This window comes from Clytia hemisphaerica, unplaced genomic scaffold (assembly GCF_902728285.1).
Source record: "Clytia hemisphaerica strain Z4C2 unplaced genomic scaffold, Clytia hemisphaerica genome assembly, whole genome shotgun sequence".
In the NCBI taxonomy this organism is placed as follows: Eukaryota; Metazoa; Cnidaria; class Hydrozoa; order Leptothecata; family Clytiidae; genus Clytia; species Clytia hemisphaerica.
Window position 1 is genome coordinate 654,916 of NW_027104615.1, and position 230,018 is coordinate 884,933.

General features: G+C 35.5%; 12 protein-coding genes, 2 long non-coding RNA genes and 1 pseudogene across 18 annotated transcripts; 8 read left to right on the forward strand and 7 right to left on the reverse strand.

Annotated features, from left to right (window-relative positions):
- The first annotated feature begins 2,728 nt into the window (after positions 1-2,728).
- On the forward strand, positions 2,729-62,228 carry LOC136824639 (IQ domain-containing protein E-like). Its single transcript, XM_067080628.1, has 24 exons — positions 2,729-2,832; positions 3,180-3,255; positions 3,640-3,741; positions 4,073-4,176; positions 4,462-4,498; positions 6,869-6,951; positions 7,614-7,730; positions 7,989-8,039; positions 9,142-9,212; positions 11,923-11,995; positions 12,391-12,455; positions 13,003-13,070; positions 13,729-13,827; positions 18,728-18,783; positions 19,135-19,234; positions 23,935-24,088; positions 24,922-25,044; positions 46,251-46,389; positions 48,259-48,348; positions 54,090-54,289; positions 55,254-55,588; positions 57,959-58,093; positions 60,760-60,827; positions 61,243-62,228. The coding sequence occupies exons 1-24, from the start codon at positions 2,788-2,790 to the stop codon at positions 61,444-61,446; spliced, it is 2,595 nt and encodes an 864-aa protein (XP_066936729.1). The 5' UTR covers positions 2,729-2,787; the 3' UTR covers positions 61,447-62,228.
- On the reverse strand, positions 14,191-17,285 carry LOC136824595 (uncharacterized). Its single transcript, XR_010849131.1, has 2 exons — positions 16,920-17,285; positions 14,191-14,858 (listed from the first exon to the last, which is right to left on the reverse strand). It is a non-coding gene; the product is annotated as an uncharacterized lncRNA (long non-coding RNA).
- Positions 26,137-28,557, reverse strand: LOC136824641 (galanin receptor type 1-like). Its single transcript, XM_067080631.1, has 2 exons — positions 27,612-28,557; positions 26,137-27,145 (listed from the first exon to the last, which is right to left on the reverse strand). Exons 1-2 carry the CDS (start codon positions 28,502-28,504, stop codon positions 26,896-26,898), a joined length of 1,143 nt encoding a protein of 380 aa, XP_066936732.1. The 5' UTR covers positions 28,505-28,557; the 3' UTR covers positions 26,137-26,895.
- LOC136824604 (neuropeptides B/W receptor type 2-like) lies at positions 34,898-37,392 on the reverse strand. Its single transcript, XM_067080592.1, has 3 exons — positions 36,755-37,392; positions 36,226-36,508; positions 34,898-35,439 (listed from the first exon to the last, which is right to left on the reverse strand). The coding sequence occupies exons 1-3, from the start codon at positions 37,266-37,268 to the stop codon at positions 35,118-35,120; spliced, it is 1,119 nt and encodes a 372-aa protein (XP_066936693.1). The 5' UTR covers positions 37,269-37,392; the 3' UTR covers positions 34,898-35,117.
- Positions 62,229-68,125: 5,897 nt separating the features above from the next.
- Positions 68,126-73,888, reverse strand: LOC136824645 (uncharacterized). Its single transcript, XM_067080635.1, has 2 exons — positions 72,903-73,888; positions 68,126-68,743 (listed from the first exon to the last, which is right to left on the reverse strand). Exons 1-2 carry the CDS (start codon positions 73,870-73,872, stop codon positions 68,736-68,738), a joined length of 978 nt encoding a protein of 325 aa, XP_066936736.1. The 5' UTR covers positions 73,873-73,888; the 3' UTR covers positions 68,126-68,735.
- On the reverse strand, positions 69,257-71,633 carry LOC136824646 (uncharacterized; annotated as a pseudogene).
- Positions 73,889-80,496: 6,608 nt separating the features above from the next.
- On the forward strand, positions 80,497-99,379 carry LOC136824651 (GATOR2 complex protein WDR59-like). The gene is made up of 23 exons (XM_067080642.1): positions 80,497-80,752; positions 80,973-81,022; positions 81,531-81,663; positions 82,180-82,271; positions 82,872-82,952; positions 83,390-83,516; positions 84,050-84,166; positions 84,976-85,053; positions 85,288-85,447; positions 86,311-86,393; positions 90,167-90,449; positions 90,928-91,103; positions 91,637-91,801; positions 92,055-92,165; positions 92,857-92,992; positions 93,319-93,446; positions 93,636-93,748; positions 94,031-94,228; positions 94,935-95,070; positions 95,439-95,626; positions 95,957-96,099; positions 98,451-98,558; positions 98,902-99,379. The coding sequence occupies exons 1-23, from the start codon at positions 80,567-80,569 to the stop codon at positions 99,045-99,047; spliced, it is 3,138 nt and encodes a 1,045-aa protein (XP_066936743.1). The 5' UTR covers positions 80,497-80,566; the 3' UTR covers positions 99,048-99,379.
- Positions 99,380-100,734: 1,355 nt separating this feature from the next.
- LOC136824568 (nuclear envelope phosphatase-regulatory subunit 1-like) lies at positions 100,735-110,120 on the forward strand. The gene is made up of 6 exons (XM_067080549.1): positions 100,735-100,816; positions 105,405-105,476; positions 105,873-105,946; positions 106,793-106,902; positions 107,273-107,327; positions 109,738-110,120. The coding sequence occupies exons 1-6, from the start codon at positions 100,774-100,776 to the stop codon at positions 109,813-109,815; spliced, it is 432 nt and encodes a 143-aa protein (XP_066936650.1). The 5' UTR covers positions 100,735-100,773; the 3' UTR covers positions 109,816-110,120.
- Positions 110,121-113,375: 3,255 nt separating this feature from the next.
- LOC136824569 (sodium-dependent neutral amino acid transporter B(0)AT3-like) lies at positions 113,376-130,708 on the forward strand. Of its 2 annotated transcripts, none has more exons than XM_067080550.1 (10): positions 113,376-113,519; positions 122,627-122,803; positions 123,333-123,611; positions 124,599-124,798; positions 125,435-125,545; positions 125,782-126,135; positions 126,440-126,641; positions 127,983-128,142; positions 129,219-129,381; positions 129,730-130,708. In XM_067080550.1, exons 2-10 carry the CDS (start codon positions 122,665-122,667, stop codon positions 130,015-130,017), a joined length of 1,896 nt encoding a protein of 631 aa, XP_066936651.1. In that variant the 5' UTR covers positions 113,376-113,519; positions 122,627-122,664; the 3' UTR covers positions 130,018-130,708. The 2 variants fall into 2 exon arrangements, with proteins under 2 accessions (XP_066936651.1, XP_066936653.1); XM_067080552.1 differs by lacking the exon at positions 113,376-113,519 and adding an exon at positions 121,160-121,447.
- A 2,820-nt stretch (positions 130,709-133,528) lies between these two features.
- Positions 133,529-165,218, forward strand: LOC136824650 (kinesin-like protein KIF15). The gene is made up of 36 exons (XM_067080641.1): positions 133,529-133,709; positions 140,708-140,747; positions 141,053-141,310; positions 141,544-141,581; positions 141,829-141,929; positions 143,818-144,099; positions 144,469-144,576; positions 144,842-144,967; positions 145,318-145,376; positions 146,240-146,391; positions 146,820-146,852; positions 147,331-147,467; positions 147,733-147,900; positions 148,385-148,478; positions 148,923-149,302; positions 149,630-149,707; positions 149,875-150,086; positions 150,521-150,692; positions 151,231-151,338; positions 151,646-151,751; positions 152,126-152,256; positions 152,531-152,608; positions 152,827-152,943; positions 153,173-153,238; positions 153,723-153,782; positions 154,102-154,332; positions 154,720-154,803; positions 155,065-155,163; positions 157,231-157,278; positions 160,431-160,717; positions 161,231-161,318; positions 161,697-161,734; positions 162,004-162,075; positions 163,702-163,795; positions 164,072-164,182; positions 164,932-165,218. The coding sequence occupies exons 1-36, from the start codon at positions 133,649-133,651 to the stop codon at positions 164,977-164,979; spliced, it is 4,365 nt and encodes a 1,454-aa protein (XP_066936742.1). The 5' UTR covers positions 133,529-133,648; the 3' UTR covers positions 164,980-165,218.
- Positions 165,219-166,047: 829 nt separating this feature from the next.
- On the forward strand, positions 166,048-167,677 carry LOC136824653 (uncharacterized). The gene is made up of 2 exons (XR_010849138.1): positions 166,048-166,347; positions 166,804-167,677. It is a non-coding gene; the product is annotated as an uncharacterized lncRNA (long non-coding RNA).
- A 1,386-nt stretch (positions 167,678-169,063) lies between these two features.
- Positions 169,064-173,058, forward strand: LOC136824652 (phosphoenolpyruvate carboxykinase, cytosolic [GTP]-like). Its single transcript, XM_067080643.1, has 7 exons — positions 169,064-169,386; positions 169,655-169,881; positions 170,088-170,272; positions 170,500-170,894; positions 171,141-171,456; positions 171,634-172,107; positions 172,447-173,058. Exons 2-7 carry the CDS (start codon positions 169,673-169,675, stop codon positions 172,734-172,736), a joined length of 1,869 nt encoding a protein of 622 aa, XP_066936744.1. The 5' UTR covers positions 169,064-169,386; positions 169,655-169,672; the 3' UTR covers positions 172,737-173,058.
- Positions 173,059-175,606: 2,548 nt separating this feature from the next.
- LOC136824623 (uncharacterized) lies at positions 175,607-180,381 on the reverse strand. 2 transcript variants are annotated; one of them, XR_010849134.1, is made up of 6 exons: positions 180,210-180,381; positions 179,699-179,968; positions 178,853-179,122; positions 177,189-177,275; positions 175,994-176,117; positions 175,607-175,760 (listed from the first exon to the last, which is right to left on the reverse strand). XR_010849134.1 is itself a non-coding variant. In XM_067080613.1 (4 exons), exons 1-4 carry the CDS (start codon positions 180,334-180,336, stop codon positions 178,667-178,669), a joined length of 681 nt encoding a protein of 226 aa, XP_066936714.1. In that variant the 5' UTR covers positions 180,337-180,381; the 3' UTR covers positions 178,241-178,666. The 2 variants fall into 2 exon arrangements, 1 of the variants encoding a protein (XP_066936714.1); XM_067080613.1 differs by lacking the exons at positions 175,607-175,760; positions 175,994-176,117; positions 177,189-177,275 and adding an exon at positions 178,241-178,680.
- Positions 180,382-186,048: 5,667 nt separating this feature from the next.
- Positions 186,049-223,328, reverse strand: LOC136824612 (putative leucine-rich repeat-containing protein DDB_G0290503). Of its 3 annotated transcripts, XM_067080600.1 has the most exons (63): positions 223,183-223,328; positions 222,705-222,854; positions 220,453-220,536; positions 219,826-219,957; positions 219,473-219,549; positions 219,147-219,319; positions 218,573-218,850; positions 218,031-218,102; positions 217,330-217,371; positions 217,111-217,140; positions 216,504-216,629; positions 216,101-216,166; positions 215,781-215,864; positions 215,407-215,469; positions 215,024-215,107; positions 214,692-214,775; positions 214,328-214,402; positions 214,012-214,095; positions 213,647-213,709; positions 213,327-213,410; positions 212,995-213,078; positions 212,392-212,559; positions 211,972-212,067; positions 211,465-211,548; positions 211,107-211,190; positions 210,727-210,810; positions 210,221-210,409; positions 209,731-209,793; positions 209,305-209,379; positions 208,855-208,938; positions 208,064-208,147; positions 207,542-207,721; positions 207,218-207,280; positions 206,857-206,940; positions 205,940-206,338; positions 205,170-205,244; positions 204,369-204,452; positions 203,952-204,035; positions 203,247-203,330; positions 202,984-203,067; positions 202,297-202,380; positions 201,887-201,970; positions 196,819-196,902; positions 196,371-196,538; positions 195,812-195,895; positions 194,974-195,057; positions 194,586-194,669; positions 194,286-194,369; positions 193,732-193,899; positions 193,390-193,473; positions 192,905-193,072; positions 192,461-192,523; positions 191,277-191,386; positions 190,926-191,000; positions 190,543-190,604; positions 190,295-190,326; positions 189,758-189,828; positions 189,345-189,447; positions 188,349-188,417; positions 187,961-188,047; positions 187,407-187,445; positions 187,086-187,172; positions 186,049-186,684 (listed from the first exon to the last, which is right to left on the reverse strand). In XM_067080600.1, the coding sequence occupies exons 1-63, from the start codon at positions 223,306-223,308 to the stop codon at positions 186,586-186,588; spliced, it is 6,282 nt and encodes a 2,093-aa protein (XP_066936701.1). In that variant the 5' UTR covers positions 223,309-223,328; the 3' UTR covers positions 186,049-186,585. The 3 variants fall into 3 exon arrangements, with proteins under 3 accessions (XP_066936701.1, XP_066936702.1, XP_066936704.1); XM_067080601.1 differs by lacking the exon at positions 217,111-217,140; XM_067080603.1 differs by lacking the exons at positions 217,111-217,140; positions 217,330-217,371.
- On the forward strand, positions 197,760-201,600 carry LOC136824598 (uncharacterized). The gene is made up of 2 exons (XM_067080586.1): positions 197,760-197,818; positions 198,208-201,600. The coding sequence occupies exons 1-2, from the start codon at positions 197,770-197,772 to the stop codon at positions 199,743-199,745; spliced, it is 1,587 nt and encodes a 528-aa protein (XP_066936687.1). The 5' UTR covers positions 197,760-197,769; the 3' UTR covers positions 199,746-201,600.
- Positions 223,329-230,018: the final 6,690 nt, after the last annotated feature.

Genomic DNA, 230,018 nt, shown 5'->3' on the forward strand with positions numbered 1-230,018 from the left:
TGTGGTGGTCAACTGGGTAGGGGACCCTAAATTTTTGCAAATCGCTGCACATTTGACTGGATGGGAGAAAAACAAATCAAATTTTATCGAAGGATCCAGGGGGGGGTCGGTACTAAGTTGTGGGGGCCAGTACCGGGTGGTGGTCTGATAAGGTAAGTAAAAAACAACTTAGTACATGGTACTAAGTGGTGGTCCTTATTGAAAAAATTTTTTTTACAACTTTGTATCAAGGGACTAAATGGTGGTCTCAATACCAAACATGAGGCATCAAGTTAGTATTCTGGTACTCAAAATCCTGCAAAATCAAAAAATATGCTCTTTTACTTTGTCTTGACTTATCCAATTTCTAAGAAAATGCAAATAAATGAGTCGAAGAGAAAGCTTTTTAATCAAATTTGAAACTTCCAGCAGGGCCAGAAGTGATTTTAATCCAATAGTTGCTACATTTTAACCTTTGGATAAGCAGAGTTTTAAAACTATTTTTAGCTCTTCTCCAAGCTATTCTTATTTCTCATTTTTTTCAAGACTAGTTTATTTACAGTATTGTAGTTCTTTTACGGCGTAGTGCTAATGGTATAGTGGTTATCGTGCTTGACTTCTGTCCAGGAGGCCCGAGTTCGATACCCATTCACTTGGCAAGTGAATGCTCTTGCGCCCGGGTCAACCCATGCCATATTGTGAGGGGAATTGGGTACCATAACTCTGATACAAGAGTATGGGTAGATAATCCAGACATTGTGGTGTGCTGAGACACTTAGGAGGTTCTACACCTGCAAGGACACCCGCTCTCCCGTGTAGTTCGAGTGTCGTGGTATACACCATGGCTCAGTAGCTCGCATCTGTAGGGTTGCAATGTCTGCTTGCGCTGTGATTCCTACTCCATCGTGGGTAGGACCCATTCCGATGCATCAGAGGGCATATCTATCTATCTATCAGTTCTTTTAATTTCTTTTACAAGCTTGTTATACATATGTTCTTATTTAAAACTTTATTTCTTTTGATCAAAAAAAAATTGGCTTGAAAATCATATTTGACTTGACCTTGACAGGGATTTTTCAGAGTGGCGTGGTATGTTTTTTAATACAGTGTTGTAAAGTTTTTTAGAAAATTTAAAAGGAGGTGTACCAGAAAGTGCCAGAAACCAAAGACCAGAAACCAAAGACCAGAAAGTAAATTGCTAAGAATTAAAGGGTGGTATACCTATTTTGAGGGGGGAAATCAACTTAGTACAGGGTACTCAACGGTGGTGTGTCATTTCTCAATGGTAATATCATGATTGTACCGATACTAAGGGGTGGTATACCTATTTTAAGGGGTAAATTCAACTTAGTGCCAAGATAAATTTCAAAAAACAAGAAAGTACAACTTTTTGGCACTGGTCCAGTACCACAACTTGGTACCCCCCTCTGAAGGATCAGTCAAATTTTATCGAAGATGCTGTTAGCAGGTAATTTTTCATGCACTTTTAGCGCCCAGTATGCTGCCCTTCCTGAAATCGCTATTATTTTGATAAAAAGCAGCCTTTTCAGTGGAAAAAACACCGTCTTCCTTTCAAAATGTGTTTGAACTTTGAAAACTTTTCTTTGTAAGGCTGGCAGAATTTAGTGATGATGGCATTGACAAATTTCAATTTTTTTACATAACAAAATTCGTCAATCTTCATTCTTTTGAAAATATTTTTACTTTGCTTTGAAAACTAAAAGAATGCCACTTTTGTTAAAAAGGGTAAACCATTGGCTAATGAATTTCGTCTTTCCTACAAAAAATAAAAAGTACATTTCAAATTAAAGATTTTTTTGGACAGTACCTCGGAGGTCCTTTAATTTAACCTTTGTTCGTTCGTCTGTTCGTTTGTCTGTTACCAGCTTTTCTTGGGATTGGCTCATTATTTTTTTCTGAATTTTTGTATAAATATTAAGGGCAAGGTTCCCTAAAAAGTGGATGAATCTGTTTTTTTTAGAACATTTTTTTGACCGTAAAAATCTATTCCCTTTTTGGGGAAATTCCCTTTTGTCGTCTTTAGGGAAAATAATTTTTTGCACACTGACATAAAATGGTATTGTTTAAAATCTGATAGAGCCCAATTTTCGAAAAAAAAAGGGTTTGAAAGTTTAAAAGAAAAAGTTCTAGCCAAATCTGGGCCTAACTTTGGATTTGTGGAAGTTGCTTCATTAGATTTTATCTTTAAAGAGCTAGAGTTATCTTTACAATGAAAGAAAGGATTTTTTTTTGTTTGTGCCCAAAACTTAGCATGGCTCATTATCTCTAAAACATCGAAAAGCCATTGAGAAACAAGTTTCATCATGTTTTTTAAGCTTACGTATCTCTATGCTATGCTGTTAACTTTTCTTTTTCGTTCGAATATTTTCATCCTTCTTTCAGCATGTTTCCTACTAACTATCTCAGGTAGGTCCATTCAGCATGTTGCCTACTAACTATACCAGGTAGGTCCATTCAGCATGTTTCCTACTAACTATCTCAGGTAGGTCCATTCAGCATGTTGCCTACTAACTATCTCAGGTAGGTCCATTCAGCATGTTGCCTACTAACTATCTCAGGTAGGTCCATTCAGCATGTTGCCTACTAACTATCTCAGGTAGGTCCATTCAGCATGTTGCTTGTTTATTTTCTAAACCTCAGCAGCAAATGAAATCAGTCTGAACATCTTTTTTAAAGTCTGTTTTAAAATATTAATTTAATTTTTAACCCTTTTTTATCTTAATTTAGTGAAAATGAATTGAACATTTTTTCTATAAATTACTATTCACAAAGAACATATCAAGAAAAATGGATGCTGTTGAAAGAGCCTCAATCGGCTCAGTTATATCACTGGTAAGATTTTTGAATAAATTTTTCAAATTTTGGCTTATTTCTTATAATACAAACTGATGGCTAGTGACTCTATTTATATGAGTGATTTACACAAAATTGTACTTGGACAAAGGTACTTGTTTTGTGAGTAGGAAAACAAGTTAACAAATTGACAATTTTGTGCTGAGTATTTCAAAAATAATTTAAGCACTTAAATTTAAAGAGAATTTGCAAAAGCAAGCAATCAAGGACCTTACTAATTTCACCATACCTTTATGTGTAGTTATTTTCCCAAAATTCCCAAAAATTTAAAAACTATTTTAAACAAAATATATCTCATGTTTTTTGAATTTTTTATTTCTTTCCAGAGAAGTGTATCTGATGCACCTGAACCAATAAGACAGAAAAATAGACCAAAGTCTGCAATCAAATCATCTAAGAAAGGTAGTTTATACTTCCCAAAATCGTGTATTTTTAAATGTGAAAAATCACATTTGATGTAAGCAGAATTCAATAAAGATTTTTAGATAAATTTTATTGCATGAGTTTGGTAGCTTTCCAATACGGAGTTCTTTTCCGAGAAAGATTTTCAAGGCATTTCGAACAACCATCAGTAGTTTGGTTGATTTCATAAAAGAATTTAATAAGGCCGTTTTTGGATTTTCTATCGTTTAATTATTACTAGGTTTCGAAGTGTCAAAACTTTATCTTATCTTTAAGCGCCTCAAATACTTTGATTGTCTGTATTGATTGTATGCATTTTAAAAGCTAACGCAGGTCATTTTCATAACGAATAAAAAGCCAATTATTCACTTGTTTGCTTTCAAGCAACTGGATCTCCTTATGGAACCCCATCAAAGAAAAAGAATCCTACATCTACCAAGAAAAGTGGCAGAGAAATGCTGGTCACTGCTATTCAAAGTGGAAATGGTATGTCTTGGTGATAACCTTTTTTTTGTTGACAACAAATCAAACTTTCTTCTTTTAGGGAAAGATAATTTGAAAGCAGTTTTTCGTTCTTGATATGTAAATTATAGGTCAAGTTCATTTAAATGTGATTGTGTCAACACAGTAGAGTCAGTCAACCCTTAGTCAATTAGAACCCAGCTCTCTAAATCAAGGCTATCACTGTAAGAATTGGTGTAAAAGCTGCCCAAGAACCCAGTTTTAGTCGATGAGAAGGTAAGAGACACGATTTGATATTTTCATGTTTAATGTTGTATTCTCGTTTCTCATCTTGCATCTCTCCGTCTTGCATTAGGTTTGAGTTCAGAGGGTAAGATGACAAACACTTGGATGAACGGCCGACCGAATACAAAGAATCGAACGACAGCTAGTGAATACCTTCTTGAACAGCTCACTGCAGTAAGTTTTTGAATGGATTGTAGCTATGAAATTAAGCAGTTACTCCTATTAATTGGATACAATTTTTTACCATGGAAGAAAATAGATATTGATTTAGGACCTTAATCAAAACTTTTGTCCTCTTTGTGAATAAAAAAAGTTCCAAATTATAGCTTTATTCTGAAACAGATGACATATTTGAATGAATATACTTGTTTTGGCTTTAAAAAAATATTCCATCTGACTTATTAAATTGACTTTGGAAAAAGTAAGATTTCTTGCAGAATTAATGATTTTTTCTTTTAGAATTCAGCGTTTTCAAGCACAAGAGCGGCTTCAGCTAGTGAGTCTTAAAATCCTTTTTTGCCCCCTTTATACTTTTTTCACATTTTTCTTCATAGTGATTGATTTGTTGATATTAGAAAACAAGTCAGTTTGCATGCTACAGGGTATTAATTGAAAGAAAATGACGTCGAAGGCTTGCATCTTGCCAGGGTATCGTCTGATGACAAATGATTACCAGATAGATTTAGCTTTCGAGATTAAGACCAGACTTGTAGAAGCTCACTTTGTAGATCACATGAGAAAATAAATGCAAGCTTTGATTAAGATATTCTTAAACCGATGAGGAGGTATCAATTGAATTCTAAAGAAGTTTCGTTCTTTACATGAAAAATATCCTTCTTCATTCATCATGTTTATGGCAATTGCTTTCCTGTTTACCCTTCCCGAAGTTTCTTTTCATGTCATATACAATATACTTTTGATAGTATCTCAAATTCACTCAAAACCTCGACCTTTATCTTGAAGTAAAATAATGAATGTTCTTAGATAGGTTGATGGATACAGAGTAAAATTCGTGTTATCACAATTTTCAACCTGATATACTTATTGCTTCTGTTATCTTTTTGCTTATCGACGAAACCAAAGACTACTTCTTTAAACACTGAAGAATTTAATCTACTAATCCCCGTTCGACTCTCCAGTGACTTTTCATTCTATGTTTTTATTTTGTTTTCGGTGACTTAATTCAAACTTTTTTTAAGCTCAGTAATTCATCCTCTCAGCTAATTTTAAACAATATCAATATGCTTGATTGAATTTTCCTTATGTAAAATGAAGAACAGTATTATCATTTAGTTCTTTCTTCTGAAATTCTTAAACTGGTGTAACATTTTTTAGGTTATTGTTCAAAGTATTTACATAGGAAAAAACTGGAGAATAATTTTAATAAAGTTTCATCGACTAAGTTTATCTCTACAATATTTTTTCAAATTTTACTTTTTCAAATTCATGCTAAAACCTTCAAAAAACTCAGTGTTGGTACTAGTTGTTATTGATTGGGTTCAAGTCTGTAAAAGTGTTGAATAGGGTTTTTAAAAGACCCCCAGTGATACCTCAGTATTAATTGATTTGATTGATTAAAATATCTTACATTTGAAGCCTGTTATCATAAGCCGCAGATTTTGTTTGTTTGGGTATATTCATGATATGCACCAGCAATGTCTCCACGGACCCAACAGCTGATTGGTTGAAAGTGACGTATTGATGAATTTTACGTCACTTAAAACCATTCAACTGTCTGTTGGGTCCGTGGAAGACATTGCAATGGTGCATATCATGAACAGACCAAAAGTATATTAACATCAAAATGAAGACTTCGATGACTCATTGGAAACAAGAAGAATGGAAAAGAATGTTTTGGAAAAATTCTAAGAACTTAGATTTGTTTGAAAACAGCCATCAAAGTAATGCGAATTATTCCAGTGAACGAATAGTTGTTGGTTATAAACACATTTTGTTACCGACCCTTGAAGATATATCATTTTAGAATTTTTAAAACCTAGCCGGCACACAACGTTGTTTCAACATTTTTATAGCGTTTATATGAGATTTATCCAATCAACCTTGAAGCAACCTTTTTTGAGAGCTGAGAATAGGCTCTTCCAAAAAAAAATTGAATATGGGGGGTGGAGGATATAACTTACCCCCGGACAAGCATCAGTTGACCATCCGGACATTCAAAATCACCTCTAATCAGAGCAAGTTTACCCCCAAAACAAGGCAGATTTTGCAGATTTTGCAGATTTTTCACTACCCCGGACAAAATATCCAATATATCCTTCACCCCCTAGCCTATACTATACGTCGCCCGCTTTTTTTCTACGCAATTAACGTCTATTCCACTTTGCGACTTTTTCGAATGTTTGGAGCCCGGGTTTTCGGGCTCTAAACATTAGATTTTTTGACCTCACTTTAAACTTTCGAAGCTCTTGCAGTAGCAAAAAAATCAAACTTGCGTCAAAACTTATAAGACCGTCTCCCTTTCGTGCGACATGAGCGAAAACTCTTGACGTTTGTAAGGTCATGGTCTTTGAAAATGAATTAAATATGGTCAAAATTGACATAACGGATGAAAAAAGTAGAACTTCCTTCAACTTTTTTTTGTTCGCACGAAACTTTCTTATGACATGATCTTTTCTTCAGGCAAAAAAGACAAAAATCTGTCGCCCATTCCGCGCGAAAGTGGAGAACGGCCTTAAGGCTTTTATTTTTCAACAATCATCAAGTGGAACACACTAAGAAACGGGATGAAAAATCCCGGTTTTGATGAGGTGCTCGCTACCACCCCCCCATCTATATAAAAATTTTTGGAAGAGCCTAATTTCTCGTCTTGGAGCACATGTAACGAATGGAAGTCCTTACTTTCCAGGTTCGACAGCACGAGCAGGTGGCAAAGGACCAGTTTACAAAGACCCTGAAGCATATTATGATGAAATACAATCCTTAAAAAGGGTAACTCATTTTATAATATTTTTACGCTAATATTAACATCTATTAAATCGTTTTCGTTAAATATTTTCTTCTATCATGGCCCCCGGCGTGCGAATCGAATTGAGGGGCCAAAAAAATATGTCGCCCACCATTGCCGAGCGACGAAGAAAATTTTCGACTTCTCACCCTTATTTCACCCCTCTAAACGGTATACCTTAATGCCCTTAATTTTCGCGCGCCTTTTATTTTCGACCTTTTATTTCGCGCCTTAATTTTTTGCGCACCCGTTAAAAACGACCTTTCGCGCACCCATTATAATTCTCTTACATATTTTACATATTTTTTCGGGCCGTTTTTCTATTCAAAATCCTCATAAAAAATCTCAAAGGTGGCACGTTAATTAGCGGACACTAACTTTTGTTACCCCAATGGTGGCGCTATTAGAGGCTCCACTGTACTATGAATATCATATTTTTATCAAAAATCACGATTAATTGTTTTTATTAATTTATTTGCTAATTCCCGCACCTTTTAATTTTCGCGCGGCCTAGTGCGCGAAAATAGGCCTTTTTCGCGCACCCTTTAATTTCCGCGCAGTGGTAGTGCAAAATTGAATTGTCACCGGTAGAGTAATTGTTGTTTACAATTTGTTGAATCATTGATTTTTTTGTACTTTTTTACAGACATTGAAAGGTGTTCAAACAGAGAATGCCTTGTTGAAAGCAAAAAATGGGAGACTTTCTGATGAAATATTGTCAAAATCGAAGAAGATTGAAGAATTACTATCCCCTGAAACACAGGTTTGTATTATCTATAGAAATCAGTTAATAATACTTATTGTCAATGTAGTCAGACGAAATTGGTACCTTGAGGAGGATTTACGAAGAAGGTGCTTATGATAGCTTTTCTGTCCAGATTTTTGTAGTTAATATTTTTTTTACGAAAATACCCCATGAATTTTACTTCATTTCATAAAGAGTTTTGACTCATACTTGTTTTTATTTCGTAAAGATTTTTTATGGAAGTTTTAAACTATTCATACTTGCTTTTCAATTCAGAACAATGATTTACGTCGTACCATTACTTCCAAGAGTGGCACCACTAGCGAGGTTGGTAACTCATCATTTGAAATGACTTCTTGATAGACTCACAATCAAAACAACATTTTTAAGAGCTATAAGAACAGCATTAAACGTACAGTTGACTCTCTCTCTTATTCGATCTTTGAGGGTCTAAGATTTTTCTTCGAATTAGAGAATTATGGAGAGTATTTTAGACTACTTTTCAGCTTAGGGGACCAACACTTTAATTCGAATTATAGAAAGATTCGAATAGTAGAGGTTCGAATTAGAGAGGGTTGACTGTATCTCCTACCAATTTGCTTACACATCATTTCTAAACAATGAGCACAGAACGTCGTTTCAACGTTCATCCAATGTTTACAACGTCCATATAACGTTAGATGAACGTTGTAACAACCTTGTGTGCCAGCTTGGTTGACTTGAGGTCTCTTCCCATTTGCTTACACAGCATTTCTAAACAAAAGAAAGAACAACTTTCAAAACTCTTCTGTTTTGTTTCTGTTTTGCGTTGTCAGCATAGAGGCGGCCCTCCTTTCTATTTCTGTTGGAATTGGGGTTTTCGTTACACGGCCGGTTTTCTTTCTTGTTCGATTTTATCAAAATTTGTCTGTTTTTTTTATTTATTGAAACATAAACACAGGCTACACTACGAACATGTACTACAATCAGTGACAAAATACTTGGCACAAAAGGAAAATTCACCGGGGTGTTTTGAAAACACAATCGATTTGTAAGCGCTCTAAAGTAGGTTGGAAGTGTAGAGTTTTAACTCTGAGTTTTAACACTAGACTCAAGACTTAGGACCTTAGGATCTGAGGATCCAAAAGTTCAAAAATGGTCCAGTAAGGCTTGAAATATAGCCTAGAAACCAATAAATCCCTCCCAGATGGTCTAAAAATTGACATTCTCGCTCCATCTTCAATTTTCGAAAAATGGTAAATTCGCCAAAAGTGCCAATATATTATGGCACTGATTGTAGAAACTTAAGTTATATCGCCAAAGGTAAAAATTCGTCTGTTTTAAACCTTAAAGGCATCGATTCTGTAAGAACTGCACACGCGTACTGCCTTTGTGTCTGTCCCTCTGTGTTTTAACAATACAAGTATCAATGCATTCTTTAATTTTCTAGGTTGTGATGAGCTTAAAACGAAAAATCTATAAATTGGAAGAAAATTTACGAAGTAAAGAAAATGAAACGAGGTAATCCTATCTTTTTCTATCATTATGAAATTAGTATTTTAAGCTTCCCAATGAAGTTTCAAAACAGTTCTTCGTCCGTCAACTCCTATTCACAGCAGCATTCTAATTTGCTAACTTTATGCTTCCGTGATTTTGAAGTTAAGGTTTAGACGACTATTCGAGCAAGGGACTATAAAACTCTATTCGCTTTAAGTGAGCACTATCAAGGGAAACTTTCTAAATGGGCTGCTCCAGAAATAGTCTGTAACCCTTTTGTTGAAAAAAAAAATCCAGGATGGTCTAGTTTTTTTATGTAAAAATCCAGGTCAGTAAATTGAGGTTAAAAATCCAGGGTGGTCAGTACAACGAGTACAAAAATCCAGGGTGGTCTAAAAAATGCGACAAAAAAATCCAAGGGGGTTCTGAAAAACTGAGATGCCTTGGAGTTTTTACAAGATACTTCACTAATTGGTCATTTAAAGTGATAGAGATGACGCGTTCTTTAGAAAAAGTAATAAGATTCTTTTATTACATCTTAACGACCAACCAAATCAAATAAGAGCTTGTAAAAACTCCAGCTTGTCCCGAAAAATTGGAAAAACATCCAGGGGGGTCACCTTTTTAAAAAAAGACCTCCTCAACGTCATAAGGGATACATTTTTTTAATGAAAATTGTCCAGACGGTGTCAATCGAACGAATCGAACGCCGAATCAATTGAACTCAATTGAACACAACGCAATCGAATCGCAATCGAATGTTACCCAGGATTTGCCGTTCGATTGCTTCGATTACGTTCGATTGTATTCGATCATGTTCGAGTATGTTCGACCGTAGTGCAGTGGTAGAGCATCCGGCTACGGTTCGCAAGGTTGTGGGTTCAACCCCCAGCCGGGTCATACCAAAGATTTCCAAAATGGTACTTGATGCCTCTCTGCTTGATGCTCAGCAATTAAGAGAAGGGTCAAGGGTAAGTGGAGCAATCCAGGGAGATAGAGTGGCGCCCTCTCATATCTTCGGGTAGATAGCTATCGAAAGAGGAGCCTTTGGGTCACCTCCGACTGCGGTCGCAGACTTACTACTTACGTTCGATTGATTTAGATTTTATTCGCTTTCGTACAGTACTTAATAAGCGCTCGACCACCCACGCTAAAAAGCTCTAACAGAGTGATCCGATTTAATTGAATCGCAATCCAACTCATCGAACATAATCGTAATCGAACCAATGGAACATAGTCAACTATTAATCGAACCAATCTAACCTTACTCGAACGCAATCGAACACAATCGAATATTACCCAGGAATCAGCCGTTCGATTGAGATTCGATTACGTTCGACAATCGAATCGCAATTATTCGATCGCGTTCGATTACGTTCGATTGGTTTGATTGCGATTTTTGTTCGAAGTTGTTCGATTGACACCGGGAATTGTGGTATGATACATTGTGTTAAGATGGTTTGAAAATAATTTCTCTCATGATTTCTACAATGATGATACCTGGCCTCTCTTGTCAGAGGACGCACAGTTCGGTATTGGGCGTTTTAGTAATCGTCTCGTTAGAACCATGCGAATACTTATACTGCCTGTAAGCTTGAGAAACACCTTTTTCTAATATTTAGCAGCTTTTGTATATGGTCAACTAATTTATATAAAATTTACATCATGATTTTTCTAAAAGTCCCTACAAGTGGATACCGAGAACAGCCACCAACAGGAAGCTTTATACCGGGTGCGCCACAAAAAAGTTTCTCTCTTAAAAACTAATTTTCTCAAAATCTAAAAGTTTTAAAAAAACTGTTTCTATTTCATTGGAAAGAAGATAGATAAAATTAAATTTTGATGGGTCATTTATTAAATTCGATTCACTAGATCAAAAGTTATGCTCAATTAAATAAAAAAGTTACTTTCTGAAAGTGCTCAAAAACGTTAAAAATCGACGCATCAAATTAAACAGAAGCATAACTACACGATACATCATTATCTTCGTTTCAGTCATTAAAAATGCTAATTAGCTGTCTAAATGACCTATTGTTATATAAAGGAAGGTTGAATTTCATTTAAAGGCAGAAAGTTTGTCGAAAAAAGCCAAAAAATCTTGTAAAATTCATAAAAATACATCAAATTGGGGTTTCGACGTACATCCAGCCTTCTGAGTGAAATATCGGTAAAAGTAAATTAAAATGATTTTGATGAAGATTTTAAACCCTTCCGACCCATCAGTCTCAAAATTCATGCGTTTAATTACTGAAAAATGCTTTTAATCATGTAAAGGCTATTGCGATTGCCAGTTTTAAGATAAAAATTTGATAGGTCGATTTTTAACGTTTTCGGGCACTTTCTGAAAGTAGCTTTTTTATTCAATTGAGCATAACTTTTGATCTAATGAACCGAATTTAAAATAAAAGACCCATCCAAATTTAAGTTTATCTTTCTTCTTTCCAATGAAATAGGAATGGTTCTTTCAAAATTTTTAGATTTCTAGAAAGTTGGTTTTAAAGAGAGAAACTTTTTTGTGGCGCACCCGGTATAAAAGTCGTTTAACATCATAAATATATATTATCATCATTGTAATATGAAAAAGCAGCGGAAATCTATCGGTGAAGATAAACCATGAACTAGCCAATGTTATCCAAAGCAAAAGCACAACAACAGTGCTACAACAAAATGGTAAAGTCGTACTTCAAAGTAATTCAAAAACTAATGCAAGGATTTTTGACATTTTTGTTTGCAGGAAGATGAAAACTGAGATGAAGGTGACGAACATGGAAGAAATGAAATACGAAAATATGCTCTGTCATAATGAGGTTTGTCAACTTTCAATGATATTTCTCTCATGGGCATCATCCAATTTAAAGGGTCTACTCACAAATGAAATTAACACTGGCAATGCTATAGAAATTGTTGGTTCAAGAAGGGTCTAATTAGACAAAAAATATGGGAATATAAATCCCCATCGAGTCTTAGTCCGTTATTTTTATCCCCACTGGCTGAAAAAATTTCTACCGGGCCTGTGTCCTGTCGACTGATTCTTTAAAAAAGTGTGCTATGTGCAATTCTTTTCTACTTCGGGCTTCAAGAGTGCTCCAATCAGCTCCAATGTCCTAAGGTCTGGTCAGAAGTATTAGATCCCTATTAGATTAATGTTTTGACATATTTATAAGTCCATTTATTGGTGGTGTTTACATTTATTGTCGTTTAGATTGTCCGACTCAGTCAGATGGTCGAAGAGCTTAAAAATAAAGATCAAAATATGATTTCGGATCAGTAAGTAGTATTGGAAGTCTTCATACCCTCACCAAAGCTAATTCCACTGTTTTTCATTTCTTTCTGGATTTTATATGTTATCTTGGACCAGGGAAATGATATACTGAATAATTTTCATGCTTGGATTCAGAAAAGCAGTAGACCAAAAAGACTTTTCCAATCGTATCAAAGGATTTCGACGACTTCACAAACTCAGAAAAGAATAGTTCTCACGTGAAAAATTTTTTTAAATAACTTTTGGTAGATTTTTGAGATTTCCACACCTGCTGACAAAATTTCACCATCATATCTACACGAAGATGTCACTGAATATTTTGACCTCAAATTTTAAGTCCCTCTTACAAAAAGATTTTGGGGTTTGCGGTCAACCTCAGAGTGGTCTGGTAAACACCAACCACCAAAAATTGCCTGCTTGAGTAATTGAAATTCAAAGTCACTATCATAGTTCTTCTCGATCTCAAGATCTTGTAATTTGAGACCCCCGCAAAAAAAGCACTTGAAGGGTCAATAGGACCTTTCTGTATAAAACCCGTCTTTTTTTTGACAGAGCAATACAAGACGCAATGAGAGGTGGAAATAACAATAAAACACAAGTCTTATTGAAACGTCTCACTGGTAAGTTTGTTATCCAGCGGGAAGTGGGAGGGTTCTGTGAATAATTAAGATATCGAAAAATATAAAGAAATTAGATCTGTAACCGTTGAACGGCTAAACTTTCTTATTCCTGGGAAGCTTTCTCATACGCCACTTTACAATGGACCAAAACTGTATGAGTATGTGAAAAATCTAAAAAATGAGAAAATTTCGCTGATTGGCGGTATCAGATTATTATGTCGTTAATCATTGGAGTAATGCATAATAATTCTGTCACTAGTTTATTGGAAAAGATATTGTCTTTCAGTCTAGCCTGGATATCCAAGCTGTAAATTATTTTCTTATTTTGGTGTTTCTGCTATTTACAGCTTCCTGAATATGCTTGAAAACCTTAGTGCTAGCCGTAAATTCATTTTGACTCCATAATAAATTAGCGGTGAAAAGATTAGGTTATGACTCCAACGATGTCTGTCTATCTGTCTGTCTGTCTGTCTGTCTGTCTGTATTACATGCTTTTTTTATAAGAATAGTATTTTGGCTGAGTGGGCGCATTATTCTTATTTTTCTATTCGTTTTAACTCCGAAATTTCATAAGAGAAGAAGTCATTCTTATAAAAAAAGCAAATATTTGTTGAACTTCTTGCTCACAAAAAGGTTTCCTTCTCCCGTTTTTATTTAGAGGACAATCGGAATTTGGTATTGGAAAATAAATCATTGAAGAATGATTTGATGAAGTTAACCACACAGACGGATGAAACCAACATCAATGTACAAAAAGGTAAGCAACAAAAATAATTACCTTACCCTGCTTGAAAGAAAATACCCCCCCCCCCCGATTTTCTGTATTAAATTTCGAAATCGTACAGCTTTTTGAAATTAAAAACAAGAGCCACAAAGATGTGGTTAAATATTTCCTCCAATAGCTCAGAGCATAGATTGTAGTCGCAGTCGAACCCCACAGATTATCCTAAAGCCCCAACTTAGTAACTTAGATTTATTAAAGCCTTTATATTAAGCAATATCCAATGCAAAACAAAATATAACCATATTCCTGCTAAAAATTGTCGTTATTTCATAGACATGTTCACAGATGTCTAAAAGTCTAAAAACTTGTTAAAAAATTTCATGCAAATGATAACAATTTCAACACAAAAATAAATGTATTTTATTCAACTAATATTGGTTTTTACCTTCATTAAGGAAATAAAATCTCAGATTTACAAGTTGATATTATTCTAAGACTCATCTGAGTAAGAAAGTGCCAAAATATCTAGACTGTCTACTAAGGGACTAATATGGAAATATTGCAATATGAATTTGGGAGATATCGAAATATGTTGTACACGTTAGTTTCATATGAAAAACTTCCTTGTCATCAATATTTTAAACCACCATATTATATACCATTCACAAATAAAAAGTTACTTAAAAATGGATCTCCTTCTTTACAGATTTAGATTTCCAGTGCATAACATCTGTTACATTAGTATTCATGTGATAATATACCAAATTGTCAACCTTGAAATTGTCACATTTAGTTACAGTATTGCTAAATGTTTACAACACTTTCCAGCAAACTTTTTTATGAAATTTGTGTCTTGATAAACTAAACTCCATGACATTTGTATCATTGATCATTAAATCACATCTTGGAACAATAGAGTTCCTTGGTTCAATTATTGCAAGAATGTTTATCTTTGTTCATATTCTCATTATGTGCAACATTATCATTACATCATTGCCAGCAAGTTACATTGTATTGTCAGCTTTAGAGGTCGTCAAACTTTGTTGAATTTGTAATCCTGGCACCTGAATGTGAAAGGAAAGAAAAATTCAAAATTTCATAATGGGAAATAATATCTTTACAGTAATCAATGCCAAATGTGTGGTCATTCGCTGAAATCTCCCGAAAAAAAAAGACTTTAAAAGGGTGAGACTCTGCTTGATGGTTTGAGCTATGTTTGCCATGCATATATACTGAGCCATTAAAGAAGTTTACGGGAACATACAAAAAGGACCACAGGGTACGTTCAATAAGGTACACTGGGAACATACAATAAGGTTCACGGGGAACATACAATAAGGTTCACGGGGAACGTACAATAAGGTTCACAGGGAACGTACTATAAGGTTCACAGGGAACGTACAATAAGGTACAAGGGGAACGTACAATAAGGTACAAGGAGAACGTACAATAAGGTACACTGGAACGTACAATAATAAGGTACACTGGGAACGTACAATAATAAGGTACACTGGAAACGTACAATAAGGTACACTGGGAACATACAATAAGGTTCACGGGGAACATAAAATAAGGTTCACGGGGAACATACAATAAGGTTCACAGGGAACGTACAATAAGGTACAAGGGGAACGTACAATAAGGTACACTGGAACGTACAATAATAAGGTACACTGGGAACGTACAATAATAAGGTACACTGGGAACGTACAATAAGGTACACTGGGAACATACAATAAGGTTCACGGGGAACATAAAATAAGGTTCACGGGGAGCGTGCAATAAGGTACCGTGTGAAAGGGTAACTTGCATCATTGGAGGCTAACATGCATAGCACTCAAATGAAAGACTTGTCTGGTCATTAAAATACAAAGTTAAATCAAAACAAAAATGGTAGAGTAGAGCTTCCAGCGGAGCTGCATAGTTGTATTCTAATGACCAGACAGGTCATTCATTTGAGGGCTATGCATGTTAGCCTCCACTGATGCAAGTTACCCTTTCTCACGGTACAAGGGGAACGTACAATAAGGTACAAGGGGAACATACAATAAGGTTCACGGGAAACGTACCATAAGGTACAAGGGGCATGTACAATAAAGTACACAGGGAACCTACAGGGAACGTACAATAAGGTATACCGTGAGAATGGGTAACTTGCATCAGTGGAGGCTAACATGCATAGCCCTCAAATGAATGACCTGACTGGTCATTAAAATAAACTATATTTAGCTCTGCCACAGATCTGTAAAGCCTGAAGTGCTAGAATTGCGGCTTTTATCGAAAAGTGAAGCCTAGGTTTGGGAGGTTTGGAAGGATTTCCTACCAAAGTCACGTGACTAAAATATGCAATTTCACCGGTTTGAGAGATGTGAAATAGCGTTTGCTGCCTACTTTTTTTGATCTCGCGCTTCGAAAAGAATTAAAATGCTAGATCCTATCCATCGGCACGAAATTTAAAAAGTCAAATTTTTGCTTCACTTTTTTTTGCTGGAGAAAGCTTAAAGTCGCCTATCTAGCCGTTCGGGCTTTACAGATATCTGTGAGCTCTGCTCACGGCTCTACTCTACCATTTTTGTTTTGATTTATATAACTTTGTATTTTAATGACCAGACGGGTCATTCATTTGAGGGCTATGCATGTTAGCCTCCACTGATGCAAGTTACCCAATCTCACGGTATACACGGGGAACATACAATAAGGTACATGATTGGGGTACGTACAATGATGTATACGGGGAACGGCACAATAAGATACACTGGAACGTACAATAAGGTACACGGGGAGCGTACAAAAAGGTACCCAGGAACACACAAAAAGGACCAACGGAGAGCGTACAAAAGGTACCCTGAAAGCATTCAAAAAGGACCATGGGTAGTGTACAAAAAGGACCACACAAAACGTACCAAAGGATCCCAGAAAGCGCACAAAAGATACAAGGGAGGGGAGCATACAAAAAGGTAAACAGGGAGTAAAAGCATCTATTATGATATATTTTCTTTTTAGCATCTGGCATCAAGGCTAAAAATGGGGCATTGAGAAGAGTACAAGCTTTTCCAAGTTTTGACCATTAATATCTAGACAATATATATCTACATGATGGAAATCAGAAAGAAATTTATGCTCACCTTCTTCTCAAGTCAAGATAGGAATGGTTTGGATTTCCACGTGTTTCAGCTTCTTTCTCCACACTTCTTCTTCTCCTTATGGGAAAGACAATAAATTCAGCACACATGAGAGAAATTCAGGCAGTCCTCTGAGCTTTACACACAATCATTTGTTTTATGAAAAGCTGGTAAAAATAAACCCCTGCCATATTTTGATAGAAGGATACTATTTTTTTCCCCGCTAAATCTTCGCGACGATTTTTAGTCACGTGACTGAAGAGCCTAGTCATAATGTGCAGCACGAATAAAGAAAACATTAACATCGAAAATGGAAGAAAAGACGGAAAAAGGCCGTTTTAACAAATATTCCCCTATAGTAGGGAAATATTTAAAAAAAGCTTCTCTGAACTTTTTGTCCTATTTTTATCTATTTTTATGTTCTTGAATCTTTTTAATATTTTTTTATCTTGAAATCCCCTCGACGTGGGATTTGCGGTCTATTTTGGGAAACTTTTTTCATAACTTTAAAAGGGTATTTTCTATTGTATTAAGTAAAGTTTTTTCAACCCATTAAACTGTTCCAATGTTTTTCCTTCATTTAGTTCATCGTATAATTTTTGAGAATTTTACTTCAATACATGTCCTTCGATTTAAATAATTCTTTCAATGAACGATTTTCCCAGATAAACGCTTTTTTTTATAAAAATGGTGTTTTTTTCATTTCATGATGGATATTCTTAACTTTTTTGGGGAAAATCATCCTAAAATATTCTTACAGCATTCTTAAGTTAGAGTCAAAATTCAAACTAGATTTAACATGTAATACATACGTCTAGAGCATAAAATGGCATTTTTGTGAAAGCTTTGTAAGGAGCTTTGCTGGGGGATAATTGGCAATTTATAGTAAAAATGCTCTAAAATGGCATTCTTATAGGTTTAGTAGCCAAATTCCATGATGGTAATACATAGTGTGGAAAGGGGTCTGATCCTCCTTCTTAAATGATCCCCCTCCTTGACATCCCCTAACCTTAAAAAAATGCCTATCCCCCAAGGGTCTTGGACAAAAATAGCTAACAAATGTATGTGAAATAGCTTCATAGAGAGAAAGAGAAATAATGAACTTCTTTCTTCTTTTTGATTCAGACTACTCGAACAGAAAGCTTCCTTTAATAATGAAGACTAAATTCCAAAACAGTGCTTGAAAATAATCTACAATATAATATGTAAGGCCCCCCTTCTTAAACTATCCCCCTTCCTTGCTATCCCCCCTTTTTCATGAAAGTTTCTGACCTCCTTCTTCATTTTTTCGGTAGGTGTTAAGAAAGGGGGGACGACCTATGTGATATTCTTTGCATATTCATAATTTTTTTGCCAATTTCATTATGAATATTTTTATAAAAAATAGTGTGTGATGCTTTTGGTTTTGGTGATTTTCTTGACACTCTCGAAACTACACATCTTTAACTCCCTCCAATCTGAGGTTTACAGGCTTCGTCTGGAATAGCACATTATCGAGGGGATGTCTTCATTATTTCGTAAATAAAGATTTTTCTATTGTAGATTTTTCTAATTTCAGTTCAAGCTTTTACAGTTCATCTCTTTTCTTGAGAAAACAACATATGCAATGTACTTTTGTACTTCTCAAAAGACTGAAAGTTGCAAAATCACCGAATACCAGTAGGGCGTGGTTCGAGGAAACGAAAATTCTAAATATAATAATATACTATTATATCATTCCGTGTAACTGTAGTTTCTGCGTATAGACTGAATAGCAGTTTATGTAGAAATGGCGCACCGTCGGCAACGTAAAAAGGGTGTTTTCTTTTTAGATTATGAAGATATGAACCGAGCTGAATTACTTCAGAAAATCACCAATCTAGAACAGGTAATATACCTTTTTCGCGTGAGTTTCGTAAGATTAAAAATTTCAAAAATTAAGAACTAGCCGAACACTTCTTCAAAGACAAACCTAAAAAGTTAAATTGATCGATCTCGTAGTCACATTTCTAATTCTATATTTTTTGCTACTGAGTACAATGATGTATTACTAAAATCGGTTGTGTGTGATCAATAAGTGAACAAGTCTTTTTAGGGAGTTAAACCACGCAGTGCTTGTTTTCCCCTCAAAATTAGATTAAACTATTGGCTGAAAAGTACATCACACGACTTTCTTTAGTCAAAGGTTGCTAAATTAATTTTCTTAAAAGTGGTGTCATGTTTTTCTTTTTCCAAACAGAAAGTGAAAGAAGAAGAATCACGTGACAGCTCTGTCAAACAAGAAAAAGTCGACAAAAACATTGATGATGCTAAAGTCGACCCTGAAGTCATTGACGATCGTAAGGATTTTTTAAAACTTAAATTTTCTATTAGAAGATTCATGTAAAAAAGTCACGAAAAAACGTCGAGCAAATCACTAACCTTTTTACATGAATCTGCTAATAGGATACTTACGTATTTCCCTTGACCAGAATAGGGTTGCAGTTGGTCGGAAAAAAAGAATTTATATAGAATATTTACCGGGTGACCCACGAAAAAGTTCAGACGTTTCTCGACGTCTTGAGGCCGAACAAATGTCCCAAAGTGCTTAGAGTTTTGATATTTAGAAAGTAGATATCCTAACTTAAAATTTGAGCCATCACTTTTTAAATTTGACCAACTACTTCTCTGCTTATGAGCTTTTAAAGTCAAATTCACTTTTTGAAAAATGTAAAATACACGTAAAAAAGAGGTATTAAATTCATGCAATCAATTAGAAAATCACTTACAAATTGACTTATTTAACAAATTTTATAACATTAATAATTAATAAAAACACCTTTGTAAATAATTTTTGTTTAAAACAAGACTAGTTTTTATAAAAATAGGCGCTTTCATAGATTTTTTTCAAAAACTGTATATCAAATACGCCTAAAAATACCAAATTTGATACCCTTTTTTTCGTGTATTTTACACTTTCCGTAAAGTGAACTTTGACTTTAAAAGCTCATAAGTAGAGAACAAGTTGGTCAAATTTGAAAAGTGAAAGCTCAAATTTTAAGTTAGGATATCTACTTTTTAAATATCAAAACTCCAAGTACTTTGGGACATTTGTTCGGCCTCAAGACGTCGGGAAACGTCTGAACTTTTTCGTGGGTCACCCGGTATATAGAATTTATATATAGTTATATAGAATTTATTCCAACAGGAATACAGGCTTTAAATCACGTAACTACTGGCAACGGATCGCCTCTACAAATGCGAACGTTTGCTTCCATAATGGCGGAAATTACGGAACTTAATAAAGCATGAAATGTGATGGCCAACTCTTTCGGAAGTAAATTTTCAAGCTCTTAAACTCTTGAACTCTAAATCCACTTTTACAGAATTCCAAAAGCATGTCAAAAAAGGGTATCACTGGTATAGAATTGGGCATTTTTTGACCATCTTTAGAAATTTCTCCTGCTTAAATAACCGCTCTTTTTTTATACCCCTTAAAATTATGATCCCCAAGGGATCTTGTAACTCCCCCCAGTGTCAGACTAAATAAATGATTCTCTCTAAATAGACGAATCGGCTTATAACGTGAAAACTCAGATTTGACCCCCGAGAATTCCCCACAATGCTTTGTGCGGAAAAAAGTTCACGGTGAAATTTTTTCCGCACATTGTGGGGAATTCTCGGGGGTCAAATCTGAGTTTTTATGTGAAGCCGATATCGTCTATTGGACAAATAATTCCTTTTTTCTCAAACGACAAATTTAGAAAGGGAAGGACTGAAAATCTTGCTTGACTTTATAAGAATATTGTGTATTCCACAATGATGGACAAAATATTTGAGAGAAATGGGATTTCCCTGCGAAATTTTAAACACCAGAAATGATTTTTAAGCGGGTTAAACTACAGTTGGAAAGTAGAGTTTTAAGATGAGGCTTAACACCTTGGACCTTAGGATCTTAAGATTTAAAAGCGCAAATTTGCTCCAATAAGGCTTGGAATATAGCCTAGAAGCCATCGAACCCCTCCAAAATCGAAATATTTAATGAAAGAAAGTAAAAGCGCTAAAATAGCAATTCTCGCCCGAAATTAAAATTCTGAAAAATATATTTTGACTATGATTGCAGATATGATTGGCAGTGAAAACAAGAATGCCTGTAACTTTTGATAGTCAAATACAATTGTGGAAATATTTTTGCATGTTTTAGAGGATCAAAAGCACTATATTTGAATGTATTTTTGGTTGAAATTTGAAACTTTGGTTTAGTCGTTAAATTTGCGATTAAAAAAAGGTTGAGCTTTTTTTTCTACTTATACTACAACGTTCATTTTTACACCAGTGGTAGTTCAACCTTAGGTAAACAAGTTTGTTAAATTTCAAGGCAAACGGAAAAGTCCTTCGGAAGATATGGGACCCGAAATACCTCTTGGTAGCACTTTTCTGTGAAACATCAAATCTCCAACTCATTTTTCTATGATATAATCCGTCGCAAAATACAAGTGTGCACTCTGTTTTGTTATCATATGGAAACCACCCTTCTTAAAGGAGTTGCTAAAATTACGGACTTTGTATAAATTAATTTATTTGGAAATTGGAAGTGACGCTTAGTCACACTATCCAATCTATTAAAAAACCCTTTAGTGGCCTCTACGCTGGGGTTTCAAATTCCATATAAAACGCCCATTGCAGCATTACGAATTGTCATAGGTCACGATGCAGGTCAAATGGCTAACTGCTCTATCGTTGGTGCACGTCTGGTGCCAGCATGTCCAATATCACGCGTTGATGTAACTTCAAAATATTTTTACAATATTTTTTTTCAGTACCTTCCTAAATTAACTTCATGTTCCATATTGTTTTGAACTTACGGACGTTTTGATATTTCCGTTTTATTCATCTTCCTCTCGTTAACTTTCATTATAAAATTTTTGTTTTTCACTTTTTTTTCCAACGGACGAAAAGACCATCTTTTTCTCTTTCAGAATAAAAGCACTCCTACGTAGAGAATAAGGAATAAAGTATTCTGCCCATCCCTTCCTTTCATCACCCACTCCGTACATATCACGTTCTGCTCTAAAGGGATGCGACGAACGTGACTATCTGACCTGGCTGTTTACTCAAAATATTCAAAACTGCCTTGTTTTTTTGCTTCAAAACGAATGCAAAATCGCCTGAGCAATGTTTATGTATGCGATTGACGTCTGATTTTGACACGATTAATTTACTTTAGCCAATGACCGCCCTCAAATGACCGATCGTTTAATATCCTTCCCAAAATGTTGATCAAAGCGGTCCGTTAACTTGGCAGATTCCCTTACCGAGTCGCAGTTCTTTAAAGTGAATACGTGACATGCGCGTAGTAATCAGAATTTGTCTGGAGATTTATCTAGTATGGGAAACTCGAATTTTATTCCTTTAAGGCCAGCTATTGATTCTTCCGCATGACTTAATGCCCCTAAATACGACCTATGTAACTTGATAAAATGATTTTGGGGTACCTATTTTTATGAAATTCTGACGAATTTATCAACAAAGAACCACATCGTTAGTTTATAAAACTAACACATCATTTGGATTGATGATCGGGGAAAGGATTTTCTCAGTTAGAACCCCCCCCCTTGGGATGAATGTGAGCTCGGACCCTGAACATAAAAATAGTTGAAAAAGAACAAAAAATCAGCAACACCTTTATTTACAGCAAAATCGTATGCCAAAAACCTAAAAGGTTGCAAAATATGAGAGAGGGAATGATTGATATTGCTTCAACTTGTAATCTTCATGATTTCTAGCCAATGAGTAGTTTTTCAGCACAAGGTTTCACGTGAACTTTCACCTCCAGGACTTATAAGCGTACAATTGATCCTTGACACCTTTTCCCACTCATATTTCAAAATTCGTTTTAAGTTTCGCCATGAATTTTTCTTAATCATAATTCGTGCTTTCGCCATATTGACTTTTTCACTGTTTTTCACCTGTCAGCAAGATCTTTTTTTTCGATTCGGCAAGAATATGGGTGACGATAAAGGTATTTGGTCAGTTCAAAACCGAAACCCGTAGAAATCTATCTTTCACAAAAATGCTGTTCGTGACCCCACAAAGCAACACATAGTTTTTATAACTCATCCAGACATGGAAAAAATTTGTTCGAACAGATAGCTTGTTCGAATTAAAAAGACATTCGAGTTAAAGAGTTTCGAAACATGGAGATTGGTCTGATTCGCAGACTATGATAAGCTAAAACCATTTACCAGTCAACAATTTAAAATGAAATAGCTACTTGGCCGAGTAATATTTTTAATCTGACATTTATTTATTGATGTTTAATTATTTTCAATTAATTTAATTTAGATAGTTGATAGCTCACTTATTTATGTCAAAATACTGTTCGTGTTTTGCAAGGTCCAGTACACTTTTACACAGCCTTCGGTGTTGCAATCTATGCAAGTTTTACTCTTTCTATCTTACGCTCTGTCGTGATTCTATCTCACCGAGTTCTTAGATCTATTTTGTCGCTTACTTTACCTCTAGCCACCAATAGTACTTGAACCTTAGTCTAGTCTAGCTTATAACATTATGTTAGTATTTTTTTTTTAAAATATATTCGTTAATTTTTTATAATAGCACACATTGCGATGGCCTCAGCTAGCATTCTCAGATACTCGGATTTGTTTAGGTTTTAGTCTAGCTCTATCACTATTCACATTTTACCCCTTATACTTCTTAATCCAAATCATTTTATTCGTCATACTAGCCCACCGCTTCGTCCCTATCTGCTTGTCCGCATACGGCCCCAATTTTTCTTCAGTATACTACCAGGTTATTTTACAATTTTTTTCTAGACATTGCACATATATTATATACAGATTTTTCAGGTGAAGAGCCAAATGTAAATTTTGGAATTGCCAGAAATATATCATTATTATTATTATTATTATTATTATTATTATTTATTGTAAATTTTTTATTCAAGATGATGATGAATTCGATGTTCGAAATTTCCTCTGTGCTATTCTATATTTCTTCAAAAAAGTTTAGACTGTACTGTATTTGTTTTTTTTTTCAGGTTGTATCGAATTGAAGGGACCTCTACCACAACAACTGAAACAACTTCGTGCTCGTGAAAGAGAATTATTAAGCGACGTTGAGAAGTTGGAAACGACTGTCAAAAAATTGAAAGAGGACAGGTCTCATTACCGGAAAATGACTGATGACTACAGGTATATGATTGGACAAGGAAGAACAGTTTTCGAACCTTATTTAGTTAACAAGTTGTTTAGTTGTACATCAAAACAAGGGTACTTTTGACAAAACTTTTGTTTTACCTACCTTATCGGGGAAAAAAATGTCGGAGTTTTATTTAGTCGGGGCTTTTTTTCGTCGGGGAAAAATTTCGTCACCTCCCCCGACCAAAATTTCAAATTTGTCACTTTTCCCCGACGAAATTTGCAATTTAGTCACTTTCACCCAACTAAATTGTCCAAATAAAATGGTTTCCTTCACTAGCTCGAAAAAAGATTTTGTAATTCGACGTTTAAAGCACTAATTTCGGTTAATAAAGGTGTAAAAAATTTAGATTTTAATTTTGGTTAGGGTTTAAAAAATTGGGTAAAAGTTTTGGTCGGGGATAAAACAATCGGGTAAAAGTTTTGGTCGGGTGATAAAATATCGGGGGAAAAAATTCGTCGGGGGAAAATGTCGTCACCCCCTCAAAATTTTTGTCACTTTCCCCGACATTTTTTTCCCGATAAGGTACCTTATCAGCTCTTTTTACGCCGACCGTAATTAATTTAATTCCGAACCCATTCAACATATGAGATTGTCCATTTCTTGTCCTGTACCGGTAGTTCTAGACCTAGGAAGGACCTGTTTTTGTCACTGCTAAGTTGAGATCAAGATTTTTTTCCTAGTTGGGAAATAAAACATATTTTGAAAATTTGAAATGGTGTAATTACTTCCTCGTTTGCACCATAGGTGTATATCGAGGGCTGGTTATCAACTTAAAGCTCTGCTACTCCTTCATGCTAGTCTTCCACCCTTTTTATTTCCACAGGAAGCAACTTGACGATTTGATTGCAACATCAAAAAATAGTTCAGCGACAAACACCAAGAAAGAAACTGGGAACGACTCGGATACAGGCTCCTTGAAAAACGAAAAACCAACGCCCAAAGCAAGGTATGATGTTAAATGATTTCTATTTGACCCCTTTTTACCAGTGTATGAAGGAGAGATGGCAAGTGCTCTTAACCTTTAGACACCGCTGTTTTTAAAAACAGCGCGCGCTGCTGCCGCTGTTTTTTTCATGAAAATGGAGGTTTCGCGGAAAATGTCATAAAATCTGAACCGCTAAAGCTTAAGTAAAAAGTAAACCCATTTTGAAAAGCTAAGGATCTATTTTTTCAGATAATACCAAAAAGACGCCTCATCACCCTTTTAAACCTGACTACACAGCCTCAAATCAAAACAGTAAAAATTCCATGTTTACGATTTTTTCACTTTTTTTCTTTTTTTTGACAAATTGAATGAAAAAAGTGGGTACAAGGTAAAGATTGGTCCCAGAAAAATTATTTTGTTTTAGTTTATGTTACAAGCCACCATTGTGTGAAATTTTAGGGCTGAAGAAGCTCATTTCATCTCAGAATCTTAGTTTCGGTGAAGCACACTTTTCCACCAAAATCGACACTCTGGCCACACCAGGTAAATTAAGTGGTCCCGTTGCTCTAAAATTGGCCCTGCACTTACCCAAAGCCTGTAAAATTACTACAATAATCATAACAGACTCTCTATCATGTAAATTCAAGCAATAAAACACCAGAATAGTGGAAAAACTGAGATAGGCATGTATGTCAGGAAATACCCCCTAAAACCCCTTCAAACCACATAGAAACTGCCAATAAAGGTTCTCTATCTCATATAATGATATTTATATGCTGAAACAAAGAAAAAACCAGACATAAACATGACTTTTCAGTCCAAAAATCCATCAAACACCCTCTGTCCACCACTAAAACGATGTTTTGTTGACATTTGAAAAATACACCGACATTGAGTTCCGATATCTCGAGATGTATAAAAGCAGGACCCGTAAAATTTTGAATGAATGAACCTTCACCCCTATCCTGTCTGCTAAATTTTACGGAATAGAAAAATTCAAACTGGTCTTTATTTTATTAAACTTTGAAAGGACCCCAGTATCAAAACGTACGTGGTACGTCTCTCGGCCTGTATATATGACGTACGTGGTACGTCTCTCGGCGTCTAAAGGTTAAGCTAGTGTGGGCATAATATTTATTCCGGACAATTTTTTTAGTTTGAAATATTTCAGCATTCTCAAATCTGGCCTGAACGTTGTTAGAATATTTGTTTGAAAAGTTACACAAATATATTATACATCATTATTCTCCCTGCATAATTGAAAAATTAACTGCGAAAAGTATTGTGCAGGATAAATTAAAAACCATCTTAAGATTTGCAAGTACAATTTTATATAATATATGGGCGTGTCCCTTCGAGACTTTGGATGTATGACTCACATCCCAAATTGAAGTTACATAGAAACAGAAACAAACATAATATTGAATTCAATTTTCATGATTTTCCCCGAAAGTTGACAAAATGTCTCCCCATTAGATAGAATGTGAAAATAAAGTTTTTTCACTTTCAACGATTCTTTGATATCAATGTACGATATACTTTTGTTGTGTTGTAGCAGGTACCATCAATTAAATAATGTCTGCATTTGTAAATGTTCGCTTTATATTCGCATCAAATTTAGTCCTTCTTTCTCGCATGGTACCGTGTTGAAGAAATGACGGCAAATTTGTTTTTAACGCTTTATGTTTAGGATCCGAACTCAAATCCGTCCTAAGTGTTGGTTCTTTCCGTGACCCGAACCAATCCTGGGGTGATAAGCAATGTGATAGGTGCTCGCTACGTGGTCGATTTGCATAGGGCTCGGACCAACAATTTTTCGGTCAGAAGGCGAACGCGCCATCACTCGACTACGCCCATAAAGGTTAAAAATCATCAATTTGTATCCATGAAAATTGAAGTCGCGCAATTTGGATTAACGGATGATCCGAACACGTCTTGACTTCCGCGACGGTTCTCATTACGGCTTCCGTTTGTTGTAGCCACGGTACCGGCGGACGAGTTACTGGCATTACGTTTCTTTTTGAGAACGTACTTATGCATCTTAGCATACACGAAACAGTTGACAAACGAATTGGACATTTGAAGTATGGCCAGTATGCGGTCAATATGCCATATCCTTTCCCTAGGAAGAAGAAAGCAAAAGGAAGTTGATTAAAAGTTAAAGTAAGGTTTCCTTAAAGACTATGTACATCACAAATAAATTAAAATGTTTTTCCACTGAAATTCCCACTTCTGGTCTCGTTTTCTTGACTTTTAATTGGTTTTAAAGCGTAAAAGGCTATCAACAGAACGAGTGGATGTTTCATTTGATATCAAAAACTCGAGAAAAAAAGTGTCACCTCGGGTCGAGTACAACCTTAATAGATAAAGAAAGACTATCTTATCAGTTACTACACTTCGTTTGAGTGCCTCCTGATTAAATATGTCTTTTTCTAAAAATTACGACGAGAAATCTGAAAATTCTTCTACAGTGCAGTGGGCTGGGCGTAAACTTGTACCAAGTGGTGAATATACTATAGTAAGAGATCTTCAAATGTGCTGTTCAGAGGTGAAAACACACAGAGGAAGGAAAGAATAGTTTTACTTACGTGAATTTGATTGGTGAACTTCCAGGTAGCCTGGAGATCATCATGGCCACATCGAAAACATCATAGGGTAATATCAACACACCAAAGACTGTTTCCATGGTGATTAGCATCATAACAACATCACTTTTACGGTTCTGTTTCGTATCCAGTAAATTGTGATGACGTAATGAGTTAGATATCCAATAAGCAGTCAACGTGAAAACCAAGAAGTAAATAAGGTCCCTGACACACGTCACGATAATTTTGTTCTGTAGAAAATCGATGTTTGAATGACGTCTAACGAAGCATTTTTCGTGTTCGTAAGTGTGGTGTTCAAATTGGAACCAGTTAACCGCAAAGGATAAAATAATAGAAATCAAAGCAGCAAGATGGATGCTACGGCGTGAAAATTTACTTTTGAGTGGCGCCGTAATGGAGCGGCAGCGGTCAACCGACATTATGATTAAGATACAAACGGATATACATAAGGAAACATTAAAGGATGGATAGATCACTTTACAGCCAAACCAACCAAAAGGCCAATATCGAAAATCCGTTAAATTTTCATAAATATCAGCAAATAGGAAGAAGATATTAGCAATGTCAGACATACTGAGGTATAAGATAAGAAGTTCGATATTTGAATGCTGTTTACGTTTCCTCCACGGGTTGATCTTGTATATCACGCATGCGTTTGAGAAGAATACCAGAAGCATGACAATAATCATGAAGCTGATGTATATACTGTTCCATGGCTGCGGTGGCCAGTCACCAAAAGGGCTCTTGGTGTTTCCTGTACAGTTGTTGATTGTTGTGTTTGAATGTGGTTTTGTGAAATTACAACATGTGATTTCTGATTTGGTCGCGTTTTGGTATACTGTACGACAATGATTGTCAGTGATTGATGAATTCATGCTGGTTTTGTTTATAGTAGTGTAGTTTGTATTGTCATGCAAAAAGGTTTTTGTGTTCTATGAGAGAATTGAAAAATAGACGAACAAATCTCATTAAACCTGTCTCATTTAGAGATACAGTTTGGCTCCCCCCACGCACTTCAACTCGATTTTCAGGGGGTGTTAAAGGAGCGTACCGAATAGTAGAGTGTCGTTTATGAGAGTTTCTTGTTGACGTTGACTTTCAATTTTATCGAATAATGGAGCGTATTGAATAGAAGAACGTCGAATTTTAGAGCGTCAACTCTAATTTTCTTAGTCAGAGGGGTTGTAACATTTTGTCTCCTACGATCTAAAGACTTATAGGACTGGCGGTAAAATGGTGCTGAGATTTCGGTTTATTAGGCCAGTGATGAGTTTTAGGTCTTTTTCCTGTTGAGGCATTTTTAGCTTGTCCAGTTGGTTGGTTGGCTCTCCCCTTCTTAGAATTTCCTGTGAAAGATCTCCGCATATATCATTAACAACTACAAGATTCATCAAGATTTCTTATCCTTTACCCCGAGAGTAACTACATGGCTCGACCTCGACGTTAGGGAATATCAGAGAAATGTAAAGAGATGGAAAAACAGCTTTTCTGATTACTCAAAGCTCAACGATCACTTCTATTGAAAATTCGATTGTGAAAAAGTCGAAATAACGGCTTGCTATACAAATCGGACGGTTTCTACATGATATGACGATAAAAATGAAAATTTATTTTTCCTTTTTCGCCGATTACCAGCTCAATTTTTTAAGAATAAGGAGCAATTGTTTTACCAATGTATAGCAAAAGAAATTCTTAACGCCATGATATTAAATTGGTTCTTTTAAAACTGTCAGAAATCGAGTAAAATCAAGATGAAGCTATAATTTTCTCGAGCTCTAGCTTTCCATATAATTGTGCGGTCATGATGCGGTTCTATCAGTAGAATCGCTAAGAAACTCTGAACAAGAAGATATAGGTACCTTTTCGTATAGGTGAGGTGTACCCAAAATATAAACCCTAAAAGTTTGCGCATAATCAGGCTTGAAAAACAAAAGAATTTTGTCACAACACGCTAATTATGCAGATTTTTTAAAGCGACAACAAAAGAATTAGTAGGTTTCTTTTGTAATCGACATAAACCTCCTTAAAGGCAAGAGACCTGGTATATGGCGAGCCGTTTTTCCATTGTTTTCAAGAAACTGTTTTTCCATCTTTTTACATTCCTCTGGGAATATCAAGCTACAAAAGAAGAAATAAAACTTGTTCTGGGAAACCTCGCCCTTTTCGACGCATTTCATCATTGACTGATTTCGTAACCAATTTTTCTTCCACAGTCTTTTCCTTAGTCTTTTCCTTAAATTTTCTTTATTCTGGGAGCCTTATTTTGAAGTTTTTATAGTTTTCTCTCACCGTCCTCAAAAAACAAATGTTCGCGTTAAACCTCTAATATATTTTTTTTCAGTCCGAAGTTTGACCGCCATTTCGAAATAAATATTTTGAAATCTTGATAGTGAGATAATATTAAGCAGTTATTGGACAAAGTCGAATCCAATATGCAAAAATATTGGGCGTGCGCGAAAAGATATTGGCCGAGGCTTCGCCGAGTCCAATATCTTTTCTCGTAGCCCAATATTTTTCATATTGGATGAGACTGCGTCCAAATAAATGGTTTATTATCCGTTCATCGCTAAAATATTTCTCGTTTTCAAACATAATTCCAATTTATAAGCTCGTAAATCTGGTTTCTTGGTAGTTTTTTATTCAAAAGTCTTATTTTTATTTTGTGACGTAACGTCAAAAAGAAGATGCTCAATTGTCATTGAACTCGTTGTGTGACGTCAATTTTTGAAATATATAGCCCCCATGGAAGCTATATATTAGCGAGTTTATGTATGTGTGTTTTTCAGCGACGGAGACGGTAAGGTTCTAATTTGATTAGATCCTGACCAGCTGAGGACGACGGTAAATCAGCACTTTTACCGTCCTCGATTTTGCGGGGCGGAATTGCGGGTTTTTCCAAATCGCTTCAGTCACTCTACCGTCCTCAAAAGTGCAAATACATAAACTCGGTAATCAAAAATATTGGACAGCAAAGAAGCCAATCAAATGTCGCTATTTACTCGCGTCGGATAATAAACAGTCATAAAACGGTTGGAAAGCACAGTTCTTTAACCACAAAAAATACCCAAACTTTCACGTGTGAATCTTGTATGGTCATGCGTTTATGATCAAAAGTTTTCAGAGTGGTAAAAAAAAAGCTTTTCAGAATGTACTTCACACCACTCGGGTCTGATGGGTTTGTTTTAAGAAAAAAGGACCTGCTTCTTATTAAAAACTGTTTATACATCCCTTTAAATATCAAGACATGTGTGTGTTTTTTTTTCAGCAAAAAAAACGCTGGACTAAACAGTCTATTATAAACAGACCAAAACAAAACGTTAAAAGAAGTTTGACCAAAATTGGAATAAAGATGGGGTGACAAAATACGCTAGTTAGCATTTCAACGAAAACTATTTCCAAACCTAGACAATGCTTGCAATCTGTTACCAAATCTCTCACGACCAGATTTGAAAATATTTGCTAGCATTCATACCATGTCCAGTCTCTTGTAGAAAATTGCAATATTTTTCCTCTTGTACTTTTATTTAATCAGCTTATATCCTGATCATTTTTTTTCTGTTCAAGTATTTCTCAACAACCCGAACAACGGCAAAAACACTTCAAATTGCGAAAACAAATCGCTTAAAATCTGATTCTTATTTTCGATGAGCTAAAGTTAAAGCGATAGATAAGAAATACAGTTTAGTTTAAAGTTAATTTAAAGCTGATAAAAAAAATCAATTCAATCCCGTCCGAAATTCTTTTTTATCAAAATCTCACATTAAAATGATCAGTTTTTATTGATCCCACGCCCCCGTCTATTTCCTTAAAATAAGCTAAAACTATACTGTGATCCAGGGGGTAATGTTGTTAGATTTCTCAAACGGATCTAACACACCCAACAGAAGGTCTTTTCAAGAATGATTTTTGTTATTGGCACTATTCTTTATTGTGTAATTTCACTCTCATTCATTTTCGTGTTCTTGTTACACGAGACTTCCGTTGAGAAGGGTTTCTTTAATCCAAAGGACGTCCAAAAGACGTTCCAACGGTATCTTATGATACTTACTTTTGATGTGATAATAATAGAATGGTACACAAACATTTTCCAAAAAAAAAACGGGACTAACTAATTTCTCAATGTGTACATATCTCTGTCCAAAATTATACAACTTTCTTTCAAGGAATTTTTCGCGATTTTACGCTAAAAAATGGATGGGTTTATTTATAAAAGGGGGAGATGAAACACTCACCCTAACACTTCTTATTTATTTGCGTTCGCTTTCCACCACAGAAAAATAAATACAGAATTACTTTTTAAAATTCTCAATTTCACAAAGTTTTTTTATCTCAAAGATGAATAACCTTCTTCAAGGAGTATCCAATGCTTTGATTATTCAGAAATACAAAAAGTTTTTTTTTTCCTTTAAATATCGTGAATTTGTTTTTTCGTAAGAACATAACTGCTTTATTATTCGTTTCACTCTCAGCTAATTCGAACTTCTTTTTATTCTCAGTTCCAGTTCTAGAGAATACCTTCTTAAAATGCTTACTTTTATTATTCGAATTCTCTCTGTCATTACCTTTCGAATTCAAAAATGAATGGACTCTCGCTAATTCGAACTTCTTTTATTCGATCAATTCGTTCCAGTCTAGAGAATACCTTCTTAAAATGCTTAAATTATTATTATTCGAATTTCTCTGTAATTCGAACAGAATGGACTCTCGCTAAGTCGAACTTCTTTTATTCTCAGTTCCAGTCTCTCTAAGAACAGAATGGACTTCGAATTCGAACTTCTCTAAGTTCTAATACCTTCTTAAAATGCTTTATTATTCGAATTTCTCTGTAATTCGAACAGAAGGAGACTCTTCGCTAATTCGAACTTCTTTTATTCTTTCAGTTCCAGTCTAGAGAATACCTTCTTAAAATGCTTTATTATTCGAATTTCTCTGTAATTCGAACAGAATGGACTCTCGCTAATTCGAACTTCTTTTATTCTCAGTTCATCCAGTCTAGAGAATACCTTCTTAAAATGCTTTATTATTCGAATTTCTCTGTAATTCGAACAGAATGGACTCTCGCTAATTCGAACTTCTTTTTATTCTCAATTCCAGTCTAGAGAATACCTTCTTACCTTCTTAAAATGCTTTATTATTCGAATTTCTCTGTAATTCGAACAGAATGGACTCTCGCTAATTCGAACTTCTTTTATTCTCAGTTCCAGTCTAGAGAATACCTTCTTAAAATGCTTTATTATTCGAATTTCTCTGTAATTCGAACAGAATGGACTCTCGCTAATTCGAACTTCTTTTTTATTCTCAGTTCCAGTCTAGAGAATACCTTCTTAAAATGGACTCTTATTATTCGAATTTCTCTCTGTAATTCGAACAATTCGAATGGACTCTCGCTAATTCGAACTTCTTTTATTCTCAGTTCCAGTCTAGAGAATACCTTCTTAAAATGCTTTATTATTCGAATTTCTCTGTAATTCGAACAGAATGGACTCTCGCTAATTCGAACTTCTTTTATTCTCAGTTCCAGTCTAGAGAATACCTTCTTAAAATGCTTTATTATTCGAATTTCTCTGTAATTCGAACAGAATGGACTCTCGCTAATTCGAACTTCTTTTATTCTCAGTTCCAGTCTAGAGAATACCTTCTTAAAATGCTTTATTATTCGAATTTCTCTGTAATTCGAACAGAATGGACTCTCGCTAATTCGAACTTCTTTTATTCTCAGTTCCAGTCTAGAGAATACCTTCTTAAAATGCTTTATTATTCGAATTTCTCTGTAATTCGAACAGAATGGACTCTCGCCTAATTCGAACTTCTTTTTTCTCAGTTCCAGTCTAGAGAATACCTTCTTAAAATGCTTTATTATTCGAATTTCTCTGTAATTCGAACAGAATGGACTCTCGCTAATTCGAACTTCTTTTATTCTCAGTTCCAGTCTAGAGAATACCTTCTTAAAATGCTTTATTATTCGAATTTCTCTCTAATTCGAACAGAATGGCCTCTCGCTTATTCGAACTTCTTTTATTCTCAGTTCCAGTCTAGAGAATACCTTCTTAAAATGCTTTATTATTCGAATTTCTCTCTAATTCGAACAGAATGGCCTCTCGCTTATTCGAACTTCTTTTATTCTCAGTTCCAGTCTAGAGAATACCTTCTTAAAATGCTTTATTATTCGAATTTCTCTCTAATTCGAACAGAATGGCCTCTCGCTTAATTCGAACTTCTTTTATTCTCAGTTCCAGTCTAGAGAATACCTTCTTAAAATGCTTTATTATTCGAATTTCTCTCTAATTCGAACAGAATGGCCTCTCGCTTATTCGAACTTCTTTTATTCTCAGTTCCAGTCTAGAGAATACCTTCTTAAAATGCTTTATTATTCGAATTTCTCTCTAATTCGAACAGAATGGCCTCTCGCTTATTCGAACTTCTTTTATTCTCAGTTCCAGTCTAGAGAGTACCTTCGTCATGGTAAAATACTCTATATTATTCGAATTCGAATTTCTCTGTAATTTGAACAGAATGAATTTCCTACTCGAATTCGATATAGCAAGAATTATTGAAGGGTCAATTACCTTGAGCTGGATCATTCAGCCAATCACTTTATAAGTTCTTTTTTCATAAAAGGAAACTGATGGCCAAAATATTAAGAACAAGATAAGAACATTTTAAGGCTTTGTGAACCCGATTTCTTAGGAAATCGCAAAAATTTTAAATGTTCTAATAAAAAAAACGTTTACTCTTAATCAAAGTTCATTTAAAAGGAAAGCAGGGACGAGAATATAAAAAACAGCCTTGACTTTTTCAGAAACTGGTGGTGTTAAATTATCGGAGACGATCTAAAGGAAGTCATCATATTTCCTAAAATATTGTTTCGGTGGATAAAAACCGGAGCCTCTTTTACAGTATCAACGTTGCATTCATAGCCAAAAGTGAATTCACCCAACCCTGACACTTTTTTCATTGTAATTTATCAGTGTAAAAAGTTTTTTACTTTAGCTTCCGAGAAGTCTTAGCCTGAGTTTGGTTCTTCTTCTTGAAAAGACACAAAGAAAGGTTTTATCAAAAATTCAAATTTCGTCCGTAGGCTTTTGGGATGGTACAGGCTAGAGAAGTCTTTTTTATTTGATTGAAGAAGAACAAACTTATTGATTCAGACGTTAAGTACTGATATCTGTTTTTCACTTCACTTTCTTCATATAGTTTTTTTTCACACGATCTCAAATTTCGTAGAAATAATTTTTGAATTTTTTGATGATTTATTTTCTTCAGGGTATACGTTTTAATGATACCTTTAAAATTTACAAAATTGAAAAAAAAAATTTAAAGACTTTTATGTTTAAAAATTGTCATCGATATTAAAAAAAAAATCCTTAGATAATTTAAGCAGAATTTTTCGATCATTTTCACTTAATGATACTTGTTCTATAAGCCATTAGTCAGTTCATCTTTAAGAAGTACGCCATTATTGTTGATCATTGTAACCAAGGGATAGTATCAAACTTTGGTTACCACCGTCGCTGTTAATGCGCCATTTTGGTTGATTTGCGTAACCAATGGTAACACTTGTTCACCTATGTATTCATTGGATGATAAACTACTAGTAAGAATACTGGTGATCGATTTCCTTGAATTCAATAAATATGACGCATGCGTTTGAGGGTTGCTGACCGTCAGATTATTATGTCGGCTTCTGAGACGTTTGGTGGATCTAGTGTTACGGATTTGATTGTGTATCTTGGCGTATATGAAACAGTTTGCAAACGAATTTGACATTTGAAGGATGCTTAGGAATCGATCAACGTGTAGTACCACCCTCCTGTAAAATGAAAAGAATATAAAGCTTATTTAAAGGTTATATTTTTACATAAGCGTTCCTGTTTCATATCCGACGCATATTTCATATCAGGACAGTGTCTGCCTATTGATATATTATGCTGATATAAGCAAAAAAGTATTTTCTTTTCCTCTTTCTGACCAATATTACTCCACATTTGTGTCAATCCAATGCGAAAAAGCTTGTGAATTAAAATAGATGAGTAAGCAAACGATATCACTCTTATTTAAAAACAAAACCTTAAATAAGGCTTTACATGGGGCTTCTGAGAGGTCGGCATACAGTATTGGTAGAGATATTCTAGTATTTCACACCCTTTGTAGCACCGTTTTTAACTTGTTTTCTTTAAAAACAATGTTCTTTAAAGGTTATGTTTGCTGAGTAAACACGCATAGATACGGCAAGGGTTATCTTTTTGCGAAGAGTTGTGACTCATGCAATATCTCTACCACCTGTTTCTAATGCGCAAAATCCTAGGATTTTGATCCCTTCGATTTGATTTCGTGAGGGCGTGTACACGATATAGACACCTGCAAAAAAATGATACTTTGACTCCTTTGATTTTTGGGGATTGGCGTAGGAAGAAAGAATTGCACACTTTAGAATGGGTCAATCTCTATAACTCGAACACGCAGTGAATTAAGTAAATTTCGAGATATTTATAAGACATTGTTAAATGAAGGGATGAGAAAATTCTTTCAAGTTGAAGAGAGTCTGCTGTATATACAAAAAGCAAAGTTGACGATTTATAAATGCAAAGCTACTTACGTTGGTTTGATTGGTTCAAATCCTGGAACCACTCTTGACAACAACATTGCACTATCATAAATATCATATGGCATGACCAATAATATGAATGCAAGCTCCATAATGATTAACATAGAGATTACTTTGTAAGACTTGTTGGATTTGAAATCTCTGTTTGATAAGGATTTGTAAATGAGGACCGTTGTCATGGTAAAGATTCCAAGAAAAACTCCATCGCGAAAGAAAACTTCGATTAAACGCGGGAAGGCGTACATCGGGTATTGTCTGTTCACTGTACACATACCTATAACGTATAAAAATAGATTTAGGTTGTTTGTTATAGCTTTTGATTCTATTAATAACATGTAAGCAAAGGGAAAAAGTCAACGTCAACAAAACCGGTTCGGCTGGAATCCTTCATAATTTTGAGCGAAGTTGGCTCGAATCTTATCTACCCTTAAGCCCTCTCTCTAGATTTTAAGTATATATTGGAGACCCTTTATATCAATCTATCGGGCTCTACTACATTCAAGTATGAATAGTCTCTTACCTGATTCACCGATCTTGAGATACACAAATTGATACCATTGGAATGACGCAGAAATCAAGAATGAAGCAAAGACCAATATATGGATAGTGCGTCTTTTGAATTTGGTGTTGAACGGATTTATAATGGAGCGGCAACGATCTATCGACATGATCGCCAAGATACAGACTGTCATACTTAGCGAGATGTGATAAAGTGGGTAGACCAGTTTACAGCCTATCAGCCCGAACGGCCAGTACCTATAGCAGCTTAATTGCTCATAGACATCTACCATTATCATCAGAGTTGCCAAGAGGTCAAAACAGGATAAATACAGAATGAAAATATCAATGTTACGACGAAAATTGGCTTTGATGGAGAGCAGTGTTTTCAATATGAAGATGTTGCCGACTATGATGAGGACAATGATGATGATATAGATTGACATGTAGGTGATGACTTGGTACTGGAGATGACATTGTCCATCATCATTACTGGTGACTCTTGGTGCTCCTTGCGTTTGATTTGTGGTCGCCATCTTTCGGTAACGTTCGAATGGATAATCCAGTAGCTGTTCAAAAATCTTTTGTTTTATTTTGGTGATTTAGTTCAGTTTTCTTTCGGCTCTCTGATTCAGGCCTTGCTGTGAAATCTTGAATCTTTCTTTTCTGCTATTGTTGGTATTTGATGCTTTGTAGATCGATCCTTTTGATTATACCTAAAAGTAAGGATTATCAATCAAAAATTTTTACCCAGATTGAAATTTAAACTTCTCTACTCAGAATTTCAATCATGCTACTAGATTTTAATAATACTCAAATTTAAGATTTTTTATTATTACCGCCAGAAGGCTCCGCAATTAACCGAGCGGCACCGCAAATTTTTTTTCCGTAGACGGGCGGAAATATCTTTAATGGTCGGAAATATCATAGCGCAATGGTCGGAAATATCATTTGATGGTCGGAAATATCTTTTGATGGTCGGAAATATCATTTGATGGTCGGAAATATCCAAAACTTTAAAAATTTGAAAATTTAATGGTCGGAAATATCCCGCGCTTTTAAAAATGCTTTATCAGCAAAAAAAATGTAAACAAAAATGGTAGCAAAGGTGGTGTTGTGTGGCCAACTTGTTGTGTGTGCCAGACAAGAGTAGTTTTTTATTTTAAGTTTTTGGGAGACTATCTGAGAACTGTTCTGTTTCTTAGTTCTTTACACAGTATTTTACACAAGACATAGACAAGCTTTTTAGGGAGAGAAAGTGGTATTGACCTTTTTATTCAAACACGACTCTTGTTTATTCCTTGTATTTTTATATCCTTTCCTCGTCTAGCCCCCGCCGCTCTCAAATCACCCTAAAGCTAGTCCTAACCCTACCCGGACACCCTCCCATTCTAGACCGGGGGGGGGGCACTCGATCTGAAAACGACTGTTCGGCCGAAAATATGGCTTCCAAAATCGAACCTTTACAGTGCATCCAGCTGGCAGTGAATGCATAGAAAATTTGGCCAAAAAATGACCCTTACAGTGGGGGTCAGAGGAGGAAAGGATATAAAAAAGACAAGAAATAACGAAGAGTCGTGTTAGAATAAAAAGGTAAATACCACTTTCTCTCTCTAAAAAGCTTGTCTGGCACACACAACATGTTGGCCACACAACAAGTTGGCCACACAACACCACCTTTGCTACCATTTTTGTTTACATTTTTTTGCTGATAAAGCATTTTTAAAAGCGCGGGATATTTCCGACCATCAAATGATATTTCCGACCATCAAATGATATTTCCGACCATCAAAAGATATTTCTGACCATCAAATGATATTTCCGACCATTACGCTATGATATTTCCGACCATTAAATTTTCAAATTTTCAGAGTTTCGGATATTTCCGACCATGAAAAGATATTTCCGACCATCAAATGATATTTCCGACCATTGCGCTATGATATTTCCGACCATTAAAGATATTTCCGCCCGTCTACGGAAAAAAAATTTGCAGCGGCACCGTCTTGCGTCGTACATTATAACATTATTTGAAGATAGTAAAAGATTGTCAGCATACCTGTTGTAAAACTGTTATCTGATTGAAGATCACCAATCAACTGATTACATACTTTCCACTCTTTTACTTAAATAGTCTTTTCTAATCGCTCCCTCTTTTTCTATTTCAAGCTTATTGTCTCTAAGATTCGTTTATTACCAAAAGCTTTATTGTAAACTTTTACTTTTGTCTTTTTCTCGAAACTTTTGTCATTTTTTTCATTTTGATTGTTTCGACTTTTTGTTATCCATATTTTTTCATCCAAGATTTTGTTCGCTTACCCGTGTTGGTGAATCAAAAGACAAAATACAAATTACAAATTCTTTTTGGGGGATTTTTCTTGCTTTTTTAGAAAGTTTATCCGGTTTGTCTATTTTATCATTACTACAACATAATGTGACACCCACTTTCATCCTGAATCTATACTACGTACAATAGAGTCATTGACTTGTAATTAGCCCCACAAAGTTACATAACCTTCATCATGTTATGTTTTTCAACGTTTTTACTGTAACGAAATTCAGATTTCACTTCCTCTCTGCTAGATACACTGACTTCATCGAATATTAAAGTTGCATATTACATAACTGTTTCAAATTTCAACTTTTTAAATACTTTATTTTCGAAGAAATTGTATTCTTGGTTGTTGGGAAAATAATAATTTTACGGAACAGGAGCATGATATGAGAGAAATTTACTCCCTTCAGTGGCTGATTTTTTTTTTTTTTTGGGGGGGGGGCGGCGAAATACAAAGGGCGCAAAAAGACGCCTCTAATTACTAATTTCGGTGCCCCTTTGCTCTTTTACACCTTAGATATGGCAGTTTTCGACCAAAACGAGAGAAAATAGAATTTAAAAAAAGGATATTTTCTTTTCACAAGAGATGCCAAAATCAAAATATTCTGAGCCACCACGCTACTGGTATGATGGTATGACACCCTTCCGGAAAAACGAAGAAAGGGAGTAAAAAATTTTGTTGAAAAGGGAGAGGAAAGGGGTTAGGGGATTCTTAGAAGATTAAGCCTGAAGACCTTTTCTGGTCAGGACTGTGATTTTTCTGATATCTGTAATTCCAAACTTGAAATAGAGAAATATCTTTTTGATTTGAAGATCTTTGTTTAAGATCTAAATTCACTTCCAATGAGTGGATTCTTATGTGACCCGGACAGTCAATAAGTAGCTCGAGTGGTAACCCCGCTGAATACATAAACTGAGCTTTATAAACCCTGAAGGAAGTTTCCCAATCCCGGCCAAGACAAATCTTTTGATCGGAGTTTTTTCTGAAAGTGGTCCCCTAATGCAAGCACCTCTCAATAGTGATGTAATTCAACTATTTTTCCTGGACACTTTTGATGATGTAGCGCCGTTTGACATTAAATCTTTGCGGGTACCACTTTCTAAAAGATTCCGATCAAAGATGGCGGATTTTGCTTTGTCCAGGGTTGATAAAGGTCAGTGCTTACATGGGAGTTTGCCGACACAACCTACAAAGGAGAGAAAACAAACATGTTTTGAAACAATGAAACTAGGTAATGAAATAGTATATGGGCGTTGATTTGCGCCTTGTAGACTCGAGGAAACTAACATTGAAATTCCGAAAACGGACATCCCAAAAATACATTATTGATTTATTTCTTTTATTTATTTATAGTAATATATTTCGCAGGTCTATCGACCTCTATGAAATAATCATATTTATTTAACATTTTGTAGGCGCACAGTTGGCCTCTAAATCAGTCGTCTTTACAATATTTCATTTTCAGTAACGCGTAAGTCACAGCAGATCTTCTTGAAATAGAGTCTAGTCCGAGGACTTCCTCTAACCTTTATTTGACTGCCATCCTTTTGTAACTTTGTCTTCTCTTTTGCGTTCCTATGCCATTCTTTGATGGTTTCGCGTTCTTTTTTAGAAAAATCATCGGTTACTCGTAAATCAGTTATAATTTTCTTTAGCTTGTGGACTGATGCTAGAATCTGACGTTTCTCTTCTTCATTCCTTAACACAACTTTTAAGGGTCGCCAACGTTTCGTCCTGAACATCTCGTTCTTTCGAGCTCCTATTCTTTCTGCGCTGACGATGTTTACCTTTAGTCCCATTTGGTTGCTCACAAATTCTTCGACGTAATCTTTATCACTTGTTCGCTGTTCTTCAAGGGTTTCATGTTTGAGTTCACCAATGTTGTGAACAATGATATTGCACTTTGTCAGGTTCAGCCATCGTACTTCTTCTTTCTCTTCTTTGATGAAGTTCTTGATCGTTACCTCTTGTTTCTTTAACTCTGTAATGCTAGCATATGTCTGTTGTTTCATAGTTACCTCTTGCTTCTTCAGTTCTTCTTTGGTAGTTTCTGCGTATGTCCTTTGTTTTTTATCTTTAGCGACATCTTCCTTATCTAAAAGTTTCTCGATTTTCTTCTCCAGCCTGTCCAATCGAGCGTTTGTAGATTTATCTCCTTGTTGCTCTCCATTGTTAACCTTATCAGTATTTGTTGCCTTGTCCTTACGCACTCTTTCTGTACTTGTTTTGATCTTTTCCAGAAGAATTGGCGTGACTGTAACACATTTGGCACATTCGAAGCGCCGGCTTTTGTATTGGAGACACAGCTGTATCTGATAGGCAGGTAGCTCCGTGCATGCATAATGGACAAACCTTTCGCATCTTCTACATTGTAGCACATTATTGTCCTTCACAATCTCGTTCATGAAGCAGTTATCAGGGGTGCAGAATCCATTATTTTGTTGAATTTCGATTTTTTTTGGTATTTCTTTAGTTTTCGCCATTCTTCCGACGACTAGTTTACTAGTCTAAGAAGTCAGGAGTGTCAACCACCGCTCTTTGAATGTTTCAAAAAATGATTTGCAGGCCGTAAAGTTGATTATCAAAGCACCTCTCGCAAGCGTCACTAAAAGATATTCCTGATGGATATTTTTCGCCTACACAACTTTTGATCCGTACAAGGCCTGAATGCTGTTTTCTGTACCTAAAAAAGGGATGCAGAGGCGTTCGGTTATACGTAAGTTTAAGAGAAGAGCGTCATAGACTGCGTGTACGAAAATACTCTTAAAAGGTCTCTTTATCTTACGTGATGAAATCCAGGAGTGGCGCCCTCCCCTACCTTCGGGTAGACAGCTAGAGAAAAGGGAGCCTTCGGGTCGCCCTTGACTGCGGTCACAAACTTTTACTTACTTATTTTACGTTAGGGTGGTCACCTTTTTGGAGAGTGTTATCTCCGCATCATCTTTTTATCTGGACATTAGAACAGATAAAAAGCATCCAGATTTGTTAAATGACCAAAGTGATTTTCTATTAAACAAGTTGGTTTTTATGAAGTATACCGGGTGCACCAAAAAGAAGTATACGAATTTGTCGTGATATTGTGAGCTTCAGGATTTAAATTTTTTGTTCATTCTTTTTTTATCGCATAGAGGATGCTCTAACTTGAATTTTGAGCTATCAATTAGGTTTGAAAAAGTAATTCGAAAATTATTAAAAAAAAACTGACTTTTTTTTAATGTCGAAATTTCCAAAAATCATCAAAAACAGCGAGCAAACTTTTCTCTTGACACTTACCTTCTTTACACATAAAAATACCAAAAGATGCAACTGTGTTCATCAAAACTCGTTATGGAATTTAAGAATATGGTAAAACGAGCTATTCCCATGTGGAAAAATATTTTTGGTAAAGCTGAAAATCTTTTTTGGAAATCTCCAAGAGAGGTGTGGTGTGCTACGTGAGAAAATTTTTGAAAAAATAAATCACCATTCCTCAACTAGTTGCTCAAAGAACTTGTGTAACTTGGGTCTGCATTGAGTTTGTTGGTGTTTGAAATATTCATGACGTGTATGTAAATTCGAAACTGTCACTAACTGATCTGGTTGAGTGGTTGAGGATATTTGGAATATTTGACCTAGTGAAAAAAATGGCTCAAGAAAAATACTTATTTCGCTGTCTTGGAAGGTTGGAATCTCTAAGCTCTACTAGTTTACGGCCCATTTTTCGCTCTGCCTATTCTAATTGTGAATTAAAGTTGGCATAAAGTGGACTGTCTAAAGTCAATGCATTGCCCTCTTTTCACGTCAATGCAATGACTTCTTGCAATCTTTTCCAAGCAAATGTTTTAACTGCCAACATTGTGCCCACTTTCTGCCTACTCTAACAATTAGAATAGACAGGGCAGAAAGTCGGCCATCTAAACTAGAGCCAAGCGTGGCAGATCAGTATCAGATCAGTGTCATCTAAACTGTTTTGTGATGGTCAGTCAATCATGACTAAGACGCCATATTGTTTTACAGCCCCCTCCTTAAAAGATCATAGGGAACTCAAAATATCTTTAATCAGGAAAAAGCGTTTCGCCTTTCTTAATTCTGGTATATGGATGTCTTCCGTCAACGTTTTTCCGGCATTACACGCTTTTTTACAAGAAAAATATTCTTAAGAACACGAGGCTCAATATTTTACCCAAGACCATCATAGAACAAATTAAGAACAATATTTAGAAATGGCAGGTGTAGGACGTTCAAATTTATTGGTCGAGATAGAATACATGAACCTGAATTTTATCTAAGGATCCATAAAGATTTTGCCTGGTTCCATATATTTACACAAACATTATATTTATTCGCGGAATCATCAAGAAAAATGTAATATTGTTAACTTTTCAAGTGATAAAGTAAAATTGAAATTAAGTAAAATACCGTATACTTTCCAATTCAAAATAGTTTCGAGACAAGCGCTTATTTTTTCTCTTATTTCCCCCTTTTATTTTTTCCACTTCTCAAATCGTTTTTATTTTTCATTTTTTCATATTTTTCATTGCACTCAGTTGGAAGCAAAGCTAACTTTTCCAATTTGGACATTTTTTTCTCCTTAAAAAAGAAACGATATTTTATTTTACATGATTTGAAATTATGTATATTTAGAGGGGCATAAAACGAAAAGATTTTTTTCTCCGGGTCTCAGTGCAATAAAACATTCAAAATTATTGAGCTGCTTATTTTCAGAAGTGAAGATAACCTCCATAAGTCCTGCAAGTTCATCAATAAAAGACTGAAATATTTTCACCATCTCCTGATAGATGTTTTAAATTACTTTACTCCGTTTTCTCTTCCTGCTTTTTACAAAAAAATATTTTTGGTATAACAATTTAAATATATATAATTTCTATCACATCACTTAAAAAAATACCTCGACCTCAACCGGAAACTAATCGTCGTCAAATGAGATGCTACTGTAATCTGGGGTTTGGTACTCAGATAAAAAGAGGTATGGTGAACAAGGTACCTTTTACATATCCAAGGAGTCACTTGTGAATCGCAAAACACAATATCAAAACATTCTGAAAGTAGAAAGGACAAACTGTCTTTAATGTGTTGCTCAACCACTTCAGTCCCAGAGCTTTGTCTGTTTTAGAAACTATTATTTTCTTCAAATTCTATACTCCAACGGTAGATACAGCTCCGGCAAGCTGAGGGACTGTTAATATGGAGACGAGCTGGCCCGGCTAGGTGAAGTGGAAAGGATTTTCGAACGTTACGTCACAGTTTCTGACGAATCAAATTGCTGAAAATAGATCACGTGACAAAGTTCGAAAATCTATCCCACCTCACCAGCCCGCCTCCATATGAACAGCACTGAGAGGGTCATGATCAACGTTTTACGTGGATCTCTCTCTCACTGATTCCTTTTCTTTGTTCTTCATTTGATAAAATGTTTCTTGACATTTTACATGTCGTGTCTTTAAAGTTTGATGTTATGAAATAATGGGTTTAAGTTGACCATGTCTTTTTAATATCAAGAATTCGGAGAAAGAACCACGCTTACTTTTAAGGCTTTTTTTTGTTGATCGATTTAAACTTTGTATATGTCATACCACTTTGAAACTAAAACAATTGACCTTCCAATTGATTTCCAGTGAAGTAACTTTAAAATCACCGTCTTAATAAGGGTATAATAAAATCTGTTTTTTTTTTCATACGTTATGTAAAATTCCTCTTTTGACAGATATGGATTTTTTCCTTTTTTTCTTGGGTCAGAAGCCTCACTAAAATATCATTAACCCTTTAAGTGCCACGGTCATTTTTTTCTAATTTTTTTAAGGAAAATCGCTAGTTCAAACTTTAAAGGCTTATATCTCCGGATCTAGAAGGAGATAGAAGCTCGTTTATAGTCCGTTGGATAGCTTAGAGTCTCCTCTTTCTTTTAGGTGCATTCGGCGCCGCCCGATTTAGGAAGGGCGGGTAATGGGGGGTAGGTAAGGGGAATTTCGCGGACCTGACTGAATTATAGAAAGGTGCCGAGTGGTAAAACTTCAAACTAATAGGGCCAAATTTGGAGGTTCTTGGATCACTCGTTGACCAAAAATGGTCAAAAAACGGTCAAAATCTTAAAAAAGTGGATTTTTGTCAAATTTTTGCATTTTTTTTTGACTTTTTAGCTTAAAATCTCGCTGAAAAGACTCACTTTTTTTTTGCTTGCCCATGAAGCCCAATCCGATTCCTACGAGTTAGACCAAAAATGACGATTTCTAACTCAAACTGGGGCATTAGATAAAATATTACATAGCCCATGTCTGATATACACGACATTTGTACTTAAAGGGTTAAAGTATTCCTTGTCGGAAATATAATTTTGAGTGTGTTAATTTTTAGCGTTTAAAAACTTTCTTAAATGCGAAAATGACAAAATTAAGAGAAAATGATCTACATTTTTCTACTTGACCGAATATCTGATGGTGGATTAGTCTACACAATAGACAGCTCCAGGCTTTTAGGCCTTACTCTTGGTCTATAGGCACTGCTATAGGCGGCCACTAGTAGCCTCCGCCGGGAATTGCTTATTAATAGGTTTAAACATAATAGACAACTTTCACAAAAGATGTTTATCAATAGAAACTCTCTATTGTTTCATTAAAACCTCAGTGCGCATGTGATTTATCCGGAGAATTTCAATATTCAAAACAAGAGCAGTGCTCATATCCCGAAGAGTAGGAGTTTTTCGCTCGAAACGAAGGAAGATATGACGTAGCCTAATGATGGATTGAATATAGTTGAATTGAATATAACTTTCTTTGTTTTCGCGTGGTACCTTGGAAAAAATATGGCGGTAAATTTTTCATTCAGCTAGGCATTAGTGGGAAAACCACGCGGGCCTGGCAACTTATGAAAGGAAATAGTTGTAGCTGGAGTCATGTTTGATTTTTGTTTTGTTGGCAAACGTCAATCTCCAAGCCATGATAAACTCTAATTTGAATATCACTGGGTCAATAAAATCAAACTTATTTAAGAAACAACTGGTCTCAAATCCTGCTTAGAAAATTTACTTGTATACTTGTTGGGTTCCAATAATTCATGGATGTTAAATGGAATGACGTCCAATTGCCGCTGCCTCTTTTTATTTTCTTCATGAAGTTTAGTTTTGAATCAATTCTTAGCAAAATAGTTTCTACAATAACAATGAACTTACCACATTTTATTGTACAGAAAACGTACGACATCTAATGGCTCACAGAAAAACTCTTCATCACCAAACAAGACGAATGATGAAAACATGACAACGCCACGGAAAGATGAACGCAAATCTAGAACGTCAAGTGCTCGCAGTCTTCGTGAAGAGAAAAAGGTAAGCCGCCTTCGTAATATTCCATTTTTTACGTCGACCCTTATCAGTGACGTTATTTGACGGGGAATTAATGGGCAAGGCCAAATGGACAGGCTTAAAATTGGCCAAAGTTCGTCAAAGTGACTTTTTAACCGTTTAACTTGAGTCAGGTTGGTTAAAGTATGATAAGAAGAAAGAAATTACCCATTGGCTATACTAAACTTCGATCTTTAATAAAATTGTCAACATTTTGCTAAACCATTTGAGATATTCGATGAAGAATTAAGTCATCTTGACAATTTAGGTATTTCTATAACTTAAAAGTGTTTTTTATGACCCTAAGTTGCGTTCGTTTTAGGTAAGTGGCATGACGTTTGAGAACCTTACTTAAGGCTGGCGTAAAAATGTCAATATAAAGGCACTCCTTGTTTTCGAGATTTCGGTGGATTTTGTTTTGTTGTTGTTTTTCTCTATCTTTACACGTAAAAAAGGATTTCGAAATTAAGGCAGCCGGGTGATTCCATAAAAACAAGGTCTTTCAAGATAAACGAAAGATGGGGCTTATGTTAAAGGAAGCATATAACTGCGCCTATTTTTTGAAGGATTTGTACCTTTTTCCTTCTCGTGCTGTTTTGATTTCTTCTTTTTTTGCATTGCAAATATTCAAAATATGAGTCGAGCAGACTTTCTCCTGAAACTTTAGCCAGATGCTCAAACTTTTTCTTTGTGTTATCTTCATCATCCCTTGTATTGCTGTCCTAACCCTATTCAACCTAGGCTTTTAGGGGCGGTTCAGAACTAGGGGGGGGGGGCTTTTCCTGTACCACCCCTTAACTTTTGATCTAGTGGGTCTTTTTGGATGAAATTTGGCACACAAGATCCTTGTCACATAAGATAACTTTTGACTAAAATTTTTTTTTGATGACGTCACTCATCATACCCAAAGTGAGCAAAAACCAAAACTTTCCTTTGTTCTTATAAATAGCTATTGTATTCTAACAAAGGCTTTAGAAAAGGTTGCATGAGTTTAAAATGCTTATTTTATCCTAAATATTCAATAAATTACGGTTTAAACGATATATTTGACATAAATTTGTAAATTGGAAAAGTGTCAATTTTTGTGACACCTTACTGTCAGAAAAGTCATCATGCTCAAGGTGTGAAAATTAATCTATCTTTTCAGGAGCTATTACCAATAAGTTGACCTCCGAACAGAAACAGCCCCCCCCCCTAGGCCAAATAGGGCTAAGGTAATGTAGACGGAAGTTTGCTTAATTGAAATTTAGTCTATCAATAATTTCGATTTTTTTTTTAACCGGGAGCTAAGGTAATCTGAGTAATTTTGAGGGAATCTGAAGTTTTGGTCCAACTTCAACAGAGGTTTTTCATGTTTTGTTAAATTGCGTACTTTCAGCAAAAGTTGGAATCTGAGGACGCATTCCTTTATGCAAATCGAACGATTGCTTTCATAATGATCGAAGTTACATGAACAACCTATATAATTCGCGTCGGTATTCGGCTATTGCCGGCGCAAATGCTTACCATCCTATGATAGCACACTCGACTTTTGTCATCAATTTTGACTTCTCTAGTCTAAATGACTAATTCAGATATAGTAGAAAATTTAAGTATAAGTATTGGAAGCAGCAAACTAATATTATCCCGTTACAATTATTTTATTTCCATATAACACCCATATTACATATATCGGACGGAGGATCGAGACAAAAATACCATTAGATGCTAGAGATTTCCTCATATAACACCCATATTACTGTATTACACGGATTATAGACGACTCCAGTCTACCTCCTCCCGTGCTTTCACTATAGGCTGACGTCGTTTTTAATGTTTTTTCTGTTCACTTTACTTTTCCTCTCATTCTGGTAGGCGTCGAGTACAACAACCACAGCGAATATAATCCGTCAATCGAATGATGAAAAACACGAGCATGATGAAGAAGAAGATGAATATGAAAATGTGAGAAGATTCAATTCTTTTACTTTCCATAACTCGAACCTTTGTCTAATAGTCCGAGATAATACCGCCCAATCTCGTCTTATTTCGTCATTATTCGATATCATTCTTTTTTTTCCCTAGCGCTCTGAAGAACTATTTCTACAGTTAACTCTCGCTAATTCGAACTCGAACGGGGAATCTTATTTGTTCGAATTACAGAGTGATTCTAATTATAAGAATTATTTCAAGTGGGTTTCTCCTTGACGGGGACTGGGAATAAGTCCGGAATAAACGGAAAAAAATTTTTATGATGAAAAATCCTCATGCCAGTGTCTTCAAAATGACGAACAATACAATAAGGCTCAAAAGCGCCAAAAACGTAGGAAAAAACCTTATCGGAGTTTTTGATTTTTCTAAAAAAGCGATGCATTGTGGGATTGTTTCAGGGGTATTACAATAGAATTCCCTCGAGGAATTCCTAAGAGAGTTCTATTGTAATATCCCCCGAAACAATCCCACAATGCATCGCTTTTTTAGAAAAGTCAAAAACTCTAATATGATCTATTGAATTATATAGACACAGTAGGTGGTTTCTCCATCCCGGCAAAGCTAAACTTTTGATCGGAGTTTTTTTGAAAATAGCTCTAATGGTAGCATGTATAAAGCTCAGTGGCAGCACCGTTGGACGTTATTTTTTCGGGAGTTTCTAAACTTCGACCAGAAATGACGACCACGACCGGCGACCACGACAAGCGATCAGATAAATTTGGATTATCGAGTTTTTCCCTTTCTCCAACGTAGAGTGTCTCTCCTAATCATTTGAATATATATCATATTGAGGAGTAAACTCACCCCTGTCTCATCTATTTTTTTAAAGCCACGTGCCAAATACGTAAAACAACCATTTCGACGCTCTTGGAGCTTGATTATGGTGTCAATTTCTATCCTTTTGTATTATCAGCATCAAAATAATTAGTGGCACCAAACTTTTTGAAAATGCTTTGAGAAGCTTTGTATTTCATCATCAGATTGTTATTTCTGTCGAATTTAGTCATTTTGTCAGCATAAAGACAATAGAATAATTGATTAGATTCATATCTCTAAAACAGGCCTTCCCAATTTTTTCCAACTGACAAGTTCTATCTATTCATACTAAAGGCATCTCATTCAGCATGATTAAAATATTTGGTGTAGCAAAGCTTACAAACATCATACTTAATGACCCTGTCAATATTTTTGTCAAATAGTGTTATTTCGTCAAGAAAATGACTGGTTACTTCAAAGGTCAATTTTTAGTATTCTGAGGACTTGATTTAAACATTCTCTACGGTGGAGAGAGCATATAAACTCGATAATCCAAATTTATCTGGTCGTCGGTCGTGGTCGCTGGTCGTGGTCACCATTTGTCGATGTTTAGAAACTCCCTATTTTTTCATAATAAATACAATGGCCCCTTTATACGGGCACCTTTCTCAAAAAACTACGATCAAAGATGGTGGACATTACTTCTTATTCCAAGGTTTGTAAAGGTGTTTGGTATAAAAACAAAGCAACCCTAAAATTTGCCTTGATACAAAGAATAGTACAAAACATGACACGTAAAATGCGGAAGAAATTAGAACAGTCGAGCCTCAACCAGCCCGGGGGCCACTTAATTCGTTTTTAATAAATTGGATGGCGCTGATAAGTTGCGGTGTAACGAATGCACTCAGCAAATTCATACAACTCGGACCAGACCCTTTTTTGGAGAAACACAAACAGAAAATCACGATAATCTTTTTCAAAATTTCGAGGTATTTTTGTGGTTCTATCTATGTTTCTTTCGAAAACTTTGATGGAGATGGGATTTGGAATGTTTTCCATTGTTTAGCTGTTTTTATATATATTTTTTGAAAACAAGAAATTCCAAGATGACGATTTCTATTAGTCTTACTTAACTGGACTCAGCGCCATCAAAATCATCAGGATGAAGTAGAAAGAAGTGCCAACAAAAAAAAGGAAAAATAATACGTTAGAGAATGAATATACAAAATAAGAGTATAATCGAAGATGGGTTAAAAGGTTATTAGATTTATTTTTTCACTATTTAACGATTGGGATGATTTCCTAAATCTTCCTTCCGAGTATCCCCGTCATAGGAAATGATTATCAATACAAAATGTCAATATCGTCTTAAGATTGGAAATTTTCGTCCCAAACTCGTGCTATATACCACGCGTCATTCGCTGGACATTTCGAAATTCGAAATTGGTTGTAAAAGTTTCCCAATGTAATTCTTGAAAAAAAAGAAAATAGTGTGTCTTATTTTCTAATGATGTCATTTGTCGAGGCGTAGGAAATTTTCCTCTTTTCCTCGCGCATCCGAGAAATTTCCATTTCTGAATATTTTCTATATTAGATAGTTCAACCCCTTCTTTTCCGAGTGGTCTTAAAGTTTGAAATAAGAAAAACTTCTTGTAACAATAATATTCCATTATTGTATCAAGCTCTTGGTTGATTTTGAAGTTTGAATTCATTTTTACACTCATAAATTTCCCCTGGATAATCTTACACTCTTTTTTTATTAGAACAATTTCGTAAGAACAGTAATGGTGCTCAAGAATACCAAAAAATGAGAACATTTAAAAACGATACTAAGCCTGGAATGACTGAATTTTGGGAAAATTAAGGATCAAAATGGTACAAATAGGGTATCAAGCTAGAAATACCCCGAATCTGCCCTAAGAACAAGAACAGGATAAAAACGTTTTGAGGCAAAAAAAAATAAGAACAGCTGAGCCTCAACAAAAATTTACTGGTTCTTATAACAAAAGAGTGTATTCTAATAAAAAAGTCTGATTTTACAAAATGGTAACCGCTTACATTTGAGAAATTTCAATCCTCTTATCGCAAACTGTGCCATTTGTTTCCCTTAGTTAAATGTCCAGTTCAATATCATTATGCCCAAAATGACTTTTTACAATGGGCTTTTACAATGGGTTTTTACCCCCATTGTTGAGGATATTGATTTTTCGAAGTATCGAACCCCCTGGATATCCTACTTTATTAGTAAAGACCCCCTGGATACCCACTCTTAAAAATATGCTCAACCCCCTGGATATCCTCTCTTATAAAGATGCTTACCCCTGGATATCGTATTTTTTACCTGAAAAGACACTTTACCCCCTGGATATCCGCTCCCTTGTAGATATTTAACCCCCTGGATATCCACTTTTGAACAAAAATCGTTAACCCCCTGGATATCCGATATCCTCGACAAGGGGGGGGGCACGGACTATTTCTGGAAAAGCTCCTTTGGAATGGCAACTCAAAACACTTCTGTAACAAAAAAAAGAAAGTTATGGTATCAAAAATGAAAAGCTTCCATGCAAAAAATGTTGTTAAGGTCTTGTTAGACGGTAACATTTTTGTGTAACATTTGCTAACATTTCTAAAAATAGAAGATTTCAAAAGTGTGCTCAAGAAATGTTAACATATGTTACACGCAAACATTTTGTGTGTAACATTTGATTTTTTTTATTAAAAAAGAGAGAAAAAGAGAGAAAAAGAGAGAAAAATCGGCGAAAAAACACGTGCGCACTTGAAGTATCCTTTTAAATTCCCTTTAAATGGCGGCATCCTTTGATTCAAAATGTTAACCATCGAGAGCAAATCATTTTTTTTTGATTTGCTATCTGCGCGTAACATTCGTTAACATTTGAATGTTTCTGAATGTTACACGCTTTTTTTTTTATAAGAATGGTGTAAATCCATTATATCATGGATATTCTTAACTTTTTTGGGAAAACCATCCAAAAATATTCTTACGGTATTCTTATGTTAAGATCGAAGTTGGCAATCTACAGGTTAAAATGCATTAAAAATGGCATTCTTAGGTTCAGTTGCTAAATTCCATGATGGTGATATTCTTACCATATTCTTAATTTTTTGGCCATTTTTCATCATGGACATTCTTATAAAGTGTATTCTTATAAAAAAAAAAGCGTGTAATCAATGTTACACAGTAACATTTTGTACAACATTTGCTATTTTTAGAAAATGTTACACAAAAATGTTACCGAATGTTATCGTCTAACAAGACCTACGTTAATTTAATCTATGCTACGCTGTTTTTGATGTTTATTTGCACGTACAAGTTTTGAAATTTCTTGCTTTTAATTTTTATTATACTCTTTTAATTAGTTGTTGTCTAGCCTGGGGTCCACTTAAGGGCTCTGACCATTGAGTTTAAAGCCCGAAGGGCTAGAGTTCAATCTCTAACCTTTCTCAGGCAAGAAAAAGTGAAGCCTTAAAAAATGCGCCGCATTTTTGACGACAGATTGAATCTAGCAATTCCTTTGTTTACGATTGATATTTTTTTCGAAATTTAGCGGTAAATTTTAGTTTCAATCTGTCATTTGTGCAAAAACCAGGCGAGCCGCTCAACTTTGGTAGGATTTGTTGGCTTCAAATCCTACCAAAGAGATTGACTTCTAGCCCTTCGGGCTTATACTTCATTGGCTCTGACCATAGTCGGAAAATTGATTTTAGTATTTCAACATAAAAGTTTTAACAAAGAATTGCTTTTATAAATTGCTATTTAATCAAATCCCTTAAGAGTAATTAAGAATTTAATTGCAAAAATGACGTTATGAACTTTAAAAAGAAGTTAATGATATGTTGCATCATCTTTTATAAAAAGTGCTAAGTTTTAATGGGTAATTAGCCTTTTTGTTTGGAATTTTTTACAAACTGTCCGCAAAGAATTGAACTGTTTTAAATTTTTCAGAAAATTTTCTGAATTAATGCATCAAAAGATATGACTGTTTTTGGGACAAAAATTGGGATGGAAAATTGGTCAAAAAGCACTATTTTGAAGATTTTGATGCAAATAAGCTTTTAGAAAGATTTTTCGAAAAAATTATTTTAGTTCGGTAAAAGATACACCGCAAAAAATTTTTCAACATGTTTTTTCATTGCCGAAAATAAGCTCTTCAAAGTTAAAATACTCTTCTTTGCAAAAGTCTTCATTTTCTTCTTCATCAAATTTTTTCATTGCGATTCTTAAATTTTCAGACTCAAGGATAATTGGCCTAACAGAAAATGTATAACATGTCACAGTTTTGTGGGCTACATCAAGTAGAACTTTATATTTTGTAAGTGGCAAATGTTAAAAATTCACCATGGTCAGAGCCCTTAAAGATTTTTTAAAGACTGGATGGCGCGATTAAGTGGTCCGGTAGTATTTTTCTTTCGTTGTTTTTGCCAGGAAAAAAAGAATGAAGCAATGTTTTTATTTGAAAATAAGGGATTCAAAATCTGTTATTGATGTTTGTTTCTCATTCTTAATTATATTTTTCAACTTCAAGTAGCTTTTTTGTTATTTGGATTTTAAACGTTTTTTTTTTTCATAATGGCAACCTCGTCGAACGCTCCTAGTCTGCTTCACTGGACTTAGCGTCATCTAAAATTACACGCATTTTTTATAAGAATACACTTTATAAGAATGTCCATGATGAAAATGAATATGGTAAGAATATCACCAGCATGGAATTTAGCAACTGAACCTATAAGAATGCCATTTTAATTGCCAATTTCGATCTTAACCTAAGAATACCGTAAGAATATTTTTGGGTGATTTTCGCCAAAAAGTTAAAAATATCCATGATGAAATGAAAAAACACCATTCTTATAAAAAAAAGCGTGTATTAGGAAGCAAAGTTCAGCCAGAAGTAGACTCTAGTCTAGTTGTTGTCTAATAAAAATTCATGATCATTTCACAGGCTATCATTTCCATTCAATCCTCATGGCGTGGTCATAACGCCCGTCGAGGCTATCTAAACACCATCCCTCGAAACGACATTTCAATGACGTCACGTGATCAAGATATCGATCAGACGGATGAGGATGTTTCGCTTATTCAATCCACATTCAGAGCGCATGTCCAGAGAAGCCGAGTATTAAAAAAGGCTGAAAGTCAAAGGTAAAGCTTGAGTGTGTTATTAAAGTCAAAAGGCTGTGTGCCGAGGAATCAAAAGTATCACTCAGTTTTTTAAACAGACTTCTAACAGCTCGCAGTAAAATGCTGGAACTCTTTATAATCGAATTGCAAAGTTGTCGATACTTTATATTGGAGCCTGTAGGATTTTTAGCACAGAAAATTAACAAAGCCGGCTTTGGAGAATTATACTTTAAATGCATCTCTGCTAAAATTCAGAAGGATAAACCCTATTCATACAAGGCTTTTAGGGTCAGTTTAGAACTAGGGGAGGACTTGCTTTTCCTGTACCACCCCTTGACTTTTGATCTAATTGGTCTTTTTGAATGAACTTTTGCACACAAGATCTTTTTTAACTTGTGAAGATCTGAAAGAGATCGTTATTTTGCAATCTGTTTTTTTTGGTTTATCTTCGAGTAGATACATATCGAAAGTCTAACCTCGACTGTGGTTGCAAAACTACTTAACAACCATTCAGATATTCTTAGGTTATAAAACATAAAACAGTCAAAGACTGAAGAATTACTTAAAACATAAAACATAACTTTCATCAGTTATTTCGCGTAGGTTTCAGGCCGAAACATAGCGGTATTTTCTCACGAAACTTCTAAATCAATCCAAAACCCTTTTATAGGATTTACCCCTTTATTTCATTATCAACGTCCCAAAATATTTTGTGGGTGTAGTGACATTTTGAAATCATTTGCAAAAGATTTTAGCAGGACTTTTATCGTTTTAAAATGCACGCTTTTTTATAAGAACACGAGACTGAAAATTGGCCAAAACCTAAGAACAAATTAAGAACAATCTGAGCCTCAGCTCTTGCAAATATTTAAAAACTACCTAAATAAGACCAAGACTGAATCCAATGTGTAAACGCAATTCTTTTTATATATTGAAACCAATTTCCGTTTTTGTTTTGATTCAATTTTCACTTTGTCTTCCATAGGAAGAATTCAGTAAACCAACGAAGACAAGCAAAAACGGATGACTTTGAGTCTGGAAACGATTCCGATAGTGACGATGACGATGTCGTGATCGGGAGCAGTGCAAGTCTATCTCGTTACCGTGGAAATAACCCACCCACGCCCACCAAACGCCAATCAAAATCACGTGACCCTACTATTTATAAAGATCCAGAAGTTTCAGGGGAATGGTACCAAAATAAGAACAAAGGTCGGTCACGTGATAACATGTCTCAATTTATGCATGAAAACGAGGCTGAGGATGAGAGAAGAAGGAAGGTTGATGACATTCGAAAGAACAGTAGACACCGATATGAAGGTATTTAAAAAGTTCTGATCAAACCTAAACCATTTAACCCCCTGTTCACATTTTCCTTATTTGCATTTCCGTATCTACAGTTGACGCTCTCTAATTCGATAGTTAAGGGGAATTGGATTTTCATCGAATAAGGGAGCGTATCGAGTAGTAGAACGTCGAATATAATTGAATTTTGACCGTAAACGACATAAATGCGTACATCTTTCTTCCATAGCTCCCGACTACTCGAACTTTCCAAACTGTTCTTTTTAGCTCTGACTGCACACCTTTGAATTCGGGTAAAATCCCAGCTTACTCAAAAACATTTAGATTTTGATATTAGATCCGGGTATGCTTCAATTGTGGTATCAATAACTAAATATTGACAATAACAAACACACACTATCAGCAATTTTGAACAATAAAAACAGTACAATGTAGTCTCAATAAAACAGCCGTAATGACGGCTGCAAACTCCGGTAATTATCATTTTTGAATAGCGAACCATTATGCAAACATTTTTATCGTGGTCAGCCTTTGTTAATACATCTAACAACAATTTAAAAGAGTATATCCTAGTAAGTGCGAGCACAAACGCAAACCAAATTGGGAAATCAAACGGGAAAGATCGGTAAATCGAACCCGACTATCGCCATTAATCGGATTTACGCACAATTACAAATGAAAAACACTGATTTTAAGAAACTCCGTAACTGGAGTTTAATAACTCGAACATGCACAGGAAATCGAAATTTGTTAGAGTTGTGAAATTTTCGAGTTATGGAGTAAGGTTTATAAGGCAGGAACTGAAGGAACCAGAGTGCAGAGAACTTTTTCGAGTGCAGATACAGACACTTTTAATAGCATAAATTTTCACGGGAATTAAATTTCGTGGTTGAGCTCATCTGCGAAATTATGAGATTTTGCGGGGACTTAATTTCGTGGATGACATTATCGGGAGACAACTATTTCAAGATTTTGTCTTTTTACTGCAAAAATTGCATATGTTGTTGTTGAAATACGCATTATTAGCGCTTCTTTGATGCCAATTAGCATTTTAAAAGCAGTTATTTGACATTTTTTTGAGCTTTGTTCAAAAAAAAATTTCATGGATTTCTTTTGGACTGAATCTCGCGGATGACACCCAAATCCGCGAAATCCGCGAAATTTAATAATCCCCGCGAAAATTTATCCAATTAAAGTATATCATCAGTAATTTTTTTGCTTACACTCCAATTTCAAATGAAAGAAAGCCAACATTAAGAAATTTAGCTTAAAATGACTGAATGTTAAGAAAATCAAGACTCGTAAAAATAGCAAAAAAAACTATTCAAATAGGGTATTTTGCGCCTAAAAACGGCATTCTTAACATAATGATAGCAGATAAACGGGATAAGAAAAAAGAACATCCGAGTCTGTAACAAAAGTTCAAGAGAACTTATGAAGAAGGATATTTTAAGATTGAAATACAGTCAAAGTCAAGTCAAGTATTCTTTGAAGCTCTATGGCCAATCCAATCCTTGTTGGGTTTAGATTGTAAACTTTTATTATTATTATTATTATTTTTAATAACCTAAACTTGAACGGTTTTTCCTGTTTCCTGAGAGGAGCTGAGGCTCGATTGTTCTTATCTATTTGGCACTTTGAGCCTCAAATTGTTCTTATCTTGTTCTTATATTCAGAAAAAAATCGAGGTATTATAGGTTTTATACCCTGCTTATACTATTTTGACCCTTCATTTGCTCCAAATTCAGCCATTTCAGGCCTAGGGTACGTTGTTCTTGAGTTGTTCTTATTTCCCAGCAATGTTAAACGTGTTTACTTTGTTCCTTGAAAATGAATTTCATTTTACGTTTAAACGTACCTGTATCGTTATGTAACTCAACGCGCGTACATACTCTAACTTAGAAAATTGATCTGACCAAACTTATGTTACATAAAGTAGATTATAGATATATTTTCGGATTTAAGAGTATGCTTGAAGCCGGAAGGCCTTCCTCCATGTCCTGCTGGTGCTGGTTAAGATAGTATTCGAAAGTGTCGGCATATGGATAAACTCTCGAACTTCTATTATCCGAATCTTTCTATAACTTTTTTCCAGTTCCTGTCGTAGTCAAGGAGAAAACCTCTCTAAAATATTTTCTGTAATTATTCGGATCTCTCTGTAATTCGAACAAATAAGATTCCCCGTTCGAGTTCGGACTAGCGAAAGACAACTGTAGTAAAAATAAGATTTTTTTTAAGTCATTTCTATTTATCTTTCATGCTTCATGTGGTTTTCTTTGAGTTATCTTTACAAAATCGTCTACGCAAAAAACTATGATAAGTTTTGCAATCCTGTTACTGCATTTCACGTAAACAAGGTATTCTTTCTTCTATTCTTCCAAACAGATTCTTCACTGAAGAAATTGAAATCTTCTTCCTCTCCATGGCAACAGAAACCATCAGCCAATCAGATTGAAGAAAGCGATGAAGAAGACAACAGGGCGCCATTTACCAAAAAATCATCATCTAATCGAAAGGAAGGTAACGGAAATATTCCATCTTTTTGTCTTGATTCCCTCGTCAAATTAGACACCCCTGTGTCACAGACCCGTTGGGACTCCAGCCCCACTGGAAAATTTGGCAAAAATTTCTTCCCCGGTGGGAAAATACCCTGGAATTTCAGCCCCACTAGCAATTTGACTTTGATTTCATCCCCATTTGAGACCCAATGTTTAGAAATTGCACTCTAAAACCATCCCAATTGGATTTTTTCACCTAGGAACAATAAAATTTCTATCCCCATTGAGATTTCAATAGGAATTTTTATTCCCACTGAGGAAAAAGTTCCACCGGGGCTGTGAGACAGGGATGTAGTTAGATTTTAGCTTATAATTTCGATAACTGAACCTTGAGTCCGTACCACTTAGATCATTTTTTTAAAAGATTGAAGGAAAAAGGGACGCTGAAAGTAAATTGTCTGAATCTAAACTTTATTCGGCATCAATTAAATGTGATTCTACATAAGAAATTAAACATCCCATCTTTGTGAAAAGTTTTTATGAGGTTTTCTATGGACAAGAATATTTTTCCGATTTTTTTTTATCCAATACGTGTCGTCGAGTTTCTGTCCGTTTCTTTTCATCCCCACTGACTGAAAAAATCCTACCGAAGGGGGTGTTCAAAACAAAACATGATTTAGTCTGTGGTTTGATCTTTATCGATTTTTTTGGCGCAGGAACATCCTAAAACTTACTGGTGCAGCTGATTATCGCTTGAAAACGACTTTCCTCTATTTTCTCTTGTTCTAATCGAAATTTTCGATGAAAATTCTAACTGTTACTTAAAGCCATTAATTTTTTTGTTTTTTTTTGCGTTTTCTCGAGATTTTCCAATGACTTCAAACCGATATTGTCATATATAGTCCACAGGGATGAAACCTTTATCTATTCAAAAATGAAAAAATAGAAAACAATATACATGTATTTGAAGAAATTCATGAAGTTTATGAACAGCTATCTTCTATTAGGAGATTCGGTGGCAGAGCATTTTGTGCTTACAGTGACTCTTCAGCACTGCATACTGCACCCTGGCTGAACAGATCAGCAGAAGACAGAATTTCACAGCATCTCAGCGCCATAAAACTAACTCACTCCCCTTGTCTCGTAGGCTCGATTAGTATACAGCTTGTTCAATATATTTTGTACACGGAAAATTTATGCAAGTTATATAATTTTAGACAAGGAAAAAATAAGATTTTTCTAACAGAGGCTTTAAATTTTTCCCTTTTCGGCCAGCTGGTTGACCAGGAAACACCTTGAAAAGGATTTCAAAATGGTGTATATGGGGTTCTAAATTTATGTAATCTACTGACACGATAAATGGACTCTGACTTGGCTTTTTTTACTGGTGCAAACTGTTCCAAAACAAGAAATTTTGGCGGGAAAAAAATTTGGCCAACTGAGCCCATTTGCCAATTTTGGTGCCATTTGGCAGATTTTATTTTGGCGATTTGATAAAATTTCTAAATTTGGCAGGAATTAATTTTGGCCCTATAAATCTAAATTTGGCGGGAAGAAGTTTTGGCAAATTTGGCAAATTTTTGAGGCAATTCATCAAATTCGTCGATATTTCTTTTCGAGTCGTGTTTTTTTGTTATATAACATTAACCGCAGTATTTTGGATCATCAAAAATCTCCTAAAAATAATCCGTCCTAATACCTGCATATGGTATGCTAATAGAAAGTGCTGTTTTGAAAAATATTTCAAAATATTTGCCATATTTCAAATCTCAAGCCTCGATCTAAGGTTTTCTTGTAATACGTAACTTTGTATAATATTTCATAAAGTCTCTTACTGGTACAACTCGTTTCTTGATACAAAATTACGAAAATTGATTAAAAATTGTGTCACCTTCCCGGGGGTACTTTGGCAAAATGGTATGTGCGAAAGTCTCTCAAAGTGGTACAAAAACCATTTAAAAAATTCAAAATTTCCTCTCTCAAAGGGTCGTTATTTTCCAAAATTTGGACAAAAATCGAGTGAAAATGATTGAAATTTTGAGAAAAGTCTCTCTAAGGGTCCAAAAAACGCCAATTTTTCCTCTCTCTAAGGGTCGATTTTCGATTTTTGGCTCGGAAATACCCGTCACCTAACAAACCTAGTACCCCCTGGAATCACCTTACATATGGTATACCTAATTTTTATATGTCTGATGAAAGGTGCCAAATTTTTAAATGCATTGAATTTGGTGGATTTGGCGGATTGGGCTCTTCCAGAAAAAAATTGTACATGGGGATATAACAATTTTTAGTGATTTACCCCCCGAACAGGGTGACTTTTGGCCCCCCGGACAATAGCTTTTACCCCCGGACAAGCATTTGCTGACCCCCCGGACACCCCAAATTACCCCCGGACAGAGCAAATTTACCCTCCGGACAAGGCTAATTTTGATGATTTTTTGCTACCCCCCGGACAAAATATCAAAATATCCTCCACCCCCCATGTACAATTTTTTTTCTGGAAGAGCCCATTTAGCCGAAAATATTTCATGCATTCCAAATTCTTGGTTTTCAGGCTTTAAACAGTTTTTGGTAAATTAAGAATTTCAATAACATTTAAGCCTTAAAATTAGAGTGATCCAAGCGTGTCAAAAAGCCTGTCGAACATCTGTCGAATAATTATGAATCACTGTTTTCTTTTACAAACAGATGCAATGAAGAAGGGCATCAACAAGAAATGGAGCAATAGCGCTTCCAACAAAGGCTCCAATTCAAAGGTAGGATCCACATTATCTCTCTTCTTTATTACCTTAAAACTGTTTGTCAATAAATATCCTTTAGGGTTTTCCGCGGAAATTTCGTGCACCAGAGTGATCATACATCCAAAAATTATTATATTTGATCTGTGACATCGTCTATTATGCTCGATACGATTGTATTTCAGAAATTTTCAAAGTTTGAGTTTGAGTTTGAAATTCTACCGTCGCCGAACGTTTTAACACAGTCGCCCATAACATTCTTAAGTTTTTTTTTACCAAAGCCCATTGCTTCATATTCTTATAAAAACATGTATAATTGTAATGCCCATTATTTTCCAATATTCCCTTGAGAACGGACCGAGTCGGGAAAAATCAAAGTATAATAGCCGCATTCTTCTTCACCGTTCAACACATTATTTTCCAAAATTAACAGCAACATAATGAAGAAAACTTTCGCCGTCAAGTTCAAATGCGTCAAACGAAGGAGTTGCTGACAGCGTTCGACGAGGGTGATGGTGATGATGACGAAAGTGATGATGATGATGATTTGATCATGTCTCCTTCCATCCCAAGAAGTAAAAACCAACAGAAGATGATGATGAAAAAGAAAAGTCTCCTCGATGATGAACTCTTCTAAAAACACAAACTCAAACACAGTCCCTTATTTCGCTTTTTTATGATTCTGATAATACTCACGATTGTATCACGTCCATCATTAAAATCGAAATGTGGTACGAGTGGCTCTGGGTACGAGATTGTTAAAAAAATTTTTTCTCGCTAAAAAGTCCACCTTTTTACCTTTTTAGACTTTGAACTGTGGTAAACGGTTTGGTGATTTAATTTCATTAAATATCTTTACCAGTAAAGTCAAGTTCTGCTCTAAAGGAATGCGGTGAGTGATGATGACTCGACCTGCTTGTTAAGCTGTGTTTCTTTCTGCCTGAAAACGAAAATGAAGACGAAAGCGAAAACAACTTTATGATTGACAGTAGATTGTGTATGTTTTCCTTAAGTGAGCCATTCACTGCGCTTTAAAGCTGTTTTACTTATTCCATTCTAAATCCAGATGAAGAACTTGAAAAGGTTGGGTTATGCTTCTCATTTTGCTCCTTCCTTTTGGTCCGGGATTGGAAGTCCCGCTAACGCTCACAATTTTTTTTTGTAATTTGAAATTCCATTTGGGATGTTGGTTTAGCAAGATCTTTCATCCCGTTTCTTCTGATCAGTTTTCTCTTTGTTGGACAATTTTTTCCCAATAAACGGAAAATTCCTTTTTCTGGATATTATTTGTAAATAATTTAGAATTTTTGTTGGTAATATTTTAAAATGCACATTATATATAAATCATTTTTAATTGTACATTATTATCATATTGTATATCAATTTTTGCTTTTATTATTTACTTAAAAAACAACACAAAACTTATACTAAGCATTTAAGAATTAAGATTTAGAATTTTATGTGTAATGCCTTCGGGTTTCTTTCTAACGATTGAAAGCTGCACTATGAAATGAAAGGGTCTAATTTTGAATGTCGAATTTCGGGGGGGGGGGTGTCACCTTCTTTTAAAAATCGAGAGGATATCACAGACCTAATTATAAAAAATCGTACTTACTTAGTATATACAGTAAGGTGAAAGAATCCGTTAGTAGATGCCAGCAGCCTATAAGAGCCCCTGGCCCATCTTTCGCTGGGCAAGGGCTCTGGTTGGTGGTACGAGGAGATTCAGGAGCAGCCAGCGGAGGAATTTTTCAAAATATCTGTTCTTTTATTCTAGGAGAGGGAATTTGGGAGTAAAATCCAGGAGCCAGCAATTTTCCAAGCACTTCAAAAAATCTAGGAAGGAGTATGAAACATCTGTTCTGAAAATCCAGGAGCAATAGATTTGGAAAAAAATTTTTCCCAGCAAACCTTAGATGTGCCCTGTCTAAAGAATCCAGGACTAGATTTAAACACAGTATGTAGATGCTGTTTTTCCAGGAGCATCTCGACGGTCAATTAAAGAATATGAAAACAGATGAATTCTCCAGGAATCGTGATTTTAACTCGGAACAGATGAAAATTTCCAGGAAGCTATATTTTTTCAAGAACAGATACGCTTATCCAGGAGTCTGGCAGGAAAAGAACAGATACATTCATTTTCCAGGGAAAGTTACCGTCCTTCAGAACAGATCGACAGATCATTTGGAAATTCTAGACGTTGGCTGCTCTTGGAGATTTAACGGTACACGGCGTTTTGTTAATCAATTCCAAACAACAAAACCCCCGGAAACACAAAATCGTAGATAGGAAAAAAAACATGTTCGACTGACGGTCAATTTTTATCATCTTTGAGACCAAGTGTCGTGGGCGGTCAACAACCGCCATCGAAATATCAGATAAACCGCCCACCCAATATGGTACCCATGACTGCGCTGAGTTTTCGAAACAAGACGTGATGAAACATCCATGCTACATCAATTTTCAATTTCAATTTCAATATCTTTTTATAACAGTTAAAAATGAGCTAAAAGATACAATTCCATGAATAAAAATATCCTATAAGAGGATTTCAAAGCTATTCACAGTAAAAATAACCTATTATGGAATATAGGTTACAAGGAAAAACATACTATATACGTTATTTTACAGTTTACTATTAAAAACAAAATATAAACAGGGAAGAAGGACTATATAGATTGTCCCATGAAACAACTAAGAGAAAAAAAAAAGCATTTCACCAATAAAATGTGAATTTAGAAATACTATATGTTATGTGGATAAAAAGCTCCACAAGGTTCAACAACCACAGGGTGTCAATTAAAATGTCCTATATAAATCAAAAATGTCTATATAAATCAAAAATGTCTAGAAATATAAGAGATTATTTACTCATTTTTCAAATCTTTCTTCAAATGAGTAGAGAAAGCTGTAGAAGAGTACTCAGCTAATTTATAACAATTCCTATGGTTCCAGAACTGAGGCCCATGGAACATTAGCGGACAGAGAGCTTGGTCAAAATGAATAGTACCAACATTGTTTTTAGAATTTTTCCTAGCGATCATATTGCCAGTTTGAGATCTTTGGAAGAGACAAATCAATGAAGATGGAAGATGATTGTTTAGGAATTTATGTATGAGTTTACATGATTCAAGCTCATATAGTTGATCTATATTAAGTGGGTTAAAGATGATCTCATCCTCCATAGGAGGACAGACCTTGTTAATATAATTTTTACATTTAAGTATGGATTCATTAATTTTACCCAAGCCATTGGTTACAGGGGAACCCCATGAAGTTATACCGTATGTCAGATGTGAGTTCACTAAGGCATAAAAAAGAGATCATATTCTTTCTAGGAAGAAACCAGCCAACTTTGTGTAGAATACCTATATTCTGCTTAATTCTTGTGTGCAGTCTCTTGAGATGTTCTCTCCAGCTCAGTTTATGATCAATGACTACTCCAAGGTATTTAGCTTCATTGACATGGTTCAGAGTCTGACCTGAAATAGAAATGTTGAAATTAGTTTGTTTGTGCTCACTGAAGATCATATAGTTGGATTTAGAGATATTTAGAGTAAGTTGATTAGCTCCTAGCCAGTCTGAAATCTTGCCAACCTCAACATTAATAAGATTTTGAAGAGCTTCAGGGTCTTTATGACTCATAAAAAGACACGTATCGTCAGCAAACAACGTCTGTGAGAATGATGAATTCAATGGCAGGTCATTAATATAAATCAAGAAAAGAAGGGGACCAAGCACTGAACCTTGGGGGACCCCGTGAGACATGGGTAAGGGTGTTGAATTAGCGTCGTTGCAGTAAACGCTTTGTTTTCTGTTTGCAAGATAACTTCGAAACCATGATAGAACAGGACCCCTTATTCCAATTTTTTCGATTTTTTTTAGCAGTATTGCATGATTAACTGTATCAAAGGCTTTTGCCAGATCGAGGAAGATTGCACAACCAGTCTCTTTGTTTTTTTTGCATTTGTAGATAAAATTTGTGAGATGTAGGATTGCACAAGAGGTAGACTTACCTTTCTGGAACCCATATTGACCATCAAATAAAATTTTGTTCTTGTCTAGAAATTCAGTAATTCTCTCATGGACAATTTTCTCAAAGATCTTATCGAATAATGGAAGGACTGATATCGGTCTGTAGTTTTTTATATCCGTCTTATTCCCACTTTTGAAAAGAGGTGTAACTTTTGCATGTTTCAGAAGTTCTGGGAAGACACCTGTGGATAGAGATTTGTTGATTAGTATTGCAAGTGGATTGGAAATTAAATCAGCAGTACCTTTGATGATGTTTATGGGGAAATTGTAAATGTCCTTGGCCTTCTTTGAGTTAAGATTATTCAAATGTGTAAGCACCTCATAATCATTTGTTGGTCGAAAAAAGAAGCTGGAGTTGTTATAATTAATTTTTTTTAGATAAGAATTTAGATTATGATGTTTGGAAATTTTTTTAAGAAGGTTGGGTGCCACTTCAGAGAAGTATTTATTGAACCCTTCCGATATTTGATGAGATCCTGTGTAGACTTTATTTTGAAGATTCATGGAATTTGGAAAATGGTTTTTTTTATCTTTACCAAGAAAAGACTTGATGTTCTTCCAGAATTTCTTGATATTGTTTTTCGACAGGATAAATTTGTTCTTAAGATAGATAAATTTTTGTTTGCGAATATCTTTGTTGATTTCATGCAATAGAAGCTTGTACTCTCTATGAACCAGTGGATCTTTCTCCTGCATCCATTTACCATAGAGGCAGTTCTTAATTTTTGTTTTTTCCAAGATTGCTGGAGTCATCCAAGGATTTTTTTCTTTTTTAAGTTGTTGTTTGGATGGAGATTTGGTTGGTACATGCATGTCAAAAAGTAAATTAAGACCTGTGTGGAAAAAGTTGTACATTTGGTTAATATTCGTTGCATTTTGAAAGATGTTAACAAAGTCAATGTTTGAAAAATCTTCTCTGAAGTCTTTAATATTAAATTTGGAAAAATCTCTTCTCTTTTTCCTAGTTTTTTGAATAGTTTGTTTAGGGTGAGGCACAAATAAAAAGTTGGGTAAATGATCAGTGATGTGTGGAATAAGGTTACCACTGATACATTCATTGGATATGTCATTGTAAAAAATATTATCGATGAGTGTGTGAGAAGTTTCATTAAATCTTGTTGGTTGAACAATATAAGGAAGAAGACAGCTAGACATCATTGTATCAAAAAAAGTGTTTGTAGGACGGTGGGAGTCACAGTTCATTAAATTAATATTGAAATCTCCCATAATGACAGTCTTTTTGTTTTCTTTGCTGATTTTTTGTAAGATAGAAGATTCAAATTCATTGGTGAACTTCAGAATGTCACTATTTGGATGTCTATAAACAACGCCAACAAGAATCTTACTGTCAAGTTCTATAAAGAGACACTCAAAATCAGAGTTCTTACCTGATGATGAAATTGTCAAGTCATTTCTTTCTTTGTAGTTCAAATTATTTTTGATGTACAATCCAACACCTGCATTTTGACTTTTCCCACTTTTGGCTTCAAGTGGGTGATATCCATCCAGTGTGGGTTTAGAAACTGGGCTGTTGTCGCTATCCCAGGTTTCAGAGATACCTATAACGTCAAACTCATACTTCAAGATTGTTAATAAGTTAACAAGAGGATCAAAATTTTTATTGAGGGATCTGATGTTTGTGTGAAGAAAGGAAATGTAATCTGATGAAGTATTTTTGGTAGTTGATAAAAAGTTCTTCATGTCATAGTAATTAAAATTTATTAGGCTATCCTCACAGTCTTCATTTAGATTTATGTTAAGTACAGGAAGATTATTAAAGTCTTCAAAATTATTATCAAATTTAATTGATTTGGTTAGTTTGTTAGCAGTTTTAAATTCTTCAAAGGGAAAGTCAAGTGATTGAAATGGAAAATTAAGACAGTCGTTACAAGACCAGATTTTATGGTTTAATTCAAGATTTTTAGAATTAGTGCCAAGACACTTGAGGTGAATGGAGTGATTACCCAGTTTACAATGAATGTGTTTATCAAGACCAATGGTATTATTGCATTCCTTACACACGTTGGAATTAAGTTTAGTAATGTTAGAGTTAAACGTCTCGTGAGTATTTTAGGTTAAGATTGGTGATGTTTGAGAAAGGAAGTGTATTTGAAATGCATTTTTGACAAAAGTATGGTAGTGGTGAATTAGCTAATTGGTTATAATGCCTTGTGGTAACCTTGATGCATTTGATATGAAGCCAGGTGTTACAGATCTCACAGAAAACCCCACTGTTATTGACGTTCAGCGAGCAAACATAGCATACAGAGGATTCAAAAAGAGCTTTGTAATCGTTAGCGGCCATCATAAAGCATGCGAAAAAGTATTAATAACAGAATAACAAAGAAAATAATAGCAATAGAAAAAAAGTCTGAAAAGAACGTCTTAGTTAGCAGCAAGTCTAATGATATCACTTTTTGAGAGTACAATTTGCTTTTCAGATTTAGAGTTTCTGGAATATTTCTTCCATGCATAGGTGACCCCATTTACAGTGATGACCTTTTCATATAGTCCTGATTTTTTTCATGGATCATCAAATCAAAGGATTTTAAGTATTCATTTCATTTTTGACTCAACATTTCCAATTCTGTTTTCCTCAAGGCTTCCCTTTGCCTTTGGTTGCTCTGGAGAAATTCCCAGGAGAATAATTTACCGGGATAAGGGATTTTTCTAAATTCTAGTTTTCTAGCTAGTCTAGAGGAGGCAGCAGGCTAGATTGTCATTATTGACAACAGTCTAAACAATGAACTTAAACTCCTATATCAGGATTAGAAACTAGGCTAGGCTAGACTACTCTTACCTCTTTTATCTTTTCCCTTACAACAATACAATGCTGACAAGTTGACACAACACATTAAGCGCACGCACATGCACATTGTCATTGACAAGTAATCCCTGAGAGAAGTTTTTATTGAAATCTGCAACAAAAACAAAAGTTGTCTCTTCTACTGATTGGACCATTCCAGAATTTGTCTGTAACAGGGGGCGGACAACACAGGATTTCCGTGGCTAGTTTTCACCAAAATTCAAAATTTCCAAGGCGAGAGAAGAAAATAAATATATGAATTTCCAAGGCAATTGAATTTAAAAAGGCATTAATTCTGGCGATAATGAAACCCGTAGTTTTTGAGCTGTGAGTGATTGTCCGAAATAAATGAGAGCTGAGTGAATGATGAGACACTTAGTGTTTTAGCGCTAATACTAGATTGTCCGAAATAATATCAAAAGGTAAAGTAGGCTATCCAGGTTGGTCAGAGTAAGTAAACAGAGACGATTGAGTATTAGCCGAAAGTTGAAATGTATTGAAACTCAACATGTGAACTATTCAAAGTAGATATAAGTTATAAGTCTAACGCAAAATGCTAAGGAGGGAATTGGGGGAACATTGGGGATGTATCAAGGCATGAGTAAGACTGACACACAACTAGCCGGTTACGAAGTAACCCAAATCATCCCTAACGCGAATGACTAAAAAGCTGACTACACTAGTGAAAGAGGGGACAAAGACCCGTTGACCCATCGGGTGAAAATGCGTGTGTATGAAGCAGCGGAGAGAAAGAATGTGAATGTATTTGTACCTGGTAAGCGAGAAGTTGAACCCACCTTCCTGGGTTGATACGCCCACCGTGCTGGGTCTTGAGCAAAGGGTTGGACCCAACGTTCCGGGTTACTGTGCCCACCGTGCTAGGACTTAAGTATGAATCAGTGCGATGAGGTAAGAAGTGAAAAGTGTGCCCATACCATAAGTGTGCGTCATGTATAGAAACTAGTCTGTATATAAGTATGCCTTGATACAACCCAAATCGCCTTGTTTCTGGGCTAAAAAACCAAGGTCTGGAAAAACCGTGAAACAAGGACTTAGTTGCGCAGGAGATGCTCGACGAGTGTTGATCATCGACCTAAAAGAGAGAGAGGAAACAGCAGACAGATTGGACCTGAAAGGGCAGGGTGGGAAGGGTGAATCTGAAAATCTGAGGGACCTGTGCTCAAGGAGGGCCAGAGCTTAAATAAGCCTAAGACCATGTGGGCTGGACTAGGTTCCAGGCTCCTCTAGCTTGTGTACCTAGCTCACTTCTCTCTGACACTATACTTGTGATGTGCATCTAGGCTATAGTAAGTAAGAGTGATGTGCATCTAGCCTATAGTAAGTTGAGAGTAGTAGAGAGGTAAGTAGAATGTTGTGGTTTAATTATCTGGGAATTAATCTAAGTTATAAATAACTCCACTTAATTCTGGCGATAATGAAACCCGTAGTTTTTGAGCTGTGAGTGATTGTCCGAAATAAATGAGAGCTGAGTGAATGATGAGACACTTAGTGTTTTAGCGCTAATACTAGATTGTCCGAAATAATATCAAAAGGTAAAGTAGGCTATCCAGGTTGGTCAGAGTAAGTAAACAGAGACGATTGAGTATTAGCCGAAAGTTGAAATGTATTGAAACTCAACATGTGAACTATTCAAAGTAGATATAAGTTATAAGTCTAACGCAAAATGCTAAGGAGGGAATTGGGGGAACATTGGGGATGTATCAAGGCATGAGTAAGACTGACACACAACTAGCCGGTTACGAAGTAACCCAAATCATCCCCAACGCCATCCCCAAAACCCTGTACATAATGAACACCAAAAAAAAAAAAATAATCACTAAAAGAAAAACTAGCTTAGATCATGTCAGGGTCCCACACGGACGTAGTACTGGATACCTTTGCCATAAGTTTTTGGAAGTCAGCAACAAGGTTGTCAGAGACTCGTAAGTAGCGGATGTAGCAGTCACTAGACCATCGACCGAGTATTTTGATAAGAGCATCAGAAGCGCCAGCAGACAAAGCAGCAGAAGCACCACCTATTCTAAAGCTGTGGGTGCTAATGTGGTTGACTCCCGGGAGCGCCTGTGAAAGTAGATTGCTAATATGTCGTCGTGTAAGGAATTGTCCTTGGACAGTTCGAAAGAGAGGGAGTGGGTCATTGGGTAGGTAACGCAGGTAAGAGAGCATAGCAGTGACTGGGTCAAGGAGCGCAGGGACTCTACAGATGCGCAAGGTGTGTCCAACTCTAAAAGGATCTGTTTTGCTACCCTTGATGCGCAGGAACATGATACTGACCTGTCTGTTGAATGAGATGTCTGATCTCGTTAGATGTAGTGAGCTGTCATAGTGAGTTGTAGATGGAGAGGTGTACTCAGAGACCCGAAGAAGTCCAAAGAATGCTGTAAGAACTGCTGCCATGTACATAAATTTGTCTCTGGTAGGCATTTTTGACTGCCGGATGTGATTGGCGATACGAAACATGTGTTCAACTGTTATTGGAAGCTTTGGTGCCCTGCGACGAGAGTTACCTTGGGCACGGCGGATACCACGTAGTGTGTGAAACAGAAGAGGGTAGGAAGACATTGATGAACTAAAACCAAGCAACGTATTTTGGTGAAGTACTCCACAGACGTAAACCTTGATTGATCCGTGCGCCAGGCCTCGGTTGGCTTCGGCTGTGACAAAGTAACACAATGAAGATTCACGTACTGGAAAAGCAAGGATGCTAAGAGAACCACAAAAGTTGATGTAGGAGCGAACTCCTGTCATATAAGTGGCTGATGTGGATTGGGCGACAGACTGTCTTAAGAAGCTGACCAAAGATCTTTCCAACACTGCCAGACTGCCGGTGGGATTGGTGATGGAAGCGGATGTGCGGAAGGGCAAATTGACAAGAAATGATCGACCTGCAACCGAGAAAGAAGATCTGCATAGACATTATCAACACCTGGAACATGCTTAAATGAGATGGAAATATTGTGACGAGTGCAGAGAAAGAACATTGAACGCATAAGTGCCGAAATAACCGCATCCTTAGAGGAACCTGATGCCCATATTGTAACAATAGCCTCGTTGTCCGTGAAGACACAGATGGACCTGTGCTGAAGCTGGTTTGACCATGTGCTGATGGCTGTGAAGACAGAAAACAACTCGAGGAGAGCGATGTTGATACCTACCGTGTCGTCTGGCCATGGTTCAGAAATCCATTGATTGTGGAAGAAGGCTCCAAGGCCCAGCTTAGAAGCATCAGTGAATAAATTGAGGGCAAAAGAAGATGTAGTTGGCTGCTGGAAAAAAGAACATCCGTTCCAAGACTGTAGAAACACAGACCACATGGCAAGATCCTCCCTAACTGAGACCGAGATGTCTATGTGATGATGCAGAGAGCGAACAGAGTGAGCAAGATCAATAAGACGTCTGAGAAAAATTCTTCCGGGCTTAATAACACGACAAGCGAAGGAAAGTGAACCAATCAATGATAACAGCTCTCGTTTAATGCATTTGCGTCGAGTGGACCAAAGAAGTACTAAGCCGCGCAATTCTGTAAGTTTCGGTAAAGGAAGTCTCAAAGTAGAAGCCTGAACATCAATTTCGATACCAAGAAAAGTGAGGACTTGAGCTGGGCCTTCCAGCTTGTCCTCCGAAATGGGGACACCAAGCAAGGAGAAAGCTAGGAAAACTTTATCCCTTTTAAGTAAGCAGTCCTGGAGGGAGTGGCCTGCTAATAAAAAATCATCCAGGTAGTGGCAGATACTGGGGATAGAAAACTTATTGACCAGGATCCAAAGCAAAGCGTCAGCGAAGCAAGTGAAAATAAAAGGTGAAGATCTCATGCCAAATGGAAGACACATGTCGAAATAATACTTACCCCTCCATTTGAAGCCCAGCAAGTGCCAGTCATTAGGATGGACAGGGCAAAGTCTAAAAGCGTGCTTGAGATCAACCTTGGCGAGAAAGCAATCTTTGCCAAACAATCTAACCATCTCCACAGCATCGTCAAAGGAGGTGTAATGGACAGAGCACTCTTCTGCGGGGATACCGTCATTGACTGAAAAACCGCGAGGGGATGAGAGGTCAAGGACTATGCGTTGAGTGCCATCTTTCTTAGGGGCTGCGCCAAGAGGGGAACACTTGAAATTGGAAAGGGGAGGGGATGCAAAAGGACCAGCAGTGTGTGAGCGTTTAAGTTCCTTGACAATGGCTGTGGAGATAGCTTCCTCATTGAGTGATGCTGAAAAGTTGTTTGTTGTAGAGTTAGTTGGAAGAGGGCCAGAAAAACCAACATGAAAACCGTTACGAAAACCTGAAACTAAGTATGAGTGAATGTAACTGTCATAACCACAAAGTAGAAAATCAAGAGCTTTAACAAGAATAGGGGAAAAAACAACAACGTGGGGAGGGAATGCTGCCTCTGAGAGAAGGTCCAGCTCTTGGGAGGAAGGATTCCCAAGTGACTCAGTTGCCCCCTCTGGCGACGTGGGGGCATCGGATGATGGGATGGTCCATGCCACAAGCGAGGCACTTGTGGACACGGGTGCAACCTGAGCATGAGAGGCCCTGATTGTACCTGAAGCACACTTCCCCTGATGTTCCTGCGGCTTGGGCTTTCTGGGGGCGTGGGAATGAAGACTGGCGCTGCCCACCCTGAGGGGCGAGAAAGGGCTGACTGGGCGCAGGAGCAGACTGGCTCAGGGTGGAAAAAGCAGAGTTGGCAGGCTGCAAGAAGGAGCGAGCACGGGACGCTGTGGCGCTGTTACCTGACTGCTGAGGCGCAAACGAACGCTTTCCCGAAGCCCGCCTAGGGCAACTGGAAACCAGATGGTCGGACCCCCCACAAAAGTAACAATTACCCCTTCCTTGGGAGCCCCTGACGTGTAGGTTAAAAATTAAGTCATTTGACTGGTCCCAACGTTCCGATGGATTGTTTGCAACATGGTGTCTGAATGCCTGATCATATGCGTACCATGCGCCGAAGTTGTAGGTATAAGCCAGGTTTGAAATGAATTGCTGGTACCTAATCAGTTGCTCAGTTAAATGAGGACGGTAAAAAAGAAAAATTTGCATAAACACAGTCCAAGCTAGGAGCCACGATTGCATGTCAATCACCTTATATTTGTAGTCCTTCGGGGTATCGTTCCAGGCATCGTCTTGAGCAAGGCTGAGGCTATCCCCATCAATTAGAACCTTCAGCGACTTTTTGTCCTTATCATTTATGTTCTGGGGGAGAAGGGAGTTGAGATTAATAAACTCACCGCGTTGAATTCGTTGAATAACTCTTGCAGGCGCGGGCGGAAGCAATGACGATTGTTGCTGGACGGCTGGAACATGCAAAGGAGCTTCGAAAAGGCCATTATGGATATTTGACGTGTCTTGCTGATGGACCGGCAGCCGAGGGTCTGGAAAAGTCGCATTCAATCCCGACGACGGGTTCGAGGGACGACACGACGACACCAATTGGGCGGCATGACGGAGGCTTCTTTGTTGTTGTTCAGACGTTTCCCTCAACTGGCTTGTAAGTTGAGCGATCAATGGCGCCAGGCTGCCTAGATGGTTTTCCTGTGATTGGCTTCTTGTCATTATTGGAGGCCTAGTTAGAAGAGGATCCAACATGGTGGCAGGACGACGTAGTGTGACTTGTGCTGGGGTCGCTACAGGGGGTTGGTGGATGGCAGCAAAACGTGGATGTTGCTGTCGGCTGGACATGGTTTGTAAAACGAATGGGTGGTGATGCTCGCCACGAGGTGAAGCTGGGGTGGTGAAAATTCTTGGGTCGTCGAGGGGTGGTCTTACATGGATCTGTTGCATCATCGAGAGAGGAACTGTTGATGTGTCTTCTGCCGCCGGTCTTGGAGTTTGGGTAGGTAAAATTGGATTTGGGGATTCAGTGATGATCGAGCCGCTAGGTCTTGGCATCATTGGATCGTTGAGTAAGAAACCATCGTACGATTGGTAGCCACCTTGGCTAAGGTTACCGAAAGTGTTCAGGTTGGTGAGGGGAGAGATTGCAGGATTATGTTGTGGAATTGGGTTACCATCTGGAGCTAGGGTGAAGGTTGCTGTTGATGTTTCTGTCTGTTGTTGGGTTGTAGGAGTTGTGGATGCTGCTGCTGACGTTATTGTGTTAGTAGAGCTTTTCTTTGATTTCTTTTTCTTGGGTGTTGCACTGCCAAGTTTTAAGGATAAGCTTAGGCAGGCAATAATGATGATATTACAGATTTTCATGGTGGTACAATGTAAAGTAAGGATTGTTAACGATTGCTAAACTAAAAGTCTGAATCTGAAAATCTGAGGGACCTGTGCTCAAGGAGGGCCAGAGCTTAAATAAGCCTAAGACCATGTGGGCTGGACTAGGTTCCAGGCTCCTCTAGCTTGTGTACCTAGCTCACTTCTCTCTGACACTATACTTGTGATGTGCATCTAGGCTATAGTAAGTAAGAGTGATGTGCATCTAGCCTATAGTAAGTTGAGAGTAGTAGAGAGGTAAGTAGAATGTTGTGGTTTAATTATCTGGGAATTAATCTAAGTTATAAATAACTCCACAAAAAGAGTGGAATTTCCGATGCATTTTTCAAAAGTACATGGATTTTTATCGGAATTTCCAACAACCACTGGAAACAGCTGGAAAAGAAAAATTGTTTCCAAGGCTAGAAAAAAATAAAAAATGCACGTCATCCGACGGGGGGTAACAAAACTTAAAAACCTTAAAAAATATTTGAGGGGGTATCGGGAGGTAGGGTCAGGGTTGCTAGTAACGGCTCGAATTTCAGTCAGGTTTAAAAAGGGTACTTTTACCCATATTATAATAACATTACCCCCGTCTTTTGCCAGTTCGGTAACGGAATCGAACGAAAATTCCAATCGAATCAATCGAACTCAATCGAACGCAATCGAATGATTGCGATTCGATTGCCGAACGCAATCGAATATCAATCGAACGGAAAATTCTGGGTAAAATTCGATTGATTCGATTGATATTCGATTACGTTCGATTGATATTCGATTACGTTCGACTGCGTTCGACGGGTGGTTAGAATCCAGGCTAAAATGATTCATATCATCTCGTTTAACTCTTCAAATGTTGAACGAGAATCAGCGTTAATCAACAGAATCAATTAGTCGAACCAGTCGAATGCATAAGCCAACCGAACGTAGTCGAATCAATCGAATCAATCGAACCAATCGAATCCAGGCACTAATCGAACGCAATCGAATCAATCGAGAAAATCGCGGTAATATTCGATTGGCATTCGATTGCGTTCGGCAATCGAATTTCAATCATTCGATTGCGTTCGATTGCGTTCAATTGATTGGGCGTTCGATTCGTTCGATTGACATCGTCTGGATATGTTATCAATTGCGTCATTTTGCTGTTCGGCGATGGCTCAACGGACAGAGCGCTGGCTTCCGAATCAGAAGGTCTTTGGTGGTGGTTCGAATCCCACTCGGTGCGAAAATTAGACTGGTCGAAATTGATGGACAAATGATTGACAGGTATGAAAACTCAGTCAGAAATGAGAAACCAAGTCTCAGAAAGTAGAATAAACAGGTAAGGTGAAAGATAAGAAAGGGGAAATGGGCCGACGCACTCTGAGCATTTAGCGAAATGTAAATTTTCTATGTTAAGTTTTTTTGCGCAAACCCCTGTATCATGTAACAAGTACCCCGTTGCTAAGATGTTGGCTTGAAATCTAAAATGAAACCACTCAAAACGAAAGTAAAATCGGCCTGTACTCGAAATCCCGTAATCTTGATATACAAGTTTAAGTCTTCTTAAAACATGTGCCTGTCGCAAGTCGGGACTCCAGATTGCATTTGTTGGGTTTTTGAGTGGTTTTTTATGTTTGTGTTTATGTGATTGCTATGTTTTGTTTTTCTCCTTGGCTTTTTAAACTTTATGTCTATTGGTTTGTTGGTTCTTTGTAGCATAAAATTCTCATTTCTTGACAGAATGTTTGATTGGTTTGATTTATATATTTAGAAAAATTCAAAAAAATGGAAAAAAACGTATAATTATAAAAATATTAGTCCCTTTTTATGTTTCATCTTTATTTTTATTTAGTATTTTCAAGACTTTCTCTCCTTGAGGTCAGATCTCTGATCTTCATCATATATACTGATTGACAGTGAAATTACATCGATTTTAAGCATGTTCAAAGTTTACACTAACAACTTTCTTTTTATTACGGACATCAAACAAGTGAGAACAAGTCATAAAACTAAAAGTCAGCGCTCTGTGGTTGTGGTTTACGAAATTATTATATAAGATAAAATGACATACACAACTTTTTTCTACGTCATTTTCTTGAAGCCTCTTTGTAGGAGAATGTGTCTTTCTATAAGAAATTTGATAACACTTCATGGCAGATTAAAAAGACGACCAGAAAAGGAACAGCTTCTTTGTTTTTCATTTTCGCATTTATGGGGAAGAATGAAATTTCCAGAAGATGTGTCTCTATTTGATATGAGGATTCCCATTTCCGTTAAATCGCGATTCCTCATGATTGCAAAATGGTGACTATGGGTAATTCATTTGTTTTTTTGCCATTTTCTTGTTGTTCTAAGTGACGTAAAATTGATAAGTACTTCTACTAATTGTCGTGAAAACACATTGTATTTCCAAACTGTCTAATGAAATGGATTTTTGAAGGGATGAGAGAAAATATTTATTTCTGGTTTTCAAGAGAAGCAAAATTTAATAAGATTATACTTAGCCTGGAGATCCACGCTATGATTTCTTTGTTTATGTACAAAATGAATAGCATGATTTGGGCTGCGAGTTTGAATTTCCTAGCTCCAAACAGCAGATGAAAACACAGCCAATAGAATTCTGTTATTATTTCAAAGGTCGTACTTACTTAGAAAAAATGCAACTTATTTTTAGTTGTTTCAAAATTAGTAAGTGCAGTCGAGCACACTGTCATATTTTAAACGGCAAAAAAATGAGTAATCTCATCATTAGCAAAAGAAGAAAAAAAGAAAGATCAAACGCTTACAACATTAAGTAAGTACTTAAAACGCTCATTAACAATTGTGGTGAAAAAAAAAATACGATATTCGTTTTGCGGCTCTTATTTTAAGGAACACAATGATATATATTTCTGCTACCCCACAACTTGAAGTCGAAAAATTGAGCAAAATATTTAAAATATTTCTGCGGTGAAGTTTCTCAAATTTCCTTCTAGAAATTACATGTTTGGCACTCCTACACGATAGAAAAAAGTGAAAAGAAGATATATATGACGTAAACACGATGCAAGTAGTAATTATATTCCCAAGTGATTACGAAAAGTCATTCTTTCAACAATTGTAAGTTTTTTATTACGTCTATTAGGATGACGTCTTTGCAGATTCCCTGTGAGAGTTACTTTAAGAAGCTCATTGACATGCAAATGAGTTCAAGGATCTTATCTAAGGCCCTCTTTATATCACAATCAATGAAAGTGTGGGAAATTAAAGTTCAAATGCTTGCTTTTTCATACTTTCTCACAAGCATTAATATATTAAGGCAACGTAAAAAGCTCGCTAAAAAAAAGGGAATAAAATATTATTTTATGAGGTACGTATTATCCCTGTATCACCTGAGTGGTATTTTAGCTATCCCAGCCTCTCGCACCTCCTTTTGTCCCAACGAAGGAAATATACCATATTACATCCCTGACTCATGCAAGTGTGCAAGTGGTGTTCTGCTTTTCTATCTTCCTGCCTCACAACCAATGAAATACACATTACATCTCTGTCTCAAAATGAAGGAAATACATATATTATATCCTTGTCTCACAACGAGTAACCTGATACACATTACATCTCTGTCTTGTGCCAGTGAGATTTTTTACTCTCTTTTCACTTTTGTCTTATAATGATGTGACTTACAGCCAATTCGATTGACTTCAAAATATGCCAATTTTGCCCTGTTTGCCAATTATTTTGCATTCGATTGACAAAAATTTGGCAAAGTTGGCAAAATTGGAGTGCCATAAATGCCAAATAAAAAAGAAGTGGTGAATCTGGCATTCTTGGCAAATTTGGAACTTACCTCCATACGTCTCCATACAAAACACTGTTCCCACGAGACCTGTGTTCTTTTCGGCTCCAATTTTGCCACTTTTGCCAAAGTTTTTGAAAAATAGAAGACCTTCCAATGCTAAAGCAAAACAATGCCGATCGGCAATTTGATTGGTTAAAAAATCGTTCGCTTTACAAACGCCGACAGAAAACTGCTGACTAAGCATCACAAAACGGAAATCATAATGGCAGAGTAGCGATGTACAAATTTGCCATGAAGCTGTGATCTATTGACATTGAAATTGTGGATTTGGCAAAGTTGGTGAGTATGGCAAATTTGGAAGTCAATCGAAAGGGCTGTTAGAATGCCGCTATTACTTCCCTATGTCAGTTAATTTTCGCATGTACTGTTTTTTAGCGAATTGAGAATCTAATGGGGCGGAAGGTATCTGATTTAACTCAATGAATCCAGAATTTCCTCAGACTTTAAAGGTATTCTAATGCCACAATGGACATTCAAAAATGTTAAAAAGGTTTTGAAACGCTGTTGTGTGTCAGCTGTTTCATATTTAATCAGTATTAAAATGTGATAATTTGAATACCGGGTAGTCCAAAAAAAGTGTCCATAAAATTCATTTTTTGACGTAGCGTGTTCTAATGTCTCTAATGACTTGAAATTTAGTACAGGCAATCTTTAGCATAACTCTGAGCACCCCTCAAAATTTCATATTCAGAAAACAATTTTTCGAAAAGTTAAAAGATTCTAAAAATTGGAGGTCAAAAGTGGGTTGTTCAAAAATTGACGTCAATTATTTTCAGAGAGCATTTTGCTTCATAATATTTCAAAACGATTGAAATAAATTCATTTATGAATTCATAAATTCACATTTTTTCTCAAAACTTTCCACAATAACATTAAGCATAATGTTCGTTTAATAAAGTCAAAAATTAATTGTAAACCAATAAACAATTTGATACATCCACCATTATTTTCATTCACAGTACGAACTCGCGGTAGGAATTGTTTCAAAGCTTTTCGGATGATTTCATGATTGGAACCGATTTTTTTCCATACTGATTTGATCTTTCTATTCAATTGTTCTTCGTTTTCGAACGGGTTGTTTAAACGGCCCCTGTACACCTCCGCCTTGACTGCGTCCCAGAAATAATAATCCAGTGGATTGCAGTCAGGTGACCAAGGTGGCCAGTCAGTCTTTTTTACGAAACGTTTTCGTAATCTTTCTTCCATGAATCCTTGCACCAAGTTACTACCGTGTGAAGGGGCACCATCTTGTAAGAAGATCCAGTTTTCATGAGGAAATAATTTCGCAACGGACGGTATGAGTTTTTTTTCAAGGTGTTTTTTGTATGTGACAGCGTTGACTTTCATACCATTTTCGTTAACAAAAAACGGTTGGGTGGCTCCATTCCATGTCAGACATGCTGAAACCATTACCTTTTTGGACTGCCGATTTGTTTGATGAAACAGATTTTCTTCTGGGACATCTTTTTTATCACCTTTGAAATAAACTCGATCGTTCTGCGGATTAAGCGGGACCTCAAGTGTAAAGTCCTTTTCATCCTGGAATGCACATTTCTCAATTAGCCGTGGATTCTTTTCGAAACGATCAGCAAGTCTGCCGGAACGTTCAGTTCGACGTTGGCGGGTAGTTTCACTCATTCTGGGCGTTTTCAAACGTTTAATTGTTTATAACCTCTTCGCTTGACCAATCGTTTTACCGAGCTGCGACTGATACCAACCATTGGTGCAATTTCTTGAGGGCTTTTGTGCGTTCCCGGGCTCTCCTCTTGCGAGCAAATCAACATCTCAACGAGGTCCCCGTTTTCTTCCGTAGTTGCAGTTACCGGTCGGCAAGAACCTGGTCTTCTTTCAAATGTTCCAGTTTACTTCATTTTGTTGACTAGGCGCTGAACAGACCTAAGAACCCACTTCTTGGTTGGATGTTCTTTCCAGATCTTATAGGCTGTCCAGCCCTTTTCTTCAAAGTCGTTTTTGATTACTGCCTTGTCTTCACTGGAGAAAACCATGTTTCCACGAAGCGTTCAGTCTTGGTTTGAAGGGACCAGCTTTTTCTGAAGTTCGTTACTTTGGGTATTGTAATGTAATGACTTCAAAAATTACTTTGAGGTCGTTGCATTGCAAAAGCGGAGAAAAAGATCGCCGCGGACAAAAAGAAAACAGGAGACGAAAACTAGTTTGATATGTTTTGACGTCAATTTTTGAACAAGGCGATTTCAACACATTTAATTAAAATGTTTGTAACTTTTCGAAAAATTGTTTTCTGAGAATGAAATTTTGAGAAGTGCTCAGAGTTATGCTAAAGATTGCCTGTACCAAATTTCAAGTCATTAGAGACATTAGAACACGCTACGTCAAAAAATGAATTTTATGGACACTTTTTTTTTCAAAATATTCCAAATCAACACTTCGAGAAATGGTACAGCTCAAGGATTTTTCCAAGCACCAAGCAATGCCTCCGTTTGTACTTTCAAATTGAGTTTTTAACAAAGGCGTAAGCCGCGATATCAGAGGCTGGGGGCACCTTGAGCCCCCCCTGTGGGTCCAGGGCTAGCCCTGGTGGGGGTTCAGAAAGCTGAGCATATTTTTGTCTTAACTAGCACTTTAAAACGGTTAAAATTGAATGAATTTATAGAATTTATCAATGAACTCAATTTGAATTGAGTTTAATGTCACCGTCTAACGAGAGCATTTGGGTGCTTGGAAAAAACACTGACAGCTATTAAAGTTTAATTCGTTTAATTCGGTTTCAAGTTCGATTTGGAATCCACATTCTTGGAATACTTTTACGATTTGTTGTCTTAGATAATAACAATAATATTATGAATAAGAATCATATCACAAAAAAGAACAAGATTTAGAGACTCTTAAAAAATGGCTATAAACAAGACTTCCTTCAGTTCAGTTGATTTTGTTGGTGAACGTCATTGGGAAGGTAGTACACCAAGAAGTCCTCGAGCAGCTTCTTTTGGTGGTGTTGAAAGAATCAGAAGTTCATCTTTTGATGGATTCCACTCAAAGAATTTCACAGATGCCACTTTAAAGTACCCAGAATGGAATGTAAGAAATTTCCTGCACAATATTGAAATTCTCACAATAGAAACAAATTTCTCTAAACATTTTAACTCGCCATTTCTTTATTACATTTTGATGAGCATCTTATAAATATGTATACAGACAGATACAGAGGCATTTGTCAAACCATCTGCAAACTTGATTACTCAATCGTAGTTTACTTCTTACCATTTTATGCCACTAACCCAATGTTTAATTGTTTCAGGCAAGCTCATTGGGTATAAACAGAATAGGAAAACTGGCTATTCTAGCAGCGTAAGTGTTTATTTCATTGTTGAATTGATGTATCATCTGGATGTATATATTTTTGAATATTTTGAGGTAATTTTTATCCAGTAAATTTGGGCCCAACTCTTAGAATTTTTGCCCTCAAAAAGATACTCTCAGAACCAAACAATCAATTGTTATTCTGGTTGAGCATCCAAGGCTAGAAAACCAAACTTCTACTTGCTAGTATGAATTAATTTTTTCTAGTACTATGTAGGACAATATTTGTGTCTAATTGCAATTTTAGCAAAACTGATCATTTTGGCAGGACAAACTAGACCAACTAAAAATTTAGAAACACTAATAGTATTTGTATGTAGAAGAAAATTAAGAGTCAACATTCCAGCAATTGGAAAATATCCGATGACTGATGATTGTTTATGCCATAGTCTGGCGTTAAATAAATTGAAATTTTATTATATTATTTTCCTTAAAGCCTGAAAGCAATACAAAGCAGTATAAAGTTATCTTTTGATGATTTCTCTTATGATTGCAGCAAGAGGGGTTTCATGGTTATTGATTTTGACTACCCAAATAAACCAAAGAAATATTTATGCAATTTCAAATGGGAACCTGGTTCATTAGAATGGAATCCTCACCATGCCAACGATGATCTTTTTGCATCTGTGGTAAGTGCCAAGAATTTGCTATTATATCAGTGCTGTAATTTTTCTGTCTGTAAAATGAAATCTGTTTAGTTGAGATTACGTCATTTCTGCCTTGCCAGTAAGGAATTGTCTGGTCAAATGACCAACAAATCCAAAGATTAAATATAATTATGATTTGCCTCCCGATTCATAAAACCTTGCAACACTGGCTATATCATGCCTTAACACTATAAGATACTCCTAATGTTGCCTGAGCTGACATTCTGCTTTTTCTCTGTTTTTTGTGAGGGAAAACTAAGTTTGACTTTCTTTCCACTTTGGTGTCAAATGAAAAATGTTGTATACCTTACCAATTTTTGAATTCAGTTTGATAAGGTAGTCTTTTTTTGAACTGTAAAAAATTTCATACTAAAGCAAGGTGATACAATTCTCTCAATAAGAAATACAAAATATCACTTTATCACAATATAGCTCTAAAAAAAAAGCCTATGAACTTGCAATTATTAATGACAGTGGTATTGCAACTATTACTTTTAGATGAATCAAAAGATCGATATTTGGGACATCAATACGCTGCAGAACAGTTCTCACCCACAGTCGACTTTATCTGGCCATACAAGGGCTATCAGGTGAGTGATCATTTAGTACGTTAAAGGAGAACTTAATGTTTATTATCTTTGTGTGTAACGATTAATTAAATTGGAGCGTTATCTCTCTTGAAAACTTAAATGCTTTTGGATGGCTTCTTCAAAAAAAAAATTAATTGTTGTTATTGTTGTTACTTGTTTTAAAGAATAATTGTGATAATTAATTCAAGCCCTTAAAATCTATCATGGAACATTAAAACTTTTTGCGTAGAAATTTTTTCAATACAAACAAGAAAGTAAACATTTTATTGACAAAAACACCAAATTTCATTAGCAACCCTTGTGTTTGACTATTCGACTTTTTGTTAAAGTTTCTCTGTGTTCTAAATGTGAAATATTATGTCCTTCATTTTTAAAAGCCTTCTCTGTTTACAAAATTGCCCTCTTTCATCATATTTTCAACCTTTCATTTATGAAGCTGTGTCAACAAGTCATGCAAGTTTATTTCCAGGCTCTATGCAACTCTTTGGTGTTTTCTTTTCTTCTCAGTAATATGAATTGGAACTATTTTGATCCGAATTCCCTTCTAACATGTTCCATGGATACCTACATCAACTTATTGGTGTTTTCTTTTCTTCTCAGTAATATGAATTGGAACTATTTTGATCCGAATTCACTTCTAACATGTTCCATGGATACCTACATCAATTTGTGGGATATCAGGTTTGTAGCCATTTTTCTATCGCTGATAAAAATATTGTTAACAGTATTAAATTTCATTACCATCTTGGTATCATGCTATCTCTCTACTTGGTGGGTACAATGAACAAACTGTAATCTATGTATGTATGTTAAACTCAATCCATTGGCTGATTAGGCTTATCAAATTTTGTGACTCGTCCAATAAATCGCCAATCCATCATCTTTAATTCAATCAAGATTTTGGCGTAATGGCATGATTCCATCAAAACTTTGGCATGATGCATTATATAAGGAATTTTTCATCATGAAAAATTTAGGCGATTTTCGTGATCGTGATGAGAGCAAAATAATTTGTGTGATAATGGGTGCCGCTTGGGGGCTCCTCGAGCTCCTTGCGTCAATATGAAGAGTCGTGGAAGCTGGTTAATTAAAATTTCAAAAACAACTCTTATTTTCAGAAAGAACAAGAGACCAGCAAGCACATTTACTACAGTAGCTGGTTCATCTCAAGTCAAATGGAATCGCAAGAACAATCATTTATTTGGAAGCGCTCATGACGGGGATATACGTATTTGGGATATCAGAGTAAGGAGAAATTGATATTCCCGTCTTTTATAGAGTTTCAAGAATTTTGTTTATGAGTCAGTAGAGTTATTTTTAGCAATATATGGCAATTTATTTTTCTCCTCATTACTTAGTTGTCAGCGAGTATTAATTATCTATTGGAAAATTCTGGTATGCTAAACCTTTGTCATATCCGTTGCGCTCAAACTTTTTTTTCATGAACTCTTATGTACGCAGCTCAAATACACTTTTCTCGAGATGCATAAATTTATTTTTGTCCTCGTTTTCAAACAGATTTCATTGCTATAAAATTACATATTCACAATGATAACTGTGTTGTTTACACATCATGAGACATTTTGAATTTCAAGTACTTTTGTTTTAGAGTTAATGTTTGCCTTTTGGGAATTTAAATTCGTTTAAATGTATAATTTCATAGCAATGAAATCTGTTTGAAAACGAGGACAACAATAAATTTATGCATCTCGAGAAAAGTGTATTATTTTATTTGTAAAATAATAAGGACACTCATTGTGTTTTGATCATTCATTTAGAAGGGGAATGTACCATTGGTGTACATAGCTGGTCATTTAGCAAGAATACATGCTTTTGACTGGTGTCCACACAAAGAAGAATTCTTTGTTACCGCAAGTCAAGACAGTACTGTCAAGGTATATGCTATTTCATGTTCGGAATACTTTTTGAAGATTACAAATTCAAACTTTTTATGTGAGAGAGTTGATTTTTCAATCCAAAAAAAAAAAGAAAAAAAAAGAGCTTTAGGTTATACATTGATCATACCATACCAATAATAATAACTAAGCATAGTGCGGAAAGGGGTCTGATCCCCCCTTCTTAAATGATCCCCCTTCTTGGCATCCCCCCCCCCAAACCTTTAAAAATGCCAAGGGTTTTGGGCTAAATTTTTTATGGTAAAAAGGGAAGGGAAACAGTAAAGAAAAATTAAGTCTAGCAAATATAATACCACTTTTTAGTGAAAATAAAGGACTTCCTTTCATGCACACCAAATTTCATAACAGTGCTGGAAAGTAATCTACAATATTTGTAAGCCCCCCTTCTTAAACGATCCCCCTTCCTTGCTATCCCCTCCCCCCTTTTTAATGAAAATTTCTGATCCCCCCCCTTCTTCACTTTTTTGGAAGGTGTCACTCCCCCCTTTAGAAAGGGGGGGGTCCGAACTATGCTAAGTAAGTTTGCGACCGCAATCGGAGGCGAACCGAAGGCTCCTCTTTCGATAGCTATCTACCCGAAATTAGGGGAGGGCGCCACTTTTTCTCCCTGGATTGCTCCACTTACCCTTTATCCTTCTCTTAATTGCTGAGCACCAAGCATTAGTATGACCCGGCTGAGGGTTGAACCCGCAACCTTGCGCACCGTAGCCGAATGCTCTACCACTGCACTACGGTCGCTAACAGCTAATGGTGATACCAATATGTAAACTAGTTATTATTTTTTTAAGGTTTGGAATATGAAGACACCTAAACAATCATGGGCTTCCATCAATAATGGTGCTCCTGTTTGGAAAGCCAAATACACTGTAAGGACATCCCCGTACGTTATCAAGGAGGGTATCCCCTTGGGGCTCAAGTTTTTTTGTTTATTCAACTTGGTACTCTTGTTATCTAAATTAAAAATGAATGGAAAATGTTTTGAAATTTTAGGTAAAGAAAATTTAAAGTATTGATGGAAACATTATAAAAATTAACAACAGATACATTCCATGTCGCTGAAAACATTAAAACCTTCAAAGAAAATTTTTCTCCCTTTTCAGCCATTTGGAAACGGGTTGGTTACCATTTTGGTTCCGCAGTTGAGACGAACAGAAAACTCAATGTTTTTATGGAACATGTCGGATTTTAAAACACCAGTCAATAAGTTTGTGGGACACGAAGATGTGGTTTTAGAATTCCATTGGAGGACACAAAGAAAAGGTATCCTTGATTAAAATCCCTCATTGTTACGTCCCGTCCTGATTTTCTCTAGCGAGCTTATGGATCTACCCTTTTGAAACGATTTGGAACCACCTGCTGTTTTTACAAAATCGAGAACGGTAATGGTGCTGATTTGCTGTCGTCTTCAGTCAATCAGGACCTTACCTTGCTCATTTACATGTTCGAGAGGTCCAGGGTACTCTCAGTTACAGTTCTAAAATCCAAGGGGCCTGTCAAATCTCATGAGAAAATCTAGGCTGGTCCTTTAGATAAATTGGGAATAATTTAGGTCCAAAAACAACATGGTTATCTGACTTTTTCCGAAGATCGTTGTGATTTTCCAAAATATAACCTCTTCGAGATACGAGATCAACTTGTTTTCAAATTAGCTCATTTTATGATGATCTCCTTGAGATATATTTTTTCCAGGTTTTTCATCACCTACTCTATACCAGAGTGTATCTCGCGTTAGGGCGCACGTATCCCCTACGATATGCTTTGATAGGGGATGCTAATCGTGTATGAAATTACCGTCCAAAAGTTACCTATTTCAAATGTTATGATTGTATTAGCCTCTAGCCATTCAAATCTTTAAATTAATCTTGAAATTTAAAGATCTCTCATATAAAACTTAATAATCAAGCTGATCAAGTTTCTAAAACCAAAAACACAAAGATGGGGATAAACGTATCAGAGGGGATGTGTACAGCTTGAAATTTTCGTAGATATCGGGTGTGCTTACAGGAAACAGAAAACCACGTAACTGGAAATCCCCTTATCTCTTTAAACTAGTTTGCGGAGCTATTCGCATACATTCAAGTCATTAGCATAACATTCTGTTTTTATTTCTTTTCTTATTCCAGATGAACATGAAGAATATCAGTTAGTGTCATGGTCTAAAGATCAATCATTACGTCTGTGGAGAGCCAGTAAGAAAAACATACAGGTATCCAATCTAACTCAATTCTCATTTCTTGCTTCTTTCTTGTTGCGAGATTTCAAACTCTTAGCTCTTTCTTTGCTTTGATAACAACTGTATCTGCAACTTTCAAGTGTTTTCAAGCTGTAAAAACACTCTTAATAAAACTAGGGTTTGGTTATACAGGACCTACCAATTGAAATCTAGAAATTCCTTTTTCCTCGTAGTTGTAGGATCTCCCTTTTTTTAATTTCGCATAGCGAAAGTATTACGATAGTCTTTCTGTGTGTGTGTGTGGCGAGAAAATTTTTTGGGCGCAAATTATGGCGTGGGCGTTTGGCTGCGGGCGTACTACGGCCAATATTCTAAAGGTGGACTCACTCACAAAGATAAAAAACAGCGCTTTTCTTGATAATTAAAATACTCTAGTGCAATACGTGTAACCAAGCCTTTGTAAACATTCATCTTCATCATGAGAACTTTTTAATGGCTGCTTGATTGCACATGCTTTTGAAACTTGCTGCTGCTGTATAAATTTTTATCATGTTTTCTGGTCTTTTGTAGAGTATTTAAAGAGGTTTATTATTCGTTTACTACTAAGTATTTTATGTTTGTGTAGTTAGTGAATGCACCAATAGTTGATAATGCTCAGTAAGTAGTACAAAAAGAGTTAATTTCACATAACAACACATAACCCTCTTCTTCAAAAAACTACAAACAGCACAGGTATGATATTTGTTTCCTTTTTTCGTTTGATTATGTAAGTTTGATGACAGTTTTTTATCTGATGAAGTTTGATTGTTGTTCGATGAGTTTGGATTAAGAAAAAGTTTCAGCTTTTCTTCCCCGAAGCCAGGCGATGATGTCAACCGAACCCTATCATACCAATTTTGGTAATCGAACCATCAAATTTCATCAAACGAAATTGAACAATAGGTGTTCGATTATCGAACCTGATCAAACAGTAATTGAACTTTACCCAGTCTGGGAAATCCTCTCAATTGCACGCTTATGTTCCGAGGGCGTAAGCGCGCAATTGCATCGTTATAATTTACGCCCGCTCCCGCCCCGGTTGAAATTGCTTAGGGATTTCAAGGGGTTCAGAATTCTCTAATTCGGGCGAAGGCATGGTTTAACGGGCAATCCATTTTTATGGAATGTTCTTCTACGATAAATTTTGAGTAAAACTGCCCTAGGCTTTTGAAATTCAACAGAGCTTTCGGAAGGAATTGCGTGTCAAAAATATAGGAAATTTTAAAGCGTGCAATTACACGCCTACCGCAAAAGCCGTCACCCGTCAATCTTGCTTAACGCTTACCGCCCGTTTCAGAACAATTTCGATAAGCGTGTATAAAAATTCTGCCCTTTTGATAACCGTGCAATTGTGCGCTTACGGCGCGCTTTGATAAGCGTGCAATTGAGAGGATTTCCCAGACTGTTACCGGAAAATCTTCGGTTTGATGTTTGATTATATCGCAGTTCGATTAAGTTCGATCAGTCAGCTCAATCAAACACATGGTTCGGTAATCGAACAGTTCGATTGACATCACCTGGCCGATGGGATGATAGATATTGGCCTGCTCTTTAAAGGGACATTTAAGGTAGTAAAATGTAAACATTGCGCGAACCACGTGTCATTAAAGAGAACAATTAAAATCACGTGTCCAAAACAAACTTGTAAAACAATTGAACAACCAAAATTAGCCATATTTGGTTTGATTTTTTATTTTGACATGTGACATTTGTTTTGATTTTGTATCCGCTGCATACAGTTTGTTATGTCCTTTTAAGGTTTAGTGTGGGTGTCTGCTAATAAACCGTCAAGAGTGTAAAAAGAATGGGCAACAAGGTACCGTCAACTGCTCTAACTTGGGACGATTGGTCGAAACATGGGACTGCTGCATATCTGGTCTGTATTTTCACTTACTGTAAAATCGAAAGAGAAATCGTGTATTTTTAAATACGCCGTTCCTTAACTCAAATCAAATGACTTTGAAGGTTCGGTGAAATGGTGGCCGAATTGCCGTCCCATGTTTTGTCAGATAGTCCCAAGTTAGAGCAGTTGACGGTAATAAATCAAACTAATTGAGTTTCAATCAAACTTCACCGATCTTGATACCCCTTTTGTTAATCAGGATTTTCATTTTGAATCATTAAAAACTCCAGTGGTACCGTTGTTTTGTATGAGATTCCCATTTCCGCTTGCTGGAATCTTTCCCCTATATCTATTTTGAGATATTTCTGGCAAGAGATTGGGGTGGTTTTGTTTTAATTCGTTAGCACTTACTACTTTCACTGGTGTATAAACATTTATTTTATGATTTTGAAAGATTTACGGTCAACCTAGAAATAATTAATATTAAAGGTCTCTATTATAGCATCAGAAAATAATTGAAGATTGAAAATAATTGCATCACTTTCAGTGAGGTTTAGTCAATTTGTATCTGGTGGGAAAATTTGAGTGACAGGTGGTGGTAAATAAATCCCCATATTCTATCTTGATCGAAGTCTGTATCCTTAAGTTACGAGCTTTTCTTAATATATTTTTATATGGATTATTTTCACTTTCTCCAAGCCACTAATCATGATTCAAAATAAATAAACAACACAAAAATTTGATTTTATTCAAACAAAGCTTTTCGAGTCTTAACTGCTCATCATCAGGTTAAAAATGAAATTTCTAGGTTGAAAAATGTATCTACATATCATACAAAAAGTTGATTCTAGAATAAAAGGCTAATTAAAAGGGTCTATTAAAACGATAAAAACAATAAAAGAATTTTCAAAGGAGGCAATAAATCGTAAACCCCCCAATATGGATTATTGCGTTGAGATTTTGGAAAATCTCAAAGAGTATTATTTCTTTAAAGTTGGCTAGTTTTTACCCTGCCATTTTCTAGTTCAGAAGCTGGAGCTCAACTACTAAACTGATTTTTGCCTTTAGTGGCCTCTTGATTGTCCATGGGGTCAACTGATGCTTGTCTGAAGGTTAGACCTGCTGTTTGTGGGTCAAAAGTCACAGGGTAAATTTCCAAAAAATGTTATATCCTCAAACCCCCCTCCCCTCCCGCAATATTCTGCAATATTCAAATTTGTTCTGGAAAAGCCCAATGATTTTGATGGTGGTGCACCATCATTCATATCAGAAAGATACAACAGATTTTTCTGACTAATGTAGCTGTTTTCTCAATTTTAGAAAAATTCTACTGTTTATAGAAAGAAGTTGATATAAACTTTGCGCAAGTGAAATCACAGTGTCATATTTTCTTCTTCATTTTCAAAAAACTTTAAAATTTATAAAATTGTATATTGCAGTTCTCTGATTTATTCTGAATATAAAGATCTTTATTACGCTTATAAAAAGGAATTTTTTAGTCGCATTTTTTGAAGAATCTTTTTGTTTTTAATGGATTGAGATTTTTCATAAGAAAACAGGGTACGACCTGTGTGTACAATACAATGTGTATATTTTGTGTAACGCTTCATTCAAAATCCATAATGCTGCCGGAGTTACGTTTCACGTTTTCGTCGTTGATGTTCTAATATTATGCGAAATTTTCGACTTTAAGTCGTCTTGTTTGTCTTTTTTTATCAGTGACAAACCCACTTGATTCCATTTACGAATCTGACTCTAAAGTTTATGTCTCCGATAAATGAATGGATAAATGTAGAACAGACAAAATCATTTTAAATATATTGCATCTGAAAGCTACTTGAAAATGTAGATAAACAAATTATATACTCGATTCATGATAGAGTTCAGACTTTCTAAAGTCGAATTTATCCATGCTTCTCTTTAGTCAATCACTGGCGAACCTTACACTCGCTTATCCGAAGAGGCGATGGACGGCTCTTTGCTAAGCATCGATAATTCACATTTCGAAGATAAGAAAAAAACAAAAAAACACGTGAACTCGCCCGATTCCCCTCCTATGATGTCGTCTACATATAAGGACCCTTCTACATTCAAAGAGAATATTAACAATCAAATGGAGACTGAGAATAAACCTCTTGGGCGTCCGGAAAAGTTGGATTTGGTGGGCTTGAATTTGATGGATACGAAACCATATGTCCAGTCGCCTTGTGAGTTGTTTTATTTGTCTTTCTAAAATAATGGTCGAAATTCGGCCAGGTCAGCAGTGTATTCTATCAACGCAAGCTGCTGTTGCTTTTGGTGATTTGGAGAAATTTTGACGAATTAAACTTCGCTTAAATTACTTCCTGCCAAATTTAATTACTTTGTTCATTTACCAAAATTATTTATCGCAAAATTCGATCGTCTTTCTATTTGGACCGGAATTTTTCTTGAAACACTTATTCTTCCTTTTTCAACTAAAATAATTATCAAATAACGGATTATTCGTCTAAATTGATTCTCGCCTTAATTTTAATAAAATTCCTAATTTGCCAAAGCTAGTTTGCTAAATTACAAAATAGCCAAATTGCAAAATTACACCTTTTTCAACCAATTTTGCCGGGGGTTGATTGATAGGAAGAAAATGCCCTGCGCTTATGGAGATTGTCCTTAATAAGTGTCCATGCATCCATTGTTATTTTGCAGTATCGCCAGGGAGATTGATGTCACCCATGTCACGTGGTCGTGGTTTCCATGGGAACAATGCGTCATTTTCACCGGATGGTGGGGAAGGTGCACATGGTTACATGACTCCAACTCAAGTTTTACACCAAGAGTTCACACTGCTCAATGTCAACAGTCCTTATTTTAAAGTTGAGAAGGTCAGAAATTATCGCTTTATTCAGCTTTATCTTTATATCTACCAGCCCTTGAAATGTGAGGAGACCGGGCTAAAATTTTCTATCGTTGTGTTGATTTTCACACGGACACAGAATTTCGACGCCAGTCTTCCTAAACACAAATCCAGTCCCTTTATGGTTGATAGATGTATTATCTAAAGGGCCCTTTTTTTCAAACGAACCGGTAAAATTTAGCTCGCCCTGGCTGTCCTAATTCTTACTTCAGACTTAAGTTTTTTTTAAATGATTTTAGCCTGCTTGCATTCGTTTCTTTTGTCATGGACTTACCCCTCCAAATGTCATCACACCGAATTTCAAATTTTAATCACACCCAAGAAACTAACAAAAAATATCAACCCTGAATTTGCCTTTTTCAGGTGTGGTCAAAAACAGGGCCACGTGGGTTTAATCAATATTTTCTTTGTAATTTATACAAACAGAGGCTTTAATTTTTTTTCTCGTGATAACAGAAAAATGAAATTATTAATCTGAATTGCTGATTTTATTTCTTATAGAAAGATTCAGAGGCACGTCTTTGTGTCATCGCAGTGCGAACACAATACATTTTCTTCAAACTACACGTCACCTTCCCCATGAAGTATCCGGACAAAGACCCGCCCGTATTCCAATTTTCAAAAGATTCACAGATCGGGGACGGATCAAAACAGAATATTGTAAATGTATGTAAGCTTTCCATTCATCGTCCTGTGATACGCTTCATTTTTTAAAGAATTGTTGAGATTGAGATTTTTGGTTATTTTCACCTTTGTATTGTTTGAAATTCATTAATTATATGATTGGCCTTGTTCTTTTGAGTCCCATTGTTTTTTATCAAAATGCGCTTGTGAAAAATAAAATACTTTAGCTTTATATTTTGCTTATAAAAACTTCATTCAAGTCATACGCATACACTTTTCCTTTTTATTTTCTCAGGCTTTGAGAGAGATCTCCACGTCACACGTCAACCGTAACCGGCCGTGCCTGGAAGCTTGTTTGAGACGTTTGCGTTACGTCATCGAGAATATTGAAGAAACGACCTCACAGGTGGGTGCCCTGCATAACCTTCATATCCAACTTTAAACTATTTTTATTGATTTGACGTTTCTGCTGTTTACTATGTTTGATCTACCTAGATTTCTGGAAACTCAGAGTCGCCAAATTCTCAGCTGTGCCCAACCATTGAATAATCAAGTACCCATGCGCCTGCCTTTTGATTGTACAACGCAAATCAATTTCGAAAAAATAGGCAGTAAACCAGAAACAGACACTGGCATTGTATGATAAATCCAACATACTGCTCGTGCCACTCGCGATGTTTTGTGGTATTATTTTCCTGGCTATTCTACCGACAAGCTCTTCACTTATCTCTTCTTGCCTGGCTAGAGTTGATCAAGACATTTCTATCAATCGCTGTACGAAAGTAAATAAGACAAAGGTTTCACAATATCGTACTTTATATATCCCTGGACCAAGTTACTCAATGCCGGCCAAGCAAAATATTATGATCGGAGTTTTGTTGAAATTTTTACCCGCGGAGAGAGCGCTAGATCTAGTTTCGCTTGTAAATACTAATGATGTAGCGCCGTTTGTCGTTAGGCAAAGTTTCAAACACTACAATGGCTTCTTTGCGGGTACCAACTTTCAGAAAAACTTCGATCAAAGATGGCGGATATAGCTTGGTCCAGAGATATATAAAGGTCAGTGTTCACAATATCGTACTTTATCTTCTTTTCAGTTATCGGGTGACAGCCCTTCAGTGTTGCAACGAACTGGTTCGTACGATTATAAGAACGGAGAAGTTGGACATGATATGACCGATTCTACCGTTCCCTTCCCAAGAACTTGTGGTGCAAGGTTCTGCAGTGTAGGAGGTACTATGATGTTTCAGATAATCAGATGAGGGTCGGATTTTGGTTCAAATTGCCACCGTTTCAGCGGTTTTTAATATGGTCTTTAATAACAGCTACAAAATCTGAAATCAAAACATGTCAAATCAATCCCTTTACAAGTTCAGCAATTGAATCGAAACTGTGGTTGTAAGATTCGATGACAAAAATGATTAACTCCAAATACTATAATGAAAGCCAAATCTTTAGACTGCACTGAAAATTATTTTCAATAAACTACGCCAATAAATGCCTGTCCTTCCCGAAATTCGGAAATGCTAAATGATCGTACTCACTTTGGTTTCTTCTAGATAAATTGGTCGTGTTTTCACGGCCTGAGAAGTACAACAATATATTTGTCGCTGAGCGCTCTTTGCGATCAATGTCTGCGCTGAATGCCTACCTTCAAACGAACTCCAACGATGTTTTCGATAATTCTGTAAGTAGTTATTCGTCTATCTTTTAGAAGATTTTGTTATTATGAGCTTGCTACGAGCAATTCAATCCAATTTTCGAATCTTAGACCCGCTTTTGTTGTTGGGTCGGCATTTGATATTTTCTGATCTCTCTTTTCTATAGGATTTTTAAGCACTTATTACAATTTTTTTCTCAACTTTTTATTACGCAGGGCGAAAATCAACTTGGTACGCTAAGGAAGAAACCGAAAGCTATCGGATTGGTTTATATTTCAAACACGTCACTTCTCATTCCTGTTTCTAAAGAACTCGCACAAAATTATGCGTAAGTTTAATTTTCTTTTTGTATGTCCTCGATGGTTCTCATGTCATATAATTTCGTTCTTTCGTTCGTTCGTTCGTTCGTTCGTTCGTTCGTTCGTTCGTTCGTTCGTTCGTTCGTTCGTTCGTTCGTTCGTTCGTTCGTTCGTTCGTTCGTTCGTCCGTCCGTCCATAACCAGTTTTCTCGTATATAGCTAATTAGCTATTTTTCCTGACGGAAAGTGAGGCTTTTCTTTGACTATTGGCTTTATTCTTAGTAAAATTTATTTGTTTTATCTTTATCCAGTCTCCATGGTGACGATCCGTCTGCATTATGCTTACGTAATGCTGAGCTAGCAGATAAAGTGATGCGTAAAGACTTGGTTCAAACATGGACATTGTTATCGAAGATCTTGTCGAAGGAAGTTGGACCAGACAGTTCGAGTTCGTTTGAGAAAGTACCATGGGCGTGCCATCCTTTTGGAAGGAGGATGATCAACTCCCTGTTAGTCTTTCATAAGACTAGACTTTTACATTTATTTTGATTGCCATCCAGTCTATCAAAAAGTGGTCCTTGAGCAAGTTCTTGTAGAAATTATGTACTCTTAGGTTCCAAATAAACGGGGGGGGGTTTGGAAAATTTTTGAAATTTTAATAAACGGGGTGACCTAATTGACGGGGGGGTTGGAAATTGTACTTCTGAAAACCCCAAAATAAATATAAATATAGGCAAAAATCAGGCTATATACTAGTAGAGCAAAATAAGGGACCTTCTCTTTGACAGCTGAAAATATTCTTAAAAGTTTATAAACGGGGGGGAGGTCCTAATAAGGTCCGGGGGGGGGGTGGAAAATTTTCGAAAAATTAACAAGCGGCGCGGGGGCGTTTATTTGGAACCTAAGAGTAACTTGTCTATTTTTTCTCCAATGTGTCACTCGTAACCAATCAACTGTTGCAAAAAAATGTCGTACAACGGTGCACATCCTGAACATCTTTGTCCATAAAAAAGCGATCGTAGAGACAATGTCCACCTCTCTCTCTCCATTTTCAACTGACTTCTATAAGAATCCTAATAGTAGCATGCTGTCCCTCGTCAAATATTGTTGGCTAGGATTAAGGGTCAATAGGGTTGAATGTATAAAAAAAAATCAGTGCATTTAGTCTTTTTCTTCAATGATATGTATGATCTAAACTTTTTCGTATGTTTTCAGGTTTGATTACTACGAGCGATTGAAAGACGTTCAAACACTGGCCATCATGAGTTGTCTGTTAGACAAGCAACACCTACCCGAAGATATACAAGAACTTTCAAAAATCACTAAGATCGTTGACGTGGAAGAGGATAAGGTAAAACAATTCTTCATTTCATGACGTAATTTTTTATACGGGAGGCACCCAAAAAAGACTAGGTGCTTACCAAAAATTTTTGAATTTCAATAATAAAACTAATGATAAACGCCAAGGCTATTTTGGGTGCTTCCGTATACATCATCCCCCGAAAAATCAACCCCTTGAAATTGTAAAAGGTTCCCGTTGTTTGAGTTCTGAATTTCTTAAAGATGCTTAAAACAATGCAAGAAAGAAGTTATTGGTCAAAAGTTATGATTGTCTTAAAAAGTGGGTAAAACATGGCACTCAGAAATTAAGAATCGTAATTTTCAACGACTCATAGCTTAAATTGATCCTGTTTACTTGATAACGTTTCAATTATTTAGCCTCCAACACGACCGAGCACCCGGTTCTCGAATCCAGACAGTTTTCAAGTTTCTCCGGAATTCTCACCCTATGATGTGTACAACCGATCGTCGGTGGGACAGGACGACTCTCCGCTGAACTTCGCACCCGAAGAGAAATCGTATGATCCGGAAGAAGAACTCCGAAAACAGCACAGTGAAAATTGCCGGTAATTCGTGGATGACATTATTCGATGACAGAAAAACTTTCTCTTCTTTCTAAACTTTATAAATCCGTTCATTTGAATTTGAATTTCTTGTAGGAAGAAAGATGGAGATTTAGGTTGAAATCTTTCCAAATTAAATACTCGCTAAATTAAATTTACAGGTTACGTTGTAATTCAGGCATTTTTTTTTATAATGACGGATCTTTAGTACGAAAATGAACTATTTTTGGGTGTCTCCGTAGTCATGAAGACCAACAATTTATAATTTATGGTTCCTGTGATCTTTTCTAGAGGCCAATCTCCCATCATTAACTTCTTCTTTTTATTTAAAAGGCTGCTCAATCCAAAAGAGACGTTCCGTTACGATCAATTCAAGCGCAATTATTCCGAGATCCTTTACCGTTGGGACATGCAAGCGCAGCGAACGGAAGTCATGAAGTTTTGTACTGAACAACACGAAGAGAAAAGGATTATGGGTACGTTTTTCTGCTTTGTACTTAGTTTCATTCTTAGATTAACTTGCTTAGTACTGAGATGTGGTGAAGTCGGTACCACGGGCTGAGCATGATTAAACTTTTGTAATTTGCTTTTCTACTTCTGTGCTTTTGCGAAAGTAAAACAAGAAAAAACTGACATGCTTTGTACCTTGGAATTCTTGGAGTAACTTTTTATAAATGCAGAATCTGATGTTTCAATTTTATATTTTATTTTTCCCTGAGAGTTGAAGGGAATCAATGATTTGTCTGTAAGATGTTAAAGACTATTTACAAATTATTAAAAAAAATATTTTTTGGGGGGGATCTTCAAGAGATCTACCATCGAGCAAGCTTGATGTTATGAATGCGAATATGTTGTTCTGTTTTGTAAGCTGATAACAGATCGTCAAAAGAGCATTCTTCGTTAACTGCTGAAGGTCGAACTCGTTTTGCGAAATATTCTTCGCCACCATCGTCGGTTGAAAGTTGTCGTTTACGACTGTTGGATTGTCGTTGACCGACTTTTTCAGCGGTGTTGTCGCAATCATCGTACGACCATGGGATTTCACAACCGATTCGTTCTGGTGCTGGTAGCGTGATTCCACGTAACTTTGCACGATCTTCGATGCTCATTGGATGTTTGATTTCACTTGTGAGACCTCTTTGAAACTGAGCGATGGCTCGTTCACACCATTCTTCAAAAGATTCGTGTTCCCGTGCACGAAATTCGTAATTCCACGGTGTAGGTTTTGTGAAATCGGGACATCGGGATGGTTTTCGGATTTGTTGAGAAGGGTTTTGTTGATTATTTAAGTTTTGGGGTAAAGGTAATGGTTCTTTTGATTTTTGCTGTTGTTGAGCGTTGTTGTTAAGTTCACGCTGCTGTTTTACCCAGGCTTCTCTTAAAGTAAAACCCTGTTTCATGTATTGATCTCGTTCTCGTTCAAGAGATTCAAGAGCATTTTTCTTCGCTTGGTCTTCGAAAGAACAATGTTGAGGTGTTGATACGTTTGGATTCAACCAATCTTGAACGTACGGAGCATTTGGTCTCCAATCTTGTTCCACTTTGTCAATTTTCATCTTTTTGACGGGAACTTTTGGAGCACGCCTGTGTGTTTTGGTCATATCTTGTTGGATTTGTTGCAGCAAGTCAAACGTTTGCGGAGCTGGTGGTGGAACTTCAACCTTAGCTTTCTTTGCAACCTTTTGGACTGGAATCCTGTTAGAGAAAAATAGAATTTTTTTTAAACTTTCCCTATTGAAATGGGAAACCCCCTCTCAGGGGGTATGGAAGACATAATGTTCGAAAAAAATATCATATTGATAAACTTGAAATCTGAAATCCAAATTAGAAAAATGTGGAATCGCAAATTCCCTTACCTTTGAGATTGACCATTGATGGTAGTTTTGTTTTGAAGTTTTCGCTTTGAAGCGATTGGAATACTTGAAGAAGTATTTGTTTCCTTTTCAGTTGTTTTTTGAACAGCGCAATAGAAACCTTTAAAAACCTTTCGAATGATGGTTGGTTTTATTTTCTCTTGTTTTCGATCATCGTTGTCGCGTAATTTGGACGACATGATCACCAAAGATTCTGACACTATTGTCAGATGATTCACAATTGATTAATATTCACTAAATTCACAATGTCTTAATTGTAAATTCACTCAGATAGTCACCAAAATAGGTTACAAATCTGGAGCTTGACTACTTCCGATAGATTCGAAAATTGGATGCGATTTTTTCAAAAGTTTTTTGCAACTTACATCAAAAAACAATATTTGACGTCAAATAGTTTTTTCAAAAAAGCATGTACGTCACTTTTTACCAAAAATGTCTTGATTACCAATTGCTTCTTTTTCCCTTACACTTGATCTTTTGTCAATGACTCTCCCGCCCGAGTATTGAGCGTTTTCTCTGTAAGGCTTGCACCGAATTCCTCTTTTTATCTATGTGGTTAGTCGCATTTTGAACTAACTACTAATCCCGTGAGAATCAAATCGATTTCGGATCGAACTCCGCGCGTTTTTCGCCACAATTGAAGTTGACGACCTTTGTGCATGGCATGACACTTCGGTGCTACCCGCTCCCAAGCATATGCACTTGCGGGCATAAAACTGAATAAATTCTTTCATCTTCATTGTTAGAAACTGTAGGCTTTATTTATTTGACAATTTGTCTAACCAAGTTCCCTGGTCTAACAGCGCTTGATTCCTTTTGTATATCCATCTCTGAAATGAACTACAGCGTTATCTATGAACATGAAAAAGAAGATTCTCAATTTTCGTTCGAGTCCACTGTATCTCTACTCTACGAAGACACAGTTTACACACTCAGTTTGATTTTGTTTATAGATATCGTATTAGATTGCAACTCGTGCAACACACAAAGAAATAACCCATGTTGTGCCAAATGTAAATCGTTCATCGTTAAATGCTCCGTGTGCCGAATTGGTGTCCGAGGTAAGTACTTACTTTTTCCTTCCTGGGACCTTCCTGTCCCTTTGTCACTACCTTTCCCTTTTCCCCTAGTGTCCCTGGTCCCCCCTACTTCCACTACTGTCCACTCTCATTTAATTTGGCGGATGGACTTAATTTGGCGGTCGCTTAAAAATTTAATTTGGCGGATGGCGGGAAAAAGAAATTTTGGCGGGAACTTAATTTGGCGGATTTCAGTCAAATCCGCCAAATCCGCCAAATTTTCTTTCCGCCAAAATTTCTTCCTTTAATATTTGAAAATAAAAGTTTTAAGAACTTTCTTTTAATAATTTACGTTTTGACGTCTTCTTGTTTTCCACTTTTTCAGGTTTGTTGAGTTTTTGTATGACGTGTGGCCACGGTGGACATATGTATCATCTCATTGATTGGTTCAAACAGAACGATTGGTGTGCAACAGGGTGTGGTTGTTATTGTTTGAGGAGCGGCCTCGCTTCTGCTCCTTATAACACGTAGTAAAGGATAACGAACCAAGCTTCGTGGTTTGGCGTGTTATATGGACGTTATGAACGCAAGGTAGACGTCGTTTTGGAATTCTGCACAGTGGCTGAAGAAAGAGACCCATCAGGTCACGTGAATGATTACACTGTAAGGTGATGATTTCATCGCAAAAGATTTTCATCTAATGATCTACTGAAGGGCTGAAGGGCATCTTCGTAAACAGGCGTAGTGAACCATTTGTGAAAAGGAGTTATTTTGACAATTTACAAACATTTCTTTCACTTTGGTTGACGATGATTTTCGATTTTTTAATTTATTATGATAACAGGGGGTCATATATTCGAGTGCAAAAACAACAGTATGCAGAAACCTATTAATTCTCAATATTTCCTCTGTTTACCATATTTTCGGTCAAAGAATTTTGGAGATTTTTTTAGTATATATACTGACCCTCTCCCCCCTGGTGATAATGATAGCAGATTTTGGCTTCTGCACTCCACGCTAAACTTATAAATTTTCGCATTCACCTCATTGGGGTGTGGGTTAAATTTGTTCGTTGCTGAATTTAATTAACGTAATTTAGATATTAATGATTTTTTTTGATTTTGTATATAATAGTTTTCTATTGGAAGATTGTAGATATGTTTTATAGATCAAGAATTTTCTAGCTTACATTAAAAATTCAATGCCTTTATATCATGACGTAAGGACTGGGCGCGACCCTAGAATTATAGAGGGTTGACTGATTTCGTATTTCAAACTTCAGGGCGAATGGCGATTTCTATTTCACTTTATTTCATCGGACTTTTTGATTTCGGAGGGGTCTACTGGCTTTCCGGATATATTCTAAACATTATGAGAGCTTTTTTGAGCGTTTGCATCTTCAAATCCTTACCCTCTAAACCTTAAGTTATTCGTGGTTAAAGTTACGCAAGAAATTCCCCCATTTTCTCAGACTTGATTGTAGAAATGTGTTAAAAAGATCTCCGGGAGGGGGCACTCGATTTCTAAACGATGACATGTGCCGCCAAAAAAGGGCTTTCAAAATTGGACCCTTACAATGCAGCCCTTCAGTAGTGAAAAAGTACCCTTACAGTGCGTTTTACCGAACGTTTTCTGACCCTTAAAGTGTAGTTTGATTTCATACATTATTTGCTGAAGCCATCTGATCTGAAAATGAGCCTGAGATGTCGACACAATAAACAATAAACAAAACAAATCGAAATGGGTATGATTCAAAACTACAAAGATACATCCGATTTTTACTGTCCAACTTGCGATTCAGCAGTCCCCAAACATACCCTTACGGTGTATCCAGCTAAAAGAAAACCCTTGCAGTTTATCAAAAGTACATCCTTTCAATGCATTTCGAGGGTCTAGAGGGCAGTGCTGTGACCTATCTGCAAGTATCTGGCCCTATTATATGAAGTGAGAGCACTTTCGTGACAGAAATCGCTATTTCAAAGAAATTACAGTACGGAACAGACAAACCCCTTTTCACAAGAGGATGCTCTCAACCCTACCGGGGCCTTTGGGATCCTTAATTAAGTCACTGGGTACGAGTATCCCTAGGGAACGAAGGCCTTCTTCCTTTATTGCGACGACCGAGCTCAAACCCCCGGGCCGGACCCTAACCCCCCTGAAACACGGAATGATGGATAGAAAAAAAATCAAAAAATTCGATCGCATTTTGGAGGTTTGTATCTTAGGTTTTCCACTTTCACTTTCAACAAAATTCAAAATGGCGGCCGTTGGAGCCTTTACTTCTATGGATCAAGCTGAAGGTAAATCCATTTCAAGCTATTTTTCCTCCCTAGAGATGCATATCTTAGTGTGTAAAAGAAAGTCCGAATGCTATAATCGACTATTTCTTTGTTTATTAGGAATCATGGCAAGGTAAATGTCACAGGCCAATCCTTTCTTTATTTCCATTATTTATTTTCAAATGTCAAAACAAAGGGCCATTCCAGAATTTGTCTGTAACAGACAGGGGGGCGGACGACACAGGATTTCCGAGGGCAAAAGTTTTCACCAAAATTCGAAATTTCCGAGGCGAGAGAAGAAAATATATGGATTTCCAAGGCAATTGAATTAAAAAGGCAAAAAGAGTGGAATTTCCGATGCATTTTGCAAAAGTACATGGATTTTTATCGGAATTTCCGACCACCACTGGAAAAGAAAAATTATTTCAGAGGCTAGAAAAAAATAAAAAATGCACGTCGTCCGACGGGGGGTAACAAAAATTTTCTGGAATGGCCCAAAAACAAAAACATTGTCTTCACACCAAATTCAAAACAAATCAAAAGCATTCTTCACAACAAATTCAAAACATGTTATTTACCCCCAAAGAAGGGACATAATAACACACTATTGCATGATTAATGCGGCGCATTGCTTGCGAGTCAAGTAAACGATATACCGCTTTTGCGCCTCTCTGATCTTTGATAAGCATATTTCGGCGGGACCCTTGTGCGACTAACTGCCATACAGTCATCAATCTAACTTGTCAAATCAATCAAAAAACTTAAAAACTAATCAGTGCGTCACAAACCGCCATATAAACAAAATTCAACATTCTCACAAAAGTTGTCTTTTTGATTTCCCAAACATTCGTCTAAAGCGTTCACTTCCACAATAATTTATGTAAATTGCAATTTCGGTCAGTCCACAGTCGGCTTCAACATATACACATGTTTTTATTTACGTGACCGAAGTGTCTACTAAAACAATCCGGGGGTAAGTGGCGAAGCAACACAGCAGATTATTCATAAAGTAAAGAAATATCTGTTGGCATTGACAATCAAATATAATATATTATATTATTATTTCCTTAATTCAAAAATCAAAAATTCATTTATCATTCGCGAAAACAAATAATAATAATGAATTAATATTACATACTAAGTAAGACGCCCCCGTTTTTTACTCTCGTTTAATTTCCGATCTCGGAACGTGCAAAACGCCCGTCCGCCCAAGATCCACCCAATCAGCTTAAATTCACTTTAATTGTCCTTTGACTTTCAAAAAATAGTATTTAAAAATTATGAATTTATAATAATTACAAAAAACAAAAAGTTTGATACTTCATCAGACTTCATCAGTGAAATATTCAATAAATTCCTAGTTTCAATTTTCAGTGGGCGTTTTTCTAGGGCTTCGTTTATTGCGCAATTTTTGCGTCACACAAACTTTCTCGGCTGCTCATAATAATTATGCATTGCCAAATTTGGTTCTCCATTGTCAAGTCAGGATCGATGGTGACGTCACCTAATAAAAAAGAAAGGATTTCGTCAGTTTTATGCATATATTAATTTGCAAGATATTCTATTCGCCGCGCGAGCGCACTTTTCGTAGACTAGTCGGAATACTTTTTTTTACTCGCGGGATTGATGGTAGCTTTTCATCTTCGTTATTTTTTAAATGAAGCACAACCGAAAAAAAACGAAACTTCAGAAAGTTGCGTATTTCCAGTGAGTAAACGATTCTGACAATTATCAAAATTGATGATGATGATTTTTTTCGGTCAGGCGAATGTCTCGTATTGGGGGTTCTAGTCTTGACTCCTAAGCCTACGCGAGATTGAAGCATTTGGGTAAACGAGACAAAACTCCAAAAAAGCTGGTGTTTTGAAGCGCTTCCATGCGATCGAAATATCGCTGTTTGTGACGCACTGCTAATCAAACTCTAAACGATAAAAGTTTGCTTTATATAAGAAATTCTAAGTGTTGGATTGTAGTTTGATAATTTCAAAAACCCAATTTTGTTAAACAAGTACATACATGTCACTCCTTGGAATATCAGCTTCTGTTTTCAAAGCTAAATTCTATTACAATTTTTACCCCGTATTTTAGAAAGGAAGGGCAGCATCTGTTGACAACAAAATAGGGGCCTAGCTAGGATCTTGAACCGACAACCCTTCCCATTTGTACGTACACTCATTTTATATTTGATTTCTGAGTATGGGAAAATTAATGCTAACAGCTGTTATAGGGAGAACTTCAATTTAGGGGGTACTTAGGCCAAAATACCGTAAGTTGGTCTAATATCGACATCCCTCGTCTAATTTCGACACCCTTCTTTAGAGACAGGAACAATATTGCTGATTGAAAAAGGATTATTCCTCTCTGACCACTAAGCAAAGAAAAACAGTTTCAACCTTTCTATCAATTTCAGCTGATTTAAAAAGGGTGTCAGAATTAGAGGAGGGATGTCGACATTAGACTAAGTTACGGTAGGTGCTGTGTATATTTGTCATTCATATGACTAAAAGTTCAATTTCAAAATAACTGTAAACTGCATTACTAATCTGACAAAACATGGGACGGCAATTTGGCCACCATTTCAGCCACCATTTCACTGAACCTCCAAAGTCATTTGATTTGAGTTAATGAATGAACAGCGTATATAAAAATACATGATTTCTCTTTCGTACCGTAGTAGGCTTTCAAATCGAAATATGAAAAAATCCGTAGTGGAACATGATGGAGCGTATGTATGACATCACTCACGCATTAAGTTACATCATAGTTTCTAGAGGGGTCAAGACCTCCCCCTTAGGTAAGAGGACCTCCCCCTTAAGTGCTAACCCCCCTTCGAAAATTCATTTAAAATTTCACCCCCCCCCCCCTTAGAAAATCAGTATAAATGAGATGAAAAGAATTTTTTTTTGTTTAAATTAAGGAAGATCCCCCTTATCTAATAAGACCCCACCTTAGGTAAGAAGACCCCCTCTTAGAAAAGTCATACTTTTGACACCCCACCTAAATGTTGTAGGGGGGTAGAAACTATGTACACACTCGTTATTCATGGCTCCGACTGGGTTTCTAGGTCCCCCCGCCAAATTTAGGCCCCCCCCCTGAGAACAAGGTCCCCCCAGCCTGATAAAATTTTAGGTCCCAGTGCAGTATAGGGGAAAAATTTTATGGCATTCACAAAGCTCTATTTACATGTGTGTGCACTTTTAGAGAATGCAATAAAATGTCTTCATTTTTGCATTTTAAGGATTAGATCACACTTTGCATGAAAACATAAAGGTTTAGAGAAATTAAAAATCAACATTAAAGAAAAATATTTAGGAAGTGTTATTTAGCCCCCAGACTTACATAAACTAATGCAGGTCCCCCCAAGATAGAGCTCCCCCTGCCTGTTGGGAAAAACAAGCAGCTCCCACCTCTTATATGGCAAATTTTAGGTGTAGCTCCCCCCGCTCAGACGGAGGGGGGTGCGAGCTATGTTATTTGTTAATCTCATCAGGCAATAGGCGGTTAGGTGGCGGCGGCGTTCTCTAATTCTCCAATCAGCGTCCGGACATTTTGAATAAAAACAAAAAAGTTAAAAAGGGCGTGCTATCAGTGAAAGTTACCATGACATGTTATGCCAGAAAGTATGATTGATAAACTTGGTGGAGTTATCAAAACAAATTTGTTGTCATAGAGATTTAACAGTAAGTGAAAATACAGGCCAGATTATCAACAGTCCCATGTTTTGACCAATCGTCCCAAGTTAGAGCAGTTGACGGTAGTACCTTTACAAAATTTAAAGTTTTACTGTGGTTCATCTTTGAGATTGACCTTTTTTCATGGAGAGGAATAGTCAATGTTTACATATGACAAAAAGGCCAATCTCAAAGGCAGAACAGAATTGCAAGATTTCCAATTTTTCAACACACTTATTTTGAGATTGAACCTTTAGTCATGTGGACGGTGTATGTGCATGTCTTGAGGGTCAGTTTTCTCACCTTCCAAAGTCTCTCTAAAGGTCGGAAAAATCATAAAGTTTTAAATTAGTCTCTCTAAGGGTCGGAAAATTCAAGATTTTTAGGAGATTTTTTTTGATTTTTTACGATATAGGAATAAATGATGGACAAATTTATTTTCTAAATTTGATTTATTATTTCAATATGAGCTGATTAGGGAGTGGTCAGAAAGTATCTACTAGGGTGGGGTGGAGGATATTTTCAAAAATTCCAAAACAAATATGCACCACCCCCCTTTGATATCCCAAAAGAATTTCAAGCCTCCCCCCTAATAAGCTCACAAAAGTGCAGAAAGCTTGAAATTTCATGGCACATAAAGTTTTCTTTGTAATTTTGGTGTCAAAGGGATAACTTTGGTCTTAGAAAAGTCAAACAGCTTAAAGGAGGTCTTAAAAAGGTCAAAAGCAGACAAGGAACATTTGAAATCTATATTAATGAGAAAAAAATTGGAACCCCTTCCCCCTAGTTAGTAGATACTTTCTGACCACTCCCTTACATAACTTGCATTTGAGGATAAAGTTGATTTCAACGGCTAAGATGGCTATTTAAGTATATATCTAAGAAATGCTGTCTTCAATAAAGATTCAATAAAAAAATTTAAATTTTTCTTTTTTCAGATTTAAAAGCATTTGAAAGACGGTTGGTAGAACATATTAACAACCTTGGACCAAAAGCCAGCTTTTGGAAAGGTTTGCTTTAAAAAATATATATTTTTGTTTAAAATTATGGATTAGTTTTGTTGATACATATAAAGCTGCTTCCTGATCTTGCAAAAGCGATGCAAATAATTTACTTGGACCATCAAAACTGTAGACCATCCGTTTTTAAAATCTTTTTTCAACATTTTCAACGTCTAAGCATTCTATGGCCTGCCTTATATGATTTTAGAAAGAAAAGATTGTCAAGTAGAACAATCAACTGACATGTTGTGCGCTGATTTGTTTAGATGATTCGTTTAAACAATAGCAATGTTTTCGAAAGTTCAGCAGATATTTCATAGCGAATCCGACCTCCTTTTAAATACCATTATCATTAACTTAGTTTTTACTAATGTAACCTTTTACTCTGAATTTCTTATTTTTCAGTGGTTGTGCTCATCACATTTCTTGTGACTGCATTTACTGCTTCACAATGGGCTCTTGACCAACAAACTGTAGAAGTAAGTTTAACCTTCAGTTCGAAAATTGCATAGCATCGCTCAGCGCTGTGAAATTTCCCAATTTCAGCATGGTCAAATTCTGCAACCTAGCTGAGTTTTCTTATCAGCTTAGAAAATTGCAGAAACACAGTGTTGCAAAACTCTGAAATGTTTGTGTTGTCAAATACTACAACGTTTAAATGTTGAGAAAATAAGGTCTCGAAATTCATGTGCTTTTTGTAGAGCAACCCAAAAGTAAACTCTTTATCCTAGGATTTTAAAGGGTTTAAGCAATTGGTCCGTGTTTATAATAATTTTTAACACAAGCTTCAATTGGAAATCGTTGTGTATAATTGCACACTGCTGTGGAAGCATCGCAAAAAATTACAAATTAAACTATGCTATAAACTCCTTTAATAAATCACATGCATTTAAATAAACTTTCCAGATCTTTCCGACAATGTTTCAACGTGTAACATATAGATTTTTAAATATTTTTGGTTGAATGGTCTACTGTAGAATCTAATAACATTTTTAAAACTTTTTTGTTTTACCCAAATAGCAATGTAAAATTATATCATAAAATTGTTAATCTATGTTACTGTTGGCTGTTTGATGCAATGAAGTACTCTTTTTTTTTTTGAAAGTTCCCTCTTTTACCCTAATTCTGCTGTATTAGCCTCCTTTTCGAAAATTTTCCACCCAGGACATTATTTATTATTTATTCCAACCACCCCCCCCCCCCCCGCTTATTATTAAGTTTTCAGATTTTTTCCAAACCCCCCGCTTATTCCAAACCCCCCGGCTATTAGGTACCCGAGAGTATCTATCTTTATTCCAACTGATCTATTTATTTTATTTTTTCAGTTATCGTTTTGGCAATCGTTATGGAACCATCCCAGTTTCTTTTGCAGCATTGTTGCTATATTCATATTATTTCTTCTTGGTGTTCACAAACGTATTGTCATCAAAACAATGTATCCTTTCACAACAAATCGAACCGTGTCTTCTTATGATAAGCTCCTTATTACTTTCGTTTTCAACCACACTGTTAGTGTAATTAGACAAATTCCCTTTTGAGAATTTTTTCTATTCATGGTTAGACCAACCTCTAGACGATATGAAAAGAAAATTTTCATCAAAAATTCTGCATAAATCCTTACAAAATGCTTGTTTTGGGCACTCCTTATAAGGATTAATGCTAAATTTCAAAAGTTCTTCTCATACGCGCCAAATATAGCGGCGCCGCCTCAGTCACTCCAGCATGACCCTGCTACTTATAAAGTGGAACTGAAGCCCCTTTCATTCTAGCTTTTTCCTTGACTTTCATTTTCATTGAAATTGCAGAATGTTGACACGATGTCGGAATGTTTTAGAAGATTTCAATATGTCTTGTGATGAGGTAAGGAGGCGGTCATTGAAATTTAGTTTTTCAATCATATTTGTGCTCAGTCACTGACAAAGCCGGAGGTAAAGGGATAGGGATTAGTTTGGTTATTTTCATCATCATCTTTCATCATTTTTCGACCGCCAATTGGTGACGCGGTGTCTCATCTATTCTGAGTTCAGTGCTCCTACTCACTGTTTGTGCAAAAATGAGTTTCCTTGGACATTGTTCTGGTATGATCTCAGAAGAGGGTAACATGAAGAATCAGTTATTACTTTTCGCTGATTGATTTCAAGAGTCGTGGTCGCTCAAGGCATTTTCCAGATAATATCTTCTGAGTTCAGTGTTCCTAGAAAAATGTGTCGACTGTGCTGTTATGATCTCGGAAGAGGCACGATGCATTATTAGGGTGATTATTCACCTTATTTCGACTACTGTAGCATTCGATCACAAATGTTTTTCATTTTGACCTTTTTTACTTTGCTTTTTCTTTTTTGTTGCAAAAAGTTACGTGACTTTTTTTGAAATTCAACACCGCTTCTATTTCCGCACTAATGATAAAAACCAACTAAAAAAATACATGTTTTGAATACATGTTCTTTCAAGACACTTCTTTCATAACATCACTTTCCTTTCACTTTTCGGTTTGCTTTTACAATTTGTACTTAGAAAATCTGCTCTTGACTGTATAAGGACTTAAAAAAGCCTTCATATTATATAATGTCACAACCAAGTGTCGAAATATCGTTCTGCATCCCTTCTGGAGCTTCCACCAGTTCGTCGAGCAGCTCACCTCTCAGTTGTGATATTATACTTGGAATTTTCCAAAAAAAGTTGTTTGCTTTGGAATTTAGTTTGCCTAGATCGTCTGTTTTTGTTTGTTGTCCAATTATTTTATTTGGATCAATTGTTGAGTAATTGCGATTGGTTGGATATTGTTTGCTTTGAACAACCAAGAAAGATAAAGCATTGTTTAACTTTGAACAATAAGACTGTTGGCAGATAGAAGACATGTACATTATTATAGCAGTACTTGGAATCATCTTGACATGTGTCTGTCTTGTTTTACATTTCATTGCGATTCGAAGTCTATGGAAGGAGAAACAAGAGAGAACGAAGCAACGATGCATTTTATTAAACATCAACGCGTGTGAAACGATTTTATTATTGACTTTCATACCGTATTGGATATCAATATTTCTTGGTATTGAGCACTATCGATTTGTAACGGCATCAATGGCTTTAAATCACGCCAGTTCTGTCAGTGTAACCCTCATGTTGATCATTCTTACGGCCGACCGATTTATTGCTTGTTATACTCCATTAAAGTACCGCACATATATCACTCAATTTCGTGTCCGTATAGCTCTATTTACATCATGGGTTATCGGTGGCTCGTCTTTTTTGGTTTCCGGATTTATCCGGTTGTACGGTGGCCCGAAGATAATTTCGCATAAGACTTATGAGAATATGATACTCCTTGGATTCTATGTTAGCTCATTCTTGTGCTGTTTTGTGACTTACGCATACATGTACGTAGCCTTGTTTTCTATTAAGAAACGTCAGAAGAGCAGGAGAGACCGTTGTATGTCTTACGCTATTCAATACCATTGCTCATCCGGTTCAGTACATATTCGATTGAAACGTAAATTTGTGATTTTAACATGTAACAATACCCTTAACGGCATCCAAAGATTAGCTCATCTCGGTGTGTTTGTAACCTTAACTTTTGTTGTCTTTTCATTGGTTCCCGCGATAACGGCGGGCTTTATCAACTACCATGACGCATTTCGGAAAGACGTGAGCTTTCAACGACAACTCTTGAACTGTACTTGGGAGATTAGTTTCTTCACGACTCCCTTGGTGTATGTCTTTGGCGCTAGATGGCCGAAAGCCGTACTAAGATTGTGCCATTGTGGATGTTAGAAAATCGATTAATACTAAAACGGAGGTTTCGACATTTTGGATTGTTGGCCTTTTCTCTTAAAAAGATTTTTGAAAATCTCAATTCATGAAGATGTGAAATTTTGATTGAATGGGACAAAAGTGTTTCAATGTATGTAGTAGCGGTACAATTATTCTAAATAACGGCGGTTCTTAATATACAAGGGGGATTTACAAACTTTCTGTTGAAATTGTAACGTACTTTTTTTGTAACGAAAAGAACTTTTTGTTGATTACTGAATAAAAGAACTTATTGAGAAATATACCGCCTAACGCTCTCTTTCCTTCTTTAAACTGCAATTCCCCCGAAAAAAAAGGACGTTCGGTTACAAGCTTCTAATACTGTATTGCAAAATAATATCAAAATGTATTCATTTTTTAGGATAAGGAATATAAAGTTTTACACAGCGTTTAACCAAAGAAGCAAATTAAAAACTCTCAAAAATTGTCATTGTGAAATTTTATTATAATCTTTCCATAGATTGGTCGACTGATATTGAAACCGAGACCAAAAGAAATGGACATCTATCAACGTTTATATAACCCTGGGCATGGTTAAGCGATGCTCAACAGCTAGTCTCTATTTTTAATACAAAGATTTTTTATGAATTATTTCCGGGTTCACCCCTACTTCATACATGCCGTAGGCATTTACCCCTCTCCAGCCCCAAAGCTCAATTGAAAGGAAAAAGGGACAATTTTGATACATTATTTCATTTTCCAATTATTCTAACTGATTCAAGTCAGATCCAGGTTTAACATTGGAGACGGGGGATGGTATTTTATATAATTTTTACCGAGTATTCAATTCTTATGAAAGTTAAAAACAATAAAAACCTAGTAAAACAATAAAGAAAAAAAACTTTCTTCCCATTTTTCTGCTTTTGAAAACAACTTTATTGCAACGTTAGACTGATAGTTAAAGAGAACCATTATTAATCCATTAAATGCTATCACTCTGTCACTTAAAACCTTCAATTTTTCCAATATTCTTTTATTCCAAATGCAACTGATATCACATGATGTCAGTTGCACTCAGGGAGTGGTCAGAATGTACACGCTTTTTTTATAAGAATGGTGTAAATCCATTTCATCATGGATATTCTTAACTTTTTTGGGAAAATCATCCAAAAATATTCTGACAGCATTCTTTAGGTTAGGATCCTAATTCAGACTAGATTTAACATTTAGTACGTAGGTCTCAAGCATAAAATCGCATTTTCGTGAATGGGATGAGCCTTACTTGGGGTTAATTGACAATTTATAATTGAAAATGCTCTGAAAATGGCATTCTTTAGCTTGAGTAGCGAAATTCCATGATGGTGATGGCATTATTCTTAATTTTTTGGCCATTTTCATCATGAACATTCTTATAAAGTGTATTCTTATAAAAAAAGCGTGTATCCTTACGGGAGGAGGGGTTGTCTAAAAAATTTCATGTCTTTTTAAGGGGGGGCTCTATATTACGAAAATATATTGACTGGTTTAGGGGGGACTTGAAATTTTTTTGAGGATATAAAGGGGGCAAATTTTTTTTGTTATTTTTGAAAATATCCTCCACCCCACCCTAGTAGATACTTTCTAACCACTCCCTTATTGGGATGAGAGCTCTGCTTATTTGCAATTTGATGATTTAAACATCCTCAGTTCTGCCTTCGATCTTCTCTACAGTGTCTAGCTCACGAAAAATAAAACAAAAAAATTTTAAACAATGGATTATATTGTTAAAGAAGAGCTTTTTATGAGTCATTCCGTATTAGAAAAGGGTAATCACGATTATCCAACAAATTTCACTCTCCATGATCGTTCTCTGTCTTGAAATGATCGACGTTGATGGAGATTGTATTCCGAGGCATCTCATTGGACCACTAATGACAATCGGTTGTGTTGTATGTATGTTTCTGATTGCTTTATAACTTTTTATAATCTCATTTTCTTAATGCATTGCATATTTCTTTATTATTGCTTCCTTGTCTGTGGACTATAGATTTTTGAGTAACCTTTTTGTTTTTTACACATAGACAAGTTAGCCTGTTTTATATTAGTTGCGTAACTTATATCATACTCTAAGCCCATCTTTTGTCATTTTTTTGCTGAATAAACAAAAAAATGTCAACCAAATAAATAGTAGTGGATGTTATTCAACAATTCGCCCTTGGATCACCTTATTTTCTCTATTCTTTACAAGGAGAATGTCTCATGAAAAATTGATTTCACGATGGGAATTGATGACACAAATGTAGTTTGATGTAGTTAAGGTATAATATTATTTCAAAATTGAAAAATAATCTCAGGGTAAAAAGCGAGATCGAGTATCATACTATTTGAGGTGGAGAAATCACTCATAAATTCTAACACCTCGCAAAAAATATTAATTAAGACCTTTTTATTATTTTATTTTTGGACATTTTTTTTCAGGATGAGCGAGGAAGGAGGAGAACAAAGCATGAGACTAGGCGTAATTCTGACGCGTGATTCTTTTGTAGTAAAATAGAAGAAAGTTTCGTAATGAACTAATCTTTTGTCTTGATTTCAGGGAGTGAAAACGAGAAAAAACAGATGGAATATTTTTTCTTAAACTTTTCCAATTTCGAAGACGAAATGCGATATAAAATCTCCATTGGAATTGATCATTTAGCATAAGAGCTTTCTAGAAGGTATGTTTATGTTTCTCATTTTTAGTTCTACCTGCATCCTCTATATACTACTGATCTTTTTCACTGGCACTGAATACTTGACAGGGCTAATACACGTTATTTATTAGAACCCAGTTTATAAGAAAATTTTATTGAAAAGATTTTCCAAAATTTGCTTAAACACTTATGTGAATTCTTTCGTAATTACTTAATTTCTTAATTACTCCCTTAAACTTGAAATAATACCAGATTCGTCTGACATCAGAGCCAATTTTTAGAGCCCAAGGTAATTCTGTATAACATTTAAGTTAATTTGATATCAAGAACGCCAATATAAAAATTTTAGGCTCAAAATATTATCAAGAAAATAAGCACAGCTAACCTCAGCCTAAATTAAGACGTTCCAATAAATAATGTGTATTTTCTGCTACAGCTTTTAAGGTCGATTGAATGTTATCTTTTGACATCTCCCCGGATATCTCTAATCTTGAATTTGCATGCTCACGTATTAATGATTTACCTTTTTTTAGTGAAATCTCACTCTGGCCTTAAAACTGGCATTTTTCATTCATTTCTATGGGTTTCCAACGTGGTACAGTGGCGTGGTGGGAAAATTTCTCTGGGGTGGCCAAGGCAAACATGGCGCCCTTTTTAAAGATTTTTTGTTTTTGGCGCCCCTCTAAATTTATGGCACAAAAAAGAGTGATTACTGTTTTTTTGTTTTTTCATTTGTCAATCTTTCGATATGGGCGCCTGAAAAATCCTTCTTGGCGCCCCTTCCCAAAAGGGCTCCGCTGGGGGGGGCCTGGCCCCCTGCCCCCCCCCCCCCCTGCCACCACGCCACTGGTGGTGTACTCTAAATATAAGGGCCTGTATACGAATTTATTTTCTACATTTTTTGCTTATGTTTTGTCCAAGAGAATACCTTTGGTGTTCAGTTGACATTTAGCGAGTCCGTGAAAAAGTGGAACAAAATCTTTGTCGATACACGTATTTTCTATTAGCAGATTCATGCAAAAAAGTCACGAAAAAACGTCGAGTAAAGCTCTGATTGGCAAATATTACACACACACACACATTTCTTCAAAATGGCCAGAGTATGAGGTAATCTTTGCATGTCTCAGCCAATCCGAGCTTTACTCGACGTCTCGTGACTTTTTTATATGAATCTGATAATAGGAAATTTGTGTATAGAAAATGATCCTCATACATGGTTTACGCCAAATTTTAAGGTACCTATTTGTTTTCTTTTTTCAAAGACCAATTTGGTTGATCTGGAAATTGAATGATTAAAACAAAAGATCTATTCATATAAAGTGTGATGTTCTTTATTTTCCTGTACACTCAAGTGAACATTCTTTTCGCTATTTTTTGAGATTCCTTCTACTATCAATATTTTGGATATTGAGATACGAATTTATAATAATTTGGTAATTAGATAACTTAATAAAATAGTTGATTTGATTCTCCAATTTTCACATAGTTCCATGTTTTGCTTATTTTTTTCAGATTGTTTTTAAACCACTGCTCAAGAGCGAAGAAGGATAGATATAGCTGTTCGAGTTTTAAACAAGATTGGAGACACCACGTCGAGTAAAGAAGCTTCTAGACCCTACCAAAGATTAAGGTAAGACGTCAAGTTATCATATCTTATATGGCTTATATCCGAGAATAGGGATAACCTTAATAGGATATAGCCTTTATTTGAATTTAATCGTTGCTGGGTTGAATCAGTCTAATAAATTTCTGGGGACGGAGAATCAGGCACCGGAAACTTCGTTGTTTAAAAACGATTAAATACACGCGTTTTTATAAGAACACTTTAATAAGAACACGAGGTTCCATTTTGGCTAAAGTCCTAAAACAGATAATGAATACTTTAGGCGTACAAACTTTCGCGAGCATAAGCTTTCACGAACAAATACATAAAAATTAATATTTTCGTACGAAAAAATGGCTAAGAGAGACATACTTCTTTAATCAGGTTGAAACCAATGTCTTTTGACTTTTGACGCTTGAAAAGTGCCATTAATTTTTTATTGGACCTTCCCAGGAGGTCCTTTAAATTAACCGTTCGTTCGTTCGTTCGTTCGTTCGTTCGTTCGTTCGTTCGTTCGTTCGTTCGTTCGTTCGTTCGTTCGTTCGTCTGTTACCAGCTTTTCTCGAGATTGGCTCATTATTTTTTTCTGATTTTTGGCACAAAGGTGCAAAATAGTGATACCCAAAATGTGACGGAGCCGGATTTTTGAGACCGAAAAACCGTTTTTTTGCATTTTCTCAAGATCTCATCATTAGTTTTTTCCGATTTCTTGCACAATGACGCGTATTAGCAATGCCAAAAACATGGCCGAATCTGATATGCCGGAAATCGCCGTTTTTGCAGATTTTCATTGGACTTTTTCTTTATATTTCTTCATTTTTTCGCACAAAAACATCATTGATAACAATGCCCACCATCAAGCATGATTCAATAATTGTCAATTAAACTGATTTTTGAAGTCGGAACTTTCTAAAAATCACCGGAACAACCGATTATCGCCGGAAAAATGGTTTTTCTTGAATTTCTCGAGCTGTACTTTATATTTTTTCATGAAACTTTGCAAAAAAAATTTTTCCGGCTAAAATTGCCGTAAATATGCCTGAAAAACCGGTTTTTTGGCATTTTCTCGAGATTTTATCATTATTTTTTCCGATTTTTTTCACAAAGATGCGTATTAGCAATGCCCAAAATGTGGCCTATATTGTGGCCTATTCTATTTATTGTCTACCTTCCTTGCCACCATTTTTCCTTTCAAATTTCCTTACATCCAAGCCCTATGACCCCTATACTTTTCGGAAAGGATTTTTTATTATATTTCCGAAAATCATAACCTGATCCTTTCAGTATCAAAACAGCCTGGAATCTGAGCTCAAAGAAGACTCTCAGGATGCATAGTACGGACGCGTATACGCGGCCCTCGTGGGCTAAGGGTTAATATGCTTAGTTCACTTATTAACTTAATCCTACATAGCCTGGGCCTTTTTGAGCAATTATAGTCTGGGGGGGGGGGCGTTTTCTTAACCATTTTTTAATAAATCTGAGGAAACTTGGTTTGTTCTTTTTTTGGCCAGATTTTGGTTAAAGTTGAGTCTACTGTTTTTATTTTAGTTCCAGTCGTTCTTATTTAAAAAAGCGAATACACGAATGAATTCTAATAAGCAAAAACACATTAAATTGCTCGGTGGGTAAGATTATGCAATCGATAGTAAGAATAAAGAAACTAATTTACATCTAAATTAACATAAGAAAAACTTTGGGAACAAATATAGTAGAAAAAGGGGGTAAACAGATATTAAAGAACAGGGGAGGAAAAAATCATTTCCTCTGTCATGCCAGGAATTTAATTTAATAGATATCTATTCTCTCGCGCTGTTTTGGACCTTTCCCCTGTGTTCTAACTTTTAGTTCTTTATAAATATTATTCACAAACAATCTCTATGTCTGGATTAAATATTATCAAGTCTGACGTCTGACCGAGTCGATCGGTTTCGAGAAGATAGACATAAGGTGTTTCATTATCGGTTGACTTTATAATTTTTATTCCTTTTTTCTGAGAACCTTCAAATTTGGCTTAGTATTGATCTTAATTCACTGATGCATGAATATGGCCTTGGCTGCTTGTGAAGCTTTTTTAGACTTTTCAAGCATCTCTATTAAATTCCCAACCGTAGACTAGATTTATTATTTTATTGAATTATATTCAATTTATTTGAAAAGACGGTGGATTATGAGTGATGAGCCTGACGTTTTTGGTTTAACTTTGTTCATACTCATGGTGGACGAACTTGTTGCAACCATAGATTTAAAAAGCCGGAAGGGCTAGATACCGTACTTTAAGCCATCGTAGGCAAAAAAAATGTTGCTATTATTGTTGCTTTTGTTTTCGAAAAGCCGTGAAGCTTCTTATTGGTCAAGCGCTGGAATTCTATTGTAATATCACGTGACCTAGGTAGAATTTCCTACCTAACCTCGGAACACTTTTCAGTAAAAGTACGACATCTAGCCCTTCGGGCTTTATAAATCTATGGTTGTTACAGGCAATTGGGCTATTCTATTTTATATCCATTCAGGAGGCTGGACGAACTTTTCCAGGGGGTAATCCGAAGAAGAATTTCGAGAGGGTCTAAGCAAAGTTTTTTTATTTTTCCAGGAGGTAAACAATTATTCTAAAACTTGCGGGAATACTGTAAATGAATGATTTTAGTTTCGACCCTCACGGTAAGGTATGAAGAAGAACTTTTTTAAAAGTTTTTCTTGCAAATTTTGACATTTTACAGGGGGGTTTAATTTTAATTCGCAAGCTTTTTCACATTGGATTGACACGGATGTGGAGCAAGATTGGTCAGAAAGAGGAAAAGAAAACATTTTTTGCTTATATCAGCACAATATAACAATAGGAAGACACCGTCCTGATATGAAACGAAAACACCTATGTAAAAATAAAACCTTTAAATTTAAGTTTTTAGTCCATGCTTTTATTATATAACCTTTTCCACTTGTGAGGCCTTTTTTATTCTTTGATAACTAACATGCACATAAGGGCACCCTTTATAGAATGCTATGACTCATCCCCCATAAGGAGTATCCCACTTCTATAAGACAATATGGCATTTCTCTGTCCATTTTGGTATTTGTACTTCCTCTTGCGGAATGAATATAAGAAGTCTTTACTACAAGATTTTTTAACTGAGAATAAGAATTCCAGCACAGAATATAAAAAACAGTAAACTAAATGCACGCATAAATTATTGACAGTGTCTTCAAAAGACATTGACCCCCAACTTAGAAAGTTATCTTTCACTATAATATTGTAACTTTTCTTTCCTTCTTCTTTCTTATACATTTAAAATGAGTAGTTTTGATTTTCTGTTTCTTCTTTCCTAAAGTCTTCACCTTCGTTCTTCTTCCTTTGGATTTTATGACTTTAAAAGAAGATACACTTTCAGATTAGTTTTTATTTCGTGGGAATGGTCACTCTTTTTTTGTGTTGTTTAGTTTTCGTTGTATGGACCCATAAGGAGACGTCATGAATTGCCCTAACATGTTTATGGTTTTTGATATCTTTTTTCCAAGACTTTTCATCTTGTTAAACTGATATGATGATATGATCATGATGATGGAAAATTTTCGAAATATTAGTAAAAGATATCTTATTTATGAGTTTTGTTAATCAAAATGGTGACTTTGTGTAACAGGTTGTTTAGAGAGCTTGTCTTGACCTTATGATGATCCTTTTAGGGAAACAATTTCATCATGTCTGTGTTGGTTGATTCCTTTAGCAGGTTCGTATTTTACGTGGGTGATGTATAAAATCAACTTTTGCGGTAGTAAATTTTTAAAGACCTAAGAATATATATTATATCTGTCCTTTCGGTTGTTTTATATTAATACGTATTTTCTCAAATAAGTTTTCGAGATTTAGCTTATAAGAGGGTGGCTTTTTTTTTTTGAATTTCTGTTTTAGGCACGGCGGTTGTTAGTGTGTGGTGCGTTTTGGACGACGGCCCTAATTTAATATAGGAAAAACGGTATTATCAAACAATCAAGAAGGCAGAAAAAAATTGACTATCGCAAGAGTGATAATGTGAAAGGGATTGAATTGTTATGCAGCTAGAAAATGCACTTTTTAAGGATTGGTTAATTGGTGAAATGGTAGTGTTAGGCATAGACACTTTTGCTGAAACACTTTACGCTCTTTTTTCATAACAACCAGTGTAACCTTGTTGAGGAACGGTCGTTTTTTTTTGGTACCTTTTGTCTAAATTGATTCTGATACTGTTCTTATTAAAACTGTTAAAATTTCGGTATTTCTAGTCATTTTATCTTCATTTTTATTCTTTAAATTGTTCTTCTTTTTAGCAGTTTCGAGCTTTATTGTTTTCAAAAAATTGTTCCTATAAAAAGATGGTAAGTAGGTTATCGGCAACTCTACCAACGGGGGAACATTCTACTTGTTTTTAAAAAACCGCTAATATCTTCAAATTTACAAGATCTATGCTATATATATTTATGCAATGTTATTTTTTGTAAGGAACTCTAGTTTTAAGAAATTTATTTTCAACTGAGGATAAGACATGACACTGTCAGTATTGTTACAATAACTTTCACTGCATCAACTATCAAGATTTATGCTATAAATTTAGGCTTATTTAAAAGCCATACTTTCAGTTACTTTATTGAAAATCGTGTTGAAAATACAGCATAAATTTTCTAAATGAACAACTCATTGCACTTGAATTGATTGTGGTCACTATATTCAATATTGGGGAACTAAATAAATAACCATTGGTGGCGGTGGTAAATCAAAGTGTTTTTTTTTTCTAGATATCTTATATTGCTGGTCTACGAGTTTTCACTTAATGTTTTCTGGGGTTTTTTTGACTATTTTTTTTGTGAGTAGTTTCAATCTCAGAATCAGTCTGTGTTTGTGCAATTTTTTTCTCCAAAACATACTTTCTAGGTTCACCCAATTTTGTACACGTTTTGTTTTATAAGAACATCCAAACCTTTTTCAGTCTTTGGACGTTCTAAACTTTTTCGGTTTTAAATCTTAAAAATGTTCTTATTTTCACCTTTTTGTGACTAATTTGTGTAATTCCCTTAAGAGCCTTAAATACCATACCATACTTTATTGTTGAATTATTCGTTTCTAACTTAGTCGCCCCACTTCAAAATTTTAAAATATCTAGCAAGAAATAAAGATTCGGTCAGATTAAATTTGATTGTTTGACAAAATCTCTTTATCTAATGTGTATTGATGCGGTTATACAAGAAACTGAGCAAGAAAATTTAAAAATCTTTTTGTACGAGTGTACGAGTGAAGTGTACCGAAAATATCCCTAAAGTTTTCACATAATTAGACCTGAAACAAGAGAATATTGTCACAGCACACTACTTATGCAGATTTTTCAAAAAGCACTTAAGGACAAGATAACTGGTATATGACGAGCCGTATTTCTATTGTTTTCAAAAAGCTGTTTTTCCATCTCAAAACAACCCTCCTGTTTTTTTTATTGGGGTTTTCTTTTAAAAAGGGGGGGGGAAGATAATTTTTCAATTTTCAAGGGGGAACCAAGCTACCAGGACACTATGAACTGTTAACAATGATCAAAAGTATCAAAGTTTTCCCATTAATGTGAAACTTACAAAACCTTTAAGGCTTTTTTTACCAATTTCTCAGCCCATCAAAATAGTTACGAAGCTCCAGGAGACCAAAATTTAGATATACTCAATTCCTACTCAGTCAATTTTTCGGGAAGCTGAGGAGTTTTGGGATAAAAAAGTAAGAGACAATTAACAGATGGACGCACAACAAGATTGCACATTAAAGGAAGACATTTTGGCGGGAATTTCATTTGGCGGATGGCCGAGAAAGTTTTTTCAGACGGAATTTAATTTGGCGGTTGCAGGATATTTAGGGTCAAAAAATGATTGCAAAATCGTTGAAAACCCAGATTGGAGCCTAAAATAGGACGAAATTCGAGAATTAAACTTGGTGGACGGCGGAAAATGGAAATTTTGGCGGGAACTTAATTTGAATAAATCCGTCAAATATTCTTTCCGCCAAAATTTCTTCCTTTAATGTATTCATGCAAATCCCTGTGTATCGCTAATAAGCTTGTTTTTTATACAGAGGCGTTTCTATGTTGTAAAATCATTCACTTCATGAAAGGGGGTGTTCATTAGAAGTACTGGTGGAGTTGTCTTCACCTTCTCGGGAATTGTCTTTCACAATAATGATAACGAGATTTGTTTTTTACTGAAATCGAGGCGTTTTGGCACCTTTTTCATTCCGTCTTTTCCCTTATTTTCACGCTAAAGAGCATTTCTTTCCTAAGAATTTAGCACGATTCCCCCGCAATTTTATTCTGTTTTAGAAATTTGAAACCCGAAAAGCATGCCTGTCACTACGAAACTCCATTTTCTAAAATATTTTAGTTTATTTTGAAGTTTTGAATCATTGGGTGATGTTTTCACGATGAATGTTTTACTGTCCATAATATTCTTATAGATTAAGGGTCGTCGTGTTTCATTTAATATCATTTTGGAACGTTTAGCAGAGATCTTTTCTCTTCATTTATACTCTGTTAAAATTTTCTCTTTTTATTGTCGCTAATTTTCTTCTTTTCCCCTCCAAAATTGAAATCGAGAAAAAAATGTGAATATTTAAAATCATCCCTTGTAAAATGTAACTACTACGGGTCAAAGGAACTTTTTTCTACAGTGTTTGGGCTTTCCTGAAGAAAATTTTCAAAATCAGAATTTTTTCGTATGATTTGGGTGGGTGTTTAATTTGTATGCTTTGTTCTTTTCGGAGTAAAATTTGTCATACTTAGGAACGTGACAAGGCTCTGGTAAATTTGACCACCCTTTCCCGATACTAATCTATACCATCTTTCACTAGAATGGTTACTTTAATTTGATATTTTTTGTGAGATTGATTATTTTTTTCAGAATTTTTAAAATCCTATTTCAGGTGCAAAGTTGTTTTCAAATGTTCTATTTTAAGCAAAACATGACATTTCAGGATGGTAAGAGAGAATTGGAGGTTAGGGTCCTCCTTTTGATATCAAGTTGTAAAAGTTGTCAAATAATTCACCGAATGGATGTATATGAAATAAAGAAGCTGTATTTGTAAGTTTTGGTTTGAATTTTATCTCTAAGGCGAAAATAAAAAAATGTAGTGTTTCCGGAAACCGGCCGGGTGAAAAAAAGTTTTCTGACTCGGCCGCAGGCTATGGGTTCATCTATATGGTTCATCATAAAGGAAATCAAGCGTCGGTTGGTTAGATATCCCCGCTTGTAAATCAAGTTTTGTTCGTTAGTAGTTGATACATTAGTATTCAGGGCTTACTTCATACTGTTTGCACATAAAAGTTATCTTTAAAGTTCTATTTCAATGATCTTAAGTTATCAGAAATAGCAAAAAAAAATTTCCGGCCGGCCGCATGAGAGCTTTTTTCCTTCACTCGCATTCCGGAAACACTACATTTTTTTTATTTTCTCCTAAAATCAAAATTTAGTTCTTGAAGACAGTTTAAGTTAATCTTCTCTTGTGAGGTTGCCCAAATGTTGCTTGTTATGATTGTTTGAAAAGTATCTGAGGTGATCAACAAAAGAGAAAGATTATACCTTATATTGATGCATTTTCGATTATCCTGAGTCATTGAGCTTTTTGTGTCGAAAAAACAATTTTTTGTTTTCCGCTTAAAAACTAATTGATTTCTGTTGTGGATTCGAAAAATCGAATAGAGTAAGAGTAATCTTCCCGAAATATTCATATGAACAAAATAGAAAAACAAACAGTGATATTATGGGAAAGAAGAAGGACAAAGGCTCAGGCCTGATGAATTTAGCCTCTGTTTTGAGCGAAGCGTCAAAGAAACCATACTTGGAGCAACGCACAGATCACGTGACAGGTGGTGGCTACCCAATGTCACCCAATATTTTGAGCGGTGGAACGGAAACCACTGGCTCCACTTCTGGGGATTTTAATATGTCCCTTGATGATGAAGGTGATTAAGATTTTATTTTCACTTTTCAGAATAAAGACCTTTGTCTACTAGATAACAGGTTTTTAGGAGTTTCCTGTTTTTTGGTACCTATGAACCCCTTATAAATGATTCTGTTAGTATATACCCTTCCATTTACATCAGTTAGTGATAGAATGTTGTATGGAAAATGAACCAACTAAATAGTAAGAATCGATAGCAAAGTTAACTGAAGCGAAGCGTCACCGTTACACACCAGGGTTCATGGTTCAACTCATAGTCCATAGAAATTCGAGCTTGGCGTGAAAACAATCGAAAGTCTATCTAAACCTGTTCTAGATTATATCTACGTAAAATATCAACTTTTCCTATTTATTTTCAGCTAAAGTATAGTGAACGCAGTAGCTACGGAAGCTTCATACTCATAAAGTCCAAATAGAATAAAGTTAACTTTAATACTTGATTTAAAATTACTTCAGTTCGATAAACTCAAAAATAGGTCCGAACAATCAGCTAACTATAGTGTCCTCTTTGGATGCCACTTTCAGATCCTTGTATGTGAGAATGGCATCGTGATTATAACTTCATAAAATCATAACATCATTCTCAATCGAAACAGTTTGCCACAATTTAGTTACAAATACACATATGTAAATGAAAAAAAAAATACTTTGTTAAGCCTCTATTTCACACGAAAAATCTTGATTTCATCGAAAAAGAATGTGTTGAGAGAGAAAGTGGATTAGCCCATCTCATTTTTGACCATTGACATCCGTTTTGTGGCCATCAACAACATTTCTTCCCCTTTCATTTTTTTCATCTTCATTTTTATTTTTCACTGGCTTGAAATCAGAAGGTAGTACAGTCTTGGTCTTGATTGTCATAAGAGTGGTCTCAATCTTGGAGACTCTACATGCGTTATTTTACACTTTTATATTATACATTGATGAATTAATTCATTTAGAGCTTTAGACCTTTAAAAGAAAGTTATACCCCTTATTACGCCTTCAGAGACATCCTTAGGTTTATTGGCTAAGATGCGTTCTTATTCACAGAGAGGATTCACTTTAATGTTTTATCATACCTGCTTGATGATTTCTATCAAAACCCCTGTTCTTGTCAATTTACTCATCTCTCTAGTGACCAAATATTTTCCTTTTTTATCTCCTTAGTATCCAACCGTTTCTCCTTTATCTCTTTTAGATCAGTACCCTGGAGACGTGTGCCACAAACACCGAAAAATGTCCAAAGCGTCAGGCGTTGGAAGCTCACGAGAGAAATGGCCACGTCGATCAGAGTTTCTCTTGATGTTGTTTGGTTATACCGTGGGTCTTGGAAATGTGTGGAGATTTCCTTACCTGTGTCATAAGAATGGTGGAGGTATGCTGGTTTTTATTTTAATCCTGGGTGTTCGGGCGTTTTTGGGTCGGGCGTTTTTGGGTTGGGCTTTTTTGCTCAAGGGTCCGAAAAACGTCCGGTCCAGTCCAAAGCTTTTTTCACATGCACGTAAAATTTTAATTTAGACCTTACGGAAAATCGTTCGTAAGGCTGTCTTTTGGAAATTTCCCCGACATTGTGTAGAGTTTTTGTTGATTAAGAGGGTCTTACGTGACTTTTCCTTCCGTTCAAAACTTTTTGAACGTAAGCAAACTGTAGATAAGGCCTTAAAACACTACATAAGCTTTACACTAGTGCAATAATCGCTATATCCATCTCTGGTAGACATGAGGGGACACAGTGGATCAAGATGTAAAAAAGTGAAACAGCGGGGCCAGCAAAATACTAATCTGCAGAATGAAGAAAAATAACTATTCATTAACAAAACCATTACCTGTGCAAGAAAAATTACAAGAAATAAATTGAGCTTTCTCGGTACTTCTTTCAAGATACAGTAACTCTTTTTTTTCAGCTTCCTTTCTCATCCCCTACTTTATCATCCTGGCTGTAGAAGGGATGCCGCTCTATTACATGGAGCTATGTCTCGGTCAACGGCTAAGGAACGGATCCGTTGGTGTCTGGCATCTAGTATCTCCTTACTTGGATGGTTTAGGATTTGCATCTGTTGTGATTTGTATCATGGTCTGTTTATATTATAATGTGATTTTATCATGGTGTTTGATTTATTTCGTCAACTCTTTCAAGAATCCTTTACCATGGTCAGAATGCCCGAAAGTCACCATCACTAAAGGTAAAACGATTTATTTTGGAAATCACGTGTTCTCTCTTATATTGATAGTATCATACTCTTATTCATTGAAATCAGCTCCTTAGACCATGTTCGCACGTGACGGTTCCGTTTCGCTCCGAAACGAAATGAAGCCATTCTATTGATTACATTCAAGTGTTACGTCACTTCTAACCAATAGAATGGCTTCATTTCGTTTCGGAGCAAAACAGAACAGTCACGTGCGAAATTGGTCTCAAAGCCATTCTATGCAAATAATTTTTAAGGACAATCAGAACCTCCCCCGACTTGAAGACTATCTTTTGAGTTAAGGAGAAATTACAATTTATTTCGTTTTAAATAGAAGTTTAAGTTTGAGAACAGTACATTTACTACGTAGCAGACTTGTACAAATGCGTATTGATTAAGAGTGTTCTCGATTCAAAAGTTTTAAGAAACCAATTCAGTGCTTACAACTTTGCCTGACATCTAACGGCACTTCATTACAAATATGTAAGGAAAGTAAATACGGCGCTTTCGTTGCGATTTCCTCTTTTTCTTTGAGCTCCGATCAGATAGATAGATATGAGTCCTCCGAATGCATTCGGGATGGGTCCTACACAAGAAGGAGTAGGAATTACGGCGCTGACAGACACTGCGGCTTGACAGACGCGAGCTGCCAAGCCACGGTGTATACCATGATATGCGAGGCCGAACCTTATGAGTGTTACGGCACGTCACAATGTCAGTCTAATCCACCCACACTCTTGTATCAGAGTAATGTTACCCAATTCCCCTCACATGACATGGGTTGACCCGGGCGAAGGTATATTCACTTGCCAATTGAATCGTAGAGAAACCGTGAGTATCGAATTCGGGCTTCCCAGGCGGGAGTCAAGGATGATAACCACTATACCACTACGCCTCCGATCCAGAAATAGTGGATAATATAAACTTAGTTCAGAGTTTTGAGTATAATTCATTTCATGGTATTATCCTCGATTTTTGTAGGAAATCAGACCTTCCAACAGCCCAATGCTGAATGTGAGAAGGCAGGGCCGACCAGTTATTTCTGGTATCGCACGACACTTGATATATCCGAAGATATCGAATCTGGTAATGAAATCAATTGGACAATCGCGTTCAGTTTGTTGTTCGCTTGGTTGGTCGTTTGGCTTTGTATGGTGAAACGAATCAAATCGGAGGGCAAGGTATGAAAACAAGTTCACCTTTTTATAAGAAACATCTTTTTTTTCCTTTTTTATAAGAACCGTCTTCATATATCCTTACTGAAGTTTGCTGTTCTCATGTTTTAGATCTGAAATTGCTCTTATCATGTTCTTACTAATAAACTGATTACTAATTTGACATTTCATGCTCAGGATTGTTCTTAAAATGTTCTTATGTTTTGGCACTTTTCAGCCTTAAAAAATTATAAAATTTCCTTATAAAAATGAGTGTAGCAAAAGATATCAAACTAACGCCAATCTAAGTCCTTTTGAAGAACGATAAACGTAATATGATGGATTTCAGCTTTGGAAGATTTAAAATTTACGTTTTTCTGTCTGAAAATTCAATGTTGGTTTTGGTCACACAGTAGATTGTCTTTAACTCGAATGTCTCCTTAGCTCGAACCGGTTTTATGGTTCCTTCAGTTAAATGCCTTATAAACCTTACTCCATAATTCGAAAAATGTTCCCCATGCGTGTTTGAGTTATGGAGGCTCAACTGTAAAATATTTCTGTCACTAGAGTAGAGTATGTCTTAGAAAGTTCTGTCATCAAGCCATACATTCTATTAAGTTATTTTGATATTCTCTATTAACCATCCATTTGTTTTTCTTTTAGGTAGTGTACGTGACTGCAACATTACCCTTGATCTTGCTTGGTGCAATGTTCTTCCGTGGTGTCAATTTGGACGGCTTTCAGCAAGGACTTGCCCTTCTCTTTGTTCCCGAAGTATGTTTGCCAATTGATTTAAGATTTTAAGTTTTTCATTTTTCACTCGCACACTTTCCACACTTTTTTGTAAAGTAAAAATTTTTGGTTGCGCCTCCTTAGACTCATTGCCACCCACCCACTTTCGATTTCATGGCGTGGGCCCTGTTTCAGCGTTTTACTTTATATAATTGACGTAATTGACATGATAGATAAATTCTGTTCCCTTGCAATTCATTACTCCCTTCATATTTCAGTTCTCAAGATTGAAGGATCCTTTGGTCTGGTTAGACGCTGCCACACAAACATTCTACTCTCTCGGTATCGCATACGGATCTCTGATCGCATTTGCAAGCTACAACCCGCTAAAGAACGACACAACCAGAGATGCTATCACCATCTGCCTCATAGATGCTGGAGTCAGTGTCTATGCCAGCGTTGTTATATTTTGTTTCATTGGGTATCGTGCTGAGTTGAAAATGCACGATTGTCTCGCCATGTTGGGGCTGAACCATACAGAGTCGGAATCGTACGAAATCTTCGTAGGGAATGCTACTGTGAACGGAAATATAACTGAAATCGTGTGTAGTAAAAAGGAATTCCTTGCAGAGGTATTTTAAGATCTTTAAAAATATTTTATTCTTATTGTACAAATTCTTCCAATACAATTCAAAGTGTTTTACTTGCTTTATTTCATGAACAATTGCCAATTTTCAGACAGTTTTTTGCCTAATGTATGAGCTCAGTCTTTTTACTTTTAGGAATAGAAATCCAGACATTTTCATCCAAACAAAGTCCAATCTTTTTTTTAAATCGAAAACTCAAAATCAATCCTCAAAGTCTTTTGCCTAATGTAGAAATTTTTATATCGCTAGCTCATCACATTACTCGAATGTGAATTCTTCACTTTACTAGCTTTCACAATCGACTGGTCTTGCCTTCATCACCTTCACCGATGCCATCAACACGTTGCCACAAGCTCAAATGTGGTCCATACTGTTCTTCCTGATGCTTCTGATGCTAGGTGTAGACACACAGTTTGGAATGTTGGAAGGACTATTCACGCCGCTCTTTGATGCGAACCCGTTTCCAAAACTGAGGAAAGAAATTGTGACAGGTTCGGAAAGGTTTTTTATTACTTTTTGAAGCACAACCTTTGTGAGATAACCTTTATTAGTTTTACTTTTTCCCATGTTTAACTTTTGAATTAAGGTTTGAAACTTAGGTTACGTGTCTGTATAAGTTTATCTATATATTCGAAAGCAGCCGGCGAGGCGACGTTTTTTTTCGATGTGTTCTGAGAGCCTATTTCAGCTAGAAAATTTGATCTGTTCTGATCAGATCCTCGAAATTAATCAGCTAGAAATGTCTAGAAATGATGATGTGTTCTGACGAGACAGGGGTATAATCAAGGTCATCTAACGTGTTCTTGTTGTCTAGATAACCCTAGAAAGCTTCAGAACACATTTTTTAAGGAGACAGGGGTATAATCAAGCAAAAATTGATGTTATCTTGTTGCCTAGCAACCCTAGAAATTTTCAGAACACATCTATCGTGGAGGAAAACAAATATCTTACAAGTTTGTCTTGGCAAACTGCTTTTCCTAGATTTTAGAACACATCAAACCATAAAATAGTGACAAGTTTAGGGAGACAAATAGTGCGATAAAGGTTTCCTAGAAATCAGAACACATCATTTGTATAGAAAATTGAAAAGTCATAACAGTTGGTCTCCTAGAAGATAAGAACACATATTTCTAAAAAATCTCTTCGCCGGCTGCTTCTGTATATTATATGTAGAGTTTATCTTTATATGTAGAGTCTTAATACAACTATATATTTCCCTTCTGTCCGCACTAGTTCTCTCAGTTTGAACCACAAGTGATTTTGTGGTTTAGAGATGCTGGCTAAATCGATCTAGCCAGCCAGGGTGCAGTATGCAGTGCAGACGAGTCCTAATAAGGACGAAATGCATGCTGCTCTGCCACCCAAATCTCCTGAGTGAATATAGTTGGACAGAAATTCTTATTTCTTCGCATATATATTATATAACTATTCTTGTTCAGCAAGGGAACAAATACGACCGACGGTTTGTGATCCTATCAGATCTTCTTTATTTGAGTGATTTATCTCGAGGTTTTTTTAGATACCTCCTTCTCACAGAGCCGGTAGCATTTTTTTCAGCTATTGGGGGTAAAAATAACAGACTGAAACTCGATGGGGATAGATATTCCCTTCTCATGACTGGGGGTTTCAATTATTTTGAAACACCCAGTCAAACAAAAACAACAGTGAGGATTCGTTTATGTGATTATTTTCAGTAGGGACAGAATTGAAGTATGATTTTCCACTGGGGACAATATTTTGGCCAATCTTCCAGTGGTAGAGGTTTCCACTGGGTTTGTGAGAAGGGTGTGTATTTAGCCTCAATCAGGATTTAACTTAATGTTTCATTTCAGGAATCGTCTGTCTTGCTATTTACTTACCAAGTTTAATCATGACACAGCATTCTGGTAACTATTGGTTACAAATCATTGAGAATTATTCGGTTGGAATTCCGTTGCTGGTGGTGGCGCTATGTGAAGTCATCTCTATATCATATCTGTATGGCATTGAAAGGTATGTTAGACTATGTTCGCACGTAACGTTTCTGTTTCGCTCCGAAACTAAATGAAGTCCTTTTATTGGTTAGAAGTGACGTAAAACTTAAATATAACCAATAGAATGGCTTCATTTCATTTCGGAGCGAAACGAAACCGTTGTGGTCTTAGAGGTGCATTGCATATGAGATCGCTCCATTTCTTTGCTCCTGTACCAGTAGGTCTGGGTCTAATAGCGCTGCGACATCTCGCGCTGATTTTTACCTTGCCCAAATAAAAAAACGAGATTGGCATTTTCTTTCCTTGTTGGGACGTGTACACGCATTGGAAATCAGAAATATTTGCATTGATTGCATTAAGTTTCCTTTTGCGAATTACATAATGAATATGGACGGCATCAGTCTGGTGTCTAGTTTTAGAAAAACATTTACTGTAATATCACTTTGTATGAACGTTTTGGCTTAATGAAAGTGAAAAATATATTTACTGTATCGGGATACTGCATAATTAACTCATTTGCAAATCATAAATGAGCAGTTATGAGCGGTTCAATGATTAAAACACTAGTTGGAGAAAGAAATGCCTAGAGGATCCTTTTTAACAGTCATCTGAAATGTACACGCTTTTAAGAGCATCCAAATTTTTTGAAACCTTAAAATGTTTTTAACATGTTCTTTATCATTTTCACCATATTTTTGTCTATTTATCTAAGAAATCAGGTGTTTTAATTCTAATAGTTTTTTCTCATGTACTTCATCATAAGTGGAAGAAAGAAATGCGTAGCAGTGGATTCTTTTCAAAATGCATCTAAAAAATATTTCTTGATCATCATCATTTCAAGCTTCCTCCATTTTTGTCTTTCGTAATTCGTAATGTTTTTGGGCGTTACAACACCAGTACTCGATTTCCTTATTGGGGTAAAGAGACAGGAACACTGGATTTTATTCTGATTATATCCTTGAAATCTATATTTCTTTCAAGTTTGCAAATGTTTCAATAGTGCTCAATAATTCTAAGGAACTTTACATAACCACCAAGAAAATGATTTTGCAGTACGCCAAGTATATCATCATTTCTTTCTAATTCATTCGACAGGTTTTGTAATGACATTGAGTATATGACAAACAAACGACCGAACAAAATTTGGGTGATATGTTGGAAGATCATTTCACCAGCCCTCATTGTTTTTGTGCTCATCTTCAGCATAAAAGACCTCTGCACCAAATCACCAACCTATCAAGTGTGGGTAGCACGTATGGTAAGTTAGACTGCTATCTACTTTACACGTTTCTTTTTTCCTGATCACGTCATCATAAATTGGCCCAAAATTGCGTAAAAAGGGCAAATTTGAGTGGGCCCCGGGCTAAAATCGTTTAGTAAGGTCTAAACTCGGTCCGTGCAAAATTTCATGCTTTTAGCCAAATTCCATCAAAATTATGCACCAATTTTGCCGTTTCGTATGTATTTTTTGTTTGTTTTCTGCAATGTATAGCCACTATTTGAATGCCCAATACTCACTCAGCCCGATATCTATACACCAAACAAGTGCTTAGTATTAGCGGTAACAAAATTATGTTAATCGTTCGTCCTTTCTTTCTTTATACAGGCAGAAGGGAAATACGTTGAGCTTCCACCGTGGGCGATCGTTTTTGCTGTTCTTCTCATGTTTTCTTCGCTCATCATGATCCCTGTAGTCGCTCTTTTGAAATATTTCAAAATCATCAAGAAGGGAAGCAGCCCTGGGAGACTGGGACTTAGTTTAAGTAAAAAGACACGTGGTAGGAAACAGAGGAATGGTAACGATATAGCTTCTGTTCATCGGCCCCTTCAAGCCATGGAAAGTAATACGTTTTCAATGGCCACTGAGTTCTCTGACAACATGTTCAAGTTGTGAGACCGCGATGCAATGAATGATGGGTAATATGGTAACCTGTTGGTTGTTGGTGGTGCATGCTGGGAAATGATGTTCTCTCTGTTCACGGCAAAATGAACTGATACAGTAGTCAGCGAGAATCTATGGCTGATGAAAAAAAAATTCAATGTTGTGACACGTTTAAAAAGGGAATGTAACTATTGAGGATTTCATGAATGACGATTGATCACGTGGTCTGAGGTTTTTTGCCTTCAGAAGCCCTGGTTATCTTCAGCAAAACCTGTAAATCTTTTTGCTTACCTATTATCCAAAGTTAAGATATGGAAATCTCTGCAATGGGTTCTTCTACGGTTTTTACAAGCTTTAATATCTAGACTTTTTGGAAAATAGTTAGTCGAAAAAATTTGGAGGTTTACTCATGGCAACGAAGGAAAATATACAGGCCAAAATATTCTCAACCACCTGCGTAACCAAGTAAGATGACCCAACTCCCAGAAGGATTTATCGACGTAATCAATTTTGATAGATGATCACAAAAGAACTTTAATATCGATTTGGTGTTCTTTATAAAAGAAATGAACCTTGAAAGCATTGCTGCATTTGGAAATATTTCCATCTATCTACGGAAAACTTTTTAAAACTTACGAATATGCTCAGTAGTTTGTATTCCGTTGTTACAATGGTAAACTTCTTATGCGCATTGTCAAAGAAATTGTCACCCAATATTTAATTTTTTTTGCTAATTATGTTCCCAAAAAGTCAGTTATGCTACTCCATTTTCGGTCACAGGAAATTTGCAGCTTTTGATTTTTGGATCTTAATGTAACAATACTTGCAAAAACAATAGATTAAAGGTTTTATTTTTAAACAATAGTGATATCGTTTGCTTAGCTCTTCAATCTTAATTTATCAGCTTTTTCATATTGAATTGGCACGGATGTGGAGCAAGATAGGTCAGAAAGAGGAAAAGAAAAAAATTATTTTCTTATATCAGCATGTGTCTGATATGAAAGTAAACGGGAACACTTATGTAAAAATAAAATCTTTAAGTTCCAGGAATCATCAAAGCAACTCAAAACCTACTCTTCTTTGACATTATGTGTACTATCTAACTATAAGTGTGTTGAAAATTTCAAAAATAAATTTCCTTTGGCAAGAGGCAAGTTTACTGGGCAAAATTCGAGTTGGTACGATGACGGATATGAAGAAGTAATACACTGCTGTACGTTTTACGGTTTAACGCTCATTGACATGCTCTTGAAAATCGGATGGGTAATCTCGAAACAGATTAATGAAAATGAGAACATAGCCGGATCAGTGCTATCCATTTAAAACCGTTTTGCTTTTATCTTTATCGATCCTCTTATATCCTCATGGTGTTGAATTACATTGTTGTTAAATAGAGAGTAGGCTGGAATGAAGCAAACCTTTTCATTGATACTGTACAAGGTATTGAATTACTACAGAAGGCTGGATGATGATGTACTTGTATGTCAGTTTACTGATTCGTATTTTGTAAACTAAGTTGTTTGTTTCTGTTCACAAAATGAGACGAACTTGTTTTTTTACTGGTTTATACTTTCGCGTAGTAAATTTTCAGCGTTTTGGTTGAGTTCCTTTTGGTAGACTTTCTCTCATGAACTCCACTTTCTTTCATTGAACATTTCAATTTTGGAGGGGTTCGGTGGCTTCTAGGTCAGCAAATTTGAGCTTTTAAATCCTGAGATCCTAAGGTCTTAAGTCTCATGTTAAAGTTCTACTTTCCAACTGTAGTTTAACGCGCTTAAAAATCATTTGTGGTGTTTAAAATTTTACAGGGAAATCTCTTTTGTCTCAAAAATGTTGTCCATGATTGTAGGTCACTTCATGCAATCGGTCCTACCTTGATTTCTTCCTTGTTGTTATGTGGTTCTTAGTATTGCCTTAGTCTTCCATTCATTTTGAAAAATATTTGTGTAAAAAAGGCATTCTAGTTGCTCTTTTAAACCGTGCAGATTTTCTAAGAAAAAAAATTAGCCTCAGATAAAAGCTATTCTTTCTTTCGAATTCGGTCTTCAAAAATTAAAATCCCTGCAAGAGATGAGAAGCGAGAGAATGAATTTTAAATGAAACAAACTCTCCACGTGATGGAAGCTAAAACAGGAGGTTCAAATTTGATATTCAAATACTGCCGCTAATTCTTCTCAATGAAAGAACGTTTGATTAATCAAAAGGGGGTGATAACATAGTCAAAAGCAGAGGGGAAGAACTTGAGTTATTCTTGATATTGATAATTTTTCACAACAGTCTTTCATTTCATGATGATTTCTAACTTGACGAAAATTGTACGTGAAAAAGAAAAGAAATCCTATAAAGTGATATATATTTATTCATGAGGGATATTGTTTTGTTTTGAAAGTATGTGGTTTTCGAGGTTTGGAGAAAAGTGAAAGTGTGATCACATATTCCATTCAATTTAACAGAGAATACTATCAAATTTTTTTCTGATGGCAGTAGGAGTTTGGAATTGGGATGGTTTCGAAGGGTAATTTTGCCATTGCTTCAACAAGGATAATATTATTGAGTGTCCCAATAAAAAAGGATTAGATTTTCAATTTTTTGGGTATACCATTAGGTATTTTGACAAATATTTTATTGTCAAATTTCCTACTAACATGACACGGGCGGATGCATGTCCACACCTTTTATGAATCTAACCATACTGTTTGCCAACTCCAAATAGAGAAATAAAAATACAATGAATAAGAAAAAGGTATTGACCAAAAGTATCAGTCAAAATGAATTGAGCTCAACAAACCTGTTACATCAGAGTGACGTCATCAAAAAACATCACGCGAAATCACCGAGAAGAAAACAATCAGCTGAACCACACTTTTATCGAAGTAAGTCCTTGTTTTCCTCCATTTCGTAACCAGAGCCATTTGCATCACTTTTTTTATTGTTTTATTAATGGACGTAATACAATCCGTAACCTTTCGCGAGCGCTATCAATCAGACTAAAAAAGTGAACAAAGATTGCTTTAATCCTTAAGATAACTGCCTTGTTTTTTGATGACATGTCTTTAAGGTACACATTGGTAAGAAATTAAAAGATGTGCACACCTGGTATTTTTGCGTTTCAAGTATAACCTCACAAATCAAGTGAGCTTTTTACAGCTTTTACAGCTACAACTTTCCAATTTTTTTCAGGGAAATATCCATTCCCGTTCCCGGTTCGGGGAAATGTCTTGTCCGGGTGAGGGGAGTCGGGGAAAATATCCGTCGGGAAAGGTCTGGCAATCGTGATACTACATGGACATTTATTTGAAGAAGCCTTTAATAGAGACCCGAAACCCGAGGCAAGGGCAAGGGGTGAAAGAAGGTGGTCTCCCCAATCAAGTCCAATTAAACGCGCAACAAACGGACGGCACGGACCGACCTTGCCAACCACACGCGCATTATTACATTTTCCGGATACTTTTTGCTGGTCCGGCGAAAATTATCGGAAATGAGTGATCAACGCATGCGCTAAATATGTAAACAAAGCTGAGTTGCGCGCTTTCTTGAAATTCTACAAAAAAAAACATGGCATATTTCTGTTGTTGTACACGAAAGATTACAAAAATTTCGTTGTAATTATAATGTTTACCTTTGGGGATTAGCAAATATAAACATGGAAGTTCAAGCAAGACCAAGAGGGAAATCTTCCAGCTCCAGAAATCCTTCTGTAAATGGTAATAATATATTTACGTTCAGTTGTTTCTTTTTAAAGAAAAGTGATAAAAAGATATTCAGAATCAAATATTTATAGTTGACAAGGACAACTTTTGATTAATAAATCCATCCATGGTAAATCATCAAACAAAAAAGTGCACACTTCACTATCTACTTTACCATTAAGGGAACAAAGATCTGGATCAAAACTGATAACATCAATAAAAATACACCTTTTCCTCTATACCGTCAATTGCTCTAACTTGGGATGGACTATCTGACAAAACATGGGACGGCAATTTGGCCACCATTTCACTGAACCTCCAAAGTCATTTGATTTGAGTTAATGAACGGCATATTAAAAAAATACACAATTTCTCTTTCGAACTGAGTAGGGTTTTTAATCGAAATATGAAAAAAATCCGTAGGTAGTGGAACACACGCAAATGTCTGGAACGAAGAAGACCAAATAGTGGCAAAATGATGGAGCATTTGACATCACTCGTGCAGCAAGTTACACACTCGTTATTTGTTAATCCCATCGGGCGACAGGCGGTTAGGCGACAGGCGTTCTCTAATTCTCCAATCAGTGTCCGGTCATTTTGAATGAAAATAAAAAAGTTAAAAAGGGCGCGCTATCAGTGAAAGTTATCATGACATGTTATGACAGAAAGCATGATTGATAAACTTGGTGGAGTTATCAAAACAAATTTGTTGTCAAAGAGATTTAACAGTAAGTGAAAATACAGGCCAGATATCAATCCCATGTTTCGACCAATCGTCCCAAGTTAGAGCAGTTGACGGTAATGTCCAGTTTGAATTCCAAAAAACAGAACTTGAATGAAACGAGTCCAATTTTCTATTTCTCTTTTTTGGGAGCCCCCTCCGATGAGCGGAACCAAATTATACGCATTCACACATTTTTTTTGAAATTGACACATTCACACAAAATTAAATCTTTCACGAGTTTCATGCATAAAAACCTCATTTTTTTTTAAATATCGGGGAAACATTTTATCAGGCAGCTTGACACACACTTGTATTTTTGTGTCCATAAACTCAGCATAAACAGTACAAATGAACCAACATTTCTACAAAAGAGACCATGACAAATGAAATTTCACTGCCAGACTAGTGCGCCCTTTTTTAATCTTTTTGTTCTCCTTCAAATGGCCAATGTTGTCGATTGGAGAATTATAGAGCCCCCGTCCCCCCAGTCTGGAAAGAAGGCAATATCTACACCAGAGTTTTCTTGGTGTAGCCTTGGAATAAGCCTATGAAATCCATGGTCTACGCTGGTCATTAAAATACAAACAGGCTAACTCTAAAGCTCTAAAACAGCATCTAGTAACATGAAAACCAGAATATGATTCTTCAATGGGAATCAACAATATGTCCCATCTAACAGAATTAATAATGGCACTGTCATCATTGACGTAACAAAACAAAGGATTTTCTTTCAAGAGCGTTGTAAACACTCCAACAACTTCCATCGAAATGATCTGTCACAGTTAAGTCTACCATTTTAGTGAGGTCCAAGGATTAAGCTGAGACCTCCCACAAAACGCCTGCAAGCTCCCACGCGAGTGAAAAACTTTTTTAATCTGTCAATCATTTTCTCAAGTGAAGAGTACGATAGGATACAAAGTCATAAAACCTGAACTAGAAGACCTATGACCCTAAAATTTTGCACAAGTACTCTTAATAAGATTTTATTAAAGTCAGAAAGTTTCAAGTCGTTTAAAAAATCTTTCTCTAAGATATACGAAATAACTCCAGCGTGGTAGATTCTGCCCCCCCCTCCTGGGGCTAATAAGGTTAATTCTTTGTTAGAATACAATTGCTATTTATAAGAACAAAGGAAATTTTCGATTTTTGCTCTTTGAACATGATGAGAAACGTCATCACAAACATTTTTTGTCAAAAGTTACATTATATGACAAGAATCTTGTGTACCAAATTTTATACAAAAAGACCCACTAGATCAAAAGTTAATGGGTGGTACAGGAACAGCCCCCCCTCGTTTTGAACCATCCCTAAAAGCCAAGTATGAGTAGGGTTATATAAAATTTACTGTAAATAAGTAAGGTTTCCTGTATATCGTCGCATCAAAATAAAAAAGCTTTAAGTACATTTTTTTGAAAATTGAGTTATGACCATACCGATGCTTTACACCCCATTTTTACCATCTTTTTGGCTTAAATCCATCAAAAACCAACCTAAAGTGGCTTAATTTTAAGCTTTTAGAAAAATGAGAATTTTACTTTTCACTTAATTTTCAGGGTAAAAAAGCCTTAAGTCACATCAGTTTAGGGCAAAAAAGCCTTATAACCAGTGTGGAAACAATTAGGCCGACCCTAAAAATTTTTTCGTTTCCGGTCCACCGGGTAACGAAAAAAAAAGTCATGCAGGCGTCCGGGAAGATTTTTTTTTTGGTACTTTTCATGATTTCTAATAAAAGAAATTAGAAGGAAAAAAATCATCTCTCTGGCTGTTAGTGTTGCTCCACATTCTGTCTTTATATTTTTTCTTTCTTTCACTGAAAGAAATGTGTTGCTATTAATTACAAAAAGCTGTACTTTGTGATTTTTTTTCTTCTAAGAATCAACAAACTTTTCATTCTAATAAATTGATTTAATATGCATAACACTATTTATTTGATCTTTAACGTCCAGAAAGCATGCTAAATAAACAAACTTTTTGAAGAATGTTATATAGGAACGATGTAACAGTTTGAAGAGTCATGAGTAAAGGTTTTTAAGAAGAAAGTTTCATCTCTTATGTATTTGGTTCTTATGAAGAAAAAAATGCGGCCGGGTGACGACGAAAAAAAATTTCACCCAGCCGGTGAACCGGAAACTTTTTTTCTTTTAGGGTCAGCCTTATGGACCCAAGGCTTTTTAACACAAAAATATTTCAAATGTTAATGGTTTTTCAGGATTTAAGGAAAAATAATTTAAAGTCGATTTTCTCAAAACAACAAAAATGGACTTAAAGCTTTTTCATTTTGATGCGGCGATATTATATCAAATTTAGATCAACGTTTGGCCCAGAGAGGCTAAATTCATGGAAATTTTTTAGTTTCTATAGCAACTACCCCAGATATATTTATATCTTATAAGCTTATATAAGCTTTAAATTTTAGAAAAAAAATTTAATACCTCAACATACAAAGCTCTTGGAAAATGAACTTGCCAAAAAAAGTCTTGTTTCTGGAAAGGCTGGTGACGAAAAGTAACTCGTTTGGCTGGGCACAAAATATCTTTTTACATTTTTAGATTTTCCTTTTTCTTTATTTTTCTGTATGTTTTGCTTGGTTTGTGTATTCTTTTCATATTTTTGTGTATCATCACTAGCAAGTAGAGGATTGCCCAATTTTGTTGAGAAATTTATCTATGTCATGCCCAATTTTGTTGAGAAATTTATCTATGTCATGTAAATTGGACCTTTGGGCTTTTTCATTGTGAGTGCATGCATGCGGACTGCATTCTGATTTGAGAATACAAATAATTTTAAAACCTATTTTTGACACTGAAAATTTTTGACTTTTCATGTAATCTTATTGGCATTTTATACATGCGTAAACCGTAAACCGTAATTTTACAATTATACACCAAATAGATCAGGTTTTATGACCTTTTTGTGCAGGCATTATAAAGTCCAGCTAAAGCCCTGTACAATTCCAAAATCTTTCTTACTTACTTAAAGATATTCTTTTCGATATTGTTCAACTTTAATAGCAATTCTAGTTGAGACCTTTTTTACTGGTCAGCGGTAATTGTGAAACTTTGCAATGACGTCATCACCCTAGATTTTTTCTATGTATTCCTTTTATGGTAGTCATTATATTGTCATAAACATCATCACACCCACTGCAATTTTCAGACATACTAGAGTTTGTAATGGAAAGTTTTCAAAGTTTGCGAAAGTGTTATTTGATGAATTTAAAAACTTTTGGAAGAGTGAGGCAACAATTTTAAGCCGCATGGTTACCTTTAGCAAAAATATATATTGATATTCAACTTTGAGGGTTGCCATAGTAACTAGGAAATTTGATACCAGTGGAAAGAACTCAAATCTTTGATGAATTTAGATGTGTAAAACTAATCTTGACAATAATCCAGTCAAAAGTTTTAGCATATCTTAGCTTTAGGTTGGAAGGGCTTAACAATGACATCATTAAAATAAATTTTGACTGAATTAATTATGGGTGATGGCTAAAAAACGATTGATCGTTCCATTAATCAAAATTTTTTTAAAGCAAAATTTTCACTTTCATGTTTCATTTTTCCCACATTATTATTTTACCACAACTTGCTATTTGAAATTAAAAACCTCTTAATTTATGAAATATAAAGTATTTGACTCAACCCATCAAAACATTTTCCTAAATTGAAATTGTAGGTTAGAATGATAAGCAGATATTCAATAGGTAAAAGTTGGTTATTGAGATTTATTAATCCGAGGTGAGGTAATGTGCAACGAGACGAAGCCGAGTTGAATATTTGTCACAGAGGGTTAATAAATCCAATAACCAACGTAAACCTATTGAATATAGTTAATAGAAATAGCTAATAGGTCATAAAAACCATCAATCAAAATAAACAATATGATAAAAAAAGATTGAAATTTACATAAATGATGGGTGTTTGAAGTAAGATTGGCATCAATTAGTACAGTATATGGTCTCTAAAATGTAGGTTTGTATATTAAGCAGATATTCAATAGGTAAAAGTTTGTTATTGAGATTTATTAACCCGAGTTAATGTAATGTGCAACGAGACGAAGCCGAGTTGAATATTTGTCACAGAGGGTTAATAATCCAATACCAACGTAAACCTATTGAATATAGCTAATAGAAAGCTAATAGGTCATAAAAACCATCAATCAAAATAAACAATATGATAAAAAAAGATTGAAATTTACATAAATGATGGGTGTTTGAAGTAAGATTGGCATCAATTAGTACAGTATATGGTCTCTAAAATGTAGGTTTGTATATTAAGCAGATATTCAATAGGTAAAAGTTTGTTATTGAGATTTATTAACCCGAGTTAATGTAATGTGCAACGAGACGAAGCCGAGTTGAATATTTGTCACAGAGGGTTAATAAATCCAATAACCAACGTAAACCTATTGAATATAGCTAATAGAAATAGCTAATAGGTCATAAAAACCATCAATCAAAATAAACAATATGATAAAAAAAGATTGAAATTTACATAAATGATGGGTGTTTGAAGTAAGATTGGCATCAATTAGTACAGTATATGGTCTCTAAAATGTAGGTTTGTATGCTTTTAAGCAGATATTCAATAGGTAAAAGTTTATTATTGAGATTTATTAACCCGAGGTAATGTAATATACTGTTTTATATGTACAATGGCAGTTACAAGATATAGTCAAAATTTCTGATGGAGAAAGCTTCTTTTGTTATTATTCCTCTTATGGAAATATTACTCCTCATAGAACTTTTGAGTGCCTTCTGTAACTGTTGTTGATGGACAAAGATGAATTAAGGTTAGGGGAACCCAACTGTATAATTGAATATTTATCTATAGTAATGTTGATAATTATTATCGTGTATGCTTCTCAATCAACATTTTGATACACTTTAAGTTACTTCTGAAAAAATTCTTCACTTTTTTCTTTTTTTGTTTGTTTTCACTTGAAGATGAAAAAACTTTATTATTAGAAATCTTTTATTGCATTATTGGCTTATATTTACACTTTTTTCAAACATCAATTATTGAATGAAACTTAAAATAGCAATCAGTTCTTTTATTTTTAGTTTTGAACAAATCTATGTGTTTTAGTTGTACCTTCTCATATTTTAATCTCTTTACTCTTTCCTTTAAAAGGATTTGTATATTTTAATGGATTTTTATGAGGTTTTATCATTTAAAGTGATCCTACTAAGAATTTGATGAAATGGAAATGTTTTGAAAAACTTTTAGTAGAAATTTCAAATAATTTTTTTGATGAAGGAGACACTTTTTAGCTGAAAATATGCTCAGAAAACAAGCTATGAAAAAAAGTAATGTATTCTCAACTTTAGTTGAGCTAGAATCTGAGAATGTCTGTCTGTCTGTCTGTCCATCTGTGTGTGTATGTCCCTAATACTTCGGGGCAGCCTAGAGACAACCTTCTGCTTATTGTAGATTTTATTTTAACCCTTTCATTCCCACGCGACCGCACTGCGGTCCCTTTGGACCCGTCGTTTTTTCCCAGAGGACTGCATAGCGGTCCCTGATTTATTTTTTAAATTGTGATGTTTTGGCGGGAAATAAAGAGATGTCTTTAAACTGCTTTCAAAGCAGATAAGATAGCGCGTCGTGTGCAAAAGACCGCGTAAAAAAAGCTTGTTCGAGTAAAAAGTTTTGTTTACAAAAGTATTTACAAAAATTTTTGCAAGCAAAATCTGTAAGGCCGAAAATGGGATTTTTTACAACTTCTATCAATCATTATGATTTTTCTATGAGGGCTAATCAAACAATTCTTTTTTCAGTTAGTAGATACTGTTGTGCTAAACATTTATCAGAAGAATGAATGGATTTAAATCATTTTTTCATAAAAAAAGTTACCATTGAATTGCAAAAAAATGCTGTTTTCAAATTTATTGTTGCCTTTCTCTGGTTACGTGACACGCTGATGACGTCATTTTGCAAATTTTTTACTATCAAAATGATCCTCATACTATTAGTGAAAAAGGGTGAAAACTTTAGAGGACTAGGTTTAGTGATTCTAGAGATATTGAAGCATGAGTAAATGCATTCAAAAACTCGTTTTACGGCTCTGGGAAAGTAGCTGTGAAAACTCTGGGACTGAAAGGGTTAAGGGCTTATTCATTTCATAGGGTTTATGTCTTTGCTCTGATTTTTTCAAATTTTCTTGAACCCTTTGTTATTCTATTTATTCTATAGTATTTCTTGAATGAGTTTTTTTTTAGCATTAATGTTCTTAAATGATGATAGTGAAATTGCTACCATTGTTATAATCAATTTTTTTTAATTTTCAGAGAGCTCCCTGAATTCAACTTTGGCTGGTGGCTATGATAGGTAAAACCAAACTTTTTAACTTATATTTTTTGCCTAGTATAATAGAATCTTGCTCTATGTAAGACATCATTTCTGCTTTGGGTTTTATTGCTCTCCATAATGATTTTGTCTTTTAATCCTAGTTTACTTCAAATATAGTAGGGGCCAACCCTCCAACTCTTAGGATCTGTAATTATTCCGAAGGCAGACAGGATTTTGAGGCTTTTTTAGGCCCAATTTTTGGGAGTTTTGTCTTTAAACGTCCCATGAAAGATGCTACCGAATGAAGTTGAAGTCAAACTCATTTTTATTTCAATTTTATTTAGTAATGAAGGTGATAACATCAAAGTCTTTGTTCGAATCAGACCTCCCCACAAACAAATACATGAAGGTGGTGATAACAATGTTTGTTTGGAAGTCAACTCACCAAAATCTCTGACCATCTTCACCAAACCCGAACCAAAACAATTCAGTTACGACCATGTGGCAAATATGGAGACCACCCAAGAGGAAGTCTTTGCCACTGTTGGTAAAGGTATCATGGAAGCTTTCATTGATGGATTCAATGGTACTATCTTTGCTTAGTAAGTACCTAATCTGATGTTTTATTTTGATCAGATGAATAGTGTATGTGTGATTCTTCCAGGGAGTTTTTTTAAATGATAAAGTATGTAACAGTTAGCAACTAAAGCTATAAAATCAAGTTCAAGGTTTAACCTTCTCTTTTCTTCATTAGTACCACCATAAAGTAATCTGAATTATTATTTTTAGCAGATCCTACCATTATTTCTCTAACTATAAACTCTCTTTTTTTTAGTGGTCAAACAGGCAGTGGAAAGACTTTCACTATGCTAGGTAAGTCTCAACTAATGGAAATGTTCAAGAATGTATCATTTTAGATATATAATACACACAAGACCATCAATTAGGGGTTTTTGACACAGTGTATTATGTCCTTATTGGTATCAACTTTTTGCGTGGTCATCTTTTGAGGATTTACAAGGAAAATTCTTTTAATTTCGAAAACACAAGGAGCGCCCGGTCTCTTCAAAAGATGTAAATGCTGATGATTTAAAATATATTTCCTTTTGTCTGTTTATAGGACCTCCAGATGATGGTGACAACTTTTCACATGAGTTGCGTGGAGTTATCCCAAGAGGGTTCGAATATATTTTCAGTCTCATCAACAGACAACAAGAAAAAGTAATCATTCTGAGAAAATATTCTTACTGTATTCTTCGGTAGATTTTCTGAAAACGTTTGAACACTTTTTGCATCAATCTCGCTTGAAATGATTTTGTGAATCTAAAATATCAGAAATCAAGAAATGCATTCAATTGATGAATTGAATCTCTCACTCCATCCCTAATCCCCGATTTTTTCTTGTAATCAGAGGAGGGTTCGAATCACGCTTTGGAGGGTACTTAGTCGACTTTCCAGTGCCTAGAGAACGAATTAAAAAAAGATTCAAATGATAGGGGTTAAAATTAGAAGGGGTGACCGTATCAGGGGGGGGTACAGCCGCAGGGTACTAACCCATAGGGTACTAACCTAATTTTTAAGAAAATTTGTCTTAGGTACCACCACCCCCTTTTTAGTACCGGGTACTTACTTTTTCTTAAGGAAAAAGGGACCCCCACCCCCCTTTTAGTACCGGGTACTTACTATTTTTTTAAGGAAAAAGGGACCCCCACCCCCTTTTTAGTACCGGGTACCGGCTTTAAAATTACCAAGGAAAATAGGAGACACCACCCTTAAAACTTGCCAAGCATGGTCCCAATCTTTCAAAAGCTAGCAAAAGCAGCTCTTTGTTGTTATTATGACTTGTATATACCATGTTTTTAACTCAGATCCTCTTAAAAGTTCTTTAAATCAAACACAACTTTTAATTACAAAAGGTAAAACAAGGAAATTCCTTGGCAAAAGTAAAATATTATATAGCTGTAATAACGGCAATAAAAGTATATATCTATCAGAAGAAGTAAAAATCAAGTTGATAAAAATTGAAGAATAGTATGAAAGCTTGGATTGGATGGATTTCCTTATGTTTTTCTTCAATAGAAGGGTGATTTATTCAAATTGTTCAAAGCTGTGTCAATTTTATGAAAGAAGTTGAGATAGAAAAAAGTTGCATTGTTGGCTCTGGTTGGCTTTGCTTAGTTGACCTGCCTCCGTCTTAATTGCCATAAACAGATAAACAAACAAACAAATAAAAATAAACAAAAATAAGCTATAGGGTATAATATAAACTGCAATAAACTAAAATTAACTAATTCCTCTAACAAAAACCAGGCTGTAAGAATCATCAGTTTGGATAAGAACTTTATTGTTTAAAAGACAGATTGTATCACTTTGGATGCAACAGCTTGTAATTCTTTTCATCAGAAGGCAATGACAAACATATACCTCGTTCTAACTTGAGATATCAAAGACGAACTATCCTTCTCACTAATTAAAACAATACTGATTTTGAACAATAGCTTTCTTTACATTAGCTATTTCAATATTTGTATAACTTAGTGGTCATAAAATTCTCCTCTTAGAAAGTAGGGAAAGTACCCATATGAATTTGAATAAAATAATTCTTTATTGATAGAAACCATTAGAAACATAACAGTTCTTTTTTTCTGAAAACTATTGAAACTAACAACCTCCAAACTTCCCTACATACTTGATAAGCAGGGAAAGTACCTTCAATTGGAAGGAGGAAACTTTTCAATACTGTCAGATACTGTAAGCCTTAACAAGGAAATCTTTTCTCATTAAAATCCTGAAAGTTGAAGGCAAAAAATTAAACAAATGTACCATATTCAGGGCCTGAGTACTTGAAGAAAAATTTAAATGATACCCACCCCACCCTAAAATTGGTACCGGGTACTAACTTAAAATTGGAGATATACCCACCCCCACCCCAAAATTAGTACCGGGTACTAACTTTTTTGAATTTCCAAATTAGACACCACCACCCGGCTATGGGTTAGTACCCTGCGGCTGTACCCCCCCCCTGACCGTATATATGATTAAAATTCTATTACTAAAAAAAAGTAATCAGATAGAGTCAGTAGATACGATGATATTTTGTTTTCTTTAGGCTGGCGATCGAGTGGAGTTCATTGCACGATGTTCGTTTCTTGAGATCTATAATGAACAAGTATTTGATTTGTTGGAGCCATCTACAGCAAGTCTCAACCTTCGTGAAAACATCAAGAAAGGTGTGTTCGTAGAAGGACTTGGTGAAAGAGATGTGTCTTCAGCAAAAGATGCGTATGGTGTGTTGCAATCTGGTTGGATGAACCGTAGAGTGGCTTCTACCTCCATGAATAGAGAAAGTAGCCGCAGTCACGCTGTATTTACTGTTTCACTTGAATCTAAAGTAAGTCTATTTTTGTTTCAATAGATGTAGAATTTTTGAAAAAAAATCATATCGTTAGCTCTAGTTTAGACGGCCCACTTTTTGCCCTGCCTTTTTCAATTGCGAGTTAAAGTGGGCAAAATATTAGCTGTCAATGAAAAAGTCAATGAATTGCCCTCTTTTGACGTCAATGCAATGTCTTTTTCTAATCTACTCCAAGCAAAAATTTTAACTGCCAACTTATTGCCCACTTTTTGCCTATTTTAACAATTAGATGGCTGATGTGGAATTGATACAATCAGTCGAAAAATATAAATTATAAATATATAAATATGAATTCTTCACTAAGCAGCTTTAATTGATTCTTTAATATCAATTTTCTGTCCATAGAAAAGAAGTGGTGGTATGAATAACATCAAAGTTTCTAAACTACATTTGGTTGATTTGGCAGGATCTGAAAGACAGAAAGATACGAACACTGAAGATGTTAGGTTAAAGGTATAAAGATAGTAAAAAAACTTTATATAGAATCCATCGATACCTGCGTCCCTAGAATTCATGAAAAATATGTCAAAAGCTTAAGTATTTGTGGGAATTTTTCTAAAAATGATTAGGCAATCAGAACAGTCAGAAATGAATGAATATTGAAAGTACGTCTGTCAAAAACGTTATTTTTTACAGTATGCCAAGTTGTAAGTATACCATAGAAAGATTTTTTTTATAAAGTCATTCGTTTCTCATTTTTATCCACCAAATATTGTAGGAAGCTGGTAGTATCAATAAATCATTGTCAGCATTGGGGAATGTCATCATGGCACTGGTGGATATAGCGCATGGAAAGACCAGACACGTTCATTATAGAGATTCCAAACTGACCTTCATTTTGAGAGTAAGTTGTGCATTGTTTCGTTTTACAACTAAACATGTTTTTGTTTTATTATTTTTTTGTATACTTTTTTTTTAAATCGTTCTTATAGTTCTTCATTGTAAGATTTTCTTGTTATATTGAAAACTTGAATTTGTAAAATACATAAGTTTGACTCTTAGAGTGCGGTCTGGCTGTATAAAAAATTCCGCACGATATGAGTATGACAACATTGTACATAAATTAAATTTTACACATTTTAAACCTTAAAATTGTTTGATGAATGAAATTGATTTTTTTGGAAAGCTGAATTTGTCACGACAGAAATGTAGCTATTTCAGTGTAGTTTTTCATTCATTGTCCTTTTTTTCCAGGATTCATTAGGAGGAAATGCTAAGACGTTTATCATCGCCAATGTTCATCCATCTTCAAGGTAACTACTTCACACCCTTACAGTTACAATTAATATAAACATTCTCCATTTTAGAGTTCAGTAAGCTGGATACAGAAACGTACTCACATATCAAAATTAATCCACAATGGGCAAAGACTCTCTAAAAAGAGAGTAACGCCTCAATACCAACATCACATTTATTTTTCACACCCCTCTGTCACAGAACCGCTGGGACCCCCGCCCCACTAGAAATTTTAAATTTAATGGAAGAAATTGCTCCCAAATCTCACTGGAATTTTTGAGTTGGGAACAATAGAATTTTTATCCCCATCCCCCATTATTCTGTTTTTTTTGGAAACCAATTAAATATGTGTGTCATCTCGTTTCTTTCTCGTCAAACTCGAGCAGCAGGTTTCTTAATCTGATTGTCTTTAGTTTTATCAAGATATTCATTCTTCTTGAATACGACGAAGAGAAGACGAACTGAAAACTTATTTTTAAAAAACCTCATTTATAAAAAGTTAATATCTAAAAGCATAAGTTAGTGTTTTTTAAACCGTTACTAGCATCCTCAACACCTACGGTTTTTATTATGATTATTTTATTTGTGGTATTTTTATGTGTGATACTCACTATAATGTGCAAAACTTTAGAAAAAAGAATTTAAAATCATCTAAAGAAACCATTCAAACGATTGGTCCTGTATAGACAAACACATTTAAATAATTTGATAAACTTTTATTAGTTCTATCTTGTACATTATATGAAAGTTGCTAATCCCAAGATTGAGAAAAGAATTTCTAAAAACCCTAAAAATTATAGCTTGCTTTTAAAACATGTCTCACATTCTAAGGATTGCGAGTCGTGTATTGATTGTATTGATGAACCTGTTTAATCTACAGGTGCTTTGGTGAGACGCTTTCCACTCTGAATTTTGCACGGCGCGCCAAGATGATCAAAAACAAAGCTGTTATGAACGAAGACGTCACGGGGAATGTTCGTGAACTTCAACAAGAAATTCGTAAGCTGAAAGAGATGTTGTCTCAAGCAAGAGGTAAAGTAAATTCTTATCCTTGTGAAGTCTCTACTCACTACTTAAACTCGCATGGAGAACACAAATTTGTCGAGTTAAGGAAATTTCGAGTTATGGAGTAAGGTTTATAACGTATTGTTAACTGAAGGGAACAAAAAATTTTTCGAGTTAAAGAGGCTTAATACTGTAATTTTATAGGGCTATTACGCTTTACGAGAGACTCTGAAATGGCAATAATTAGAGTGTCAATCTTGCCACACAGCCTCATATTTTATGAAAAGCTACAGACGTAACGGTGTCTGGGAAAAAGCCCCGATTATCGCGCTTACACGGTAGATATAAAGGCATTGTTCTATATGGTTTCAAGAAAGCATGCCGCTTTTAACAGTTTTAACCGGGTGCGTATTAAACCCACTTACTTTTAACCTTAATTCATTCTATTCTTTTAGCCGGTATTCCACAAGAACCTAAGGCAAATCAAGGTAAAAGATTTCTATTAATCTACGGTATGGATATAAGATGGAAAGAATTCAGACTCGTTTTAACATTAATAACTTCACAGCGTTGCGTATTTTCCAAATGATTGCTTTGATTTCCTGTTGTACTTTAATTTAACTGATAATCTCGGAATAATAGCTCAAGAGTGTCATGGAAACGGCTTGTATATCTAGATATTTTATTGGATCTTTCGAAAAATAAATCACATTAATTTAAGTACATACTTGTTAAACACATTGCAGTGTTACGTATTAAAATGCTCTAATGTCGGCAACCCCCATATAAACCCGTCAGCATTCTTTAGAGATAAGAATAATAGGAAGGTCGAAAATATTTTTCCTTCCTGGCTGTGATTCTGACCTTGCTTTTATTCCCTCTCTAAAAAGGGTGTCAGAACTAGAAGAGTGTTTTCGACATTAGACTGTCCATTTTCTACATTTCCCTTCTTCTTCACTTTATCAGACACACCAACACCTTCATCGTCAGACGATCACCAAACAACAACGTCATCGAAAGAAGAGAATGAGGGTGCTTCTCACTGGAAAGAAATGATGTTGAACGCTATTAATGAACGTGAACAGACGGAACAAGAAAAACTGGTATGGAGTAAACACAGAGTTTACGAATCTGTGTTTTTCAGCGGTTAGCTTTTGATTTGTCTAGATCTTGACTGACTGAGGTGGACGGTAAATCAGCACTTTGCTGTTCTCGATTTTACGGGTAACAACTCGCTAATGTTGTCAATTGAACAAGGGGTTTTTGTAACATTTACACAAAGCAAATTCCCATTTACTATAAGAAAAACTCAGCAAAAACAAAGTAAAACCCTGGAAAATGGTTAACCTTTGCTTTTACTTTCCACAGGCGTTACAAGAGAAGGTGCAAAAGCTTGAAGACTTGTGCAGTAAGAAAGAAAAATTCCTCCAATCCACGCGCATGATCTTGAAATTTCGGACAGAACACATCTCCAAACTTGAACGGACGATCAAGAAGAATGGCTTAATTGAAGAAAGTGAAAAAGACAAAGAAATTGTGAGTGATCCATTCATTTTCTTTATCTGAAGAAAAGACGTCCTTTTTTTTAAGTGTTGTCTGGCTTCAATTCCGCCCTTTATGATTGTAATTTTACGATAACCATTTTCATGCGTTGTCATTTTTTGCTAAGTATATTGAACGATTTTAAACTCTACCTTCCATTTCATTTTTGCCATCATTTTTGTCGAACTAGCATCGTTTTCGAAAGAAAGGGCTGCGAGAAAAAAGTCCTTTTTACGTGCTTGGTAAGCTCAGAATAAGTTACATCTTTATCAGTAACATCAATGTAACGTCACTTTATGCTGTATTTTGCTACAAAAGTATTAAGGTCATGTTTCGTGTAGCTTTTTATGGTTGCCTAACTACATGCACGGTTTAATTATTACATAAATCAAATGAATTAAGGGTTTAAAGCTCATTGGTTTTCAATATTTCTTGCACAGTAAAACTTGCAACTACATATTAATTGATTTTATTACAGAAATCATTGAAAGACGAAAACAAGATATTGCAAGCCAGCATCGATAGTCATCCGGAAGTCAAACGATTCGCCATCGAAAACCTGGAACTCAGAGGTAATTCTGAGGAGTTAAAAATATTAAAGGTTTTGTTTTTAAATACGATATCGTGATATCGTTTGCTTTGCTTACTCATCAATTTTTATTTACAAGCTTTTTGATATTGAATTGACACGGATGTGGAGCAAGATTGTTCAGAAAGAGGGAAAAAATATTTTTTTGCTTATATCAACACAATATAAAAATATGCAGACACTGTGCTGGTATGAAACATGTGTCTGATATGAAACGGGAACACTTGTAAAAATAAAACCTTTAAATGTAATTTTGTCACAAACCTCACAACTTGCGTAAGAACTAATTAATCTATTTGAAACTTGTCAAAATTGTAATTCAAATAAAGGTACTATAATTGTTGGAAAGCTTACTCGTGAATATGTAATCATAAAAAACTGCGCTTTTGTCGTATTCTTATCTAATTTTCTGAAAACTCATTTTCAGCGGAAATCAAAAGACTGAAGTCATTGGATCCATCGAACGGAGATTTCACCAAAAACATGGCGGAGAAGCATCGATACACGTTACATTTAGAACGTCAGCTACGCGATCTCATGTCCACTCAAACGAACGATCTCGAGAAAAGTTTATCAAGCTCGCAACAAAGTTTGGAAGCATCTAACGCAGAAGTTGAACGCATGAAAATGGACATTGCGCATGTGCAAGCTAGAGTGGATACTTTGCAGAACGAATTGAAAGAATCACGTGAGAACATCCAACAGAAGACGGAAGAACTTGTCCATGAGAGGGAACTGATGCGCAAGAAAGAAATGGAATCTTCCGCAAACGAGGCTGCTCTCAGGAAAACTAATAATGAACTCGAGGTATTAATTAAAACAGTAGAAGTAACACTACCGAAACTTTGGTACCGCGGAGGCTCAACAACTCGAAGAAGGCTACAAACCCTCGTAAACCTCATTCCCCTTGCACGTGCATATTTGATTTATAGAGACTACTGCAAATAGTATTCTTTAATGTTACTTTACTCTTTTCCTGAGTCTAATATCTTACTGTTTACTGAAAACTCGAAACATTATCAAGACCAGACAAAAACTGACCGAAGCGCTCTACTGCTAGTAAGTTTTATACTGAATTTTTTGGCAGCTTTCAAAGGTTTTTATTTTATTAATTTTTTCTTCTATCTTTTTCAGAGACAATTGGAATCACTAAGTTTAAGTACAGCGATGGAGCGACAAAGTATGAGTAGTCTTCATATACAAACCATCAAGGTGAGAAGATTTTTGTGTTTATTTTTTTCACTTTGATGATTACCCTAAATTATCAAGTTTTTCTTTTCTGGTGTGGTCTCGTTCTGTTGTTTATTTGTTCTCATTGTCTAATCATCGTCACGGTAATTTTGATTTGAACTTTCTAACAATTTCTCATAAATTTAAAGACTCTTTCAACACCCAAGAAATTCGGAACACCTCGATCAACGCCCAAAAAAACGCCCCAAGTATCCACTCCAGTCCACCTTGCAAAAAGGTTGAAGACAGAAGAAAAACAGGGCGCTAAAAATGAAGAAGATAATAAAGAGAATGTTAGTTCCCTTAATGGAAGTTACGTTAATGATCCTGACCGCCCTATACAAGATGAACCACCGCCAAGGTAAGTGAATGGGGGACTGCAATCGAAAGACAAAAATGACCTCGAATCAAAATTTTTGATCACATTTTATCTTTCGGCTTTTTATATTATAAGAGATTCTAAGATAATTGAATTCTTGGAATTGCCCCTAGATACCCCCTAGGATAATTGCCTCCCCACAACATTAACCAGTAATCATCGTTAAAAGTTTCCGCCTCAGCGAAATATTTTTTCGGCTTTTCTGTCTCAAAATTCTTCATAATTCACCAAAATTCCAAGAAAAAGTGCTAATTTGCTGTGCAAAGTCCATTTTCGGTCTCAGACGAAAAACCTTGCTTTGACTGCTGAGTTTTTGAGGCAAAAACTACACAGAATCCCTCTTTCATACTCGAATCAACCCCCAAACAAACCATTCGAAATCGCAGCTGGTCTACCATTTTGTATTTCTTGTGTAGGTACATATTGGAACGCAAAGATAGTCTGAACGACGTGACGGACAGTGAGGACGAAACAACATCTGACGTAAACGTTTTCAATGAATCTTATCTTCATAATTCACACAACCAAAGTGTTGATGCCGAAGCTGTTTATATTGATGCATTGCAGAATGAAGTCAAACAGCTACAGGTTAGTGAAAGTCTTTTTTGAGCAGAATATGCACTCTAAATACACCTATATACCGTTAACGGCGCGGTCGGCTTTTGAGAGGGTTGATAGTAAATTCACAAGGAAATGACGTCAAGTTTCTTTGTCTATTAGAAACTTCCGACATTTTGACGTAAATTTCCCTGGTAAACTCGAGCCCAGTCTTTTCAAACTGTAAAGGTTGATACGGGAATTGTGTTCTGCATAACTACTAAGGGTAATTTCATGGTAACTCGTTAAATTTCTGAGAAGAACATCACCGCCAAGGCTCAGATTTGCATGAAGAAAAGAAGCCCCAATTTCTGAGCCAATTTGATAAATCATATTCGATGATTTTAAATTACTCCCGGGTCGTTTAACTCTGAGGCTCTATTTTGCTATGACTCCGAATTTCTATCATTCAAATATTTCTCAAGTCGAACTCTTTGGGATTTGAATGTCTCCGTAATTCGATTAAATTAAGATTTCTCCTTTGAGCTCGAAATAAGGATATATGAAAATTTCTTTCATCTTCATACAGGATTGGTACAACGACGCTTTGAAGAAATATTACAACGAGCAACACAAACAAATACCTTTGCTCGAAAATATCGCAAAACTTGAACATAAAGTCAAAGACCTAGATCAGGTGAGTCCAGTTGGTTGAATCTCTTACATTTCTTCCTAATCTAATTTAAAGTTTAGTGACAGGACTTCCGAGAACCTACCCTCCGAAAGCCTCAGAGAAGCTCAATCTCTGTGAAAAAGTGACCCGTTAAGAGAAAGAGTTGAAGAAAAATATGGAAAATAACTTATCCCCAAGGAATTTTGGATGTGAAGAAATCCCAGCAATTAATTACTTGCCTGTTTTTAGCCTGGCTCATGAAGTACTTTCGTTTTCATTCAGCCTGTAAGGATTTCGCTCAACACTACACCTTGTTATTTCCATTTTTCAGCTTTTAACCAATGAGCGGCAAGAATGGTCAAGTAAGGAAGTCCAATTGACCAATCAGCTGACAGCATTGCGAGATAATTATAAAGAGACACAAGGCAATGCAACTAGTGAGTATTAACTATTTAAACGTTTGATGCGTCTTATTCCCAGTTAACTTTTGCCGAAGTCACTCGTAGGTCTAACTATTCGAGAATTATACTCTTAAAATGTTTTATTGTTGGTCAGAAGTCATCGAAACACTTTCTTTTACATGAAAAATAGTTTGTCGAATCGCCTTTTTGAACCAAAGAATTGTCAATTGGAAAAATATAGACCAAGAAACGTAACTGGCGAGTCAATTGTAGCTCTAGTCTGCACAATAGACAGCTCCAGGCTTTTAGGCCCTACTCTTGCGAGTTTTACGCTCAAAACAGAGTAAGATATGACGTAGCCTAGTGTAGCTCCAGCCAAATTTTAGTTTTTATATATTTTTACACTTCAGTATTAAAGAGTGAAGTTGACGACTTGAAGAGTTCTTTATCATCGGCTGAAAGTCAATTACAAACACTGAAGAAAGAGAAAAACGAAAGCAACATCGAATCCACAAGAAAATATGCCGCGCTTGAAAGCAAGGTGGTTATCATGTCCGTGTTTTTACTGTACCATCATTATGTGTCATAGTTACTAGAACGGAAACTTTAGATTCGTAAACTAGATAGGCCTTCAGACTTGTCCATCCTATCTACACAGAAAGTTGAATTTCATTTTCCAATACAGGGACAACTAGGATTTGGGTGGTGCTATGACGACCGTTACAACAATTTTCAGGGGAACCAATCATTACCATTTTTCTTTCCACGTGTTCCTCTGGAACTCATTCCGATTTTTACTTCTCCTCTTCTTGTAGCACGTTAAATTGGAGATCGAATATTTCAACTTACAAACGGAAAATGATGAAACTGCAGAACGCAACAATAACCTACAGGTTTGTTCGAATTTTGTGACAGCTCTTTTCCCCTGATAGTAAAGTCGAACCCTTCCAAAACAGCTTATTGTTTGGCTATGGCAAAAAGCGTATTCTAGGGAAGTTTTAAAATTCTAAAGATCAGCTGCTTAATGAGGTTCAACTCTTTCTTTTCCTTTGCTGTTTTACGGACAAGTGTTTCGGACCAATAGACAGTGACTCAATTTCTTTCCTTGCAGGTTGACTACGATCAAGTGCAAGACGAGTGCGAATACTATCGCCATAAGAACAGTGAGCTAGAACATAATCTTGAAGCGGAAAAGAAAATGAAGCTGGAAGCTGAAGAACAAAAACAGGTAAAGTGGATCATAAAAAATGTAAACTATTGTTTCTTAAATGAAGACAGTTTATTATGTGCTTGTTATTTATCTACCTGTGTTCAAAATTTCTAATTTAAGTTTTTAGGATTTTTTTTGATTGGGGTTGGCCCAAGTTTCCTAAAATTCCTAAGTAAAATGTCGACTCAGAGGATCTCACAATAATGTTCATATCAATTTTGTTAACTATTTTACATTTTACCACAAGATTGCTTTGGAGAAGTTGAGTTACGAATACGAAACGAAAATCAAATATTCACAAGACAAAGAATCAGTATGGATTATTTTTTTCAAATTTGTATTCTCTTTTTATCATTAATTGCCTCTAAGTAATAAGGATTTTGCTCTTTCACATGAGACCTACCCATAGATGTAATATTCATTACGCACTAGATAGGCTACAAAAAAGATTGGCTAACTGCTCACATATTTCCCGTGAAAATGTGTCCAGTTTTGAAGTCAACCAGACCGCCATGCTTTTTTCTAAGTTACCTTAGATTTTCGAACGTTCGAATTACAAAACATTCGAATCGGACTGTCGACGACGCGCAGAATTTAAAACAAGATGGCGGATTAGTCAGCTTTAAAACTGGATACACTTCCTTTTATATGGGAAGCGCAAGCCAGTCAAATTGTTAGAGATCAGTCGACCTATCTCATATTTGAATTTTAAAATATCTTTGCCTCTTTGCATTAAAAGTCAGGTCAGGTAGGTCAATGTGTGGGTCGTTTGTTGTTGACATTTCTGTACTTCATAGGAAACATTGAACGAACTTCTGGAGAAGAACAATACAATCAATAAAGAACTGGAGGAGAAGGTACGAAAAACACTCACGATCTGTTTGCTTGCAACTGGCTCTTCCTAATTGAAACTAAGAAAAAATAGAATTAGATTGAAATTACGGAGAGCATTTTACACGCATTAGCCCTTAGGTGAACAAATCAAATTACAGAAAGATTTTAACTTTGCAGAGGTTCAACTAACAAGATTCCACATAATAAAAGTACTTGGTATACCAAATATCTTTTTTATAATTTAGGTAAAATATTTTACCAAAACACATCCTTTCAGATGGATAATAGCATCTCAACTTGTAAGTTAGTGCTTGCCATTGCTTTACTGTATACCCATTATAGGTACAAAAGATAACATCTCTAACAGAAGACGTCGAAAAAGCGCGTAAAGAACTGACGACACAGAAATGGCTTCATATCAAAGATGGCCAAGTTATCAATAACTTTATGAAGAAAGTTGAAGATCTGAATATGGCGTTGGGTGACAAAGATACTAACATTTCTGCATTGAATTCCGAACTTGAAGATGTCAAGGAACAACATCACTTGCTTCAAAAACATTATGATGAAAAGGTTTGTCTACATTACAGACCGTTTTATGCCGTTTCAACCTCGGTGGCTGTCCTTCTTGAAAATTATAATAAAAACTGCCTCTTTATAAAATAAAAACAACCAAAGTGCTCTTTAAACCCAATAGCAGACGCGTGCTGCTGCCCCCTGAATCCTTTGTGGATTATACCTATATACTTAAACATACTTTACATTCAACAAATAAAATGTGTGCACAAATTATTTTTCTTTTTTGATCGACGCACGGGCTAAGAGTACCTTCCTTCACTTAGTATAATTGTATTCTTGGGCTAGAATCTCGGAAAATGGTCTCTGGCTTTCGGTTGGTTGCTGAAAACTCGTAGTAAATGTTTACTCCTCATTTCTATCTGCACTTTTCTCTATTTCTAGAAACTGAAGATCCACAAGCTACAAGACGCGTTGAAAGTGGAAAGCGACAAATTGATGAAAGAAAAATCTGAACGAGAAAAAGAGGTGGATTTCTATTTACATTTTTTAAGAATTATTTTTAACCTCTTTTTGGGTAGGGGGTGGATTTCAAATCTACTATTTTTTGAGAATTCTAGTATGGATAGACAAATTCTTAGTAATTTGTCTCGCCGGAATTTTTTGGCAAATGTTTATCAGTGGCTAGGGGGGTTCCATCTGTTCTCCAATCATCTGTATTTAGTCTAATAATTGGTTTACCTCCTTTTATATTAATCATGCGATTTTATGTTCATTGTTTGAGTTTAGGTGACTTCATTACAAGAAGAGATACTGATAGCGCAAGACCAATGTCGTGAACTCACTACTACTCTCAACGAAAATACTGATCAATTGAAGAAACTACAGGTATAATAAAGTTGTCATGTACCTCCAGTAGAAACCCAATAGTCCTTCTAATAGCAGTAGGGATAGCAAAAGATCATAAGACAGCTCTACTATGACTTAAATACTCAAAATTGTTATTCTGGTCAAACAAGAAGATTTCTAAGCCTCGAATATGAGGAAGCCTTTTTACCAATGGTTTCGTTGAAGACAAAGTTAAGGCAGAGAGTGCCTTTAAGCGCTAGTTACACTTTGTAACTTCCCCTCTGACCCTTTGATTCCAGACAAGACCTATTAAAGGCAGAGAGTGCTTTTCAGCACTAGTTACACTTTGTAACTTTCCCTCTGACCCTTTGATTCCAGACAAGACCTATTAAAGGCAGAGAGTGCTTTTAAGCACTAGTTACACTTTGTAACTTCCCCTCTGAGCCTCTTTCTACAAGATTGTCCAAGGTTAGTCCAATTTTAAGTTTTATTTTTAAAGAAGTTCACGGGCCTTTTGATATTTATAATTTACCTAATTTACTCTATTGGGCTATTCCAGAAGTAGTCTGGTGGTCTGGTTTTTCGAGTGTAAAAATCCAGGGTAGTCAGGAAAATGAGGTAGAAAATCCAGGGTGGTCAGGAAAAGCGTGGTAAAAAATCCGGGTGGTCCAAAAAAAAAGAGAAAAGAAATCCAGGGGGTCACATTTCCCCAAAAAGACCTCCTCAACATAGGGGGTACAATTTCTTTTTTGGAATAGCCTATTTGAAGCTTTTCCTCACATATAGTGTATTTTGAAATGCTCGACTTTTTGTTGATTCAGATCACGTGACGAATTTCATGCAGTTTCAAAAAAGGGGAAAATGATGTCGTCAAACAGCGGTGGCACTTGTGAAAATGAGAGTCGAAACGGACAGAGAGTACTGCACATTTTGAGTACCAAATTTGACTGAATAGACCTCATGGACATTGGAAATTTATGTTTCTGACATCTTACAAGTGTTCTATGCATTGCAGAAAGCATCGTCTAGAAACTGGCTTTAGAAGACTTCAGGCTTTAACAACATTGAACAAAATCATTGAAAATTGCGCTGGCGTTTTGTACATAATTAACTGTAAATACACACAAAGATGTGATAATATGGGTCAAAATTTTTTAACCTAGGATGTTTTAGATTTTTTAATTCGATAAAAATATTTTTACATAAAACGTCATCTAATGATTTTTAAAAATTTCAACATTTTTATCACTAGTATAATACATTAAAGGAAGAAATTTCGGCGAGAATTTAATTTGGCGGTTGCAGAATATTTAGGGTCAAAAATGATATGACGAAATTTGTTGGTACGTTATATGAATTAAATTTAGTGAGAATTTATTTTGGCGGTCGGTGGAAAAAAGAAATTTTGACGTGAACTTAATTTTCTCCAAATCCGCCAAATTTTCTTTCCGCCAAAATTTCTTCCTTTAATGTACTTAGTTGTGAGATTTACAAGATTTGATGATTTAAAAGCGGCAAACATTCCTAAAAATGACGATAGGTTTCTTCGCAGCCTCTCAAAGTAATAATGATTATCGCTAAAAGCTCGTTCTTTTGTCTATTTGGTTGACAGAATGAGTTTCATCTGTTACACCAAATTAGGAAGAGCCAAGTATCTCAAGGTTTTCTATTTTTTAATCATTTTTAATACCATAAATTGCAATTGTAACTTATATACCCCTTACACATATTTATTTTTTATCGACAAGCACTTATTGTGTGGAAAATATTATGCCCAATAAATCAAAAAAATTCTGTTATCGTAATTCCCGTGCTGATTGCACTGTATTAGCCATTATTGAATGTTTTTCTCTCACAATACAGCCTAAAGAATTACTACACTACAACTCTTGAAAAAACCATTGTATGAAATCTGGTGCATTTTTATTTACCCAGTATAACAAATTTATCTCGATCTAGAACGAAAGGAAAACTTCTGAAAAACTTATAAAATTATACTTTTCTTGACCTCTAGTATATACTAGTATATTATTCTACTATCGAAGCAGTTAAGATGATGCCTGAAGCGGCTCAACTGATGAAAAGATTTCTTTTTTATTTTCTTAGGCTGACCATCTGGAAGTGAAAGTATCTCTGGCTGATAAAATGAACAAAGTAAGTACACTTATTTTTTTCAAAAGTTCTGATTACAGTCACAGTTCTTCAGATTGAAGAGAAAAAATTTTGAAAATGATTAAATCAAAAAAGGCTTTTGCTCTTAACAAAACTTGTTGCCAATATCATTTGTTTTTAAAACTTCATTTTGATGGCAAATTTTTAAAGATGTTTCAAATTCAAATGTGAAAATTGTACTGAAATCAGAATTTAGTGGACCGCTGTAAAATCTTTCTGTATCATCTTCTGTCTCTAGATAACTATACTTCAAGAGACCTTATCCTCTTTCTGTATCATCTTCTGTCTCTAGATAACTATACTTCAAGAGACCTTATCCTCTTTCTGTATCATCTTCTGTCTCTAGATAACTATACTTCAAGAGACCTTATCCTCTTTCTGTATCATCTTCTGTCTCTAGATAACTATACTTCAAGAGACCTTATCCTCTTTCTGTATCATCTTCTGTCTCTAGATAACTATACTTCAAGAGACCTTATCCTCTTTCTGTATCATCTTCTGTCTCTAGATAACTATACTTCAAGAGACCTTATCCTCTTTCTGTATCATCTTCTGTCTCTAGATAACTATACTTCAAGAGACCTTATCCTCTTTCTGTATCATCTTCTGTCTCTAGATAACTATACTTCAAGAGACCTTATCCTCTTTCTGTATCATCTTCTGTCTCTAGATAACTATACTTCAAGAGACCTTATCCTCTTTCTGTATCATCTTCTGTCTCTAGATAACTATACTTCAAGAGACCTTATCCTCTTTCGTATCATCTTCTGTCTCTAGATAACTATACTTCAAGAGACCTTATCCTCTTTCTGTATCATCTTCTGTCTCTAGATAACTATACTTCACGAGACCTTATCCTCTTTCTGTATCATCTTCTGTCTCTAGATAACTATACTTCAAGAGACCTTATCCTCTTTCTGTATCATCTTCTGTCTCTAGATAACTATACTTCAAGAGACCTTATCCTCTTTCTGTATCATCTTCTGTCTCTAGATAACTATACTTCAAGAGACCTTATCCTCTTTCTGTATCATCTTCTGTCTCTAGATAACTATACTTCAAGAGACCTTATCCTCTTTCTGTATCATCTTCTGTCTCTAGATAACTATACTTCAAGAGACCTTATCCTCTTTCTGTATCATCTTCTGTCTCTAGATAACTATACTTCAAGAGACCTTATCCTCTTTCTGTATCATCTTCTGTCTCTAGATAACTATACTTCAAGAGACCTTATCCTCTTTCTGTATCATCTTCTGTCTCTAGATAACTATACTTCAAGAGACCTTATCCTCTTTCTGTATCATCTTCTGTCTCTAGATAACTATACTTCAAGAGACCTTATCCTCTTTCTGTGTCATCTTCTGTCTCTAGATAACTATATATATATACACAGAAATATTTGACGTCAGAACAGATCAGTCGCGCTCTTCGTTTTTTTTTTTAATGGAGAATTTTTAATAAAATACAAAAACATGAAAAAAACGACCAAATTTCAACAAAAAACGGTATCGCCTAGCAGAATTTCAACAAGAGATGAAATCGAAAAAGTTGCAAATCGATGTACAGAACAAAATTGCATAAAAGATGACGACAAAATGAGATTAGAATGTCATAAATGTCAACGAACACTGCATTATGCATGCACAGGACTACCATCTTACCAAATACAAATGTTCCTGAATAAAGGCTATCGAAAATACCAATGCATAAATTGCTGTTCCATCGATCAAGAGCTACACCGAAAAATCTTGGACCAATCAGAGAAAATCAAAAGCTGCACACATAGCCGTAAAGAAATTGAAGCGTGCGAAAATATTATCAAGGTGAAAAACGAGAATGAAAGAAAGTTGAATGTTGCGGTTAAAGAATTACAAGCTAGATGTCAGGGATACGTTAAAGAAAGGAACCATGTTGCCGATACAATTCAAGCTCAATTTTTAGCGCTGGAAACTAAACTTACCACTAAAATCGAAGATACAATGAATGCGAAACCTACAGATAACAAAACGAAAACAAATTCAAAGAAAAGTTTTGCCGAAATCACGAAAACCAATGACGAGTTAAATGTATCTAGCATGAAACAAATACTTCGCAGCGAAAAGGTCGAAGAACAAATGGAAGAACAGAGAAAGCAATCAAGGGAAGCTAACATCATCATCCATGGAGTGGAAGAGAATGGCAATAGAGATGAAAATGATTTCGTAAATGAACTCCTAAACGACGTTAAAATAAACACAGAGCCAACTTACGTCTCCCGTATTGGTAAAGAATCAAATCGTACACGACCAATCAAAGTTGTATTTAATGGCGGGCATGTAAAATACAAATTTATGAGAAACTTAAGGGAATTGAAGCAGTACGACAAGTACGCCAACATGAGCATCACAGACGATTTAACAATAATGGAAAGAGACCAAGTAAAAGAATGGAGAAGTAAAGCAAACGAGAGAAATCGAGCAATGCCGCAGAGCGATTACAAATGGAGAGTGCGAGGAAGTCCTCAAGGAGGATTATATTTAAAAAAGATATTTTGTAAAACAAGATCGGTTTAGTAATCTTTGTAATAAACCAAACCAATGTATGAGCGATTTATAGAGGCCCATGTGCATGCACGGTGGCCTGGAAATCTGTAAAACATTATTATTTATTATTATTATACTTCAAGAGACCTTATCCTCTTTCTGTATCATCTTCTGTCTCTAGATAACTATACTTCAAGAGACCTTATCCTCTTTCTGTATCATCTTCTGTCTCTAGATAACTATACTTCAGAGACCTTATCCTCTTTCTGTATCATCTTCTGTCTCTAGATAACTATACTTCACGAGACCTTATCCTCTTTCTGTATCATCTTCTGTCTCTAGATAACTATACTTCAAGAGACCTTATCCTCTTTCTGTATCATCTTCTGTCTCTAGATAACTATACTTCAAGAGACCTTATCCTCTTTCTGTATCATCTTCTGTCTCTAGATAACTATACTTCAAGAGACCTTATCCTCTTTCTGTATCATCTTCTGTCTCTAGATAACTATACTTCAAGAGACCTTATCATCTTTCTGTATCATCTTCTGTCTCTAGATAACTATACTTCAAGAGACCTTATCCTCTTTCTGTATCATCTTCTGTCTCTAGATAACTATACTTCAAGAGACCTTATCCTCGAAAGAACACAGCGTGTCCTCATACACTGATCTAGACGAAGCAGACCTAATGAACGAATCGCGTGAACAATTGACAGCACTGACGGAGAAGTTTGACCAATGCCAAGCAGTACAGGATAATGAGATTGCTGAGCTTAAACGACGTTGTAGTGAGTTTGAGATTATCGAGAGTGGAAAAGACGTTCTTGAGAAACGATGTCAAGTCCTTGAAATGGAGGTTGATGAACTCAATAAAGAGAAAAATGAAGTTCAAGAGAGGTACTGTTTGCTTCATTCTTATGGGTGCAATCTATTTATTTGGTCTTGGACTCTTAAGATTGCGCCCGTTGTTAATGTTATAACGAAACATATCAGAGAGATGCTTGCAGCCCATGGACGCTTTTGTCAATCTGAACCTTTTCTTTTATCTTAAGTTAACATAATATCTTTCTATATTATTCCTAGTCCCCTTCAATCACTCGATAATTTCGAACAAATGAGATTCACCTTCAATCACTCGATAATTTCGAACAAATGAGATTCCCCTTCAATCACTCGATAATTTCGAACAAATGAGATTCCCCTTTCGAGCTCGAACTGGCGAGAGTCAACTGTAGATGCAAGTCCTAAATTCAAATTAGTTGCTGGCCTTGCTACAAAATCTCTAAATAATTAGTAGTTTCCAGAGCTCTTGCTCAAGGGAAGATTTCGACGATTTCGTTACATCATGGACGGCTAATCAGTCGTTGAAAAATTAAGATTTTAATTGTAATTTACGTTTTCTCTCTCAAGGGAGAAGGCTCTAGCGATGCAAATCATAGAAATTAAACAACAAAATGAAGAAGACAAGAAGAAAGTAGAAGAATCAAAACTGAAATGTGTAAGTCAAATCATAGATTTACACTGAATTCGCATGACCTGCCATTAATCGATTGAATCCACCATTTTTGCACTCCCAATAGTTTTCAGAAAAAATACGCCTGGTGATATGATGCCCAAGGGGGGGTATAAGACTTAGGGCAGCTCCAAACTTCGAAATTAGTGCCAAGTTAAAATGATTTACTCCAAATCAATCATCTTCAACCTTGATAATCGCGCGATGGTCTTTTGCTAGTGAAAAAGATGAATTAATTAAATTGCTTCAAGCAAACTAACTGATCATTCATAGTTTGCTTTGAGAAATTTAGGATTGTTTTGGCTTTCTGACATTGTATGATACCGTATTACTCAGATGCCTACATTATATTTCGTTTTACAGAGAGAGCTAGAGGAGAACAACACCAAACTAAAAATAGAGTAAGAATAATTGATTTCCATTTAAAGCTTACCCTTCAGCTCAGATGTCTGTAATTTCCAAAGATAACTTACACAAAGAGATTTTTGGGTTTTGGCGATTCTGAAGGATCGAATTCATCGTTCGATATCTGCAGTTTCATGTGACGTCAGTCGAATTTTCGCAGTGTAAAGTGACTTCAATCACAGATTGCACTGCAATGGACTATGTTCCAATCCCAATTACATATTTACGTTTCAGTTCCTTATTGAATATCTCGTTTTTCCGTTAGACTATCATCTGTGGAAGTAAACTACTGCACTGTCCAGGAAGATCTGGAATATAACTTAGAAGAACTTGAAAAGTGAGTCCACTCTTATTGATCAATTGCTAAGATATATAGTGAGAGCTACAATGTTCTTCGTGTGCACAGACTTGTTAAAAGCAAACTAACTTTTTTGAATGATCAATTAGGTCCATAAGATCACAAAAACAAGTGGTGAGAAAAATTTTGACCTTTTTGCTGGTCCCCATGTGACGTCATCACTTTTGCTGGGGCTTGAAAATGAAAGTGAAAATTAGAAGCTCATATATGGCTCAAATGAAAGATATTTATCCAAGGATTCCAAAAAATATCACAGCATATCCCTGAAAACCAATATATGAGAAGCTATAAAGGAAAATAGCTCAAAAAAATGACGTCATCGATGACGTCATCGGCAATTAAAAAATCGTCGAAATCGAGAAATCTTTGCTTCATTTGAAAGAGGACCTGCTTGGGAACAGAAAATATTACTACTGAAAACCTTGAATTTCAATTGATAGGAAATTATTCTGTGAAATGCGTTTGACTTGACTCTCAAGCTTTTTAAAGATTCCTGGGCGTGCCCGAAGCTAACCTTTCACAGGCAAATTTAATGAATTACAAATTTGCTGACAGGGGCTTTCAAGGAGTAATTCAGATTTTTTTGTAGTAATATTTTTTGTTCACTAGATGGTCCTCTTTCAAACGAAACGAAAAATTTTAGATTTTGACGATTTTTTTATTGTCGATGACGTCATTCTTTAAGCTATTTTCCTTTATAGCTTCTCAAATATTGATTTTCAGGTATATTTTGTGATATCTTTTGGAATCCATGAATAAATATCTTTCATTTGAGCCATATATGAGCTTCTAATTTTCACTTTCATTTTCAAGCCCCAGCAAAAGTGATGACATGACATGACATGACACATTGGGACCAGCAAAATGGTCAAAATTTTTCTCACCACTCGTTTTTGTGATCTTATGGACCTAATTGATCATTTAAAAAAGTTAGTTTGCTTTTAACAACTCTGTGCACACGAAGGATGCTTTCAGAACATAGTGGCTCTCACTAATAGTTGACGCTCTTTAATTCAATTTTCAAGGGGAATTGGATTTTCATCGAATGCGTCGTTTATGAGTGTTTCTTGTTGACGGTGACTTCCAATATTATCGAATCATAGAGTGTATCGAATAGTATAACGTCGATTTAGAAAGCGTTAAATGAAGCAAATCCAATAGAAATCATATTAATTCTCAACTTAAGTTAGAATCTGACAAGGTGTGTCTGTGTGTGTCTGTCCGTCTGTGTGTGTCTGTCCGTCTGTGTGTCACAAAAACTTTGGGGCAGCCTGGAGACTTCAAAATTGGTCGGATTTGGCTGAAATTTTTTTTTTTTTTCATTTTCAAAAATATTGATATTTTGGGCCTGGGGACGAATTTTTCGCAAAATCGAGGCTAAGATAAGACCTTTAGCCTGTTATTTTTAAAGGTTTCATGCAAGTTCTTCCACCCAATTATTTGAGCATCTACAATCGGACATTTTTAGTTATTTGGAAAAACACTGAAGTTTAGCCCAGTGCGTTGCGCATGCTTGACATATCTCAAGATATTCGAAGCACAGTATATAAGGGTCGACAAGAGAGAGAGTTAGTCATTCACAGTCAACATGCCCATATTTTCCAGGACGAAAGAATTGGAAGAGAAATACTTCACGGAAGCCAGCGAATTACGTTCCAAACTGGAAATGGCCGAAGAAGAAAAGAAACGTTTTCAAAAGGTGTGTATATTGCCGAACGAAACTTTTCTCTGGGTTTTATAATCAACATCAAAAATAAAACTTTGCTCTTGCTCTTTGTATTTCCCTTTTATTTTGACGGGTATACACAATTGTTCTCTGGCATGGTAAGGGGCTTGGAATGGGATTTTCAATGAAAAAGTGTTGATGGTTTTTAACCCTCCTGCAAATCTACCCTAAAATTAGAGGGTTCGTTTCCTGGAAGAGTCCAATAGAGTTTTCAACAAAGTGATTTTATGAAAACTCTGAATATTTCAGCAAATCGAGCAATATGAAGATGAGAAAACAAAGCAAGCTGGACATCAAAACCACGATCAAAAGATTGAATATCTCATGAGTCTGAAGAAGAACTTGAACACGCTAAGAGAGGTAGGTTCGTCGCTTACTCTTACCATCATGCGTGACGTTTTGCAATTTTGTCAGATTTTTAGGAGTAGCCACAATAGGAATGTCTGGATAAATATTACATATTCATGTATCACCGACCTTTGATATCTTTTTAGGGCCTGCGTAAATAGGGCCGATAAGATACTTAAATGGGATAATTTTCGTGTGGATGAAATTTCGTGTTTGAGTTAATCTCGTGGGTGGCACTATAGGGAGACAATATTTTCATGATTTTGTACATTTTTACGCCAAATTATGAATGCTGGTTGTCGAAATACGCTTTACTTACTTTTATTTGATGTCAGTACACTTTTTAAAAGTAGCTATTTGACATTTTTCGAGTTTTTCTCAAAAATATTTCGCGGAGAAGGCCTTTCCAAATTTCCCTTTGGACTTAATTTCGCGGATGACATCTAAATCCACTAAATCCAAGAAATTCAATCATCGCGAAAATTTATCACATTAAAGTGTTCCATTTTTAGATGAATAGTCCTTCTGTCTAACTAAAAGTTCCATGAAGAGCCTTTTATATTCAATCTATTTCACCCTTGTCTGTACACAAACCCGATATCTACGGCTAATTTCAAAATTCATTGCCTTAGAGCAAGCAACTTTCTTGCTTAGAGTACTACGCTACGATAATCGTGAGATACACTCTGGTACAGAGTAATTTCACCCAAGCTTTCACCGCTTCTTCTCGATACTAATTTTGTCACTCTTTTTTTTTCCAGGAGAACATCGTGTTACGGAAGAAGCAAGTCCAATGCTTATGTAAATGACCTGACCTTTCCATCTAACGATTTTTCCGTTCTCTGTAGAATGTATATACAATTTTTGCGGTATATTTTTATTAGAAATTTCTTAGCAATTAGTAACTTTGGAAATAGATATTTATTAAGAAATCAACCTACATGGAAATGCGTGTCATTTTTTTACGTCTTCTCCTCTAATCACTTCATCATGCTGAGTTAGACGAAGGAGTATTTCTGATGAACATGAAAGAAAATACTTATGTCTCTTCTCGAGTGGGATGGTTTCTTTTTAACTTGAAACTTTTTCCTTGCTCGAATTCAATCCAACCCTCCTTCATCACACCTAAAACACATACTGTTTGAAGTAGGAAGTATTTCAAAACCTCCGTCCGTTTTAGGAGAATACAAAACACTAGAAAAAAGTAAACAGGCATCAATGGCGTATAAATGGGGAGACATGTCTTAGGATAAGCTGTTTTAAAATTACAAGTAAATATGTACTCTCGGGTACCTAATAGCCGGGGGAGTTGGAAAAAATCTCAAAATTTAATAAGCGGGGGGGGGGTGGAATAAAAATGTCCTAGGTGGAAAATGTTTGAAAAGGAGGCTATTACAGCAGAATTAAGACAAAAAAGGGAACTTTCAAAAACATTTTCCCAAAAATTAATAAGCAGGGGGGTTGGAATAAGAATGTCCTGGGTGGAAAATTTTTTGAAAAATTAATTAGCGGGGGGGACGGCTATTAGGTACCCGAGAGTATGGGGTAACTCAGAAGAGATTACAAAGGTATTGCGACTTGTGTTACGGCGACGGGTTACAGTAATAGGATAAGTGAAGACTTTGAGAATTCTGTACAAAAATCATGAGACATGTAAGCTACAACGATCTCGCTATCTAGGGGTTAACGGTTAACTGAATTTGTGAACGAAAAATGTACGCCTCTGACGTCAGAGATGAAGCGAGGTTGTTTTCAGATGTGCTGTTTGTCATGGGCAAAGCAAAGATGATATTTAACATTGGTATTACCTCAAAAACTAGTTACTTTAAAATCAAATAATCATGAAAATGTATTTGCAAGTTTGATCAATACAAAGTTTTAAATTGTTTCAAACTCTCATTTATTCTAAAAACTGGCTACACGACCTTACACGAAATCAACATTGTATATCTACTTTGCTGTTTTTCTTTTTTTTTTTCATTTTGTAAACATTGCGGGAAAGCTGCAAGACCGCACGCTTCCTGAACTTTCGTGGACTTTTTCACGTGAACTTTTTCATTGTTTTTCTACAACTTTGAACCCATTTAAAGCCATGGTTTTGTTTAGATACAATTCAGTTTCAAAGAAGACACTGAACAGCTTGGTCCCAGGATAGTGTTGATAGTCAAATTTTAAAGGTAAGACGTATTTTACATGCATTTTTTTACCACACTGTACTGAAAATAGCCATACTTGGCTTCTCAACCAAAGAATTTTGACAAGTACTAAAATATTATTGGATTTCATTCTTCACGCTCATAGATATCTTAGAAAAGTATTACTGTGAAGTCGGGTAACTTTCATCAGTGGAGGGAAACTTGTATAGTCCTCAAATGCATGACCTAGCTGGTCATTTAAAATACAAAGTTGAATCAAAACAAACCTGATTTACAAAATTTGCGTGTTGTAAAATGTATATCTCCTTTTGAAATTTTGCTGCTTTGATTGGTCAGTCATTTGATGGCTATGCATATTTCCCTCCACTGCAAGTTATTCTCAGTAGTTTTTTCTTGCGCCCTCTTCTCAAACTTAAAACATTGTTGATAATCTGGACAATCATTTTTGAAGCCCTGCCTTTTTTTATTTTTCTTCAGAAAATCTATATCAGCAACAAAGTATTCTTGCTTAAAAATGGTTGTTGCATGGAAACATGAGCAGAGTGCTGAACCTCCAACGAGTCCTCACAAGAAAAAACCTGATGAACCAGTCAACTTGAAGAGTTTGGAGAAATTTGGAATATTCTGTAAGAGACTCGATGCTGAAACTATTGCTTGCAAAGATGACCCAAAATTATTGGCATTTTGCAAAGATAACGATTACACTTCCTCAGATGTTTTAACTGTAAGCAAAGATGCATTGAAGAATTACGAAGAAACCTTGAAATGCTTTTTTCATGAACATTTTCATCCTGATGATGAATCACGTTATGTTTTAGATGGTGCCGGATATTTTGATGTGAGAAATGAAAATGATGAATGGATACGTGTTCGAATCGAAAAGGGTGATCTTATAACCCTTCCAGCTGGAATGTATCATAGATTTGCCCTTGACGATCAACAAAGCTACTTGAAATCTGTTAGAATGTTTGTTTCAGAAGCTGTATGGACACCTTTGTATCGACCCAACGAGGAACATTTTATTCGAAAAGAGTATTTGAAAAAATATAACATTGATTTACCAACACTATGAAATGAATACTTTCAATATTCAAAATGCACTATACTCACCACATCATGCACTTAGCAAGAGACTTAATTTGTACATATTGACATCTCATTTTAAATGAATTTATTTTACTTAGACATTAAAACCACATTCAAGATATTTTGACGCCTGGTCAGACATCAGATTTCTCTCCTTAGAATATCTGTTTTGTTATTTTGATTTTATTATTTTATGAATAAAAACTATGTAAAAAATTATTTTGTCCAGAAAGAAATTTTATTGATGTTTATTCTTAAAATTCAAGACTTGCTTACACACATTGAATGTCTTGGCATACACAACTCAACTCGATCTATAAAAAAAAGTTTGTTTAAAGAGTACCATTACTTTTGACACTGTGAGATCGGGTAACTTGCATCAGTGGATTATGCATAGCCCTCAAATGAATGACCTGGCTGGTCATTAAAATACAAAGTTAAATCAAAACAAAAATCATAGAGAAGAGCTGTGAGCGGAGCTGTGTAGTTCATTTGTTTTGAAATTTTGCTGCTTTGATTGGTGAATCATTTGATGGCTATGCAAGTTTCCCTCCACTGATGCAAGTTCCCCGACTTCACGGTACCTGACCTACATAATGAATTAGTTCTACTTCTCCTTATTTTGAGTATTTTTAGCACCATTTAGACAAATACTATAAATGATTTTGGATTTTGTTGCCAAAATCCGAAAAATTGCTAAATTGCAAAATATGTTTGACTAAGGGCTTCCTAATTAAATTTTGCATGGATCAATTTTTGCCATTTTCGTGAATCTCGGCCATCTTCGCGAAAATCGGTCCTCTGAAACTATTTAAATCTGAATTTTGGCCAAAACCCCAAAATGAAAGTAATTGGGTGAAAAATAGGCTGATTCTGGCTGATTTGCAAAATTTTGTCCTCACGAAAATTTTAGATTTTAGTGCGAAAATTTTAATCCATTTACTGGGTAGATTGAAAACATTTATTTTTTGCTATTTGATTTGCTTCATGAGACAGATAAATTTTATGGATTTTATTGGAAGCAGATGGTTTACCAATGTCAGAAAGTAATGTAAAATTCTAAAGATGATTTCATTAAGATTAAGAAGCAAGTTTATGAGTCAGTGTGAAATGAATTTAGAAAAAATGAAAATGTCATTTACAAAATTAAAGATGATTATTAAGCGTACAGAGCATGATATGCTGTTGTTTTTGTTGTCGTTGTTGCTGTGTTGTTGTTGTTGTTTTCTTGGGTTTGAATAATTCGAGGAATAATACATGCTTGGTGTCATGCATAACATGACACCCAATTATTTTTCCAATAAAGAATTTTTGATAAGATACACTTTAAACTTTTGTTGAGACTTGACTGTTTTTATTTTTTCGGCACTTTTAGACTCAAATTATTATCAGCCAATTAAGTATTAATTTTAGGGCAAAATTGAGGTATTTTATGATTTACACCCGGTTTTTATACTAACGATTTTGAGCCTCATTGCTTTTATGATATTGTTCTTATAAAAAAAAAGCAAAACGTGTAGTATCGTCCATGACTTTCCACTTGTCTCCTAGACACTATATTTGGAAAAATTCGTGTGATGACGCAGGAGAAGTTGTAATTTTTTCAAAAAGACGTCATTTTCGTTAGAAAGATTCAGTAGACAGGAATTCATGCATTAGGTCACGTCAAAATTTCAAGAAATAGAGTGTGCTATAGTGCATGGCTTAGTTTATGGAAACTTGTTTTCTTCATTTTAAAACGTGCAAGAAAGAGTGTTTTGAAAATGTGCTCAAAACCATTCACCATTCAGATCTTTCTGTTGTGTATAAAAGGAGGAGATGTTCAGTTGATAAATTCATACTTAGCTTTGACTAGCAGACAAGAAACAGTCAAAAGTATTTTAAAGACAAAAGTTATCATCTATAGTTTGGCGTTTTTATTGGACCGAATTACTTTGTTAGTATATCGGTTGAATATTGCAACAATAACGAACGGTAAGAATTTTCATACATCTACTCTTAGATTCCCGCTTGTTAATTTTTCGAACATTTTTATTTTTGGGTTTTCAGAAGTACAATTTTCAACCCCTCAGCAATAATTAGGGTCCCCCTGTTTATTTGGAGTAAGTTCCAAATCGAAAAACTTGCAGAGAATTTTTAATCAAGTACACTTACACCGACTTACACTAGGTTGTTTTTGACTTTATTTGTGGGCTTTTTTTACTTTTGACTGATTTCAATTTTTCTTTTTGGTCAATCGCAGGTTGTGTAACGATTCAAGATGGCTCAATTACCAGATCACGTGACAGTTACCCATGGTTCATGGAATGACCTTCCACGAAAAGTGAAAGAGTTCACTTTATCGAAGATCAAACTCAGCAAACCTGACAGACTTCATATTATTGATGGTTCAGTCGACGAAGAACATAAACTGGAAGCGAAACTTTGTGAAAAAGGAACAGCAATTCGATTGTCTGGCATGGATAATTGGTAAAGGAAATACACGCTTTTTTATAAGAACAATTTCATGAGAAGAGAAGGCTGAAAATTTGCCAAAACCTAGGAACAAATCTGAGCCTCAGATTTCAATAATTACGTTTTTGTAAGCGCTGACCTTTTAAACTAAATTTTGAGTTATTATTCAAAAAAAAATGTTGTAAGGATTTTGCATTTTACACCTCTTGTCTACGTTCTAGCTATGTTGTACGAACAAATCCTGCAGACGTAGCACGCGTGGAGAGCAAAACGTTGATTTGCAGTAAGAACAAACACGATACCATCCCTCATCACAAGGAGGGCGTCAACTGCCGCCTTGGTCAATGGCGGCACCCTGACGAAATGGATGAACATCTCAACAAACTTTTTGATGGATGCATGAAAGGTTAGTGTAAAAGTTTTTCAAAAATCCTGCTAAAAGCAGAATTATATATAATATTATTTCAGTGTTTGATTTTAGATGGTTGCCTCAAAAATCTGTAAAATCTTTTTTTGGTAGCAAAGCTATTGTGAAGATTATGACTCGGCTATTTCGTGTCATGGAGAGTAAATTGAACCTTTTTGAAAATCTTGTTATCTGTTTATAAATCCTTATCAATCTTTCGTTTAAAGGTCGAACCATGTACCTGATTCCATTCTCAATGGGACCTGTTGGATCACCTTTATCCAAGATTGGAATCCAACTAACCGATTCACCATACGTTGCAATGTGCATGAAAATCATGACCAGAATGGGGTCTGCCATTCTCGCTCAACTTAAGGACGAAGATGAATTCGTACGAGCGACCCATTCGGTTGGTCAACCTTTACCATTGGTTGAACCAGATCCTTACCACTGGCCTTGCAATCCAGAGAAGACAGTCATCACACATTTTCCTGAACGTCACGAGATTATTTCTTTCGGATCAGGTTATGGTGGTAATTCACTTCTTGGCAAAAAATGTTTTGCTTTGAGAATCGCTTCCATTCTTGCCAGAGATGAAGGCTGGATGGCCGAACACATGATGGTGAGCTTCTTCTCTTTCTTTAAAAGTTGATGAATGCCTTTACGATTTTGTTAGAATAATCCCCATGCCCTCATCACGCCCTTTCGTCAACTTTAAGTCGGACAGACTGACACAGCTTAAGTATATAATAAACAAGATATCTAAACAAGGCTTATTAGATCAGATTAATGACAGGATTTTGTCACTATTTTAATCAATTTAAGTTTTCCACCGTCCTTACTTGAATGAAATATTTTCATTTTTCAGATTCTCGGTCTAACCAATCCAGAAGGCAAAAAACGTTATATCGCGGCTGCTTTCCCTTCTGCATGCGGAAAGACAAACCTTGCCATGTTGACACCTACCATTCCAGGATGGAAAGCAGAATGCGTTGGAGATGACATCGCCTGGATGAAATTTGATGAAGACGGAAATTTACGTGCCATCAATCCTGAGTATGGCTTCTTTGGAGTTGCCCCTGGAACTTCTATGGTGACAAACCCTAATGCGTTGAAATCTTGCCAAAAGGATACTGTTTTCACCAACACTGCAATGACTAGTGATGGAAGATATTATTGGGAAGGTATGTCTTTCAAAACTCTTTTTTTCATACTTGTTTATATTGCCCGAAATTTGGATTCAGTTTCCCTCTAAAGTCAGATTTTTCTTGAGTCCCACTTTAGCGAATTGACAAAAGAGCTTTTGCTAGTCCCAGCCATAAGCCTGTGATAAAGATGTATGAAATAATTTTTTTGTAAAGGTCTTGAAAAGGAAGTTGATTTGACTGGTATTGACGTCACTGATTGGCATGGCAACCCATGGAAACTAGGTCAAGGAACCAAGTGCTCACACCCGAACGCTCGTTTCTGTGCACCAGCAAAGAATTGCCCTGTTATCGATCCCAATTGGGAAAACCCTAAAGGCGTAATCATTGAAGCCATCTTGTTTGGCGGTCGGCGCCCTGAGGGCGTCCCACTGATCTACGAGACTCGGGACTGGACGAACGGTGTGTTCACAGCAAGCTCAATGTGTTCCGAAGCCACCTTTGCAGCTGAGTATAAGGGCAATCAAATCATGAGAGATCCGTTCGCCATGAGACCGTTCTTTGGATACAATGCTGGTCAGTACATTCAACACTGGTTAGATATGGAAAAAGAAGGACGTAAAATGCCGAAGATTTATCACGTCAATTGGTTCCGTGTCGATCACGAAGATAAATCCTTCTTATGGCCTGGTAAGAGATACATTTAAATAAAAAAGATTCTCATAAATTTTTCTTTGCAATTCTAACGATTTTGCATTGTAGATCTTCTTTCTCAGCTAACTGGCTAAACTATATAACCCAGTCGACTAGGAGGTTAGAGTTTTACTTCTGGCTGACTGAGATTCACCAACACTTTTATTTACTTGATAAGTTTTGCTACTGCTGAGTCCAGTGAATTAATCTTAATCGTCCATCTAGTTCATCAAAAAGCCTTAAAGGGGTCCCCTTAAGGGCTAAGTTTTGACATGATCCTGACATCTCCCTGGCTTCTGCAAAAACTATGGCGTTGTGATGATACTTTCATTTTAGGATTTTGTGAAAATTGCCGTGTATTAAAATGGATCTGCGAACGTCTAGAAGGAAAAACAGATAATTCGGACGAAACACCTCTTGGCTATGTCCCCAAACAAGACGCACTGGACCTTGATGGCCTCGAAAAGCCGGTCAACATGAAAGAGTTGATGTCAGTACCAAAAGAGTACTGGTTGGGTCAACTGGAAGATTTGGAACATTATTATGAAGAACAATTTGGCAAAGACCTACCTCAACGAATTTGGGAAGAATTTCATGCATTGAAGGATCGATTCCTAAAAGCGTAAAATGTGTGTGTATTTAAAATGACTTTTTTTTAGATTTGAGCTTTTATAGTGGTGGAACTTTTTTCGAATATTCATAAGCCTTATTTAGGAAATCATTTTTAAAGATATGAATGGCTATGAATTCTGGAATCTTTCGATATATCACTTTGAAAAATTTTGTATATTACCTAGAGATAGCCAAAGGTATATAGATGCACAAAAGAAAACCTTATGTACAAACAACGAAGCACCCAACATATATCTTTACTCTGTAAAATTTAATTTGTAATTAGCGTAATTGTCTTCATTCAAAAAAACATTGTATTCTTACAATCTATTCTAATTTAAATCATGAATTTTGTTTTTCCAACCCAGCCTTCCTCTTTTTTTCGAAAAATTTCGAAAGTGAAGAAGAAAAAAATGAAGATTTTTTCCACTAGATTCTTGAATTTATTATACTTTTCGGAATTTTGGAACTTCGTCACTGATTTCAAATATCTTTTCAGTTTTTTCATATCTTTCTGTGGTCAAAAGTCACAGTTTCCCAAAAAATATTAATAGGCTAAAAATGGCCAATTCCTCTTTTGGAGGAATGTAACTTTTGATCCAAGAAAAATATGAAAAATCTGAAAACAGATTTTAATTTTTTTAACAGAATAAATTCAAAATTTTTGGTGGAGTAAGATTTTTTTTCATTTTCGAAAGATTTTGAAGTCTTAAAAGATTAAAATCATCCACTTAAGATAATATTTTCAACGAGGTACTACTTTTCTACTTTAATTAAGAGCAATTTACACATTTGTCGATGTCCCCTTAGAATCTCAAGATTGACAAGTGCAATGGCCTTGAAATATAGACCAATGGCAGATATAATTTTGGTTCGATCAACTGTCTAGTTAGTATTTTACAGACCAGAATGTAAACTTGACCAAAATCATGTATTGACTGATTGCCTCGTTCGATTTGACTGAATTTGGTCCTGAAGGCTGATTTGTCATTTAAAAGGGACTAGTAACAGAAAAGTACATTGCAGATCGGTCTGTAAAATACACGATGACCAAGTGTCGGAACTCAGGAACTACAATCATGGTCGAAACATAACATATTGAGATTTTAGTGTAATTTAAAGTTCAGGCGAGAATTGCTATTTAAGCACTTCCACTTTCTTTCATTGAATATTTCGATTTTGGAGGGGTTTGGTTTCACCGCGAAATCCCCTTTGTCTCAAATGTATTGTTCATGATTGTACTACTAGTCAGGTAGAATTGCATAACTACCCAGACAAAAATGGTGTAGAGATGAAATTTTGCACAGAGGTCCAGAAACATGTCAGGAATCACCAAAAAAAAAGCCCCACCCCCAGGAAGATGGGAAATTTTTTTTTGGTGATTCCTGACATGTTTCTGGACATTGGTGCAAAATTTCATCTCTACACCATTTTTGTCCCGGTTTTGGCGGTTTATGACCTAATTCTTCCTGTTAATCGTAGAAATTTTAGCGAGGCTAATTTTAGCGTTTTAGCGAGTTTTCCCTATTTTCGCTAAAATAAAGCTCGCTAAAACACGCCGAATCGACAGATCGCTAAAATTTATCCGCGCGAAATTTCTGGTTATATTACCTTGATACATTTTAATCAATAGGAAGGGTTTCAGTGTGAAAAAATGCTAGAAAAATTCAAAATCAATAATGTTAATACAAGTACTCTCGGGTACCTAATAGCCGGGGGGTTGGAAAAAATCTCAAAACTTAATAAGCGGGGGGGGGGTTGGAATAAACATGTCCTGGGTGGAAAATTTTTGAAAAGGAGGCTAATACAGCAGAATTAGGACAAAAGAGGGAACTTTCAAAAAAATTTTCCCAAAAATTAATAAGCGGGGGGAGGGGGGGGGGGGGTTGGAATAAGAATGTCCTGGGTGGAAAATTTTCGAAAAATTAATTAGCGGGGGGGGGGGACGGCTATTAGGTACCCGAGAGTATACGCTAAAATTAGTCTCGCTAAAATTTCTACGATTAAAGTACTCGAGCTTTTGACTTGAAATTTTCTCCAGTGATAGATATTGACCATCATATACTTAAACAGTGTGCAAAGTCACGTTAGCAGTTGGTTTTACAGTACAGACCGGTCCGTTTTTACCTAAAATACTCATTTCCAGCATAATAGTCACTCGTCCGATTTTACTGAAGTTTTGGCTGCAAGCTTGTATCGTCAATACCTAACACTTGCCAAAATTTCAATAGTCAATAGCATTTTTCAACGACTAGATACAGTATTCTAGGGTTGTTAAGGCAAAAAAAGGAAATTTTTGGACCAGTCTACGATACCAACAGGTGGCAAAAAATTACACTCTGCCCCAAAATTACATGTCACGCGGAGTTGCCTCACAAAATTTGACCAAAAAAAAAGTAAAGTGAAAAAAGTTGTCTTGCAAAATTTCAAGTCAATTGCATAAATATTTCAAAAGTTATCAAAATAATTTTTCCGAAAATTCAAGATGATAATGATCAACGAAAAAGAAGAAGAGACTTGTTGTCAAGGGCCAAATGGGAGCCCTTGCTACTTTGGGGTAGGCTGCAAGCATCTCTGATATGTTTTAATATAGGGGATGCTCATTGTGTATAAAATTTCCGTCCGAGCTACCCCCGTCTTTGTGTTTTTGAGTTTTAAGAAACTCGCTTGGCCTGATAACAGAGATCTTTAAATTTGAATGGCTAGAGGTCAATACAATCATTAGATTTCTAAATCCAATCCAAATTCAGGGTAACTCTCGGAGGCGAATTTTATACACGATTAGCATTCCCTATATCAAAGAGAGGTGATTCGTGTTTTGAGAGGGACTAAAAATCATGGACAAAACCATGACTCTGAACAATACAAATAAAGGCAAAGAAGATTAAGTCTTCGACCATATATTTTCATTGTTGTTAAAAAATGAAAAATTAAATACAATACAAAGATAACTTGTAAGGTTGTTCGGGATATGCTCCGACGCAGGTATATTTTTTGTCTCGTTAGGACGTCAATCGGTGTCATATTGGGCAATGGTACTAAAGAGAGAAAAAAATTAACATAAGGAAAGTTGAACATCAAGAAATTGATAGGTAAATTTCAAGCCCTTTTCAACATTTTCTGTTTCATTCCACTTCAGTTTTATTCTTTAGTCTCATCTACTTCAATACACTCTTTACTTACTTCATTACCTTTTTAACAATGCATATGGAAGTTTTAAAAATTATTTATTGAAATATTTATATCCAAAATATTATTATAATATATATACCTTGAAATAAGCATTTTTCTTCGAGCAAAAAGTTTTCATTATTTGAACCACCGCTCATGCTATCCATCTGGCTGCGTCAAAGCATTTGTTTTCTTTGAAATGTTCCACAACGTCAATAATGAACCTACATTGGAAGAAAGAGACTTACATTAACATTTCAGTCTTAGCTGGTCAGCGATAAAAAGAAACGATTGGAATGGGAATCGACCAGGGTTATGAAGATACCAGAGATTTTCCAAGATTAAAGAGTTTTCGAATGGATATTTTCTAAAAGGTCTAATATTTTCAATGTAGTGTAAACAGAGTGGAAGGGGAGGGGGTGTAGCCGCAGGATACTAACCCTGATTTTCAGAAAAAATTTTCTTAGGTACCACCACCCCCTTTTTAGTACCTATGTACTAACCACTCCCTAATTAGAAGCCCAATACCAGAGAAAATACGGCTACATAACCCTGGGAAAATATCTCGTAATACCTATCAGTCAATTTTAGCTCACAAAAATGTGGAAGAGCTTCTTAAAATGTGGAGGAGCTTAAAACGTGGAAAGTTTTTTGCAACAATTCGATTCGTCAAATTTATAAAATACACGCGTTTTTTATAAGAATATCTTCTATAAGACTAGAAAATTGGCCAAATCGTAAGAATACCCTAAGAATACCCTCTCTAAGGTGAATTTCACAGAATTTGATAAGAATACAGTCATTTTGTATTTGGTTAACAGAAAAAACTGTTTCCTTTGTTAGAGATAAATTGAAGCTTCGAGGAAAAAATGTAATTTTAACCCAAATGTTCACTCAAAAGCCCAAAACTCTCAAATTGATCATTTCTCATGTTTGAAAAAGTCAAGTCTAAAAAAGTAAGAATATATTAAGAATATTTCAACCTCAATTTTGGCACTTTCTTAAGAATACTTAACCCTCATCCAAAGTACACTATTCTTATATAAAAAAAGCGTGTATGAAAATTAAAAAATATCTGATGAGTGAAACCTGATTGTTTTCAGGAATTCTTCAGAAAATTGGCAAAATTTCTATTTTGATTCACCAAAATTTCCCCCCATTTTACCTACCAAATACCAAAATTCAATGAGTACTAGCTCGAAATGAGTCATATATCCACCTACCTACCTGCGGTTTAAGCTTATTCAGAGAGAAATTTTACTATTGAGTGTTTAAAAATTATGTTAAAATCTTACATGTAACGCCACAATAGCTGTCAATGAAACTAAGCCTTTTCATTGATGGTAATTATCATGTTCTGCAACGTCTTTCCTCTCAAGAAGCTAAAAGACAGAAAATACTGATAAGGAAGAAGGCTTGCAGATTTTCTTTGGTTATATAGTAACAGAGCATAAGAGTTTAGGGATCACATATTGTGCAGAGAGGTCCAGCCCCCAGCACTTTCCAGGGAGGGGGGGGGGGGCTAAGAAAAAAGCCCCGGCTAAATTCTAGAAACATAGCCCCCACCTTCACAAAGCAAAATATCAAAGGAATTTTGCATGCAGAACCTTTATAATTTTTTTTTCAAGAGGGATAAAATATCTTCAACCTATCAGCTCTGCCCCCAGTTCTATTACACAACACTTGGCCCCCCCTAGCAAGCTAGCCCCCAGTATTTTTCGAAAAATACGGCCCCCAATCAAGCAAAATTGGTTTAGCCCCCCCCCCAAGCTCAGGGGGGGTGCATTCTATGGGATCCCTACATTGACAGGAATATTAGGAATGTTAGTATATGGCAAGAACCTGATTTTCATAATGGCAGCAATATTTTATGGCATCTATAATTCTTAATTTGATTGAGATAATTACCTTTGAAGTCCACAAGTTATCAGTCCAGCGAGTCCTCCAAATTACGAGTTAGTCCACGAATCTATCTATCTGTATCTATACTATTTATTTGCATATAGTTTTCAAAATACAAAAGGGCAAAGTATGATATCATCTTTTGGGAAGGTAGAGTAAATGGATTGGTACAAAAACTCAGTTGGTCAATGCTTTGTGAAAAAGGGGTCGGTGTACTACTTTATCAAATATTGGTTGAGTAATTATGTAACCACAAATTTATAATCAGTGGAAACATGTGCTGCATTTTTAAGGATTAAAAAACACTATTCAAAGAATATTGGGACTCGATAGACCATAAAAATAAGTTTGCACCAAAGGTTGTTTTTAAAGATTATCAAAACATTTGAAGGTTTGAGAGGTAAAGAAAACCCTTAGAATTAAAAATAGATGGTGATGGAAGAAATAAATATTTTTGTCAATTTTTAGACCAAATAAAATTTCTTTTGTTAAAATGATAAAAAAACTGATCAAGGTATAAATCCCAGCAAATTATATACAAAAAGGCCTCCGGTGGAAAAATATAAAACTATTAAACAGAGTGAAATAATCCAGGAATAAGAGTTGTTATACTAAACAGTGCTCTGTATTAGTATCGAACAGTCATCGCAATGGTACTGGAATAATAGAGATGTTCTAAGTCCGTCTTCTTGATAAAGGCCTTTCAGTAGTATTATTGATGCGGCCACTTTGATAGTTGTTGGAAGTTGATAAAGATTATTCAGACCAGAGGCTGATGAATAAGATTTCCTTCATCCTTTTATAAACTTTATTGAGGCCAGGCCAGGCTGATAACAATAGGCTGCGTTCATTGTGAGGCATTTGAGACCACTCAGTACCAGTCACCTTAAAAGTACAAATATGGAAATTGTGAACAAAATAGTAAAGATTTTTCTTGTGACAGATAAATCCAATATGAGAGGAAAAGTTTTCAATGATAGAAGACACAAATCTTATGAGGCACATGCTTTTTTAAATGTCTTATAAAAGGACTTTTTGTAGATCAATCTCTACTCACTTCTGCCTTGATTTTGGTTGCCACCAGCTTGCTGTCCATAACTGCCACCTTGATTGTAACCACTTTGGCTATAACCTTGATTGTATCCTCCTCCATAGCCACCACTTTGGTCATAACCTCCTCCTTGGTTGTAGCCACCATAACCTCCCTGGTTGTATCCACCTTGATTGTAACCACCCCCTTGACTACCTCCATAACTGCCACGTTGGCCTCCTCGACCACCACTACCTCGGTTGTTATAACCTCCACGGCTACCTCCACGGCTACCACCTATGTTTAATTAGGGATATTGTGAATTGATTGAACTATTTCTCAAAGTGTAAGCAGAAAGACAGAAATAAATCAACATATAAAAAGGAAGTAAAATAAGAAACGTATAGTAGGGACTGAATAAAAAAACAAATGATTTAAAAAAATTGACAAAAATACGAGACATAGTTTAATTAGCAATTCTTGAGACTTAGATTTCAGGCAAGGGTAGGCAAAATATTAAAGAAATAATGTATAATATTTTGAGTTGCAATGATCCATTGTTTCAATTAGCTTGTTACAAACTATGACTACATAATAATTTTATAAACAAAAATTTGTTTTATACAGCTTTCCAGCTTCAAAAATCAGCTCTATTGACAATTGAATCATGCTTAATGGTGGACATTGTTATCAATAATGTTTTTGTTTGAAACAAAAAAATCTGCAAAGACGGCGATTCCCGGTATATTTCCAATCCGGAGAAAAGCCTGCATCAGACGACTGAAGGACACTTAACCAAGGACAAGGTTAATTTGAAGGATCTCCAGGAGTAGAGAACTAAACAAGGTTGAAACAGGAGAACTTTAAACTTACCGCGATCACCAAATCCACCTCTGCTACCACGGTTGTTAAAACCACCTCCTCGGCCACCAAATCCACGGCCTCCACCCCGACCGCCTCCTCTTCTCTGTGGAGGTTTTCCGCTAGCTGGTTTTCCAGCATGTTGTACCATGATATTACGATGACCAAGTTTAGTTTCATTCAATCCCTCAATAGCAGCAGTTGCTTCATCTAGGGTATCAAATTCAACAAATCCGAAACCTCTTGATCTGGTTTCGTCTTCTCTTTCCATAACAACATTAGCTGAAAATTTTGAGATTTTAAAATTAATGAAATTGATTTTAGATCAGAAGGTTAGTTAAGATTGATTAACTTGATTAAATCAAAAGATCTTAATTTACCAATTTAGTAAAGAGACACAAGCAACCAAAAATAAAAATAACAATAGTAATCATGATTACTCTGCACTTGGAAAAGTTCTTACAAAAGCCAAATCTTCCTGGATTATTGACAACTATAAAAAAGGTTTAGAAAAAATATATACCATTTGAACAATTTCCATATTTGGAAAACATTTCATGAAGGTCTGGACCTCTTGTGTCAAAGGGTAAAGAACCAACGTAAAGTTTGATTCTTCCTTCATCTGTATATTTAATTTCAGTATCAGCCATTGTATTATTTTTGTTATCAGCCTAAAGTTTGAATCACAGTTTGTTAGTATTAAAATGTTATCTCCGTCCACTAAACTCAATTTATACTGAGCTGAGTGTTTTTCGGTTTGACTTTCTTCTCTTTAGAATCTTATAGATGGCCGGTTTTTTCTGACATCATATCTTCAAACAGAAGCACTCGAGAAAAAAATTGGATTTTACAGATTTTTTTCAGAGCCTATATTCTAAAATCTTGGGTATCGAACGTTCGATTGTGATCGAAGTAATCAATAATGATCGATAATAATAGAAGGTGGTCAGTGACATTTTGATTACTTTTCGATTACCTTTGATCATATTGAATACCTTCGATTGTATTGAGTACTTTCCAGCCTTCGATTTTATCAAATATGTTTCCAGTAGCAGCGCGTTAAAATAATCTGAAACCAAGCTTACTTCGGCCAATTAAATCACGGGATTCACGCGCAAACTACTTTCGTTTTCTCAGACCAATCAGAATGCGCGATATGAGTTATTTGAGGAAACCCAGGGCGAAGGCACACAAAATGGCAGTGGAAATGGCTGGGAAATAAGGGAGTTGATCTTTATGGTGGGGCTTCCTTTTGTGCTTTGGTTTTAGGTCAGTTTTTTGTTTTTTCTTAAGGATACATCATAGTAATTGGTTATCAAAGTAATCAATAACAATCAAAGTACTCGAACGGTTATCGAGTCTTTGAAGGGTTGTTAAGAAAGTGATCCAATACTCACAATTTTTTTGAAATTTTGGTACTCAGCATTCGATTGTTAATCGATAAGTGGTTGTTAGATTACTTCGATAAAATTTATTGATTAGTACCGTCTGGATTGGCTATAGATTTTGATGAATCGATTGAGCCACTCTTAAAATCTTATGGATCTACAGTCTGGGAAATCCTCTCAATTGCACGCTTATGTTCCGACAGTTACATCAAAATGCCTCGAAAATGTCAATATGAAAATTGCGTAATCAGAGAACGTATGTCTAGCTCATTATAAAAAGGCCGAGACAAACTTTCAATAATTGGACTGTAACATCAAGTTAAGTCTCTTTTGTTAAGTCACCAGGGGGTAAATAAAACAGACCTTGATACATTTATCGTTCGTTTCAACTTGACGATTCGTTTAAAACTCAGCCTCCTAAATATTTGGGGTAGGTAAAATATGTACAAAGAAATTCATACTTTTCCAACCCGGCCAATCTTTAAAAAAGAAGCGAACAATAAAATGTAATTACCCTTTCCAAATAAACCTCTTCGGTGGCGAGCGTAGTCTACTCTGACGTAATTGTAAAATTTATGTAATGGGAGTTTGACATAGTAATGTAATGTTGTTTGGGGAATTATGAAGTTCTCTGGGATTCCGATTGCATTTATTCAGGTTGATTTTTTATGACTTCTAATGGTACTTTTTCTAACGAGTTTGATTACTCTGTTCTCACACAATTTATGTCTTTTTTTTTTGCGTCCTTTTCCGTGATTACTTTTATTTATATTTTTAAAGACAGGTAAGAAGGCATATTGATGTAACTGTCCGAGGACGTAAGCACGCAATTGCATGGTTATAATTTACGCCTGCTCCCGCCCCGGTTGAAATTGCTTAGGGATTTCAAGGGGTTCAGAGTTCTCTAATTCGGGCGAAGGCATGGTTTAACGGGCAATCCATTTTTACGGAATCTTCTTCTACGATAAATTTTGAGTAAAACTGCCCTAGGCTTTTGAAATTCAACAGAGCTTCCGGAAGGAATTGCGTGTCAAAAATATAGGAAATTTTAAAATTGCACGCTTACCGCAAAAGCCGTCACCCGTCAATCTTGCTTAACGCTTACCGCCCGTTTCAGAACAATTTCGATAAGCCTGTATAAATTAAACACTTAAAAATTCTGCCATTTTGATAACCGTGCAATTGCGCACTTACGGCCTTGGAACATAAGCATGCAATTGAGAGGATTTGCCAGACTGATCTATTAGCTATAGTATAGTAGGAATCAATCGATATTCAAAATTCAGCCCATCCAATGGTTACCGAAGGGAAAAAGTTATTGGAAGAGTCTGGTTTGTTGAGATTTGATTACATTTGACAATTGAATTTCGTTTGATTTGGTTAGATCATTGATATCTACAAAAGAAACCAACCAAAGGTCAAAGAGAAAAGCCGTAAGTAAAAAAAGTGATTCTTTGCCAATCTTGGGGATTTGTCAAACTCAGAAAAGAGGTAAGTCTAGCCTAGCCTAGCCTAGCCTAGCTGTCAGTATAAGGGGGCGTTAAAATAATTTGAGAGCTTATTGCGGAACGACCGTTTTGAGGGCGCGAAGCGCCCGAAAGGGAGTGTAGCATCCTTTCTCTAGATCTGGGCGTGTGGCGTAAAAAATTTGTATATGCACGAAATTTTCAAAAAAAATCGTCCGGTGACATATCGACTTTGCTTCGTGTTGGATGGGATCAATTTTCTGTAGCACTATTAAAAGTATCTGTTTTGTAAAAATATTTATTGCAATAGAATATGATTGATATCAAAAGTATTATAAAGTAAGACTTTTGATTAAAATTGCAACTTTTGTACAATTAATAGTAAGAGTGTCAAAGCTTTATCTTCTTTGCTTTTTTCCCGCTTCTTCCAGATGTCTGGGCCTAGTCTTTTTTTCTGCGTTTCATTTTCAAAACAACAAAGATGGCCTTGAAAACCAACGAATCTCTTCGGTTTTTGAGGTGCACGCATTAACTTTTGGACTGATTATGGCCCATTGAAAGGTAAATCTTAATTTTTTTTCACCTTTACAGTTTCAACGACCTTTGGAATGTTACATTAGTACCTTTTCTTTGTGTTGACTTTTTTGTATTAAATTGGATTTCATCTCACAAAACAAATGTTTTTTTCTCGGCCATGTGTTTCATGGATATCATATGGCCATGTTTTCTTTCCACAGGCTTATTTTTATGCATATGGGTCGTGTGTTTATTCCATTTTACTCTAACTATAATTATTTTCATCTCTTCTGTCTTCAGGACCCTGCCGACGCACCGGACTTAACGAACACCGGACACGCGAAAGTCCGGTGTAAAATGAGAATTCTTTTTACCACCGGACAATCTCTACACCGGACTTAAGGAAGTCGTATGTCCGGTGTCAGAGAAGGATATTTATTTCCACCGGACAATCAAAACACCGGACATGACCAGTCCGGTGCGTCCGGTGTTTCTTAATTTTTTGTTTCATAAATGTCCGGCGTCCAAAATTCCCTGTATGCAACACCGGACTGACACCGGACTTATTGCGTCCGGTGTAGCGAAAGGATACTTTTTGCCACCGGACAAATACACCGGACAGTCCGGTGCGTCGGCAGGGTCCTCTGTCTTCAGGGTTCAGGTGAAGGAGCTTGATTGATGTGATGCGATCGGCCGACTGGCTGAATCAGCAGTGTTTCAGAGTTTTGGTGGGTGAACGTACGTGCACAACAAAGAAGCAGCATAAAACCAAATTATACATAGCATTATGACTGTTGACTGTATGAACAGATTGTGATTGATGGAGAATAATAAAATGGTACTGCTGAATATAAATTGTGCCAGTTCCATGTTATTCCGTGCAATGTTTACGAGACAAAAGAGAAGACTGTACTGGAAAGCAGAATCAAAATGATAATTACTAGTTGCTATTTTCGTCATTGAAGATTTCTTCAATATTTATTCGATAATGGAAACATTTTGATTTGGCTTGATTGATTGTTGATTCCATTATCGCTTGCTGACTCTCGAGAGATTTTTGTTTAACATTGGAGCTTGATCATCATCAATTAGAATAATGCCGGTTTATATTTGTACGATAAAGTGATAACAAAAGCATGATTGATGACTTTAGCCCAAAAGACAACTTAAATGATAAAAGTACCTACAGTATATGTTACTTTTGATGCTAGCTCGAATATATTTTCAAACAAGATATCTTTCACAAAAAAGTGTTTTTTACTGGCGAATCAACTTATATTTTCATAAACTCTTTGACGTGAGATTGTAGATAACGCTTGTTATTATTACCGCCTGATAAATAGTAATAGCATTGCTTTAATATACTTATATGAATTATAGAAGTTTTCCAATTTTATTTTGCAAGGCAAGGTTCTTGAAAAAATTAGTTTGGACTGGTTTGGATTGATTTTATAAAATTGTTTTTGAATTGCTCAAAACCCGGCGTATTTAATTTTTGAGCCTCGTATTGTTCTTATAAAATTCTTATAAAAAAGAGTTGAGTTGGAAAACATTATCAATAAAAGTTTGACTTATAAAAATAATTTGTTAGTGTCGAAATTTCTTCGCTTTGCGAAAACGGAACGGTCGTTCCGCAACCCCTTTTATGTTGATTTTTCCTTAAAAACCCTCACATCCTAAAAAATCATGTATGTTAACACCTCCCCCTAAAATACAAAATATCGGAGCATATCTTTTCCCTCAGAAAAGCCAAAAAATAAGAACAATTTAAGAAATTTAAATCTTCATGGTCTTACCAATTCTAGAGGTTTCTGGAAACCTTTCTCACACTTCCACGACAGAATGTAGTGAAAAGTCCATGGCTCGAGAATATGAAAGCAAACTACGAAACAAAAGGTTTTGGAAGACAACGCGGGTACAAAAATAAAATGCGCATGCGTCAAAACAAAATAAATATTTGTATTTCTTTTGTTCTTGTAACCTTCTTGAAATACTTTTCAATATATTTAGTTATGGTGTTTTATATCAATTTTTCAGTATCACAAGAAATTAAAGTCCCTTGAAAATCTTCACTTTCAAATTCATAGGAAAATGTAAGAAGAATGCTTGACAGCTTTGCTACAGAGAGACTTAAAGCTACCAGCCTAAACAACCTTGACCCGTTTGTGAAAAATCCCGCTTTTTAGTGAGAAGTGCTTGATGCTACCACCGGCCTTTCTCAAGCAAGAATAAGTCATAAGTGAAGCCTTAAGATTTAAGCGATAGGTTTTAGTTTCAATTCGGCGTTTTGACTGAAAACCAAGCGAATCACGCGTTTTGGATGGGGGGGGGGGAAAGTGGCTTTATTCCCAGCCCCAATTTTCCGCTACCTATAATTCGAGTTTCATTAAAAGTTACGAGACAGATTTTAGTGCAGTATGCCTAGTCATTTCACTAGTGCTCGGACCCAGGGAACCCAAAGTGCGGGCTTGTTATATGTTATTTGATATTAAGCCACCTCGATTCTCACTATTTTGATAGTCGTGGGAATTTCCATCCTATATAAAATAAATAGCATAAACCGTCACGGGGCGAGGTTGTAAAATCGAGAACACTTCCTCGCGTAAAGCACCTGCACGTTAACTCAAAGCGAGGATATCGAATTTGATCTGGTATCTGGTTCGATCGTTTTTCACCTTTCTTTTTATCCAATTACCAGTGAAATCAAGCAGGGAACTAGACTAGTAAACTAATTTGTTAATTAATCATACTGGGGGCGGGAACAAAAAGGCAGTGGGCGTTTGCTAAAATAGGAGTTGCGTAGGAGAACGAGCCAAAGTTGGCGATGAGTTGTACAGATTAATTAAACTCGAATCGAGTACAAATTCACAGTTAATTTTGCTTCACTTCAATTCTTTTACTTAATTTTTGCCAATTCGCTAAAATTAACTTTTAATATACATTAAGAGATTGCGTATAATTTCGGTACTAAATTTCGAAGACAAAAGGATTTCAATTTGGAACACTTTCTTGATTAATAAAACTTTGCAACATCACATCCTATATAATACTATATAATCTATGTACATATGTATATAAAAAAAGGAAAAATTCTTACAAAGTGTATATTAAGAAATATATTTGATAAAATCGTATCATTGTTAAAAATAATAAAAAATCACATTCGTACTGTATATATAACCCTAACTAAAATACTTTGTCCCGATTAAAATATTAAAAATCTGTAGAAAGTTATAGAAAATGATGACTCCGAAGTGGGCTTTCTAGCAGGGGATAGAGAAACAAGTAATATTGAACGTTAATTCAACTGAAAGCAGAAGAAAGTACAAGGAAGTCTTTTTATTGCTCATGATTTTTACTGGTCTAATTCAAGCCCAAGAACATGCATTGCTGTCCCCTATGATTATCTTTCTTTTTCATAACCTAGAAGAATTTACTATCTCTTTTCGAAGCCCAGTTCTCCATTAGCTTTAAATTTATTGTTTTCTTTAAACCAATGAAACGTTCTCCTTTTGAAAATCAAAAACAATCAAAAGTCACTATCTGATTCGAATTCTTTGTTGTTGAGATCTTGCGTTCGAAGCCGATTCGCCCAATATTCTTCATTATTTTTCAACTTACTGGAGAGCTGAAAATATAAGCAGACAAAGGGTGAGAAAACAATGCTTTTTACTGCATCAAGGTTATTCAACAGTTGAGAAAGCTTTTACTATATTGTAACTGTACTCAAACCCTTATTGATTTTGTAAAGGAACTACTTCAACTCTTTAGCCCAAATTTAGCCTTTTCAGAATTCTTATTCAAGATCTCACTTGTTTAAAGACGGAAGAAGTTAGTTCGTATATTTTTCATTTTGTCACCTTGTGGTTCAAACGCCTGATTGGAGCTATCTTGAGCTTTTAAATCCTGAGATGCCAAGGTTTAACTTAAAAAATCGTTTTTAAAACTTGGCAGGGAATTCCTTTTTTTCTCAAAATATCATGCATTCGATTGCTGACATCATGTAACACTAGGGGGGGGGGGTAATACCTGTCCAACTCGTTCTTTCCAATAATTCTTATCCTTGTAATTATCTTTTTGAGATTTATCAAGCTCCTTTTCAAGCATTGATGCAACCTAGAAGAAAAGTTAAGGAAAATATCTATGAAAAACCATATTTGAAGTTTAACCTGTCATGGTACGACCCATTCACAGATCGAAATTTAGAATATATTAGCCGAATTCTTATTCACCGTTCAACATAAAATTCTGAAATGTATATGGCATAGTAAAGTCAAGTTTTCAGTAAGAGTGATTTATATCAAACACAGTTTAGAAGAGAAAGTTAATTTTGCACACCAGTAGTATTACCTTGCTGCTTTTTGTAGTGGGTCCATATGATCCTCGACTCTAAAAGTACGAAATACAAAAACAAAATTATTGAAAACTGTTTCTTTAATAAATCTTAAAAGTGTAAAAAACAACCTTGCATGCGCATGTACACGCTTTTTTTATAAGAATATACTTTATAAGAATGTTCATGATGAAATTGGCCAAAAAATATGCTAAGAATATCACCATCATGGAATTTGAATAAAAATACCATTTTTAGAGCATTTTCAATTATAAATTGCCAATTACCCCCAAGTAAGACTCACTACTTTCGCAAAAATACCATTTTATGCTTTAGATGTATGCATTAAATGTTAAATCTAGTTTGAATAAATTAGGGTCCTAACCTAAGAATGTTGTAAGAATATTTCAGGATGATTTTCCCCAAAAAGTTAAGAATGTCTATCATGAAATGAAAAAAACACCATTTTTATAAAAAAAAGCGTGTATGCTGTGTGGCCCCTGTAAAAGAACAATAGAACCAAAATTTCACCATTTCCTACTGTTATTTCACTTAGTGTAGTTTCACTTACCTGGTAACTAGTGGATTCCAGCTCATTGTAACTTCGATTCAGCAATTCAAAGTCATTTTCTTTTGATCGCAGCTGAGATTGTAAGTTCTAAGACAAGGAAAGAAAATGATTAGTAGTCTTCTCATTATAACTGATTTTTAAAACCAAGCCGGGTATTAAGTTTTCGTGATTCGTTATCACGGCAACAAATCACAGCAAATTAATACAATAATCTAACATCCAAAACAGCAACGTTAAAACAACATTGTGTGGCAATTGAAAAAAACTTTTCAAGCTCCGTTTTGGATATCGATATTCGGAAAAAACTAGCAAAGTTTCTTCCAATTTCGATACTCAAATAAACATTTAACTTTTGAATCTCATATTTGATAGATATCGCGAATCATACCTTCCGACTTGCGCTCTGTCTTTCCAGTAAAGTTCGCTGCCGAATATTTTCTTTATTTAGATCGCTCAACTAAAAGAGAAAATTGTTCAGAGATTCATCAATGAAAGCTGTACTTGATTATCTTTCCAACGAGTATAATCTTTCTATATTTGCATCGAGCTTCGATTAGTATCCTCTCATGAAAGTAGAATCAATCGCTTAATATCCAATCAATTGCATTCTATTCACCCATGTCAAAGAATGAGTTTTGAAACAAGATCCTAAAATCCTACTTGTTGAGAAAAATTTACAAACTCATTCTCAAAAATTAACAAACTCATTCTCAAAAAAAGAAAACTATTTGAAAAATAGACCTTATCGGAGTTTTTGATTTGCGATGCATTGTGGAACTGTTTCAGGGGTATTACAATAGAATTCCCTCGAGGAATTCCTAAGAGATTTCTATTGTAATACCCCCGAAACAATACCACAATGCATCGTTTTTTTAGAAAAATCAAAAACTCCGATAAGATCTATTTTAGTCCCGTCCAGATTCATCTACAATCAGTGACAAAATACTTGGCACAAAAGGGAAATCCACCGGGAAGTTTTGAAACCACAATCAATTTGTAAGTACTTTAAAGTAGGTTCGAAGGGTAGAGTTCAAACTCAGAGTTTTAACGCTAGAGTTAACACTTAGGACCTTAGGATCTGAGGATCCAAAAGTTCAAAAATGGTCCAGTAGGGCTTGAAATATAGCCTAGAAACCAATAAATCCCTCCCAGATCGAAATAATCGATGAAATCAAGTTGAACCCCTGAAATTGACATTCTCGCTCGAACTTCAATTTTCGAAAAATGGTAAATAAGCCAAAAGTGCCAATATGTTATGGCACTGATTGTAAATAATCTTTGACGTTTTTTCGAAACTTTTTCTTTTCACTATCGAAAACAATGAAACAAACAAAGTACTTGTAAAAAACTATTATCAAAATGCGAACTGGACGGACTTCTTTACCTGTTGATGAAGCTGTTGTATTGTGTCAACATTCGATTTGTTTCGAACTTGCAATTCATTCATTTGTTCGTTCTTTTCTAACCTTTCTTGTTGCAACGTTTCCCTGCAAATATTCAAGAAGTTAGTTGAGGAATGAAAAAGTTGTTGTGAATTATTAAGCGAATTAAGAGGTAATTTAGAGCTTTTATGATTCTTTTCACATTTAGGGACATCTTAGGAGCGTTAAAAACGACGGACACGGGCCGCACATATATCCACTGCCAACTTTTCGCTACAAAGCAGATCATCTATTAAAATTCTAACCACGCCAAAACGTTGTTAAAACCTCTGGTTTCACTTTCTATTATTGAAAAGTAAATTACTACATTTGATTCATTCATGGCTTTTTCCATTCATTAATACTATCTACTCACTCCATATTTTGCAGTTTTCCTTGTAGTTCTCTTATATTGACTTGTAGTTCCGCCATGTGGATTCTCTGTTTCTGAAAAAGTACAATGTTTTGGGGTTTAAAGGGATTATCAGATGATTTTTGAAATTTGGCTTAGAGATACCTTTTATGGTCCTAAGAAACACCTCCAAGTTTTTGACCTAATCATTTTCCAAAGCTAAGATATCTGACTTTGACTTTTCAAATTTTTACTTAAAAACAATAGAAATTCAGCGTAAAGACTGTGTAAAGACTCATTTTTAGAGATTTTAAGGTCAAATATCTCAGCTTTGGAAAAAAATTGGGTCAAATGATTTAGAGGTGTCTCTCTGGACCATAAAAGGTATCTCTAGACCAAATATCAAAAATCATCTGATAATCCCTTTAACAAAATGATGGTATCTCTTTGATTTCCGCAATGTAAATACTCCTTTTGATTATTGAAAAGGTTACAAAACATGCGTGGTTTTAGTCAAAAATTAGCAATTAATATTTTGGAAAAGTGCTTGTTGTCATATACCTCGAACTTTTCTTTTTCCGACTTCCTTTCATCTATAAAATAGAACACAAATGAAACAGATAAAGAATATATTTGGAAATGATCCACTTTGAAGAATTAGTATGCAAGAAATCACCGATAGAAGTCCATGATTAAAAAGTTCCATCGAAATATTCCTCACCAAGCAATAAATGCTTCAAAAAGTAAAAACTTTAAGTATTGGAGAAAATAAAGTTTCTCCGTCCATCAAAAGTAGGGATAATTCTTACCAATACTTTTGCGGAGTCCAGAATTCTGGCTTCTCAAACGACCATTGTCATCTGATAGTGACCTGTACACGAAAACATTTGAAATCATTTACAGTAAAGCATGTCAGTTGTGAAAGAGAGAATTTGTGGGAGGAGTGAAAATCCTAATTCCTGATATTCATGACGTAATCTTTTATACGGAACACACGAAAAACAACGGGCGTTTGCCACCAGTTTCATTGTTTAAATTCAAAACTGGTGACAAACTCCCGGTGTTTTCGGGTGTTTCCGTATAAAAGATTACGTCATGAATATCAAGAATTTTAAGAAAACTATCCATGAATTTGAATAAACCACTACTTGTGAAGCAAACGAGAAAGAAGGAGACGAATTTCAATTTGTACCTGTTACTTTGTTCCAATTCAAATATCTTGTCTTTCTGTTGACCGAGTTGTGACGCCAGCTTCTCGTTCCCATGTCTACGTGTGGAAAAAGATGTTGAGGTAGTTTTGAGTAGTGTAGACACTTAATTTCTTTGAAGAATAAAATCTTTAGATTCTTTAGAGATTATTATTTAAAACAATACCGTAGGACTATTAGGGAAGCATGGTGATAGAATTTTTACTTTCACTGATATGCCAGATGACCAAAGTATCGTTTTACGTCAAATGAACTTAGTGAGGCTCAAAATGCAGATAATTAACTATAACTATATATCTTACTCAAAATCTAGGATACTACAGAATGGTACAAACCTCTGTTCTTTAACCCAGGTGTTCATATTTTCGACCACCATTCCACTTTCTCTGGTCAACCGGTCACCGTTCACTTTGACAGCGGATAATTCTTGTTGTGTTCGGTGTAGCTGTCCAAGAAAGGAAAAGAGAAATGGAAAGGAATGTTACATATAACTTTTCAAACGTAACCTAATTAGCAAGTTTATATATTTGCACTTTTTGAGGACATTAAGACATTAATAGCCGGAGCCCTTTTATATAGTTTTTCAGGTCAGTGCGAAAGCTGTTATCTAAACCCCGGTTAGAGCTTCATCAGCATTTTCATGTATTCTTGAAAAAAGTAAATATAATGAAAGGTTTATTAATATGAGTTTTACTATAAAACCATGACATTAAATATCTCAACTATTGCTATAATAGTAGGGGGGCAAGCCTGGGGTCCAGTGATATCTTTTTTACGACCTAACCATTTTGTATATTCCAAAAAACAGTATATTACAAGATATTTTTGAGAGGGAAGACGCATATTAGGCCCGGGAAAACTTTTTATGACCAAAATAGTGACACCATAGGCAAAACTGCAAGGGGAAAAAATAAGGGGTAGGAAAACAGCTGATTTTCAAAAGTCAAAATAAACGAAAATGATTGGTACCATCTGAAAGAGCATGAAATTCTGGGCAAAAAAATGTATTACAACAACTCTCAACCTCGTTCCCTGCGTATTATCAGCTTTTTGATGCTTACTGATAGCGCTAGATAATATTCTCTGGCGTCCATAAGTAACGTAAATAAAGCCTGGGATACACGCGGACGAGGTTGAGTAGAGCTGACAGTTAGTTGGTCTTAAAGCGGCTGTACTTCTCTGTGTGTTTTAGTCAGAGAGTTGTTGTAATAAAACTTTCTGCTCAGAATTTCATGCTCTTTCAGATGGTACCAATCATTTTCGTTTATTTTTACTTTTGAAAATAAGCTATTTCCCTACCCTTATTTTCCCTTGCAGTTTTGCCTATGGCATCACTATTTCGATCATAAAAAGTTTTCCCGGGCCTAATCCGCGTCCACCCTCTCAAAAATATCTTGTAATATACTGTTCTTTGGAATAGACTAAAAATGGCTAGGTCGTAAAAAAGATGTCACGGAACCCCAGGCTTGGCCCCCTAATATAATTCATCTTACTTTATTTGATGTCAATAATTTTATACCTGTTCCATTGTGCGATGGTGTTGTTGACTCAATTGCAATGACTCATTCTTCAATCGATCGTTCTACGGAAAAGAAATGGAAAAGAAATTGAAAACAAATAATGGTCAAGGCGTCAGCACCTAAAACAAAAAGTTCGGCGTTCCCCGCTCCTTCATTGTTTAGTTGTTAGATAGCTTGCTGTGGATCACGTGAAAAAAATCGAAATGTCTTTGATTGCTTGTCTACCAACGTAAAATATTGACTCTATCTTTAAAAAGTATAACAAGGCGTTTTGTGTTCCCATGAGGAGTTGACAAAACGATGGTTCAATACAATATGCTCCACGCGCATAGCACCACATTGCAGCCGGGTCGATATTTTAAAGCTTGAAAGAGAATTCAATGACTTAATACCGTTTCTCACAAAGGTGAAATATCAGGAATAATGACGAATAAATAACCAACCTCTTCATCCATTAGTTTTAATCGTTCATCAAGAGATGCACAATCAACCTTCAACGTAATTATCTGTTCGTCTCGTTTATTCAAATCATGATTCAATTTGCCTCGTTCGTCCAAGTTTGATTGTAATTGGATTTTCAGCTCAGAAATGTTCTGTATGAGCTGTGACATCTAGATTTGAATTTTTAAGGAAACTACTTTATAGATAGCAAGAACATAGTTCTAATTTATCAAGTAAAGTGAAATGAATGGAATCACAAAGTGGTCAAAAAAATTCGGAAAAATTCGAGCAAAATATCAAGAAATAAAGAACTTACTTACAATTGTAAGTAAGTTGTTTATTATTCGATAATTTATTAAGTATTATTCTTACGGTATATTCTGTTTTCTTAATTGCAATATATATCAGAGGAGGGAAGACCTAACCTTCTAAACTTTTAAAGTTAAACTCGAGTCATCTTTAAAATTCATTTGACGATTATAATTACCTCTGCAGCAGTTGACTTGTTTTTCTCTAAAGATTTCTTCAATTCTGTTTTTAATCGTTTGTTTTTGTTGTCAGAGAATGAGCTCTGAAAATCAAGAGCAAATAAGATGTGAACATTCTTAAAGGCAACGATGTGTGAATACAGTAGATGGGGACCTAGCTCATATATAACCAGAATTTATGTGCAACTACATGGACGATCTATTAAGCGCTTTTAGAAATAATCAAAATCAACCAAAAGAAAGAGCACAAAATTTCCGACCTTATACCAAAAGCCAAAGTGTATCAAGCCTCTAAATGGTTGGAAAGATATTTAAAAGAAAAGGAATTTTTAATGACGAACCTGTTGCTCTGTTTGAGCATAATCTTGCTGTAGTGTGACCAAGTCTGCTTTGACGTTCACCAGTTCTTTTGACTTCCTGGCTAACTGGTCCATACATTCATCTAATTTAGCTTGACATTGAGATAAGTCCATGGTCAAACGTTCTAAACTCGTTTCTTGTGTTGAAGCCTAGGTAAAAAAGGTAAAGTATTTTAATAATTTCGTCAAACTGTCGACACTTTCTTTACCCCGCGATAAAGATGACCAACATTTCATAAGAAGGAGTTCGCTTTGTTAGCTCTAGTTTAGACGGCCCACTTTTTGCCCTGCCTATTCTAATTGTGAACTAAAGTTGGCATAAAGTGGGCCGTCTAAAGAGATGCATAGCCCTCTTTTGACGTCAATGCAATGTCTTCTTTCAAACCTTTCCAAGCAAAGATTTTAACAACCAACTTTGTGCCCTCTTTCTGCCTACTCTAACAATTAGAATAGGCAGGGCAGAAAGTCGGCCGTCTAAACTAGAGCTTACATTTGATAAAGCTTGTTGAGAAGTGTCTTGGAGATTTGTAACTTACATTTGATAAAGCTTGTTGAGAAGTGTCTTGGAGATTTTTGATCTCTTTCTCATAACGATCGATTTGTTCATTGTTCCTCTTCAACTGAAAGAAAAACAGCAAGGCACATTTGACAAAACTGAATTCAAGTGGGAGAAATTCTTAGAAGTTATGGTTTAAATTATAAAAAATGTGACACTTGTACAACAATTGTAGTGTATTTTACTGCGGTCTTTAATTCTTCGACTACTGTCTTCCCTTCCCATTTACGAGTTTTAAAGGTAGTCAAAAAAAGGGTCTTTTTTACGTGTGAATACGTACATATTTGCCTTGATGGGAGCATTTCTTTTGTTGGGCATGAAGATCAGCTTTCAAGACACGAACCTCCGCTTCTCGAGAGGCGACCTGAAAAATCGATAATATTATCATGGTGATTATAACCGTTGCATTTTAAGTCTTCAGGTTGCTAGCAGGATCCTTTAATCTTTTAAAAGCTAAGAAAGATGAACTGCAATTTTGACGATGAAATTAAACATATTCGTGCAAGGAACTTCAATATAACTTTCGTCTGATGCAAGTTTTGAGATATTACTTTCAAAGTAAAAAACTACTAGTTTACCCTGAAAAACCGCACCGGACTAAATTTTTAAAGGATTAGAAAAAAATGAAAACCTTGTGTCCATTGAAAAGTAAAAAAGAATTGACGCACCTTTTCCAAGCATGACTTATTTTTCTTAAGGCTCGCTTCCAGCTCCGTGTGAAGTTGATTGTTTGAGCTCTCTCGCTCACGTAGCTAAATAAAGGAAATTCAATACCGAGTTTATATATTTGCACTTTTGAGGACGGTAAAGTCACTGAAGCGATTTGGAATAACCCGCAGTTCTGACCCGCATTATCGAGGACGGTAAAAGTGCTGATTTACCGTCGTCCTCAGCTGATCAGGATCTTGCCAAATTAGAACCTTACATTCTCCGTCACTGAAAAACACACATACATAAAGGAAATTCAATGATCAATCACTCAAGGTGAATATGCTAATTCTACAAAGAACTGGTACACGTTTTCTTTTTATTGAAGAACAAACTATATAAGAACATAAGACTTCGATAGCCGAAATATCAAGAACAAGGAACAAGTTCAGGTGACATTTAAAGGCTCTAAAACACCCGATTTATTTGGAAATTGCATATAAAAATACTCACAAAATGGTGAAAATAAGAACAGGTTAACGAAAGGTCACAAGTATATCGTTTTTAGGCCTAAAGTTCAAAAAGTTAAGAACAACCAAAGGCATAAAAATTTTTGGATGTTCTTATAAAAAATGGTACATTGAGTTTAACAATTTAAAGTAACGGATTTTTAAGTTATTGCTCTTGCCAGAAATAACAAGTAATGATAATAAGACAAGTCTAATAAGACAACGAAGCCAGTCTATTGGTTAGAAGTGACGTAAAATTATAATGGTGCTACTTCGTTTCGGAGCGAAGTGAAACCGTAGCGACTGACCAAAAGTGATCAAAGCTCAAGCAGTATTGTATTTCACTAACCTTCGAAAGTAGTTCATTTTCACGCTCACTGAGAATAGATGTTCTACTTTGTTGCTCTTCAAGTAGTTGGGTCACCTCGCTTAACTGAAGTGAAGAAAGAAAATCATGTGAAAACAGTATTTCAGCTTATCAAGTTTGACGCCATAAATGTATTAAGGGGCTATAATTTATTCTCTCACAGTTAGACAATTACAGCAACTATTCTAAAAGCCTTATGTACACGTTCTTTGTAAGAACTAACTATGTAAGAACATGAGGCTTCAATGGCCAAAACATTAAGAACAATAAGTTAAGAACATTTAAAGGCTTTGTGGACTCTTAAAACACCCATTTTCTTAGAAAAATGGACAACAATGCTTGCAAAATGGTGAAAATAAGGAACATCTTAAGAACATCCAGAGGCTTCAAAAATTTTGGATGTTCTTATAAAAAACGTTGTTGAGATCATCGTTAATACTAAAGCAAGTACAGAAAATCTGAATAAAGAAAGATTAGACTTTATTCAGTCAAATTGGTTGGATCGGGTAGTTTGATTGGTTGGATGGTTAGAAAATTATACCTTTTCTCGAGTGACGTCCAACAGATCTTGTGTTTGCGATAATTGGTGTTCATAATCTTTGAGAGCATTTTCTTTACTTTCAATATCGATAGACATCTGTTCCGTTTGGTTGTGAGCATTGTTCAATTGATTCTCGTATGAAATCAACGCTGACTTGTGCGCTTTGTTCTAGAAGAAAGATTATGGACAATATTCTTCACGGTTCGAACACTCATAAAGGGTCTAAATTCAAAGTCACCGGTAAAGTAGCGACAAAATTCTGTTTATCACGAGTCGCGTAAATGTAACGATTTTAGATTTTTGATGATATTCGAAAAGTCGAAGCCTTTTATCCAGCTTTTAAAAAAGTTAAAAAGGGTTTATGAGAGACTTGAAGTCGTACAACTTGGCTTACAAATTACACATATGATGAAAGAAAAAATAAATATGTAGAACAAAGTATTAGTACCTCTTCTGAAAACTGTTGACATTTTGTTTTTGTCAATTTCAAATCTGCATTGCTTTGTTCCAGCAACTGTTTATACTGCCCGATCTGTGGAAAGAAAAAAAGCAGAACGTTACACTTATGCTCCTCCCGTGCGGGTTTTTTTCGTTAACAGGTTTGAGGGTGATCCCTTTTTTTAACTTGAGATTCTACTATAGAAAAGGTAATACGGACATCGTCAGAATGTTTTATAGTTGAGAAAGATGATGGTAAGTACAAGATGCTTGCACTTAAAATTAATCGACATGTGCATGAAGGGTATGGAAGAGACGAGTCCCTTTTTAGGGATTAGCATAGCTTATATAAACAAAAACGATGAAATTGCATTTTGAAGACTCTTCAAGTCACGTTTTCGCAAATAAGTTATTTATTTAAATCATAGCCCTTATAAAAACTCTGGTCTGGAAGCTTATTGTTTAAATTCTTTGTTAGCTTTTTCTTTGTTAATATCAAAAGATGAAAATCGATTCGTTCAGTTTTTGATCACGTTACCAAGTATCCCTCTTGGGATTGGTTTAAGATTTGAATCCCATGACCAAAATACGAGCAAAACAAACTAATTTCTCAAACGCAAGTTCAAGTAAGAAACAATGGAAAGAAACAAAAGGCTTCTAGACCGGGGTTTTTTAAACGGACTTTGGTCAAATAGTAACGGCACAAAATAATTTGTTTAGACTTGATTTAGTGTAAAAGTATCGAGTGGCAACAACAACAATAATGACACAGAAGATGTTGTGAATAAAAACACAACACTCAAGCCAATCTTTACATAGGCACTCTTCTAGCTCTAACCATGGAGACAATGACACAAAGAGAGAATCAAATTTCATCAAAATATATGTTTTGAACAACGTTAATAAGAGTTTCCCTCTTGTATAAAATGTCTTTCCTGCTTTAACAGTAGATGCAAAGAAGATGTGCGGTTCAATAAACTTGTCACTGTTAACATTGCTTTTTTTAGTAGGTATGTGAAAACGCCAACATAGTACTTATGCACCCCCTTTTTTAATAGGGTGATGCCAACTTTTCTTCTAGGGGACTTTTAGTTTCATTTTCGAAGAATCTTCGCAAAAATGTTATACAGTAAACTCTAACTTATCCGACCTTCTATTATTCGAATCTTTCTTTCCGTCAAAGAAAAACTCTCCTAAAATACTTTCTATAATTCGATTCTCTCTGCAATTCGAGCCAAAAATACCCCCCTCAGAGTGCGAATTAGCGAGAGTCAACTGTGCTTTAAAATTACAAACCATTTCCTTTAAAAGCAATGTAGGTAAATGTGCAGACTGACAATTCTTTTTTAAGTAGACTTTGAATATTTAAAAACTCACGACGACAATTTTTTTTCTTCAGAAACGGCGGTTTGTTGGAGGATAATATACGTTTCAAAAAATGGAAACAGTACAGAGAAGAAGGAATGTGGATCATTCATCAAACCATGCAAACATTTGCATCAAGCCATCGAAATCTCCCATCACTCTGACATCATTCTGATGGATTCGAAGTATATTTATAATCAGTACAATAGCATTGTCATCCCTCGTTCGTTAAACATCTCAAGTTATTCTGCAGAACGGCGAATAAACGATGATAGAGCCACTTTGGACTTTCTCATTCTCATTGAAGAAAAAGCATTTTTCTACATTCACCAAAACTTTACTCTTATAAACATTTCAATGGTGGTCAACCCCAGAAGTTTTTCTTCTCCCATTGTTTTTGGCACAGAAAGTGACCAAAATTTCTCAAAAGTATCAGTTATCAACTGTGTTTTCAAACAACCAAGTAATTACATTATGATATTTTTCGGACTTTTCACATCATTAGATGTGGAGTTTGTAAACACAAATTTCATATCTTCTGCAACAAATACATGGCATGCAAGAAGAAAAGAGCGGGCTTTACACCAAAAAGATATCTTCAGGCATTATCTTGCAAAGAGAATTACATTCCTCAAATGTATTTTTCAAAATTTTAGATGTTCAGGAACAGGACTAGAAAACTCCGAATGGTATTTTTGGAACAATACTTTCAAAAAGGTGGATCTTGAAATTAGAGGGGATATGACTTCGGTGCACTATGTAAACAATACATTTGAAGATAACTCCTATCTCGTACAATGGAATTCAGAAACCGCCTCACAGAATAAGACAAAAGAAAATCTAGGAAAAGGACGATCTACCAAAGTAGTGGATTGCAAATTTCGCAACAGTATCGCTCGATTTAAGATTGATGGATCGCCTACTGCCAATGAGCTGCTTATATCAAACACGCATTTCGAAAATTCACCTGTTACTGTCAAAGTTTACGGGGGTTTGCCTTTGAACGTGATTGTGGAAAGCTGCTCATTCAAAGGTTCCGGAGATTACCCATCGTCAAGCCAAGTAGAGTTCACTGCATTAAGGTCAAATACAATAATAAAGGCTACGGTACTAAATTGCACGTTCAGAGATTCGGTTGCCGGTTCCGTTTATTCTGACGGCTTCATCACCAACATAATTAAAACGACATTTTTGAACAATTCTTTAACCGACAATCGATATTTCACTAATACCAGAGCTGCCGCATTGACTATAACATCTTCAACATATGTGTATCTTGTCAATTGTACTTTCCTAGACAACAAAGCGCTACCAACTTTCTTCGACTCTATTTACATAGTAATGGCAGGTTCTAGTGAAATATTTTTAAATATCTCTAATTTGATCGTCGTATCATCATCAATTGTGCCAGGAGCACAGAGTAGCATATTACAGTTAAAATCAGATGGTTTCATGTACGGCTTTCCGAAGATCCTTGATTCAAGCGTGTTTTGTGGTTTGCCAAACTATAATGTATATGACAATATAGAGGAATTTAATCCAATTTTTGTGCGGCTCTCATGCCACGAGTGAAATACGAAATACAATGCTCAATACAAATCAAAAGTAGTGTGGGATGCGTTTGGTGATGTCAAAGTTCGCAACTCGGAATGCTACGATTGCCCGTATGAAGCCTCTTGTATCAATGGTATCAAGAGTAAAGGTAATTATTGGGGATATGCTAATGATTCTGGGTATGTGGCTTTCGTGCAATGCCCTCCTTCCTATTGCTGTCCTACTTTAAAGAAATGTGATTCTTATAACAGCTGTGCGAACAATCGACAAGGAAGACTTTGTGGTGAATGTAAATCCAATCACTCGATCAGCCTATTTGGTGGTTCACGCAATAGATGTGTGGAAACGTCAACTTGCCAAGGAGGCTGGTGGCTCTGGCTCCTATACGCTTTTGTCATTATTCTTGCATTGATAACTGTATTGTACTATAAAGACGTCTTTGAAGGAATGACATCCAAATTATGTTGTTGCTTTTCATCGCATAAAGAAGAAATACAAGAGCAGTCGACCAATCCCGAAGACAGGACGGTAACTTCGCATCTATTAATAGACAGCAGAGATGAGATACCACAGAATCAACGAACATCCGTCAAATCTTCAGGAATCATTAAAATTGCCTTCTTTTTCTACCAGTCGGCTTCCATCATTAGAATTAACGCTCCAGCGAAATTGGAATACCACATGCCCTTCATAATCGACATTCTAACTTCCTTCTTTAACGTAAAAATAGACGTCGGATCTGCTGATTTAATCAACATTTGCCCGTTACAAACCCAAAATGTTGCATTGATCGAACTCGTTCGTTTGAGTCTAATCTTGGGGATGATTGTCTTGACAATCGTGTTACTGTTTGTTTTGAACATGTATCGACGCTGTCAAAAAGTTCGACACCAGACTTCTTCTTTCACCGTTCGATTGAAGATAACCTATACCCAGTTACTTGTGATTGGTTATGCAAGCATTGCCATGTTTTCTATTCAATCAATCGACTGTATTTATATTGAGCGTGATTGGTTCATTTTCAACCAAGCTCATTTGAAGTGTTTACAGAGTTGGCAGATTGTTATTATCTTGCTCATCGTTTCGTGGGTTGTACCTTTTCCCGTTGCTATGTATTTTGGGAACAAGTTGTTAAGGTCCGGAAAGATCACACCGAATAAGTTTTTAATGACGCTTATGTTTCCTCCTCTATTACCAATTGTTTTGATCAGAAGCAATCGCATTGGCTATCATGCATGGACAGATCAACAGCAAAAAGAGAGAATGGGTATCCTTAATTTACTCAGCGAACCTTTCAGGGAGAGAGAGGCCAAGGATGATGAAGTTGAGAAAATTATATGGGAGCCTGTGCTCATCACACGTCGCTTGATTCTTGTTATCACCATCACGTTTGTACGGTACCCGATCATGAAGCTGTACCCTACTGGAGTCCTATTAACATTATTTACAATACACGACTATCTTGAGCAACCGTTCGTCGAACCTTTCCTCAATTTCGTTCAGTTGATATCTATGTTGCTTTTGGGAACTCTCGTTCTTTGTAACATGTTCTGGGCTTTTTCCATGAATATTGACATCCTGGAGAGCTCACAATATTATATATTTGGGAATATTTTACTTATTGTTGAGTTGTGTATTTTGTTGGTCCCTGTCTTTTTAATGGTGTTTTGTCTTATTTGGAAGTTGGGAAAAGTGTTTTACAAAGGATGTCTTCGGAAATTGGACTAATTTATTCTTCGTTCTTTTTGTTGTATCTAATTATTCTTATTACTCTGGATTATTACTATCTTGGGCTGAGATTTAAGGAGCCAACGTTCATCCTTCGTACAGCTTAGAAAAAGAGAACATTCAAGTGCAAACGAACACAAAAAGAAAGGGAACTTTTCAGCGTTAATTCAGTCTTTTAGTTAATTGTGTATACTTACCTAATGTCTTCTACTCATCATTTTTAATGAAATGCCATTTATTTAGAAGAATTAAATTTTAAGTATTTTTAGTAGACTTTCTTTGACGTTTCTTATGAGCTTAACTGTGAATTATTTTTTTGGACTGTAACAATCAATAGAACAATCAGTGTTTATTTTGTGATTTCATCTTAATTATTATTTTTCGAAAAACAAAAACAAAACAGAACCCAGATAAGACTTTTATTCACTTACATTAATTTCTTTGTGTTTCTTGTCATCTATCACTTTCTTCAGATCGGTTTGTGATTTCTTTGATATCTTCTCCAATTTGACAATCTGTAAAAATCACATGGAATTTCATAGATATTATTTTTTGAGATAGCCATAAACAAATGTCTATATACAAAAGTGGGACGTGGTCTTGACGGAGGGTAATTTACCTTCCCGAAAAGCTTGGTGGAGGCTTTATAATATGAGGAATCTGATTAGTAAAAACACGTAAAAAGTCGGGCTTGTATCATTATTCTTAAAGTGATGGCTAAAACTCGAATGTATCGTCATATTTTAATCTTTGTGTAAAGAGAAGGCCAGTTTGAAAAAATGAGAATAGTCGAATCATAACTCAAAGAGTTCAGAATCAATTTAACGCGTTTAAATCAAACCTCTGTGATTCTTGTACTGAGTTCATCTTGTGTTGTTGATAAGTTCCTTTCAAATAAATCCGACTTCTCTTGATAATGTGCCAACTGTAAGAAATCAAACTTTGTATAAATCTAGTTTCGAGCGGGCAGTTACTTAAAAATTAAAGTTGGAGTTTTGGCTACTTTTTGACATTGACAAGCTCGTTTCAATGAAGTGAACCCTTAACGTTAGAGCACATTGATGTATGAATTTTAGGTAAAAACTGATTTTGGCGATAAAATAATTTCGAAAAAAACACGCTTTTTACGATAGCACTGTAGTCAAATAAATAGCTCTTTTCATAAATAATCATTTGAGTGCAACGTCTGCCTCGTTTTGAAAACATTACCAACCAGTGCTGCAAATAAGGAAATGTCATTTGGCCGGTAATTTTCTGAGTGTAACGAGAATGATTTGAGCAGGGGGTCTGGCGAAACCACATTAGAAAATTTTGTCTAGGGTTATTATGGGTGTTGTGGAACTAACCTGTTGCATTATGGGTGTTGTGGAACAAACCTGTTGCATTATGGGTGTTGTGGAACAAACCTGTTGCATTATGGGTGTTGTGGAACAAACCTGTTGCATTATGGGTGTTGTGGAACAAACCTGTTGCATTATGGGTGTTGTGGAACAAACCTGTTGCATTATGGGTGTTGTGGAAAACAAACCTGTTGACTATTTTCTTTGTAGAGTTGTCGCAGCTCCGTTAAATCAGTTCGTAGTTTATTGATTTCACTCAGTTGATTGGATGTCTGAAAAAAATGTTGTGAAATTTGATAACAACAAAAAAGGCAGTTTACCTTTATATTGGTTAATATTGTGATTCCTGTGGGTGTCAATTTGACAAAGGAACTTTAAAGATTAACTAAACACTAAAGGAGTGCACTCATACCAGAAGCCCCCGAAAAAGGTAAATAATTAGATGTCATACCTCGACGATGAGTGATTTCTTTTCTTCAAGCAAAGTCTGACATTGCGCGTGGAGTTCGTTCACAGTCTCTTCACAGCTGAACACCTGAGTGAAAAGGAAATCAATTTGTAATGTTGTCTATGTTTAGTTTTACTGATTTTTTAAGCCTAGCTTTTGAGAGTGCTAACGGCACATTCGAAAAACACTGCACACACCAAAACAATCCAGTAAACGTGCAATTTGAGTTATTACTCTTAGGTTCCAAATAAACGCCCCCATCCCGCTTGTTAATTTTTCGAAAATCTTCCACCCTCCGGACCAAATTAGGCTCCCCCCCGTTTATCAATTTTTAAGAATATTTTCAGCTGTCAAAGAGAAGGTCCCTTATTTTGCTCGTAATAGCCTGATTGTAGCCTATATTTACCTTATTTTGGGGGGTTTCAGAAGTATAATTTCCAACCCCCCGTTAATAAGTACACATTCTACATTCTTTTTCAAGAAAGGTTTTGAAATTTCGAAAAAATGGAACAAAATATCGAGGGATAAAGAACTGTTTCAAATGGTGCACGGTTTTCAAACTGGTGCAATCTTCGATCTTTTTATTGTATTTTAGTGTATTTTTTTCAACAATTGGGTTCTTTATTTCTCGAAACACTCAAAAATTTGAAATAAAATACACTAAAATACTGTAAGAAGATCGAAGATTGCACCAGTTTGGGGCTTTACCTCGTCTTTCTTTTGCTCAAGTTCGTCACTCTTCTTGGAGATTTCCATTTTCAAGGAATTGACCATGTTATCCAAGTGCACACTCTGAAAGAAAAAACAAAAGATAAATTTTTCGATATCTAAATTATTCTAAAGCAAACGTCATACAGTAAAGATTTTTCGCACCTTTCCTAAAAGAGTCTTGTATTTCTTGATTTATAGTAAAAAAATTAGGCTGGGATTGAGTTGAAAAATCAAAATATCGAAAAATGTTGAAAAATGTTTAATTCAAAACAATACTCAAAGCATCAATCTTTCTCTATGAAAGAATTCACAACAAATATGTAATAATTTCGGCAGTTTATATCTTCATATGTCAGTAACAGTTTGCATAGAATTATGAAAGACTAAGTGAATATTTATAGAGAAACTACGTACCTCTTCGGATTTTGCTTTATTGATTTCTTCCAACGTTTGAGCTGTATCTTCGATCTCTTTCACTTTCTGCTTCAATGAACAATTCTAAAACAAACACCAAAGCAATTCCATAAGAGCCTTTCATATTTCTACTGATCAATCTGAAAAGGTTAACTACAATAACTGCAGTCCCCAAGTACAAGACTGAAAATCTTAAAACTTTATCAGATAAATCATGTAAACATAACCAAAAAGCAAGGAATTTCAGCATCCTCTAACGACTGAGCCTAGGTCCCTTTGAGGAATCTGTTGGGCGGCGGATTGCTAATACGTAATAGTTATCGGACAGTTGCGAGTACAATATGAGAAATATTTTACGAGTTCCGAGATTATTCTGTGCAATATTTTCCGAGCCTTTAGGCGAGGAAAATATACGGAAAATCCGGAACGAGTGAAATATTTCCATATTGTACGAGCAAATGTCTGATAACTGGTTTATCGGTGACCCAGAAAATGTACTTTTTGTGTTAGAAATAAGCGCAGGGCACTTTTGTAGCAAAGTGACGTTAGATTGCTGCTACCCGCTGCAATGCAACAACATCTTTTCGTCAATTTATATTTTTACATGTAAAATACAAGATATATTGTACTCTTTTTAACCAATCAGATATTTTTTGGATCGCCGATAACACGATATATTAAATAATATGTAGAGTTGGTCTAGCAGAAACCTCTGTACAAAAAATGCTGAGAAAACATAAAGGAACGCTTCAAAAGAAAACAAAACAAAATTTGTAGTGATCTGAAATATGCATTGAATACCTCCTCTAGCAAATTGAAGTTGTCCTTCTCCAAGGAACCTTTAAGTTTGTCAAATTTGTCTTGTAGCAGCACATTCTAATGAGATAGATGGTGGATTTAATTCAAATTTAATAAGCTTCAAAAGATGGCACGAAATAACTTTTAACTGAATGATTTTTCGTCAAAATCATAAATATATGTTAGCCTAGAAATCTAAGCCAGATTGATCCAGTCACTTGGTAAAATATGATGGTAACTCGTGACTGAATATCAGTTTTTCAAGGCAAACTTAAAATTCCGTACATCTTAAAAATCATTAAAGCGCCGATAACGCTATATTGCCGTTAGCCGTGCTGCAAATAACGGCCGGTGACCGGTAATTACCGGTCATTTCGTAGTTTCTACCGGCCAATCTGAAGCTCAATCTTTCATTCTGTCCGGTTAAAATTTAAAGGCTAGAAGCTTAGATAAATACTTAATAACGTTTCCAATTAAAAGAGGAATAGATTTTGAATTAATACAGGTGTTTAGCCAATCTAAAGGTCATTTCAGACTTTTCTAATGGGGTTCTGCCAGACCCCCTGCTCAGACCCCCTGCTCAAATTATTTTCGTTGCACTCAAAATATTACCGGCCAACTGAAATTTCCTTATTTGCAGCACTGCGGTAAATACTGGCTTGGTAACCAGGCTAAATATATGTGGCGTTGAGAATTAAAAAACGACTTAATATTTAGAAAAATTAAACAACTAGTATTTAGTTCCCAACACAAATAAACCCTCGGATAGTTACCGTTTGATGTTGGGTGTCTTTTTCACTTAGCAATTCTCTCAAATTCTCATTCATATCTTCGTTATTGTTTTCCAAGACTGCCAGTTCTTCATTCTTCTCACTCAGCTTCATCTTCAATTGTGATGTAGTGTGTTCGCTCTCCAGTAACGCTTTCTTTGACTCCGTTAACTCTTCACGGACTTGATGCAAAGTCGCTTCTAAATGGTTGATCTGTAGATTCTGCTGGGTCAGCATTTTACCCTGCTGCTCACTTTCTTTGAGTTTATTCGATAGTTTTTCTCGCATCTCCCGTATGATCTCTTCACAACGCGTGTTTCGGAGTTTTGATTCGTTCAAAAGATCGGTGGAAGTTTTCATTTCACTTTTCAGAGTGTTTAATTTCAACGTTTGTTGGTGTAACTAAGAACAAGAGGGGTGGAATTTTAATAAAATTCCTTTGCTCTACTTATCTAGCCTTTTTAAGTTCACGGATTTCAAGTTTTAACCCTTGAAACCCGAGTGACGTGTATGTACGTTCAAACTTCGTCAATATACCGAGTCCAAGACTTAAGGCTATAACTCCTGACCATTTGATTTAAAATGGCGTAAACAGAATCATTTTAGAAAAAAGTATGACGATACCTTTTTAATCAGTTCTAATGGTACCAAACCCATTTTCTAGCCCTCAATCTACAACTTTCTATGTCATTTTGAAATTTTGAATAAAAAGTTAAAAACTTTCACATTTTCCAAAAACTGTTGCGCGATGGAAAGGGTTAATAAGACTACATAGGTCGCCAAATTTAAGTAAAAGGGCAACCTCGTCCCCGTGTACCCAGGGTTTTATTTACATTACTGATTGACGCCAGATCTCAGTAAGCATGAAAAAGCTGAGCTAGACTGGCAAAAAGCTACACCGTAACCGACTGGTTGCTTACTTGGTTAGCTTGTGTTTTGTTGGCCTCTTGAAGGTTCTCAACACATTCATTTGTTGTGACGTAAGTTTGGTGTTCTTCTGAGAGCTGCAAGAAAAGATGGAAACAATCAACTTTAACAGGGTACAAAATAAGTGAAGTGGTATGGTTTGCGAAACAGACAAAACGGAATTAGTGAGAAGTGGTTTTTACATACAAAAATACAAAATAGAGTGCCTTAACCATTGCAAACCACCGTCAGGTCACGTCCTCCAGATAACGGTGTTTCAAAATTCCCTACGAAGGAATAGTTGAAAGAAGAAAGGGAAACTCAGCGACAGAAGAAAAACGACTGAAAGGACGGGTGATCAATAAAATGACAAACCTGTTGCTTTAATTCTTCCACTTGTTGTTCAAGTGAATCTGAATGCTTCTCTAAATCGGCAAACTATAAAATGATATATAGATACTTCACGTCATATATTGGTCCGAAAAAAAGAATCTCACACCAGAATTTTTAGAGCATTTTAACTGTAAATTGCTAATTATCCCAAGTAAGGCTCAATACTTTAAACAAAAATGCCATATGCTTCAGGTGTATTACATGTTAAATTTAGGCTGAATTTCGATCCTAAACTAGAATGCCTTAAACATATTTCCACAATGATTTCCCCCCAAAAGTTAAGAGAGAAGCGTGTTAGTTACAAACCTGAGTTTCAACATTTTTCAACTTTTCTTCGGACAATTCTAAAGAACCTTCAAGTTTCGAAACTTTTAGGGATGAAGAGTGCAACGAGGATTCCAGATGAAGAATTTGATCTGCTTGTTGTCTGATCTTCTCATCACTGGTCAGCTTCAGATCCTCGAATTTCTCGTTCACTTCATCAAGCTGTAATGGAAAACAAAATGGGCATAAAAATCCCATTATTGATTATAAAAGTAATTATTATTCGGCAAGAAAGAAAGAATGATTTATAGTTTTTCAGACCATAGCCTAAAGGTAAAATAAGTGCAATTTAGGCGTACAATACACCAGATTTCCTATTGGAAATGGTTGTTTATTGCTGTTTCTGTAGTCTAACATATACAGATAAAAGAGACAGCAAACACGTCTCCATGGTTTAGTTTTTTATTATATCACGCAGTAGCATTTTTAAAAGCACCATTTTTAATAGCAACTTCAATGGGCAAAAGATTCATTTTTCACTATGATTAAAACCATAAAAATTACCTGACAAGCAGCACTTTGTCGTTGATCCGCTTCTGCATTATTCTCCGCTCTCAATTCAGCATTCTTCTCACTCAACGAAGCAACCTTTTGGTTTAAAGATAAAAGTGAAATATCAAACACCATGTAACTGTGAACACTGAACAAATTTCTTAAAGAGACATAACAGTACTTGTGAAATTTGTAAACAAACTGTATGCAGCGGATACAAAATCAAAACAAATGTCACATGTCAAAAAAAAAAATCAAACCAAATATGGCAAATTTTGATTGTTCAATTGTTTTACAAGTTTGTTTTGGACATGTGATTTTAATTGTTCTCTTTAATGACACGTGGTTCGCACAATGTTTACATTTTACTACTTTAATGTCCCTTTAAGTAAAGATACTAATCAAGTTTCATGACAAATTCATTCAATTCAATATGTAATAGTTATCGGACAGTTCCGAGTACAATATGAGAAATATTTTACCAATTCCAAGATCCGGGACGAATGAAATATTTCGATATTTTTCGATATTGTACGAGAAAATGTCTGATGACTGATTTATCGGTGACCCAAAAAAATGCACTTTTTGTGTTGGAATAAAGCGCAGGGCAGTTTTGTAGCAAAGTGACGTTAGATTACTGCTACCTCTACAATGCAACAACATCTTTTCGTCAATTTATATTTTTACATGTAAAATGCAAGATATATTGTACCCTTTTTAACCAATCAGATTGCAGATATTTTTTTGGACTGCCGATAAAATCATAAATAAATTACAAAACGAAAACCACGTCAACTACAAACCTGCAATTTCAAATCTTTCACCATTTCTTCACTCTCTCTTGATTCATTTTCAAATTTGCGCATCTTTTCTACAAATGCTTCTGTCTATGAGAACAAATTTCGGTTAATCTACTCGTACCGGTATTATTTGCCTTATATTAATGTCTTATAAAGACATTCCTTTATTCAAATATGTATTCCACTGGATATGAAGAAAAGTAACCAAAGAATCTAAGATGCTAGCTGAAGCTATGAGAATAAGAAAAACAAGTTCGATTGTTTTTTTTTTTTTTTGGAGGCTCTTTTAACATTGATATTTTTTTATTTTTTGAGACTTGTTTACCTCCTTGTTCTCTTGACTCAATTAGAAAGGTAAACCGTATTTTAACTTTTTACATAATTTCTCTAGGGCTTTACAAGAAGAAAGTTAGTTGAACAGAAGCTTGTTTTGAAAAGGAATTTACTATTTACCTCTTGTTTAAAATTTTGATCTTTCATTCGTATTTCTTGTGCAAGATTCTTCATTTCATCGTGCAATTGTTGAATCTACGAAAACGATACAAGAAAAATGACACCAATCAAGGTTTTTTCTTCGTAAGTTTAGAGAAATAATCATGGAAAAATTTTCTAAGCCACTCGTTCTCAGCCCAGTGTTAATTCCGAAAAACTATAAACATTCAGAATAGAACTTTATCATCAAAATGAAAACTGGGGGATCAATAGGCCATTTTACTGTCGTAAGAGTGGGTCATCAGGATCACCGCGCTCTAATAACAACTTTCCGTTGGTTAGACATTTTGCGTCTAGCCAATGGGGAGCCGTTAAGGGGGCTCAACCAGTCTTGGTTACTCAAGATTCATTTCGATCGTTAGATAGCCTATGATTGAGACAACCTACCTCGTCGTGCTGTTTGATATTGGTGTTTTGTAATTGGTTGATCTGATCCACTAACTCCTCTACCTATAGAACGTGTAAAAGACTTTTCTTAAAAAAAAGAATCCGATAATCTTTCGAGTATTGCAAGTGGTTTGACAATCTGAATCATTACACTGGCGGAAAATAAAAAAAAACATGGCCAGTGGGGAGTTATACGCAAATAAAAAAAAGATGGTTGCTTGTTGTGACTAAAAAGCAAATCAAAAAGCAAGGATATTCTTGCACGATCCTTGGCATTCGAACCTTGTTTGAATGGAATTTCCACCATTATAGAAGCAAACGTTCGAATCTGTTTCGAGGCGATCACTTACGCAAATCGAATGTTCGCTTCCATAATGGCGGAAAACATAAAATCCTCTAATACAGATGGGTTCTTTCTATATGAGACAGAAAAAAATAAACTGGCAAATCGAAAGCATGTATATTTTAGCAGAATCCAAGAAATCCAAACCTTGTTTGAAGATTCATCTGCTGCTACTTGCAATTGATGATGTTGTGCTTTCAATTCTGTCAATTGGTTCAACAACTTCTCATTTTCTTCTGTCCTCTGACCAATCTCTTCAATAGCTGTTTCGAATTCTTGTTGAGTAGCATCCAACTCTGATTGCAAGTTCAATATCAATCCATCTTTTTGTGCATTCTGTACGAAGGGTAACAGTGCTTTTCAAAGACTTTTTAAACGGGAAAAAATCAATCGGGGAGAGGGGCAAATCTTTTTGCCAAGTGACGAAGGTCAACTGGTCAACTCCAGGGGAGCTGTGACTAAGATTTTTACAAAGTGACGAAGTTTTCCCCGACGAAAAGCTTTCCCCATAAAAAAAAAAGAAATTTGGTCTTTGCTTGTTGCAACGTATCCGCTTTTACTTTAGATAAGAGCAAGTCACTTTAAATCCATAAGTTTTAAAAGAGCTCAGTGAAAAGGTATTACAACAACGAAATAGCATTTGTCTGGGATACCTGTTGGGCAGATGTTTTATGTTTTTCAGCAGTCAACGATAAGCTCATTTCTAGCTCTTCCATTTCAGATATCATTGATTGAAGCTGAAAAAAATTACGTAAAACAATTCGAGTAATTTGACTTTCAAGGAGAATTGCATTTCTAACGAATAAGGGAGCGTGTCGAATAGTAGGAAGTCTTCTTAATCTGGAGAGTATGAAATATAAAATTAAAATTATAGAAGAAGGTAGAGAAGATAAGCGAGACTCGGGTAAATATCGAGATTTGTGCTTAAAATTTTCAAGAGAAAAACGATGATATTTGCACTTTCAAGAAATCGAATTGAGGAATTCTTATTCGATCACATAAAATCATCCTTTTCCTAAAGGCAGGGAATTACCTTCGTTTCAAGTGCGTCCTTCAGATCGAACATTTCTCGATAATTTTTGTTAGCTGCTTCTAATTGCATCTCTGTATTTGTTAGCTGTGGATCAAAGTGAATTTAAGATTTTCATTTGGTAGGACAACCATCAAGTTCCTTAAAGAAACCGACCTTTTTGGCCCAGGAAGGGTTTAAAAGGTAAAGAGCAGAGAAGAAGTATTGAAACTTTTTTTTCACCAATAGATAACTACGGGTAGAGAAAATACCAACAACTATGGCCATTGTCAATACCGTTCACAGGCCTTAGTTGAGCCGAATATAGCAAAACGATAATAATAAAATTAGCATTGACCAACTAAAGAGTAAAATATCATACCTCTTCATTTACATCGGAGTAACGTTGTTGTGAGAGTTCAATCTCTTCTTCTAGCATCACTATCTTGTGATCTCGTGTCGCCAACTACGACAAGACAAGAAGGTTAAGGTAGAGAAGATTATCAGATGTCTTAAAGGGCGACTGGTAGCCACTTCTGTCAGTACAAGAAGTTCAGTATCACAAACCTCGATCCCTGCTAACTGTAGATAGATAGATAGATAGTTAGTGGATATTTTACGTGGACAGCCCAGTAATCTAGAACTTTTAGGCAGTCTTTCGATTCTTTCCATGGGGTCTACGGCCAGCCGGCTCGGCTTTCTAGGAACTGAACGGAATATTGGAAGGAGCGAGGATTCGAACCGCGAATCATTGGTTTGAGACGCTGACGCTTTTCACCACTTGGCCATCGCTCCTTACTATAACCGAATGAGTAGTGAATTCATCCAACGAAATTTGAGCGCCCTGTTATTCTTGTCGACAATGAATTTAAATAGATGATCGCATTACCTCATTTGACGTTTCTCGCTTCAATTCAGAGAGTTCAGTTGATGAAGATGTCGTCTTTCTCTCTAATTGTCTTGTAAGATCTAAACATTCCGCCAGCTGTGAAGAAATGGAAAACACATTATTCAAAAGATCGGAAGGGTATGTAGACTCAGATATACTTGAAACTTTTAGATGAAAAGACTAAGTCATGGTGTAAGACTCTTTCCATATTGACAGGTTGAGTGGGTTTCACCAATCTGTTCAATGGGCGGCTCAAAAGATGTAGTTGATCACTTTACGAAAGTCCGTCTTACTACGAACTAATTAGACGAATATTTGTCAGAAGACGGGGAAATGACAACGCAAGTGCATTCAGAGGTGACGCAGAGTCAGAACTTTGAAGCCCCCTTTCAGTACAACATTAGGGAAAAATGACTATACCTGTTTTTCTTTTGATAACAATGTTTTCTTTAAAGCAGAAAATTCAAAGGTGGTTTCTTCCAGAGAGATGTTCTTGGCATTGATTTGTTCCAGAAGACTTTGTTTTTCTTCCAATAATGCTTGAACTTCATCCAGAAGTTCCTCGGCGTGGTGCTTGTTCAATGCAGACTGAAAGATAAGGATGAGGGGAAAATTTGTTATCTTCCAGACGGATAGTAGTATATTCAATCAATAGAAATTAAGATCTACCCAACCTAACACGATTGTTTACTGCTCACATGACTGGGTAATGAATTATGACGTTTGAGTCCTTTAACCCTAGTAAACTTGAACCCAATTCCCTCGTATTTAGCTCGATAAATTTTCAGACGGAATGTTTCCCATGTAGCAAACATAAAAAAATTATGTATCCACCCTTTTGACGGAGTGACTGAAACGATTGGGAAAAATCCACAGTTCTGACCCGCAAAACTGTCTTGACTAACTGATCAGACAAATAAGAAGCTAACCGTCTCAGTCACAAGAAAACACACAAAAATAAATTCGATTATCTTTCTGAATCGGAAGAATTCCAATAGTTGATCGCCAGACAATAAGAGTTACCTGGTGAGTTTCTTCCTCTCGAGCACGTTCAGCGGCATTTAATTTCAGCGTAAAGTCTCTCGCGTTATCTTCTAATTTTTCAATCTAAAGTGTGAAAAAGAAAATGTTAAGTTACGTAACTTTCGCTATTATGGGAGCAAGGGATGGGTTCGTACGGTTTACGTAAGGGATCGCCTCTAAAATTTGCTTCCATAATGGCGGGAAAACTTCTTCTCGTAAGACATAGTATAAAACGACAAATAACGGAAAATACTTCGGAAGAGAAAAATCAACAAACAAAGAAGGCAAATATTTCAAGGTAGGGGATTTCTTGTAAATTATAATCAACAAACCTTGACTTTATATTGGTCAGCTTTGGTTTTGAGTTGTGATAATACCATTTCACGATCCAAAATAATCTTCTCTTTTGTACTTATCTACAAATAATCCAGCAAGTATGACATTTAAGTCCATTCACTTCAAGTACACACTCTATTTTACTAGCACGTGGAAACCAAAACATAAGTAGTTTCCACATGCTGAAGAGTGCAGCTTTAAGAACGATTTGGTGAAAACCTTTAATTTTTTTGATACTCACAAGAAATTTAAGAAACAGGCTTAGACAAAGAAATGTCATAAACTGAATGTTGATAAAATCAAATTTTAATCAAACCTTTTCTGTAAGTTCTGTATTTTCAATCTCTAATTCTTTTAAGGTTTGATTTGTTGTCTGTACCTGGAACGCAACAAAATTATTGCTATGAAGTGGTGAATTACCATTTGTTTTCTAGGAGAAATTCTAATAATGCTAACTTCAGGTGACAGAATCATAACCTGGAACATATATGTGGAAAATATTATGATATCAAAGATTTACGCCTTAAATAACTGTCACTGATGGAAAAGGGTGATATATATAATAGACACCAATTTTGTTTTCCAACTGAGATTTTTAAAAAAAATCCAAGAACATATTAATGCAAAAATATAATATAAAGCACCCCTAATATAATAATGAAAGTTAGCAATGAAACTCACCAAGTCAATAGCTTGCTGTTTCTCATCTGCCAAGAAGAGATTTTCTTGCCTCAATTGTTGTATCACTTCCTCTTTCTTAGTAGCCTGAGTGGAGGAAAAAGTAAAAAATCATAAAGCGTTCATTATTATCGATTAACTAGAGATTGGAAGCTATTAATACACAATTATCAACCCTGATCAACCGTATTATTTTTTGTAGTATTTGAATTTTTATTCGTTTCATAAAAATTTTCCGTTTTCGACCGAACTCAACAGACGAATTTTCCACAACGTTCTGCAACGCTGTCTGCAGGTTGGGAAAATATTATCTATTCACCTCTACTACCATTGCACTTTGTTCACTCTCGTTTGATATTTGGTAAGCTTTCAATTTGGCGTCCACTTTTCCTTTCTAAAGATGAGAGTAAGACAACAATTTCGAAAAGATAATACAGAAATATTTACTGGGAGTACATGAAAAATCTTCTTGAAATTGATCTGGGAAATTATACAACACATTATATTAAACCAACAGCTATACTTTGTTATATAGCTCTATTAGTAAGGGGTCATTCATTTAGGTCAGTGGCGATGTCATACCACAGACTTTTTCGGCTCATTCGAAAGAAGGTACGGTCAAAAGATTGGCGTTACAGGCAAAAATATAATTTTTAAATAACCTAACAATTCGTCTTTTTTACCTCAGTCAGAGTATAAGTATGCTTCTCTTTCAAGGATCTGTAATCTTGTGACATCGAATCATGTTTCTTCGTCAATCTCTCAAGCTGTCGAATTTGAAAATTGAATAAATTAAGAAAAAAAGTCAAACTATACTCTAAAACAATACTCTAAAACTAAAACGTCTTTGCGTCCTTGCTTTACACTAAGCCATTCTATTCATCTCCCCCCCCCCACACACAATCTTCTTACACTTTGAAAAAGTAGAAAAACTTTGGTAGTGAAAAATGAAAATCTTTATCATAGAAATTAATGACATAGTCGTAGAAGCCTCATTTTGCATGAAAACACGAACCTCAGTTGAAGATCTTTTCTTTTCATCTTCTATCTTTAGTAATTTCAACTCCAGAGTGTGGATCGCATTGTCTCTTCGAGTGACCTAAGAACAGCAAAATCAGTCAAATAAAAGCGATTTTGAACAAATACAGCAAACATCACATAAATTTGAAGAGCGTAATTTTTCTTAGTCTAGCTGGGGGATACTATGGCAGTCGGAGAGGCACATGTAAACCATGAGTAAGTTGTGATTTTGAGCAAATACAGTAAACACCGCTTTGAGGAGTTTGCTTCGTTATCTGGAAAATCCTGTACCAAAACATCAAACAGAACGGACTGGGTTATAAGAAGAAATAACGGCGGTATAAAGAAGAGATTTCGATTGAATTTTTGATGTTTTACCTCGTCCATATATTCTTTTTGTTGATGTTGCAAACGTTCGATAGCTTTGTCTCGTAGTTCAACCTGCAAACAACGATGAAAAAACCAGTCTTGAAATGACAATAGAGCGTTTAAATAAAACTATATAAAAAATGTGCTTTTCTAGAAAGTTTTACATGGGATATTTTGAGGCAGTTTGAGGAGGTCATTTCCACCCCGGGGGTAACCTAAAAAGGGTGGCAGTAAAATTTCCAGAAAATCTTGTGTCCGACAAAATAGTAGGTGACTTTCAAGTCTCAAGACTTTAGGACAGACGTGTTCGGAAAAATATTTTAAAAACAGAAAAATAATGAATAGGAAAAATATCAAATAGGCTTTCTTCATCGGAAAGAGACCTTAGAATCGTTGTCGTTTTTTTGCTCTTCGATGCGTTTGATTTGACTTTGAAGTAATCGTAATTCTCTTTCTTTTCTCTCCACCTGGAAAACACCCAAAGATAATCACAAAATAATAAATTTCTTCATGTTCCGTTGATTTGAGTTCATGTGTTAATTATTTCTATTTTAACATTTTGGCAGTATGCTTATATACAATTTCCTAAGGGTCCACAAAGCCTTAAAATGTTCTCAGCTTGTTCCTAATATTTTGATCATCAAAGTTTTGTTCTTATATAGTTTGTTCCTATAAAGGTGAAAGATTCAATAATAAATGATACCTCCTTATTTAGATTTTCTTCCACGTCTGATCTTTGAGCTGTCGATTCCAGTTGCAGTTTAGCGAGCTAAAAATTGCAAATGCAAAGCTATCTTTTATTAGCAAAATAAAGGTAGAGGGTTAATTACTCATTTTCAATTTTTACTTAAAAAACTTGACAAACTCGACAAACTTGACCAAAGCAAAAGAGTTTTAATTTACAAATATGAGTCGCCCAGTATAAAAAACCACAAAAGAAACAAAATGGATAATCGGTTTGATTTCAAATTTTTCGTGCCAAGCTATCAGCGTTTGTTTATCGCGCTCATACCTCCCGCGAGTTCAAATGAAATTCATTGTTGCGATTTGTGTGGGCAAAGATTACTCTTTTTCCCTATAACTACGAGCATCCAAAGAAATCTAACCTTTCGTTTGCACTCTCCAAGTTCCCTTGTCACGTCTTGAAGTTTGAACGTTTGTTTGGATGAAGCTTCTCCAGAATTTGTTAACTGTTGTTGTAATTTTCTGATGGTCATTTCTTTCTCTTTCACCTAAAATTACAAGGACATAGTTACCATTTCAAAAGATGTACTAACTCATGTTTGCTACTACTAAATTTGGGGATGATACAAGAGTGCAATTGTATAATTAACTGGATTGTCACAAGCATAAAAAATATATAAAATATGTAAAAGGTTGGGGAAAACTTTAGAAACTGCTCATGATCACCTTTGGTCTATATTTCAAAAATTTTGAAAATTCACTGATAGATAAATGGCACTATTAATAATTATACAAGGTAACATTTTTGTTTTGATTTTCAATAATAATGCTCCACTTATAATTACCACTTCAACGAAAACAAAGTCAAACTCTATCAAAACTTATTCGTATATGTATAATTGACAACAAACTAAAAAATGACTTTAGCTTTAGGATCATCAAGGATTTATGTGATTAATCATTAGAAAGTAAACCTGGGTTTGTTAAAAAAATCAAAAGTAGATGTATTACAATAATATTAGTTATTACCATGTTATCAACATTTTGAAAGTCAGTGTTCTATAACAAAGTAAAAAGTAAAGTTAGTGTTAGAATTTCAATTTTGAAGACGTTTGCCAGGTAAGGTAAATTGAGATTCTAATTTAAATTATAATGTTATTGTAATTATTACTGAGATTGCAATGAGCCTGTTCTTCTTGGACACGAGGTTAGATGTACATTTATAATGTAGTCATTATATATCCTTACATTTGTTGTCAGCTCAGAGATGTAAAGTTGAAGATCTTTGATCTACAACGAAAGGTTTTCAAAAAATTGATTTATTCTTTAAAGGTGCTTAAAAAAACCATGACGACATTACAATTCCTAAAAGAAAGCAATTTCTGTACGGATACCGTTGGATAAGAAGTTTTAATTCCAGGTAATATTGTACGAGTAAAAGTGTGATAACTGGTTTATCATCAACTTGAAAAATATCAACAAACTTTTCTCTCTCCATTTGTGTCTCTTCTTCTTTGTTTTGTTTTTCTCTTCTGTTACTTTTAGATGAAATCAACATCAAAACATTCGAAAAAAGAATCGAATAGTCATTAAAAAGATCAAAGGATTCTTTTCATAAACTATGTTGATAAGTTGTTGTGTATTGGAAGCGAAGAGAAAACCTTTCTTATCATAAAATTGTACACAATATGATCTCTCGGTTACCAGACTCCTTTTTTGAACGCGGTCTTGTATTTGTACGCCTTTTCGGCCAATCAGATTGCTCATATTTTTCATGTTGATGATAAACTTCATTAATCGATAATATCTAAAGTCACCGTTGTTAACAAGAAACTCTCATAAACGACGTTCTACTATGTATTTGATACGTTCCCTTATTCGATGAAAGTGCAGTTCCCCTAGAAAATCGAATTATAGAGCGTCTAATGTAAATTGAGAAAGCGAGTTACTTTGTTGTTAGCTCCATTTAGTTGCAATTTCATCCCATCGACCTCCTCTTCTCGGATTGAATCCATCAAATTCTACGAAATAAAAAATTAGTTTTCTTGAAAGCTATTGGAATGGGGAAAAAGGCAACCGTTAAGCATAGTTTCTACCCCCCCCCCCACATTTACGGAGGGGGGGGGTGGTCTTGGGTTTTGATGAACGAAAAGCAAGGGGGGGTTCTTCCTTGAATTATGACTCTTGTACAATCGTTTCATTTATACTGATTTTCTTAGGGGGTGTGTGAAATTTTAAATGAGAAACTATGTAAGGGAGTTTTTTTTTCCAGTTACATGGAAATTAAACTTAGATAAGTACAATATCAGCACCCTAATCACCTTGTTAATCAATTTGCAATAGTAAACAAAATAGAATGTATTCACTTTCTTTTTCTTAATTTCATGTTTTACTTGTGGGTGCAAAAAGCTCCAAAAGTACAAAAACGGTTCCCCAAAACCAATCAGATTCAGAAGGATGATGATCAATTAAATTTAATAATGGATTTTACTTTCTCTTTGAATTCCAACAGTTGTCTTTCAAGGATTTTGATACTTTGATTCTTATTGTCAAGTTCGACTATCCGCATACTGATACTGTCTTCAAGAGCATTGATTTCACGTTTCAAAGAGATGATTTCTTCATGTTGTTTGTTGGATTCTTCTGATAATTCTTGTTCTGATTGCTCCAAAGAGAGAATTTGACTTTCAAGCTTTTTGATGTGGATGTCTTTTTGAGAGATGATTGAATTGGTGCTTTGTTGTTTTTTCTCCAGGTAATTGACGTCAACTACACGGAAAGAAGAGAGATATTTTATACAGTTTTCGATTTCGATTCTCAAGGGAAATCATGATTTTTATTGAACATAACTATGGAATACACTTGAAATTATTCAAAGTTTGAAAGGAAATCACTTTCAAAATTATTTACTAAATTCGAATTAGAGATTGTCAATCTTTTCTTCTGCCGAAAAAGGTATCATCGTCCTAATTATAGAAAAGCTATTGATTTCTTTGTAAGACCTGGTGAAATAACTTGAACTATTTGTTCAAAACTTGAAGTTCAACAAGATTTTGAAAACTTACATCTAACAGAATCAACCATTTCACCAGAATGTGAGATTTCATGAAGAACGCCGTGATATTGTTCAGTTTTTTTCTTCAGTTCTCGCTCCAATTTGTTGATGGTTTCATCACGAGCCAGTATTTGGACTTTCAACTCATCGACATGGTTCTCTGTCGCCAGTTCAGTGTTGTTTCTATAAGTCAGAAGTTTTAAAGCAGTTCAGGAATTAGCAAAATGTAGAATAAAACAAAGAAAGTGTTATTTCCAGAATTTTCTTGTGGAGCAAGTCGTTGACTATTACCTTACCAATTTTTAAAGCTCTCATTCAAGAAGCAAGAAAACTTACCTTGGTAGTGGTTCAACGATGGTGGTTGTATCAAGGAGATTCTCCAATGGAATTGCTTTTAAATTCAGTTTTGAGAGCTAAAAGAAAAGAAAAAATGATGAGAAAGAATGTATTACGTTCGATTAATAAAGCCCAGAATTACTTTTGAGTGATCCATAGGGCATAGTAGGTTAAATCTATAAAGTAGTACCTCTCTCTCTTTTGAAGATTCCATTAAAGTTTCCTTTCTGAATATTCAAAAATTAAACAATTTAAGAATTAGATCAGCCTAAAGAAGTCGAAAATTGTCTTTGAATCATCATCTCCGACAGCTATTGTACAATATTCCTGACGTAATAAAAAAGATTTCATACCTCCCATTTTCCAGTTGTTCTGGCCTTCTTGATGACATATATAAGTTGATCAATATCATTTTCCAGATTATTGATATGGGATTGGAACTGCAAGCTCTCTTCTCCCATTGTAATTGATTCTTCCTCTAAGACCTAAACAATTGATGAAAATTACCAATGATTTAATTTAATTATCCAATCAAAATACTTCACCTTAGGTCCAATGGTGAAATAACTTTGAAAACGAATTTGAATCCATAGCCCATTTCTCTTTGGCTATACATGTCAGTGTAGTGAGACTAGTTCCCTTGAGAGCGTTTTCTACATACTTCCAAAAAAGAATAAGCACTTTAAAGCGGATGGACTTTGTAGCTCAAGAGCTTTGCAAGTGATTCTCTAGTAGTGATACACCAAAATCAGTTCATTTTCAGTTTTTTTCCATTAATAAAGATTGTTGATGGTTTGAAACAATTTTGTTTGACTTGTTAAGGGGGAAAAATTTATTTCATTATTTGCTTTATCTTATACAGTCTTATAGTGAATAAAAGCAGTTTTAAAAGTATTTAAAAGAACAAAAACAAGTTGAAATTTTGTTCCAACTTGCAGCAAAGTGTGAAAATAAAACAAAAATATTAAAAAAGGGGGAACCTTGAAGTGAGAGTTGACTTTTTCTTTTTCCATTTTCAAGAGTTTGATTTGATGATGCAGTGAATCAAATTCTGTTGAACGCTCCTATGAAAATAAAGTAAGGAAAAATTACTTCAAATGCTCAGTCAAAGTTACAACCGGTCTTATATAATTCCAATAATCCCAGAATACATCAAACCCTTGGGGTAGGGTGGGGTAGGGGTCCTCTTTTCCACAAAAAAGAGATTAGTACCATGTGCTAAAAGAGAATGGTGGTACCTTAGACATATTTTCGTGAGAATCAGGATTAGTACCCTGCAGCAGTACCCCCTGGAATTATCTTTGAGTGAAAAAATCTAAAAATAAAATTTGAATAGTCTATTTTTATCGATATTGTACATTGTTTCCAAAATAAAACACCCTTATTAGTGCTTTTGGAATTATAATTTTCTAATTGGAGGAATCTAAACAATATTCTAAATTAAAAAGAACAGATGGAAATTAAACGAGGAAAACCTAATCATAATATCTTATTGATATCGTTATTTTCAAGACATAATACCACTATAATATCTTTTTATTTCATTTTATTCTAACTTTATAATTAATTTCTTTTGTATTCTTTACTCTGCCAAATCTCTGTTTAAAATATTGTAAAAATAATATCAAATGTCAAAAAAAGTTAGAGAATCTCTTTCATTAGAAGAAGTACTTTCAAGAAAGAGGAATCATGTTTATTCGAATACTTGGAGCTCTAATTTATGGTATTCCGTCATGCCTTCATGCATTTGGTTTTTTTGTATTAATCACGACAAATTTTGGTGATGAAAATTCAATACAGAGGCTCTATTTTATCATGTTAAGTTTCAGCGAGTTCACTATCTGCTCACTGGGTATAGCTGTCTGGTATATGAGTGATGCAAAATTTATCCGTATGGCTCGAATATTTCTTGGATACACCCTAATGTATCAAGTAATGATCGCGTTAACCATTGACAGATTCTTAAAAATTTTCCTTAACATCAAATATCCCTTATATTGGACATACAGTCGAACAGTAAAATTGATGATTGTTTTATGTGTTATTAACATTATCATTTTTCTAGTCTTCCTTGGAGTTGAATCAGATTTGGAAACCATAATCATACTCCACACATTTTATTTCCTACCATTTGATGTTATTTTTTTAATTGTTGCGACTGGTACCTATGGATATATATTTATCATGATAAGAAAAAACAAAAAGGTCTGTCAGTTTGACCCTTCCACCAGAACAACCCAGCAAAGCGAACAAAGTAACACAGATAATTCAACAGCAAGAAAAGAACGTCGAAATAAAATTCTCAAACAAAACAAGCAATTTTTATCAACATTTCTATTGGTGATAACTTTCTCTACTTTCACTGTCCTTCCAGACTTTTTGTATTTCTACTACTACCAACAAAATACAAAGAGTAACACTAAGTGGTTGGAAGCAGTTATACTAGGTCTAATGTACTGTACAAGCCATATATGTGATTTCTTCATCTACATCTTTTCATCAAAACCAATTCGAAAGAAACTGTTAAAATGGATAGGACTTGATAAAAATATTTGATTGACATGATGAAAAATGTGGCGGTATGACAGGGATGTTGACAAAATGCATCTACCCTCTATCATTTCAAAATTTGGATTAAAAATTATGTAGTTTTTTTACATCATCAAACAGTTCCCAATTGCAGTAAAAACCAATAACAAAACAAGACAAATACATAAAAACAACAAGTTCTAGGAAAAGACTTCAAACTTGTTTGATTTATAAAAAAACTTTAGGACTAAAAATCTAATACTGTAATACTATAAACTTTTGACTTTTTGTTTTCGTGAAAATCAGGCTGAGCTTAAAGAAATCTTACTACTTAAAAAGCTTTTTAAATCAACTGTATTTCTGTTAGCACTCTAATGAGGATGGCACCTAAATAACAAATTTGAGAGAATACCCTGGAGCACCACCATCTAAAGAGCGACAAACCCAAGAGCAGCAAGAAAGCAGCCATTGTTAACTAGAAATTTATAGATTTATAGATTTAACCATGAATTGACTTTAAGAGAGATAGGTTTTTCCTTTCATTTTCCTATCAAAATAGAGCATACTTATCATATACCTTCAAGGGGACTTACTTTAGTGGTAATTAATTTTTATTTATTCACAAAACCTCCTATGGAAATAAAAAAGAAGAAGAGTACTGAGGCAGTAGGATACCGTAAGAGTTAATCAGTGCAGTACTTACTTTCAGTAGTTCAGAAGTGCTAATGAGTTTATTTTCCAGTGTCAACACTCGATCGTTTGAATCATTTTCTAAATCTTCTATAGTTTGAACCAAGATCTCATTCTGTTCGCTCAGTTCCCCAACATACGTTTGAAGGGCTTGCAATTCCTCCTGTAATATATAAAGTATAATCCAGTTTATTTAATATCCTTTTCAAGTGCTATATACCTCACCTGTATTTATACTGGTCCTCACCTACGAGACTGAAAGTCATAGATGTTAAATAATATTTTATTACTCACAAAGTCCAAAGTTGTTGAGCCATGTATTATACACACTAATGCAAAAAGAAAAGTTTGATTCTTAAAAAAAGAAAAGAACTCAACAAAAACCATTAACCCTTCAATGAATGAAAATTTCAGAAAAACTGGCAGAATAAAATTTTCTTTTTCAGACCAACTGACCTATCTTTAAAACTGAAACAAAAAATTAATCTTACAGAGCAGCTTTCATTTCTATCTGGTGACTTCAGCAGTTTAAGTTTGGAGCGGAAACTTCCAGTGAATTGTTGAGCAAAATTTTCTCCAGAAACGATCTGACTAGTGTCATCATCCTCATCATCCATAGCTTTTTATGGAATCGTCTACAATATTTCAAATGAAATAATAATTGTAAAATTAAGAAATCCATTCTATGAGCAAGCTGAAAAACTAAATATATAGTTTATCAAAGTTCATCTAATTCCAAAAATTTATATATAGGATTGAACACTTTAGACCCTAACTCACTTTTAGCCCACATTCTAGCCAGATCTTACATCCAAGAGGTATATTTAACATAATTGGAAAACTTGTTTCTTTATAAGGATGCAAATATTGTGACTCCCCAAGCGATTTGAAGTACATAAAAGTCCGATCGGTAAAAAGACCGATCTTCTTTGGCCTCTACTCGACCGGTCTTTTTACCTTTTGGGCCGCTCGGATATTGAAGAAGGCCGATGCGAGGCTGCTTATTAAAAGCGGCCACAGTGAAGCGGCCACATAGTAAGTTTTAAGCCGCTAACAGCGGCCCTTAGAGGACATTAGCGGCCCTTAGCTGCCATTAGCGACCCTAATCGGCCATTAGCGGCCCTAAGCGGCCCTTAGCTTTGTTTTTCAATTTACTTTCATTTTCAAGTACATTTGGAATAAAGAAAGATTTTTTCAGAAATCAAAAAGTGCAAAACAAAAAAAAAAGATAAAGGGAGGGCGCTCAAAATAAAAAGAAGCCATCAAATGTTGTAAATAAAATAAAATGATTGCTTCCCCAGTAGAGGAGAGGGAAAGCTTCCAAAAGGGCATCTCGCAGGCTTTGCTTTCTTATAAGCTCCTGATCTGTGACGTTTCGAATGTTTGATGCAACTTTTAGAATGCGAGAGAAAAAAAAGTTCAGTAAAAGTTGGTAAAAGTTCACGTGATAACACGAAGGAAAGCACTCAGAGGGAGCTCAATGTAAACAAACATTTAGTAAAAGTCTGCACTCTGCTTCGTTCGTTGTGGGTCATGCTGGGCTTGGCTGAACCTCAAGATATTTGGTCTCTCGAGACATTTTTCTTGCTTTCCAAATCTATATTATGATTTGAATAGAAATGTAAGAGAGCAAAGTATTTCGCTATTCAAAATTACTAGATAAACAAATTCAGAATCTGTAAGTAGTTAAAGGAACAATTTTTTAAGGATAACCCTGTCTCACCACGAACGATCCTTTTGTTAATAAACAGCCGAATTCAACCGAAACCATTTAATCGAAATTCGGTTATATTTTTGAGAAGATCCCTAAGATATAAGCGAAAAAGGATTAATTGATCAAATACAAGGATTAAATAATCGAATATGGGAGATTAAAAATAACCGACTATAGGAAATTAAATAGTCGAATCATTAACTGAACTTCATAAACGAAAATCGATTATATTTTTGAGAAGATCCCTAAAGAAGGCCGCCAATAGGCCGCTGGCCGCTTGGCCGGTCTCTCGATCAAGAAAAAGCCTCTAATAGAGGCCTTGAGGCCGTTCTTGGAAAAATTATATTGGCCGCTTCATGGCCGATCTTCTAAAATGTTAGGCCGCTTGAGATTTCACTTCGCCCGCTATGAGACCGGTCTTTTACCCGCTTTAGCCGATCGGACTTTTGTGTACTTCAAATCGCTTGGGGAGTCACATATGATATTCCTCCCTTTAATATTTGCTCATGTTTTTCTGTGCAAAAATAAAAGGCACATGAAAATTAATGGAATTATTAAGGTATAAACAGCTAGATATTGTCTAGTTAAAATGAGATAATATATATTTTTTGTATTCGCAATCTTTCTTCATGGTGAGCTGTAAAGTGTTTAAAAAAGTTGACTTATTAACTTGGATGAAGTTGACTGCTCAATTTTGATGAATTAAAATATACTTTATTTGGAATTATTACATGGCAAAACACTTGTGTTTTATTGGGAAAACATATCATTTGAAAGTCAATGGTTTAAAGTGAAAAAAGGAGCTAGTGTTTACATTGTGTGATTAAGACCATATTCAAAATATACACATCTTTCAAAATTTTTCCATTATTTTTGTTGTTTTGAAACAAAACCAAGATTTCCTCTAGGATCAGATTCAGAATCAGACTGTGGACCTTACAGTAAAGGTTCAAAGTTTTTCATATTTCAAAGTTCTCTAAATATTTCAAGATGTATCTTCTTTTCACCTTTTACTATTTTATAATCTCTGACGAAAACTGGAATACCATACAAGGGTAAAATTGTCAACAAAGTGCTGCAAAAAACCCTTGAATTTAAGGAGAATCTAAAAGATTAAAAATTTTGTACAAAGAATCATGGAAAAGGAGGATTTGCTTAATTTTTAATTTATTTTACACAATCCCCTTCAACTAGGAGTAATTTGTTATTCAATAGACTGTCACATACTCCCGAATGTCTAGGTACCGTAACTTTGTGTTATGTTGACATACCTTGTCTAATTCTGCCATAGCAACTATCTGGTTCGCAAAGTAGTTACGAGTGAATTTTTTAAACAGCTTAAATCGAAGGAATAGATATTTGATTTGCCTTTCCATCCGCCATCTTGAATTGTATGCAAACAAAAACGCTGTGGTTGGATTTAGTTGGAAAATATGCAAAACATACGCAAGTTAACACAAAGATTAAAAAGACAAAAAAGCATCTTATAAAGAAATATTATAATCATTAGAACAATAAAAGATGGAATTTCTTAATCCAAAAAGAAATTCATAGTGCGGAAAGGGGTCTGATCCCCCCCTTCTTAAATGATCCCCCCTTCTTGGCATCCCCCCCAACCTTTAAAAATACCTATCCCCAAAGATTTCGGGCTAAATTTTTTATGGTAAAAAGGGAAGGGAAACAGTAAAGAAAAATTAAGTCTGGCAAATATATACCAAATATACAATATATATACCACTTTTTAGTGAAAATAAAGAACTTCCTTTCATGCAGACCTAATTTCATAACAGTGCTGGAAAATAATCTACAATTATATGTAAGCCCCCCCCCTTCTTAAACGATCCCCCCTCCTTGCTACCCCCCCCTTTTTAGTGAAAATTTCTAATCCCCCCCTTCTTCACTTTTTTGGAAGGTGTCATCCCCCCTTAAGAAAGGGGGGGGTTCGAACTATGAATATTTACAGAACAACAAAAGCCTTTTAGAAATTTGTTCGTAAAGACATTGCATATTCTGTTTTCATGACATTAAAGAATTCCACCAAGACGGAGTACACCGAGTACACACATCAAACTTTCAAAACACGCAAACTGAAAGCAGTAATTATGACGTCACACATTCAGCTGGATCAAAACATTGATTTGATCGTCTGCTGACGGTTCTATTCCGAGGAGAATAATTTACCGTCAGCCGAATAAGGAATATTTCTGTCCTTCGCGGTGATTTTCAGCTTGAGTTTATGTCTAATGTTATGGTTTTTTGAAGTGCTTGTTCTAAGAGATGAGCGAATTTGATTATTTCCAGTTTTCAAAAGAAGCAAATTTAATCTTTCTTCTACAAGATTACACTTTAATATAATGCCAATTATGCATGTAAGTTTTACATTAAATACTTTCTTTTTGCATATGTTTTGCATACTTTCTAAGGTAATTTCACCACGGCAATTCGGCCACCATAATTTTTGCATACGATTCAATATGGCGGATGGAAAGGCGAAAAGGTCTATTGAATAAATCGTTCTCTTCAATAAAGTGTGTCATATGCTTTTGAAGAATCTTTTCGAAAATCTTTATTAGGTGTGAGGTGAGAGCGACTGGGCGATATCTTTCGGGTTGAGTTCGATTTCCTCCTCTGTGGATAGGTACAATGAGAGATTTCTTTAGAGTTTCAGGGGTCTTTCCAGTATCGAGGCATTTTCTCCAAAGGATGAGAAGAGGTCTTTATAGTGATTTTTTGCAGTGTTTTAGAAAAATTGCAGGGAAGCCATCTGGTCCAGCAGCAGAAGTATTATCAAGTTCATCTATCATATCTTCAAAGTCCTTTCTTGTTAGTGGGATATCTCCCATCTGCACTGGTTGGTCAGTTGTTGAAGGGGGAGGATGTTTGGGTGTGCTGAAGACTGAGCTGTATTGTTTGGAGAGAATATCTGCCATCTTTTTTGGATCACTGATAAGGTTTTCTCCATCAATTAGCGGTCCAATTTTGTTTTTGACTTTTGCAAATTGTTTTGCATATGAATAGAAGTATTTTGGGTTTTTCTTGATTGCTTTTATTGCTCTATCTTCCTCAAATTGAGATGAATGTTTATAAGCTTTTTGAAGTCTTACTTCTGATCAGAAACCCAGCGCGCTATCCGTTGAGCCACACTCGCACAGCAGAACACAAAATTTGTCAACTTGCTATGGTGAGATTGCATTGAAAATATGCAAAACCTTTGCAAAAAGAAAGTATTAATGTAAAACCTTACAGTACATGCATAATTATTGGCATTACATTAAAGTGTAATCTTTTAGAAGATTAAATTTGCATCTTTTGAAAACTAAGAATGATCATATTCGTTCATTTCTTAGAACAAGCACTTCAAAAAACCATAACATTAGACATAAGATAAACTCAAGCTGAAAAATTACCAGCAAAGGTACAAAAATAATCCTTATTCGGCTGATGATGAATAGGAATAGAACCACCAAATGAGCAAATCAAAACATTGATCTGAACCCCCTGATTTACAGCGGCTTTTACTAACGTGTTGTGCTTGACCTTGTATATCAAAACGGGGGTTTTGATATTTTCTTGCACAGGAAGACTAATATCATATGTTTTGCATATTTTCCAACTAAATCCAACCACGGCTTTTTCGTTCCTCTATTTTTGCATACAATTCAAGATGGCGGATGGAAAGGTGAAAAGGTCTATGCAAATCAACATGGATTTCGCTCTGGCAGATCATGCCTAAGTCAACTTTTGTCACACTACGATGAGATTCTATCTCTACTTGAGCAAGGCAAGAATGCAGATGTTGTCTACCTTGATTTCTCCAAAGCATTTAACAAAGTGGACTTAAACCTCGCTCTTACCAAAGTTCAAAGTCTTGGTATTGGTGGAAAAATCTTGAAATGGTTACAATTGTTTTTAATCAATCGCTATCAAACTGTACTAGTGTAGTGGATGGGACTCCATCTAACCCAACACCTGTCATATCAGGCGTCCCACAAGGGAGTGTTTTGGGACCATTGATTTTCCTCATCTTAATGACATTCAGTTAGGAACATTTGGCGAGTTCCTGTACGCGGCCGCAATCAAAAAAATCATAACATCACTCATTAAAAAACGGCGTTCCCGTCTCTTCGCACTTTTTTTAGCCTAGACGATGTAGCAAACATAGTAAGTATAAGCACACTGTGCTTTTAATTGGCTGAAATGTTTTTTTGCGTCGGAAAAACTTTTTCAAACTTTCAGCGATGATTGACCAAACTGTTACAATGAAAATTATCCAGCGCATTTTTTATCTTCTTACCTTCTTCATTTTCAATGAAGCACTCAAAGTTTACTGAAGGTAAGCACATAAGATATTCTTATAATTAATGATACTCATTGAAACACGCTTCGTTGTGCACTGCGGTGGAGTGCATGACGTAACTCGCGCGGCAACTAACTCGCCTTCTGTTGGAAGATCATATTGGGCGTTTTGGCGTTACCACCCATTGAAGCAGCGGGCGCCTCTGTCTTTCCACTATTTTAGATGGTCTTAACAATAGATCCAAAAGGGCGCCATAATCTTGGAAGATGATTTGTTTTGGTCTCTGGCTTTGGGAAGTAGCAATGTTTTTGGTTGTTTTCAATGGGAAATGGTAAGAAACTTAAGTTTACAAGTGTCATTTAGTTTTTGCTGGTTTATAGAATGGCAGGATCCTGGATGGTTTCCCTAACTGACATTGATGAAAAAGTTCAACACTCTTCGACAAGAAGCTTTGCAGATGACACAAGACTCATCAAAGGCATAGAAATCGTTGAGGATACACAAAAAAACTTCAAGGAGACCTAAATTCAGTCTATGTATGGTCAGATGATAAGATAAGGTGGACATTGGATATTGTTCACCTAGATGGAAGACCATCGAAAGCACTTTCAAGTATTCCAAGTAATCTCTGGGTGGATTCAATACCTTCTATCTTTTTGCTTTGCAATTTGCAAATCGAGTGCATGATCTTATAGCTAAATATCATCCTACAAAAAAAAATTTGCTGGCAATTTGCAGACTTGATGCGAATGGTGTTGAGTGACCTGCCTCTTTCACTTCACAACTTTTACACATAATATTCTAGTTGGTATCTCTAAAAACTACATAAAAATAACAAACATATGACAATAGCAAACAAATAAACCAAGGACTGCTCTGAACATTGCAGAACATTGCCATTTTAGTTTGCACAAACATAACATCAAAAGCTGCGATTTGCAAATTTTGAATGAAATGCCGCCAGCCGAATGCAAAAAGTAAACATTCCATCAAGGAAGCAATGTGATTGGTCGACAGTTTTCCAAATTACAGCACGAAGAGCGACTAATATAGAGCAGAGAAATCTGCGCCGCTTTTTGTCCTTATTTTATCGGATCGGGCGCGCGGGGGGGGGGGGGACTTGTAAAATGTGTTATTTGTATAATTATGTCAGTCGACTTGATTCATGATATATTACTCACATTTCACTAGATGCATTTTCGCTGTGAAATTATCCGCAAAATTTATCCCCGACCAAAACTTTTACTCAATTTTTTTTCCTCCAACCAAAATTTTTTACGGCTTTATTATTATTAACCGAAATTAGTGCTTTTAAA

Excerpts from the sequence above, each read along its gene's own strand:
- LOC136824641 (XM_067080631.1), bottom strand. The coding sequence starts at position 28,504 with ATGAATTCATCAATCACTGACAATCATTGTCGTACAGTATACCAAAAC. Across the intron at positions 27,146-27,611 it reads AGTTCACCAATCAAATTCAC|GGAAAGGATATGGCATATTG; the intron begins GTAAGTAAAACT and ends TCTTCTTCCTAG.
- LOC136824604 (XM_067080592.1), bottom strand. The coding sequence starts at position 37,268 with ATGGCGACCACAAATCAAACGCAAGGAGCACCAAGAGTCACCAGTAAT. Across the intron at positions 36,509-36,754 it reads TCTCAAGATCGGTGAATCAG|GTATGTGTACAGTGAACAGA; the intron begins GTAAGAGACTAT and ends TATACGTTATAG. Across the intron at positions 35,440-36,225 it reads TTTGAACCAATCAAACCAAC|GAGGGTGGTACTACACGTTG; the intron begins GTAAGTAGCTTT and ends TTCATTTTACAG.
- LOC136824569 (XM_067080552.1), top strand. The coding sequence starts at position 121,246 with ATGGGAAAGAAGAAGGACAAAGGCTCAGGCCTGATGAATTTAGCCTCT. Across the intron at positions 122,804-123,332 it reads GTGTCATAAGAATGGTGGAG|CTTCCTTTCTCATCCCCTAC; the intron begins GTATGCTGGTTT and ends CTTTTTTTTCAG. Across the intron at positions 125,546-125,781 it reads CCCTTCTCTTTGTTCCCGAA|TTCTCAAGATTGAAGGATCC; the intron begins GTATGTTTGCCA and ends TTCATATTTCAG.
- LOC136824612 (XM_067080600.1), bottom strand. The coding sequence starts at position 223,308 with ATGGATGATGAGGATGATGACACTAGTCAGATCGTTTCTGGAGAAAAT. Across the intron at positions 207,281-207,541 it reads TGAAAAATGTTGAAACTCAG|TTTGCCGATTTAGAGAAGCA; the intron begins GTTTGTAACTAA and ends ATCATTTTATAG. Across the intron at positions 187,446-187,960 it reads TGGAATCCACTAGTTACCAG|AGTCGAGGATCATATGGACC; the intron begins GTAAGTGAAACT and ends TCGTACTTTTAG.
- LOC136824645 (XM_067080635.1), bottom strand. The coding sequence starts at position 73,872 with ATGAAAATCTGTAATATCATCATTATTGCCTGCCTAAGCTTATCCTTA.
- LOC136824623 (XM_067080613.1), bottom strand. The coding sequence starts at position 180,336 with ATGGCTGATACTGAAATTAAATATACAGATGAAGGAAGAATCAAACTT. Across the intron at positions 179,969-180,209 it reads ATATGGAAATTGTTCAAATG|CTAATGTTGTTATGGAAAGA; the intron begins GTATATATTTTT and ends CAAAATTTTCAG. Across the intron at positions 179,123-179,698 it reads AGGTGGATTTGGTGATCGCG|GTGGTAGCCGTGGAGGTAGC; the intron begins GTAAGTTTAAAG and ends AATTAAACATAG.
- LOC136824651 (XM_067080642.1), top strand. The coding sequence starts at position 80,567 with ATGGCTATAAACAAGACTTCCTTCAGTTCAGTTGATTTTGTTGGTGAA. Across the intron at positions 82,953-83,389 it reads ATCAATTTGTGGGATATCAG|AAAGAACAAGAGACCAGCAA; the intron begins GTTTGTAGCCAT and ends TCTTATTTTCAG. Across the intron at positions 84,167-84,975 it reads GTCAAGACAGTACTGTCAAG|GTTTGGAATATGAAGACACC; the intron begins GTATATGCTATT and ends TATTTTTTTAAG.
- LOC136824598 (XM_067080586.1), top strand. The coding sequence starts at position 197,770 with ATGTGCGGTTCAATAAACTTGTCACTGTTAACATTGCTTTTTTTAGTA. Across the intron at positions 197,819-198,207 it reads AACATTGCTTTTTTTAGTAG|AAACGGCGGTTTGTTGGAGG; the intron begins GTATGTGAAAAC and ends TTTTTTCTTCAG.
- LOC136824652 (XM_067080643.1), top strand. The coding sequence starts at position 169,673 with ATGGCTCAATTACCAGATCACGTGACAGTTACCCATGGTTCATGGAAT. Across the intron at positions 170,273-170,499 it reads TTTTGATGGATGCATGAAAG|GTCGAACCATGTACCTGATT; the intron begins GTTAGTGTAAAA and ends TTTCGTTTAAAG. Across the intron at positions 172,108-172,446 it reads TAAATCCTTCTTATGGCCTG|GATTTTGTGAAAATTGCCGT; the intron begins GTAAGAGATACA and ends CTTTCATTTTAG.
- LOC136824568 (XM_067080549.1), top strand. The coding sequence starts at position 100,774 with ATGGCGGCCGTTGGAGCCTTTACTTCTATGGATCAAGCTGAAG. Across the intron at positions 106,903-107,272 it reads CGTATTGTCATCAAAACAAT|AATGTTGACACGATGTCGGA; the intron begins GTATCCTTTCAC and ends TTGAAATTGCAG. Across the intron at positions 107,328-109,737 it reads TCAATATGTCTTGTGATGAG|ATTGGTCGACTGATATTGAA; the intron begins GTAAGGAGGCGG and ends ATCTTTCCATAG.
- LOC136824639 (XM_067080628.1), top strand. The coding sequence starts at position 2,788 with ATGGATGCTGTTGAAAGAGCCTCAATCGGCTCAGTTATATCACTG. Across the intron at positions 18,784-19,134 it reads AAATCACCAATCTAGAACAG|AAAGTGAAAGAAGAAGAATC; the intron begins GTAATATACCTT and ends TTTTCCAAACAG. Across the intron at positions 48,349-54,089 it reads AAGAAGATGAATATGAAAAT|GCTATCATTTCCATTCAATC; the intron begins GTGAGAAGATTC and ends ATCATTTCACAG.
- LOC136824650 (XM_067080641.1), top strand. The coding sequence starts at position 133,649 with ATGGAAGTTCAAGCAAGACCAAGAGGGAAATCTTCCAGCTCCAGAAAT. Across the intron at positions 146,853-147,330 it reads AGAACCTAAGGCAAATCAAG|ACACACCAACACCTTCATCG; the intron begins GTAAAAGATTTC and ends TCACTTTATCAG. Across the intron at positions 155,164-157,230 it reads ATCAATTGAAGAAACTACAG|GCTGACCATCTGGAAGTGAA; the intron begins GTATAATAAAGT and ends TTATTTTCTTAG.